The sequence below is a fragment of the Oenanthe melanoleuca genome, chromosome 5 (genome assembly GCF_029582105.1).
Source record: "Oenanthe melanoleuca isolate GR-GAL-2019-014 chromosome 5, OMel1.0, whole genome shotgun sequence".
NCBI classification, from domain to species: Eukaryota; Metazoa; Chordata; class Aves; order Passeriformes; family Muscicapidae; genus Oenanthe; species Oenanthe melanoleuca.
Window position 1 is genome coordinate 59,299,056 of NC_079339.1, and position 288,358 is coordinate 59,587,413.

Consider the following 288,358-nt stretch of genomic DNA (forward strand, 5'->3'; position numbering starts at 1 on the left):
CTCAGGGGTTGTCACTGCCCTGGGCTTGGTGGCCACAGCCCAGCTGGGACAAGCCCAGTGCCACTGGCTGAGCTCCCAGTTGTCCCATTTTTGTTTTCAGTTCCTCCTCACTGGGATCTGCCAGGCACTGCTCCCTTCTCCCTGAAACTCCCCAGCAGAATTCCCTTTCCTCCTCCCCCACAGCAAATCAAAATCCAACAACCTGCAGCATCTTTCCTCTCGCTGCTGCGGCCAAGGAAATAATTTCTTTTGTCAGCAGGTGACACTGCTGTGTCCCCAGTCAATAAATGGTGACAGAGACGAGCGTCCCTCCTCATTAAACCTGGATTGGAGCCCCAACCCCACCTCCTCCATCCACATGGATCCATTACCAGCCAACCCCTTCCCCCTCTTTGTTCCATAGATTGGGAGACACCAGGGGAGTTTCAAATTTTATTCCCAGCCAGGGAGGGATTTTAATGTAATTCCTCACACAGAGCTCTCGGCTCAATGAACAAGGCTCTGGTTTTAATGGGGGAACTCGTGGTGTGGAGCGTTATTTAGGGTGATTGAGGGGGGATAATTTGGTGATTTGTGTTCATTCCCAGAATGGGATGTGCCCAGAACAGCAGGGAGGCTGCTCCTTGCTTTCCCACTGGAACAGGGGGAGGGTGGGATTTGGGAAGTGGGATTTGGGAAGTGGGATTTGGGAAGTGGGATTTGGGAAGTGAGATCTGTTCTCCAGCTCTGGAGGTGGAATTGGAGCAAAGGGATGAGGATGGCCCTTGCCTGTTTATTTCTGGCTATTTCTGCCTGTTGGGCACCGCTGACAATTTCCAGAGGTTTGAAAAATTCCGGACTTTTCCATATTTTTCTCCCTTGTAGGAATTTTCACACAAAGTGATCATGGAATCACTGAGGCTGGAAAAGCCTTCTGAGATCATGGAGTCCAACCATTCCCCAGCACTGTCAGGGCCACCACAAGGTCCCCAAGTGCCACATCCACAGGGATTTAAATCCCTCCAGGATTGGTGGAATCCATTCCTTTTCCATGAAGGAATTTTCCCAATTTCCACCCTGACCCTCCCCTGCCCAGCCTGAGGCTGTTCCCTCTCCTCCTGTCCCTGTTCCTGGAGCAGATGGGATTGGAAGAGATTTTCCCTTAGGTTTATTTCATCCACAACTTCATCATTCCCAAGGGAAACATGAGCAGGAAAAGGCACAAAGGCCATTTTTCCACAGCAGGTTTTGATGGAATTTCCCTCTGTTTACAGGTCAAAATCCATGGAGAGGATTATCCTGGAGGAGCAGGTGTGATGTTTCATTAGGAGAAGATTTTCCCCTAGTAGGAAAAATGGGAAAATCTCTTTTTTTGCATTGGAGATTTACACAATTCAAATTCATTTATCCATATCTTAATTCAAAAGATCCAAATTGAGGGAAACCCTGTGGGAAACTGGTTTTTCTGAAAGTCAGTTTTGCTTTGAAATATTTATATTTGAAATATTTTTCCTGCTCCTCCTGATTTTTATTGATGGCTGTGGCTCTGGATTTTTTAGGGAAATATCTCCAGGGAATATTTTTCCAGAAAGATCCAAGGTGAGTCTTTTAATCCGTTATAAATAACGGTAAAACTCCCAAAATTTCAGGATTAATTACAGATAAATTGTTAAATCAAGGCTTCCAAATAATATATAATAATTCACATGGCTGCTAATACGACAAGGAATCTGCCAGATAAAGAACAAAATAAAAGGAGTGGGAATATTTAGGAGGGTTTAATGATGAATTAAGGAATCCTTGTGGCTCTTCCTGGGGATTTTAATTGGAAGTGGAGAACATTTAGTGCCCCTGTTTCCTGCCTCATTTAACTCTGCTGGGGGTTTTCTGTTCCTTTGTTTTCTGCATGTGTTCCCTGTGGTTCAAGCTATCCTGTTAATGATATTCCATGAGTTTTATTGCAGCTTTTCCCCTTCTCCTGGGAAAAGAAAATCTCCTTTGGAGACGTTTCCATTGGAATGGCCCTCACGTGGCTGCAGGGCTCCCAAAAAAAGACAAAAAGGGGAAAAATAATCAGTAAAAAACCCCTTTCCTTGGAATTAGAGTGTCAGCTTCCTTTTAATGTCCCCATGTATCATGGAATCGTGGAATGTTTGGGTTGGAGGGACCTTAAACATTCCAACTCCTCCCCTGGGCAGGGAGAGCTTTGGAAACTCATCCTTGAATGGAAAGGGCACCCAAAATTTGTAGATGCTCGTGGTTGAAAGGGATGACAAAATTCCACAGGAGATTCCTAAGTTTTATTTATAAATTGTGTGCTTGGGATGGAATTGATGTTGGATTGTCCCTGATCTCCTGGGATGAGCCCATGGAAGTGGGGAAAGGAAGAGGGAGGAGAATGGGATAAAGAGAAATCTCCAGTGCTGGCCCCAGCACTGTTCTGGGTGGGGAATGTGATCCTGGGATTTGGGGGCACCTTTTTAGGGATGAGTTTTCCCCATTCTGGGAGAAAAAGTAGTTCCTGTGCTCATTTGTTCTGCCTGGGGATGGGTTGGAGATTCCAGGGGTCTGGGGTGGTCTCTCTACCTGTTTCATTGCCTGGGTTCCCTCACATAATTCTTGATGGTGGAGCTCATTCCTGATCCATAATGAAGGCTGGGGCTGAGATAATTAAAGCTGAGTTGTTTTTTTATCTCAAATCTGTGTCCAGGTGACACCTGGAAAGGCTGAGCTGGAGCAGAGACCGGGCAGAGCAAAAGGAATAAAATCAATTTTTATTGAGAGGATTCACCTTGGGCAGTGCCTGAGCCCGGCCAGGGCTGCACCCAAATCAAATCCCAGATGGATCCTGGTCACCAGTTTTACACTTTTATCAGTTTTGGTTCATCTTGGGGTCAATTGTCCAACCACAGCCCCAGGCTGTGAAGTCTCAGCCCCTGGCTTGGCCCTTTTCCCTTTTCCCTTTTCCCTTTTCCCTTTTCCCTTTTCCCTTTTCCCTTTTCCTTTTTCCCTTTTCCTTTTTCCCTTTTCCCTTTTCCCTTTTCCCTTTTCCCTTTTCCTTTTTCCCTTTTCCTTTTTCCCTTTTCCCTTTTCCCTTTTCCTTTTTCACTTTTACTTTTTCCCTTTTCCTTTTTCCCTTTTCCTTTTTCCCTTTTCCTTTCCCTTTTCTTTTTCCTTTTTCCCTTTTCCCTTTTCCCTTTTCCTTTTCCTTTTCCTTTTTTCCTTTTCCTTTTCCTTTTCCTTTTCCTTTTCCTTTTCATTTTCCTTTTCCTTTTCCTTTTTCCTTTTCCTTTTCCTTTTCCTTTTCCTTTTCCTTTTTTCCTTTTCCTTTTCCTTTTCTCTTTTCCCATTTCCTTTTCCTTTTCCTTTTCCTTTTCCTTTTCCTTTTCCTTTTCCTTTTCCTTTTCCTTTTCCTTCTCCTTTTCCTTTTCCTTTTCCTTTTCCTTTTCCTTTTCCTTTTCCTTTTCCTTTTCCTTTTCCTTTTCCTTTTCTCTTTTCCCATTTCCTTTTCCCCTTTACCTTTTCCCTTTTCCCCTTTTCCTTTTCCTTTTCCCTTTTCCCTTTTCCCTTTTCCCTTTTCCCTTTTCCCTTTTCCCTTTTCCCTTCCCATTTTTAGGTGCTGGGTGTCCTTGATTCTCCAGCTGGGAAGGGATTTTTTCCTCCAACCCCCCTGTGAACAGAACTCACTGACACCCAACACGAATTTCCAGAGTTACACACCAGCAGCAGAGAATCTGTAAAATATAAAGTTAAACCCAAGGAATCACAGGCTGTCCTCAGGTGAACCCCAGGGGAGGATCAGACCCAGCCCCAGCCCTGAGGGATGCTGTGGGTGCTGTGATGTCCCCAGAGAGGCGCTGAGGGCACAGGGAGCAGTCCTGGGGACACCAGCAGTTTGTGCTGCAGGGTTTTTGATGGCCCAGCAATATTGGTTCTGATCCCATGGGATTTGATGGATTTTGGAATAAAGGGAGGCAGGACCAAAAGAGCTCCTCAAAGCCTTCCTGCTTCTCCTTGCAAGGGAAGGGAGGGATTTCCCTCCCTAATTGAGGAGGTAAAATCGTGGAATTATTTAGGGTGGAAAAACCTTCGAAGATCACAGGTCCAACCATTCCCCAAAGCCTCAGGAAGAGCTTCCTCAGGAATTCTCCATTCCCTTCCCAGCCCCTCAGGAATTCTCCATTCCCTTCCCAGCTCCCTCAGGAATTCTCCATTCCCTTCCCAGCTCCCTCAATAATTCTCCAGCCCCTTCCCAGCTCCCTCAGAATTGTTTCCCATCTCCCCCAGAATTCTTTCCCAGCTCCATTCCCTTCCCTGGACACGCTCCAGCCCCTCCATGTCCATCTTGTCATGTGAGGGCCAAAATAAAATAAAATTTTTCCCTTTCTCTGCTCTGAAGAATCATCTAAATCCAGTTTTTAAGGAACACAGCTTAGAAAAAATCTGTCCTGGGCATCAACAAAGGAACAAGGACTCTTCCTTTTTTGCTCTTCTCATTTCTGAAGCTTCAGCCTGACTTGATTTATTCCCTCTACCTCGTGGCTCTTCCTTTAGACAAAGAGACTCCTTTTTAAAGGAGTTTTAAAAGATGTCTTCATCTCTCTTGTCTGGGCTGAATTGAAATCACAGCTGGTTTGTCCCTGACATCTCTAAACAAACAAATGCCTTCTGCTGGCATTAAATATTAACAGAGTATCAAGCACAGAACAGGTGATTAATGACTCGGATGCTCCCACCTGGCAAATTGAATTACTGGGGATATTGGACAGCACAAACTTCATCATAAATTGATTATTTCATCCTCGCTTAGAGTGGAAGGAAAACAATCCCAGGGGAGGGGGAACGAGCCATTCAAGAGCTGCAGCTTCCCTCAGATCCTTCTGTTGACCTGCTTGGGCAGCTCTGAATGTTTGCTGGGTGCCAAACCTGGGACACGGGGGTGGCTGGTCCTGAGGGATGGACCAGTGCAGGCAGGAGATTGGGTGGGCCCGTTTCCAAAACCAGTCATGGAGCCAGGGAATCGCTGAGGTTGGAAAAGATCAACCAAACATCCACAGCAGCACCACCAAACCATGTCCTCCGGGCACATCCAGGTGCTCTTGGATTCTCCAGCCCCTGGTCCCTTCCCTGGACATGCTCCAGCCCCTCAATATTTTTGTAGTCCCGAGGAATGAAGCCAGAAATCAAATTATCTTTAATTTTAACTCTTCCTCTAATTCCCAACCAGCCCCCTGCTCATTCATTACTCACAGATAATCCCAGATTTTAATTGATAACAAAACTCTGTGTTAGAGATGGAAAATTACCTTTTATAACCTTTCCCTGTGTTGTCCTGGTGAACAACCCCAGCAGAGCAAGCCCAGCTCACCCTCAGCTTCATTTTGCCATTTTCCGACAGATCTGAGACATTTTGGGATCAACCAAAGGTTGATCAACCAAACATCCACAGCAGCACCATCAAACCATGTCCTCCAGGCACATCCAGGTGCTCTTGGATTCTCCAGCCCCTGGTCCCTTCCCTGGACATGCTCCAGCCCCTCAATATTTTTGTAGTCCCGAGGAATGAAGCCAGAAATCAAATTATCTTTAATTTTAACTCTTCCTCTAATTCCCAACCAGCCCCCTGCTCATTCATTACTCACAGATAATCCCAGATTTTAATTGATAACAAAACTCTTTGTTAAGGATGGAAAATTACCTTTTATAACCTTTCCCTGTGTTCTCCTGGTGAAACAACCCCAGCAGAGCAAGCCCAGCTCACCCTCAGCTTCATTTTGCCATTTTCCAGCAGATCTGAGACATTTTGGGAGCAGCCAGAGATCCCAGTGCCAGCCTCTGGGTGGGCACAGGCCCAGCCTGACGTAAATTCAGTTTTGGCTGAGCTTTTGCTGTTCCTGAGCCCTGAAATGACACCTCCAGAGGGAATTCCAACTTCCCCAGACACAGCTGATTTTCCAAAACCTCCAGAAAATATTGGGGTTTTTCATTTCAAACCAAAATGAGACAGAAAGACATTTCAGAGTGATTTTTAATTTGCTGCTCAGTGTCCTGCCCACACTGATGGATTCTTCTCCTTGGGTGACTTTTGGTCAGGGCTGCAAACAGGGAAGGGAAACGGGAAATGGAAAGGGAAAAGGGAAAAGAGAAAAGGGAAAAGGGGAAACGGGAAAGGAAAAAGGGAAAGGGAAAAGGGAAAAGGGAAAAGGGAAAAGGGAAAAGGGAAAAGGGGAAAAGGGAAAGGAAAAGGGAAAGGGAAAAATGGGAAAAGAAAAAGGGAAAAGGAAAAGGGAAAAAGGAAAAGGGAAAAGAGAAAAGGGAAAGGGAAAGGAAAAGGGAAAGGGAAAAAGGAAATGGGAAAGGGAAAAGGGAAAAGGGAAAGGGAAAAGGGAAAAGGGAAAAGGGAAAAGGGAAAAGGGAAAAGGGAAAAGGGAAAGGGCCAAGCCAGGGGCTGAGATTTCACAGCCTGGGGCTGTGGTTGGACAATTGACCCCAAGATGAACCAAAACTGATAAAAGTGTAAAACTGGTGACCAGGATCCATCTGGGATTTGATTTGGGTGCAGCCCTGGCCGGGCTCTGGCACTGCCCAAGGTGAATCCTCTCAATAAAAACTGATTTTATTCCTTTTGCTCTGCCTGGTCTCTGCTCCAGGCAGATCCCACTGGAGCTGGGATCACCTGCATTCCCAGCTGCTCCCACCTCTTCCCAGGCTTTTCATGGAACCAGCAGTTCTGAGCAGGAATTCTTTGGAATTTGCAAAGAACAGGAGAGAGAACTCTTTATTGTGGCATAAACTCACTCTCCACTGAGTCATGGAATCATGGAATAACCTGAGCTGGGTTTGCAGGGATCAAACTCCAGCTCCTGACCCTGGACACCCCAAAATCCCACCCTGCTCCTCCTCTGAGCTCTGGGATGGATTTAAGACCCCACAGTGAAAATCCCATAATTTCCCCTCCTCCTCCCTGCATCCTGCACTGATCCTGGCTGGCACTTGTTGCTCTCCAAGAGATTTTCCCGACCCTGCCCCTCAGCACTGGGACCTGGAGAACACCTCCCTGGGCTCTGGAGCCCAAATTCACTTCCTTCCTTTTGGGAAAGGCACAGAGCTGCCTCCTGATAAATAGGAAATGTCCTTTATATTCCCAAAATCTGGGAGCTTTGCTGCCTTGGGGATTTAAGAAGGAACATGCCAAGGTTAGATGGGATAAACCCCTCCAACCTCACTCTTCCCTGAGCCCCACTTCCACCTGGATCTGCTTACAAATCCTGACATTCCCCCACGGACTGTGCAGAAATGTGTGGATCAAATAAATCCTGCTGGATTTCTTGCTTGGAAGAAATATTTACAAAGGCAAGGAAATCACAGGCAGCAGGAAGGAACCAGAGACTGCAGCTTGTCTTTGCTGGAGGCTGCTGGCAGTTTGTTTTTCAAATAGCAAATCCTGCCTTAGGCCTGACCAGAAAAAGTAATAAAAACTTCATTTTTTGAGGGAGGAAAAGAGCAAAAGGATTTTTAAAGCCTTTCACAGTCGTTGGGCTTTTTTCACTTCTTTTTCTGAATAATTTTTCCTTTAAAGAGAACAGAAAATTTAAACTCTGCTGTGAGGAAAGGCTGGGAGAGCTGGGAATGTTCATCTGGAAAAGAATCCAGGGAGAGCTCAGAGCCCTGCCAGGACCTAAAGGGGATCCAGGAGAGTGGAGAGGGATTTGGGACAAGGGATGGAGGAACAGGACACAGGGAATGGCTTCAAATTGGGAAAAGGGGGATTTTAATGGGATATTGGGAATTGGGAATTCCTGGCTGGGCTGGAATTCCCAGATTTGCTGTGGCTGCCCCTGGATCCCTGGAATGCCCAAGGCCAGGCTGGACACTGGGGTTGGATCCACCTGGGACAGTGGGAGGGGTCCCTGGGATGGGATGGGATGGGATAATGGGATAATGGCATGGGATGGGATCAATGGGATGGGATAATGGGATGGGATGGGATGGGATGGGATGGGATGGGATCAAAGGGAAGTGAAGCGATGGGATGGGATGGGATGGGATGGGATGGGATGGGATGGGATCAATGGGATGGGATAATGGGGTGGGACAGGATGGGATTTAAGGTCCCTCCCCACCCAACCCAATTCTGGTTTCTGACCCCACCAATGTGGGTTTGGGGGAAGTTTCTAAAGCAGGAAAATATCCCAAGACATTTCCAAAGTTTGATCCCAGCCCTCCCTCCAAAGTAAATCCTGGGAAATGCTGGAAATGGACTCAAGCTCTGCCTCGTGGGCCCCACAATTCCCAGTGATTCCCACAATCCCACCTGCTGCTGCTCTTGGGGAACGTGCTGAGCACAATTCCTGTCCACAGCTCATTTCTTTGGGATGAGCTGTTTGGAATTCCACAGGCTCCATCTCCCAGGCCAGCTGTTATTCCATCTCACGGGATTTCACCTCCCAGATGTTTTTCTGTTTCCTCATACAATAAATCACTTTTTTAAAAATCTTAAACCACTTCTTGGCCTCAGAGTTATCATCTTTTATTGACTGGAGCTCTGCTAATGGCTCTGAGGACAGCAATAAATATTTGCAGTCGGGATTGGACAGAATTTATTGCAGAAAGTGGAAACCTCAGGTCAGCAAACAAAGCTGGATTTGTGTGGGATTTTTTTTTTTTTTTTAATGTTAATCCTCCAAATTATTAATATGGGCAGGCTGTGGCTGTGGGGGCAGAAATTCCCTCATTCTGTGACATGTTTTAATATGTACAACATAATACAATTCAATTATTGTGATTTAAACATAATTAATGGCCCAGCTGAGTGTGTTCAGGTTATTCAAGTGGGTGCATTGACACCATGGATTGAAAAAACCTGTTTAAATACCCAAAGTCAGAATTAAAAAATCAGATTAAAACAATCTAAAATTACCTTTTTCTACCTATTTACATTAATAAGAAGTATTATGGAAAGGATAATGGTTTTATTTATATTAAAAAGGAGCACTGTGGGAAAAGGGAGAGGACAATGGGAAAGGAAAGGAAAGGAAAGGAAAGGAAAGGAAAGGAAAGGAAAGGAAAGGAAAGGAAAGGAAAGGAAAGGAAAGGAAAGGAAAGGAAAGGAAAGGAAAGGAAAGGAAAGGAAAGGAAAGGAAAGGAAAGGAAAGGAAAGGAAAGGAAAGGAAAGGAAAGGAAAGGAAAGGAAAGGAAAGGAAAGGAAAGGAAAGGAAAGGAAAGGAAAGGAAAGGAAAGGAAAGGAAAGGAAAGGAAAGGAAAGGAAAGGAAAGGAAAGGAAAGGAAAGGAAGCTCTTGTAGGATATTGATGGATTGAGCATCCCCCAGCTGGTTTTCCCATGTTTTTTTGCTTTTTCCCAGATCTCTTCTTGCCTTTCAGGCTGTCCCACCTAAAAGTTTTCCCTGACCTGGATGAGGCTGCTGGAAAATATCTCCTGTTCCTGCACTCTCCCACTGCTGGCAGGAGTGAGGGATGTGGAATTACCTCCCGATTTTCTGGAATAAAAATTCATCTGTGGGCAGCAGCAGTGCTCAGAGTTCTGCCTTCCCAGGATATTTCAGGAGGCATCAAACAATATTAAACCTCAGGGCTATTTAAGCAAATACCAAGGAAATAATTGCTGGCAATTCCCTGGCAGCTCCCAGCAAGATTCCCGGGAAGTTCTGCAGTAAAACAAATATTTGATGTACAGGAAACATGACAAAACCACCGTATTTATGATGCCAATTTGTTTTTTTTTATTTTCCTTGCTCTGACTTTTATTTAAATGCAGTGAATAAATGGGTTGAAATAAGATTCCCAATGCAGTGAATAAATGGATCTAAATAAGATTTCCTGTGCAATATATCCATGATGCAGCTTTTTCACTCCTTTATTTGAACCTGCTGGGCAGGTGGAGTTGGTTTTTCCTGCCAGGAATAGGGGAAAAAAATTCAGCTCAGCCCTTTCCAGACCTTATCAGGAAATAGTCTGGGATGTTTCCAGCTGTGGATGGGAAAATTCTGCTGCTCCTGAGGTTAAATCCAGCACAGGATGAGGGCTGAGGCTCTGTGCAACCAGCCAGGGAAATGGGATGGAATCCACAGGGAAATGTGGGGATAAATCCAATAAATACAGATTTTTAAGGGATCTGACAGGCAGCCTTGTCCCAAGAATTCCTCCTGTCCCAGAAGGGGATCAGGCTCTGGAATCTCCACTTGTTTGATCCAGTTTTGAAATTAATTCTGCTCCAGTTGGGATTTCAAGTGGAATTCCCTGGAAATGTCCAAGGCCAGGTTGGACAGGGCTTGGAAAAACCTGGGATGGTGGAAAGTGTCCCTGCCCATGGAGTGGGGTTGGACTGGATGGGATTGAACATCTCCTGAATCCAAACCTTTCCACAATTCCATGATTCACCAATCCAGCCATTCCTGTCCAGTGGGAATTCTGTTATCCCAGTAAAACCAGCTCTACCAGTATTTCCCCACAAAGGGCACCAACAACTCGTTAAAGAGTTTTAATTTTGTGGATCAGGAATTCCAGCACCTTGGACAATTCCCTGCTGCCCGGCTGAGGAATAAAACATTCAACCAGGTGGAAGTGATGGAAAATTTCCACAATTCCCTGACAGGTCGGGCTCTGCTCCAGGAACAGGGACAGGAGGAGAGGGAACAGCCTCAGGCTGGGCCAGGAGAGGTTTAGTTTGGATATTTGGGAAAAATTTGTTGTGGAAAGAGTTGACAGCACTATTATTGTTGTCCCACTTCCCAAACCTGAACAAATCTATAAAATGAGATTTCAACATTCACTTCCCAAACTCCCAGACACCCAGGGCTGGGAGGAAGCTCCTCATGGAGTGAGCAGTGAGGGGGAAGTGCGGGGGAAGTGGAAATTTCAACCTTTGTCCTTTCTGAAGGGCTCAAACATTCTCGGCTGTTCCCAAGGTGGAAAAGTTGGATGAAATATTCCCTTTATTTCTGATCTCTTGGCTGCACAATCCCTGCCTGGCAACAGATTCCCAAGGCACAACGAGGATTTCAAAGATGGAATTCTGGAAGTTCCCTTGCTCCCACAGCAGCTGGAATTGGGAAAACAAGGGGGTCGTGTTGGGGTTGATGGAGTGCATTTAATTCCTCTCCTTGGGAATTTTATCTGAGGGCACCAGGAGCCTTCAGGGTGCAGGAAGTCATTTCTGAACTTTCCAAAATGAGCAAAACTGGAAGATTTTTTTGCCTTTCCCCCCCTCTATTCCCAAAATAACTATTTAGTTAAACTTTTCCAGGAGGGATTATGGATATTTCCTGGGTTTGATTTATCCCACAAATCCCTCCAAAATGAGAAAAACTGGAAGATTTTGTTTCCTTTTCCTCCCCCTTTCCCAAAATAACCATTTAGCTAAATTTTCCAGGAGGGATTATGGATATTCCTTGTGTTTGATTTATCCCACAAATCCCTCCAAAATGAGCAAAACTGGAAGATTTTTTTGCCTTTTTCCCCCTATTCCCAAAATAACTATTTAGTTAAACTTTTCCAGGAGGGATTATGGATATTCCCTGTGTTTGATTTTCCACAAATCCCTCCAAAATGAACAAAACTGGAAGATCTTTTTGCCTTTTTTCCCCCCTATTCCCAAAATAACTATTTAGTTAAACTTTTCCAGGAGGGATTATGGATATTCCCTGGGTTTGATTTTTCCCACAAATCCCTCCAAACAGAAAACCTGGAAGTTTGGTCACTCTTTGTTTTCCCTTCTCCCAGGACAATTATTTAACTGAGCTTTTCCAGGAGGGATTATTAATATTCCCTGTGTTTGATTTATCTCACAAATCCCTCCAAAATGAGCAAAACTGGAAGATTTTGTTTCCTTTTCCTCCCCCTTTCCCAAAGTAACCATTTAGCTAAATTTTCCAGGAGGGATTATGGATATTCCCTGTGTTTGATTTATCCCACAAATCCCTCCAAAATGAGCAAAACTGGAAGATTTTTTTTGCCTTTTTCCCCCCCTGTTCCCAAAATAACTATTTAGTTAAACTTTTCCAGGAGGGATTATGGATATTCCTTGTGTTTGATTTGTCCCACAAATCCCTCCAAAATGGGAAAAATTGGAATATTTTGTTTCCTTTTCCTCCCCCATTCCCAAAATAATAATTTAGCTAAATTTTCCAGGAGGGATTATGGATATTCCCTGGGTTTAACCCAGTGAGCTCAGAAGGAGGGAGTCACCATTCCTGCTTTCACATTTCCTTGTTTGTTTTTTTTTTTTTTTTTTTTTTTTTTTTTTCCCTTAAAATTGTATATATTATTATGATTCCACCTCCCAAAATGGAACAAATCCATAAAATATCCCAATAGGCACACCCAAATTCCTGGAGCAGGGAAGAAGCTCCTCATGCAATGGGAAGTGAGGGAGAGATTCTGTCAAAGCATCCAGGAAAAAAAACAAAAAAACCCCCAAAAAAACCCACTGGAATTAATTCCATGGATGCAGAGCTGGCTGAGCTTTCCCAGCATCCCAATTTCCCTCAGCCTCAGGAAATGTGCATTATAATCTCCTTCTAGGAATAAAAATATCCAGCATTATAATCCTCCCTTTTCATCCTGGGATTTGGGAGAGAGGAATAAAGCGAAGGGTTTTGTGCAAATAAACAAAATGACTCAGCCAGTAACCCGGGATTAATCTGGAAAATTGCTATTCTGGGATGTGCCACGGAATTAAGGGAAGAGGACTTGGAAAGGTCAGGATGAGGATTGGGATCCAGCTGCCAGGAGGGTGGAGAAAAACAATTCTGAGCAGAGGGAAAGGTTATTAAAAATTAATAAAAACGGGGAAAACAGGTGGAGGAAAAAAACTGGGATTCAGGAAAATCGTGCTCAGATATCAGGATAATCGTACCTTCAGATATCTCAGGATATCCCAGACAGAATCATGGAATTATTCCAGCTGGAAAACCCTCCGAGATCACCAAGTCCAAGCTGAGACCAGTCCCCACCTTGTCACCAGAGCACCGGTGGCCACTTCCAGGCATTCCTTGGACACCAAGAAAGAGCTGGAGCCACTTTTCCCAATATTTCAGAGTTCCTTCTTGATATTTGAAATTCCCCTCAGAAACAGGGATTCCGGGACCTTCCATTATTTTTGGGTGCTCCAAACATCTTGGAGAAGAAAAGGGATAAAAAGCCAGACATGACACATTTGTATGAGCAAGTATGTTCCCTATTTTATATTTATATAATTTATAGAAATAGAAATATTTATTTTTATTTATCTCTATATTTATTTATTTTATTTATCTATATATTTATCTATATATTTATATTTACACTATTTATATTTATATTTATATTTATATTTATATTTATATTTATATTTATACTTTTTTTCCTTTTTTTTTTTGGTGCCTATGATCTGGTTTCTCTCCACAATTTTTTCCATGGTTTTGTTGTCCATGATTTTTTTCCTCGCCTCAATTTTTTCCATGATTTTGTTGTCCATGATTTGGTTCTTCTCCACAATTATTTCCAATGGTTTTGTAGTTCATGATCTGGTTCCAGTTCACTGTTTTTCCCATTTTTTTGGTGTCCATGATCTGGTTTCTTTCCACAATATTTTCCATGCTTTTGTTGTCCATGATCTGGTTCCTCTTCACTTTTTTTTTTCCATTATTTTGACGTCCATGATTTTTTCTTCTCCACAATTGTTTTCCATGGTTTTTTTGTCCATGATTTTTTTCCTCTCCACAATTTTTTCCGTGATTTTGGTGTCCATGATTTGTTTCTTCTCCACAATTATTTCCAATGGTTTGGAGTTCACGATCTGGTTCCACTCCAAATTTCTTTCCATGATTTTGTAGTTCATGATCTGGTTCCTCTCCACATTTTTTCCATGGTTTTGTTGTCCATGATCTGGTTCCTCTCCACAATTATTTCCATGGTTTTGTTGTCCATGATCTGGTTTCTCTTCACATTTTTTTTCCATGGTTTTGATGTCCATGATTTTTTCTTCTCCACAATTGTTTTCCATGGTTTTTTTTTGTCCATGATTTTTTTCCTCTCCACAATTTTTTCCGTGATTTTGGTGTCCATGATTTGGTTCATCTCCACAATTGTTTCCATGGTTTTGTTGTCCATGATCTGGTTCCTCTTCACATTTTTTTTCCATTATTTTGGTGTCCATGATTTTTTCCCCTCCACAATTTTTTCCGTGATTTTGGTGTCCATGATTTGCTTCTTCTCCACAATTATTTCCAATGGTTTGGAGTTCACGATCTGGTTCCACTCCAAATTTCTTTCCATGATTTTGGTGTTCATGATCTGGTTCCACTCCACATATTTTCCATGGTTTTGTTGTCCATGATCTGGTTTCTCTCCACATTATTTTCCACGGTTTTGTTGTCCATGATCTGGTTCCTCTCCACATTTTTTCCATGGTTTTGTTGTCCATGATCTGGTTCCTCTCCACAATTATTTCCATGGTTTTGGTGTCCATGATCTGGTTCCTCTCCACAATTATTTCCATGGTTTTGTTGTCCATGATCTGGTTCCTCTCCACAATTATTTCCATGGTTTTGTTGTCCATGATCTCGTTCCTCTCCACAATTATTTCCATGGTTTTGTTGTCCATGATCTGGTTTCTCTCCACATTTTTTCCATGGTTTTGTTGTCCATGATCTGGTTCCTCTCCACAATTATTTCCATGGTTTTGGTGTCCATGATCTGGTTCCTCTCCACAATTATTTCCATGGTTTTGTTGTCCATGATCTGGTTCCTCTCCACAATTATTTCCATGGTTTTGTTGTCCATGATCTGGTTCCTCTCCACAATTATTTCCATGGTTTTGTTGTCCATGATCTGGTTTCTCTCCACATTTTTTCCATGGTTTTGTTGTCCATGATCTCGTTCCTCTCCACAATTATTTCCATGGTTTTGTTGTCCATGATCTGGTTCCTCTCCACAATTATTTCCATGGTTTTGTTGTCCATGATCTGGTTCCTCTCCACAATTATTTCCATGGTTTTGTTGTCCATGATCTGGTTTCTCTCCACATTTTTTCCATGGTTTTGTTGTCCATGATCTGGTTCCTCTCCACAATTATTTCCATGGTTTTGTTGTCCATGATCTGGTTCCTCTCCACAATTATTTCCATGGTTTTGTTGTCCATGATCTGGTTTCTCTCCACATTTTTTTTCCATGGTTTTGTTGTCCATGATCTGGTTTCTCTCCACATTTTTTCCATGGTTTTGTTGTCCATGATCTGGTTCCTCTCCACAATTATTTCCCTACATCTCTGCCTTATCCAGGAGCAGCAAGCTCAGCTTCCCACCCTTCACTCTGTTCTTGGCCAGCATCTCAAAACTCAAAAATTCCATCGTCCCCACCTTTCCAGAGATTTTTTTTTCCCTCCTCTGGCCAAAATTCTGCCTTGTAGCCAACTTATTTCCATGGGATCATGATCAAAATCAAAGGTTGGCCCTTCCTAAAATCTGGGAACAGCTTCCAAGTCCTTCTCCCAGCTGAAGGGGAATCATGGGATGCCATGGAATGGTTTGGGTGGGAAGGAACCTCAAAGCTCCTCTGTTCCCCCCCTGCCATGGCTTCCACTGGCCCAGGTTGCTCCAAATCCTTTCCAACCTGCTCCTGAACATTCCCAGTTTTTCCCCAACCTTAATGACCCAAAGATTCCACGATTCCAACATCACATCCACGTGCAGAAGTGTTTGTGGGCAACCAGACCTTGACACTGTTGGCACAATCCTGGGAATTAGGATGGAATGAGGTCGGGTTGATGAAGTCACTGCCTTTATCAGCAGGACTGAGGGAAGAGAAAAAAAAAGGAAAAAACTCATTTTGGGATTCTTGGAGTTGTTCCTGTGCACGGGCAGGAGCTGGACTCGATGATCCTTGTGAATCCTTTGCAGCTCAGGGTATTCCAGGTTTAGGGAGAGGGTGATTTCCTGGGACACATCACTGATTCCAGGCACTGACAGAGCAACCTGAAAATCCTTTTAAATTCTTATTTTCCCTGATTAAACTGATTGCCACAGAGGATAAACACAAAATGTTGAGGGGAAAAAAAGTCTAATTCAGCTGATTTCCGGTTGAAGAGCTGCTCAGCTGCCGTGGTGTTGTGTCCCAAAGGTCCCAGAGAATTAAACAGATTGAATTCCAAAATATTTCCTGTGGAAAGGCGTTGAGTTGGCGTTATCAGCATGGTTGTATCCTTCAGTGTGGGGCTCCAGATCCTTTCCAGGTGTCCTGGGAAATAAAAAAAAAAAAAAAGAGAGATTTAAAATGAAATTTGGTTGGAGCCCTTATCACAAAAAAAAAAAAAAAAGAAAAAAAAAAAGAAAAAAAAAAAGAAAAAAAGGTTTTGAGGATTTGGGAGATTTTTGAGCTGATCTAGGAATTTTAATTGGTGTCAAGTGATCAGTCCATGCCAAGGAGGAGGGATCTGGGACAGATGGGATGGAAAAAGGTTGAAATTCAGGGAAGACAGGCAGAGCTTTAGTTTTATCCCATGAATTTTTTTTCAAATGATGAGGAGAGACATGAGAGGTTGGAGCCCCTCTGGAGCCAGGTGGGAGAGCTGGGAATGTTCCCTGGAGAGGGGAAGGGTCCAGGGAGAGCTGAGGGCACCTGGAGGGATCCAGGAGAGCTGGAGAGGGACTGGGGACAGGGATGGAGGGACAGGACACAGGGAATTGGAAACTGGAAAAAGGGAGATTTAGATGGGATATTGGGAATTAGGAATTCCTGGCTGGGAGGGTGGGGAGGGGCTGGGATGGAATTCCCAGATTTGGATCCCTGGCAGTGCTGGACATTGGGACTGGAAAACCCTGGGACAGTGGGAGGTGTCCCTGCCATGGGATGGGATCAGTTTTCCATCCCAAACCATTGTGGGATCTCATGGAATTCTCTGTGCCTGCTTCTCTTTAGGGCTGTGTGAAAATCCTTCTGGGAAGAGGCTGAGGAGATGGAAATTCCCTTGTCCTTGTTGGAACCTGAACTGGAGCAAAGTCAGGAGCACATCCATGGGGAAGCCAAGTCCTTCATGCTCTGCCTGTGGAGTGGTGCTTCCCACATGGAGAGAGAAGCTGGAGCAATCTGTTCCCAGAGCCCAAACCCCAACCAGAAAAGGGAATTAAAACCCCACAGAAGGAAATTGCTGCTGTTACAGTCCTTTTATTGGCAGGAATGAAATACCCCACTCAGCTATTCTGCTGTTTGTTTTACAGATCACTTGGTCCTTTAGGGGAGGAACTGGGGGTAAATGGAGCAGATTTATCCAATGTCACAGGAATATAAATCTTCCCTACAGAGTGAGCATTCTCTGCTTTTCCTGCAGCCAGCCTGGAAAGTGTCCTGGAGGGCATCACTCACAAATTGGGCTTAAATAAATCAACCCCAAACTTCTCCTTCCATGGGAAAACTGCCCAGTGTCCACAGCCTGGGAGAGCCAGATTTTGGGATGTTTGTAGGATGAGGAGCCCCGAGCTGGGTGGAGCAATTGGGATCCCATGGACCTGCTGGCAGGGACAGAGAATCCCTGAGTGATTTGGGTTGGAATTTTAATCCCATCTCTTTCCACCCCCTGCCCTGGGACACCTTCCACTATCCCAGAGTGTGGAAAATCCCTCTGGGAAAATGCAGTGCCCAGAAAGGAGGCAGAGGAGCCCTGGAGCTTCATCCCAGCCAAGGACAGGGTCCCCTGGGGTTTTCCCTCTGGGGTTTCAGAGGGTGCAGCCTCCTTTATCCCAAACTCCAGCTGCTCATTCCCTCTTCCTTCCCCCTGCTGAGGTACCAGGAAGGTGCAGCCCCCCCAAACCTGCCCCATAACCCTGAACCTGCAATTCCCCAAATTCAGAACCTGCCTCGTGCAGCCCATTTGGCCAAACTGGGCTGGGATTAATCCCAAAGTTCAGAAATTCCCATTTGGAGTTTCAGGAGCTGAACTGTGACAAACCCAGCTGGAAGTCAATCCCAAAGTTCAGAAATTCCCATTTGGAGTTTCAGGAGCTGAACTGTGACAAACCCAAATGGAATTAATCCCAAAGTTCAGAAATTCCCATTTAGAGTTTCAGGAGCTAAACTGTGACAAACCCAGCTGGAATTAATCCCAAAATTCAGAAATTCCCATTTGGAGTTTCAGGAGCTGAACTGTATCAAACCCAGCTGGAGTTCATCCCAAAGTTCAGAAATTCCCATTTGGCTGCTCCAGGGGCTGAACTGTCACAAACTGGGCTGGAATTAATCCCAAAGTTCAGAAATTCCCATTTGGCTGCTCCAGGAGCTGAACTGTGACAAACCCAAATGGAATTAATCCCAAAGTTCAGAAATTCCCATTTGGAGTTTCAGGAGCTGAACTGTGACAAACCCAGCTGGAGTTCATCCCAAAGTTCAGAAATTCCCATTTGGCTGCTCCAGGGGCTGAACTGTCACAAACTGGGCTGGGATTAATCCCAAAGTTCAGAAATTCCCATGTGGATGTTTCAGGAGCTGAACTGTATCAAACCCAGCTGGAATTAATCCCAAAGTTCAGAAAGTCCCATTCAGATGTTCCAGGGGCTGAACTGTCCCAGCTCTGTGACAAACCCAGCTGGAGTTAATCTCAAAGTTCAGAAATTCCCATTTGGAGTTTCAGGAGCTGAACTGTAACAAACCCAAATGGAATTAATCCCAAAGTTCAGAAATTCCCATGTGGATGTTTCAGGAGCTGAACTGTATCAAACCCAGCTGGAATTAATCCCAAAGTTCAGAAATTCCCATTTGGAGTTTCAGGAGCCGAACTGTGACAAACCCAAATGGAATTAATCCCAAAGTTCAGAAATTCCCATTTGGCTGCTCCAGGAGCTGAACTGTGACAAACTGGGCTGGAATTAATCCCAAAGTTCAGAAATTCCCATTTAGAGTTTCAGGAGCTAAACTGTGACAAACCCAGCTGGAAGTCAATCCCAAAGTTCAGAAATTCCCATTTGGAGTTTCAGGAGCTGAACTGTGACAAACCCAAATGGAATTAATCCCAAAGTTCAGAAATTCCCATTTGGCTGCTCCAGGGGCTGAACTGTCACAAACTGGGCTGGGATTAATCCCAAAGCTCAGAAATTCCCATTCAGATGTTCCATGAGCTGAAGTGTCCCAGCCCTGTGACAAACCCAGCTGGGAGTGGGGACAGACATCCAGCCCCATCCCAAATCTGTCCCCACCCATCCCCTCACCCAGGAACTGTCTGTGCAGACACCAGCACCTCTTCCATCAATCCCTCCTCTGCTTTTTTCTCAGTTCATCCTCACAAACCTCAGGTATCATTAACTGAGCGTTTTTAACCACCTGGCTCAGTGTAAAAATGAACATTTGTGATCCCCCTCCTGACTTTTCCAGCCTGGCCCCTGCAGCAGGAGTGGGAAGGAAATCCAGGGAAGCAGCTCAGCTGGAGCAGCAATGCCAGATCCCAGCAGCCAAACCCACCACAGCTCCCTGTGGGTGACATCAATTTCTTAATTTCTTAATTTCTTAATTTCTTAATTTCTTAAGGCACCTTAATTTCTGTCCCCAGCCACACAAGGTGTTTCTTTAATTCTGGATCCCCCTGCAAAATGAGTTCCCCTGTCCAATCCCAAACTCAGAAATCATTTATTAACGATCCAATAATTGCTGAAGTGCCCAGAAACACCTTTGGTCACTCTGCTGTTGGAAAACGATAAAAAATGTTGAATTTTTTTTGTAACTTTATCAATTTTCTTCACCTTTGGGGAAAGGAATTTTAAGTTTCTTTTCCAAGGACTGTTCCATCTCTCAAGCTGAATATCTCAACAAAATGGGAGCAGCACAAGATCCACAGGAGATAATGACCATTAATGACCATTAATGACCATTAATGACCATTAATAAACATCAACTCCAGACATCACCCCTGGCACAGTCAGAGACACCTGGTCTGGAAAAGATTGATAAGAATGATTAATTAACATCAAAGGCAGAGGGATCAATAACCAATAGGAAACCAAATACTAAGAACTGACCAATTTGGGATTAATAAACATTGAAAAAATGATTTTTTTTCTGGGTTTTGACTGTATAAAATATGTGGAAAATCGAGTAAAATCAATGTGTGTTGAATTTCTGCTCCATTCATTATTCCAGCCTCCCTCTGGAGCTGTGCACTCTCCTCCTGGTGGTTTTTCCACAAAATCCTTCTCTCCTTCGTGGACTTCCAGCTGAGCCAGAGGAAGTTGGTCTGTGCACCAGACAAAGAAAAAAAATAATCTCAATTTTATTTTATTAAAAAAAAAAAAAAAAAAAAAAAAAAAAAAAAAAAAAAAAAATCAGCATTATGGGAAAAAAAAAAAAAAAACTCCAGTCTGCCTGAACCTCATCCTCAGGTGCCCTTTAATTTTCCATGAGTTTATCCCAGTTTATCCCAGTTTGTCCCAGTTTGCCCAGCAGCATTTTAACCCTTCTGCAGCTGGGACAAACCAACTCCTGCAAAGCAATATCCCAAAAAATGTCCCCTGCAGGGACACAGTGCCACACCCACATGGCATTAATGCCATGAATTAATTAATCAAACGAATAAATTAATTAAAATGAACCAGCAGGAATTTCCCCACGGGAAGGGAGCTCAGGGAGGGTTGGAGGTTTTGGGGGTGGCACTCAGAGCTCTGGGCTGGGACAGGGTGGGACTCACCCATCCTGGAGGATTTTCCAAGCTCAGGAATTCTGGGATTTTGTTTTCATGATTTCACTGCCACTGATCAGACCAAATTTTGGTGTTTAGAGTGAAAATTCACAGGCAGCAGGAGCCCAAAACCTGGAAATCTGCTGGGATGAGGCTGGATGGGTGTTCTGCTCACCATTTCCAAAAACCTCTACTGAGCTTTTTTTTAATTTATTTTTTTTTTTAATATTTTTTTTTCATCTTTTTCTCTTATTTATTAGTTTTTTTAATCAATATTACAGTCCTACAAACCAGGAGTTCTACAGCACCTCAAGTTCCCAAACTAAAAATGGAGATGGATTTCTCTCTCTACAAGGATCAAAACTGCCCAATCAAGAAATGACACCTAAATTATTTTTATTTTTAACTCAATAACTAACTACTCATAGTCTACAATGCAGAATTTTTTATTCAATTATAAAATACCTCTAAGACCTATGAAGAAGGTGAAAAAGAAGAAAAAACCTTTGCCCTAAAACTTCTATTTTGCTTTATATTTATATATAAATATATAAATATATAAATATATAAATATATAAATATATAAATATATAAATATATAAATATATAAATATATAAATATATAAATATATAAATATATAAATATAAATATATAAATATATAAATACATATATATATATTACATATTTTAAAACTTTAAATTCTAATTTTTCCACCGTGTGATATTACACACTTTTATTTAAATTGCACACATTTAATTCCAGTTCCATCATTCCATATTGACAAAATTCCTGAAAATCTTGGCCAGGTTATTTCCAAAATCCACAATTTTTTGAGGGTGTTTGGTTTTTTGTGGTTTTTTTTTTTTTTTTTTTTTTTTTTTGAGGGTGTTTGTTTTTTTGTGTTTTTTTTTTTTTTTTTTGAGGTTGTTTAGTTTTTTGTGGGTTTTTTTTGGAGGGTGTTTGGTTTTTTGTGGTTTTTTTTTTGAGGGTGTTTAGTTTTTTGTGTTTTTTTTTTTTTTTGAGGGCGTTTGGTTTTTTGTGTTTTTTTTTTTTTTGAGGTTGTTTAGTTTTTTGTGTTTTTTTTTTTTTTGAGGGTGTTTAGTTTTTTGTGGTTTTTTTTTTTTTTTTGGAGGGTGTTTGGCTTTTTGTGGGTTTATTTTTTTTGAGGGTGTTCAGTTTTTGAACCTTGGGAATTCCTTGGGATGACACCACCCATCGATTTCCCTGGATGAAAGGAAATCCCCCTGCAGCCTCTCCATCCTTCCTCGGGCACGGGGGGTGGCAAAACATCCCAGGATTTGGTGAAAATCAGTTTTTATCGTGGATTTGGAGAGCTGTGCCCGTGGCCAGGACACCCCCCGGGGCTCTGGCTGCATCTCTGCAATCCCAAAATTCCTGATTCCCTCCGAGCATTCCCAAAACTCAGGAATCCTCCCCGGGGGGGTCGGACCTCTGGCCACACTTTGCCAGTTCTGGAGCTGGGAGCAGGGAAAACACAGGGATTTGTTTGGGATTCCCAGTGAGGAATGAGCTCTGAAATTCCCATTCTTTGGGAAAAGTTCCCCAACCACAAACCCCACCAGCTGAATTTCACAATTCCCAGTTCAATTATTCCAGCAGGGAGCAACTCTGTACTTAATGGCACAGAAAAATCAGCTTGGATGTGGTGAGGGATTTTAATTCCTCCTTGTCCAGAGAATTCCTGGATTTGGGATCACAGCTGAACATCCTCAAGCAAATCTCAGCACTAGCTGCAATATTTAAACTTTTAAGAACAAATTCTTTGCAAAGAACCACCTCAGATGAAAATAATTTGGGCTCTTCCCCCACAGAGATTTGTGCACCTGCTTAAATTCAGATGGGGATTATTTTCCACAAATCCAAGTGATTTTTTTTTTTTTTTAATGATGTTTTCCCATGTGAAGAATTCCAGCTTTTCCCTCCAAACCTGCCCTGGATGGGGTTTACAGGTGAGGAAAACACTCCCAGAGGTCAGGAAAGCTTTTGGAGCGTGGCCACGTTTGTGCTGTGGGGTGGTTGGATGGAGGAGTGGGAGAGGAAAATGGGAGGAAATTCCCTGGGAAGGGAGCAGAGCTGTGGTTGGGATGGGCACAGCCCAGATGTGGCCCAGATGTTGCTCTGAGGGCACAGGTGTGGCAGGAAAAGGGGGAAAAGGAAAGGCAGGAAAAGGGGGAAAAGGAAAGGCAGGAAAATCCAAACTGTGGCTGGAGGTGGGAGGTGATGAGCTGAAGGTCACGCTGGGAGTGCAGCCTCTGGAGATGTCCCCAAATTCTGCTTGGAGTGGAAAACCAGGGGACAAGAGCAGCAGAAGGACCCAGAGAAGCCACCTGGAGACAGGAGACCAAGCAGGGAGGGGGTGGGATGAGCCAGAGGCACGGAGAGTGTCTGGAATGGCACAGGACAGTGTGGTGTCCTGTGGGATTTGGGGATTTTGGGATTTGGGGGTCAGCTCAGTGCCACCCTCAGCTGGGGACAGCTGTGGGCAGTGCTGGGGACACGGGGATGGCACAGGGATGTCCCTTCTCCCACTTCCCACCTTGTCACCCGGCTGGGAATCGGGAGCAGCCCCAGCTGGCAGCGGATTCAGTCCCTGCTGGAATTCCAGCGCTGGTTGGATGCTCTGAGCCCTTTGGGGTGGAAGCACAGCAGGGACACGTGCAGGATCATCCCATGGGAAGGATGGAAAAGCTCAGCCCCTGTCAGGAGAGCTCTGGAAGAGTCTCGTTAGCAGAGTCCTGCGGGGTCACAAAAGCCCTGAGAGTGCAATTGTCCCTTCCAGAGCTTGTCACTGTCCTGGCCTGGAGCACAAATCCTCCACTGGGGCAGGCAGAGGAACTGGATTATGCCCAAAGTGCCCATCGGGTTTGGGGCAAAACAGGGAAAAGGGGAAGAGGAGAGGGGCAGCTCTGTGCACAAACCCTTGGTTTGTTCTGAGGAACTGGAGGGAAGGGACAAACCAGCACAAATCCCGTGGGATCCCATGGGACCTCCGGCCGGCTGGGAAGGGGCTGGGAGCCCCTCGGGGGTCCCGAGTGTTTGAGATCACTGAAGGGGTAAAACCCGATAAACCCCAGGGCGGAGCTGCCTCGGCTGGGTCAGACACGGAGCGGCGGCTTTGTCACCTCCCTGTGCCCGGGGTCGGCTTTGTCACCTCCCTGTGCCCCGGGGTCGGCTTTGTCACCTCCCTGTGCCCGGGGTCGGCTTTGTCACCTCCCTGTGCCCCGGGGTCGGCTTTGTCACCTCCCTGTGCCCGGGGTCGGCTTTGTCACCTCCCTGTGCCCGGGGTCGCTCCGGGAGGGTGACCGACCCGGGGCAGGAACAGCGATTTCAGCCCGGGGGGCTCGGGGAGCAGCGGGACTGGGCCGGGGTCCGCAGGACCGGAGGGGGAGCGCGGTGAGCGGGGGGACAGGGCCGGGAAGGGGGAGACAGAGCCGGGAAGGGGAGCCCGGCGGGGAAGGGGGAGACAGAGCCGGGAAGGGGAGCCCCGCCGGGAATGGGAGCCCCGGGCCGGGAAGGGGGAGACAGAGCCGGGAAGGGGAGCCCGGCGGGGAAGGGGGAGACAGAGCCGGGAAGGGGAGCCCGGCGGGGAAGGGGAGCCCCGGGCCGGGAGCGCAGCGCGGGATCAGCGCGCCCCGCACCGTCCGCAGCGCCGAGCAAAGAGACAGACCCGGGACAGAGCGAACCGGGAGAGAGAGGGACCGGGACACAGCATCCAGGGGCAGAAAGGGACCAGGACAGAACGTCCTGGTACAGAGCATCCTGGTACAGAGCATTCCGGGACAGAGCATCCCGGGACAGAGAGGGACCAGGACAGAGCATCCCGGGACAGCGCATCTCGGGAGAAAGAGGAATCGGGACAGAGCATCCTGGGACAGAGCATCCCGGGAGAGAGAGGGACCGGGACAGAGCATCCCGGGCCAGAAAGGAACAGCCACACGGCGCATCCCAGGACAGAGCGCGGTGCCCGGCGCAACCCGGCTCCGTGCGAGCCGCACCGCTCCGCGCATCCCGGGAGCGAGCGGGCTCAGATTCCCCATCCCGGCTCCCAGCGGCTCCCAGCGCTCCGCGCATCCCGGGAGCGAGCGGGCTCAGACTCCCCATCCCGGCTCCCAGCGCTCCGCGCATCCCGCCCCGGCAGCGCCCCCGGCCATGCGCGCCCGGCGGCGGCGGCGGAGCCGCGGGGCCACGGGGGGCGGCGGCGGCGGCGGCGGCGGAGGAGGAGGAGGCGGAGGAAGGCGCGCAGCAGCAGCAGCAGCAGCAGCCACGCAGCTTTGACGTCGCCGGGCTGCGGCTGCCGGCCCCGCACGTATAGCACAACGTGACGGCCCCGCCGCCGCCACTCGCGCCCGCTCCCCCGCGCTCGCCCCGCAGCGCACCCGCACCCAGCGCGGCCGCGGGAGCCCCGCGCCGCCCCCGCCATGGGCCCGGCCGCCGCCCCGCAGCCGCGCTGAGAGGAGGGGGAGCCGCTCCCGCAGCCAGCACAGCCGGAGCCTCCCGCGCCGCCCCCGCGCCGCCGCCCTCTCTCGCTGCGCTCCGCTCCGCGCCGCGCGGGAGCCCCGCGCACCATGCGGGGGCCGCGGCGCCGCGGCGGAATCTGATGGCCGCGGGGCGCAGGCGGCTGCGGCGGCCCCGCGCGGCGCTCGGCGGCCCCGGGAGGCGGCGGCGGCGGCGGCCGGAGCCCTGAGGGGGCCGCGGCCCGGAGCGGGTGCGGGGGCTGCCGCTGCCGGGGGCTCGCTCTGAGCGGGGCTCGCCCCGCTGCGCAGCGGGAGGAGGAGGAGGCGGAGGCGGAAGGAGGAGGAGGAGGAGGACCGGGAGCGGCGCGGTGCCCGCCGCCTGCCCCCGCCGCCCTGCCTGCGCGGGCGTGCGCGGCTCGGCCGCAGCGGAGCGCGGGGCTCCGGCGGGCGCAGCGCGGCCCCCCCCCGCCCCGCCGGGCTGGATATGTGGATGCTCACGTGAAGATGGATGTGGCGATCGGGCTGCTGGGGCTGCTGACGGTTCTGCTGGAGGGCAGCTCCGGCCAAGGGGTGTACGGTGAGTCCGGGGCGCCGCGTGACCTTGTCGCGACTGTCGCCGGGGCGGAAGGGCGGGGGGGGGTTTGGGGGGGAGCGGCGTGGCCCCGCTGCGCGCCGCGGGAGCCGGCGGGGGCAGAGCGGAGGCAGCGCCGTTGCCATGAGACGCTGACATTTCACGGCGAAAAGCCGGGCCGGGGGGCGGGGGGGGGGAACGATTCGGGGGGTCGGGGAAGGGGCGCGGGGGGTCGCGGTCGGTCCCGGGCCGCGCTGGCCCCGCGGCGGAGCGGGCGAGCATCGCCTCCGTGGGGCTCCTCCGCGCCCGCGGAGCGCCCGCGGCCGCCGCACTTGTTACCGCCGAGCCAGGGCGGGGGCGAACGAGCAGAAACTTCCCGGGGCTCCGCCGGGGGCGCCGGACCCCGCGGGCGGGCGGCTCCGCTGCCCCGGCCCCGCTGCCCCCCGCCCGTGACTTGCACATCAGCGGCGGCATCGCCCGCCGCGCTCCCGTCCGCGCTGGGGCCGCGTCTTGTTGCTCCCTCCCCATCGCCCCCGCGCCCTCCGGGTGGCCCCGGTTCGGCGGTGCCGGAGCCGCTGCGGGGACAGCCGGGCGATCCGCCGGAGCTGCCCCGTGCCCGCTGCCGGCGCTGCCTCGGTACCGGGGAGGCTCCGGTTCTGCCGGTTCTGTGGCCGGTCCCGGTGATGCCCGGGCCGCGGTGATGCTCCGGTGTCGGTGATGTCCCAGCCCCGGTGATGCTCGGGTTGTGGCGATGCTCCTGTGCTGATGATGCCCCGGTCCCGGTGATGTCCCCTTCCCGGTGCTGCCCCATTCCCGCTGATGCCCCGGTCCCGGGGATGCCCCGGTCCCGGTGATGCCTCGATTCTGGCGATGCCCCATTCCCATCGATGCCCCATTCCCATCGATGCCCCATTCCCTGTGCTGCCCCGCTCCCGGCGCTGCCCAGTTCCCACTGATGCCCCATTCCCGTTGATGCCCCATTCCCACTGATCCCCCATTCCCACTGATGCCCCATTCCCGGCTCTGCCCCGTTCCTATTGATACCCCATTCCCATTGATGCCCCATTCCCGGTGCTGCCCCATTCCCGTTGATGCCCCATTCCCGGCTCTGCTCCATTCCCAGAGCTGCCCTATTCCCGTTGATCCCCCATTCCCACTGATCCCCCATTCCCGGCGCTGCCCCATTCCCGGTGCTGCCCCGTTCCTATTGATCCCCCATTCCCGTTGCTGCCCCATTCCCGGTTCTGCCCGTTCCTGTGTCCCCCGCTCCCGGCGCTGCCCCGCTCCCGGCGCTGCCCGCCGGGGGGGTTATGTAAGCGGCGCGGTGCTGCCGGCAGCTCCGGCACTCGGGGCTGAGGAAGGAGATTCACCAATCTCCCAGCAAATGCTTCGTGTGACATTCGCTCCTCCGAGCCCGCCCGCTCCCACACTTCGATATTCGCATCCCACCGGGAGCGGAGCCTCACTTAGACACGCACCCCCACTTTTATTTTTTATTTTTTTTTCCTCCCTAATTCTGCAAAATTTGGCGCTGATGGCGAGTGCGTGAGGGGCTGAGCTCGCGGTGGATGCGCGGCTGGTGCGGATCTCGGCGCTGGCAGGGCTCCCTGCCTCCCCCGGCACACAGGCACATATTGTTGGATGCTCTGGAATAGCAGCGGCTGCCGTGAATAGGAGAGGGCTTGTTCAGGAAGAGCGAGGTGGGGGCTGGAGGGAGGAGATGCGGGCTCAGCTCCGGGCGATGGCACACGGGGCTTTGGAGTGCGACTTTGCTGCTGCTGCTGCTGCTTTCTCCCGCTGACTGATCTGGGTTAAGGCCGGGCAGCGAAGGGCTGCTGAGAGCGGGGGCAGCGCCGTGAACTCAGCCGTGTGTGGCTGCTCCGTGCTCCAGAGCAGCTCCCCGGCAGTTCGGGTGTCTTCACTGACTGCTGAAGAATGTGGACATAAAAAAAAAAATCCCAAGCCCGTGCTGTGCCTGCACAGGAGGAGCCTGCTGGGTGCAGCAGGGCCATTTTGGGAAAGGAGGATTGGAAATCTGGAGCCTGTAGATTATCCAAAGTGAGCCCTGGGAGGGGGAACCTGCTTGGATCTTGTCGCTTTGGAAAAATTTGTGGGATTTGAGCAAGTATTTTGGCTTTTATTGAGGATTTCCAGAGCGTCGTGGCTCTGCTCCCGAGCGTGGTGCTGCCATGTTCACACTTGTTCCTTGTTTCTGTGCTGCTCCGGGAGCGGGCACGGCTCCAGAGGCTCTCCATGAGGAAGGTGGCGAGGGGAAGCAGCAGCCTGGAATCCATCCCTGCTCCCTGTTGATATTCCCAGCCCTGCAGGTGGCTCAGCCCCATCCCTCGGGCTCTGGCTGCTGCTCCAGCCTCTCCCTGGCTCATCCCACCTGTCCTTGGCACGGCTCTCCCAGCCCTGGATGCTCCCGTGGCTCCAGAGGTGCTGGCACGGAGCCCCTGCCCACCCAGAGAGCTTTGGATGCGGAATAAATCGCCCATGTGCAGGTTCTGAGCCCATCCAGAGCTCCAGGTCAATGTGCCGTGCTGCCTGGCTGTGCAGCACCTCCAGAACTTCCCTCTGCTCCATTGGAAAACTGGGATCCTAAAGGGAAACCAGCACGGAACTGGGAGCACTGGGAGCAGGTCTGTGCCACGTTCTGCTTCCTCAGGGGATGGGGGAGAGCAGAGCTGCTGAAATCCTTGGGAATTCTGACAGTTCCTCAGCTCTCCCTGTTTTCCTGGCCAAAGGATCGAGAACAACTCAGGATCTGTGTGGCTGCCTTGTTCCTCCCCTTCCACTGATGCATCTGTTAATAAAGCAGAAAATGTAGGGATTCAGGACATGATGGTTCTCCTTTCACCCAATTCCCAGCGGGAAAACCAGCTCGGTGAGGGGGCCAGCGTGGGCACGGAGAGTTTGTAACAGCTCAGAGGCTGCTCAGCAAAAAATGGGAATTTTGGGAGAGCGGAGAAGGGGTTTTGGGGTTTGTTCCTGAGCTGCCTCACCTGGAAGGGCTCACCAGGCACTTGGGGTCCCGTTTTGTGCCCTGTGGAGTGAGGAAGAGCCCAGAGAATTCCTGGATGGGAGCCTGGAGAGCCTGAGTGCTTCCAGCACCTCTGGGTGGGGGCTGGAAAAATCCTGGGAATGTGGGGACCTCGCTGGAGTGAGGGTGACAATCCTGGCACTGCCACTCCAGTGACAAAGCCAACAATTCCTGACCCAGGGAAGTGGATTCCAAGAGTTCACAGGGATCTGGGGTGGGATAAATCACACGGGGGGGGGGGCAGCCCCCTCTGGGATCCTGGGGTTTATCCACTCCTTGCTGAGATTTTGGGGATTTTTCCATGATTTCAGCTGGAATGAAGCAGAGCAGACCCCTGGGATGTTTTCCATGTCTGGGAACACGGGGTGTGACAGAGGAAGGTGACGGTGACCCCTCTGTGCCACCCCAAATCCTGCAGGGAACAGGGCCCAGCATCCCAGCTGCAGCCATGGAAAACCCTGGGATGGCTGGGAATTCCTCCTGGAATCACGGATGGGATGGGTATTGACCATCCTCAGGAGCATCAGAGCCTTCCTGGGCTCTGCACCAAATCAGGTGTGCAAAATTTTGGGAGAAGCACCCACAGCCTTGGGAACAACGGGACTTCCAGGTGTTTTCCCATTGGGAACAAGGAAGCTTGCAGGTGTTTTCCATTGCTGGTTCAAAAATGCCTGGAATTGAAGGTATTTAAGGTGTTGAATTCCAGGGAAATTGTCCTGGTTGTTCCAAGCACCAAATGTCATCCAACGGCTTCGCTGCAGCTGCAGGTTTTCCAAAAGAACCGAGTTGGAATTGGGCAGCCCAAAGCCTGGAGCTGCCCCTTTTTCCTGAGATCCAGCGGGATTTGGGATGGTGGAGCTGCTGGGATCCGGGGGAGGAGGGAGCAGGGACAGACAGTCGGGAATGATCTGGGGAAGATCTGGGAATGATCTGTGAAAGATCTGGGAATGATCTGGGGAAGATCAGGGAATGATCTGTGAAAGATCTTGGAATGATCTGGGGAAGATCTGGGGAAGATCTCCTGCCCCTGCTTTGTGATGGGAGCAATTCCCGGGGCTCAGACCCCGCAGGGATTAGGGAGCGCCGCCCTTGGAGCCGGGAGTGGCTCCAGCCGCTCGGACCTGCCCTTCCCAACGATTTCAGGGATGGAGCGAGGGGGTTGGAAGGATGAGAGGAGGGAAATTAGAATCGCTCCAGGGGAGGGCTGGATCCTGCTGGGAGAGCTCCGGATCAGCAGCCCCAGGAGCAGGAGGAACATTTCCATGGATTGTAATTCCATGGGGACATTTCCATGGATTGTAATTCCATGGGGGATATTTCCATGGATTGTAATTCCATGGGGGATATTTCCAGCTGGGACATTTCCATGGATTGTAATTCCACAGTGATATTTCCATGGATTGTAATTCCATGGGGGATATTTCCAGCTGGGACATTTCCATGGATTGTAATTCCACGGTGATATTTCCATGGATTGTAATTCCATGGGGACATTTCCATGGATTGTAATTCCAGATATTTACAGGTGGGATATTTCCAAGGATTGTAATTCCATGGAGGATATTTCCAGGTGGATATTTCCATGGATTGTAATTCCAGATATTTCCAGCTGGGATATTTCCATGGATTTTATTTCCATGCAGGATATTTCCATGGATTGTAATTCCATGGGGATATTTCAATGGATTGTATTTCCAGGTGGGATATTTCCATGGATTTTACTTCCATGCAGGATATTTCCATGGATTTTATTTCCAGGTGGGATATTCCCATGGATTTTTATTTCCATGGAGAATATTTCCATGGATTGTACTCCATGGGGGGTATTTCCAGGGGGGATATTTCCATGGATTTTTCTTCCATGCAGGATATTTCCATGGATTTTATTTCCAGGTGGGATATTTCCATGGATTTTATTTCCATGCAGGATATTTCCAGGTGGGATATTCCCATGGATTTTACTTCCATAGAGGATATTTCCAGGTGGGATATTTCCATGGATTGTACTCCATGGGGGATATTTCCAGGGGGGATATTTCCATGGATTTTTCTTCCATGCAGGAGATTTCCATGGATTTTACTTCCATGCAGGATATTTCCATGGATTTCCTGGAATGTTGGGAGCTGCAGCCCAGCCCTGTGGGGTCAAAACCCTGCCTGGGATTCCATGGGAGGGAAACTCAAAGGAAATCTGGCACCTTAAAACCCAAAAACACCAAAAATTCCAATTCCTGGGGCTCAGAAGAGCAAAATCCATTGAATTCAGAGCAGTCTGAGGGAGAAGGAAAATGGGAATTATTGAATTATTAAAGTTCAGTTCCATCCTCAAAAATGATTTGGGATCTTCTTGGGATGATCTGATTGCTTTTAACCTCTAAATGAGTTTTAAATATATCTGAATATTCTTGTAGGGAATGAATTAAATCAATTTTCTCCAGTGGGAAAATCCATTTGGGGTGGGATAATCCCACTCTCCCTAACCTGGATGGGCTCAGGGACAAAATTGTTTATTTTCCATATTTTTTTTATAGCTGGGAAGGAATTTTTTATTTATTTTTTTAATTTTTTTTTTTATTTTTGCAGAAAGGGGATTTTGGGAGCCTGGTCACATGCTGGATATTTGGGATGAAACAGGAAGGATTTAATGTTTTAAACATTGTTGGAAAATTTTTGGGATTTCAGCCAGTGGAGGGATGATTGATCCCTGTCAGTCCATATATGGATTATATAGGATTACTGTATGGATTATATCTGGGAATAATTTTATAGGAAATTTCTTCTCAGGAAGAAAATTGTTTATTTTCCATATTTTTTATAGCTGGGAAGGAATTTTTTTTATTATTTTATTATTTTTTATTTATTTATTTTTTAAACTCCTCCCACCTGGAATTAATCCTGACCATTACTTAAAGCTGGGAGTTTGGTTTAATTCCCAAAAAAAAACCTTGGAAGGAGCTTGTGGAACTGGGTGCTCCTGTTATCCTGCTTTTCCCATGAAAGTTTTAATTTTTTGTTATTAAATTCATTTATTTGCTTGTGAGAAGAGGGAAAGGTGGGTGGGAAATCCAGTGTTTTCCTGGCTATGAAATTCCAATTAAAACATGGATAAGGAGGGAATTTCTTTGTTGTGTTCCAGGTTTTTTATTTTTTATTATTTTTTTATTATTTTTTAATATATTTTTTTTAATGGGATTTGAGTGAAGATCCTGGAGCAGCTTTTGTGGGGCTAGTTCTGCTCCCAGAGCTGCCTTTGGAATTCTTATCCCATAAAATTGTGTTTTTCCAGGTTTTCCCATGTGGATTGATGGAATTCCAGGGAAAAAATGAGTTTTGAAAGAATTTGGAGCCTCTGGGATGAGGCTGATTCAGGATTAGTGAGGTTGAACCTAAAGGGAAAATGTGAGATTTGGGATAAATTGTGATTTCCAAGAGTTATCCAGGTGATCAGAGAATTTTGGAGAATCCAGTGTTTTCCTAGGGAAAAAAAAAAAAGAAATTCCAAGTAAATTAAAACATGGATTGGGAGGGGATTTTTTTTTTTTTTTTAATTTTTTTATTTTGATTTTGTTTTTTGGAATAAAAGTCCTGGAGCAGCTTTTGTGGGGCTGGTTCTGCTCCCCAGGGCTCCCTCTGGAATTGTTCTCCAGGTTTTCCCATGTGGATTGATGGAATTCCAGGGGAAAAAAAAAAGGAGAAAAATGAGATTTGAAAGAATTTGGAGCCTCTGGGATGAGGTTGAACCTAAAGGGAAAATGTGAGATTTGGGATAAATTGTGATTTCCAAGAGTTATCCAGGTGATCAGAGAATTTTGGAGAATCCAGTGTTTTCCTAGGAAAAAAAAAAAAAGAAATTCCAAGTCAATTAAAACATGGATTGGGAGGGGATTTCTTTGTTGTGCTCTGTTTTGTTTTTTTTTTTTAATTTTAATTTTTTTTTTTTTTTTTTTTTTTTTTTTTTTTTTTTTTTTTTTTTTTTTTTTTTTTCTCCTTAAGGAATAAAGAAAATTAAGGAATAAAAGTTTGGTGGGAGTTTTTGGGGGGTGAGGAATGAGCTGATCCCAAATCCCACAGGAGGAATCTCAGCCTTTGGGTTTGGATTTAACCCTGTGGGATTTTTCACCAGAGGTTCCTGATCCCAGCTGGGCTTTACTAAAAAGAAATTTGTTGTATTGTGGCACCAATTAATTAATAATCATTTAATTAATGTCACTTGGCTGATGGAGCTGGAATTCCTGGGATTTTCCTGAGCAGGGCCAGGAGTTGGATTTAATCCTTGTGGGATTTTTGACCAGAGATTCCTGATCCCAGCTCTATCACACCTAAATTTGTTGTATTGGGACACCAATTAATTAATTATCAATTAATTAATTTCACCTGGCTGTGGTGCTGATAGAGCTGGAATTCCTGGGATTGCCAGGAGTGGGATTTGATCCTTAGAAACTCAGAATATTCCATGGTTTGTGCCAGCAGAAAATGGGACTGAAATGCTGAATTTTCCAAACTGAAGGGGTGGGATTAATCCTGGGTTGGATTAATTTATCATGGATTAATTAATTAATAATGGATTTATCCATGGGTTCCTGGGCCAGCTCTTTTCCAAGTGCAGAATTCCAGCAGCAGATCCAGGGATCTGTGCCCAGCCAGGCTGAAATGATAAAAAATGAGGGAAAATTCCCCATGGGGTGGTTTGGGTTGTTAAATCCACCCCATCCCTGTTTGGGAAGTTTTTCCCTATCCCAGGTTGCTCCAAGCTCCATGAGCACTAATTAGATCTGGTTAGTTTAATTAATTGAACTCTTTTTGCCCTATAGCAAAGCTTAGCTTTACCTCAGGCAGCAAAAACCCCGGAATTTTCCTGCTGGGATCCAATTCCTGAGAAAAGAACATTTATTTTTTATTTTTTATTTTTTTTATTTTTTTTTTTAGCCCACAGCTAATCTGTGCTCCAAAAAAAAAAAAAAAAAAAAAAAAAAAAAAAAAAAAAAAGGAAAAAAATCCCTCAGAATTCCGGGTTTTTTTTTGAAGTGCAGTGTCAATAGCCTGGAACCAAATTCCCATCTGAAAATCCAATGGGATTTTTCCTTTGGATCTTCCCACCTCCCATCTGAAAAAATCCAATGGGATTTTTCCTTTGGGTTTTCCCACCTCCCATCTGAAAATCCCAAAGGATTTCTCTTTGGGTTTTCCCAGCTCCCATCTGAAAATCCAATGGGATTTTTCCTTTGGGTTTTCCCACCTCCCATCTGGAGAAATCCCATTGGATTTTTCCTTTGGATCTTCCCACCTCCCATCTGAAAAAATCCAATGGGATTTTTCCTTTGGGTTTTCCCACCTCCTGGGATCTTCCTGATTCCTGGGATGTGTGGGATTCCTAAAAACTGAATTAAAATGAGATTTTTTTTTTTTGTTTGTTTGTTTTGGGAAATGGGAGATCCATGATGGAGCTGCTAGGAAATGCAGGATGGATTTGCCAGGAATCAAATCCTTCTCCTCTCCTGCAGCCATGAGCTTCCCCCTGATCCATCTTCTGCATCAGGAGCTTTTCCGTGGAAAATTAATCAGCAGGAGTGAAGCCCCAGTGGATTTAGTGGGCAGGGATGGGTGGGGAATTGGGAATTCCCGGCTGGGATGGAATTCCCAGAGTCCTGGATCCGTGGCAGGGTGGATTTTGGGGTGTGGGGCAGTGGGAGCGCTGGGATTCACTGGGATGTTGTGGATTTTCCCGCAGGAAACTTTGTAAACAACATTCCCGAAGGATCCAATCGCTGGAGTTTCTCGGCTCCTGTTGTTAAAAAGTTTCTAGTTGGATTTAATTTGCGATCAGCTCTTGAGAGTTTGTATCCAGCTGGGATTCGGGATCTGCTCCGGGAGCAGGGCAGGGGGAGAGGGAACAGCTCAGGGGGATTTTAGGAGGAATTTCCCCATGGAAATTCAGGGGCTGGAAGTGCCCAGGGGGGTTGGATCCCCATCCCTGGAGGGATTTCAATCCCTGTGGATGTGGCAGTGCTGGGAATGTTGGAGCTGATTTTGGAGGGTTTTTCCACCTTAAGGATTCCAAGTGGGAGGAAAATCCCGTGTGGGATCCAGATCCTCTCAGGGCTGGTTTCTCCCCATGAAGATTTGGAGTTTCCAGCCCTTCCCTCAGAGCAGGAATTGCGTTTTCCCCCATCAGAAAATTCCATCTTTAATTAATTCCTCGTTGTGAGGTCATTCCACATCCAAACATTCCCAAAAATCCCTGGCAAAGTGCACAAACCCAAGGTTTTCCTGGAGCAGCTGGAATCAAGGGGTTTTTGTGCAGGGATCTGGATTTTCTGGATGCTCCAGAGGGGGCTGAGCTTGGGTGTTCACACCTGGGAAAATCAGGATTTCTGGAGTGGTAAAACCCTCCAGTTGTGGGAAGAGAAGGGAGATTCCCTGATTTCAGAGGAGGATGTGATGGGAATATTTCTGCTGGGAAGGGAATGGGAGAAATGGAGAATTCCAAGCAATAAACACCTTTAGCAGGGAGTGAAAATTAAATTTTTTTTCTCCCCTTGGATCCAGATTTCCTTGGCCTCCAAAGCCTTTGGGGTGGGTTTGTGCATCCCCTGGCACAGATTCCATGGATTTCTGCCCATGGAATTAATGATCATCACCATAATTAGCATGTCCTGAGGAAGTGCCATGGTTGGATTGGGTTTGATTTGATTCCCACTTTATTTCTCCAAAATCCTCATTTCCCCCTCCCCATTTAAAAAGTCAACAGCCTGACAAACCCTGCAGTTTTTTCTTTAAATTCCTGATTTTTCTGCATTTTTTCCTTGAAATAAAATCAGGAATTATTTCCCAGCACCTCCTGGAGTTGGAATTCCCACTAAAATGAGCTCCTGGGATCAGATCTGAATTTTCCATGAAATCCAAGCGATCCTTTAATGCTTCTTAAATTAATTAATAATCAATAATCCCTTTCCTTTTGTTGGGATTATTTTCCCCTTGCACTCCATCCAACCATGGCACTTCCTCTGGACATGCTAATTATGGTGATGATCATTAATTCCATGGGCAGAAATCCCTGGAATCTGTGCCAGGGGATGCACAAACCCACCCCAAAGGCTCTGGAGGCCAAGGAAATCTGGATCCAAGGGGAGAAAAAAATTTTAATTTTCACTCCCTGCTAAAGGTGTTTATTGCTTGGAATTCTCCATTTCTCCCATTCCCTTACCAGCAGAAATATTCCCATCACATCCTCCTTTTAAATCAGGGAATCTCCCTTCTCTTCCCACAACTGGAGGGTTTTAACACTCCAGAAATCCTGATTTTTTCCTGGATGTGAACCCCCTCTTGGAGCATCCAGAAAATCCAGGTCCATGCACAAAAATCCTTTATTCTAAGGGGAGGAAAAAAAAAAAAAAAAAAAAAAAAAAGGAGAAAAGAGCTTTAATTTTCCTTCCCTGCTAAAGCTCCTCCCAAAAATTGTGGTTTTTTTCCTGCATTTCCTGGTTTGACTCATTCCCATAAATTGGAGTGGGGCAGTTCCTTCTGTCCCACTGTATGGAATAACCTGAGATTTTTGGATAATTGTGAGGAGGGAATTATTCTGGAATTTTGGAGGGGATTCCTTAAATCCCACCCTGGATGGGCAGGGCCACATCTAAAATATCCCAGGTGGATCCAGGGGCAGCCACGAAAAATCTGGGAATTCCAGCCAGGAATTCCTAATTCCCAAAATCTTGGAGCAGCTCTGTGGCCTCCTCTGGACTTGTTCCAGCAGCTTAAAAAAAAATCCTTTATACTCTCCAAAAATATATATATATATATATTTTATAAATAGCAAAAAAATTATATAATAGGGTTTATCCATTAAAAATACATCATTCCCATATCCAGGGCTGTCAGACCAAAATAAACAGGAGAAGGTTTATTCAAGTTTTTTCCCCTTTTTTTTTTGGATCTGGCCATAAGGGCTGAGTTCAGCTCTGCTTTTATTTTATTTATCCTGAATAATTAATTCCTGTGTAAACAGCTCTTGGATAAAAACACATCTGAGGAAAAAAGGGGAAAAACTTGGAGAACTGGAAGATTTCCTTCCTTAACACGTTTTTGTCATCTCAATATTTTCATTTGGGGTTTTGCATATTTAATGAAGTGATTAAAGCCAAGCACAACAAGATAAATATTTTGGGTTGCATAAAAATGTTGAGATTCCAACAAAATCTGAAACCCAGCAGTAAAAACAAAATCATTTTGCTTCAGCTTGGCTTAAATCATTTTTTTCCCCTCTCATTTTGGCAAGTGGACAATAATAATAATAAAAAAATAAATCGGTGTTTGCCCAGAACTGGGTCAAAAAGAGATTAAATTAAATTATTTCTGGGCCATGCAGTGGCAGCACGGAGAGCTGAGCATCCTCCTCCTGCAGAGCTCCAGTTGTTGAGTTCCTTGTGTGTGGATTTAGGACTGGGGGTGTGGGAGAGGGAGATTTGTAGGAATTTACTGAGGAATTCCTTCCTGGAAAGGTGGGAAGTGCCCAGGGAGGTTTGGATCCCCATCCCTGGGGGTGTCCCAGGAATTCCTGGGGGTGGCACTCAGAGCTCTGGGCTGGGACAAGGTGGGCACTGGGCACAGCTGGGACTTGGTGACCTTGGAGGGATTTCCCAACCTCAGGGATTCCATGAGGTTCAGATTGGACATTTGGGGAAATTTCTTCCCTGAATTTGTTGCCCATCCCTGGCACAGGCACAGGGTGCAGCCCCCATGGCAGGAGGGATTTCAATCCCTGTGGATGTGGCACTTGGGGACAGGGGCAGGGGTGGCCTTGGCAGGGCTGGGGATGGTTGGATGAGCTCAGAGATCTCCAGCCTCAATGATTCCATGATTCCATGGATTTCTGACTGCTGGTTTGGATCCCCATCCCTGGGGGTGTCCCAGGAATTCCTGGGGTGTCACTCAGAGCTCTGGGCTGGGACAATTCTGGAGGGATTTTCCAACCTCAGAGATTTTGGGATTAAAAATTCCAGCTGGATGGGATGTGTGGCTGTGGGGCAGCCCCAGAGCTGCTGGAATTTGGAGCCTTCAGCTGGGGGAACGTGGTGATTGCTGTGTTTGTGTCCAGAGTCTCATTCCATAAAATCATGGAGTGACTGGGATTGGGAGGAGATTTGGAAAGATGATCTGGGGACCAAGCAGGGACACCTCCCTCTGTCCCAGTGTCCAGCCTGGCCTTGGGCACTGCCAGGGATCCAGGGGCAGCCACAGCTGCTCTGGCAATTCCAGCCCAGCCAGGAATTCCCAATTCCCACCATCCCATCCATCCCTGCCCCTGGCAGTGTCCCATTCCCTGTGTCCTGTCCCTCCATCCCTGTCCCCAGCCCCTCTCCAGCTCTCCTGGATCCCTTTAGGGATCCCTGGACCCTTCTCCTCTCCAGGGAACATTCCCAGCCCTGGAGCAGCTCCGTGGATTTTCCTGGATCTCTCCAGCAGCTCCATGCTGAGGGGACAGAATTCCCTTTCCCTGTTCCCACAGTGTGGGATCATCCAGGGAATGGAGGCTTGAGGCACTTCCAGCTCTCTCCAGCCCTTCTCCTCATCCCTGAGCCGTTTTCCAGCTCATCCCAATTCATGGAATGATCAGCTTTGCACTGGAAGAGCCAAACTGGATGAAAATCTGGATTTTTCCAGGCAGAGAGGGAAGGTTTGGCCACATCCCAGCCCTGCTCTGCTCCAGGGATGCTGGGATACAAATGGAGCTGTCAGGGGCTTTTTTTATTTTTTTTAATTTATTTTTTTATTTATTTTTTTGGGGATGGCAATTTCCACGTGCAGGATTTATACACAGCCTCTTTTCCTTAAGGAAAAATCACCATCCCTCTCCCAGGATGTTTTATGGGTTTGTTTTGCATCCAGTGGCTCTGGCTGGTTTGTGACAAGAGGAAAATCCAATCCAAATTTTTGTGCATCCACATTTCCTTGGAATGCTGCATTCCCATTTTTTTTCCCTAAGGAAACCTTGGCACTGCTCATCTCTGGTACAGCAGAACCAATCCCAGTTTTTTTGGATGATCCTGGAAATGTTTGGAGGATCTCAGACCCTGACTGGAATGCTGAATCCAGCATGGATTCCATTATGGATTAACACTTAAAAAGTGGGAAAAAATTCCCATTTTCTGCATGTCTCTTGTTCCCCTTAGCAGCCAAGGACTCCCAATCAAATCCCAATTTTTGTGGATCCACATCTCCTTGGAATGCTGCATTCCCCATTTATTTATTTATTTATTTATTTATTTATTTATTTATTTATTTATTTATTTATTTATTTATTTCCAAGAGAGACCTTGGCACAGCTCATCTCTTGTACAGCAGAACCAATCCCAGATATTTTGGGGATGATCCTGGAAATGTTTGGAGGATCTCAGACCCTGACTGGAATGCTGAATCCAGCATGGATTCCATTATGGATTAACACTTCAAAAGTGGGAAAAAATCCTGTTTTCTGCACTTCCCTTGTTCCCCTTTGCAGCCAAGGACTCCCAATCAAATCCCAATTTTTGTGGATCCACATCTCCTTGGAATGCTGCATTCAGAACAAACCAAAATATTTTCTTTTTGGCAAAACTGTTTTTCTTCTTTCCCAGAATTTCTGTTGGGTTTGTGCTGATTTTGGGATTCCATAGGTTGGGAAGCTCTGGTTACTCAAATCATGGTGGGTTGGCTTTGTACCTGTGCTGGAATTAATTATTATTCATAATTACTTTAATTGATTTTAAATATCCTGGTGCTCTGTGCAGAAAACTGGGGTTGATGTCTGTGATTTGGGTTTGCTCATGGAATTATTTGATTTGGAATTGATGTGGAAATTGGGCAGGGACACCTTCCCCTCCTCCAGATTGCTCCAAGTCCTGTCCAACCTGTCCTAAATCCATGAATTCTTTGGGATTTCTGTTCCTGGGAATATTCAGTTTCCATAAATCCATGAATTCTTTGGGATTTCTGTTCCTGGGAATATTCAGTTTCCATAAATCCATGAATTCTTTGGGATTTCTGTTCCTGGGAATATTCAGTTTCCCTAAATCCATGAATCCTCCAGGAATTATCTTCCTGGAATTTTTAATATATTATATATATACATATAAATATAATATATATATATATAATATATATATATAAAATATATATTATATATTAAATATATAACACAAAAATATATGCAATATATATTATATATAATATATATTTTATATAATATATTAAATATTCCTGTGAATATTTAATTTAATTTTTCCCATCAAATTTGGGATTTCTCTCAGCCCCAGCCACGCTCTCTCCCAGGAATTTTCTTAGGAGCTGTTTTGCATGGATTTGTCCATCCATCCTTTTTTTATGGAGCATCCAAGCAGGAAAAAATTCTGAAATTCTGATTTCCTAGGCCCAAATTCCAGTGGTTCATTTGCTGCTGCATTCCCAAAAAATTCTGAAATTCTGATTTCTCTGGCCCAAATTCCAGTGGTTCATTTGCTGCTCCATTCCCAAAAAATTTTGCTGAAATTCTGATTTCTCTGGCCCAAATTCCAGTGGTTCATTTCATGCTGCATTCCCAAAAAAAATCTGAAATTCTGATTTCTCTGGCCCAAATTCCAGTGGCTCATTTGCTGCTGCATTCCCAAAAAATTTTGCTGGAATTCTGATTTCTCTGGCCCAAATTCCCGAGTGGCCAATTTGCTGCTCCATTCCCAAATATTTTTTTCCTGGAGCTCTGAGTTAACCCTGGCAGCCAAATTGTTCCTCCTTGGCAGAGAGAAGAGAGACCTGGGAATTTCAGAAGTGCAAATTTGAATTGTTGGAATGTTCTGGGGAACAAAGTCATGGGAAGATGATGAAGGAATTTTGTGAATTCCATCTGGGATTGGAGATTTCTCTCTCTGTGCTCTGAGTGTGTGGGGCTGCTCCATCTGAAATCCTGATTTTTTTCTTGGCTAGAGCAGCTGGGAATGGAGCCCAGCTTGATTTATTCCAGTGGCAAAAGGAGTTCACGATCCAGGTTTATTATTTTTGTTGTGGATTTAATTTGGTGGAGTGATAATCAATCCTGATTCCAAGGATTTGTGCCCTTGGATGTGACCTGGAGTGAGTGAGCAAATAATCCTGGGAATGTCAATGAGGTCAGATTTGATCTTGGGCTGGTGCAGTGTTCCCTAAATCCTGAATATCATGGAAAAGTGGAATCGACTTCAGGACTTGAGGGGGCTCCAGGAGAGTTGGGGAGGGGCTGGGGACAAGGGATGGAGGGACAGGACACAGGGAATGGCTTCACATGGACAGAGAGGAAATTTATGTTGGATCTGGGAAGGAATTCCTGGCTGGGCTGGAATTCCCAGATTTGCTGTGGCTGCCCCTGGATCCCTGGAATGCCCAAGGCCAAGCTGGAGCACCCTGGGGCATGACAGGGGTGGGTTGGGATGATTTTTAGGGTCCCTTTAATCCCAAACTCTTCTCAGAGTCTGGATTTATCCATTCTCCTGGAAGAGGAGGTGCAATTCCAGCCACAAATGAATTCTGTGGGATTTTCCTGCTCATGGGGAAAAAGCCACTCCCAGTCTTTGGTGCTGAGCTGTCCCTGCAGGAGAGGATTTGTACCCAACTGATCCCATCAGAAATTCCTTTGGGAGCAAAGGTTTTGCCACTGGAGCATTTTGGGCAGGTCCAGCCCTTTCCATGTTCTCCTTCCTGGGACTGGCTCTGCAGGGAACTGCAGGATGAGGAGCTGGAGGAGGTTTTTCCACGGGTGATGCAGTTTGAGGCTTTTCCAGCTCTGTAGGGAGTTTTAATTTTCTTGGTGCTTTCCTGGCTGCCCCAAATCCTTTGGGAATGGGAAATGGATGTGGAAGGGATGAAGAGAGCAAATGTTGCTTCCAGAGATTTCCACACTCTGGAATGATGTTTCCATCACAAGCTGTCCTGATCCCAGGCAGGGTGTCCTGGTGTGAAGAACAGGTGTCTGCCAATAAAGGCAGGAGCTTCTCTTTGAAATGGAGAATGTAAACCCCCTCCCTCCAAATTATTATAATTTTGAAATGAAGGGGCTCTCAGGCAAAGAGATGGGAATTAGGAATAACAGTTCTTTACTAGGAAAATTAAAATAGCAATGCAGTATTACACAGAACAATCCCAGCCCTGCCAGAGTCAGAATCCAAGCTGACACCCGTCAGTCAGTCAGGGTGTTGGCACAGTCCCATTCAATGGTGGCTGCATCCTCCTGCAGGGGCAGATGTGGTTCAGCTGGAGCAGTGCTCCTGGAGAAGGTGCAGTTTCCTCTGAAGCTGCAGGGATGATGTGCAAAGGTCTGGTTTTCCTCTGGAATCCAGTGGGAAGAAGGTCCCTTGGTGTCCCAAATGTCAGTTTTTATCTGGGTAGGAAAGGCTTGGCTCCTCCCCTGGCTGGAGCATCTCCCAGTGGGATGATGGAATTTTATCAGTCATGCCCTGGGACTCAGTGGCCATGAACAGGAGATATCTCCTGGAGGGAGGATGGGCTGTGGGAAGATAAAGATGATTGCCCAGCTGGGTTAAAGATGGCCCATGAGCAGATAATGTGTGCCAGGAGATCAGGGGCACTGCCCCAGCTGGGGTAACAGATGGGACAGAATTCACATTTCTGGCACATCAACCCCACACTCTGGGAATGGTGTCACCTCCTCCAGCTGAGCTGGGATTGTCCCCAAACCTTGGACAAATCCTGGATCTGTGTCTGCAGCTCTACAACAAAGATTCCCACAAAAAAATTTGGGGTTGAGGAATGGAAAATAGCAAAGTTTTCCCTGCACGTGCTGTTGGACTCGGATATTGCAATCAGGGATTTGTGCCTTTGGATCTTTTTATTCCTTCTCCACAAATACTCCCTCCAAAATCAGCTGAGTATTCCGGCCCCAGCTATTTTTAGGGAAAAGGTTTTATTTTGGATCCAGTTGGTCAAAGGAAACGAGGAAAATTTTCCAAGAAACTCTGGAAAGCAGGAGAGTGGCTCTGCCAGGAATTGGCCTCAGAGAGAGGTTTAGGTTGAATATTAGGAATTGTTTTTTTCCCAGAAAGGCTTGGAAAAGCTTGGCCCAGGGAGTAGTGGGACCATGGAAATATTCCCAAAAAAATGTGGATCTGGCACTTTAAGGACATCGTAGGACTCTGATCCTAAAGGATTTTTCCCAACTTTATTAATTTTAGGATTTCTCTGGAAACCTGACTGCTGTTGATATTCCCAGCTATTCCTGGGAATTCAGACCATTTGAGCACTGTCAAATATTCCTAAAATCCCACAAAATTAATGGAATGGGAATTTTAGACCCCCCTCCAACATTTGGGCTTAGAATTGTTGTTGCCAGTGGGGAAAGAAGGGGAAATCCCAATTAGTGCTGATGGTGATTATTTGGATAATTTTAATTATTTTAAATTCCCTGGATCCTCAGACATTCCACAGAGGTCATGATTTTTGGGAAAAACAGTTTGGATAAAATTCAGGAAAGTAGTTTAATTGCTGGGCTAACTTTTTGTGGCTCCATCCCTGGAATCCTCAGTGATCCCATTTCCCTTAAAGCTTGAACAGCAAAGATTTATTTTATTTTTTTTCATGCACACTCCTTGCTTCAACTCCTTTTTTTTTTTTTTTTTTTTTCCCCCACACCAAGATTTCCTGGTTCTGGTTCTCATTCCCAGATTTTCCCTATTTTGGTGCTTTTTTGGGATGCTCTCCTGGCCCTGTTTCTCCAGCCAGGACACCATGTCCTCCTTCCCCTTTGTGCTGAGATTTCCATGGAATGGGATCCAGGCTGGAGCATCCACAGGGGGAGGTGAAATATTCCAATCGATTCCTTTGCATTATTTAGGAATCCATCCTGAAATCCTGAGCTGCTTTTAGAAATATCCCTGAAACTGGAAACCTTTTTTATGGATTTTTCCACTCTCCCTTCCCCTAATGGAAACATTTTGACTTTGCCACTCAGACACGAGGTTTTTCCTTCAAAACTTCCTATTTAGGAGCTAAAAATCCAACAGAAAACCCAAGAAATTCACAACCCAACTTAATTTTATCCAATTTATTTTATTTCTTCCCCTCTGGAAAAATTATTTTTTTTTGCCTGAGCATCTGTATTCCAGCTGTTCTTCTTTCTGCTGGGAATCCTGTCAGGATTTTGGGGGCAATCTGCTGAATTTTGGGTCTGAAGGAATTCTGGAATTCCCAGATTTGTTATCCACGAGAAGGGAAATTCCCAGTTTGGAACTGGAGCAGTGCCAGCTGCAACTGGGGTTGGGATTATCCCAGTGATGGAAAATCCAGAATTTCCCCTTTTTATTCCTCATGGAATGAAGGGAAATCAGTTTTAGGGATATGGAACTCCAAGGGTGGGAGGGAGATGAGGATAAATTGTGGATTGAGGTGGGAAAATGTTGGAAAAATCCCTGTTGGGGGTGTTGGTGAATTAACAGCTGTGGGTAATGGAGCAGGAAAAATTGGGAATTTGGGATGAACCTTGGGAATCCTTTCCTTCCTGGAGCTGGGAGAGATTTTGAAGGGAAAAAACAGGAAAAAAAACCACTTTGGAAAAGAAATATTTCTTTTTTTGAAGGGAAAAAACAGGGAAAAAAAACCACTTTGGAAAAGAAATATTTCTTTTTTTTTTTGAAGGGTTGGATCCTGTATTTTTGGGGCTGCATCTGTCTTTTATTTATTTACTTAATTTTTTTTTCTTTTTTTTTTTTTTTTTTTTGAGGGTTGAATCCATCTTTCCACCAAGGAAATTTTAGGGGGTCGGAAAAATAAAAAAAAAAAACAAGAAATTTTAGGGGGCAAAAGAAAATCAAGGAAATTTTAGGAGGTGGGAAAAAAGGCAAGGAAAAAAAAAAAAAAACCAAAGAAATTTTAGGGGGGGAAAGAAAATCAAGGAAATTTTAGGGGGAAAGGAGAAAAAAAAAAAAAGTGTGGGAATTTTGGGGGTGGGGATAGGCAAGGAAAGTTTAGGGGGGGACAATTTTTTTTTTTTTTAGGACCTTTTTTGATATTTATCTCCGGGATGAATGGGCAGAGCAGAAATCTATGGTTCTATTCCTAAAAAAGCAAAACAAAATTTTAAATTTCAACTAAAGCTCCAACATCCCCATCCCAAAAAGGGAATAAATCCTGGGAAAATGGGATGAGTTGATTATTTTCGGGCTGTGGAGCCTCTGCAGTTAATCTGGGGCTGACACAGTTTCTGCTCTGAGCTCCAAGGTCGGGCTTGGTCTGACCTCTAATAACCCCACCTGCTGGTTTGGGTTAATTAGGCTCAGATTAACAACAGAATTTAGATATTTTCCTTAATAAAATGTTGTTTTCATCAATATTAAATTATTATGATTGATTATTATTAAATAGAGTAGTTCTATAGAACCAATTTGATGGAATCAATATTGAACTATAATTTTAACAGAATTAATGTTAGTTTAATATTAATTAAAAAATAATATCAATAACAAATTATTATGATTTGTTCTATAGAACTATTCTATTTAATAATAATCAATATGATGTAATCAACATTAAACTATAATTTTAGTTTATACGGAATTAGTGTTAGTTCAATATTAATTAAAATATTAATATCAAATTATTATGATTGGTTTTATAGAACTATTCTATTTAATAATAATCAATATGATGTAATCAATATTAAACTATAATTTTAGTTTATACAGAATTAATGTTAGTTTAATATTAATTAAAAATATTAATCAATATCAAATTATTATGATTGGTTCTATAGAACTATTCTATTTAATAATAATCAATATGATGTAATCAATATTAAAGTATAATTTTAGTTTATACGGAATTAATGTTAGTTTAATATTAATTAGAAATATAATATTAATCAATATCAAATTATGATCGATGCAGTCTATAGAACTATTCCATTTAATAATAAAGAATCAATATGATGTAATCAATATTAAATTATAACTTTAGTTTATACAGAATTAATCTTATATTTTTAATTAATATTAAACTAATATTAATCAATATAAAATTATGTTCAATGCATTCTATAGAACTATTATATTTAATAATAAAGAATCAATATGATGTAATCAATATTAAATTATAATTTTAGTTTATACAGAATTAATGTTATCTTTTCAATTAATATTAAAACAATATTAATCAATATCAAATTATTATGATCGATGCATTCTATAGAACTGTTATATTTAATAATAAAGAATCAATATGATGTGATCAATATTAAATGATAATTTTAGTTCATACAGGATTAATGTTATATTTTAATTAATATTAAGCTAATATTAACCAATATAAAATTATGGTCGATGCATTCTATAGAACTATTCCATTTAATAATAAAGAATCAATATGATGTAATCCATATTAAACTCTAATTATAGTTTATATAGAATTAATGTTTTTTTGTTAATGAATGTTAAACTAATATTAATGAATACCAATCTCTTATGACTGATAGGTTTTATAGAAGTATTCTATTTAATAATAAAGAATCAATATGATGCAATCAATATGAAACTATAATTATAGTTTATATAGAATTAATGTTTGTTAGTGAAAATTAAGCTAATAATAATCAATGCCAAATTATTGATTGATAGGTTCTATGGAACTGCTATTATATTTAATAATAAAGAATCGATATGATGTAATCAATATGAAACTATAATTATAGTTTATATAGAATTAATGTTATATTTGTTAATGGATATTAAACTAATATTAATGAATACCAAATTATTATGATTGATAGGTTCTATAGAACTGATATTATATTTAATAATAAAGAATCAATATGATGTAATCAATATGAAACTGTAATTATAGTTTATGTAGAATTAATGTTATATTTTTAATGAATGTTAAACTAATATTAATCAAGATCAAATTATTATGGTTGATAGGCTCTCTAGAAATATTCTGTTTAATAATAATAACTATGAAATTATAATTATAGTTTATATAGAATTAATGGCTTATTTGTTAGTGAAAATTAAGCTAATAATAATCAATTCCAAATTATTGATTGATAGGTTCCATAGAGCTGATATTATATTTAATAATTAAGAATAAATATGATTCAATCAATATGAAACTGTAATTATAGCTTATGTAGAATTAATGTTATATTTTTAATGAATGTTAAACTAATATTAATCAAGATCAAATTATTATGATCGATAGGTTCTCTAGAAGTATTCTATTTAATAATAATCAATATGATGCAATCAATATGAAACTGTAATTATAGTTTATATAGAATTAATGTTTGTTAGTGAAAATTAAGCTAATAATAATCAATACCAGATTATTGATTGATAGGTTCCATAGAACTGATATTATATTTAATAATAAAAAATTAATATGATGTAATCAATATGAAACTATAATTATATTTTATAGAGAATTAATGGATTTTTTGTTAATGAATGTTAAACTAATATTGATCAATATCAAATTATTATGATCAATAGGTTCTCTAGAACTATTCTATTTAATAATAAAGAATCAATATGATGTAATCAACATGAAACTTCTCTTCACCACAGATTTGGTTTTTTTTTTTGGTGTTTCTGGTTTTGTTTTTGTTTTGTTTTTTTGGGTGTTGGGTTTGTTTTTTTTTTTTTTTAATGGGAACTGGTTTATTCTTGGGAGGAAATAAAGCAGAATTTCTGGAATCTCCCACACACAGCCCATGAAATCCTGACCTCCCAAGTGTGCTTCCCATTTCCTGGAGCTGAGAATCCATGAGGTTCAAAATCCATCTCCTGAGCCTGAATTTCTGCTGTAGGGGCAGATTCACTCCTGGTTGTAACTTCTCCACCACCTCCTCCATCCCTGCCTGGAATTAGACCCCAAATCAGTTTTATTCTCCTGAAAATCAGATATTAAAGTCAGGAGATGGGATGAGTTTAACTCACAGAACCCAGAATTATTTGAATTTGGAAGAACCTTAAAATCATCTCATCCCAAGGGCAAGGACAACATTTTCCTGGGGGATTTTTTTTTCCCTAAAATTATTTCCCCTATTGCTGTGTTTTTCCTGTTCCTGCTGCACTTCCCAGGCTGCTGCTTCCCTTGGACACCACTCCAAGCTCTCCCAAGGCTCCTGATTTATTTGCAGGGGGGTCACTCCAGCCTCAGTCCCCTGGAGATTTTGGAAGAGCTCTAATAAAGCCTCCAGGGTGGTGGTCTCATTTTTTCCATCCTGGAGCACTATTTAAAGGAATTTGGGATTTCTGCAGTGCCCACAGAGATCAGAATGAGTGGAAAGGTCAACACCAACTTCTCATTGCCCCTCCTGCCTGGAGAGAGTTGTCTCCCGTGGGAAAGGCTGTGGGCTCTAATTTGGGAAAATGTTGGGAGGGTTGTTAGGAAAACAACGGGGAAAATGTGGTTATGGGAATGCTGGGAACCTGGGAAAGGAAGAAGGGATTTCGTGGCAGGGCTTGTCTTGGTTGGCTGGGCATGAACTGAGGGAGGAGCAAAGGTTTTGTGGATTTTGGAGAGGTTTATATGGAATTGTTGATGCTGGAGAAGAGCTCCAAGATCAGAGTCTGAGCTCAATCCCCACCCTGTCCCAGCCCAGAGCTCTGAGTGACACCTCAGGAATTCCTGGGACACCCCCAGGGATGGGGATCCAAACCAGCAGTCAGAAATCCATGGAATCATGGAATCATTGAGGCTGGAGATCTCTGAGCTCATCCAACCATCCCCAGCCCTGCCAAGGCCACCCCTGCCCCTGTCCCCAAGTGCCACATCCACAGGGATTGAAATCCCTCCTGCCATGGGGGCTGCACCCTGTGCCTGTGCCAGGGATGGGCAACAAATTCAGGGAACAAATTTCCCCAAATGTCCAATCTGAACCTCATGGAATCCCTGAGGTTGGGAAATCCCTCCAAGGTCACCAAGTCCCAGCTGTGCCCAGTGCCCACCTTGTCCCAGCCCAGAGCTCTGAGTGCCACCCCCAGGAATTCCTGGGACACCCCCAGGGATGGGGATCCAAACCTCCCTGGGCACTTCCAACCCCTGAGCTCCCTTTCCATGGGGAAATCCCTCCTAAAATCCACCCTGAGCCTCCCCTGGCCTCCCCTGAGCCTCCTTTGCTCCAGCTGAGCCCTGCCCAGCTCCTCAGGAATTCTCCATTCCCTTCCCAGTTCCCTCAGGAATTCTCCATTCCCTTCCCATTTCCCTCAGGAATTCTCCATTCCCTTCCCAGTTCCCTCAGGAATTCTCCATTCCCTTCCCAGCTCCTCAGGAATTCTCCATTCCCTTCCCAGCTCCTCAGGAATTCTCCAGCCCCTTCCCAGCTCCCTCAGGAATTCTTTCCCAGCTCTGTTCCCTTCCCTGGACACTCTCCAGCCCCTCCATGCCTTTCTTCTCATGAGGTTTCCACAACTGGACCCATCCCTTGGGATATTCCTCACCAGTGCCCAGCACAATCCCATCCCTCTCCTGCTCCCACACAATTCCTGATCCATCCCAGGTGCTTTGGGCATTCTTGGCCACCTGGGCTCACAGGAATCTCGTTTGCAGTTTCTGGGATGTCTCTGGAGGTCCTGAGGTCACTGCAGAAGCTGAAAACAGAATTTTTTTTGCACAGTTAGTCTCATGCACAGGACACGTGCAGCCCTCCCACCTCCCGCTGTGCTGGGCTGGTTCTCCTGGGCAGGGTGAAAATGAGGGAATTGGTTCCCGATGGGAGGCAGTGGGAGCAGCTCCCGTGGATCCTGTGCCCGCAATCACCCGGCTCCTCCTCCTGCTGCTCCTCATTGAAATTTTAAATGAGGTTTAAACAGTCTGGGCTGAGCTCCGGGTTGCAGGAAATGCCTGGGATGAACATTCCCGTTTTCCCAGGGAGGGTTTGGAGCTGTGGGCACAGCTGTGCTGTACGAGGCTGGTGGAGGAGCAGGAACCTTTCCCCATCCCAGCCAGGCTCTGCTGCTCCTCTTTCCCCACTTTGTTCCTCTGCTGATGCCCTGGAGAACGTGGAATTCCAGAACCCTGGGAGCTGCTCTTTATTCCTAATGCAGCTTCTGTGGGATGTCACCATCCAGAATTCCAGCTCCGAGCTGGAAATGCTGAACAAGAACCATAAATTTTCATATTTAACCAGCCTGAGAGCTCCCAGTTGCTGCAGGAATCTCTGGGTGATGATCCCAGTGATGAAATCTCATTTCTCCACAATTCCACCACCTCTTAGACCAAGAGCCACCCCCTGCCTCATTTTTAGAGCTGATTTATCTTTGAGGGCATCAAAAAAGTTCCAAACGAGCTCAAATTGGTATTTTGTGGCTTTGAGGCAGCTCTGGTGGTCCTGAGAGGGTTTTAAAGAAGGAAGAGAATAAAGAACAGCCAAAACCCCTCAGCCACACGTGCCTGGCGTTCAGAGAAGTGAAAATTGAGCCTGAGCCAGGCTGCAGGAGCCACTTGTGTGACAAAAGTGACCTCAGTGAGAGCTGCTGGGGTGACAGACACGGAAAGGTCATCACAAAAATAGAGATGATTGTGTTGTTCTGCTGCTGGGGGGGAAAAAATAACACTCCTGAAAAAGCCAAGGAAAATATCAGCTGGAAATGTTGGTTGTTGGTTTTCTGTGAGGATTCCCAGAGATTTTAATGGGAGCAGAAGTTGGGTTGTGTCAACCTCGTGGTTGGGGAGGTTTGGATTTTGGGGTGGGAAGATCATTTTTAGCTGGGATGGTGGGAATGGGGGAGGTTTGGATTTTGGGATGGGAAGATCATTTTTAGCTGGGATGATGGGAATGGGGGAGGTTTGGATTTTGGGGTAGGAAGATCATTTTTAGCTGGGATGGTGGGAATGGGGAAGGTTTGGATTTTGGGATGGGAAGATCATTTTTAGCTGGGATGGTGGGAATGGGGGAGATTTGTGGGGTCTCAGCTCTTCATGGGCTTCCCACCCAGCTGGTGCAGAGTTTGTGGGGTCTCCATCCTTGGGGATCCTGTGCCCAGCTCTGGATCAGCAGGGCAGGAGCTCCTGGACCTGCTCCAGAGCAGGATGTGAGGATGAGGAAGGGCTGGAGCATCTCAGTGCCCAGGACAGGCTGAGGGAGCTGGGGCTGCTCCAGCAGGGGCTGATCCAGGAATTGCTGGCACAGGAGGCAGAGCCCAGGGAGGGGCTGGAGTCTCTGCTGGGACATTCCAGAGGCACAGGAGCAGCCCTGTGCCCTGAGCTCTGGCTGGCCCTGCTGGAGCAGGGAGGGGACACCAGGGACCCCTGGGGTCCCATCCTGGGATCCTGTGCCCCTCCAGCCCTGTCAGTACAAAACACAATCCTACAAAACCAGGTGATCACAGGAATGCTGCTCCCAGAAAGTTCCTTGGCTGATTTGGTGTCCCAGGAAATCCATCCCCAGATCCTCCAGGAGAATCCATTCCCCAAAGCACAGCTCCTGCAGGGGCTGGCACGGCCCAGGGGTGGGATTCTGGTTATCCCAGGTGAGCTCAGCATGGTGGGAGCTGCTGTGGGCATTGGGAAGGAATTCCTGGCTGGGCTGGGATTGCCAGAGCAGCTGTGGCTGCCCCTGGATCCCTGGAATGTCCAAGGCCAGGCTGGACACTGGGGCTGGAGCAGCTGGGACAGGGGGATGGGATTGGGATAATGGGATGGAATGGGATGGGACAATGGGATGGGATGGGATAATGGGATGGAATGGGATAATGGGATAATGGGATAATGGGATAATGGGATAATGGGATGGGATAATGGGATAATGGGACTGGGGTGGGATTCAGGTCCCACCACCCCAAACCAGTCCCTTTGATGGTTCCGTGATTGCACCCAAACCCTTCAGGACAGAAAACAACCCATCAAATCTCTGTCCTCATCCCAAGACTGGGAAGGGAATTCCAGGACTCTGCCAGAACTCTTGGGATGCTCCAGGACTCAAACAAAGCACCAGCTGTGCCTCTCATCCCCAAGAATTCCTTTTACTCCAAATCTGGCTCTGGAGTTCACCTGGACCAAGGTTCCTCCAATCTCAACCACTGTGGGATTAATCCACATTTAAGTGGAAATTCCCTTGTGTTTCCATCCACCTTCTTGGCCTTCTTCCACCCTAATCCCCAAACTGGGCAGCACTTGGATGAGATTTTGGAATGTGTCCCACGGAGAGGCTCTGCCACAAAGATCTCAGCAGAAGGAAACAAAGCCCAGAGCTCTGCCAAAGGCGGTGCCAGAGCTGCAGGAGCACAAAACATTGGGAAAAAAATGAAAAAGAAAAATCAAAATCTTGGCTAGTGGTGCAGATGATATCAGGAGGCGGAAACAAGCAATTAAAAGGGGATGAAAACACGGGTTTGTGTGCCAGAAAATAACAAAATATTTTAAAAAAAGCTGCTGTGTCAATTCCAGCCCCTTGGAAAGTGTGAAGCTCTTGGGTTTTGGGCAGCTGATCCTTTGATTTGCTGTGCAAAAAACAGAATTAAAGCTGCAGTTTTCATATTTTACACCATTTTAAAGGCACTGAAAGTGCTTGGAAGAGACCACGAGGAAAAATTATGGATCCCTGGAAATGTCCAAGGCCAGGCTGGGTGGGGCTGCCCAGGGAGGTGTCCCTGCCATGGCAGGGGTGGGGTGGGATGGGATGGGATGGGATTTGATGGGATTTAAGGTCCTTCCAACCCAAACCACTCCAGGATTTTGTGCAGGATTAAAAATTAAAGGCAGCTGGGTGTCTGTGCTGGATGGAACAGCCTTGGATCTGGGAGAAGAAATCCAATTTTCCTGTAGCTCCACCTCCTTTTTGTGCCCCTTTCCTTTTCCCTTTCCCTCTCCTTTCCTCAGCAAAACAGCCCAAACAGATTTTGGATCTCAGGGAATTTTTCTCCGTGGTGGTTTCTGGTTTGAGGTCGGTCGTGAGCTTGGAATTTTCCTTTTTGGCAAAGCTGGCTGTTCATTGGAGGGATGGAAGTTTGGAAGTGAGTTGGCTCAGTGTGTGAGGAATTATTTGGGAATGCTCAGCCTGGAGAAGCTTTGAGGTGACCTCACCCCCCTTGTCATCGTGGGCCACTTGCTTGTCCCTAAAAATTTGGGAATTGTCCATTCCCACCTTGCTTTGGAAGGAAAACTGGGTGTGGTTGTTATCCCAGGATATTTTCTAGGGAGATTCCACTCTGGATCCCTTGCTGAGCAGAAGGAGGGACAGATTTTGGGATCAGTTTGAGCCCATCCCTTCTCTCCAAAGCCATTTATTTTAAACAAACTGCATCATTAATGACATCACTAATTGCATCGCCAAATATCCCGAAAATAAATTTCCATCCAAATCCACATGGAAAAGTTCCCTGGGAATTGTGTGAAAACGACATCAGAGCAGGCAGCCCAGCAATTTCATCCCTTTCTAAGCAGGAAAATCAGGAATATTTTGGGAATTTGGGCTATAAATAGATGTTATGTAAGGCTGGGAGGATGTTCTTGTCTCCCTTCACCTCGTGGCTTTGCTCAGCAGCTGCTCTGGTGCTGCTGGGCTTTGGAGACGTCCCTGGGAATTTAAGCCAGGCCTAAACTTCCTCCAAAAATTCCCAATGGCCAACCAGTGGAAGGAATGTGGGAGATAATTAAGTCTGGCTTAATTAATCCGGAGTAATTCCTGAAGTGTGGGAGAGCTCTGTGGGATCTCGTGGCAGCTGTCAGCAAATCTCTATTTTAGATATTCCTTAATTATTTGCTCTCTTTGTTGCTTCTTATCCATGAAAAATTCCTGGGTTTAGAGGGAAATCTGGATTTATTTTGGTTTTTAAGGAGCCTTTGGGGTCAGGACTGCTAAAATCAGGCTAATGAAACCCTTCCAGCTCTGGATACTCCATGGATTTAAGACCTAAAGATGTGGATGTGATGGAGAAATATCCAGTCCTGGAGCTCTCCAGAAGGAATATTCCAGCCTGGGATTGAGAAAAAGCTGGAAAAGCCTTTGGGGATCCAGCTCAGCTTTGATGACCCTTCCCAATCCATTTTCCATCTTCTCAGGATCATGAGGAATTTCATTCCTATGAAATCTTATCCTGTCTTGTTTTGGTTTTTTTTTTTAATTTTTTTGTGACCCTCAGGAATTCTGTTGGGAAAAGTGAGAAATAATCTTATCATTCCTGAATATTTACGTGGATGTCAGTTTTTCAACTGGCTTAAAAAATGGGATTGGCTTTTTCCAGGGACATGGAGTGATAGGAGAAGGATTCCCACTGCCAGAGGACAGGTCAGGTGGGATTTTGGGAAGGAATTCCTGGCTGGGAACAGAATTCCCAGAGAAGAGCCAGGAAAGGAGCTGGTTTCCTCTGGAATTCTCAGAGTCAGAAAAGAACCTATTTTCCTCTGGAATTCTCAGTTCAGAGCCAGGAAAGGAGCTGTTTTCTTTTGGAATTCTCCTCAGTTCAGAGCCAGGAAAAGACTAATTTTCCTCTGGAATTTTCCTGAACTCAGAGCCAGGAAAGGACTCGTTTTCCTCTGGAATTCTCTGTCTGGAAAGGACCCATTTTCCTCTGGAATTCTCAGTTCAGGGCCAGGAAAGGACTAATTTTCTCCTGGAATTCTCAGAGTCAGAAAAGAACCTGTTTTCTTCTGGAATTCTCCTGAACTCAGAGCCAGGAAAGGAGCTGTTTTCTTCTGGAATTCTCAGTCAGGAGAGAAGCTGTTTTCATCTGGAATTCTCTTCAGTTCAGAGCTGGGAAAGGACCCATTTTCCTCTGGAATTCTCAGTCAGGAAAGGACCCATTTTCCTCTGGAATTCTCCTGAACTCAGAGCCAGGAAAGGAGCTGTTTTCTTCTGGAATTCTCTTCAGTTCAGAACTGGGAAAGGAATTTTTTTCCTCTGGATTTCTCAATTCAGGACCAGGAAAGGAGCTGCTTTCTTCTGGAATTCTCAGAGCCTAGAAAGGATCTGTTTTCCTCTGGAATTCTCATCGTCTCAGAGCCAGGAAAGGACTCATATTCCTCTGGAATTCTCAGTTCAGAGCTGGGAAAGGAGCTGTTTTCCTCTGGAATTCTCAGAGCGTAGAAAGGATCTGGTTTCCTCTGGAATTCTCCTGAACTCAGAGACGGGAAGGGACTTGTTTTCCTCTGGAATTCTCGGTCAGAAAAGAACGTGTTTTCCTCTGGAATTCTCATCGTCTCAGAGCCAGGAAAGGACACATATTCCTCTGGAATTCTTCTCAGTTCAGAACTGGGAAAGAAGCTATTTTCCTCTGGAATTCACCTCAACTCAGAGCCAGGAAAAGACTAATTTTCCTCTGGAATTCACGGAGTCAGACAAGAACATGATTTCCTCTGGAATCCTCTTCAGTTCAGAGCTGAACTCTTTTCCTCTGGAGTTATCAGTTCAGAGCTGGGAAAGGAGCTGTTTTCTTCTGGAATTCTCTGAGCCTAGAAAGGATCTGGTTTCCTCTGGAATTCTCCTGAACTCAAAGCTGGGAAAGGACTCGTTTTCTTCTGGAATTCTCATTGTCTCAGAGCCAGAAAAGGACTCATATTCCTCTGGAATTCTCAGTTCAGAGCTGGGAAAGGAGCTGTCTTCCTCTGGAATTTTCCTGAACTCAGAGCCGGGAAAGGATCTGGTTTCCTCTGGAATTCTCCTGAACTCAAAGCTGGGAAGGGACTTGTTTTCCTCTGGAATTCTCAGTCAGAAAAGAACGTGTTTTCCTCTGGAATTCTTGTCATCTCAGAGCTGGGAAAGGACACATTTTCATCTGGAATTTTCAGTTCAGAGCCAGGAAAGGAGCTGTTTTCCTCTGGAATTCTCCTGAACTCAGAGCCAGGAAAGGACTGATTTTCCTCTGGAATTCTCAGAGTCAGACAAGAACATGTTTTCCTCTGGAATTCTCAGTTCAGAGCTGAACTGTTTTCCTCTGGAATTCTCTGTTCAGAGCTGGGAAAGGATCTCGTTTCCTCTGGAATTCTCATCGTCTCAGAGCCAGGAAAGGAGCTGTTTTCCTCTGGAATTCTCCTGATCCAAAGAGAAACAGCAGCTTGTGAGCTCAGTGCCCTGCAGCCCCCTTGGGATGTCAGGGTTCATAAGTGTCCCTGGAATCTGTACCTGCAGAGCTGAGCTAAAAATAGGGAATGTGCTCTGGAAAACAGGCTGGGAATTTTTCCTCCTTGGTGGGGTTTGTGTTATCCAGGACTGAGCAGCTCTGCTTGTGTTTAGGGAAAGCTGGGAAGGAAAATCATGGATATCAAAGGGAAGATTTCATGTTTGGAGAAATATGGGTAAAGGAGAGAATGGAGGGAAATTCAGGAATGTTGGGGAGAGGAACAAAAGAAGCCTTGGGTGTTATCCATGAGGAGCAGATCATGGAATCTTGGAATGGGTTGGGTTGGAAGAAACCTTAAATCCCATTTAATTCCACCAGGAAAACCTTCTGCTGTCCCAGATTGCTCCAAGCCCTGTCCAAGGACACTTCCAGGCATGGGGCAGCCACCTTTATCCATATTTCTATAAATTTTTCATGGATTTGGATAACTTCTGTTTATATATAATTTTCATGGATTCCATCAACTCTGTCCCTCCATGCTCTTCTCCACTTGCTGAATTCCCAGGTCAAAGTGACCCTTGGTTTTATTTCCTGGGTTTTCCTCTTGTTGGGAGCGGATTTATGGAGTTCCCATGGATGGGAATGTTGCTACTGGAATTCCTCTGTGGGATTTCTCATGGATGGGAATGTTGCTCCTGGAATTCCTCTGTGGGATTTCTCATGGATGAGAATGTTGCTCCTGGAATTCCTCTGTGGGATTTAGAGTGAGGAAAGATTCCCTCATCCTTTCTTTTTTAGCCAGGGAATTTTTCAAGAGCATTTCTTGATGCTGTCCAAGAGAGGAGAAATATAAAATATATTAGGATAATCTAGAGATTAATAAAAATCCTAATTAATAGCAAGGGGCAGGGAAACCTTGGAATGCTGTGGCTCCTGAGGCTGGATCAGGAACAGCACACAAAAACTGGGAATTTGCTCATCTCCTCCTGTGTATCAGGGAAATCTCTGGAATTCTGGATAACCCCAGGTGAGGGATGCTCCAGGGGTGTCTCACTCCATTGGAGAGGGGATGGGTTTGGAGAAAACCTCTGGCAGTTAATTGTTGAGGGATGTGGGATGTTTAATTAGCAGGGAATTCTGTAATTTGTGGTTTCAGTGTGTGCTTAATCGAGCACATCCTCTTGGTCTGGTGGCTCCAGTGGGCTCAGAGGATTTATTTGGGAATAGAAATATCCCAAATCTGATTAGAAAAAGTGATGAATTCCAGCAGAACTGAGCTGGTTTCCCTCTCCTGTGCAGGAACATCAATATTTACCAAGCTGTGAAAAAAAAAATCTCTTTTCCTTCTCCAAGTCTTTGGGATCATCCCAAATATCAGCTGCTAATTTTCCACATTCCCAAATCTCCTGGGAAAGAGCTTTCCTACCTTAAATCTCCCAATGTTTGTTGTTTTTGTTTTGTTTTTTTTTTCCCATTGACTCCCTCCAAACACTGGTTAAAAAATATGGATTTTTTCAGGGTTAATTTAAGGTTTAGAGCTCCCTGTGGGCTCAGAGGATTTAGGGAATAGAGATATCCCAGATTTGATTGGAAAAAGTGATGAATTCCAGCAGAACTGAGATGTTTTCCCTCTCCTGTGCAGGAGTTTGAATTTCAATATTTACTAAGCTGTGAAAAAAAAATCTTTATCTCCTCCAAGTCTTTGTGATCATCCCAAATATCAGCTGCTAATGTTCTATGATTCCAAATCTCCTGGAAAAAAACCCCATTAATATCTCAAATCTCCCAATGTTTTGTTTCCCATTGACTCCCTCCAAACTCTGCTTGGAAAACATGGGATTTTTTTTTAGGGTTTATTGGGAGAAAATTCCTTTTCTGGCACTGATCATTTAATCCAGACCTTAAATTCAGCCCAGTTCTGGCAAAGTCATTATTTCACCTCAGGTATTCCCAATTCTGGCCACATCAACCCAACACACTGGGAATTATGGAAAATGCCCAGGGAACAATGGAAATGTCAGGGTTGGAAAATCCCTCTGAGATCATCGAGTTCAACCATCCCCAGCACTGCCCCAAGTCCCCAAGGATGTGAAATCCCTCCAGGAATGGGAGATTCCACCATTCCAGAATGGATCATGGATCTCATGGAAGAATCAAAACAGAGCCTGACCAGGGTGTCAAGGAAAAAAAACCTGAAAGGAGCAGCAGGAATGGCAAAATCAGCTGGATTTCCCTGCTGTGTTATTTTTGCTGGAGGATCCAGAGGTTTATAAAATATAAGGAAAAAAAAAGCCAAAAAAAACAATTTAAATGAACTGAATGGAAATTTTCTCCCTGGGGAATTACAAGTTTTTGAGCCCAAAGGTTCTGTTCCCCTGTTATCTTTCCAAGTACCTTGGAGCCACCCTGGAATGTCATCAGCCCTCCAGGGAAAACCAGGAATAACACGGAGCAGAGCTGGCAGGAACATTTAAATCTTGTAAATCCTGATAAAGCCACTTGTTCCCTGGGAACTCCAGGGTGTTTTTGTCTGCAGAGTTCAACCTCAGGAATATTAAAAAGATATTTGATATTAAAGTAATTTCAATAATATCAGGGAGGTACCCACGGTTTTGGGTTTGTTTTTTTTTTCCCCTTTAGGATAAATGATTGCAATAATTATTTTATTTTTTTAAAGGAAATTAGGTATTTCAGAAAATAGGGTTATGAAATTTCTTATCAGGGCCTGATTTTTAAGGTGTCAATCCAAGTCACTCACTCTGGAGCAATATTTAGATTTTGTTAGGTCTAAACTGGCTCAGAGCTTTCAGTGGGGATGGGGTGGGTTTAAAATCCCATTTTAATGGTGCAGAACCATTAAAATTCCCAAATTTCTCAGCTGTGAGGGGTTCTGTAAATACCCAGGGAATATTTATCCATAAAAAAACCCAGCTCAGATCTATGCACAAATACAGGAATATTTCTGGGTTTGAACTGTGGGGTTGTTTCCCAGTCTCCAAAGAGAGTGGAGAACTTTTAGAAGAGTTTTTCAGTGGGAATGGAGTTTTTCAGTGGGAATGGAGTTTTTCAGTGGGAATGGAGTTGTTTCCAAGCTATCCAAAGGAAAACCTGCTGCTCAAAGTACTGCTGGAAAAAGAGATCAGCTTTTATTCCTGAGACAGGGATCTGCTCTCCTGGGTTTCCTGCCTGGCAGTCAGAGCTGGAGGTGAAGTGACCCCTCCTGCAGAGCTGCTCCAGTTCTGGATCCAACATCCAGGAGCTGCTGGAGAGATCCCAGAGCTGCTCTGGAGCCAGGTGGGAGAGCTGGGAATGTTCCCTGGAGAGGAGAAGGATCCAGGGAGAGCTGAGGGCACCTGGAGGGATCCAGGAGAGCTGGAGAGGGGCTGGGGACAGGGATGGAGGGACAGGACACAGGGAATGGGACACTGCCAGGGGCAGGGATGGATGGGATGTTGGGAATTGGGAATTCCTGGCTGGGCTGGGATTGCCAGAGCAGCTGTGGCTGCCCCTGGATCCCTGGCAGTGCCCAAGGCCAGGCTGGACACTGGGACAGTGGGAGTGTCCCTGCCATGGGATGGGTGGCTCTGGGTGGGATTTAAGATCCTTTCCAACCCAAACCATCCCAGAATTCCGTGATTTCACACCTCTGGGTGTCTCCCTTGCTTGTCTGGATCTTGGGAATTGCATTGAATTTTTTGATATTTTATCCATTGTGAGCAATAATTGCTGCATCCAAATCCATCCTCCAGATGCTCCAACCACACCCAATTCCAGGTGCACAACTTGTTGCCCTGGGAAGAGTCAATAATTCATTAAAAATTGAGAGTTTAGATCTTTATCCTGTCCCTGGGTGGGAAAAAGGAGATCATTTGTCACACCACTGGAATGATTCCTGATTTATGCAGATAAATTAATTGTGTGTGATATTCCCAAGCACCCAAACAAACACCTCAGTGATTAATTGGGATTTATGCCTCAGCAAAACCACGGGAAGATTCTGCTGTCCTTGCAGATAAATCATCTCCAGGCTTCTGGGATGTGTTTTGTTTGGATTGTGTGGAAGTGGGATCAGACTCGGGGCTGGGGTTTGGGATTGGGGTGGAAGCTGAGCTGTGAAAATGGAATTTTTATGTGTGTGTGAGGGGGGAAAGAAAATCAGGAATGAGAATTTATGAATTTATGAATTTAGGGTGAGTGTCTGGATAGGGAGAGTCTGGGAAGCTCATCCATTCATCCTGGGATGAATCCCTCAGGAACTGGCAGGTCCTGGCAGGTTGAATATCTGGATAAGGAGCAGCCTGGGAAGTTCATCCATTCATCCTGGGATGAATCCTTCAGGGAAACTGGCAGGTCCTGGCAGGGTGAGTGTCTGGGTAGGGAAGGTCTGGGAAGTTCCTGCCATTCATTCTGGCATGAATCCTTCAGGAAAACTGGCAGGTCCTGGCAGGTTGAATATTTGGATAGGGAGCAGCATTCATCCTGGGATTAATCCTCTAGGAAAACTGGCAGGTCCTGGCAGGGTGAATATCTGGATAAGGAGCAGCCTGGGAAGTTCATCCATTCATCCTGGGATGAATCCTTCAGGAAAACTGGCAGGTCCTGGCAGGTTGAATATTTGGATAGGAAGCAGTCTGGGAAGATCCTGCCATTGATTCTGGGATGAATCCCTCAGGAAAACTGGCAGGTCCTGGCAGATATCTCTATTTGATTAAAAAGAAATTTCCTAATTTTAAAGAACATCATAATTTGTATAATTTGTCATGTCAATTTTCTTTTGTGGCAGCATCCCAGCGCTTATCTTCTGATGTGTTAGTGTGAAAATAATGAATTTCCCAAGATTTTCTGTGGTGGGTTCTGAGGGAGGATTATCAGGGGCTGTCTAAAATCAGGGACTCAGCTGGGTGAGGAATTCACTTTTGTCCGTGTGCCCATCCCTGGGGGCGTCCCAGGAATTCCTGGGGTGTCACTCAGAGCTCTGGGCTGGGACAGGGTGGGGATTGGGCACAGGTTGATCCTGGAGCTGTTTTCCAACCTAAAAGTTCCTGGGATTCAGGGATTCAGTTCACTGTGGAACACCCAACTCACTCTCCAGGCTGGAGCCTGTTGGAGTTAATGAGAGAAAACAGTTCTGTGAGGTTTAAATTGGACATTTGGGAAAATTTGTTCTGTAAAAGGATTGTCCATCCCTGGCACAGGCACAGGGTGCAGCCCCCATGGCAGGAGGGATTTCAATCCCTGTGGATGTGGCACTTGGGGACAGGGGCAGGGGTGGCCTTGGCAGGGCTGGGGATGGTTGGATGAGCTCAGAGATCTCCAGCCTCAATGATTCCATGATTCCATGGATTTCTGACTGCTGGTTTGGATCCCCATCCCTGGGGGTGTCCCAGGAATTCCTGGGGTGTCACTCAGAGCTCTGGGCTGGGACAGGGTGGGGATTGGGCACAGGTTGATCCTGGAGCTGTTTTCCAACCTAAAAGTTCCTGGGATTCAGGATTCAGTTCACTGTGGAACACCCAACTCACTCTCCAGTTGGAGCCTGTTGAAGTTAATCAGAGATGCTCTGCTTGCTTTATTTATTTTTTTTCCCCTGATTGCTCATTAATTGTGTGTAAACAGCTTGGGGTCAGCACAAGTTTGTTTACTGGGATTTATTTCAAGATTCATTTTGGTGATTCATTTCTCCTTGAGCATTTTGGGGATGATTTCAGCCCCTCCCAGTTGTGCTCTGATCCTGGATCCAGAGGGGGCTGGGAGCTCTCCCATCCCTAATCCAGGAGCTGCTTTTCCATGAGCTCATGGACGAGTTCCCAGGAATGTTTTCCCTGCTGTGCTGAGTGTGGGCAGTGCTCAGCCCTGCCCTGGTGTCAGTAATTGCTGTGTTAATTAGTACACATTAGGGTTTATATTCCTAACAGCCTGTGACATTATCATTGATTTATAATTACCTTCCTCAGAACTGGACTCCATGAGCAGAGCAGCACAGAGTGGGAATTTCCCAGGCTCTGGAATGTGAGTTTGGAGCAGCACTCGGGTTCAAGGCTTCCTTTTTCCCTGTCTAAATAATTTAAATATTCATTGATCTGCAGCCTTGCATTATATATTATTATTATTATTATTATTATCATTATCATCATCATCATCATTATTATTATTATTATTATTATTATTATTATTATTATTATTATTATTATTGTTTAGAGAAGATTATATCAAAATATTATTATTATTATTATTATTATTATCATTATTATTATTATTATTAATAATAATAATAATAATAATAATAATAATAACAACAACAACAACAACAATAACAACAATCTCTTTCCATGGGCAGGGACATCTCCACCAGCCCAGATTGCTCCCAGTGTCCCACCCTGGCCACAGCTGGTGCAGCTGGAGCTGGGGGCTCCTGGCACGTCCCCAAGTGCCACCACTCACACAGAGGGGAATCAAATCTGCCTTTGATGTCTGATCTTTGCCTGCAGTTTAATGTGGTTTGATCAAAGCTCAGCTTAAACCTTGATTTTCCACCCACATCCCTCTCAGAGCTCACGGATCCTCCAGTGGATGTGTGGAGAGATGTTAAACCTTTTGGATCTTGTTTTTAATATTTAACAGACACTTCTGAAATCGGCTCTAATTTGAAACTATCAAACACTTTGGGGCCCAGATAATGAGGAGGATATTAGGTAGCAATATTTTATTTTTTTTTCTGAGCTTGCACGAAGGATTTATGCAATCATTATTTTGATTAAGGACGTTTGAAAGCATCTGTGAGTATTTTTCATTCTTCAGAGCTATCTTTAGCTCTTCCAATTAATTTCCAATTCCAGGAGCCCATGGAATCTGACAGAGTTTGCTGTGCTGAGGGATGTATTAAGGACAGCTTATGATCCATTAATTAGGAATGTGTTTAAAACCATAATCTCTGCATTTTGAGGGCATCTTCTTTCCTTTCTTTATCTGGTTTTCCTCAAGTATTTTCTTTGCTGAGATCAATAGAAGGATTGGCAGCTCCTGGAGATAAAAGTTCTTGGATTCTGCTGGATTCCTCCAGCTGAGGATCCTGTCCCAAAGCTCAGCTTAAACATTTAATCCCCTGTGGCTTCACCTTCCTTGTGTGAAATTCTTCCCTTGCCTGGGCCTTGATGTTGGATCTGTACCAGTGGGGAAAAATGCAAAAAAAACTCCATTAAAATCATCAAGTCAAAGCCTTGTGGACGTGGAAAAAATGTTTTGGGATGGATTTAAAGAGGGAAATGGGATTGGGAATATCCTGAGTGCCCCCAAAATCTGCTTGATATGGAAATGACTCCACAAATTATTTCCTGGTGGTGATATCTGTGCTGATAGGAAAATAAAAAGGGGTTTATTTTATATTTAATTGGAAAAATCAGTGATGGGGATGGAGATCTGGAAAAGGCTGGGATATAATTCAGGATGGAGATCTGGAATGTAATTCAGGATGGAGATCTGGAATATAATTCAGGATGGAGATCTGGAAAAGGCTGGAATGTAATTCAGGATGGAGATCTGGAATCTAATTCAGGATGGAGATCTGGAAAAGGCTGGGATGTATTTCTGGTGTCCTGTGAGGGAACCTGCTGTATCCTTGTTCCTCAGTGAAAATTCCAGGCAGGCAGATGCCATTTCCTCATTACTCATCTGCTGCAAGTGTTTTCAGTTCCAATTAAAAAAATGAAAAACATTTTGAGATCATTCCCAAAGCTGATTTAAAACAAATCAGCAATCTGACAAATCCAAAGGTTAACCACCACGTTTGGGATTTAAAATAAAGTTTGGAACTTGTGGTTTTTAGAAGGGAAAGGAGCTGGGAAGGGTCTGGAGCCCCAGGAGAGGCTGAGGGGGCTGGGAATGGGCTGGAGAATTCTGTGATTTTATGATGAAAAAGGAAATTTTAGAACGCTGTTCTTTGGGGTTTTTTTCTTCCTTCTGCCATTTTTTCCCCTGCTGTTTTTGCATGGATTTGCTCCCACATGGAAGGACAAGGGAAGTTTGGGGTCTGAGGTGACAAAACAGAAGCTCTGGAGGAGAGCTGAGCTGCTGGGAGGTCCAAAGGCAGCCAGACACGAAGGAGAACCCCCTTTGTGCCTTCAGGAATTCCTTCATGGAAACTGAGGAGTGGAAAATTCCATCCAGCACATCCACATATTCTCCACGCCAGAGGGTTTCAATAACAGGGAAAGATGAGAGGAATAAACTCTTTTTCCCTCTTATCTCCCTCTTTTCCCCAAATCTTGGCCCTGATGCTTCATGAACGTGCTGAGCTGGTGATTCCAGCAGAGCAGATTTTCCCTGGAGAAGCTGGGATGTTGTGGGTGAGGATTCCCAGTGCCCATGAGGAGCTGCTGGATTTGGGTGATGGATTCTGCCTGGGCAAAGTGAGATCCCTTTCCCACTCCCACAGATTTTGCACAGGGAGAGCGACTCCCTAATGGAAGTTAATGACTAATTACCCTCTGTTAATAGGGTTGGAAAGGGCTGGAGAATCAAATAAACAACAACACCTGACCTGGAGTGTCTGGGTGGCCAGGTGGGAGTTTATTAATTCTCCTCATTAATTTTTATTGATTTGTTGATGGCTCGTGGATGCCTGTCCAGGTAAATCATGGAATGCTGAGGGGAGACTCCACATCAATACTGAGCTGTCAGTTTGGATTCCCAGGGAATCAGATCCACAGGGAGGTGATTTCTGCTGGACCCTGTGTCAATCCAGCTCCTCATTAATATTGATATTTTCCAGTGATGGAGGAGCCTCAATCATGGCTCAACCCCACAAATCTCGTGGAATTGTTTCCATTTCCAATGGCTGGACACAAAGGAGTGTCCTGACACTGATCCAGGAGAAATATTTGGGTGGAAATAAACCTTAAATCCCAGCAGTGCCCCCCTTTCCATGGGCAGGGACATCTCCACCAGCCCAGATTGCTCCCAGTGTCCCACCCTGGCCACAGCTGGTGCAGCTGGAGCTGGGGGCTCCTGGGAATTCATGGAATGCTGAGGGGAAACTGGAGCTGTTCCCATCAATACTGAGATGTCAGTTTGGATTCCCAGGGAATCAGATCCACAGGGAGCTGATTTCTGCTGGACTCTGTGTCAATCCAGCTCCTCATTAATATTGATATTTTCCAGTGATGGAGGAGCCTCAATCATGGCTCAGCCCCACAAATCTTGTGGAATTGTTTCCATTTCCAATGGCTGGACACAAAGGAGTGTCCTGACACTGATCCAGGAGAAATATTTGGGTGGGAGCTGGGATCCATCAAAGAGCTGGGAAAGGGAGAGAGCAGGGATTGACTGAGGGATGTCAGGAATTCCCAGGAGAGCTTGGATCAGCCAAGCACCTCCCTGCAAGCTGGGCTGAACCTCTCTGCAATTCCTGATGGAATTTTCTCAAGCAGCCAGGGAGGATTGATCCAACAACTCTGGGAATTTGTCACAGAAATCATGGAAGCAGCAAGGACTCTCAGGGTCTCTGTCCCCTCAGCTCCTCTGCAGCTCTTTCCTGGCCCAGCACAGCCTGGGGTTTACTAAAACAAAGGAAAAACTCCCCTGAGTTGGCCAGAATTCGGGAATGGGATGATTTATTTTATGAAAAGGTGGAATTTCCCTTGAAGCTCTCAAGCATTCCAAGCTCAGTGCTCCAGAATTTCTCCACAGGAGGAAAAGATTTCAGGCTGACAGATCCCCCAGCTCTTTTATCAATTCCAGGGCCTGAAGGAAATGGGAGTTTTTAAGGCAAATCAGATTTTCCAGTGGTTGGAATATCTTGGAATGAGATTTTAAGTGCCAGATGTGGCACTTTGTGGTTGCCCTGATGAAGAACATTTGGAGCTGAAGTGGTTGGAGAGGTGGGAGAAAGGGTTAGATGGGAATTTTGGGAAGGAATTCCTGGCTGGGAGGGTGGTAAAACCCTGGGATTGAATTCCCAGAGCAGCTGTGGCTGTCCCTGGATCCCTGGAAATATCCAAGGAGAGACTTGGAGCAGCCTGGGAAGGTGGGAGGTGTCCCTGGATGTGGAATGGGATGAGATTTAATGTCCATTCCCATCCAAACCATTCCATGATTCCAAAAGACCCATTCCCATAAATAAATATAATATTCCCATATAATAAATAAATTCTGAAGGAGCCTGGAAGTCATAAAATCCATGTAACAAATTCCCAGTTTTGAAAAGGGAAGTTATCCCACTCATTCAGCTGCTCCTTCTCCAGCCAGGGCTCGACAACAAGGAAGTGAGAACGAGGTGTGAGACACTGAAATACAGAAACACGGCTGTGATTCAATAAATCATTTTATTCCCTGAAAAGGGATTTGTTTTCCTTGGTTTTTTTTCCTGGGACAGTTCTGTGCTAGCTCCCAAGAACTGCAAATCGTTGTTTAAAAAGCTGTTTATTTTCCAAAGTGGCATTTCATTTGCATTCATGGAGGGTTCTGTGTTTTAAATTTCCTCTTTAATATTAAATTGTGCTTTTTTCAGGCAGTTGGACTTAGGGGATAATTCCAGAGAATTTCCCAATCTTCCCCTGTCCCAGGCTGCTCCAATCCTCCCCATCCAGGATCCAGGGGCAGCCACAGCAAATCTGGGAATTCCATCCCAGCTCCTCCCCACCCTCCCAACCAGGAATTCCTTCCCAACATCCCATCTAAATCTCTTCTGGCACATCCTGAGAGCATTTCCTCCCATCCCCATTCCATGTACTCGATTTTTCCCCCAGGATAAATCCATGTCTGCTCTACCAGCACTTCCTGCCACGGGAAAAAAAAATAAAAAAATTAAACGAGTTAAAAACGAAATTAAAATTAAAAATATAAATGTGTTAACAATTCCTTTCTAAAAGAAATTTTTACCTGTGTAAATAATTTAGAATTCAGGAGTTGTGATTTTTAACGTGCTTGATTTTCATCCCACTCTGTCTTTTCCAGTTTTCTGTGTCTCCAGCCCAGTGAGATGAGCTCTCTGCCAGGCTGGGTCTGGCCCTCCTCGGCTGTTTTGTGGTGCCAGGAGCTGCAAAGTTGCTCCAGCTGAGTCCTCCCTGGTGGAGGATTCCTTATTTTAGCAGATTCCTTATTTTAGCAGATTCCTTGATCCCGCTGCTGTGGGATGCAAACGGCTCCAGGGAGGGAGGGGAGAGTGGGAAAAGCTCCCTCTGTGCTCATCTCTGCAATTCCCACTTAATCACAGGGAAAAAAATTGGGAAATTCCCTTTTTTGGGGGTGTAAGGGACAGATCGACTGGGAATGTTGTGAATTAACCAAGTGTCACTCCGGAAATGCTGGAATAAATGCAGAATTTTCCAGGTTTTTATTTAAGTACAAAAAGCTGGGGAAAAAAAAAATAAAAATCTCAGTTTCAGGCTTTCAAGCAGAAATAAGAATTGCAAGGCAGCATCTCCCAGTGAGTTTATTCTCACTTAAAACCCAAACCCAGCTTAGAAACGGCACAAAAATCCTAAAATTCCTGCCTGGAATTCCCAGAGCAGAGGGATATTTTCTTATGTTGCAGGCAATTCAGTTTTTAATTCTGAAGTTATTTGCCAGGAGTGCCCCACACATGGGGCTGGTGGAAGTAAAAATCCACAAACCCAGCCATGGCAGCAGGCACGGAGAAGAGCATGGAAAAAGGGAGAGCAGGAGGTAAATCAGGAATGAAATTCCTGCAGGAGCACTGAGGGATTTGTCCCTGATTTTTTGCCTGGGCAGGGACACATTTTGGGGAACCTTTGCTCCCCTGGAAATGGCAGGAATTGGCCTGGCAGGGCTCAGCTGGAGGGAAAAAGTGGCAGCATTCCCACAGGGAGTGAGTGTGGAGCAGGAAAAAGGGGTTCCTGGTGTTTTGTTTACTCCCACAGTTTCCTAAAATGGGATTTTTTGTCCCACTGAGGGACAAAAGAACGAGAGGAAACGAGCTCAGGCTGTGCCAGGGAAGGTTTAATTTGGATATTTGTCGGAATTTCTTCATGGGAAGTTTGTCCAGCCCAGAGCAGGGGTGGAACCCCCATCCCTGGAGGGGTTAAAATCCATGTGGAGGTGGCACTTGGGGACATGGGGTGGCCTTGGCAGTGCTGGGGATGGTTGGATGTCTCAGAGGGTTTTCCCAACCTGGACAATTCCAGGATACAAAGAGACTGGAATGTCAGCAGAGCTGCTTTGGGCTGCAGGGTAAATTATTAAAATTAAATTAAAGCTGGTGAAAAGTGAGCAGGGAGGTGTTAAATCATGAAAGCAAAGTAGAAACCAAACTCCCCTGGTTTTGGGAAGTATTTCCTTCTCTGGCTTTCCTAAAAAAATCCCACTAAATGAGTTTTTGCAGAGAACATTAGATACAGATACAGAGGACATTAAATACAGATTTGTGCTCCCAGTTTGAGTGGGACACTCTTGATTTTCCAGGCATGGAGGAGTTCAGCATCCCAGAGGGATGAGCTGGAGAGGGACTGGGGACAAGGACAGGACACAGGGAATGGGACACTGCCAGGGGCAGGGATGGATGGGGTGTTGGGAATTGGGAATTCCTGGCTGGGCTGGGATTCCCAGATTTGCTGGATCCCTGGCAGTGCCCAAGGCCAGGCTGGATCACCCTGGGATAGTGAGATGTCCCTGCCCATGGAAAAGGAGTGGAATGGGAAATTTCCTTCCAGAACCATTCCATGATTTTATATTCTCATCCCAGTTCCCACCTGAGCAGCTCTCCTGGCTTTTCCTGTTCCCTCTCCAACCTCCAGCAGCTTTTCCCAGCAGCAGGAACAACAACCAGCACTGGGAGGATCTGTAAAGGGCATAGGGAAAGTGGGGAAGGGAAAAAAGGCAGAAATCCATCTGCTCCTGGAAAACCAGGGTTAGCACAGCCCAGACTGGATCTACCCAGCTCTGCTGAGCTTTGCAGAGCCAAAATTAGGTCAGGCCTAACTCTGTGGCAGCAGTGCTGGGAAGCAGCAGTGGGATTTGATTATCTGGGAGCCTTTGATTTATTTGATTATCTGGCAGTGCCATCCATCACGGGGCTCTGGAACTCTGGGACAGGCAGGAATATCGAGCAATGGGGGAAAATCAGCCCCAAACGGGATAAAAGGTGATTTTACCCTGTTTGAGGGGAAAGTTCAGCTCAGATCAGCTCAGGGGAAGGTGCCCAGTAAATGTTCCCAAGGGCATCAGGTGAAAGCAGGAGGGAATTATTTAGGAATGATTTAAAGTGATCCAGGAGTGGCACAAGTGGTTTGGGATCAGGTCAGCATCACACCTGGAATTTTGCCCTCTCAGGCACCTGGAATTTGGCTCAGCTTGCAGCCAAAATGAAGGATTTCTCCAGAAATGGAATATTTGTTTAATAGAAGCTTCTTGTGTAACATTTGACTTTCCCCAAAGAAAAACCCACTTAGAGAAGAAGTAAAAAATAATCTCTCTCAATAATCCATTTATTTGTGGGCTGAGCCTCACCTCCAGCTGGAAAAATGGCCCCAAATCCCAAATTAGCTGCAGTAAAATGCTCCAAATTCTGCATTGATGAGGGCAGTGCATTCCCTCAGAGACTCCTGGTCATTCCATTTGCAGTTTAGCAGAATTAAGAGCTGGGATAATGTGGGAAAAGTGAATTCTGAGAGTAGCACTTGTCTACCTTTACTTTAAATCTCTTTTTTCTTCAGAAAACCCCATTATTCCCTCATTCTGCTGCAGAACTGCACTAAATCCACTGGGGCTTCACTCCTGCTGATTAATTTTCCATGGAAAAGCTCCTGATGCAGAAGATGGATCAGGGGGAAGCTCATGGCTGCAGGAGGGGAGAAGGATTTGGTTCAAATCCATCCTGCATTTCCTAGCAGCTCCATCATGGATCTCCCATTTCCCAAAAAAAATCTCATTTTGATTCAGTTTTAAGGAATCCAGGAAGATCCCAGAACCTCTCAGGCTGAGGGAATTCATTCCAGGATCCCAGTTCTGATGTTGGTCAGAGTTTAATTCCCTGTTTTCCAGCAAGGACTTGACCAAATCTCTGTGTGGGGGGAACTTTTAACCAGGAAGGAGCTGTGCCAAGGGATCCTGGGATTGAATCCTGGGATGTTTTGGGATGGAAGGAACCTTAAAGCCCATCCCATTCCAACATGGAACCCACACATTCCCTATCCCAGGGTGATCCAGCCTGGCCATGGGCACTGCCAGGGATCCAGGGGTGCTCTGGCAATCCCAGCCCAGCCAGGAATTCCCAATTCCCAACATCCCATCCATCCCTGCCCCTGGCAGTGTCCCATTCCCTGTGTCCTGTCCCTCCATCCCTTGTCCCCAGCCCCTCTCCAGGGGATGATTCCCATTCCCAGCTCCACAAATCTCCAACTCCTCTTCCCACTCCAGCTGAAATCAATCCCAAGGTGCTCTCAGACTTTCCCACATTCCCAATCCAACACCACCTCATTCCCACTTTTCTCAAATGATCCTGATTTCATTTTCCATTAAAAAAGGAGGGCCTGGAGCAGAGGGAATTCCCAATTTGAGCACAGCTCAAATCACCCTCAAGCCTCCAATATTTTCCCAGTGTGAGCCCAGTGGGGACTTTCCAGGCTGAGCAAACATCCCAATTCCATTGGAACTCCTTTGGACCAGGACTTTGGATCACAACTTCTCTGGGAAATCCATTCCAGGGCCTCCCCACCCTCCCAGCCAGGAATTCCTTCCCAATATCCCACCTAAACTTGGAACTGGTGGAAAAGAGCAGCCAAGAGGGGCAATGTTCATAAGGAGACACAGAAAGGAGAAACTCCCAGTTTTTCGTGGAAAGAGGGAATCCTGTGGGGTCACAGAACTTTTTTTTGGGTTGGTTTTTTTTATTTTTTTTTTTAATTTTTCCTTGGGCAGCCTGTCCTTGCTGCAGGCTGTGCCTTGCTGGGAATGTTGCAGGGAAGGATCCAGGCAGCGTCTCCCCTGTGTGATCAGCAGCCAAACCCTCAAATGTCACCAACAAAATCAATGCTAAGCTGGTATTGTTTTAATGGATGAAACCCCTGGAGGCAGCTTTCAGAAGGAGCTGGAATGGAGATTCCTGCAGGAAGCAGGAAGGTGACATTTCATAATTATGGGATGTCTCCTGAACCATAAGATTTTTCACTTACAGGAGGAAGAATATTTGGTATTTTCCTTGATGGTTTGATCTCCTCTTGAAGCAGTGTTTTCCTTGGAGATAACAACACCCAGGGGGGGCATTTTTTTTTTATTTCCTGCTCCTTCCCAAATTTAATGGATTCAGGAGAGTGGCACAGCCACTAAAATGAAGGACACTTCAGCTGTGATTTGGAGTTAGATGAATATAACATGACTAAAAATGGAATATTAATGGGATATGGATTTAAAGGGATGTTGGGATAATGCTGCTGACTGCTCTAATTTGATGCCAGGCTTGATGAGCCGTGCTGAACCCTCCTTTACCTTCCTGCTCCTGGCTCTGCTTCAGCACTCCTGCGTTTTGGAGTTTGTGGTGTGGGAGATGGTGGAAGTCCCAGCGGTGACTCAGAGCCTTGGAGAAGCAGAAAAAAGAACACATTCCCTGTCCTTGGGGTGTTGGACTCCCGAGGAGTGTGGAGGGGATCAGCATTCCTAGGAATTCCAGGGAAAAATCAGCATTTAGTGCTGCTGATCTACTCGGAAAAATAATCATAATCAGGAATTAAGGAATTCTTTCCATGTCAGTGTTTGACTCATGGCCCTGACTCCTAACCAAGGACATTCCTGTCCTTCCAGGAGTTTCATGGGAAGAGCCACCTGTATCTGTGGGACAAGGGAATCATGGAATCCCAGAAGGGTTTGGACTGGGATGGATCTTAAACCCAGTCCCACCTTCCACTGTCCCAGGCTGTTCCAAGGCAACTTTATTCCATCATTGTGTTGGACTTGCAGCAAACTACCTGGAGCAGGAGTGTGTTGGTGTCTGTTAAATCTTCTGGAAGAGTGGACAGGGAAAATTTTTGGGGGTTTGGAGCTCAGGATGTGTCTGGAAGAGCAGAGCCTGCTGGAGGCTTTGCTGGAGTGATGGCTGAGTCTGGGCTTGGATGGGAGATTGGGAACTGGGAATTCCTGGCTGGGAGAGTGGGGAGATCCTGGAATAGAATTCCCAGAGAAGCTGTGGCTGCCCCTGGATCCCCCAAAGTGTCCAAGGCCAGGTAGGGAACGGGGCTTGGAGCAGCCTGGGATAGTGGAATGTGCTGGGTTGGAGTGAGATGGGATTTAAGGTCCTTCCAACCCAATCCATTCCATGTTTCTATGGAGGAAACTTCCATCCCCTGCTCCTCCTCTGCCTCCTTGGCTCGAGCCTCGTTTCTCCAGGCTGTGAAGAGCCAGGCTCAGAAACTGGAATTCCTGGCAGGTTTGGATCAATCCCAGACCTTTGGAGCAGGATCCCATGGTGGGCTGTGTCCACAGGGCTGGACTGGGAATGCTGTGGTGAGGGGGGGTCTGAAGGGATGCCAGAGCACAGGGAATTCCACGTGGATCTTAGCAGAGGAACTGCAGAATGATCAGAGGAGCAGGACTGGTGTGATGTGCAGCAGAGCAGCCTTGGGAAGGGGCTTGGGGGGGAATTCTGAGGCTCTTCCACAGGGAATGGGGCTGGGAGCTCGATGGCATCACATGGATGAACAGAAAGGATGGAATTCCAGGTGTTTGAATCCCACAGAATTCCCTTTTATCCTTTGTGCTCTTTGGTTTCTGTGATTTTATTGGGGTCTGTAAATCAGTTTCCTTCTGCTATCGATCCACTCCTGGAAATTGTCATAGCTGGGAATTTCACGGTTCAGAAGTGAAATCCTGGAGCTGGGAATGTGCTCTGGAGGATTTCTGCAGGTGTAATAACAGGAAAGTCTTGGTTCCCTTACACTTACAAGGTGTAAAGCTGAATAATTCCTGTACTACAGGTTGTACCTACAAGGAAATTAAAGTAAGGCTCCACCTGAACTTAACTCCTGCTCCAAATCCTGATCCCGCTGACAGCAACAGGATTTGGAAAGGACACAGCAGCATCAGTGCCACTGTTTCTCCTGCTTAATTTTCCTGCTTTAATTAAGTCTTTTCATTTGCATAACGAGTGTGATAATGCATTTAGGAAGATATAGAATAAAAACAATAATGCCGGGTTCATTTTGGAAATGGAAACAAAAAAAATTGGAATGCAAGCTGGGAGTGCTGAAGGTTTTGTTGAGGGGATTGCCAAGGATTAATAAAAACCATGGAAATCTCTTGTGGTGCTGAGGATGTGCTGAGTAAACAAAGGGAGACGCTCAGTGCTGGTTCCAGGGCTGGAGTGGCCCGGCGTGGATCATGGATTTGGGAATGCCAAGGTCACTTTTGATTCCCTTGGGAGCTGGACTTGATCCTTGTGGGATTCTTCCAACTTGGAACATCCCGTAATTTGGGGATCCGTGTGATTCTCATCATTCTCTGCTGGCCTTGCAGCCCCCCCAGCTCAGGGCAAGCCCAGGAATGGGAATGTTTGGGATGGGCTGGGTTGGATCATGGAGCTGAGAGTGCCAAGGTCGTGTTTGATTCCTGTAACAGCTGGACTTGGTCCTTGTGGATTTTCCAGCTCAGAACATCCCGTAATCCTGTGATCCATGTGATTCTTATCCCGTTTCTCTGCTGGCCTTGCAGCCTCCCCATTTCAGGCCAGCCACAGGAATGGGAATGTTAGGGGTGGGCTGGGTTGTATCATGGAGCTGAGAACGCCATGGTTGTGTTTGATTCCTTCAAGAGCTGGACTTGATCCTTGTGGGATTCTTCCAACTTGGAGCATCCCATAATTTTGGCATCCATATGATTCTCATCCTGTTTCTCTGTTGGCCTTGCAGCCTCTCATGCAGGGCCAGCCCAGGAGTGGACTGCTCTGGGATGGGCTGGGTTGGTTGGATCATGGAACAGAGAATGCCAAGGTTGTGTTTGATTCCCTTTAAGAGCTGGACTTGCTCCTTGTGGGATTCTTCCAACTTGGACCATCCTGTAATTTGATGATCCATGTGATTCTTCTAATCCTGTTTCTCTGCTGGCCTTGCAGCCTCCCCATTTCAGGCCAGCCACAGGAGTGGGATTGTTTGGGATGGGCTGGGTTGGCTGGATCATGGAGCTGAGACTGAATGAGCTGGACTCAATCCTTGTGGATTTTCCACAAGGAACATCCTGTAATTTGGGGATCCACGTGATTCTCATCCTGTTTCTCTGCTGGCCTTTCAGCCCCCCCAGCTCATGGCCAGCCCAGGGGTGGAGTGCTCTGGGATGGGCTGGGTTGGATCATGGAGCTGAGAGTGCCAAGGTCGTGTTTGATTCCATCACGAGCTGGACTTGGTCCTTGTGGATTTTCCAGCTCAGAACATCCTGTAATCCTGTGATCCATGTGATTCTCATCCCGTTTCTCTGCTGGCCTTGCAGCCTCCCCATTTCAGGCCAGCCACAGGAGTGGGAATGTTTGGGGTGGGCTGGGTTGGATCATGGAGCTGAGAACTCTGTGGTTGGGTTTGATTCCCTTAAGGATGCAATCCCTGTGAGTCCCTTCTAGCTTTTCCCATCCTATGATCCTGTGGTCCCGTGATCCTGTGATCCCTGTGGTTCTGATCCCGTGCTCCATGTGGTTCTGATCCCATGATCTGTGTAGTTCTGCTCCCGTGCTCCCTGCGGTTCTGACCCGTGATCTGTGCGGTTCTGATCCCATGATCCCTGGCTTCTGATCCCGTGCTCCATGTGGTTCTGATCCCATGATCTGTGTAGTTCTGCTCCCCTGATCCCGGGGTTCTGATCCTGTGCTCCCTGTGGTTCTGATCCCATGATCCCTGTGGTTCTGACCCGTGCTCCCTGCGGTTCTGATCCCGTGTTCCATGCGGTTCTGACCCGTGTTCCGTGCGGTTCTGACCCCGTGTTCCGTGCGGTTCTGATCCCATGATCCCTGCGGTTCTGACCCGTGCTCCATGCGGTTCTGATCCCTGCGGTTCTGATCCCTGCGGTTCTGATCCCTGGGTTCTGATTCCGTGCCCCATGTGGCTCAGATCCCTGATCCCTGGGTTCTGATCCCATGATCCATGCAGTTCTGATCCCCTGATCCCTGTGGTTCTGACCCGTGCTCGGTGCGGTTCTGACCCGTGCTCCCTGCGGTTCTGACCCATGCTCCATGCGGTTCTGATCCCTGTGGTTCTGATCCTGTGATCCATGTGGCTCTGATCCCGTGATCTGTGCGGTTCTGATCCCATGATCCCTGGCTTCTGATCCCGTGCTCCATGTGGTTCTGATCCCATGATCTGTGTAGTTCTGCTCCCCTGATCCCTGCGGTTCTGACCCGTGCTCCATGCGGTTCTGATCCCTGGGTTCTGATCCCGTGCTCCCTGCGGTTCTGACCCGTGCTCCCTGCGGTTCTGATCCCGTGTTCCGTGCGGTTCTGACCCGTGCTCCCTGCGGTTCTGACCCGTGCTCCCTGCGGTTCTGACCCGTGTTCCGTGCGGTTCTGACCCGTGCTCCCTGCGGTTCTGATCCCGTGCTCCGTGCGGTTCTGCTCCCTGGGTTCTGACCCATGTTCCGTGGGGTTCTGACCCGTGTTCCGTGCGGTTCTGCTCCCTGGGTTCTGACCCGTGCCCCCTGCGGTTCTGATCCCGTGTTCCATGCGGTTCTGACCCGTGCTCCCTGCGGTTCTGATCCCGTGCTCCCTGCGGTTCTGATCCCGTGCTCCCTGCGGTTCTGACCCGTGTTCCGTGCGGTTCTGACCCGTGTTCCGTGCGGTTCTGACCCGTGCTCCCTGCGGTTCTGACCCGTGTTCCGTGCGGTTCTAACCCGTGTTCCGTGCGGTTCTGTCCCTGGGTTCTGACCCGTGCTCCGTGCGGTTCTGACCCGTGCTCCGTGCGGTTCTGACCCGTGTTCCGTGCGGTTCTGACCCGTGCTCCCTGCGGTTCTGACCCGTGTTCCGTGCGGTTCTGACCCGTGCTCCCTGCGGTTCTGACCCGTGTTCCGTGCGGTTCTAACCCGTGTTCCGTGCGGTTCTGTCCCTGGGTTCTGACCCGTGCTCCGTGCGGTTCTGACCCGTGCTCCGTGCGGTTCTAACCCGTGTTCCGTGCGGTTCTGTCCCTGGGTTCTGACCCGTGCTCCGTGCGGTTCTGACCCGTGCTCCGTGCGGTTCTGACCCGTGTTCCGTGCGGTTCTGATCCCGTGCTCCCTGCGGTTCTGTTCCGTGCGGTTCTGATCCCGTGCTCCCTGCGGTTCTGACCCATGTTCCATGTGGTTCTGATCCCTGGGTTCTGATCCCATGTTCCGTGCGGTTCTGACCGGTGCTCCATGCGTTTCTGATCCCTGGGTTCTGATTCCCTGATCCCTGCGGTTCTGATCCCGTGTTCCATGCGGTTCTGACCCGTGTTCCGTGCGGTTCTGATCCCGTGTTCCATGCGGTTCTGATTCCCTGATCCCTGCGGTTCTGACCCGTGTTCCATGCGGTTCTGACCCGTGGGTTCTGATCCACGTTCCGTGCGGTTCTGACCCGTGTCTCTGCCCGCAGCCCCCCCCTCGGTGCGCATCGTGCACTCGGGGCTGGCGTGTAACATCGAGGAGGAGCGATACTCGGAGCGGGTCTACACCATCCGCGAGGGGGAGACCCTGGAGCTCACCTGCCTGGTCACCGGCCACCCGCGCCCACAGGTGAGTCCTGCCCGCCCCCCGCGCCCGCCACACCTGTGCCTGTCCCACCTGTGCCTGTCCCACCTGTGCCTGTCCCACCTGTCCCTGTCCCACCTGTCCCTGCCACACCTGTCCCCACCTCACCTGTCCCTTTCACACCTGTGCCCACACCTGTCCCCGTCCCACCTGTCACTGCCACACCTGTCCCCACACCTGTGCCTGTCCCATCTGTCCCCATCACACCTGTGCCTGCCACACCTGTCCCTGTCCCACCTGTCCCTGCCACACCTGTCCCCACCTCACCTGTCCCTGCCACACCTCTCCCTGTCTCACCTGTCCCTGTCCCACCTGTCCCCACACCTGTCCCTGCCCCTCCTGTCCCTGCCCCTCCTGTCCCCGCCTCACCTGTCCTCACACCTGTCCCTGCCACACCTGTCCCCACACCTGTCCCCATCACACCTGTCCCCACCTCACCTGTCCCCACACCTGTCCCATCACACCTGTCCCCATCACACCTGTCCCCACACCTGTCCCTGCCCCACCTGTCCCCTCAGACCCTCCCCAGTTTGGGGTCAGGGCAGGATCCCCCAGGATCCGGGTGGGGGATCCATCCTGCCTGTTGGTGTTGGGTGTTCCAGAGGAACATCAACAGCAGAAATGTTGATGAGGGTTTTTTTTGGGAAGTCTGCTGTTAAAATCAGCAATATTGTGCTTTAAAACCCAGGAGTGTTTAATTTCCATGGAGGTTGGTAAAAGAGAAGGAAAACGATTATGAGGATGAGAATTGTTGGATAAAAATCCCTGAAGTTGTCCTGCTGTCTGGGATCACATCCCAGTCCTCCCAAATCCAGCTGGATCTCTGGGAGAGAGAACAACACCCAAGGGCTTGGGAGAGTGTCCCTGCTCACCTGGATCTGGGATGGACCCCAGTGCTGCAGCTGGAAAAACCAGAATGACCTGGCAAGAAATCAGCTTTTCCCAGCTCTAACCTTGTTTTATCCAGCTCAAGACTGGTGTGACCCCCTGGGCCAGGACACCCCGTTAATCAGATATTTTTAATTAGGGATTTTCTTTCCCAGGTGAAGAATTAAACCTTTTGCTCTTGGAATTGTGAGGGACAGGCAGGGAATTCTCTCTCCAGGAGACCTTCAGTGTGAGCTCCTCCAGGAAGGAGGGGTTTGCTGTTTCTCTGCTGTTTATTCCATGATTTTTCCAAATTTAAGGAGAAGATTTAAAGCTAAAGTAGTGGAAGTTTATTCTGTGCTGGTTTAGGGTTGGTGTTTCCAGTATCCCAATTTTTCCCTGATTTTTCCACAGGGTTCTCTCAGATTTGGGTTGCAGATTGCAAGGAAATTGTTTTCCAGCTGCTGTTTGATCAGATACTGTGCAATGAGGTTATAAAATATGGAATTGTGAATTCCAAAAATGATTTCACACTTCCACATTTCTCAAATTTTCCAATTATCCTAGGCATGGAAACTCCTTTTGGTTTAAACACTGGAAGAATTAAACAACCCTGGAGTGGGAATTTGTAAAATCACAGAACTGTGGAATGGTTTGGGCTGGAAAAGAGATTAAAAATCAACTGGTACCAACTCCTGCCATGGGGAGGAATTATTTTTCACTCCAAGCCTTGAACATTCCCAGGAATTTCTAACCTGTGGGATTTGAGGCTGTGGTGGGTCTGGGAGGAAAAATGAATTAATGAGAAAAAATTCCATTTTTTCCCCTTCTCTCCCGTCACTCCTCCTTCCTGCTTTACCAAAGCACACGTTTATCCCTTTTTTGTCTTTCCAACCTTTTTTCTTTTAACTTTGGGATCAATGGATGTGGTTCTTTGGGATCTGATGTCTCTGATCTGCTCCAAGTCACCCTTGCAGTGACTCCCCTCTGGGGGGGCTCCCTTTGAACACAAATCTTCAGATTTATCAGATCTTCCCATTTTTTCATCTCTCTTTGCTGCCTTTCCCACCACGTGCCCCAAAATTTTTTTCTTCCCTGGGATTATTTCCAAGCAGGGAATGTGTTCAGAGTGGTGGTTGCACTTTCCAATTGCTGGAAATTTTCTGGAATTCCTCCTCTAAATTTTCATGGAGTCTTCTCAGCATCAGTGAGGTTTTTGGAAGGAATATTATAAGGATGTGGGAATTATTAAAAAGAAGGAGAATTATGAATAATTGCTCTGTTAATCCCCAAAATTCACTTCACTCCTAATTAAATAGAAGACTCTGAGCACCCAAACACATTTTTGAATGTCTGCTTGTTATCCTTGGAGTGATTTTGAGATGTTCCATGTGATTATTATTTATTATTCCTGATTTCCCACCTTTCACACCCACCATTGGTTGCCACAGAAATAAATTTCCTGACTGGAATTTTTCAAGCACTTTATCCCCACTCAGGTGAGGTGAATGCAGCTTTATTTTTTTTTTTTTTTCCCATATCAGGAGAAGTTGGTTTGATTTTTGGATAAAATCCTGCCAAGTTTGGAGCAGGATCAGCCTGGGGAACTTGTCATTTTCCCAGATTTTATCCAGGATCCAGGGGTTGGGCTGTCCCTGCTATCCCAAGGGATGTGCCAGGATATCCAAAGGCCACTTATCCCTGGACACAAATGAGGGATTTCCTGGGTTGTGTGGCTAAGAGGTGACATTTTATCCCCACTGGTGACAATTTCCTGCCCAGCCTTGAGGAATGTGATTTTTTCCCTGATTTTCTTTGGGAATTCTCACCTGTGCTGGCAGGCCCAGTCATTGGAAACAAAAACCTGTGATTTTCCAAGGTGAGCAACGACATTTGGATCGTGGGGAGCATCTGATGAGCAGGGACTGGCTGGGATTTTGTATTCCTGGTTTTCCACGGAGGGATGAACAGGAAATTCCTGACAGGAGCGGGATTTATTCCCAAGGTACAACAGGAAATGGCCTCAAGTTGTGCCAGGAGAGGTTTGCATGGGAGACAAGGAAAAATGGAATGGAAAAGGTTGAGCTGGGGAGTGGTGGAGCCCCCGTCCCTGGAGGGGTTTAAAATCCGTGTGGATGTGGCACTTGGGGACACGGATGTGGCACTTGGGGACATGGATGTGGCACTTGGGGACATGGGACAGTGGTGGCACTTGGGGACATGGGTCAGTGGTGGCCTTGGGGACATGGATGTGGCACTTGGGGACATGGGTCAGTGGTGGCACTTGGGGACATGGGTCAGTGGTAGCCTTAGGGACATGGATGTGGCACTTGGGGACATGGATATGGCCTTGGGGACATGGGTCAGTGGTGGCCTTGGGGACATGGATGTGGCATTTGGGGACATGGGTCAGTGGTGGCACTTGGGGACATGGGTGAGTGGTGGCCTTGGGGACATGGGACAGTGGTAGCCTTAGGGACATGGATGTGGCACTTGGGGACATGGGACAGATGTGGCACTTGGGGACACGGATGTGGCACTTGGGGACATGGGACAGTGGTGGCCTTGGCAGTGCTGGGAATGGCTGGACTGGATCTTGGTGCTGTCCCCACTGGGGTGACATTATCCCGGTGGGAATGGCACATTCCAAGCAGCAAAACGTGCAGAGTGACAGGGACAGCACCCAACCCACCCCAGCCCCCCCCTGGGCTGCAAGGTGACCCCTGGCTGTCCCCCCGTGTCCCTCCCCCTTCCAGGTGCTGTCCCCCCATTCTTGTCCCCATTCCTGTCCCCTTTCCTGTCCTCACTCCTGTCCCCACTCCTGTTCCCACTCCCGTCCCCACTCCTGTCCCCAGTCCTGTCCCCATCCCTATCCCAATTCCTGTCCCCATTCCTGTCCCAAATTCCTCTCCCCATCCCTGTCCCCACTCCTGTCCCCACTCCCGTCCCCTCTCCTGTCCCCATTCCTGTCCCCATTCCCGTCCCCATTCCCGTCCCCATTCCTGTCCCCTCTCCCGTCCCCATTCCCGTCCCCATTCCTGTCCCCATCCCTGTCCCCACTCCCGTCCCCATTCCCGTCCCCATCCCTGTCCCCACTCCCGTCCCCATCACTCCCCAGGCTCGGGAAGCAGCAGCTGCCGGTGCCACACGTCATTCCAGCCATCTGGACTCCGCACACTCGGGATTTTTCCCTATGCGGAGGCTGCAGCACGTTTTAGGGAGGTGCCGCCTCCTCCTCACCTCCTCCTGCCCCCCCGGTCCCCGCAGCGCCACCGGAGCGCGTCCCTTCTCCCGGGAAATCCGGGAGCGCAGATCCCTGCTGTTCCCGGGAAGCAAAGCAGAGCAGGATCCGATTTTAGGAGCCCTGGAATTTCTCCCCCTCTGTTTGGTGTGTTTTCTTCCCGCTGGTAGGAGTTGGGTGATATCCTGGTGCTCAGAGCTCCCCTTGGAGGTCCCAGCGGATTCCTGGGGCTGTGAACCAGGGCAGAGGCAGGAAAATGCTGCTCCAGGGGGGATGTGCGGCTGGAAAATCACATCCTGCCTGCTGGGAATTGGGGTGGCCAAAGGGGGTGACCCCAGTGTCACAGAGCAGGGGATGGCTGGGCTTGCAAGGGGCCTTGAAGCTCTTATTTAAATATAAATATAATAAAATCTAATATATATAAATATCTATTTAAATACAAATTAAATATATAAATATAAATATATAAATATAAATATATATTTAAATATAAATTATATCTATATATAAATATAAATATATAAATATAAATACAAATACAAATATAAATATAAATATAAATATAAATATAAATATAAATATAAATACAAATATAAATATATATAAATTATATAATTATATAATTATATATTTATATTTCAATATTAATTTTAGTAATATATATATATATATATATGTAATTCATGGAATCATGGAATGAGTTGGATGGAAAGGAACTTAAATCCCCTGCAGTGCCACCCCTGCCGTGGCAGGGACACCTCCCACTGTCCCAGAGTGTTCCAGCCTGGCCTTGGGCACTGCCAGGGATCCAGGGGCAGCCACAGCAAATCTGGGAATTCCATCCCAGCCCCTCCCCACCCTCCCAGCCAGGAATTCCTAATTCCCAATATCCCAGCTAGACGAATTCCCTGTCAGTTTAGAGCCATTCCCATTATCCTGTCGCTCATAAATTCCTTGGAAAGCGCCGAGCTCTCCCCATGAGCACACCCGGGTAACTGTGGCACGGTACAAAAATCCCGTAATTATTTCAAAAGCATCCCCCTAATTAGTCCCTGTGATTAGCGGAGCCTCCTCCGACACTGCAGAACAGGATCCTGCCTCCTTCTTATCGATGGGGAAAGGAAAAAAATCCCCATTCCCTGGCACTGCATACATTAAAACAGAAAAAACAGTTTTTTTCCCCAAAAAACCCACAACAAAAACCCCACATTCCGTTCTCTTTGGTCCGTGAGGCAGGAAAGGCTCCTGCGAGGCAAACCTGGTTTGATTTTAATTGATAAGGTTCTTATCAAGCTGGGGAAGGGGTGGGGGTCCCTGTTTTCCCACCCCCTCCGCAGCTCCTTGGAGCAGTAATTGGAGCCTTGTTAGGAAAATTGATGCTGATTCCATCTGACACTCCTCAGTTCACGGGAAGACTTTACAAATGTTCACTGAGCACCTGACAAAACCCAGCCTGACTCATGACTAAATTAGCCTGGATTTTATGCTGGGAAAAAAAAAAAAAAAAAAATCTTTTCTAAATGTTTGACTCCTGTTCAGCAAGGAAAAAATGTTTCCATGCTGCTCCAGCACGAAAAGCAATCTGTGATTAAGCTTTACACGACGTTTGTGCTGCTCCAAGGAGTTTATTCGATGTTTTCTCCTCCGAGAGTGGCACCTGAATTCACAGCTCTGCAGAGCTCTGCGGGCTCCGCGCTGCCCAAAATCCGGGACAGGGATCGCAGCATCCTCAGCACGGGGTGAGGGACCCCCGGATCCGCGCCAGGATTTTTGGGAATGAGCCCATCCTGAGCTCCAGTCCTGGATCGTGTCCCTTCCATCCCAAACCGTTCCATGATTCCATTGCAAGGTGATAAATTAATTAAACACCTCTGTTGTTTTATCCTGAATAAGTGGAGCTGTTCCTGCCAGTTTTCCTGGTTCAGGGTGGCTGCTGTGGCTCCACAAGGAACGTGTTTGCAGCTTCCTAAAAATGGATTGGAAGTGCTGAGGGAAAGAGTCAAATCCAAATAAAAAGAGGTTTAATCCAAAGAGATTAAATCCAGGAAAAAGCAGCATCAGGGAAGGGAAGTTTGGGTTTTAATCCTCAATCCCTCAGCTGGGAATATCCACCCTGGACTTGTTACAGCCTCAGCAATCATTGGGAATCTCATGGAGCTGGGAATGACATCCAGGTTGGGGAGTGGCACCAGAGCAGTTTCATTTGGACATTTGGGCAGCTAAAATCTGCCAGAAATCCCACATGGAAAATTTCCAGTGCTCACAGGGGCAGGACTCTCCTATTATTTCAAGGAAAAGAGGAAAAAAAATTCCAGATTTCCGGAAATATGGACACTTGTCCTCTGAATATTTCCCATCTGTTTTCTCCCCTCCCAAAGCTCTGCAGTGTTTTGTTTTCCCTTTGTGCTTTTATTTCCCTGTTTCTGACGGGCTCAGGGAAGGCTGGAGCAGCAGAGCTGGGAAAACCAGGAGCTGTTTTTCCATGGAACGCTCTGATCTCCCAGTACAGGGATGGGGGTGGCTCTGGAATAAAGGCTGGAGCTGGGAGGTCTGCCGGGAGAGGAATGGATGTGATGAGTACATGGATAATTTGGTAACCAGGGAAACCAGCAGCTGATGCAGATCAGCTGGGGCTGATGGAGAAGTGCTGCTGCCTTTGGAATGAGATCTCCCCAGGAAACACCCGGGAGGCTTTTCCTGGAGGAAAATCGGGAATGGAAGGAGTGGAAGGCACAATGTCCAGGAGATCCCACCTGCAGAGCTGCTCCAGCTCTGGGAACAGCAGCAGGAGGATGTGGAGCTGCTGGAGTGATCCAGAGGAATCCATGGAGCTGCTCCAGAGCCAGGCTGGGAGAGCTGGGAATGTTCCCTGAGAGCCTGAAGGGATCCAGGAGAGCTGGAGAGGGACTGGGGACAAGGGATGGAGGGACAGGACACAGGGAATGGGACACTGCCAGGGGCAGGGATGGATGGGATGTTGGGAATTGGGAATTCCTGGCTGGGCTGGGATTGCCAGAGCAGCTGTGGCTGCCCCTGGATCCCTGGCAGTGCCCAAGGCCAGGCTGGACACTGGAAAGTCTCTTTTTCTATATTATTTTTCTTCCTAAAATCCAGTGAAGATTAGAATTAAAATTAAATATTTCCAGATAATTCCTAATTTCCTAATTTGCACATCCCAGCAGTCTGGGGCAGTGGGATGGGATGGGATGGGATGGGATGGGATGGGATGGGATGGGATGGGATCCATGGGATGGGATGGGATGATCCTAAAATCCCTCCCTACCCACCCCATTCCAGGATTCTGTGATCCCATGAACTCCCAAGGCTCTGGAGTTTGTTTGGTTTAAATTTTAAGGGAAGAGATTCTGCTCCCAAAACCTTGCCCAGCTGAGGTGTGTGATGGGGAAAACTGGGACAATTTGGGATTTTCCTGCTGGGATGGGATAACGACCCCCTGGGACCCTTCTGGGATGTTTAATCTCCATGCTGACATTTCCATGGATAATATTTCCTCGTGGACTGAGATTTCCTCCATCCTCTGGCATTATTTTTTTTCCTCAAATGAAGTGCATATTAGAATTAAAAATCAAGCATTTCATGATAATTCTTCATTGTTATGCTTGGTCTTCTTCTCTGAATTTTCCTCCCTATTTTTGTTAATTCCCAATTTCTTTTTTCAGGGAAACCTCGCTGCACTTTCCTGAATTTTCCTATTTTTGAGACGTTTTTCTCCTTCTTTTCCAACAGAACAACCTCGATATCATTTTGATCAATAATATCAAATTTTTAAATAATTCCAGCGCCATTCTGGGCTGAATCCTGGATCCTCCTGTGGATTTCGTGATCCAAGGAGATAAAAATAACAAGTGGGATTTTTTTTCTCCCCCCTCCTTCCCATATGTCTATCAATCAAAAATGATAAAGATATTTCTGACTCGCAGGCTTTAACGGTGTAATTAGGGCTAATTACATGTTCCAATGATTACACATATGAACGCTAATTACATAATTGCAGACAATTATGCTAATTAGGTAAATACATCGTTAAGGAGAAAGCTCTGGCAAAATCCGGGGAATTTGCACCAGAGCCAAAGAAAGTGGAAGTGCAATAAAAGAGAAATAATCCTGCAAGTTTGGGAAATCCAGGAGCCACTGCCACGTGTGGGATTGGAGTGGGATGGTTGGAATGGTGGTGTTGGGAAAAGTCTTTGACTGCTATGGAATCCTGGAATGGTGTTGGGAAAAACCATAGAGTGCTATGGAATCCTGGAATGGTGTTGGGAAGAGCCTCCAACTTCTACAGAATCATGGGATGGTTTGGGTAGGAATGATGGTCTTGGGAAAAGCCTTAGAGTGCTATGGAATCTTGGGATGGTGTTGGGAAGAGCCTTACAGTGCTGTAGAAAAAACAATCCAGGGAATTTATTCCAGAGCCAAAGAAAGATGAATTGCAAGAAAAGAGGAAAAATCCTTCAAGGCTGGAAAATCCAGGAGCCATTCCCATGTAGGGAATTGGAATGGTTTGGGTTGGAATGGTGTTGTTGGGAAGAGCCTTGGAGTGCAGTGGAATGATGGAATGGTTTGGGTTGGAGTTGGGAAGAGCCTTGGAGTGCAGTGGAATCATGGAATCATGGATGAGTGGGTTCCCAAAAGCATAATTCCATGAATGGATGTGTTGGAATGGTGCAATTGGAAAAACCCTTTATTAAGTGCTGTGGAATCTTGGAATGGTTTGGGTTGGAATGGTGTTGTTGAGAAGAGCCTTAGAGTGCTGTGGAAAAAAAATCCATGGAATTTGTACCAGAGCCAAAGAAAGATGAATTGCAAGAAAAGAGGAAAAATCCAGGAGCCATTCCCATGTAGGGAACTGGAGTGGTTTGGGTTGGAATGATGTAGTTGGGAAGAGCCTTTAACTGCTGTGGGATCATGGAATGGATGGGTTGGGTTCCCAAAAATATAATTCCATGAATGGATGGGTTGGAATGCTGAAATTGGGAAAAGCCTTTATTAAGTGTTGTGGAATCATAGAATGTTTTGGGTTAGAATGGGGTTGCTGGGAAGAGACTTCTGCTGTCATGGAATCATGGAATGATGTAGTTGGGAAGAGCCTTTAACTGCTGTGGAATGATGGAATGGTTTGGGTTGGAGTTGGGAAGAGCCTTGGAGTGCAGTGGAATGATGGAATGGATGGATTGGGTTCCCAACAACATCATTCCATGAATGGAAGGGTTGGAGTTGTGTGATTGGGAAAGGCCTTTATTAAATGCTGTGGAATCTTGGAATGGTTTGGGTTGGAATGGTGTTTTTGGGAAGAGCCATGAGCTGTTGTGGAATCTTGGAATGGTTTGGGTTGGGACAACCTCAAATCCCATCCCGTTGCAACCCAGGGATGAGCACCTCCCACTGTCCCAGTGCTCCAGCCCCAGTGTCCAACCTGGCCTGGGCACTGCCAGGGATCCAGGGGCAGCCACAGCTGCTCTGGGAATTCCCAGTTCCCACTGTCCCGTCCATCCCTGCCCTCTGGCACTGGGAACCATTCCCTGTGTCCTGCCCCTCAGGCAGTTATGAGTTAGTGGCTTCCCCTTTTCCCTGAGGTGGTTTTTTCCACTTTTAAACATTCCCTGATTTTCAGCTCTCTTCCCTTCCCTTTGGAATTTCCCATTGTTAATTCCCGTTGTGATTCTCCTAACCCTGCCTTTCCAAACCCTCAGTCCCACCCCTTAATCCTGATTTTATTCCTAGCTGAGAGCTGATCCAGGCTTCTTGATTTTTTTTTTTTTTTTTTTTTCTTTACATCTCCTTGCAATTCTCCAGAAAAGTGGGAACCATTCCCAAATTCCGTTCCTTGGCACAGGTGGGAGTGGTTGGAAGGTGTGCCAGGAGCGCTCCACAAGACATGAATGGTGTTATTTGGGATTACTGGAGTTTGCTGAGGTTTTCTTCTCCTGGAATTGGAAATGAGCTGGAGTCTCAGCCAACACCTTTCCAATTTTTTTTCCCAGAACAAAGGAATTGCTGGAATCTTTTTAAGCCGTGCCAGGCTCAGGGAAGGAGAGATTTGAGCCTTTTCCAGTGGTTTTTAACATTGTTTGAGGCTTTTTCCCACCTGGAGGAGACTTTGCCAATTTATCCACTGGAAAAAAGGAAGAATTGGTTCTCATAGAGCAAAAAACATGGAAACAGTCAAAATCTTTGGAATTTCCATCCTGACTGATCCCACACATTCCTTGTGCTGTCTCCAACTCCTGGAGTGTGCAGGCAGGATGTGCTCCAATATTTTGGAATTGCTTGATGGAAAAATTGCATCCAATGACTGGGATAAGAAGGTATGGATGGATTAAATAATCCAAATTATTCCAAAAGGAATAATCTCCTTTTTGGAATTCGTTTAGATCCCGGAATTTTGTGTCACCACATTTTTTAATACTTTGTGCCCTTGCCATTTGAAAGGGAAAAGGGATTTTTTAAGGAAAAATCCCAAATAACCCTTTTTCCACCAGTTACTCTGATTCCTGATTTTCTAAGGAATAATTTATATGGAATATCTGTTTTTTTAAGGAATCAGGGAGTTTTTGCAGGATCTGTGACTCTTTTTCAGCAGCTGCTTCTCCTGCCTGGCCTTTGCTGTCGATGCCTTTCCTTCAAGCTGGGCTGTCAAATCCCTCTTATCAAGATTCCCACCCTTTTCCCATTTTTCCCTCCTCCCCCTTCCCAGTTCTCTCACTTTTCCAGCAATATCAAATGTCAGCTCTTTTCTTTGTCACCACAGCTGAACCCGGTGGCAGCTCAGACTCTCACTCCTATTTTGGGATCAGCGAGGGCATTGGGAGGAATTGGGATCACTGGGGGATTTAGGGTTTGAATCACTGGAAAATTTAGGATTTGAATCACTGGGATATTTAGGGTTTGGATCATTGAGATTTAGGGTTTGGAACTCTGGAATATTTAGGGTTTGGATCACTGGGAGATTTAATGCTTGGATCACTGGGAGATTTAGAGTTTGGATCACTGGGAGATTTAGGGCTTGGATCATTGAAATTTAAGGTTTGGACCTTTGTGATTTAGGATTTGGATAATTTAGATTTAAGGTTTGGTCTCTGAGATTTAGGGTTTGGATCATTGAGAGATTTAGGGTTTGGACCTTTGTGATTTAGGATTTGGATAATTGAGATTTAGGGGTTGGATCACTGGAAGATTTAAGATTTGAATCACTGAGAGATTCGAGGTATGGATCATTGAGATTTAGGGTTTGGATCACAGGGAGATTTAGGGTTTGGAACACTGAGAGATTTAGGGTTTGGTCCGTTGACATTTAGGATTTGTATTACTGGCAGATTTAGGGTTTGGATCACTGAGATTTGAGATTTAGTTCAGAAAATTTCCTGGAAATTAAGGTGGAGTTCATTTCAAGTCTTGCAAGGATATTCTAGAAATACCAACAAGCTCTGATGTAAACATGAACTGGGATTCTTCACCTCCCAATATTTAGGGATTTTTCCTGGAGTTTCTCCCTCTGCTGTTGGCAGTGTCTGAAGGACAGCACGATTTTTCCAGATTATTTTTTATGGAGTTTTAAAAATGAGAGCAGGTTTAATCAAACAGGCTGATGCTGATCTGCAGGGAATCAATAACCTCAGTGATGTTCCCAAAATGTGGTGGGAATGGAGCCCCTTAAACCCGGCCTTGTGGGAGCTCCACTGAACCAGACTTAGTCTGGTCTAGAAGAGGCTTCCCAAAATCCAGTCTGAGTTCTTGTGGAATCTGCCTTGGAGGATGGTGGGAATGTGGTGCAAAAAACATTAGGGGTGGGGGAAACTTGAGACTGTGATGGGCACTGGTGAGGCTCCATCTCAAATCCTGGGGTCAGCTGGGGTCATGAGAAGAATGAGGGGCTGGAGAGTGTCCAGGGAAGGGAATGGGCTGGAGAATTCCTGAGGAGCTGGGCAGGGAATGGAGAATTCCTGAGGAGCTGGGAAGAGAATGGAGAATTCCTGAGGGAGCTGGGAAGGGAATGGAGAATTCCTGAGGGAAATGGGAAGGGAATGGAGAATTCCTGAGGAGCTGGGCAGGGAATGGAGAATTCCTGAGGAGCTGGGAAGGGAATGGAGAATTCCTGAGGAGCTGGGAAGGGAATGGAGAATTCCTGAGGAGCTGGGCAGGGCTCAGCTGCAGCAAAGGAGGCTCAGGGCCCTTGTGGCTCTGCACAACTCCCTGCCAGGAGGGGACACTGGGGGGGTCGGGCTCTGGGAACAGGGACAGGGACAGGAGGAGAGGGAACGGCCTCAGGCTGGGCCAGGGGAGGCTCAGGGGGGATTTTAGGAGGAATTTCCCCATGGAAAGGGAGCTCAGGGGTTGGAAGTGCCCAGGGAGGTTTGGATCCCCATCCCTGGGGGTGTCCCAGGAATTCCTGGGGGTGGCACTCAGAGCTCTGGGCTGGGACAAGGTGGGCACTGGGCACAGCTGGGACTTGGTGACCTTGGAGGGATTTCCCAACCTCAGGGATTCCATGAGGTTCAGATTGGACATTTGGGGAAATTTGTTCCCTGAATTTGTTGTCCATCCCTGGCACAGGCACAGGGTGCAGCCCCCATGGCAGGAGGGATTTCAATCCCTGTGGATGTGGCACTTGGGGACAGGGGCAGGGGTGGCCTTGGCAGTTCCATGTTGGACTTCATGACCTTGGAGGACTTTTCCAACCTTCACAATTCTGTGAAATTATGAGGGACTGGACTCCCCTGAAAACCAATTTGGGGTTTTTGAAGGAGAGCTTGGTTGGTTTTGTTTTATCTTTTTGTGTGTTTGGGGTTTTTATTTGGGTTCCTTTATTTCCTATATCGCTTCCCAGCCCCAAATCTTCGTGTCAGCCCCAAAATCCCTCCCCTAACAACTGTGACAGGTAATGGAGTCAAGATTTTTATTGCTGAAAGATCAGAGAAGAAACATTTCCTCGTGTGGAGCTCAAGTGAGTCGCTGTCATCTCTGACACATTTTGGGAATGCTCTGTGAAGCTGTTTCCAATTTTTTCCCAAGGGTTTTCCAGGGGAGTAATATGAGAGGAGATGAGGAGAAGAAAAAGCAGAAACAACACCTGAAATTGTTATTTTAAGAGGGAAAAAAATGTCTCAATTTGAACTGCCTGCGTTTCAGCACAGCTTTGTCACTTTGAACCACGATTCTGCTCCGAGGAGTGAATTTCAAGTGGGAAAAAATCCCTGTTTAAGGCATTTTCCCCTCTCTGTTTAGACTCCAGTGTTTGAATTTAATGACACAAACACATTTTGATGCCTTTTTGCTCCTGCAAGAAACAAATCCCTCTGGGAACAGGGAGCTGCTGGCTCCTGGTTTCCCAGTGCTGCCCAGGGTGGGAGGGAGCAGCTCCAAACATCTCCAACTCCAAATATCCCATTCCCAAAATGGGTGAAGGCATCACCTCTGGGTTGGGATAAACTGGGATCTCAGGGGGAAGACCAGGGAGGCAAATTCCTGGGAGAACTTGGAATAATCAATTATTTTTTAGGGGAAAAATTAAGATTTACACCTTTGGGCACTGAGGGTGGTGCATTGGTGGTGGAAATCCCAAAGCTGGGGATGGTTTAATGGGGCTGATCCTGGGGGTGAGAAGGAGATTTCCCAATCCTGAAACTCCCAGAATTCCCAGAAAAATCCTTTGGAAGTGCTGACTCCGATTGAATGGAACATCAAAGGTTGAAGATGTTTTGCATAAACATTTGGGGCTGAGCAAACAGGAATTAATTCTTGATTCATTTTGTTACTTCCTTAACTTTGCCTTTTCTGTTGGGAATTGATCCACGATCGATTTCTGCTCCTCCTGGGAATTTTAAAGCTGTTGGTTGTTATTCCCTGATTTTTCCTTGGATTCTGTGCCATTGCTTAGCTTATCCCTTGCTATCTTGGGGAAATTTTTGTTATTTTAATGAGTTCTCTGTTTTTTTTCTTTGCTTGATATTCCACATCTTCCCAAGGTGACACCTTTCCTTGGATTTTCATCCAAGGGAATTGTGGAAGCTTTAGATGGAGGGAATGGGAAATTCCTACTCTGATTGTGTTCTGGTTTATGGAACAAAAATTAATTTTTTGTTCAGAGCAGTGGTGGGACTGGCATGGAGCACTGGCATCACCTCCCCATTCCCAGTTCTTTCCATGGAATCCTGGAATGGGTTGGAAGGAATGTTAAAAACCATTTTATTCCAAGCCCCTGGATGGGCAGGGACACCTCCCACTGTCCCAGTGTCCAGCCTGGCCTTGGGCACTGCCAGGGATCCAGGGGCAGCCACAGCTGCTCTGGCAATCCCAGCCCAGCCAGGAATTCCCAATTCCCAACATCCCATCCATCCCTGCCCCTGGCAGTGTCCCATTTCCTGTGTCCTGTCCCTCCATCCCTTGTCTCCAGCCCCTCTCCAGCTCTCCTGGAGAACTGGATCACCCTGGCACAGTGGGAGGTGTCCCTGGGTTGGAATGGAATGGGATTTAAGGTCCCTTCCCACCCAAATCATTCCACGATTTTGTGATTACCAAAATAAGGAAGCCATCAGGAAAAAAAAAAAAAAAAATGGAAATATGAATTTATTTCTCCTCCAAGACCCTTCACAGGCAGCCTCAAAAGTGGGAGGTGTCCTTGCCCATGGCAGGGCTGGAATGGGATCTTTAAACTCCTCCCAACCCAAACCACTCCATGACTCCATGATTCCATGATTGATTCCATGATTCCATGATTCCATTATTGATTCCATGATTCCATGATTGATTCCATGATTCTGTGATTCCATGATTCCATGATTGATTCCATGATTCCATGATTGATTCCATGATTCCATGATTGATTCCATGATTCCATGATTCCATGATTCCATGATTCCGTGATTCCATGATTCCATGCAATGCAGCTCCTCAGGGACTCTTGGATTAAATGTTTGCTCCTGTGAGCTTCTCAGTTTCTTGGGAATTTCCCTGAATCATCCAAGGTGAAATCCTGGGGCCACCCACACAATTCCCGTAGTTTCCAAAGATAAATTAATCCTGGGTTTTGGTGCTGAGGTTTAGACTCTGCACGTTTTGTAGACCTAAATTTATCCTAGATTTTGATGCTGAGTTTTAGACTGTGCCCATTTTGTAGACCTAAATTTATCCTGAATTTTGGTGCTGAGTTTTGGACTCAGCCCATTTTCAGACCTAAATTTATTCTGGATTTTGGTGCTGCATTTTAGACGGTTCCCATTTTCCAGACCTAGAGAAATCCAGGATTTTGGTGCTGAGTTTTACGTTCTCCCATTTTCCAGTCCTATAATAATCCTAGGTTTTGGTGCTGAGTTTTGGACTCAGTCCATTTTCCAGACCAAAATTTATCCTAGATTTTGATGCTGAGTTTTAGACCGTGTCTGTTTTGTAGAACTAGAGTAATCCTGGATTTTGGTACTGAGATTTAGACTGTGCCCATTTTCCAGACCTAGAGTAATCCTGGATTTTGGTGCTGAGATTTAGACTGTGCCCATTTTCCAGAACTAGAGTAATCTTGAATTTTGGTGCTGAGTTTTGACTCTGCCCATTTTCCAGATCTACATTTATCCTGGATTTTGGTGCCAAGTTTAAACTGTTCCCATTTTCCAGACCTGGAATAATCCTGGGTTTTGGTGCTGAATTTTAGACTATGCCCATTTTCCAGATCTAAAGTAATCCTGGTTTTTGGTGCTTGCTCAGATCAGGTGGACCAAAACAGCAGGAAGTGCCTCTGACAGATTCCAGGATTCCAGTGTCTTCAACGAAACCCTGAGGATTTCCAACATCCAGAGACACCAGGGAGGCCGCTACTACTGCAAGGCTGAGAACGGGCTGGGCTCCCCGGCCATCAAATCCATCCGAGTGGACGTGTACTGTGAGTAAATCCTTGGAATTCTGCCTTTGCTCCTTTGGGAATGCCTTACAATTGCTGCTGTTCCCGAGGAATTCGGCTCCGTGTGAATCCCGGTTTTATTGGGGGATGCGGCGGGTTTGAGGAGTTTTTATGGTTGGAAGAAGGTGAAGGGTTGGGATTGTAGGGGGAATGTGGAGGATTGGGATTGGAATGGAAATGCAGAGGATTTGGGATTGTAGGGGGAATGTGGAGGATTGGGATTGGAGTGGAAATGTGGAGGATTGGGATTGGAGTGGAGAATGTGAAGGATTTGGATTGGAGTGGAAGAATGTGAAGGGTTTGGGACTGGAGTGAAAATATGAAGGATTTGGATTGTGGTGAAGAATGTGAAGGATTTGGATTGGAGTGAAAATATGAAGAATTGGGATTGTGGTCAAAATGTGAAGGATTTAGGTTGGAGTAGAAATGTGGAGGATTGGGATTGGAATGAAAAATGTGAAGAATTTGGGATTGGAGTGGAAATGTCAAGGATTGGGATTGGAGTGGAAAATGTCAAGGATTTGGGATTGGAGTGGAAATGTCAAGGATTTGGGATTGGAGTGGAAATGTGGAGGATTTGGGATTGCAGTGAAAAATATGAAGAATTTGGATTGTGGTGAAGAATGTGAAGGATTTGGATTGGAGTGGAAATGTGGAAGATTGGGACTGGAGTGAAAATATGAAGAGTTAGGCTTGGGATAAATATGTGAAGGATTGGGATTTGGGTAAAAATGTGAGGGATTTGGATGTGGCAAAGAATGTGAAGGATTTGGGATTGGAGTGGAAATACGAAGAGTTAGGATTAGGGTGAAAATATGAAGGATTGGGATTGTGGTGAAGAATGTGAAGGATTTGGATTGGAGTGGAAATGTGAGGGATTGGGAATGGAATGAAAATATGAAGAGTTAGGATTGGGGTAAAAATATGAAGGATTTGGATTGTGGTGAAGAATGTGAAGGGTTGGGATTGTAGAGGAAAATGTGGAGGATTGGGATTGGAGGGGAAATGTGGATTATTTGGGTTGGAGTGGAAATGTGAAGGGTTTGGGATTGGAATGAAAATATGAAGGATTGGGATTGTGATGAAGAATGTGAAGGATTTGGATTGTAGAAGAAAATGTGGAGGATTTGGATTGAAGTGAAAAAATGTGAAGGATGTGATGGAAAATGTGATGGATTGGGATTGTAAGGAAAATTGTGAAGGATTGGGATTGGAGTGAAAAATACACATTGGGATTGTGGTGAAGAATGTGAAAGATTGAGATGTGAGTGAAAATATGAATTTGGAATAAAAACCGTGAAGGATTTGGATTGTGATGAAAAATGTGAAGGATTGGGGTTGAGGTGAAAGATGTGAAGGGTTTGGATTGCTGGGAAAAATGAGGGGTTGGGATTGCTGGGAAAAATGGGAAGGATTGGGAATGAAGGGAAAAATGTGATGGTTGTGGTTTGCAAGGAAAAATGTGATGGATTTGGATTGTGGTGAACAATAAGAAATATTTGGATTTCAGTGAAAAATGTGAAGGATTTGGATTGCAGGGAAAAAAAGGAAAGATTGGGACAGCAAAGAGAAATACAAAGGATTTGGATTGCTGGGGAAAATGTGAAGGATTTGGATTGGAGTGAAAATATTAAGGATTTGGATTGTGGTGAACAAGGTGAAGGATTGGGAATGCAGAGAAAATGTGAAGGATTTTAATTTCAGTTAAAAATGTGAAGGATTTAGATTGGAGTGAAAAATGTGAAGGATTTGGATTGTGATGAAAAATGTGGTGAAGACTGTGAAGGATTGGGATTGCTGGGAAAAATGTGAAGGTTTGGGATTGGAGTGAAAATATTAAGGATTTGGATTGTGGTGAACAAGGTGAATGGTTGGCAATACAGGGAAAATGTGAAGGATTTTAATTGGAGTTAAAAATGTGAAGGACTTGGATTGGAGTGAAAAAATTAGGGATTTGGATTGTGGTGAACAAGGTAAATGATTGGGAATGCAGGGAAAATGTGAAGGATTTGGATTGTGATGAAAAATGTGAAAGATTGGGATTGAGGTGAAGAATGTGAAGTTCTGGGATTGGAGTGGAAATGTGAAGGGTGTGGGTTGCAGTGAGAAGTCTGAAGGATGAGCATTGCAAGGAAAAAAATTCCTTTCAGACTTTGCTCCTCGGGATCCTCCTGATCTCAGGGATTTTAAACTCAGGAATAAAGCCCACAGTGAATTGCAGAGCTTGATTCCACAGCATTACCTGGCTGTGGATGAAGATTTCCTCTTCCTCCTGGAACAAACTCCAGGAAAAGCTCCATGAGGTTGTTTGGGTGTGTTTTAGGTCATTCCTTTCCTAAATTAAAACTGGCTCTAATGGCTGTGGGTAGATCAGCCTGAGATGAGCCAGTGTCAGATGGAATTTGGGATAATTGATGCCCTAAATATCCCTGGAGTGCAGAGACAGCTCCTTTTCACAGCTCCAAAATCACCTCTGTTTACAGGAATCTGTACACACTCAGACAAATAGGCCTGGCTTATGGAAAGGGCTGAGTTTAAGGTTTAAATCTGCTGTTCCTGACTGGAATAATCAGCTCCTGCCAGGCACCCCCTGGAAAATTCCATGGGTGAGATTTTTTGGAGGGCAGATCCTCGTGGGGGTGAGGAGGGGTTTTTGGTGGGGGTGGTCCCACCAGAAATGCAGACTTGTAGGAAAATAAAGGTTGGGAAAACCCCCAAGATAATAAAAAATCATCAACCTTTGAATCCCCCCACACCTGTTAAATCACATTTAAGAAAAAAAAGAAAAAAAAAAAAAAAAAAAAAAGAGATTTTGCTCTTTGGCTTTTCTGCATTTGATAAAATCATGGAATGATTGATGTTGGATTTACATCCCATCAGGGACTCCTTCCACTATCCCAGCCTGGCTTGGACACTTCCAGGGATCCAGGGGCAGCCACAACTTCCCTGGGAATTCCATCCCAGCCCTTCCCCATCCTCACAGTGAACAATTTCAAGATCACCCACTTGCATGACTACATTATTTTGGATAATTAAAGCAGCACAATTAATAAAATGCAGATTCTGACAGATTTTTTCCTCATCCTCCATCTCCAGCCTCACCCTTCTCCACAGGATTCTGGAATTCCAGGCTCTGGAGAGCATCCATGGATATCCAGGTGGATATCCTTTTACCCCACACCAGTTTTAATGAACTGCTGGGGGTTAATTACCTTTGGGATCCCAATTTGAAATCCAGCTAAAAAAACAACCTCAGAAACCTGGTGGATTTTGGGAAAGGCATTTTTGGCAGATGGGCAGGCAAATGCAAATTATCCAAGGAGTAAAATCTCGGAATTCAGCTCCACCTCCACGCTGTGAGGAGATTTTGGGTTGGATTTGTGCTGCTGGAGCAGGACTGAGGAGCAGCATCCCCATGGATGGGGTTGAGATGATCCCTGAGGGGTTTTTTTCCAAGCTGGATGCTCCTGGGAGGGGCTGGGAATTCCACCCAGCCAGCAGAAAGGCTTCACTTGTCTGGGTTTAGGCTTGGCTCAAGTGCTCCAGGCAGATTTTCCTCTTGGATTTGTCATCTTCAGTCCCCTCCCAGGAGTTCCTTCCACAGCCTCCCTTTGTCCTCACTCCCTCACTGTTTTTCCTGGTTTTCCTTTTGTTTCTCTTCCTTAAAAATTTTTTAAGGGGAAAAAAAACCAAAATCTGTATTTTACATTCTGCTGGAGTCAGAAATGGGATTTTTTAGGGGTTGTAGGGCAGCACTGGAGAGGATCCTGCTCTGGCACTTTTAATGGGAAAGAGTTTAAGGCTGGAAAAGAAATGGGAGTCTTGGAAGAGAAATGGGATGGGAGGGAGGAAAGCTGGAACTTGCTGCTATAAATAATCCAAATTTTCCCAAACTTTCCTCATAGGAGAAATGCTGCAAGCCTCAGATCATCTCCACTGCCTGCTCTGCATTCCCTTGTTTATTATAAATGAAAATTAATCAGCTATTTCTTTTTTTTTTTCTCTATTCAAATATATTTATTTTCTCTTTAGACCATTTAAAACCCAAAATAAAGCAGGGAGAGAGCAGTGGGGTCTGACCAGGAGCCCCTCCTCATTATTTACACTCAATTAATTCCAAATTTCCCTTTTAACAGGGATTTATTTAAACCTTTTAAGGAGCCTCTGGAAAAATTTCACTAAGTGGAGATGGATGTGCTCTAAAACCAGACTTTCCTAACCCAGTTTGTTGTTCATTAATTCCACAAAATTAAGTTTCTGTCCTTTAAGAAGTGGAGGAACAGGCATTAATTAGGTTTGGGATTATGAAACCAATAATTACTGACTTAAGATGTTAATACTCCCAATTTGTAACAATTATTTCACGTCAGGTGGCCTCTGGCATCACTGCCTGTTTTCCCTGGCTTGGGAAATCCATTTTTCCTGTTTTTTGGTTTTTTTTAATGGAGAAATTATGCAGGTAGAGAGGGAATTAATAACCCAAAATTCCAGTGAGAAAATCTCAGTCCCTGCAGTGTCAGAGGTGGTTTAAATCTTGTTTGTTCCACATTTTTTTCCAGTGGGTGCTCCTGGATTTTCCAGCATCCAAAGGAAACTTGGGAAGTTAAAAATGGTTTCAGTGACTCCATGTCTTGTTTCGAGTGTCCTTGATTTAATGATAATGATCTGGAATTTTTTAATCAACTCTGATTGCATTTTTCATGGATTTCATTTGGGATTTGACCACCCCACCAGTTTAGTTTGACCTCTTTTCTCTCAAGGCTCTGTCTGTGTTTCAGGGTTGATTTTTTTTTCTTTACTGCTCTATTAAAAATCAATTTAATTGCTTTTTTTTTTCCTCTTAAAATCATCTGCTAGTGGAGCTTTGAGGAATCTCTCTCTGCCCAAGTTCTTCTGTTCAGCTGCTTCATTTTCCAAAATTTTTTCCCCAAACTGAATTTGGTTTCCTTCCATTTCCAGCTATTTTTATTCCTTATATTTGTATTCCCTGGAGCCAAAAAAGCTTTTCTGTACTGATTTCCCTCATGAGGTGCTTACAGCCAATATTAATTTATATATTATAAATATAATTTAAATTATTTATTATTAAATTTTATTTTTTTAATTTGAATTTTACTTTTCAATAACTTTATTTAGATTTAAATAAATTTCAACTTGTTTTTTATTTTTTATTTTCAGTTTATTTTTTATTTTAAAATTCTATTCTTTATTTTAAATTATAATTATTAATTGTTGGTTTTGGAGAAATTCAGTGTTCTGTGCTTGTTACATCTTGTTCAGCAATCTCAGACCCTGTGTTATTTTTCCAATGTGGAAGTGTTTCCTGTTGGATTTTTCTTTGCCCTTTAATTAATTATTTTTCTCTGCCCTTCAATTAATTCATTTTTCTTGGTTTTAATTATTTAAATTTCTTAAAAACACAAGGCCAGGTTAGGATCCTGTTCTCTGATCACTGATTCTGAGTGTGGGGTAAATGAAATCCTTCCTGCACAGTGACCCAGAAATTCCCATTATTCCAGGACTTTTCCAGTGTTTCAAACTGGGGCAGTTTGGTGCTGGGAACCTCTGCTGGGAATTCAGGCTGTGTCTGACTCCTGGGGATTGGGAAAATCCATTGCTTGAGAAAATCCATTGATTGGGAAAATCCATTGATTGGGAAAATCTACTGATTGGGAGAATCATTGATTGAGAAAATCCATTGATTGGGAAAATCCATTGATTGAGAAAATCATTGATTGGGAAAATCCATTAATTGGGAAAACCTACAGACTGAGAAAATCCATTGATTGAGGAAATTCCATTGATTGGGAAATCTACTGATTGGGAAAATAATTGATTGGGAAAACCCATTAATTGAGAAAATCCATTGATAGGAAATCATTGATTGGGAAAATCCATTGAATGGGAAATCATTGATTGGGAAAATCATTGATTGGGAAAATCCATTGATTGAAAAATCATTGATTGGGAAAATCCATTAATTGGGAAGATCCATTGATTGGAGTAATCCATTGATTGATTGGGAAAATCCATTCATTGGGATATCTATTGATTGGGAAATCATTGATTGGGAAAAGCCACTGATCCTTTTCCATCTGTGCTTATGCCTGAAGAATCATGGAGTCATGGAATTGTTGGGTTGGAATGAGACTTAAATCCCCCCCATTCCCAGCCCTGCCATGGCAGGGACACCTCCCACTGTCCCAGTGTCCAGCCTGGCCTTGGGCACTGCCAGGGATCCAGGGGCAGCCACAGCTGCTCTGGCAATCCCAGCCCAGCCAGGAATTCCCAATTCCCAACATCCCATCCATCCCTGCCCCTGGCAGTGTCCCATTCCCTGTGTCCTGTCCCTCCATCCCTGTCCCCAGTCCCTCTCCAGCTCTCCTGGATCCCTTCAGGTGCCCTCAGCTCTCCCTGGACCCTTCTCCTCTCCAGGGAACATTCCCAGCTCTCCCAGCCTGGCTCCATGGATTTCTCTCTCTGGAGCAGCTCTGCAGGTGGGGTCTCCCCTGAGCATCCCACACTGAGGGATCAGCCCAGGGCACAATTCCAGGTCATGTCCAACACTCCCAACTCCTCTCAGTGCTGCTCCCATCCCTGTGGAAGTGGAGCATTGCCATGGGTGCTGTTTGCTGTGTTGGTGCTAAAATCCTCTCTGCTCCCTGGGGGTTCCAGTGCTAATCCAGCCTCAGAAACGATGGGAAATGGCTGAGTTTGGTGTCCTTGGAGAAGGAAAACCCTCCTGCAGGGCTGCACCCCCTGTGCCACCCCCTGTGCCACCAGGACGTGCTCACAGCTTTACCAGCTGTATTTATAACCTCACTCAGAGAGGGGAGAAATCCTCTCCATAAAATCCCTTCACCTAGAGCTCATTCTATTTTTCCTTTTGGAATTCTGTCGTAGCTCAGGAAAGCATCACAGGCAGGAGCTGTGTGGGGATTGTTGATCCTGAGGTCATTTGCTTTGTCCTTTTGTGTTGGAGTGTGTTAACAACCTCCTGGCAGGGCTCTGATCCTCCTGAAATTCCATTGGAAATCGATGGCAGCTCCTCAGGGGGCTCCCAGGGTCGGGCTCTCCATCCTGGGAACAGGGAGGGAACATTTGCTTCCTTCCAGCAGCTGGAAATGCTGCTTGTTTTCAGTGCTGGGCTGTTCTGCACATGCAGCACTGCAGGTGCTGAATAAATCTCTTTGAAAGGGTTGGAGAGGGGAAAATAGCTCACACGGAGCTGGGAATAACTTGATTCCCATTTTTCCAGCTTGGTTAGAGCTGCTGTGTGTCCCCACTGGACATGTGAAGGGGTGGAGAGCAGGAGAGCTCATTTTCCTTTCTGCAGGATGCAAGAAATAGAGAAATTAATTGAATTTTGGAGGTTTATATCCCACACAAGACATTTCAAAGCTGGCTTAGTGGAGAAGCTGTGACTCCTCCATCCCTGGAAGTGTTCCAGGCCAGCTTGGATGGAGTTTGGAGCACCATGGGATGGTGGGAGGTGTCCCAGCAGGAATTTCCCCATGGAAAGGGAGCTCAGGGGTCAGAAGTGCCCAGGGAGGTTTGGATCCCCATCCCTGGGGATGTCACCTGGGGGTGGCACTCAGAGCTCTGGGCTGGGACAAGGTGGGGATTGGCACAGAATTGGTGACCTTGGAGCTCTTTCCCAACCTTGGTGATTCTGTGAAGTTCAGATTGGATATTTGGGAAAATTTCTTCCCTAAATTTATTGTCCAGCCCTGGCACAGGCACAGGGTGCAGTCCCCATGGCAGGAGAGATTTCAATCCCTGTGGATGTGGCACTTGGGGACAGTGGTGGCCTCGGCACTCAGAGCTCTGGGCTTGGGGCAAAGTGGACACTAGGCACAGCTGGGACTTGATGATCCTAAATTCTTTTCCATCCTCAACGATTCCGTGGTTGAAAGCTTGTCCTGCATCAAGGAGGGAAAACAACATGGAAAACAGGGGAGTTTCACATCTGAGGATAACTCAGGAGCTGGATAAATCCCAGAGGAAGAACAACATGGAAAACAGGGGAGTTTCACATTTGGGGATAACTCAGGAGCTGGATAAATCCCAGAGGAAGAACAACATGGAAAAGATGGGAATTTCATGTTTGAGGATAACTCAGGAGCTGAATAAATCCCAGAAGAAAAACAGCATGGAAAAGATGGGAATTTCATATTTGAGGATAACTGAGGAGCTGGATAAATCCCAGAGGAAAAACAGCATGGAAAACAGGGGAGTTTCACTTTTAAGGATAACTCAGGATCTGGATAACTCCAGCTGAGGATAACTCAGGATCTGGATAAATCCCAGAGGAAAAACAGCATGGAAAAGATGGGAATTTCATATTTGAGGATAACTCAGGATCTGGATAACTCCCAGAGGACAAACACGATGGCAAATACAGGAGTTTGACATCTGAGATAACTCAGGCCTGGCTAAGTCCAGCCCAGCCATGCGTAAGCTCTGCTCTGCCCGCCGGGATGAGGCCGTTCCCATCCCTTTCCCAGATGTGTTTTATTCTTATCCCGCCTGCTCCGAACAAAGGCAGCTAATTAACAAATGAAACCAGCAAACTGTGCAGGCCCAGCAGCTGGCAGGAGATGATCCAGCACATCCAGCCTGGATCGTGCTGAGCTGTCGGTGTCTGCGGCTCTCCCGGGGTCAGGGCTGGGGGAAGGTGATCCCAGACAGCTCCACGCCTTTGGAATTCTGCACAGGGAGGATTTTAACAGCACTCTGTGCACCTCCACTCCACCACGGTGATGCAATTCCCAGGGAATTTGGATTAGACCCGTTTTGAGCAGCTTAGGTTGAGTTTCCCGTTTGTTCGAGGGCTTAGGGACGCGTGAGGGGAATTCTTCCAATCCAGTGTTTGCCATGCCTGGGTTTTAGGGAGTGTTTGCTTCAATTCAGAGATTAAAGACTGAGAAATTGAACCTGATGGTGGCACAAACCTCTGTGGGAAACATCTTTCTGTAATTATTTCCAGGTTGATTAAGAGACTTTAGCCGTGTAGCAGCACCCATGATGACTTCAGTTTGATTTAAGGAGTGATTAATCTGTTGGCTCCTCATAATTTCATCAACCCAAAATCAACATTTTAGGGATATTTTTTTCCCTTGTAAAACGGGGGAGAGATTCATCTTATTGAGCTTCCCACCGTTAAATCTTTATAGATTTGTTTTTGTGAATTTATTGAATCTGGAATGGTTTGGGATGGAAGGGACCATAAATCCCATTATCCCATCCCATTATCCCATCCCATTATCCCATCCCATCCCATTATCCCATCCCATCCCATCCCATTGATCCCATCCCATCCCATTGATCCCATCCCACTGATCCCATCCCATTATCCCATCCCATCCCATTGATCCCATCCCATCCCATCCCATCCCTTCACATCAAATCCCATCCCATCCCATCCCATCCCATCCCATCCCATCCCATCCCATCCCATCATCCCATCCCATCCCATCCCATTATCCCATCCCATCCCATTGATCCCATTGATCCCATCCCATTGATCCCATCCCATCCCATTGATCCCATCCCATCCCATTGATCCCATCCCATCCCATTATCCCATCCCATTATCCCATCCCATTATCCCATCCCATCCCATCCCATCCCATCCCATCCCATCCCATCCCATCCCATCCCATCCCATCCCATCCCATTATCCCATTATCCCATTATCCCATTATCCCATTATCCCATTATCCCATTATCCCATTATCCCATTATCCCATTATCCCATTATCCCATCCCATCCCATCCCATCCCATCCCATCCCATCCCATCCCATCCCATCCCATCCCATCCCATCCCATCCCATCCCATCCCATCCCATCCCATCCCATCCCATCCCATCCCACTGTCCCAGGCTGTTCCAAGCCCAATGTCCAACCTGGCCTTGGACACTTCCAGGGATCCAGGGGTTTCTCCTGGGTGACCATTCCAATCCCTTCCCTCCCAGCCTTCCAAGCTCCTGGATATTCCCAGGCTGCTGGGAAAGAACAACCCCTCCCAGCCACCCACGTGCACGGAGCTTTAAGGAGAAGTTTTTAAAACCTGTTCAGAAAATTGAATATCAATTAGTGGTGATTCAATGAGAATTGAAGCTGGAATTCTGGAGAACTTCCATGAGCAGTGGGATCAGGTGGCTTTAGGCAGCCTGGCTAAAGGCAGGGAATTTGGGAGTTTCCCTGCAATATCCCTGCAGAATCCCTTGTCCAAACTCCCTATTTTTCCTGCTCTTTCTCTCTTCCAGCTCTCACATGGCCTGAGCAAAGCCCAGCCTTATGTAACCGCCCAGTCACACCACAAATGTTCAGAGAAAAGTCCCAAAATTTGGGAGCATTCTTCGCCCTCCTGGTAGTGCTTCTGCCTTTGCTTTGGTGCAGCTGTCTGGATCTTTCCAGCGCTGCTGTTGGAAAAAGAAATCCATCAGGTTCTGCAGATGGGAATTTTCCATTAGTTGACCATTACGAAATGCTTTGGCAGAGGCTTTGCTGCAGCTCCTTTCCCAACTTGGATTTCTTGGAGCTTTCCCGATGTTCCTGTCAAAATCCATCCCTTGCCATAGTTCAGTGCTTGCTTGGAAGGGATTAGCTGGAAAGGGACTGGGAACAAGGGGACAGGACACAGGGAATGGGACACTGCCAGAGGGCAGGGATGGGTGGGATATTGGGAATTGGAAATTCCTGGCTGGGCTGGGATTGCCAGAGCAGCTGTGGCTGCCCCTGGATCCCTGGCAGTGCCCAAGGCCAGGCTGGACACTGGGACAGTGGGAGGTGTCCCTGCCATGGCAGGGGGACACTGGGTGGGATTTCAGATCCTTCCATCCCAAACCATTCCATGTTTCCATGACCCTGTTCTGAGAGAGCAGATTGGACAAGCAGGTGATGGCATCACAGCTCCTGGAATCATGGAGTAATTAGGAGTCATTAATCTCAAATGACCTCTTGTCCATCCCCCAGCTCAAACCAGGGCCATTTTCAAGGTCAGATTCCTCAGGATTGTGTCCAGCCAAGCTTTGGATGTCTCCAAGTGCCCCACAGCCCCTCTGGACACGTGTCTGACTGCACAGGGAATTTATTTTCCGTATATCCAGGAGAAATTTCTCTTGGTGCAGCTTTGACCTCACAGTCCTTTCCTCTGCACCTCCAAGAAGAGTTTTTCATCTTCTCTAGAACTTCCTGGTAGCAATTTGAAGACAGAAATTCCATATGCTCTCATCCCAGCTTCTCTTTTGTCTTCATCTTCTCCAGGAGCTCCTGGTTGGCATTTGAAGATAGAAATTGGATTTTCCCAACCTCCAACCATCTCCAGGTTGGCCAAACCCAGCTCCCTCAGGATCTGGATGGCCTCCAGCCACCTTGGTGGCCTCCCTGCATTGTTCCAGTTTATCCATGTCTGGAGCTGGACAGAGTACTCAGGAGTTTGTCTCACAGGGATGGGTTGGACAAGAAGGAATTTTCCCCTGGAAGCAGCTCTCCTGTTCTTGCAGCCAGGGATGGAGGTGGTTTCAGCCCTGGATTCAGTCCTGGTTCCATTCCTGGTTTCAGACCTGGTTTCAGTCCTGGTTTCAGCCCTGGATTCAGTCCTGGTTCCATTCCTGGTTTCAGACCTGGTTTCAGTCCTGGTTTCAGCCCTGGATTCAGTCCTGGATTCAGTCCTGATTTCAGCCCTGGTTTCAGGCCTGGTTTCAGTCCTGGTTCCATTCCTGGCTTCAGACCTGGTTTCAGTCCTGGTTTCAGCCCTGGATTCAGTCCTGGATTCAGTCCTGATTTCAGCCCTGGTTTCAGGCCTGGTTTCAGTCCTGGTTTCAGCCCTGGTTTCAGGCCTGGTTTCAGCCCTGGTTTCAGTCCTGGATTCAGCCCTGGTTTCAGGCCTGGTTTCAGCCCTGGTTTCAGTCCTGGATTCAGTCCTGATTTCAGTCCTGGATTCAGTCCTGGTTTCAGGCCTGGTTTCAGCCCTGGTTTCAGCCCTGGTTTCAGGCCTGGTTTCAGCCCTGGTTTCAGACCTGGTTTCAGCTCTGGTTTCAGCCCTGGTTTCAGCCCTGGTTCCAGTCCTGGTTTCAGCCCTGGTTTCAGCCCTGGTTTCAGGCCTGGTTTCAGCCCTGGTTTCAGTCCTGGATTCAGCCCTGGTTTCAGGCCTGGTTTCAGCCCTGGTTTCAGACCTGGTTTCAGCTCTGGTTTCAGTCCTGGTTTCAGCTCTGTTTTCAGTCCTGGTTCCAGTCCTGGTTCCAGCTCTGTTTTCAGTCCTGGTTCCAGTCCTGGTTCCAGTCCTGGTTCCAGCTCTGTTTTCAGTCCTGGTTCCAGTCCTGGTTCCAGTCCTGGTTTCAGTCCTGGTTTCAGCTCTGGTTCCAGCTCTGTTTTCAGTCCTGGTTCCAGTCCTGGTTCCAGTCCTGGTTCCAGTCCTGGTTTCAGTCCTGGATTCAGTCCTGATTTCAGTCCTGGATTCAGTCCTGGTTTCAGGCCTGGTTTCAGCCCTGGTTTCAGCCCTGGATTCAGTCCTGATTTCAGTCCTGGTTTCAGCCCTGGTTTCAGCTCTGGTTTCAGTCCTGGATTCAGTCCTGATTTCAGCCCTGGATTCAGTCCTGGATTCAGTCCTGGTTTCAGCCCTGGTTTCAGCCCTGGTTCCAGGTTTAATGGATTTCCTGAGCCTTGTCTTGAGTAACTTCATGAAAATGAAGCTGAGGCCAGATTTGGACCATTTGGGTCTTTTATCCAAGGATTCACCTTCATCCAAGGGCCAGAGTTTGGAAGAGTGTCCCTGGACTCAGTGATGCTCATGGCTCCTTGTTTCCCATCCAGGGATGTGCTTTAATAAGGATAACCTGGGAATCACTGTGGGAAAGGTTCCATTCTCCAGCAAAACTCAGGGATCAGCTCTTTGACCCTAAAAATTGCAGGGAGTTAATTTTCTCCTTTTTACTTTTCAACTTCATGAGGAGAAGCCAGAATTTCTGAGCACTCTCAACCCTTTTCAAGCACTGCCCTGATTTCAAATAACCTTTCAAAGAAAACTGAAATCTCATTAGGAAATGCCATCCTAATTTGGAGCAGCAGATCCATCATTTGCTTCTGTGAGCTTAAATCAAATGTTTTGGAGGAGAAGATGAAGGTAACATTTATTTAAAATCCATGCCCCATTATGAGGCATTATTGCTGGGATTGCTGCGAATTTTGGAAGAGGTTTTGTTTCTAATTAATCAAGAGGCTCTCCAGCTTCACTCTTCTTATGCAAATAGAAATGGAGCAGCTCAAGATGAATTTTTGGTCTTTAGATGAATTTTTAGTCTTTAGGTTTGGCCTTTTTTTTTCTGGAAATTGCTTTTCAACATGGAGTTTTGATGGGATATAATCTATTTATTTTATTAATGAAGTTCTCCCTTAAGAATTCCATGGATTGTTCAGCTTTGGAAGAGGCTGCCCAGGGAAGGGGTGGAGTCAGCACTGCTGGAAAAGTTCAACCAGTTGCGGATGTGGTTTTGAGGTGGTTTTGGTGGTTGATTGCTGGATTTGGTGGTCTCAGGAGGCTTTTCCCACCTCAGCATTTCCAGGATTCTCCACCTTTGCAGAGGTGCTTTTGACTGGTTCCTTTTGGTCACGTGAAGGTTTGAGAACCTCATTCTCCATTTCACTGAAATTTGGCCTCAAACCTGATGAACCAACATTTTGATACACATCAGACTGTGACAAAAATAGGGTTAAATTTGGGAATAAGGGAATAATTAACCCCTATCCAAAGGGTTTTAAGGAATTTTAAGGAACAGTCAGTGCTGAGAAGGTTCTGGAAGGGTTGCAGCCAAGGCTGAGCTGTGCATGGAATGTTGTGTTCCTCTGTGCTTGGAAGGTGCACCTGGAATGCTGAGTCCAGGATTCCAGCGCAAGAAAAACATGGAATTGTTGGGGAGGAGATCACAGAGCTGCTCTGAGAGCTGGAGCTGCTCTGGAGCCAGCCTGGGAGAGCTGGGAATGTTCCCTGGAGAGGAGAAGGATCCAGGGAGAGCTGAGGGCACCTGGAGGGATCCAGGAGAGCTGGAGAGGGACTGGGGACAGGGATGGAGGGACAGGACACAGGGAATGGGACACTGCCAGGGGCAGGGATGGATGGGATGTTGGGAATTGGGAATTCCTGGCTGGGCTGGGATTGCCAGAGCAGCTGTGGCTGCCCCTGGATCCCTGGCAGTGCCCAAGGCCAGGCTGGAATTGGGGCTGGAGCAGCCTGGGACAGTGGGAGGTGTCCCTGCCATGGCAGGGGTGGAATGGGATGAACTTCAAGGTTCTTCCCACCAAAACCGTTGGTTTCCAGGGATGGAGGGAAAGAGAAGGGGGAATGAATTCCCATGTCCATAGAGCCAGGATTTATGGGATATTCAGAAGGAATTCCTGGCTGTGAGATGGATCATTTGGAATTGTGTGTTTTTAACCAGTACTTGTGAAAAACATCCTTTGCTTTCCTTGTTTTTCCTTGTTCCATTTCTTCCCTTCCTCAATAAAATCATCCCTCCAGACAAAGCTCAGAAAAACCCCCAGACCAGGAATCTCCTTTTTCCTGGTGGGATAAAGCCCAAATTAATTACTTTGATATCCTCATATTCCAAGGGCTATTGTATTTTTATTCCCTGTGGAAGGCAATTCCTCGTTGTGGGCATCTCATCTTCTTGGAGCTGCTGCAGTGGGAGTAATTATCTGATATCTGTATTTTAATCAAGAGAAATGTGTTCCAGAGCCCGGGATGAATTTACCTGCTGGAAGTTAAATGCCTGTAACTAAAAGCAGGGAATCTGCATTAAATTGCTGCCTTAAATTGCAGCTTTAAAAGAAAACAGCTGCGTGCACATGATCCACGGACTCCTGGATCCTGCCATTTGGATGCAAATCAGGCTGTCTATTTATTGCCAAAGCTTTATAATTTTGTGGAAAAGAGTTAGAAGAAACAAGGAGTAAAGCTGCGAACCAGACGAAACCGCGGCAATCATCGCACTATAATAGAAATATGATTGACATTAGCATGAGATTGGCTGTGTTGTTCTGCCTCAAAATGTGAGTTTTGAAGGAGATACAGTAGAGGAGAAAGAAATAAATCCTAAACTTGGCTTTTGTTGCAAAATTCCTAAGATTTGGGGCTTTTTTGAGCTGTTTAGTCTCTGTTTTACCCTCGACCCGTTATGAGGCGTCGCAGGAAATTCCCGGCGCCACGCTGTTGTCGAGTCCGCTAAAGCCTGGCTTAAACTTGCTTTTCCCTGCCTGTTTTTTCCCCTAGATTTGGATGATCCCATAGTCACGGTCCACCAGAGCATCGGGGAAGCCAAGGAGCAGTTCTATTATGAGAAGACCGTGTTCCTCAGGTGCGTGGCCAACTCCAACCCGCCCGTGCGCTACAGCTGGCGCCGCGGCCAGGAGGTGCTGCTGCAGGGCTCCGACAAGGGGGTGGAGATCTACGAGCCCTTCTTTACCCAGGTAGGCCCAAAATTCCAGGGTTCTTTTCCATCTTGAGGCTTTCTAACGGGGTCTGCCCGCTGGGTTGGTGATTGTGATGGTGGTCGGGTTGGATTGTGATGCCCCGCCCGAACGCTCCTGGGTGTTGTTAGTAGATTTCCTGATGTAAAGTATATTTAAGTTTTTTGGGAAAAAATAGAAATGATTAAATGATGAGGGAGTGATATCTACAGCAAGCCTTGTAAAGTGATTTTTGTTGGATCCCCAGATTTCTGATTTGATTCCTGTTTCCTCATCCTTCCTAACCCAACTCAGCGATTCTGCACTCAGCCTAAATCACAGCTTAAAAATCTCTCCATGCAGATTAAATTTAGGAAAAATTTCTCTATGAAAGAGGTACAGCCTGTCCAGAAAAGGGGTGGAGTCTCCATCCCTGGAAGTTTCCAAAAACCATGTGGATGTGGCAATTGAGCCCATGGATTCATGGAGAACATGGTGGTGGTTGATGGTTGAAGATCTCGAAGGGATTTTCCAACCTTAAAAATTCCATGATTCCAGACTCTATGGGAACTCCCTATGTTGGTTTTCATGCTCCTTTTTTTCTGCCTATTTTATCTTTAAATAGAAAGTTTCCTTTCACAATCCCCCCTCTTAAAAATGTGGCAAAAAAGGAAATAAAACCTTTTCCAAAGTCTTCCTGCTCCCATTCCCAGCCCCGAAGGAATCCTGGCTCTGTCAGATAAGCTGAGATTAATTTATCATGTACACACTGGCATTGAGGAAGGATAAAAAAGGTGGCAAATCCCATTGTCTGTGGCCAAAAGTGTGGGATGGTGTTTGAAGAAAAAAAAAATAAAAGGGAAAAAAAGGGGGAAAATTGGTTTGGAAAATCCCAAGGAATAACAAGGAAAGACAGAGGTGAAAACTGCCTGGTAATTTGGTGTTCAGAGCAGAAAGCAACTGCGACTTTCATAAATAATTTTCACTTAATGATTTGAGAGCACCTTCATTTGTGTCTTTTTATTGTACTTGACAGCTTTATATTGCTGCAACAGATCCGTGTTTTCCGGAGAAATGTGGAGCCTGGAACCTTGCAGAGATGGGAATTAAATCACAAAGCCAAGTTATTGGTGTCCTAAATGTAATGAGATTATTTTTAATTTAACATGAACAGACCCAGTTTAGCAAATCTGGGGCTTTGCTTGGACTCCAGTGTAAACTGGAGTTTTGAAATGTTTTAATTAAAAAGGGAAAGTGGATTTTTAATTTGGTATTTCACTGTGGAAATGCTGAGAATTGCTCTCCCTAAAATCTAAGGATTCATTTACTAAAATGTGTCACATGAAATTAGATTTTTTTTTTTAGGTTATTAAGATCACCCTTCCTAAAATCTCGGTGTGGGTTTAATTAATGAATAAATCAGATTGTCCTGGTGATATTCCAATCTTATCCATAACCTTTCTCCAGTTATTGGAGGGCAGCTGGAATTAGCGTGATCTGGGTCTGTGCAGGCAAGATCTGCTCTGTGTTTATGAGAGGAGAAGATGTAATTAAAGGTTCAAGAGTCATCAACATCTTCTGCTTAATTAGTTCATTTCGTGGTAGGGATGCAAATAGGGAGAGCTGAAGGGAAGAGGGACAGAAAGGATTTGGCTTCAGAGGATCAAGACTTGGGAATTTTGAGAGGGAATTTTTTTGTTGAGGGCTCTGAAGGTGGATTTCAATCTGGAAGGGAAATGGAATGGAAAGGAAAACAAAATTTCTCAGTTTTTTTACCCAAAGAAGAGGTTGATTGTTATTTCTGATGGTTTTGTTATTCTGGTAATCACAAAATCCTGGAATGCCTTGGGTGGGAGGGGACCATAAATCCCATCCCATTCCAACCCAGGGACACCTCCCCCTGTCCCAGGTGCTCCAACCCCAATGTCCAGCCTGGCCTTGGGCACTGCCAGGAATTCCCAATTCCCAACATCCCATCCATCCCTGCCCCTGGCAGTGTCCCATTCCCTGTGTCCTGTCCCTCCATCCCTGTCCCCAGTCCCTCTCCAGCTCTCCTGGATCCCTCCAGGTGCCCTCAGCTCTCCCTGGATCCTTCTCCTCTCCAGGTGAGCACCCCCAGCTCTCCCAGCCTGGCTCCAGAGCAGCTCCCTGGATTCCTCTGGATCATTCCAGAATATCCAGGTCCCCAGAGCTGGAGCAGCTCTGCAGGTGGGGTCTCACCTGAGCAGGGCAGAGGGGCAGAATCCCCCCTTTCCCCTTTTTCCCATACTCTGGGATGATCCCAAAATCCAGCCAGCAATTAAATCACAGGAGACACTTGGAAAACTGGGCAAATCCAAACAAATTCCTTAAATACAACCAGATTTTTCCAGTCAGTCAGGAAACATCAACCACTTATTCCAGCATCCATGGGGAGAGAAACAGAGCAAACCATCCTCATCCACAAAAATGGTGGGAAAATGAAATTCCCAAATCCCAAATCTCGATGGAGATTTTTTTCCCTGAGAGTTCTCATCCTCTTTGTCACTCATTGGAATTGCTCAGCCTGAGCACGAGATTAAATTTGCTGTATTTACGATAATTATGCAATTAGACATAATTAGACTAATTATCCCAACCAATGAGGAAAATACATACATTTTTATAAATCTGCGAGCTGGGGACAGGATCCAGAATTCCATTGGGAGTTCAGCCCAAGTTCAACCTGGAGCTAAGGAGGGAATTGCTGGGATGAAGCTGCTCTGTGCTTCCAGTGCCTTTGGCAGCCTGGGTCAGGCCCTTCCCTATCCCAGAGAAACCTCCTAAAGCAGGAATTTCATCTTTAGGAGCAGCTTTTCCAAGGCTTCATTTTAATCCCATCATTTCCACGGGCTTGGTTGTCCATAGAAACAATTTAAATCCCAATATTTCAAAAATCTTTCCAAAATTTCAAGGACAATTTCTTTTCTTCCCTGTTTTTTTTTTTTTTTTTTTTGTACATTAATTATCTCAAATTTCCATATTTTTCCTAGATATTCCTGGGTACTTTATCCACATCCATCTGTTCCTAAGTCTCTTCCTTTCCCAGGCCCTTCCCTATTCCAGAGAAACCTCCTAAACCAGGAAATTCATTTTTAAGAGCAATTTTTCCAAGGCTTGTCCTTGCAATGGGCCTCATTTTAATCCCATCATTTCCATGGGATTGGTTATCCATAGAAACCATTTAAATCCCAATATTCCCATATCTCTCCAAGATTTCAAAGAGTCTTTCTTTGCTTCTCTGCTCAGCTGTATTCTTTTATATTTTTTTAATATATTTTTTCCCAGTTTTGTATGTTCATTTTCTCAAACTTCCATATTTTTCCTAGATATTCCTGGGCAGTTTATCCACGTGATATTATTAAAAATAATTCCATGTGTCTCTAAGGCTGTGCCAATACTAAAATCAGATTTATAGGCCCAGTAGATAATGAACACTTTTTTACATTTTTCTTTTGGAATTTTGCAAGGGGAATCCCACATTTCCCATTCCCAGTTTCCTGCTGTCCAATTTGAAGGAATTCAACATTCCATGTCCCGTTCAGCTCCTTGCTCCATCCCTGCTCCCTGGCTAAAAACAGAATCCTCATTTTTAAAGGAAAACAGGAGGAATTTTGTACTTTGAGGTTTTTTCTTCACGGAAATTCTACCTTAAAATAAATTATCCTGAAAATTTTGCTTGAAGGACTCCATTAAATTCCATCTGGCTTTCCAGTGCTGATATTCCATGTATCCCTTGGAAATATTTTGAGGGAGGATTTCGAAGGGTTTAGGTAGAATCCCTGGAAAAGTTGCTTCAATTTTGTGGAATTTTTTGTGAATTTACTCTTTTTTTTTTGGCTTTTTTTTGGGCTCATCCCTTTCTGGATCAGTCATCTGTGTCTTGTGGATGCAAGATCAGGGTTCAATCCCAAGAAACGCACTTGGCAATGCTGGAGGATGGAAATCCCAGATCCATGTCCATTTTTCCTCTGCCTCTGTCCCTCCCTGACGTTGTCTCCTCCTTTTCCAGGGAGAAACAAAGATCCTGAAGCTGAAGAACCTGCGACCTCAGGACTACGCCAATTACAGCTGCATCGCCTCGGTGCGGAATGTCTGCAGCATCCCGGATAAGATGGTGTCCTTCCGCCTCTCCAACAAAACAGGTCAGCCCCAGCGCCTCACCCCTGCTGCCTCTGGCTTTTCCAGGGAATCCTGGCATGGTTTGGGTGGGAAGAACCTGGAATCTGTCTCATTCCAGCCCCTGCCGCGGCAGGGACACCTTCCGTAATCCCAGGGTGATCCAAATTTTGGTTTAAATGTCTTGGCTTGATTTAGGTTTGCCAATTTTGATATAGTCAATTTTTTCTTTGAGATAGGCAGGCCTAAAACTTAAAATGGGTATAAAGAAGAAATTTATTAATAACACAGAGAAAATAAGAAATTTGGAATAAGATTCTGTTCTGGTTTGAAGGACAGGTGTGTGCCAATAAAGGCAGGAACTTCTCTTTGAAATGGAGAATGTAAACCCCCTCTTCCAAATTATTATAATTTTGAAATTAAGGGGCTCTCAGGCAAAGATATGGGAATTAGGAATAACAGTTCTTTACTAGGAAAATTAAACTAGCAATGCAGTATTACACAGAACAATCCCAGCCCTGCCAGAGTCAGAATCCAAGCTGACACCCGTCAGTCAGTCAGGGTGTTGGCACAGTCCCATTCAATGGTGGCTGCATCCTCCTGCAGGGGCAGATGTGGTTCAGCTGGAGCAGTGCTCCTGGAGAAGGTGCAGTTTCCTCTGAAGCTCCAGGGATGATGTGCAAAGGTCTGGTTTTCCTCTGGGATCCAGTGGAAAGAAGGTTCCTTGGTGTCCCAAATGTCAGTTTTTATCTGGGTAGGAAAGGCTTGGCTCCTCCCCTGGCTGGAGCATCTCCCATGGGATGATGGAATTTTATCAGTCATGCCCTGGGACTCAGTGGCCATGAACAGGAGATATCTCCTGGAGGGAGGATGGGCTGTGGGAAGATAAAGATGATTGCCCAGCTGGTTTAAAGATGGCCCATGAGCAGATAATGTGTGCCAGGAGATCAGGGGCACTGCCCCAGCTGGGGTAACAGATGGGACAGAATTCACATTTCTGGCCACATTAACCCCACACCGATTCCCAGGTCACTCCCTCCTTCCCCCCCACCTTCCATATTTCTTAACAGCAACATGTAGAGACGCTTCAGTCAGTTTTCCTCTCAAATATTCATTTCAGTTCACTCTAGAGATAGAAGCTCCTTCTTGTTTTAGCCATAGGGTGTGTCTTCACAATTTGCATCCACCTGGGAAAATCTGCAAATCGTGGAACTCCTCCCATCTTCACATTCTTTCCTGAGCTGTGTTATGGGTCATGGTCAAAACTCATGGGGTATTACTCTAAAGGGGAAGCTTTTCAAAGGCAGAAATTCTCTTCATCTCTTATTTCACCAAATGTCTCTGTTCGTCTGTCCAGTCTCCAGAGATCCCCGTTCCTTCAGAGCAAAGGATCCTTTTCTCAACCCCCACAAGTGTTTCTTCACAATAATTTAAAGGGCCATAGCCCACAAAAAAGGTTTTTCAGCCAAACTCTTCAAGGCATCTCTTCAATCCCTTCCCATCTGGAAACTTGGCTCCCACTTCATTGACTTTAGGATATTTCCTGCTTTATTCCTCTCATTCAAAGGAAGTCAGGAGATCTGCAGTGTTATCATCCAGCCTGGCCTTGGGCACTGCCAGGGATCCAGGGGCAGCCACAGCTGCTCTGGCAATTCCAGCCCAGCCAGGAATTCCCAATATCCCACCTAAATCACCCCTCTACCATCTTAAAGCCATTTCCCCCTTGTCCTGGTCATTCCCAGCCAGGAATTCCTTCCCAATATCCAACCTAAATCTCCATTTTTCCTGCTAAAAGCCATTCCCTTTGTCCTGTCCCTCCATCCCTTGTCCCCAGTCCCTCTCCAGCTCTCCTGGAGACCCTTTAGGTGCCCTCAGCTCTCCTTGGATCCTTCTCCAGGGGAACATTCCCAATTCTCCCAGCCTGGCTCCAGAGGGGCTCCATGGAGCAGCTCCATGACCTCTGGAATCCCTCCAACAGCTCCTTGTCTTCCCTGTACTGTTGAAACATAAGAATTTTTATTCCACAAAATATTTCATGGGAAAAACCCAACCTTTTCCTGCTCTGGCATTGATTTCAGGGATTGATTTGACCTTTTCTTACATCGACCTAAACATCAATTCCTTCATTGATTCCAACCAGAATGTTTCCTTTTGGATTTAATTGTTCCAAATGGAAATATCCAAGGGGTTGTGTTGAAATCCTTTTGTGGGAAGATCTCTCAGCCTTTAGGCAGAATTCCTGGGAAAGTTGTTTCTGTTTTGTGGAATTCTTGTGAATTTATTCTGATTTTTTCACTTATCCCTTTTGGATCGGTCACTTGTGTCTCTCCCTCTTGTTGTGGCTGTAACACTGGAGGTCCATCCCAAGAAATGCACTCAGGAATGCTGGGGGAGGATGGAAATCCCTGATTTTACCTCTCCTAAAGGCTCAGTGTGCAGGATAAGCACAGGATGTGTCTGAAATGGTTTCTGAACCTCCCAAAAAAAGACCCAAACTGAGCTTGAATTTCTGACTAATCAGGAATTTCAGGGGAATGTTCTTTGGAGAGTGATTCCACAGGAAACGTTGGAATATCTGGAAACTTCATCTTAGATTAGAGTAGGTTAGGCTTTAATAATATGTGTCTGAGGCCCTGAAATCAGGGAGAAAATGAACACAAAATCAAAATGCTGAGAGTGGCTGGGATCAACGAGGAATTTTATTTGCACTTCCATAGTTCCCATCATTCCTGTCCTCAGGACTTTATTCCAAGGAGTTGCCTCCAGCTTTTTTTGGAATTTCCCATCATTCCTGTCCTCAGGGCTTTATTCCAAGGAGTTGCCTCCAGCTTTTTTGGGATTGCTGATTGGACAGCAGACCTGTGGTTTCCCACTGCTGTCCATAACCATTGAAACCAGCTCCACCAGGAATTATGTTCTGCTCTGAAGATATCCAGGAAAATGACTTGGAAAACCTTAATTTACACTCCCATTTAATTTCTCCAGGGGAAAAAAAATATCCTGAAGTGAGGTTTGTCTGTCATGAGCAGCAGAAGCCTTTCCATGGAGGTGGAGCTGGGACCCACCTTCCCATGGAGTGTGGGAATTGATCCCACTCCCATTTTTCCTTGGAATGACTTTGCTGTTGGAACCAGCACGGTCTCAGTTCCTGCTGAGCCTCATTTTCAAAAAAAATTGATGTTCCAGCACTTGGGGAGCATCAAACTCTCATTTTCCAGGATGGGTGGTCCTGGGGCAATTTTGCCAAAAGATGGAATTACTCCCACCTTACCCATGCCATGGTTATCTGGGGAGAAAATTGTCTTTTCTGGAGTTATTTCCCAAGTAAACAAGCCTGGGGAATTACAAGGATTCCCACTTTTCCATGAGGAATTTGATCACAAGCATCAAGGGCAGGATTAGATGTGAAAAGTGATTAATGCAAGAGTTCATTAAGAACAGGGACTGAGGTGGGGGTGGCTCCAAAGCAAAACTTTGCCCATTTAATAAAACTTCACCTCACAGAAGTTCTTCAGTTGAGCTTTACCTGGTGTAACTCTGGAGAAATTAGAGAAATTGTAAATCCAGAGGAATCCAGGATAAATCCAAAGTAATGAAAACCAGAGCCTGAAGCTGAGGCTGTTTCAGTCCTGCCCTGCCCAACGGTTTTAATTGGAAGCTGGAGGGATGGGATGGAGAATCTGAGAGGTGCAAAGATGTCCCAGATTTATTGTCATTGTTGTGGTTCTCAGAGTGTTTAACTCAGCTGCACTCTGTGGGATCAGAATGGGGGAATTTGGCTCTTTGATGGAATCATGGAATGGTTTTGGTTGGATCTTAAATCCCACCCAGTGCCATGGCAGGGACACCTCCTACTGTCCCAATGTCCAGCCTGGCCTTGGGCATTCCAGGGATCCAGGGGCAGCCACAGCAAATCTGGGAATTCCAGCCCAGCCAGGAATTCCCAATTCCCAATATCCAACATAAATCCATCCTTTTCCAGCCTAAAGCCATTCCCTGTGTCCTGTCCCTCCATCCTTGTCCCCAGCCCCTCTCCAGCTCTCCTGGATCCCTCCAGGCTCTGAGCTCTCCCTGGATCCTTCCCTTTTCCATTCCCAGCTCTCCCAGCCTGGCTCCAGTGTTTGGAGCAGCTCCATGTTTTCCTCTGCATCACTCCAGCAAATCCACAACTTTCTTGTGCTGAGAATTCCAGAGCTGGAATTTCCCATGTGGAATGTCCCAAGGATGGAACAGAGGGGGGGCAATCCCCTCCCTCCATGTGACCCCCTCATCCAACGCTGTGACCTCACTTTTCCAACAAAAACCTTTCTTTGTTCCAGCCCAGAGCAGTTTAAAACCCAAAACCAGCCCCAAAACCTACAGTGGGTGCTGGAGATGGAGGAGCTGAGGCCAGCCCAGAGTGTCCCCACAGCCCATGGTGACAATTAAATACAGTAATTTAGAGCAGAAGGTAGAGGTGCTCCCTGAGATGGATTTTGTTCCTAAAGGCAGCAACTAATCTGCAAATTTCTTATCTCAGTGGAGAAGAAATTGGAAGGGAAGCGTCCCCATGGCTGGGATGGGATGGGATGGGATAATGGGATGGGATGGGATAATGGGATTTAGGGCCCTTTGTCCATCCCAAACCATTCCTGATTCTCTGATTCCATCCCCATCTCTCTGCCTGTGCCTGGATCGTGCCTTGCTCAGGTTTCTCTGAGCAGCAGCAAATTCCTCCTTGTGTAGGAATCCCAGGATCTGCTGTTCCAAGCCCAACTCTGCTGAGTGTCAAAGAGGAATTATTGACAGCTGATGGTGTCATCAGTTTCCATGGGAGGTGCTAAAAAAAGGGAATTTTAGCCCCAGCTCCTGCTGAATGGCACATGGAACACTCTGAGCTAAGAATAACCTGAATGGAGCCTTTCATGAGCCTTCATTGTTTTAGAATGGCAGAGAAAAAGCAGGATATTTACCCAGAAAACCACGGGAATTCTGGGCTCCTCAGAATAGTTCTTGTAATATGATTGAGGGAAAGCAAATCAGGCTTTTCTCTGGCTCCACAAAGCAGCTTGGGTGGCACTGATTCATTTGGAAATTATATTACTTTGTCTATTAGCAGCCAGTTTAGTGCAGGTGATCATTAATCCATAAATTAAGGCTGAGTTTTGGCAGCTCCCAGGATAAAATAAACCAGCCCAGGAACTTTTCCCGAGCAAGATGAGTCTTTCAATCCGTGATTTTTCAGCTGCCTGCCACAGCTCATTGAAATCACAGCTGAGGCTGCTGCTCTGTCTGGGGCATGTGGTGGGAGACAAATTAAAAAAGGCTTAATTCACTTTTAATCCCTCGATTAAGCTGAAGTCTGTCATGATAAACTTGCTTTGTTTCCTGTCAGTCACTCAATGCACGGCAAAGGGAATTATGGAAGGTGGAAAAAATATTTCCCTTCACGTTTCCTGGCATTGCTGGGGGGAGGAGACTGGGATCTGCATGGAAGGGGCTGGAAATCCTGAGGGTGCTCTGAGCTGAGCTCTGCAGGTGGAAGTTGTTGTGGAATCCAGAATGGTTTGGGATGGAAGGACCTTAAATCCCATCCCATTATCCCATCCCATCCCATCGTCCCAATGTCCAACTTGACCTTGGACACTTCCAGGGATCCAGGAGCAGCCACAGCTTTTCCAGGACAATTCTTTAGTAAAAAGGAATAATAAAAAATAAAGCTGGAAAGGATCCCAAGGGATCCCCCAGTCCTGTACTTTATTAGGTCTGAACCTTGCCCTTCCAATCCCATTATCCTGGCTGGTTTTGACTCCCTGCAGGGCTGATCTGGTCCTGGAATTCCCCATGGAATGAGGAATTGTCCCCTTTGCAGCAGGGTTTTCCATGTTGGAATGTGGGTGTCTTGTCTCAGGAACCCCTGAGGAGCTGGGCAGGGAATGGAGAATTCCTGAGGGGCTGGGCAGGGAATGGAGAATTCCTGAGGGAGCTGGGAAGGGAATGGAGAATTCCTGAGGAGCTGGGCAGGGAATGGAGAATTCCTGAGGAGCTGGGCAGGGAATGGAGAATTCCTGAGGAGCTGGGAAGGGAATGGAGAATTCCTGAGGAGCTGGGAAGGGAATGGAGAATTCCTGAGGAGCTGGGCAGGGCTCAGCTGCAGCAAAGGAGGCTCAGGGGGAATTTCTGGCTCTGCACAACTCCCTGCCAGGAGGGGACAGCCAGGGGGTGGGGCTCCCATTTTCCATGTAAAAACCTCCAGGATCAGAGGAAATGGCCTCAAGTGTCACCTGGGGAGGCTCAGGTTGGATATTGGAAAAATTCCTTCCTGGGAAGGGTTTCCCAGCCCTGCACAGCTCCCAGGGCAGGCTGCAGTCCCATCCCTGGAGGGATTTCAGTCCCTGTGCAGGTGGCACTTGGGGACACGGGGCTGTGGTGGCCTTGGAGTGCTGGGAATGGTTTGGACTCGATGTCTTCGGGGTGTTTTCCAATCCTAACAATTCCATGATTGTATAAACATTTCCTCTATTCCCTGAGGCTCACATCACCCCATTCTCCTGGGAGAAGCTCAGTCCTGAGGGAAGCTGAGCCCTCCACATCCCCAAAAACATCAGGTCCAACCAGAGCTGATTCCCTGCATCCCAAAAAATTCCCTTTTTACACATCCCTGGATCCCAGCTCCCTTTCCCTGAGCTGCTGTTTCCCCTGCCCAGAAGCCCCAGGGTCCCTCCTTGGCAGCTCCTCATTAACCATCATCCCCAATCACTAATTAGGGCTTGACCAGCTGATCCTCATTGAAATAATGAGATTTCATTCCCTTTCCTGAAAGGAGGCTTGAAATGAAGAGGAATTCTGGAAAAGTTGGAGGAGGAAGGAAAAAGGTTGTTGAGGATAGAAAGGAGTGCAGGGATTGGGACAGGGATCCCTGCACTGGCTTGTGTGGATCTATGGAATATAAAACACTGAGCTTGGCTGAAAATCCTTCAGCAATATGATTTATAATCTATTTATTTCCGGTTTTGGATTTTAAGGGAAGGTTATTCCCTCCCCAGAGGTGCTGGCACTGCCCAGCTGCATCCCCACTTCATTTCAGGAAAGGAAGGAAATCCTGGAATTGCAGGATGGAGTGGAACAAACAGGGAAGGAGATGTGATCAGCTAAAAATGAAGTTAAAAAAAAAAAAATTCAAATGCAGCTACAACCAAATGTACTGAGATGAAATGAAGTGCAACAAAAAGGATACTTGCCAAATTATTCCCATTTATATCCTGAAAATCAGGGGGAAAAGGTAAATAAAGAGACAGAGAACTGAAGAAAGGAAATTTAAAAAAACTAATAAAACCAAAAAAAGAAGAGGAATTCTGGAAAAGTTGGAGGAGGAAGGAAAAAGGTTGTTGAGGATAGAGAGGAGTGCAGGGATTGGGACAGGGATCCCTGCACTGGCTTGTGTGGATATATGGAATATAAAACACTGAGCTCAGCTGAGCTAAAATCAGCAATATGATTTATAATCTATTTATTTCTGGTTTTGGATTTTAAGGGAAGGTTCCTCCCTCCCCAGAGGTGCTGGCCCTGCCCAGGTCCCAGGGAATGGTGACATTCCCGAGGCTGCCAGGAGGGTTTGGACACCAGGGGCCCCAGGGTGGGATTATTGGGGGTCTGGGCAGGGGCAGGAGTTGTTCTCCAGGATCCTCGTGGATTTTTCCCACTCAGGATATTCCAATTTACAATTTTCTGAGAATTCAATTCTTTATTTCTCTCCTTTAACTCCCCTCTCTGCTTCCCAAACCTCAGAATTTTCCATTTTTGACAGGGTGCCCACACAAAATGATCTTGCTCTTGCCTCTACTTTAAGCCTCTTTATTTCAGGGACAGGCTCAGGACAGACTGAAAAATAGGATTTTTTATTTTTTTTTTTATTTTTAACCCCCTCAGGGACCCAGTGGGAGGCTCAGGGACACAGACAAGGGTGGCTCTGGCCATCAAGGGGGGTGGGGGGAGCCCCCCCTTTATCCCAGAACAGATCCAGGGATTTCAGCAGCTGGAAATTCCTCCTGTGATCCAGAGAAAACCCCAAATCCTGCCTGTGACAGGAGGGGCTGGAATTAAATCATCTCTGAGGACTCTTCCAACCCAAATCATTCCATGAGGAACCATTCCATTATGATCCCAGAGCACTTGCAATGCTTAAAGCTGCTCTGGGAATATTTTACCTCAGTTATTCCATGTATCAATCAAAAAAAAAAAGAAAGATTTGGGATTTGAGAAGCTTCTCTTTATTTCTTCTTGACCTGGGAGTGCTGTAAATTTAAAGGCAGCGAAAAGGAGATGGGAGAAAAGAGAAAGTCAAAAAGAAAGATGAGATAAAGATGTTTTATTTGCCTAAACACAAAGTTTTTTGAACTAGAACTGTTCTAGGACTGTTGAGCTGGAAAATTTTCTCCTCTTTCCAGGTGGTGTGCAACTTCCACTGGGATCTCTCTAGCAGCAGAGGATAAACATAGAAAAGTATAAAAGAAACTTTAATCACTTGTTCAGCTTTAGGATTTATTTTTCTGTTTTTCCCTGGGTTTATATTTTTTTAGGGGCAATTTGGGTTTTTTGAGGGCCTGATGATAAAAAGAAAGGACCTGTCCTATTGCAGGGTGGGCAAAAAAAAAGAAAGTTTATTTTTGCCCTGTAGAATAACAGTAAAAATAAATAAAAAAGGTGATGAGGAATGGAGCTGAGGGGAAGGCAGATTTAAGTTGGATTTATGGAAGGAATTCCTGGCTGGGAGAGTGAGGAGGGGCTGGGATGAATTCCCAGAGCAGCTGTGGCTGCCCCTGGATCCCTGGGAATGTCCAAGGCCAGGCTGGGACAGGGCTGGGATGAGTTTTAATCCCATTCTGGGATTTTCTGTTTCAAACTCAAAATCTGGGAATCCCAACCCGCTGTTGTTTGAACTTTCTGAGTAAATAGTTGCAGGAGTGCTGCTTCCAGCCTGGCAGGGAGCTCAGACTCCTCCTCTCAGCCCTGCCTGAGGAATATTCCCATTCTCGTTAGGAATATTGGCTTTGTGCTCCTGCAAGAAATGCTGGCTGTAAATGAAATGGATGCACACACAGCAATGGATATAAAAATATAATTCAATTATGTTCTATTACTTCAGTTCTGCCTTTCAAATAATGCCCCAAACTGGAGGAAATAATGTCCTTTCATTCCTATTCATCACAGCTGAGAGCCTTGTCAAGGACACGACTTGCTGCCTGTACTTTGATATTGCTATTAAATTATTGGGTTTCTTCTGCATTTCCAGTAATCCCTGAAGCCAATTGTGACATTTCCTCAATTCCATACATCCAGCCTAAATACCTCAATTTGTCTCACTGTAATTATGACACGTTGGCAGTGGATTTTTTTCGGGCTGCTCCCGGAATGACAGATGGATTTTCCTCCCAGTGTGATTCCAGCCTCAGCTCCCCACCCCTTCAGATCCCCCCAACACCTCCATCAGATCCTGGAATAAATCCCCAAAGGGTTTGGGGATGGGACCTTAGGGATTATCCCATTAGGGATGCCTTCCATGGGATCAGGTTGCTCCAACCCCATCCAGCCTGGAACATTCCAAGGATGGAGCAGCCACAGCTTCTCTGCTCCTGAGTGCTTGGCCTTAATTAGCCTGGTCTAATTAAGAGGGTTAACTTAGTGCTTGGGTTGTGCTGGTCTGACAAATTCTTGCCCCAGTCATTAATTAAGACCAGGGTGTGTTTCTCCTGTTTTAGGATTATCCCATTCCATTCCCTGCAGGGCAGGGACACCTTCCCCAGGATCAGGTTGCTCCTAACCTGAAACATTCCAAGGATGGAGCAGCTTCTCTGCTCCCAGTGCTTTGCAGCCTGGTTTAATTAAGAGTGTTAATGATGACTTAAAGGGTGCTGGGTTTGTGCTGATCTTGCCCCAGTCATTAATCAAGACCAGGGTGTTTTTCCTGCTGGTTAAGCACCTTGTGAGGCCAGTGTTGCAGCCATTAATTATTAATTTGCTAATCAATCTCCATCCATCCCCCACCGGTGCCTGACTGGCCTTTAACACAAGAAAATGGGTGTAATTCCCACTGGGAGTGCCTGGGCTGGGCGCTGTGACCCTCTGGGATTTCAGGGCACTTTGTCACTGGTGCTTTGGCTCCCCAGGCAGCTCTGGGAGCCCGGGATGCAGCCCCTGAACGGAGCAGGGAGGATTCCCTGGGATCAGCAGGGCCTTGTTCTGCCAGGCAGGAGCTGCCAGGGCTCTGCTGCTCTCTGTGTGCCCTGCCAAGCCAGGCCTGGCTCCCAAATCTGGGACTGGAGCTCGGCCCCAAAGGGCAGGGGAGGTGCAGAGCCCTTAAGGAGTTTGGGAAATGTGCTCCAGGCGAGGTTTGGGAATATTTCCCAGAGCTTGCTACTGTTTGATGATGGATTTTGTTTTTCCTGATGGGGGCCAGGGAAGGTTTCCCCAGGAATGTTGGCTGGCTGAGGTTGGAGGTTGTGGGTGGCCAAAGCTCGTGGCTCAGTGTTCCCTCGTTAATCCTGGAGGTTAGGACAGACCTAGGACAGACCTAGAACAGACAGCCTGGGACAGACAGCCTGGGACTGACCTAGGACAGACCTAGGACAGACAGCCTAGGACAGACCTAGGACAGACAGCCTGGGACAGACCTAGGACAGACCTAGGACAGACAGCCTGGGACTGACCTAGGACAGACAGCCTGGGACAGACCTAGGACAGACAGCCTGGGACTGACCTAGGACAGACAGCCTGGGACAGACAGCCTAGGACAGACCTAGGACAGACCTAGGACAGACAGCCTGGGACAGACCTAGGACAGACAGCCTGGGACTGACCTAGGACAGACAGCCTGGGACAGACAGCCTAGGACAGACCTAGGACAGACCTAGGACAGACAGACCTAGGACAGACCTAGGACAGACCTAGGACAGACAGCCTGGGACAGACAGTCTAGGACAGACCTAGGACAGACCTAGGACAGACCTAGGACAGACCAGGACAGACCTAGGACAGACAGACCTAGGACAGACCTAGGACAGACAGCCTGGGACAGACAGCCTAGGACAGACAGCCTGGGACAGACCTAGGACAGACAGCCTAGGACAGACAGCCTGGGACAGACAGACCTGGGACAGACCTAGGACAGACCTAGGACAGACAGCCTAGGACAGACAGCCTGGGACAGACCTAGGACAGACAGCCTGGGACAGACCTAGGACAGACCTAGGACAGACAGACCTAGGACAGACCTAGGACAGACAGCCTAGGACAGAGCTCAGCCTGGGGAGCAGCTCTGGCAGTGCTGACAGACCCCATTGAGCCCTTCTGGCAGGGATGGGCTCATTGCATTTGGAATCTGGGAATTTGTGGGATTTCACACACGAGCCTCTCCCGTGTCTCTGTGAGTTTTGGTGTTGGGGGATGGTGCTGGCCCTGAGGCTTCACTTCCCAAACTAGGACTGGACCTAACTTAATAAAACCCATCACTCTTTAGTTCCACGTGGCAACCCTGGGATGAATCCAGGCTGGGGGATGAAGGGATTGAGATCAGTGAGGAAGAAAAACCTGGGAATGTTGGTGGGTGAGATCTGGACATGCCCATCCCAGAATCTCCCAAATTCTGGGCTGATCCCTCAGCGTGGGAATTCTGTCCCTGTGCTCAGGTGAGACCCCACCTGCAGAGCTGCCCCAGCCCTGGGGACACAGCAGGACCTGGAGCTGCTGGAATGATCCAGAGGAATCCAGGGAGCTGCTCTGGAGCCAGGCTGGGAGAGCTGGGGGTGCTCACCTGGAGAGGAGAAGGGTCCAGGAGAGCTGAGGGCACCTGGAGGGATCCAGGAGAGCTGGAGAGGGGCTGGGGACAGGGATGGAGGGACAGGACACAGGGAATGGGACACTGCCAGGGGCAGGGATGGATGGGATGGTGGGAATTGGGAATTCCTGGCTGGGCTGGGATTGCCAGAGCAGCTGTGGCTGTCCCTGGATCCCTGGCAGTGCCCAAGGCCAGGCTGGACACTGGGACAGTGGGAGGTGTCCCTGCCATGGCAGGGGTGGCACTGGAAGATTTAATGTCCCTTTAACCCAAACCATTCCAGGATTCCATGATTCCCAGGCTATAACTCCCCATTCCTTTCTCCTTTAGCAAAGAAATATCAAAGTAAAGGCTCACTTGTGAATATTGGGAATATTTGGAATATCCCCTTCATAAGAGGAGTTTGACCCTTGATCTGCTCCACTCAATCCTATTTGCTAAAAACCTCAACAGCCTTCCTGAATTTCTTAACATCCTTCAGATTAAATCCAGCTTACCGTGGCCATGGCTGCAGAAATCCAGGGATTTCTGTCTGCTCTTTTGGGATTGGAGCTGACAGCGAAACCTGTGATGTAAATAAAGGGAAAGTATCCAAACCCTCATTTCCATGGCCTTGTCTGGAGGGCCAGGATGAAAGGGACGTGTCCCAGCCTTTTTATCCCATCCCACTGTTCCTGCAGGGTGGCAGAGGGTCCCTTTCATCTGCAGGATTATGGAAATGGCCCCACCAGCTCGGGCTGACCTCGCTGCTTTTATCTTTTCCTTCAAGTTCTGAGGATTATCCGTGGTTCCCTTGTTCCCTGTCTGGAGATTTGATGGGAAGTGAGAGCAAAGAGCAGCTCCTTGCTGGAATTGCTCAGGAAAAATGATGAAACCAAAGAGAGAGGAAAAGCAAGATGGAATTAGGTGCCAGCTGGGTGTTGGTGATGATCCCACAGGTTCTGGTTGTACCTGGATCCCTGTTTTTCTCTCCTTCTCCCAAAAAAATCCTGTTTAAGCAGAAATCACAGCACAATTCCCAGCTGGAATTCCAAACTGGAGGCATCAGCTGAGGGAAGAAGAGCTCAGAGGATGTGAGCAGAGACCCTGGCACAGCTGGCACAGCTCCCTGGTTTGGGGTCTGGGTTTCCACCATGAGCCAAATTCCTTTGGTTTTTATTACCTGGACCAGGAATTCATGCTGGGAAGGATTTGAGGAGTCCAAAACTGGGAGGATCTGGAAGAGAGGATTGGGAATCTCTGCCCTCCTGAGGATTTTCCCTCTGGTGACTGAGGGAGTGGCTGGAGCAGTGTCAGGGAGGGATGGGATGGATTTTAGGGAAAGGTCCCACTGTTCCAGAGGTGCTGGCACTGCCCAGGGAATGGTGACATTCCCGAGGCTGCCAGAGCTCCAGGATTGCCCAGAGTGGGATTGTTGGGGGGTCTGGAGCTGGATCAATGAGCCCTGTGGGTCCCACCCACTCAGGATATTCCATGAATATGATATTCCCAGTTTTCCCAGTGCCAGGACAGGTACAAAGATAATTTTCCCATTTTTTTTTATTCCCACTTCCAAATCAGACAAAGCAAATTCCTCCTGGGTGAAGCCCAAATGAAGCAAACTCTGATTTTATGGCTGATTCTTGTATTTGCCTGCAGTGCTTTGTTTGTGTTCCTTTAATATTGAAATAAATTCCCATCTAAAGCAGAACACCCGGGAATATCTCCCTGTAATACAAGGATGGGGATGAGAATTTGGAACATAACATTTTTATTGCCTTTCCCTTTTTATTACCACTTTTGCTGGCATTCTTGGCCCAGAATGTCAATCCTTCACCTTTATTCCTGTTGTGTTTTTTTGGGGGTTTTTTTGTTTTTTTTTTTTTTTGGTTTTTTTTTTTTTTTTCTTTGTTTTCTTTTGGTTTTTTTGAATTGCTGCTTTTTCTGGCCTAGGAATGGATATTTATACATTGGTTCATCATTAATGCAGCTTCAAGGATGCCCTGGAGCAAAGGGTGGATCCCTCACCACAGGGGACACAGAATGTCACATGTGACTTTATATTTATATTTATATTTATATTTATATTTATATTTATATTTATATTTATATTTATATTTATATTTATATTTATATTTATATTTATAGTATTCATAGTATAGTATTTATACTATTTATTTATTAATATTATTAACATTAACATTAATATTATTAATATTAATATTCTCTTTTTAATATTTTATTTATAGCTATGCTTTCTGATGAATTGCTTCCCAGCTCCTTATTATTGAGCATTTGCTCCTCTTCTTTCACATGGAAATATTTCATGGAAAAGGAGAGACAAGAAAAGAGAATTAAATTTAATTTGTTTCATCCCAGATCAGCAGCATCTCCCCATCAACCTGTGCTGACTGCTCCCACTACACCTGCTGATAGGATTTTATGGGAATTTTATGGGAATTGTGGGAATTAGGTGTGAGCTGCAGGCTGTACATCCCAGAGAGGGAAAACGCCTGTCGGGGGTTGTTCTGTCTCCGTGTGCAAAGAGATGTCCCAAGGGATTCCAGCTCCAGGGATTCATCCCAGCAGCCAAATTCCCAGGAGTTCAGTGGGGAGAAGATGGAAGAAGAGGGATGGATGAGGATGAGGATGAGGATGAGGATGAGGATGAGGATGAGGATGAGGATGAGGATGAGGATGAGGGATGGATGAATGGTAGGATCTGACTTGAGGAGAGCAGGCTTCCCATGCCAAAGAAGTTCTTTACCAATTCCTTTTTCCAAGATTTCCAATCCAGTGTTCTGGCACCTGTCACACACATGATGTGTCCCATCCCAAATGTGGCTGCAGAGCTGTCTGTCCATCCATCCATCCATCCATCCATCCATCCATCCATCCATCCATCCATCATCCATCCATCATTCATCCATCCATCCATCCATCCATCATCCATCCATCATCCATCCATCCATCATCCATCCATCCATCCATCCATCATCCATCCATCCATCATCCATCCATCATTCATCCATCCATCCATCATCCATCCATCCATCATCCATCCATCATCCATCCATCCATCCATCATCCATCCATCCATCCATCCATCATCCATCCATCCATCCATCCATCATCCATCCATCCATCCATCATCCATCCATCCATCCATCCATCCATCATCCATCCATCCATCATCCATCCATCATCCATCCATCCATCCATCCATCATCCATCATCCATCCATCATCCATCCATCCATCATCCATACATCATCCATCATCCATCCATCCATCCATCCATCCATCCATCCATCATCCATCCATCCATCCATCATCCATCCATCCATCCATCATCCATCCATCATCCATCCATCCATCCATCCATCCATCATCCATCCATCCATCATCCATCATCCATCCATCCATCCATCCATCCATCATCCATCCATCCATCCATCCATCATCCATCCATCATCCATCCATCCATCATCCATCATCCATCCATCCATCCATCCATCCATCATCCATCCATTATCCTTCCCTGCTCCCATCAATCCCTGCCTGTCTCTGCATGCCCAGGGAATGTGGCTGCCCCTGGATTCCAAGGCCAGGTTGGACATTGTGCTTGGACTCTGGCTCAGTGGGAGGTGTCCCTGCCATGGCAGGGCTGGCCCTGGGTTCAATTTAAGATCCCTCCACCCCAAGCATTCCCTGATCCGTGATTCCTGCTCTCTTGCAGCCTCCCCTTCCATCAAGCTCCTGGTGGACGACCCCATCGTGGTGAACCCTGGGGAAGCCATCACGCTGGTGTGTGTGACCACGGGGGGGGAGCCGGCGCCCAGCCTGACGTGGGTCAGGTCTGGGGGGGCCCTGCCCGACAAGAGCGTCCTGAGCGGGGGCACGCTGACCATCCCCGCCATGGCCAGCGGCGACTCGGGCACCTACAGCTGCCTGGCCAACAACAACGTGGGCAACCCCGCCAAAAAGTCCACCAACATCATCGTCAGAGGTGAGGCCAGCTGGAAAACCAGCCAGATTCCTCCTGGAGGGGAGGGAATGGGATGGGCTTTAAGGTCGGTCCTGGTGTGAAGGACAGGTGTGTGCCAATAAAGGCAGGAGCTTCTCTTGAAATGGAGAATGGAAACTCCCTCCCTCCAAATTATTATAATTTTGAAATTAAGGGGCTCTCAGGCAAAGAGATGGGAATTAAAAATAACAGTTCTTTACTAGGAAAATTAAAATAGCAATGCAGTATTACACAGAACAATCCCAGCCCTGCCAGAGTCAGAATCCAAGCTGACACCCGTCAGTCAGTCAGGGTGTTGGCACAGTCCCATTCAATGGTGGCTGCATCCTCCTGCAGGGGCAGATGTGGTTCAGCTGGAGCAGTGCTCCTGGAGAAGGTGCAGTTTCCTCTGGAGCTCCAGGGATGATGTGCAACGGTCTGGTTTTCCTCTGGGATCCAGTGGAAAGAAGGTGCCTTGGTGTCCCAAATCTCAGTTTTTATCTGGGTAGGAAAGGCTTGGCTCCTCCCCTGGCTGGAGCATCTCCCATGGGATGATGGAATTTTATCAGTCATGCCCTGGGACTCAGTGGCCATGAACAGGAGATATCTCCTGGAGGGAGGATGGGCTGTGGGAAGATAAAGATGATTGCCCAGCTGGTTTAAAGATGGCCCATTAGCAGATAATGTGTGCCACAGATGGGGATCCAAAACTCATTTCTGGCCACATCAACCCAACACAAGGTCCCTTCCACCCCAGCCATTCCAGGATTCTCTGGTTCTAAGGTGGCTCCTCCATCCAATACGAGAGGAAAATGCTGGATAATGTCCTTGAAGGACCCCTGACATCAGATTGGGACACAGGGAAAGTCACAGGAATGTTTTCCAGGGTCTCAAGTGAAGACCATTGGCAGGGTTGGGAAGGCTGAATGAAAATCATGGAGCCATGGAATTGCTGAGGTTGGAAAAGTCCTCCAAGACCATCGAGTCCAACCATTCCCAGCACTGCCCCATGTCCCCAAGTGCCACGTGCACAGGGATTTAAATCCCTCCTTCCCACTCCTGGACATCTCATTCCATTTATTCCCTCCTGAGCAACTTCTCCCATTCCCATCTTTTATCACATCCCTCCTTCTTCCCTTCTGTAACAGCAGCACATTTTTAATTCCATTTGACTCCTCCTGTGTGGCTTTCACATCTGGGAAGTGGGAACCTCATCCTCAGAGTTCATTTTTCTGAGGGGTGGGATTCCCTGTCAGCTGAAACAGAAAATAATGACCGTGCTCAACAGCAGCACAAAAGCTCTTCCTGACAAAAAGCACTCCAGGGAAATCCCTTTTAAGGACCTCAGGATTATCCCTTTAAAAACTGTGTGTGAACTGTAGGTGTGGCTGCTAAAAAAAAAACTAAGGAATGAAAATAGAAGGAGGAATTTCAGATTGGGAAATTAAAGAACTTTTGTTGCTTTTTAAATTAAATAAAAATCCTAGGATTTTTTTTCTCCACCTGCCTTCCTTCTGCTTTCCTGTTCTTTATCCCAAAGGGTTTTTTTAGGAATTTTTAGGATTTTTAGGTCTCTGCCCAGTCTCATAAATAATTTTGGGAATTTTTATATATTGATATATATTGATGTTGTTTTGAGGTATTTAAGACTGGGAGAAAAAAGTTTTGGAGGGAAATATACCCCATATTGGAAGAAATCCTGAACTCCTGAACTCCAGCAAAGCTTCTGAGCCACCCCAAAAGCAGGAATAGGGATAATCCAGAGTGGAAACCTTGGGAATGGGGGGTTTTTCTGGGACTGGGAGAATGGCTGAGTCTCATTAAAGAAAAGAGGGAAGATTTCCAGTGGATCACTTTGGGGCAAGAAAACTCAGCAAGGTGTTTTGGGGTTTTTTTGGGACAGCTTTGGCACAAGAATTAAATGTCGTAAACATCCAGCTGCAACATTCCAAGGATTTGAAATTTATTTGGCAAGGGCAGAGCCCAGTGGGGTTCATGGCAGTTCTCTCTCATTTGTATCCCAATCCTTGTCTGGCTTGTGACAAAACTCCTGAATTCCCATTTTCTTGTGGATTGGGGCAGCCCTGATCCACTGCTCCAGCCACACATCCATGTCCTGGCAAACTGGGATTGTGGAGCTTAGGAAAGATTTTGGCTTTTTTCCCCTTTTTCTTCTGCTTGGGCTTTTTAAAATCAAGGAAATTCCAGCTGCTAAGTTGTCCCTGTTTCTTCTTGGTCAAATTGCTGCAGTTTTTATAATTTCACCCTCAGGTGAAAATGTTGGGATCCCATCCATGATCCAACATTAAAATCAGGGAGGAAGCATCTTTCCATCAGGAAAAATGGAAGGACACAAATTTCTGTCTCCAAAGCCAGTGACACCCCTGGGACGTTTTTCCTGGGAGCTGAGGGTGGGAAGTTGTGAAATTTCCACTCCTGGAGATCTCCAGGCCTTGGAAAACCTGGTGTGAGCTGGAGATCAGAGAAGGAACCCCTTGAGCTCAATCCCAGCTGGATTTTTCTCGGAATTACGGGACGGTTTGTGCTGGGAGAGATCTCAGAGATCTCCTATTCCCAACCCCCATGTTCTTTTCTCACTGATTTCTGTGAATTTTTCCCTCTAAAAGCTGCTAAAGGAGGAACCACGCTGAGTTTCTCCCCCTTTGATCTCACCTTCATCTCTTTAACGGATCAGATTTGGAGCAAGTTGTAAACTGAAATTTTCATCATTCAAAGGAATCCAGGCCTCCCCCTCCTTCACTAGAGCAGCTCTGGAGGAACTGGGAGCTAATTAAGCCGAGCACAAGGAAAAAACAGGAATGAAAAATCCTTTTCTTTGCAAAATTAGCAGCAGTTTCTAAAAGTGGAGACGAAACCTGAAGTCTCTCCGTGGGATTTGCATTTAAATTGGAAGTGGGAATGCATCTGGCCTTGGAAGTGCCAAATAATTACTTGATATTAAGAAGTTTAGAGATGCTTTAGGAGACGTTTGACATCTTAATTGTTCAGAGAGCTGCTGGAAGTTCAGGATTTCAAAAACTTCCATCTCAAACCGTGTTGACAGGAGCAGAGCTGGTGCTGAAATGTTGGGAGTGTGAGGATTTTTTCGGCAGGAATTTGTTTCAAGCCTGTCTTGGGAGGCAAAGGGAGCACTTGGGAAGAGGCATTTTCTCATTTATTTCCGGGGCTTTTCCTCAGGGGTTGGGAAGAGGCTGCTCAGGAGTGGGATGGAGTCACAATCCCTGGAATTGTGCCCAAAATGTGTGGATGAGGACAAGGTTTAGTGCTGAGCACTGGGCTGGCACTGGTTGATGGTTGGACTTTCCCAACCTGAACAATTCCATGGCTCTACGTGCCCAGTTTAAGGAATTTGAACTTTGAGAGTGCTCCAAGCTGGAGTTTTGTCCCTAAAAAACTCGGATTATTTATTTCATTATTCTATTTTTTAATGGCTTTTAAATTATTTTTGATTTCCTTCCCACCCAGCCTGGTCCTTATGACTGGAATTGCATCCAGGTCTGGGATTTTCAGGACAAGGAAGGTGTGGAAGTGTTGGAGGAAGACATGGAGCTGCTCTGGGGCTGGAGCTGTTCCAAGAGTTTGGAATGTTCACCTGGAGAGGAGAAGGATCCAGGGAGAGCTCAGAGCCTGAAGGGATCCAGGAGAGCTGGAGAGGGACTGGGGACACAGGGAATGGGACACTGCCAGGGGCAGGGATGGATGGGATGTTGGGAATTGGGAATTCCTGGCTGGGCTGGGATTCCCAGATTTGCTGTGGCAGTGCCCAAGGCCAGGCTGGACTTTGGGGTTGGAGGTGTCCCTGCCATGGCAAGGGTGGGATTGGACAGGATTTATGGATTCTTCCAACCCCAGCCATTCTGGAATTCTGTGCTGCACTTTGATTATGCAGAGCTGATATCCACAAACTCTGTTATTTGGGGTGTGGTTTCGCTCTTCTATTCATAATTAAGTTTTACAATTAAGCCAGAAATCTGTAATTTCCTCTCTGTTATTTTCCCCTCCAATATTTTCCTCATCCACGACAGCAAATGAGAATTTTTGGCAACAACAAATCTGAGTTTTTCCTGTTCTTTATCCGCAGAACAATGTCAAAATGTATTTTCATGTAGAGAATGAAGTTCCATGGCCTCGCTGGGATAATCACCAGTGACAAAGATCTTTTGGACAGTTGTTAAATTGTTTGGATAAAGGAGTTTAAGGGAATCCTGGAGAATGTTGAAGACAGACCCAACTTTGTTGCCCACAGCCAAAATAAACAAAAATGTGGTGTCTCTTCAGAGCTTGGGATAAAAACTTGGATTTCCCTTCTCTTGATTTGATGGCAGTGGACAAGTTACTGCTGAGACAGTGGGAAGGATTTCTGAGGGGTTTTATTCAGTGGGAAGGAGGGGTCTGGGCTGGATCCATTTAGGCTGGAATTCCAGATAAAAATAAATATGGACTGCAGGGCTCTTCCCATGTGGGAGCAGATTGTTTTTCATCCATTATCCCTTCATTCCAGGATGGTTTGGCCAGGCTGGATGGGGCTTGGAGCAATCTGGGATAGTGGAAGGTGTCCCTGTTCCTGGGGTTGGGACTGGATGATCCTCAAGGACCTTTCCAACCCAATCCATCCTGGAATTCTGGGATCTTTGGCCGTTTCCTTGCTGTGTCTCTGTAGTCCATTATCCCCAAAAATTAAGTGGAGAATCTTTCCCTGTTTTTCCCATATGTGAGACGGAAAGAGGAAGGGATCAGGAGCACATGGACACCAGGAAAGGTTTCCTGGCTCCTCTGACCCAGCAGATGAATTCCCAGTGATTTTGGAGGATCCTGGAAGTGAGTTGGGGCTGATGAAATTGTTGGAATGTGGGAAATTCCCCATTCTGGGTGCTCAGGAACAAGGGCCAGGCTGGATTCTGATCTCCCCCAACCTCCAACATCTGCTCCAAGCCCGTGCAGGGCTCCACATCTGCTCAGGTGAAATTCTCCTCTTGTTCACTGTGAACAAATCAAAGCAAAACCCCTGACAGAAAGTGAAGGGGAACAACCAAAATGACTCCAAACCTGCTCTGGGGAGGGCACAGCAGGTTCCTCCTCAGGCAGCCTCTGGCTGCTCAGTGAAGGTTAAAATCAGAAATTCGGATTTTTGCTGCTCCATGGCTCTGCTGTCACAGGCTAAACACAGACAGAACCATCAGAAACCACAAATCTGAGCGTTCCCTGTGTCCTGCATCCCCCTGGGGAGCAGCCAGAGCTCTAAAAATGGTGCAGAATTTGGTGCATTCAGTGATGGCGTGTGAGCCATTGGAAACTGGCGAGGCAGGAACATTCTGAGCCATTAAAGGAAAATTTGGGGTTGAACCTGCAGAATGCAAATAGGCCTGAACTGCATTTCATTGCTTTGAAAATATAATTAATGAGGGAGGGCAGGGGCTGTTTGTGAGGAGTTTGAGGACAAAAGTTGTTTCATCTCGGGTTGTTTGATCACATCCTCGTTCTTTGGAGCCCCTTTGGAGCGGGGCTGGCACTTTGCTGAGTCTCAAAGAACAGTTGCAGATTTATATTTGCACATTTGCTGCTCCTTTTGGTGACATTCCCAAAAAAATTCTGCTGGGAAGGGTCTGCAGCAGCATCACCCACATTTTGCTGGTTCGTCAGAGAATCCTGGAATGGTTTGGGTGGGAAGTGAATTTAAAAATTATTCCTGGATGGGCAACCTGGCCTTGGACATTCCAGGGATCCAGGGGCAGCCACAGCAAATCTGGGAATTCCATCCCAGCCAGGAATCCCTTCCCAACATCCCATTAAATCTCTTTTAGTTTATAACCATTCCCCCTGGTCTCTGCCTGTGTAAAAACCCCTTAACCTTTGATTTCTCTTTTATCTCTGTGCCTCACCCCATGGAAACTTGCCCAAAATGTAACTGATGACACAGAGACAAATCCCAGGGCATGGCTCCATTTTCGTGGCATTTTGGAATTTCCTCCTGGAAATGGAGCTTCAGGAATCTATGAGGAAATTCCAAGCCACTGTTTTATGGGATTGCTGGATGGAGGAAATGATACAAAACCCCCCTTTTCCTTTACCGGGTGGGTTTGGATTAAGCTCAGCTCTGGTGTTCCCAAAGTGGTGGAAATCAGGAAGGTCTGGAGGGGTTCTGGAGTCATCCAGAGTCATGGAATGGTTTGGGTTGGAAGAACCTCAAAGACCATCCATTCCAACCCCCTTCTGCTTGCAGAAAACCAGCTTTGACCCAAATTTTGAGGTTCTGCCCCCTTTTCTTACCTTGGAATTGTTGCTTTTCCACAAAGGAAAGTTACCCTGACTTCCCTGCTAGACTTTGTTCAGTTCTAGGCAGGAGAAACTGCTGAAAATTCAGAAATAAAAATAGTTTATTGAGGTTATGAGCAACTAATTTGGGCTGAAACGTCGAGCTGGTCGTGCCCATCCAGTTCTTTTTTGGTTTTTCCCTGCCTGAAAAGGATCTGCATAAAATATTGAGGTTTTTTGTGTGTGTAAGCATTGTTTGTGCTGTTATTTCCAAAAACAAAAAAAAAGCTCAGCTCGTGCCTCAGAGTTTAATTCTGTGGCAGTTTCCAACTGGTTCATCCTCGTGATTCCAGCTGATTCCTGGGAATTGAGGCTTTCCCAAGGGAAGGAGAGCTGCTCAGTAAAGAGAAGTGCAAAATAAAAATCCCATCCTGATTAAAGCCAAGAAACTTCCTTAAATAAATAGAAGCAAATGAATAATGTAAATAAATTAAATAATAAATGAGTAAATAAAATCAACCAGCTGGATACTTTGGGATGTGGTTAGAACTAAGGAGCAGCACCCAAAATGCTGCTTTTCCTAGAAAAATACCAAATTTTCCATTCTCTGCTGGGACTTCACTGTGGATGTGTCAGCTCTTCATAGCTGTGTTATCCATGATGGAATTTAATCAGGATTTGGGATCCTAGGAAAATTTATCCAAGTGTTTAACACGTGCTTTGGAAGCTGCAAGGGTTAGGGTTAGAGTTAGGGTTAGGGTTAGGGCTTAGGGTTAGGGTTAGGGTTAGGGTTAGGGTTAGGAGTTCCACCAAAAAATCCCAGAATTATTGAGGTGGGAAGAAACCTTCAAGTTCATCCTGTTCCATCCCAGGAGCAGGGACACCTTTCTCTATCCCAGGTTTCTCCAAGCCCTGTCCAACCTGGCCTTGAGTTTTTCCAGGGAAAAAATCTGGTTCATCCTTTGGCTCTCCAGGGGACCTGTGCCAGTGTTTCATCCCAAAAATCATAAAATTATATAAAATTTCCACCAGATATCTCATTTATTTCCACTCAAATAAGCTCAGCTCGTGTCTCAGAGTTTAATTCCGTGCCAGTTTCCAGCTGATTTCCAACGGATTCCAACTGAGGAAACAAACGGTTTTCCTCGTGGTTCCAAGTTGGTGTTGTGCAGATTCCTGGGAATAAAATCAAATCCTATGGCTGCAGCTCTGCTAAAAATCAAATTTATCCCTCCAGCAATGTGGGGGTTATTGTTGGGTGGACAATCATCAGGACAGACCCAGGAGCTCTCTACATTCTGGTTTTGGAGTTTGTAGTTTATTATCAGGGCGTGGGTACATGAGGGAGAGAGTGTAAGAGAGAATAAGAGAGAACAGAGCACAGAGAGTAAAGAGAGTAAGAGGGAGGATAAGAGAGATTTCCTGTTTACAACACAATAACTGTTCTTCTATGTTGAATATTCTAATTTCCAATAACCAATCTACTACAAAATACTAATTCCCTAATATTTGCATGCAGCCTATAGGAATCACTATATTACCATGTTTTGCTGCTTTCTTATCTATAAAATTTATCTCTAAACCATTCCTGCCATACTTGGGACAGGATGTCTGTTGGCTCCTTGGTATTTGTGGAATTTGGCATTTTCTAAACAAAGGAAGAGGCCTCAAACCTTCACATGGCTGCTCTCAGCCTCACAGTCTAAAATCGCTATCATTTCTATTTCCCTTATGGTTTCAAAATTTTTTGCTGAGCACTCCTATTTATAATTTTTTTCTATTTCCTCCCCAGCACAGCAAAGCCATATTTCTGCTTTATTGCAGAAAAAAAATCGCTTTTTTTTCCTTTGTTTCAGCCTTAAAAAAAGGACGTTTTTGGATCACGCCCGACCCGTACCACAAGGACGACAACATCCAGATCGGGCGGGAGGTGAAGATCTCGTGCCAGGTGGAGGCCATCCCCTCGGAGGAGCTCACCTTCAGCTGGTTCAAGAACGGGCGGCCCCTGCGCAGCTCCGAGAGGATGGTGATCACCCAGACCGACCCCGACGTGTCCCCGGGCACCACCAACCTGGACATCATCGACCTCAAGTTCACCGATTTCGGCACCTACACCTGCGTGGCGTCGCTCAAGGGCGGCGGCATCTCGGACATCAGCATCGACGTCAACATCTCCAGCAGCACAGGTGGGGATTGGCTCTGGAGGGGTGGGGGGGTGTCACTACTCACGATTAATCGTGTAGAATAACGACACGGACTCCTCTAGCTAGGTGGCTAAAGAAGCGGTTTATTGAACGGCCGGACCACCTTTATAGTGTGGTCCACAAACTGCAAACAGAACAGCAGTCCATTGGACAATTGAAGAAAACAAAGCTTTCTCACAAACTGTGAGAACTGTTTATCAGTGAAGCCCAGGTGTTAATCTTGTTATTAATTTCTTTTTATTTTTCCCCAGTGTTATTATCCTGGGAAAGGTTCAGGCTGGAACTGAGAAACTGTCTCAGCCTGGGAAAGTTTCCCCTGCATGAGAAAAGAGAAAAAAGTTCCAAGCCCTCGCAATTTTCAGCCTGAGGCTTCAATGGCGTCCACAGGGGGGGATCTTCCAGAACGTTCCAGGAGAGCTGGAGAGGGAATGTTCGTGGGGAAGTGGTGGCAGCACATGGGGGATGGGTTCAGACTGAAAGACGGGGAGTTTAGGTGGGATATTGGGAATTCCTGGCTGGGATGGAAGTCCCAGAGCAGCTGTGGCTGTCCCTGGATTCCTGGAATGTCCAAGGCCAGGTTGGACATTGGGGTTGGAGCAGCCTGGGACAGTGGGAGGTGTCCCTGCCATGGAATGGGTGGAATGGGATGGGATTTAATCCCAAACCACTCTGGAGTTCCCTGACCAGTAATCAGGGGCTGAGTTGCTTTGATCAAACAAACCTGAGGAAGTTCCCTGTTGGATCTTTTGTGGTCATGGAGATGCTCTGGGCTGGATCCCCTCTGGAGCCAGACTGGGAGAGCTGGGAATGTTCACCTGGAGAGGAGAAGGATCCAGGGAGAGCTCAGAGCCCCTGGCAGGGCCTGAAGGGATCCAGGAGAGCTGGAGAGGGACTGGGGACAAGGGATGGAGGGACAGGACACAGGGAATGGGACACTGCCAGGGGCAGGGATGGATGGGATGTTGGGAATTGGGAATTCCTGGCTGGGCTGGGATTGCCAGAGCAGCTGTGGCTGCCCCTGGATCCCTGGCAGTGCCCAAGGCCAGGCTGGACACTGGGACAGTGGGAGGTGTCCCTGCCATGGCAGGGGTGGCACTGGATGGGATTTAATGTCTCCTACACCCCAAACCATTCCATGATTCCATGATTTTGCTATCAGGAAAAGAACTGGGAGGATTCTTAGAGGAGAAATGCCAACTTTGGAATGATGGATGAGCATTCCATGCAAACTTTGTCACCTGCCTACCCCATGCTGTGTGAGCACTCATGCATCCAGTAACTACTGCATTCCCTGAAATTCTTTGGGAATCCTTGGGGAAACTGATGGGATTTCCTGGTAACATCCATTAGTTGGCCATTCCCATCAGCTCACCACAGTCCCTGCAGGAAATGATGAAATCTGTCACCTCCACAATTTCCTGTCCTAGAACATTCCAGAAAATAAGAAAAGGGGGAAGAAAACGTGGAATTTGAGCTCAGCCTGTTTTAACATCCTAAAAGGAATTCTGCTCTTGGAATGACTTCATACCCAGCCAAGTGGAAGCTGAAGTAGTTGCAGTGCTTCGAAGGTCATTACTGATTCATCAAGATTCATTACTGCTCTGCTAATTAGGAACAGAAGGCCCAGGCACAAACACATTTCCCAAATGCCAGGACTTGCAGGGATTTATTAACATCCCTCTGGATGTCTGGGATGGGGGGAATTTCCTCTCCCTGATGTTTGTGTGGTTCCTCCTGGAGTGGGGCAGGAGGGGTTGTGTCAAATCCTAAGGAAGGAGGAAATCCAGGAATTCCCCAGGAGGTTGGGAAGGGATGTGTGGCTCTGGAATCCCCCATTTTTTTTTCCCCTTGACATTTTCAGCTGGAAAAAACACAAATTTATGTCCTGAGTGTCTTATATAAATGGACCTGAAGTAATCCCCTCGCTGCTCCCCCCATATCTCAATAAAACAGGTCAGTGAAGAGTGGGAATCGAGATTCCAACGTGGAATATCTGCCCTAGAAAAGCCCTGACATCCATAAAACCCACCCTGGGTAAATGTTACCAAGAGCCAGGCTGGGTTTTTCGGGATATGTGGGATTGTGTCATGGAAACCTGGAAACAGAAGAAGCTAAAAAAGCAACAAGATGTTAAAAAAGCAACAGAAGCCTCAATAAAGTGGGTTTGTGGTAAGGGAAATACAAGAGGTGGATCAGAGGTGTCAGCCTGTGCAAGGGATTTTTTCTCTGCCTCAAATATTGGATTTAAACTGGATTTAAATCAGCTTTGGGATTGGGATGGTTTGCTCTGTTCAGGACACTGTTTTTATTCCCAAAAATCAGCATTTTTCCCTTCTGGCTCATTCCACCTTTTCCCTGGAGACATCATTGAGCAGCAAAAACATTTGTTATTTTGGGGTATTTTCCTTTATTTTCTGCTTTTGCTGCTCTGAGTTGCCACGGGAAGGTCTGGAGGAAGTGCTGATCCCTCTTTTCCTGAGGGAGTCCTTCCTGTGGCTCGTTCCCACCCCCATGGGCACAGCCCCATGTCCCACATGGAAAATCCTCAAACAAATTCCTGCCCTTGGGATGAGCCTGAGGATGTGCTGAGCTTGTGCCACCCCAGGATGGGAACAGCCCGGAGAGGGACCCGGATTTTGGATGAGCACAGGGCAGCCTGGAGGCCTCCAGATCTCAGGGAATCATGGAATCATGGAATTGTGGAGTCATGGAATCGTGGAATCATGGAAACGTGGAAACATGGAAACATGGAATCATGGAAACATGGAATCATGGAATCATGAAATTATGGAAACATGGAAACATGGAATCATGGAAACATGGAAACATGGAATCGTGGAATCACAGAAACATGGAAATATGGATTTGTGGACTCGTGGAATCGTGGAATAATGGAATTATGGAATGACAGAATCATGGAATCATGGAAACATGGAATAATGAAATCATAGAATCGTGGAATCGTGGAATCGTGGAGTCGTGGAATCATGGAAACATGGGAACATGGAATCCTAGAAACATGGAATCATGGAAACATAGAATCATGGAATCAAGGAATCACAGAAACATGGAATCATGGAATTGTGGAATCGTGGAATCACAGAATCACGGAATTATGGAATCCTGGAATCATGGAAACATGGAATCATGGAATAACGGAATAATGAAATCATGGAATAAGAGAAAAATGGAATCATGGAATCACAGAATTATGGAATCATGGAATCATGGAATAATGAAATCATGGAAACGTGGAATCATATAATTATGGAATCATGGAGCTGTTTAGGTTGAAAGGGCCACTTTCCTCTATCCCAGGCTGCTCCAAAACTTCCAGGGATAAATTTGGCTTTCCACAAGTTCTGCTACATCCAGGCAGAGCAATTCTCGGAGAAGTGCTCCATGTGAGGCTGTGCAATGTGAAAAGGGCTTCCCTGTCAAGCTAATCAGCTCTCCATTAAATTATGAATTAATTAAAGCTCCAGGCTGCTGCTGCAGGACCTGCAGCCTTGATCTGGTGGTGCCACAGGAGTCCTCTGGTCATCCTGTTCCTGCTTTGATGAGACATAAAAGAGGCCTTGATTCCAGCTCGAAATGTTTATTGGAATCACAGCCCTTGCATAACGAGGATGTGGGGTTTGGGAGGTAATTAGGGGCTAATTAAGATATTTGTAAATCTTCAATCACCGTCCAGAGCGATCGTGGACTGCGGCCTGGGGAAACAGAGGCCTGTGGTTATTGCAGCAGTGGATGGGTTTGGAGAGCAGTCATCCTTGGAATTTATCTTGGGAAGGAGCAGAAGGGACAGAAAAAAGCTGTACTTTGTTAAAAAACTTTGTTTTTTATAGTTCTGTTTTCATGCTCAATGCACAGAGTTTTTCTTGTTAGTTCCATCCTTGGGAGCCCTTTCCTGTCCTGCCCTACAGCCTCGGGAAATCTGATTTCTCTGGGATAAATCCACCCTCCATGCATTGATTCCAGCAGGATTTCTGGGAGCTGGCACCCCCTGTGTGGCAGAGTCTCTTTGTTCTTCTCCAGAGGGTGTGGAAGGGCTCCTCATCCCGTGGTTCTCCTCATCCATGGATGCTCCTCAGCACAGCTCCTGCAAAACTGGAATTAATTTCCCTAATTTGCTGCTGGCTCTGCATGTTCTGGGTTTTAAATGCTCCTCTTTCCTCTGGCTGCAGAACAAGGTGGTGGTTTAGAGCTTTAGTGCTGCGTTCCAAGCACTGATCCTGGAATAATTTCCCTGCCTGAGCAGAATTTTTGTCCAAAAATCAAGATCATCCCAACCCTCAGGATTGGACCCTTTGTCCAAAACCTCATCATCACTTCAGGGTGAGAGGAAACAGCCTCAGAGATGGTTTAAACTGGATTTTTGGGAAAATTCCTTCTCAGAAAGGATGGAAAAGGCTGTCCAGGGGAGTCCCCTTCCCTGGAAATGTTAAAAAAATGTGTGGATGTGGCCCTTGGGGCCATGGGATGGTGGTGATTGGACTTGGGGATCTTGGAGGGTTTTTCCAATTTAAAGGATTCTGTGATTCCATAAAATCCACGGTGGATATTGTGTCCTCGTGTGCAGTCAGGAGTGGTTTGTGCCCCAGAAAATATGGAATTTCCTCTTTGGAACTGGGACTTGCCTGGGGGGACACAGGGATTGGAATGATGGGAAAGCACCCGTGAAATCCAGGAATTCCTGATGGGAATTTCCCTTCCACAGCAGTGCCTCGGTGGACCCTCTTCCATGGGGGTGAAAAGCCATGGAAAGGGTAAAGGAAATTCCAAGTTTTCTTGGTTTTAGCTGCTTTTCCAACAATTTTTCTAGATCAGCTAATCTCCCCCTGGGCTCTTCTCTCACCTCTGGGTCCCTTCCAGCAGCAGGTCCTCCAACATTTCTCCCAAAAAACTCAGAGCAGCTGAGCAGTTCCAGCCTCTGTTTACAGACAGAAGCAGCACAATTATCCTCCAGGGATAATTATCCCTCCCTGCCCTTCCTGGGTGGAATGATCTTGCTCAAATTTATTTTGTGCCCCAGCTCAGCCCTGCCTTGACTCCAGCACCACGTCAGGGCATGAATCATGAGCTGGGCCCAAACTGCAGCTCTCAGGCAGAGGATGATTAATCCCAGCCCTTCAAATTCATAAATGTTACAGAAGTAGGACACACAAATAATTCATTCTCCCTCCCAGCCAGCACAGTGTGGATTCCTCAATATCCCTGAGCCAGGCTGGGTTTGAATTCCTTGGATGCTGTGAATTCCAACAGCTCCATGGGGAGATCCTCTCTGGGTGATCTCCAGTTTGGATGATTTCTTGATGTGCTGCTCAGACTCTCCTTTGCTGTGCTGGATCCTCATTGCTGGGATCAGTCCATGAGGAGCAGCCACGTTATCCCAGGATTTTTCCCTGTCACTGACAGGGGTCTCTCCAAGGAAATGATTTCCAGATGCTCCCAAGGAGACAGGAGTGACAGCAGCCCCAAAATCCCCAGGAGGAGCTCAGCACTTGTGAGGCCACCACTTGTCCTTGCCCACCTCTGCTTGTCCTGGAATCCTGGAATACTTTGGGAAGTTAAATCCATCCAGCTCCATGGGCAGGGATGTTTTAACAGGATCAGAGTGCCTCTGAAGGATTTCTCTGTCTGCAGCTGCTTGTCTCTGCCAACAGCTCCCTGGCATTTAATTAATCTGTCTATCCGTTAATTAAGCTGGAATTTGATCCATCAGCACGTCAGAAAGCTCGAGTAGAACTAAAAACATCCAGAATACACAAGGAATAAATATATTAGGCTCAGGAATTTTGGTGGTTTGTTTTGTGGTTTTTATTTTTTTTTTTTTCTCAGAAATAGCTGTCTTGTCCTGTCCCCATTCTCCTCCAGACCGTGCTGGATCACAAATCCTCTGGAATTACAGTGGAACTGCCCCAGGAGAGCAGCTGGAAGAGTTCCTGTCTGGTTTTACTCTCTCCAGCAACAGGAACATCTGTCTGGGGAGCAGAACAAAACTGAGGGGACAGGAGAGCAGTGACCTGCTGCCACCTCAGCTCGTGCTGGACCAGCACCCGGGGGGGCTGAGCTGTCTCTGAGATTTTATTTAAAACCAGGATTGGACAGAGATCAGCAGAACCTGCTCACCCCAGGCCAGTGCCCACTCACAGGGTGACAACGTGGCTTTAAATCCGTGCTGCTGAAGTCACCGAGGCTTTTTGTTCTCCAGGTGTCACTTTCCCAAGTGTCACCAAAGCTTTTTGTCCTCTGAGTGTCACCAAAGCCTTTTGATTTCCAGGTGTCACCAAACCTTTTTGTTCTCCAAGTTTTGCTCTCCCAAGTGTCACCAAAGCTTTTTGTCCCCTGAGTGTCATCAAAGCTTTTTGTTCTCCAAGTGTCACTAAAGCCTTTTTATTTCCAGGTGTCACTTTTCCAGGTGTCACCAAAGCTTTTTTGTTCTCCCTGCACTCTCCACTTCAGGAAACTGCTGAGAGTGTGGATTTATTTTAGAGCCCCTCGATGCAGGAATAAAGGAAGATTTGTTGTTTCCAGTTAGGATCAGGAAAAATCATGGATCTGTCCTTTTCCAGCCTGGGCAGTGGATCTGCAGGAATGAGGGAACATTCCTTGTTTCCATCTAGGATTTAGGGAACTTTTCCTTTCCTCATGGATTTGAGCCTCTGGACCCATCTTTGCACAAGAGGTGAGGAGAGAGGAAATGGCCTCAGGTTGTTCCATGAAGGTTTTGGTTGGAAATCAGGGAGAATTCCTGCCTGGAAAGGGTTGTCCAGTTCAGGGCAGGGGTGGAGTCTCCATCCTTGGAGGGATTTGGGCACTTGGGGACATCTCAGTGGTGGCCATGGAACAGCTCAATGATTTCCAATCTGAACAATTCCATCATTCCCTGTTTCTGACCTCACCCAGACTCACCATTCCCTGCTCCTGTGGGGTTTCCCTATCTCTTTGGGAAGAAAACCATCCCATTTTTATTTTCTCTTCAGTCCTTTAGAGCTGGATTGCTCATGGACACAAATCCCCCGTGCCTGCTGTGTCACCATTCCCCAATACCTGGGATTTATTTGCTCAGCCTGTTGCTAATTCCAGCTACATTTGCCAGCAGAGCAGACAGCTCAGAGATAATTAAATACCTGTGAGGTTGTGACAATAAATAGCTGGGCTGAAAAGGGGAAACCCTGCCAAAAACCTTCCCTGAGCAAAGGTTTGGGGCTTTTTCTGCCTCTAATTAGAGAGTGGAGAATCAGGATCTAAATTTGGGGGATCTGGAGCCATAAATGGGGTGAGGACAGAGAAATTCTGGGTGGGACCTCATTGCTTTGGTCACTGTTCCTAAAATTTGATCCAAAGCTGCAGCCAGGCTTTGGATGGATGGCATTGTCCCTGGAATTCTTCATCTCTGAGCAAAGGTTTGGGGTTTTTTTTCTCTCTTTAATTAGAGAGTGGAGAATCCTCCTAATTAGAGGAATTAGAGGGTCTAAATTTAGGGGAGCTGGAGCCATAAATGGGGTGAGGACAGAGAAATTCTGGGTGGAACCTCACTGTTCCCCAAATGTGACCCAGAGCTGCAGCCAGGATTTGGATGGATGGCATTGTCCCTGGAATTCTTCATCTCTGAGCAAAGGTTTGGGGTTTTTTCTCCCCCTAATTAGAAAGTAGAGAATCCCCCTAATTAGATAAATTAGAGGGTCTAAATTTAGGGGATCTGGAGCCATAAATGGGGTGAGGACAGAGAAATTCTGGGTGGGACCTCATTGCTTTGGTCACTGTTCCTAAAATTTGATCCAAAGCTGCAGCCAGGCTTTGGATGGATGGCATTGTCCCTGGAATTCTTCATCCTAATGGATGGCCTTGTCTCTGCTGTCCCCTCTGCTGTTCCCAGGAAGAGGTGAATAAATCCCAGGAACCATAATGAGCTCTCAGCTGTCTCACAGCGACAGGCACTGCAAAATGCCACGGGAGCCAGGGATGGGAGGGGATCTTTCCATCTGGGACACTGACAGAGCTTTCCTTATCAGCTGTCAGCACCCTCCTGGTGCTGCTCCTTATCTCAGCAAGGTGCAGCTTTGTGCTGTGCTGTTATCTCTGCTTTTTTGGGGAAAACTGATGGAGAAGGAGGGGGAATTGTTGCACTGGCTCAGCAGATTTTTGTGGATGTGCTTTTTTTTCCTCCTCTCCCAACATGGATGTGCTTTTTGTGGTTTTTCCCGAGTTCTCTCCTTTGTCCCAGCTGGAATTCCTGAGCTGGGGTTGGATAACTTTGCTCTCACACATTGTTGGAATCTGGAAGAAGCTGCGTGTCTATCCCATGTTCCCAGGGATAATTCCACACGGAATTTCCAGAGGGAAAACTCCCACCCTGGCCCCATCAGGGGCTGCAGCAGAGCTGTGGGGCTGGCACAGGGCTGTTCCCTGGGGATGTTGGGATCACAGGATATCAGGGATCCCATCCCAGAACTGTGACCCCTCAGCAGTGAATCCCTGAGCCAGAGCAGGTTGGGATTCCCAGGGATCCTGAGGTGCCAGGAGTAGAAGAAGGGCTGGAGGAGCCTCCAGCATCCATCCATCCATCCATCATCCATCCATCATCCATCCATCATCCATCCATCCATCATCCATCCATCATCCATCCATCATCCATCCATCATCCATCCATCCATCCATCCATCATCCATCCATCATCCATCCATCCATCCATCCATCCATCATCCATCCATCCATCCATCCATCATCCATCCATCCATCCATCCATCCATCATCCATCATCCATCCATCATCCATCCATCATCCATCCATCCTTCATCCATCATCCATCATCCATCCATCCATCCATCCATCATCCATCCATCATCCATCCATCCATCCATCATCCATCCATCATCCATCCCTCATCCATCATCCATCATCCATCCATCCATCATCCATCATCCATCCATCCATCATCCATCATCCATCCATCCATCATCCATCATCCATCATCCATCCTTCATCCATCATCCATCATCCATCCATCCATCATCCATCATCCATCCATCCATCCATCCATCCATCATCCATCCATCCATCCATCCATCCATCCATCCATCCATCATCCATCCATCATCCATCCATCCATCCATCCATCCATCCTTCATCCCTCCATCATCCATCCAGCTGGGAAAGTCTTGGAGCCAGGAGCAGATCTGGGAAAGGACAAATCCAGGATTTTTCCTGATCCACACAGGGCTCTGTCACATTTGACCTCAGCTGAGAAGCCACAAGCCAAGTGAGCTGGAAAATCCAGGAGGATCCTGGCTGCAGGCAGGCACCTTTCCCTATAAACTGTATTTTCCTTCTTGGAAAAACACTTTCCCTATAAATTGTATTTTCCTTCTTGGAAAAGCACCTTTCTCCGACTTTGGTCCATGATTTCACAGTGCTGCATCTCCCCTGGGAATCTTCCTGTGCTCAGAACCTGCCATGGAACAAAACAACATAACTGAGAAATAATAATGTTTTATTAATAGTGGGGATGTTTTATTAAGTAGTTGTTATTTATTTCTTTTTAATTGTTCCTGATTTTTTTTTTTTTTTTAAGTATAAAGCCATCTTTCCTTCCTTCCCCTGTGGAAAAATCTCTTCCCATGTCTGCCTGTCCCACCTGACAGGAGCTTTTAAAGCCTTCAAAAGAGCTGAAAGCAGCACTTTGGTTCCTGTGAAAGCCCCAAATCCCAGCTCTGATTCCTACAGGCTTGTCAGGGCTGGAGACAGGGAGCAGATCCCAGGGGAAAGCTGGAATTGCTCCTCACCAGGAGGAGTTTGTTGTTTCTGTCCCTTGGGGCTGGAGAATTGCTTCGGAATATTTTTTCCTGCAGACAGGAGGGAGGTGCAGGCTGGGCTTTGTCAGGCCTGGCATTCCAGGAAAGGAGCTGAGGGAAGGACAGGGAGGAGAGGAGAAGCTCCTGGAGGAGCTGTGTTCCCACAGGGAATGTCTGTCCGTGCTCCAGGACAGAAGATCCATGAGGAAAGCTGAGTTTTCAGGAGGCACCAAAGGAAAAGGAGGGTGGGCAGTGTTTGAATCAGGATTTTCCATCTCTCCATCCATCACACAGCATTCCCAGCATTTCCCAAGCAGGGCTGGACACCTCCCACTGTCCCAGTGTCCAGCCTGGCCTTGGGCACTGCCAGGGATCCAGGGGCAGCCACAGCTGCTCTGGCAATCCCAGCCCAGCCAGGAATTCCCAATTCCCAACATCCCATCCATCCCTGCCCCTGGCAGTGTCCCATTCCCTGTGTCCTGTCCCTCCAGCCCTTGTCCCCAGTCCCTCTCCAGCTCTCCTGGATCCCTTCAGGCCCTGCCAGGGGCTCTGAGATTTGCTTGGATCCTTCTCCTCTCCAGGGGAACATTCCCAGCTCTCCCAGCCTGGCTCCAGAGGAACAGCTCCATGGATCCCTCTGGATTTGCTCCCACACATCCCCATCCTCATCCCATGTCCTTGGCCATCTGCAGCTCACTGTGAGCTGCTCCTGCTCCATGGGCTGAAACCATTCCAGTCCCTTCTGGAATTGTTAATGCCAATCCCTGTGGAATAAACCACTTTGATGAACCTCCTGTGGCAAACCCCAGCTGCATTTTGGGGTCAGGCCTCCAATCCTGAGGTGATTTCTCAGTTGCCACAATCCTTCCTTATCCACAGCCATTTATCCATGGGCTGGATAAAAAATCAGCAGCCAGGCTGTTATAAAAAATGGGATTTAGTGCCAAATAATCCTAAAAAGGAAAGCAGAATTGGCAGTGGGTTGATGAGTGAGGGTGGGAGAGCTCTGGGATGGTGCCAGGGAGGGCACGAGTGTCACAGCAGGGCTGGGAAATCTTCTCTGAGGCTCTCCAGGCTTCCAATGAGTACAGCCCATGCTTTTCTCTGGATGAATTGCTTTTCCATGGATTATTCCAAGCAGGAAACCCATCCATGGAGCCCCATTGTTGACCCCTCTCTTATGAGACTGAAGGTTGTGAGTTTGATCCTCACACGGGGCACCACTGTGTTACTTTTCAGGATCTTCCTTTTTCTCTTCAGTCAGAGTCAGGATTGAAAGCAGGAGAGATGGAATTTGGTGTTCAGACTCAGATGTTTATTAATTCTCATCCATGTCACAGTGAGTGCTGCAGCACTTGGAGCTAACAAGCTAAAAATGCAGAAATGGTGATGGATCTCGCTCCTTACAAGGTCTTTTAAGGCCAAATTACCCAATTAAAAGCTAACACCTAAATTATTTTTACTTTTGACCCAATGACCAAACACCTGTGACCCACAGTGACGCATTTTCTATCCAATTACAAAAGTACCACCTAAACCCCAGAAGAAGAGGGACAAGAAGAAAGAAAACCTCCGCCCTAAAACCTCCATCTTGCTTTCTACCTATATATGTTTATATATACATATTTATTTATTTATATTTATATTTATATTTATATTTATATTTATATTTATATTTATATTTATATTTATATTTATATTTATATTTATATTTATATTTATATTTATATGTATATATATAAACACATATATATACACATACATATATACATACATATATACATATATATATATATATACATACATATATATATATATACACACATATATACATATATACATATATATATATACACATATACATATATATATATACACACACAAACGCACACACATATGTATTTTTTTTCTACCTATATATTTCTACCTATTATATTCCAAAACCCCAAATTCCAAATTTTTTCACCATGTTACATCACACACTTGTATTGAAATTCCACACCGGCGATTTCAGTTCTGTCATTCAATTTTGGGATTTCAGCTCTGTCACTCAATGTTGGGATTTCAGTTCTGTCACTCAATGTTGGGATTTCAGTTCTGTTATCAATGTTGGGATTTCAGTTCTGTCACTCAATTTTGGGATTTTAGCTCTGTCACTCAATGTTGGGATTTCAGTTCTGTCATTCAATTTTGGGATTTCAGTTCTGTCACTCAATTTTGGGATTTTAGCTCTGTCACTCAATGTTGGGATTTCAGTTCTGTTATTCAATTTTGGGATTTTAGCTCTGTCACTCAATGTTGGGATTTCAGTTCTGTCACTCAATTTTGGGATTTTAGCTCTGTCACTCAATGTTGGGATTTCAGTTCTGTTATTCAATTTTGGGATTTTAGCTCTGTCATTCAATGTTGGGATTTTAGCTCTGTCACTCAATGTTGGGATTTCAGTTCTGTCATTCAATTTTGGGATTTTAGCTCTGTCACTCAATGTTGGAAGTGTTCCTTTGGGGGGAATCCCAAAGCCCCTGACCCAGGCTCCCAACTCCTGTCCTTGCCTTGTTGCAGTGCCGCCCAACCTGACGGTGCCGCAGGAGAAGTCGCCGCTGGTGACGCGGGAAGGCGACACCATCGAGCTGCAGTGCCAGGTGACGGGCAAGCCCAAGCCCATCATCCTGTGGTCACGGGCCGACAAGGAGGTGGCCATGCCCGACGGGGCCCTGCAGAGCGAGAGCTACGACGGGACCCTGCGCATCGCCAACGTGTCGCGGGAGATGAGCGGCACCTACCGCTGCCAGACCAGCCAGTACAACGGCTTCAACGTCAAACCCCGCGAGGCGCTGGTGCAGCTCATCGTGCAGTGTGAGTCCGACCTGGCTCGGCCGGGAAAATGTTGGTTTGTTCCTCCCCTCTCTTGGTGTGAAGGACGGGTGTCTGCCGATAAAGGCAGATTCTCTTTGAGATGGAGAATGTAAACTCCCTTCCTCCAAATTATTATGATTTTGAAATGAAGTGCCACTTCCAGGACGGCAACTCCAGCAATTCCCTGGGCAGTTTGTTCCAAAAAAATGTTTTCCAAGCGTGTAAAAAAATGGCCCCAAATGCTTCTCAGAGGAATTCCCTACTCTTGGAAGTTTATCCACCCTGCCCTTGATTGAAGAAGAGGTATCTGCCAATAAAGGCAGAGTCTTCTCTTTGAAATGGAGAATGGAAACCCCCTCCCTCCAAATTATTATTATAATTTTGAAATGAAGGGGCTCTCAGGCAAAGAGATGGGAATTAGGAATAACAGTTCTTTACTAGGGAAATTAAAATAGCAATGCAGTATTACACAGAACAATCCCAGCCCTGCCAGAGTCAGAATCCAAGCTGACACCCGTCAGTCAGTCAGGGTGTTGGCACAGTCCCATTCAATGGTGGCTGCATCCTCCTGCAGGGGCAGATGTGGTTCAGCTGGAGCAGTGCTCCTGGAGAAGGTGCAGTTTCCTCTGAAGCTCCAGGGATGATGTGCAAAGGTCTGGTTTTCCTCTGGAATCCAGTGGAAAGAAGGTGCCTTGGTGTCCCAAATGTCAGTTTTTATCTGGGTAGGAAAGGCTTGGCTTCTCCCCTGGCTGGAGCATCTCCCATGGGATGATGGAATTTTATCAGTCATGCCCTGGGACTCAGTGGCCATGAACAGGAGATATCTCCTGGAGGGAGGATGGGCTGTGGGAAGATAAAGATGATTGCCCAGCTGGTTTAAAGATGGCCCATGAGCAGATAATGTGTGCCAGGAGATCAGGGGCACTGCCCCAGCTGGGGTAACAGATGGGACAGAATTCACATTGCTGGCAACATCCTATATTGCAACCCAAGACACTTCCCTAAACAAACAGCAGCAAGAGTCTTATGGCTGTCACATATTTGGTGTGGTGTAGTTTGATATTTCTGTTACATATTTGTTTGTCTCTGTAGTTCCCTGAATCCATGAATTCCATGTAAATATGGAAGTAAAAATGACATAGCAGTCTCATTTCTGTTTAGGAAAAAAAACAAAAACAAAAAACTAACCAAGTGTGAGGCAATCATTATTTTCCCCACAGCTTTGAATTCCTTGTCACAGGAACAAGCAGATGAGATGGGAGGACATATTTCTCTAAATGCTGAGCTGATCCTGAGCTCATTTGTAGCTGCTGTGTAAAACAAGGAGGGAAAAAGGAGGGCAAGAGCTGTTCCCTGGGAGCTGATCTGCATCCAGATCCAGCCAGCCCTGCTCTGCCAGCCAGCCTCGGGATTGGGGAGGGAAGGGGGGGGGATCATTTATTTTTTATTTTGGAAATGGGCAGCATTTGCTGTCGGAGCACGGAAAGCCTGGTTTGAGGTGGTTCCTGGGGAATAACGGGGGGATAATGAGCCAGTCTTTGTGCTGAGTGACTTCCCTGGGTCTGCTGCTCTGTCAGGGCTTAATCTGGGTGTTTTATGAAGTGCAGGCCTCATTTGTTCTGCTTTCAAACACCCCAATCTTCTGTCACTTGGCTCTTTATCAGCGCTCTGTGCCCAGCACCAGTGACCTCTTTTGGGGCTCCAGGGAAGAGCTGCCCCTCACACTTTGCTGATGAGCAGCGATCTGTTTTCCCTGGCTCTGCTTGGTGACAGATTATGGATGTCTTGATTACATGGTTGGGATCTGCAGGACTCCCATCCCAGCTTTTTCCTGCTGCTCCAGCTTTAAATCCCAAAGTCAGGGCTGAAGGGAGGATGGAAAATTCTCCCTTGTGGGTTTCTCTTAGTTGTGGGGTTGGCTGTGTTAGGAGCAGGTTCATCCCACTGGGATTTGAGAATGAGGGGTCTGTGCCTCCTGTCCTTGGCTCAGTCATTTTTTCCTGGGGAAAAAAAAGGCTTAAGGGGGAATCTTGTGGCTCTGCACAACTCCCTGCCAGGAGGGGACACTGGGGGGGTCGGGCTCTGGGAACAGGGACAGGGACAGGAGGAGAGGGAACGGCCTCAGGCTGGGCCAGGGGAGGCTCAGGGGGGATTTTAGGAGGAATTTCCCCATGGAAAGGGAGCTCAGGGGTTGGAAGTGCCCAGGGAGGTTTGGATCCCCATCCCTGGGGTGCCCCAGGAATTCCTGGGGGTGGCACTCAGAGCTCTGGGCTGGGACAAGGTGGGCACTGGGCACAGCTGGGACTTGGTGACCTTGGAGGGATTTCCCAACCTCAGGGATTCCATGAGGTTCAGATTGGACATTTGGGAAAATTTCTTCCCTGAATTTGTTGCCCATCCCTGGCACAGGCACAGGGTGCAGCCCCCATGGCAGGAGGGATTTCAATCCCTGTGGATGTGGCACTTGGGGACAGGGGCAGGGGTGGCCTTGGCAGGGCTGGGGATGGTTGGATGAGCTCAGAGATCTCCAGCCTCAATAATTCCATGATTCCATGGATTTCTGACTGCTGGTTTGGATCCCCATCCCTGGGGGTGTCCCAGGAATTCCTGGGGTGTCACTCAGAGCTCTGGGCTGGGACAGGGTGGGGATCAGCCACAGCTGGGACTTGGTGACCTTGGAGCTCTTTCCCAACCTCAGGGATCCCAGGATTCTGTGAATCTGGGATTGAGAACCACCAGAGAAACAGTGGAGTGTTGATCCTTCCAAATAAGAATGGGGGAAATAACTCCTTTCCGCTTTTTCTGGTGAAAAGTAGGAAATATTTTGTGGCTGAGGAATTCCCACAGCTTCCCACTTCCTCAGGACCTGAGGTGGATCCCATGGGATGTCTCTGCTGACTCCCACATTCTAGGCATATATTGCTTGGGTCACTTTTATTTTCCCTCCTTTTCCTGTTGCCAAACCCCCTCTTTTTTGATGTATTTTTGTTCTGCTTGAGATGCAGAATTTTATTAATTCTGAATGAAGAGACACAACCTGAAAATACTTCCAAGAAGTGGGAGTTCAACAGGTATTTCCAGGAGCTTTTCCTTTCATCTCTCCATGTTTAGAATTCTGCTCCCTTTATTCACATCCTGACAAGTGACAAATTGGAGATGAATGGAGAAAAATTATGGAAAGCTTTGATTATTTTTCCTGTGGGAGGAAAGTTTTTGTTCTCAACGACTTGAGCAGAGTTTCTGTACCGAGGGTGGCATTTAACCAATTGTCATAAAAACCAGTTCTTTTCAGAATTTGGGAATATTTATCCTCGATGCTTCCAGCAGTGATGAACAAGGAAAGATATTTAATGGAACATTTTATTAGGGAATAACTCATGGATTTCACTGTGGATGTGCTGAGTGAGGATATTCCCATTCTTTGGAAGGTTCTCTTTGTCTCACTAGAAGTGGTTAATTAATCTATTTTCAAGGAATTATGGAATATCCTGAGTGGGAAGGGACCCACAAGGATCACAAATCCAACCCCTGGACAGACACCCCAACAATCCCACCCTGTGCAGCCTTGGGAATGTGCCCATTCCCTGGGAAACTGCTCCAGTGTTCCACAGGGCAAATCCCTCCTCGGAATTACTGCTCCAGGTCACATCTGTTGGGTCAAGCTAAAGAAAAATTAAAAGTAAATTCAAATACAAATAATTTTTTAAAATTATTTGATCCCCTCAATTAAGGAGTTTTTTTGTTTTCCTCACCTATCTTTCCTGCTGCATCCCCTTATCCCATCTCAGTGATTTCAGGATCCCAGCCTGGGAGCTCTCCAGGAAAATTGTGGATTTTTGTTCTTGGTCACAGTTTTTCCTTGAGCTGTGGTTTAATATATTTTTGTGTGCTTACCTTAAATCCTAAAACTTCTCTAGAAAAATGAAAATCCTGGAGTGACAGAATGGTTTGGGTTGGAAGGGAATTTCAAACCCATCCCATCCCATTCCACGGGCAGGGATAACTCCCATATCCCAGATTCTCCAAGATGAGTTTTCCTCTGTGTTTACTTCCCCACCATGGGCTAGATGGGAAGTTGGGAAGGAATTCCTGGCTGCCCCTGGGTGCCTGGTAAGGCCAGGCTGGATGGGTTGGAGCAGCCTGGGACAGTGGGAGGTGTCCCTGCCCATCCAGGGGTGGCTCTGGGGGATCTTTGAAATCCCTTCCCGCCCAAACCACTCTGGAATTCTGTTTTATGATCTTCCAGCTGCAATTGTGGATAAATCCATTTCTAAGGAATAAATCAAACCCTGCTGGTGGCAGACAGAGCCCAGTCCAGGGACAATTTACCAGCTCCACTTTTCCAGCTGCAGGAGAGGGTGGGGACATGGAAGTGCCACCAGTTTCCATCGTGTCCCTTCTCAGGTGATCACAACAGGAGGACAGGATCGTTTTCCCTGCTCCCTTTTCCTTCTGTGCTCCATGAAATCCTATTTAAACCCCTTCCCAAACTCACCCATTGGAAATCCTCTTGAAAAATCCAAGATATTTCATGGCTGGCAGAGCTTTGGTGGCCACGTTGGGATCCTCCAGGATTTCCCATTCTGTTCTATTTGCATCGTTCTTCCCTGGCAATAAATCCCAAATAACTCTGGAAAAAGGGCTCATCCTGCAGGAATTAGATTGGGAATGGAACAGAGTTAATTAAGGAGAAAGATGAGGCTGAATGGTGATCTCAGGTGGAGCAGCATAAACGAGTTATTCCCATTTTCCGTCAGGAGAATCCAGCCCTGAGTCCTCTTTCCTTGATTTTTGATTTCTTTGCAGCTGGGAATGGGAAAAGGGATTTTTCTGCCTTGGAAAGGCAATTTGGCAGCTCAGGAATGTGCTGGGTCTACTCTAGAAATATCTGCCTGATGAAATATTTATATGCAAATATTGTATTAATAATTAAATAAAAGCTGTTGCAAGAGAAGGAAGCATTTCCCATCCCAAATGGGATGAATGAGCTGAAAACTCCTGGAATTTTTGGAAAGTCATAGGAGAAACTGTTTGAACAGGTAGGGTGGCCAATCCCTGTGGGAATTCACCAACTTTGTGGAATTGTCTTGTGAGTGGGGATCAGGAGTGTGGCAAAACTCCCAGAGAGTGGAATCTTCCAGATTATCAAATTTTAATTATAAAAACTCATTAAAAAGGGATAACCAAGGAATCTGAGAAATCAAATGGAGCAAATATCTGGATTCTTAAACAAATCTGTTATAAATCTGTGCTTAGGCAGGCTGGAATGATGAAGGAAAGCAGAATTTGCATTTAATATTAATATTATTTACATTCTTTTTTTTCCTCCTTGTGATTGAAGCTTTGAGTGGGAAAAGCTGATTAATATTCAGGACAAATATTACATAACCCAATCCATTCCCAAGCTGGTTCCTTTATCACTTTCTGAATGAATTCTTTCTCCAGAGATAAAAGTTGGGTTTAATTTGGGCTGTTTGTGGTGGGAGAAAGGACAGCCCAAAAACAAGTTTAGAACTGGGTCAATTTTTTTTAAATTCTGAGCCATTTTTTCCTTTTTCTTCCAATGAAGAAATGACCTTAACAACTTGAAAATACCAAAATAATGGTGCTGCCATTGCTTTTATAATTTGGATTTGCTTTCCAAAGTGTTTTTTTTCCCACCCTGGTGGTTTTATCAGAGGAATTTTCACATTCCTGCCCAAAGGATTTTCCCAGGTTAGGGCAGAGGTTGATGCTAAACTGAGCTTAAGGCTTTGGCCTTCCTGTGGGGATATTTATTTATATATATTTTATAAATATTATATATATAAATATATATATACAATAATACATAATATTATAATATGATATTAAAATTAAATATAATTATAATATTACAATATTATATTAATATTATAATTAAAACAATAATTTTATAATATTGTGTATTTATATTAGATTTTATATATATTCATACATATTTTATATGGATTTTATATATAAATACAGAGAGGTTTAGGCACTCCAGATGTTTAATTCCCATTTTGTGATTTTTAACCTATGGATCATTCCCTGCTCCTTAATTACTAATCCAGAAACTTCCCAGAAAACTGTGAACCACCAAAATCTCTGCTCTGATATTGAGGCTGATTTCAGAATAACCCAGAGGCAAGGATGGTTTTGGGTGTGATTTATCCACGTGGAGCAAGGCAGGAAAAAAAAAAAAAATGGAAATCACGGATGGCTGGATCAGGAAAGAGAAATCCCAGGAGCTTTTTGACATTTAGCAAGGTCAAGGGCAGCCTGGGTTTGGTGACCCAGGGAGGTGATGAATATGCAAACCGTGGCACTGTGGAAAATTTAAATGAGAACCAGATAATTTGAATTTTTTCATATTTTATATTAAAATTATTATCATGGACAGGCCTTCCTATCAGAAATTAAAAATAAAAAAAAAAAACCAGAGCACTCCAGAATCTGAATAAACAGAGATGTTAGTGGTGAGGGCAAAATGGAATTATTTATATTGGGGGTTTTTTGGGAGTTGGTTTTGGAGAGGATAATCCTGCATTGTCTGAGGGCAGGAGTGAAGAGTCTTGCAAACAAAAGTGGTTTTGGAAGAAGAAAAAATGAGTGGGAATATTTAAATATTTAACTATTCCATATTTAAAATAGGAAGGACCAGAGCTTTGGTTGCTCCAAACCCCACCCAACCTTGAGCACTTCCAGGGATGGAGCAGCCAGAGCTTCTTCTTCTATTCCCAATTAATAACAGGTTAAAAGATTGGATTTGAAGGGAAAATGGGAATTCCAGCCCAAAAAGGCTGAGGAAAATCCATGAGATTATTCTCTAAACCTTGTGGAATTCTGGGATGTCCAACTCCAGAGTTATCACAGGAAGAAGGTGAACAGCAGGATGAGAATGGGAATGATGTTGTGGTTGGAAAATAAAGGAGTCACAAAAAGCAAGGACAACTCAACACCAGCCAGGGAAAGGTAAATTGGAATAATTAACTTGTCCATGTAGTTCATTTTTAACAGCAGAAGATGCTGAGTAAATATAATTCCTTTCTTGTCCTGTAATACTTAGGAGATTAATTCCCATAATTACACAAAATATGGATTTCAACAGAACTCTGGTTGCAAAGTGCAGCATTAAAAATTAAGATTATTTGGATTGACACAGGACACAAATAATGCTGTCCATGGCTGCTGCTGGAATTTGTCCCAGCTGATTTTTTAGCTCCATAAATCCCTCTCCTGCTGTCTCACTTTCCAATATTCAACTTTGTGCCTGTAATTGCCTCATAAAACAGAGTTGGGAAGGCAGTGCACAGATTTAAAGACAAGCTGCTGCTGCTTTCCCTGTGCTCCCTCCCAAATCCTTTGGATTTTATTCCCAACTCCAGTGTTATAATTCAGACCTGTCCACTGCTGCTGAGGGAGGTTTGCAAATCATTTTTCCTGTGGAGTTCCTGGGAACAGGAAGATTCCTTCCAGCAGGAATGAAATTACAGCTCCTTGTGTCCCATAAAATCAGATTTTCCATGGAGATGGGCCAGAGGAGGTTGGATTGGGTATTGGAGGTCCTGGATGCAGGGAGTGCTGGGAATGATGATCTGTGGGAATTCCCATCTGTGGGAATGAGGATTTTCTTGGAAAGATTTTCTTTGTGTTCCAACCAAGCCTTGAGGAACCACATCAGGAGTGAAATCACTGAAGGCAAGAGAAGTCTTCAGTGGAATCACTGAGGTTGGAAAATCCCTTTGGGATCATCAAATCCAACTGCTCCCAGCACTTCCAAGGCCACCACTGTCCCTGTCCCCAGGTGCCACAGGGCTTGGAAATCCCTGCAAACCTCCCTGGGCACTTCCAAGGCCTGACAAACCTTTCCATGAAGGAATTTTCCCAAATATCCAACCTAAACCTCCCCTGGCATAGCTTGAGGCCGTATCCTCTGATCCTGGAGATTTTATGGGAGCAGATCCCAAATCCCCTCTGGCTGTCCCCTCCTGGCAGGGAGTTGTGCAGAGCCAGAAATTCTCCCTGAGCCTCCTTTGCTCCAGCTGAGCCCCTGCCCAGCTCCCTCAGGAATTCTCCATTCCCTGCCCAGCTCCCTCAGGAATTCTCCATCCCCTTCCCAGCTCCTCAGGAATTCTCCATTCCCTTCCCAGCTCCTCAGGAATTCTCCATTCCCTGCCCAGCTCCCTCAGGAATTCTCCATTCCCTTCCCAGCTCCTCAGGAATTCTCCATTCCCTTCCCAGCTCCTCAGGAATTCTCCATTCCCTGCCCAGCTCCTCAGGAATTCTCCATTCCCTGCCCAGCTCCTCAGGAACTCTCCAGCCCCTTCCCAGCTCTGCTCCCTTCCCTGGACACTCTCCAGCCCCTCCTTGTCCTTCCCATTTCCCAGTTTCCCCCATCTCAGGGGGAATGAAGCAGATGAAGGTTCTCCATCTGTGTCCTTGGCTTGGTGGGACATGGATTGTGATGGTTCAGATCCCCTTTAGGGCCCCCTTGGAAATTTCTCCCCTAAGAGAAAAAATCCTTCCTCAGGATGACTCACATTGGAGAAATATTCACCCCCTGCAGACCCCCTGTTATCTTTTAGAGTTTTTATTGGTCTTTATCTTTCCTAGGTAGTTTGGCACTTCTTTACCTAAAACTTTAAAGTAATTCCATAGTTTTCAATTCACAGTTTTCAATTCCATGGAGCAGCATTCCCTTGGGAATCACTCCAGTCATTGTCCATCATCCATTCCTGACAATTGATCCACATCCCTCACTGCTGGTGTCCACCTTGCTCATCTCCATGAGCAGCTTCTCTGCTGGGAATTCCTGACAGAAAATTCCTTGGCACAGGATTTCCCACACTTCCCTTATGTTCAGATGCTCTCCACAGAATAAAGGGAGATTTCACACCCTCTGTTTGTTATTGGTTTGGCAAACAGAAGCAGGGACACCCTGATTTTTTTGTTAAGAGGAATTGTTATTTCCAGGTACTTCAGACCCTTGATAATAAAATCAAACCATTTGAAATGGGTACAAATCCCTCACAATTGATACAAATACTTACAATTGATCTATATTTCTCAACATTGATCCATATTTCTTACAATTGATACAAATCCCTCACAATTGATCCATATTCCTCACAATTGATCCATATTCCTCACAACTGATCCAAATCCCTCATTTTTTAAGCTCCATTGCAGTTCCAGTGCCCATTAATAGATATTTTTATCATAAAGCCACTTTTCTCCCTGCTCTCATTGGCTATTTCCCTCCAGATGAGACAGTTTATTTGGATTTATTCCATCACTCCAATGGATTATTGGCCCATTTTATTCTCTATCAAGGAACAGACTGATCCTATCTCCATTTTCCAATCTGTGGCAGGGCTGGCTTGCAGAGAGGGACACAAAGAATTCCCATTCCTGGTTAGGCTGACAGGACTTGGGACAGATTTTTCCTCTTAGGAAGGTCTCAGAGGCTGGAGATTCACATTCTGCTATAATTTGTTTTATCAGGATAATTATGATGTGTCTGGGCGACGTGAAATCATTCCGAGAAGTTTTGTGGAGCCTGGTAATTTCTGGAATGATCCATTGGATGTTGGATTTACAAAAGGGAAGCAGAGACATCTCTGCATCCTCTCTGTTGAAATAATCTTGGAATCATGGAATATCCTGAGCTCCCAGGGATCATCCAGCCCAGCTCCTGGCCCTGCCCAGACCCCCCAAAAACCCCACCCAGTCCCTGAGAACGTTGTCCAGACACTCCTGGGGCTCTGGCAGCCTTGGGAATGTCACCATTCCCTGAGGATCCTGCTCCTGTTGGGTTTGGTTGTCCTTTGCAAGCTGAAATCCATGGCTTGGAACCTGGAAGGTGAAATATAAACCCAGGGAATGGCTGAGGTTGGAAAGATCATGGAGTCCAGCAGGACATCCAGCACTGCCAAGGCTTCCAATCTCTGTTGGAACTGGAAAATTACAAAATCCCAGGATGGTTTGGGTCAGAAAGGACCTTAAAGCTCCTCCATGGGCAGGGTGGTTGCAAACCTTCAGGATTCTCCAAATTTCATGGATGCACTGCAAGGCCAGGCTGGATGAGGCCTGGAGCAGCCTGGATCCCTGTCCCAGGGATAAATCCTGGATCACAGCTGATTGCTGTCTCATGGACCTGGGATCTGGCTGATGTGGAAAAGAATCCCAGAATCTGAGAATTACGGAATTCCAGAATCTGAGAATCTCAGAATCCCAGAATCTGAGAATTCCAGAATCCCAGAATCTCAGAATCCCAGAATCCCAGAATCCCAGGATCTCAGAATCCCAGAATCTCAGAATCCCAGAATCCCAGAAACTCAGAATCCCAGAATCCCAGAATCTCAGAATTCCAGAATTCCCAGAATCCCAGAATTCCAGAATTCCAGAATCCCAGAAACTCAGAATCCCAGAATCTCAGAATTCCAGAATTCCCAGAATCCCAGAATTCCAGAATCCCAGAATTCCCAGAATCTCAGAATCCCAGAATCCCAGAATCTCAGAATCCCAGAATCCCAGAATCTCAGAATTCCAGAATTCCCAGAATCCCAGAATTCCAGAATCCCAGAATCCCAGAAACTCAGAATCCCAGAATCTCAGAATTCCAGAATTCCCAGAATCCCAGAATTCCAGAATCCCAGAATCCCAGAATCCCAGAATCCCAGAAACTCAGAATCTCGAATCCCAGAATCCCAGAATCCCAGAATCCCAGAATCCCAGAAACTCAGAATCCCAGAATCCCAGAATTCCAGAATCCCAGAATCCCAGAATCCCAGAATCCCAGAATCCCAGAAACTCAGAATCCCAGAATCCCAGAATCCCAGAATGGTTGGGATTTCAGCCCTGTCAGGGCAGGGACACCTCCCACTATCCCAGGTTGCTCCAAGAAGATTAAGAATGGTGGGAAAACAAGGAAAACCAGGAATTCAGGGTGTCCCAGGATATTTTTCATGTCAATCCCACTGACTGTGTAGAGCTCCCAAACAGATCCAAGGTGAGCCCTGATGGAGTTTGGGGAGGAAATGAAAAGAGAAAAAAAACCATATTCCTTCAATAACCTTGAAAATTCAATTTTGGAGATAAAACAGGGCTTGATAAAATTGGTTGAGGGGGAAGATGAACTCCAACAGGAGAGGGAGAGGAGCAATATCTGTATTTACTGGAAACAAAAAGGCAATTCTGTGTAAAACATTGGGGGGAAAAAGCAGATTTAGAAGCAGTAATATAGAATTTTATAGACTCCTCTGGGAGGAGGAAAACAAGGAAATGTTGGAGTTGATTCCCTTCAGCATGAAATTGCTGGACACAGAAGACAAATCCATCTGCCCCATAAACAGAGGTGATATCCCTCATTTATGCATTTATTTATTTAGTTGTGAGGGTTTTTTATTTAGTTGCAGAAGAAGCTAAATGCAAATCCAGGCTCCAAGATGATGATTCTTGGAATCTTCCAAATGGGATTAAATTACTCCCAGCATCCAGGACCAGGAAAATCTAAGTGGGCTGTTTCTCTGAGTTTTTTTTACATCAGATTTCAGAGCACAGTTTTAATGCTGGGCATTGAGCCACATCTGAAATGTGGAATATCACGGGGTGGTTTTATTTTAGGAGCTGTAATTCCTTTTTTCCCTGTGGCCACACACACACAGGGTTGAACTTTGGGGCACTTTGGGCCAGTTTCATCTTTTTCAGGCAGTTCCCTTTGTGCCCTGCTGCCTGGGAGTGGAGCTCTGGGGTTTGGCCTCATCACTCCCAGCCCCTCTTGGGGTCACCTTTGAATCCTTGAGTGCAAACAAAGGTAAAAAAAAAAAGCCAAAAAAGGTAAAAGAGCCAAGGACACTCGGGCTGGGTCAGGAAAAACTTGATTCCCATTTTTCCAGCTTGGTTAGAGCTGCTCTGTGTCCACACTGGACATGTGAAGAGGTGGTAAGTAGGAGAGCTCATTTATTTTCCTTTCTGCAGGATGCAAGAAATAGAGAAATTAATTGAATTTTGGAGGTTTATATCCCACACAAAGCATTTCAAAGCTGGCTTAGTGGAGAAGCTGTGACTCCTCCATCCCTGGAAGTGTTCCAGGCCAGCTTGGATGGAGTTTGGAGCACCATGGGATGGTGGGAGGTGTCCCTGCCCATGGCAGGGGTGGCACTGGGTGGGCTTTAAATTCCTTCCCTCTAACCCAAACCATTCTGGAATTCTGTGAATTATTGAGAGTAAATCTGATGAGGAGCAGCTGAAGGAGCAGGGAAGGGGCTGGAGAATTCCTGAGGAGCTGGGAAGGGAATGGAGAATTCCTGAGGAGCTGGGCAGGGAATGGAGAATTCCTGAGGAGCTGGGAAGGGAATGGAGAATTCCTGAGGAGCTGGGCAGGGAATGGAGAATTCCTGAGGGAGCTGGGAAGGGAATGGAGAATTCCTGAGGAGCTGGGCAGGGCTCAGCTGCAGCAAAGGAGGCTCAGGGGGAATTTCTGGCTCTGCACAACTCCCTGCCAGGAGGGGACAGCCAGAGGGGATTTGGGATCTGCTCCCATAAAATCTCCAGGATCAGAGGAAATGGCCTCAAGCTGTGCCAGGGGAGGTTTAGGTTGGATATTTGGGAAAATTCCTTCATGGAAAGGTTTGTTGCTTCAGTAGGAGTGTCCAGGCTGTCCCATCATCAGTTCTCTGGGGTTTTTTTGGGTTTTCATTTCCCCTGTTCCAAGCTGTGCTGCAGCTCTCCAGGGCTCACCTCTGCACTGGCAGCAGATTCCAGATTTCAGAATTTCCTCCTGTAAATTTTCATTTTGCCCCTGTCCTGCTGCTCTGAGCTGTTCTCTTCTGGCCCTAATTTTTTTTTCTATTTTCTTTAAACCTGTCCAAAGCTTTTTTTAAATTTTAGAACCTGAGGACAATTTGCCCTCCAGCTCTGAGCTGATCCACAGATCCCAGGCTGAGCCATCTCCAGGGTTTCAACCCCTGACCCCGAATTTTCAAGCCCTGACCTTGGCTGCTTAAAAATAGGGGCAGTTCAATGAATTCCAGTCTCTGAGGTTTGTTCTAAGTCCCAGGCTCTAAAGGAGATGAAAGCCTCATCTGGCCCAAAGGTAGATGCATAATTTAACTTAAAGCCACGACTTCTGCACATAAAACAGGCCCCAAATCTCCCAAGGACAGAGAGAGAAAGAAATTTGGGGTTTTTATTGGTAATTCTCTGCTCTGATCCAACAAAAGCAAACCCCATTTGGTTCTAAAGTGACCTTGTCCACAGAAGAAATAAAATCCAGAGGTGAGAACTGATCTCTGCTTCAAGGCAAATAAAATTTGTTGCAAACACTGTCCAGGAGAGCAGTAAAAATGGGATTTTGGTGCAGTTTGAATCCATACATTTGTTTTATGTGCACATTTCTGTGTTTTCTGCACTCCTCACAACATCTCTTTACCTCCCCTGTCCGAGTAAAAAAACATTTTTTATTTCAAGCCATCGTGCTGAGATCTCCCCCAGGTGCTTCCAGGTGGACTCTGCTCCTCTCCCTGCCAGGTTTTTCCATGTTTGCCCCTGGTTTATTTGGCACTTGAGGCTGTGATGCCCTTTTCCATCACTTTTTGGGAGCGTGGGCGTGGTTGGGATGTGGTGACCCCAACGAGGTGACCCCAGCTCTGGGGGTGAAGCTGTGCTGGCAGTGGGTGGCACTGGTGGCATCTGCAGGAGGGACTGGGCTCTTATCCCAGGAAAGCAGGGGCAGGATAAGAGGGAACAGTCTCAATTTGCACCAGGAGAAGTTCAGGTTGGACATTTGGGGGAATTTCTCCATAGAAAGGGAAGTGCTGGAGTCCCATCCCTGGAGGGATTGAAAGCCCTGTGGAGGTGGCACTTGGGGACATGGGGCAGTGGTTGGGCTCCATGTCCTTTGAGGGTTTTTCCAGCCTAAATTATTCTGGGATTCCCTCTGGAATCCAAGGGCTGCAACTTCTTTGTTTTACTCTGGAAAAGTAAAAAACAGAGCAGGGAGCTCAGGGAGGCGTTTCAGAAGTGGGGAGAACATTTAAAATAATAATTTTTGGGGTTGTGTGCAGATGTGACCCATGTCACCCCTGGAGCAGAGTCCCCTGTCAGGAAGAGCCTGGGGCAGCCAGGAACAGAGCCCAGCACTGCCCTGGTGCTGATAAGAGCCTTATCTCGAATTTCCCAGTGCTTTTCTCACCTTTCTTCATTTTCTGTCCTCCCTTCCTGGGTATTTGAGTGTCCTTGGAGGATCCTGTGAGTTTGGGGAGGGGTTGGGATGGAATTCCCAGATTTGCTGTGGCTGCCCCTGGATCCCTGGCAGTGCCCAAGGGTTGGAGCACCAGGGACAGTGGGAGGTGTCCCTGCCATGGCAGGGGTGTCACTGGGTGGGATTTAACCCCATCCCAACCCAAACCAGTCTGGGATTCTGGGATCTTCTCCATTGAAACTCCAGGGCCAGGGTGAGAAGGATCCTGAGATGTCCCTGCCTTGTGTGACACAGGAGCAACAGTGGAGGGACATGGACTTGATCCATTGTTTCCCAGATCCTCACAGGTGAAATCCAGTTTTCTGGGAATGGTTCCAGTGCCAGAGGGAAGGGATGGATGGAATATTGGGAATTGGGAATTCCTGGCTGGGATTGCCAGAACAGCTGTGGCTGCCCCTGGATCCCAAGGCCAGGCTGGACATTGGGACAGTGGGAGATGTCCCTGGGATGGGATGGGATGGGATGGGATAATGGGATGGGATGGGATGGGATGGGATGGGATGGGATGGGATGGGATGGGATGGGATGGGATGGGATGGGATGGGATGGGATGGGATGGGATGATCCCTGATATCCCTTCCATCCCAAACCAGGCTCCATCCTCTTCCCTGCCCTGTTCACATTCAGCCCCACAAATGATGGAATGTTTGTTGCAGGAATGGGTAAAAATGAATGATTTTCCTGCTAAATATTCCAAAGGAATTGGAGGGAGTGGCTCCAGCAATGAGCCAGGATGTCTCCTCTATGGGAGGAGAGTTGGTTCAAATCCCAAATGGAATTCCAGAGTGGATTGGGTTGGAAAGGACCTCAAATCCCACCCAGAGCCCCCCCTGGGTGGGCAGGGACACCTCCCACTGTCCCAGGTGCTCCAAGGCCAGTGTCCAACCCTTGGAGGTTCCAGGGATCCAGGGGCAGCCACAGCTGCTCTGGGAATTCTGTCACCTCAGGGAAGTCTGAAGGAAACATTCCCAGACATTCCAATATTTCAATTAATATTTTATTATATTTCCAATTAACCTTTAAGAATATTCCTGGATCCACCAGGGAGCAAATCCTAAGGGAATCTGGGATGTTCCTGGAATCCAGGAGAGCTCCAGGGTTAAAGGGATCCTTAACTTTTTAGGGATCATTTTTTAACCACAGTGAAAATTCTTCTTCAGAGTAAAATCCTTGGGTTTCTGCATTGAAACAGTTTAATATTGTCAGTGAAATATTGAATATTATTGATTAAATTTAAATCAAAACACTGAATTATTTTCCTTATTTTTCAGATTATTTTTAAGAAATATTTTTTAAACCTAGGTGGGAATGAAGGGGATTTTCTTTGTAAAATCCTCATTTTGACACAAAATCTCTGAATGTTTATTTGATTATCTCTTAGATTAGAATATAGGATTTAATTATAATTAAGCAAAGATGTTTTAATAAACATTTCCTGCTATTCCCACTCTTTCTTTTCATTTTAGGTGACTTTGGATTGGTTTTTTTTTTCCCAGTTTTTAGCTTAACCTACCTTTAAAAATGTAGATGAGAGACATAAAATGATCTTTAAAAATAGATTTTTGAAAGGTCACAATTTTACAACATGTGACAGGATTTTTCCTCCAAGGATTTTGGAAAATATTCCTGAAATATTATGAGGAATTAGCCTAAGAAGGAGAATCAAAGACATTTTTGGTCGAGTTTGGGGGGTTTTTTGAGGTCTGAGAAGAAACTTTCTGTGAAAAACTGGAAGGGTACATTTTGGAAAGTAATTGGATAATAAAATTAATGGAGTGAGGCAGCAATTCTGGTTCTAAAATAATGACACCAGATTCCATGGCCAAGCAGGCCCCATGGGATATTGAGCTTCCCCCAAGGGAGGAGCTCAATTCCCTCATTTCTCCAGGAAGTCTGGAAGGAATGGGAATAAGCAGGGAAGGGAGGATTGGTTTGGGTTGGTCTGGAGGAATGGGATGAGCCAAAACCACCCTGAGATGAAAAAATCCTGCAGGATTTTCTCCCATGTGGGAAACCCTTTGGGATGTGCAAGTCTGTCCCAGGGAGAGCAAGATGTGGGTATGGAAATCTTCCCTCCATCCCTGAATTTCAAAGGAGCTTCCTGGGGTGCTCCAGAGAGAATTCCTTCCCGACTTCTGCAGGCACTTCCAATGGAAATCCCTGGGAACAGGGATGCAGAGGTTTGGGGTTGGATCTGGGGCTGCTGAGGAATTCAGGGTCGTTCATGGCTCCATAAAACCCTTGGAGCCCAAGTGCTGGGAAAAGCAAATCCAGCTCTGCCCTGGCTGTGGGGCTGGCTGGGGATCATGGAATTCCAGATGGGTTGGGTTGGGGGGGATTTAGGGATCATCCAGTGCCACCCCATGGCAGGGACACCTTCCACTGTCCCAGCTGCTCCAATCCCAGTGTGCAGCCTGGCCTTGGGATCCAGGGGCAGCCACAACTGCTCAGGGAATTCCACCCCAGCTGCTCCCCACTCTCCCAAACACTGTCCTGACAGTGCCACATGTCCCAGTTTTATGGCTGATTCCTTTGGCCACCAAATAAATCCCAAAGCAAATCCCAGCTGGCAGATGAGGTGAGGTTAACTCACAGAGCCCAAAGTCCAGGAGCTGCACTCCATGATCCTGGTGGATCCTTTCCAGCTCCTTTGCCATAAATGCTCCCTGCAGGAGGATTTAGAACCTCATGAGCTGCTCTAAGATCCAGACCAGAGGCTCTGATGGTGTCAGATGTGAATTTTATGGCTGATTCCCCGTGGATAATTGAGGAGACCTTAAATCCCATCCTGGATGGGCAGGGACACCTCCCACTGTCCCAAATCCCAAAGTCCAGCCTGGCCTTGGGCACTGCCAGGGATCCAGGGGCAGCCACAGCTGCTCTGGCAATCCCAGCCCAGCCAGGAATTCCCAATTCCCAATATTCCATCCATCCCTGCCCCTGGCAGTGTCCCATTCCCTGTGTCCTGTCCCTCCATCCCTGTCCCCAGCCCCTCTCCAGCTCTCCTGGATCCCTCCAGGCCCTGGAAGGATCTCCCTGGATCCTTCCCATCTCCAGGTGGGCACCCCCAGCATTCCTAACCTGGCTCCATGTTTTTTTAGCTGGAAAATGCTTTAAAATGAGTGCAGAGGTGTTTTTCCCCCCAAGTCACGAGTGGGTCCCTGCTCCTTCAGAGACATTCCTTAATCCTGGAGATGGAAGAGACAAATTTGGGATCCAGGACCTGCCCATGGAGAAGGAGGAACAGCCCAGGGCTCATCCATGGCTCCCATGTGAGCTGTGCAGGATTACAGTGTTGTTCACTGCTGTTCATTGATTTATATTCCAGCCAGGACAACTTTAGTTCCATAAAATCCAAGGAGCAGCAGCAGCAGAGCCCATAAAAGACACTCAGCAGAGCAGACACCTTTAAAAGCTCATGGATTATTCCCATTTCATGGTTTTTTAGCGAAGCTCCTCATTATTCACCTGTTCCCTTCTGGCCCCAGCTGGACAAACCAAGCAAATCATGATTTGCAGGTATGGAGGGAAATGAATGGTGCAGCCTTGACCCAAAGTTTTTCCTTTATCCATTTCTTTTTTCTCTTTGGAATATTTATCCCTTGCAAATGTTGCACGTGCACGAGCACAAATATTGAAGCTCAGGAACCTGGGAGTTGCTGGGTGAGGCTGGATCAGGATTTCCAGAGGATTTAATGCCCTGTCAAGGAGCCAGACCAGGACAGAGGCACCAGCCTGGAAAATCCCAGCAAATTCTGCAGTCAGGGGAGACAACTTGAAGCACAAAATCCAAGTTAGCAAATTCCTGGCAGGGGGAACTGGGATTTTCCATTGTGGATCCTTCTGCAAAGCAGGCACGGACACAGAATGCAGAAGAAAATAAAATTAATAATAATTTTACACTGAAAGATACCATAAAAAACACTCTAACTTAAAATTAGGACCTTGCTGGGGATAAGATGAAAAAATTATGAGAATTTTTAGGGTTCTGACAAGGGATGGAGGGACAGGACGCAGGGAATGGGACACTGCCAGAGGGCAGGGATGGATGGGATGGTGGGAATTGGGAATTCCTGGCTGGGCTGGGATTGCCAGAGCAGCTGTGGCTGCTCCTGGATCCCTGGCAGTGCCCAAGGCCAGGCTGGACACTGGGACAGTGGGAGGTGTCCCTGCCGTGGCACTGGATGGGATTTAAGGTTCCTTCCATCCCCAAACATTCCTGGATTCCATGAAACAGGGAATTTCCTCATTGTGCCAAATACCTGTGCAAGGCAAGGTTTGGAATGCACAATTCCAGGATGGATTTGCACACCTATTTAATTTACTCCCAGAGGTGCAAATGGCTTTTTTTTCCCCTATTTCTGGCCCATGATGGTTTCATTGCACTGGAATAAATCCATCAGCCAAGGTGTAACATCCCTATTCCAAGATTTAGCTGGGAAATTGCTGTTGTTGTTTCACAGGGATCCCAATCCCTGGAACTGGAGCTTCCCAAAGCCCCCAAATCCCATCTTGTCTGGGCTTCTCCTTGTCCTGAGCTCCAGGCTCCATTCAGGCACTTCCACATCCACCTCCAGAGCTAAAAACCAGAACTTTTCAAGGATTCACATCCCTGTGGTGTGAATCCAGCAGTGGCCACAAACCCAGTGGAAAGTGAGCAGAGGCACCACTTTTTATTATTATTTATTTATTATTCCCTTTGCTGGATCTGGGAGAGAAAAACTCATTATTTGTTTAGCTCAAAATGCAAATTGGAGAGGCCAAACCAGCAGGTGAAGCTTCTGCTCGGGGCCACACAGTAGAAACAAATTCCTGGAATTTCCTCTTTAACAAATCCCAAAATAAAAACTGGGATTTGATCCTCACCACGAGGAGCAGTGGTGTGGTTCAAACCAAACAAACATCTCGCTGTCATTTCTCTGGGTAGCTCCAGAACTTTCCTTTTTCCTTTTCCTAATCCTTAAAACATGAATGTACTTAGGCTAAAAAACTTCATTAAACATTAATAGAGAGCCTGATTTAACTCCAGCCCCATTTGCTTCCCAAAGATAATTGTGGAAGAGAATGCACCGTGCTCCCTTGGCAGCTTTGCTGGAGATTTTTCCAAAACTAATAGTGGAATTATGAAAGGAATAAGGAGGGAAAAAAAGTAAATTAAATCAAATTGCCAAAGCCTTGGGGAAGAGCTGATGCAAATGAGTTCAAAGCAGAGAAGTCACAAACAGCTCCAGTTTTTCTTCTGCGCATCTGGGAAGTCACAATCCTATAAAAACAATGGAAAAACCCGATGGAAAAACGAGCTTTTAACTCTGGTTGGGGTTTTTATCAACCCTTCCTTTCCCCATTAAAGTTATTACCTGCAAAAGTGGGATTTGGGAATGAGCAGCCCGAGTTAATTTTCTCTTCCTGTCACTGGGGATCATCAGCCCCTGGATAAATGGGAATTGTGGGGTTTAAAGACTTCTGTGACCTTAAAGGCAGGGGAAAGTTCCATTTACAGGCTGTTTATAAGGGTAAAGGAGCTTGATAAGTAAATAAAGCAGGGGGAGAAGAGAGAAGGGCCTGAATACAAATTCCCGTTAAAATCGTTAAACTGAGGGAGGTGAAATCACTCCCTGGATGAGTTTTGGATGCTCAAACATTCCAAGGATTTATGAGAAAATGATGGAAAAATCAGCCATTAAAGGCTTTGTGACACGGAGCTTCTGGGATATTCCTGTCCCAAAATTCCTGCACTTTCCCTTGGGGATTTCGGATCAGGAGGGTCCAAATCATCCCTGAAATCATTCCCTGGGTTTGGAGAATAATTCCCTGGGTTTGGAGCAGTCAATGGAAGCAGCAAGAAAAACAAAGGAGGGAATGTTATTCCAACCCAGAGATGAGTTTTGGATGTTCAAACGTTCCAAGGATTTATGAGCTAGAGGAGAAAATGATGGAAAAATCAGCCATTAAAGGCTTTGTAACACCTGGGTTAGTCCTGTCTCTAGGACAGGTCCAGAACAAGAACCTGAGTTAATCCTGTCTTTAGGATCAGTCCTAAACAAGAACCTGGGTAAATCCTGTCTCCTATTGCAGGTCCTGAACAAGAACCTTGGTTAGTCCTGTCTTTAGGACAAGTCCTGAACAAAAACCTGTGTTAATCCTGTCTCTAGGATGAGTCCTAAACAAAAACTTGGGTTAGTCCTGTCTCTTAGGACAGATCCTAAACAAGAACCTGGATTGGTATTGTCTCTTAGGACAGGTCCTACACAAGAACCTGGGTTAATCCTGTCTCTAGGACAGGTCCTAAACAAAAACCTGGACTGGTGTTTCTCTTAGGACATGTCCTAAACAAGAATGTGCGTTAGTCTTGTCTCTAGGATATGTCCTAAACAAGAACCTAGACTAATCCTGTATTTAGGATGGGTCCTAAAAAAGAACCTGGGTTAATCTTGCCTCTAGGACAGGCCCAGACCCAGACCCTGGGTTAATCCCGTCCCTATGACACCCCAGCCCCAGGCCCTGGGTTAATTCCATCCCTATGACAGGCCCAGAACAAGAACCTTGGTTAGTCCTGTCTCTAGGACCGTTCCTGAAGCAGACCCTGGGTTAATCTTGTCCCTACGACACCCCAGCCCCAGACCCTGGGTTAATCCCGTCCCTGTGACAGGCCCAGCCCCAGGACCCTGGGTTAATCCCCTCCCTACGACACCCCAGCCCCAGACCCTGAGTTAATCCCATCCCTATGACAGGCCCAGAACAAGAACCTTGGTTAGTCCTGTCTCTAGGACCGTTCCTGAAGCACACCCTGGGTTAATCTTGTCCCTACAACACCCCAGCCCCAGACCCTGGGTTAATCCCGTCCGTATGACAGGCCCAGCCCCAGACCCTGGGTTAATCCCGTCCCTATGACAGGCCCAGCCCCAGACCCTGGGTTAATCCCCTCCCTGTGACACCCCAGCCCCAGACCCTGGGTTAATCCCCTCCCTGTGACACCCCACCCCAGACCCCGTCTATCCCCTGCCACCCCGTCCCCTCACGCCGCCGTGTCCCCGCAGACCCCCCGGCGGTGGAGCCGGCGTTCCTGGAGCTGCGGCAGGGCCAGGGCCGCGCCGTCACCATGAGCTGCCGCGTGCTGCGCGCCTTCCCCACGCGCGTGCTGAGCTACGAGTGGCGCCTGGGCGGGCGCGTGCTGCGCTCCGGACACTTCGACCTGCAGGACTCCACCGAGTTCACGGTCAGCAGCCTGTCCCGCGACTCCTACGGCCTCTACAACTGCAACATCATCAACGAGGCGGGCGCCGGCCGCTGCAGCTTCCTCGTCACAGGTAAGAGGCGTGGAGCTGGGATTGATCCCTTTCTGGTTTGGTTTTTAGTGGGTTTTTTTGGGTTTTTTTGTCGCTGCCTGTGGGGTCTCTTTGAACTTGGGATCACTCGCTGCAGGATGTTTGGTGGTTTTAGAGTTTGTGTTTTTCTCAGCTTGAGCACCGAAGGAAAGGCAGGAGCTGTTTTCTGAGGTTTCCAGGGTTGTTTGTTCTTTCTTAGCTAAGGAATTCTTTCTCTGAGTCACACAGGTCTGTGATACGCTGGTCAAGGCACACACTGACTGCCCTTGGGGCAGGACTTATCTTTTATACTATAAATTATGTACCTAATGTTTACAATTGCTTTCCAATACACGACCCTTACATTGCCCTGTCCAGTTTTCCCTCACACCAATCCAAAGGTGATATCCTAACTCAAAAGATGGATGGCATGAAGAAGAAGAAGAAGCAGAAGAAGAAGAAGAAGAAGAAGAAAAAAAATAAGAAAAAGAAAGAGGAGAAGGAGGAGGAGAAGAAGGAGAAGAAGAAGAAGAAGAAGAAGAAGAAGAAGAAGAAGAAGAAGAAGAAGAAGAAAGAAGAAGAAGAAGAAGAAGAAGAAGAAGAAGAAGAAGAAGAAGAAGAAGAAGAAAGAGGAGAAAGAAGAAAAAGAAGAAGAAGAAGAAGAAGAAGAAGAAGAAAAAGAAGAAGAAGAAGAAAAAGAAGAAGAAGAAGAACAAGAAGAAGAAGAAGAAGAAGAAGAAGAAGAAGAAGAAGAAGAAGAAGAAGAAGAAGAAGAAGAAGAAGAAGAAGAAAAAGAAGAAGAAGAAGAAAAAGAAGAAGAAGAAGAACAAGAAGAAGAAGAAGAAGAAGAAGAAGAAGAAGAAGAAGAAGAAGAAGAACAAGAAGAAGAAGAAGAAGAAAGAAGAAAAAGAAGAAGAAAAAGAAGAAAAAGAAGAAGAAGAAGAAGAAGAAGAAGAAGAAGAAGAAGAAGAAGAAGAAGAAGAAGAAGAAGAAGAAGAAGAAGAAGAAGAAGAAAAGAAGAAGAAAAAGAAAAGACATACCACACCCAAAATCCTCCATCTTAGCTCTAAACTTCTTATTATAAACAATTCTATAAATTCACTTTTCTGCCTTCTAAGAATCTAATTTACACTCTACTTATTTTTTTGGGACTTGTAATTCTTCCTGCAATGATGGTAATTTTTTCCAGGGACTTAAATCAAAACCACAAGGGTCTTGGGCATTGTGCCAAGGCCTCTGAGCCCACTGCCCACATCCTGAGGCGTCCAGGGAAGCCAGGGGAACACCCTGGACTCCCACAGAGCTTTAGTCAGTTTGTTCAATTTGCCCCGGGTGTTGGAGTTTGTCTTCAAAGCTCTGCTCACCAAGGGTTGGGTTTTGTTGGGTGAGGTTTGATGGGACTGGAACAACAAAAGGAAGATTCAGGGTTTGGGATAAATGGGATAAAGGTTTGGGTTTTGTTGGGTCTCGAGCAACAAAAGGAAGATTCAGGATTTGGGATAATTGGGATAAAGGTTTGGGTTTTATTGGGTGAGGTTTGATGGGACTCAAATAACAAAAGGAAGATTCCCAGATTTTGAGGTTGGAATTTCCAGGTTGGGAGTAGCCAGAAAAATATAAACAGACATTACAAAATATCAACTCCTGGCGGGGATTGGAAAAGATTGAGAAGAGAAGCAAAAAATGGGAACCAAATTAACATCAAAGGGATTGATGGCCAAGAGGAGATCCAAAACTAAAAATGGGGTCATTTGGGACCAATAAATGAGAATTTTTGATTTTTTTTTAATGTATAAATATGGGGGAAAATTGGTAAAGAATTATGTGGTTGGAATGATTTCCATGGCACATGCTGGCTGGAATAACGTAATTCTGGATTCTCCAGCACTTAAAAATGGTGTTGGAGAGTTTCTTTTATTCCTGAATTTTGCCACTTCCCATCCTTCCCTGTGCTCAGTTAGGGTTCATCCCATCCTGCTAATTTATGGTGGATTAAGGATCCTGGAAGTAGCACTTTGACTTTTCTTAGTATTTTAGAGCTAAAACCGAGTTTATTTAAGAAATAAATTCTTTGTGCTCTGTTGTGCTCCCGAATCTCGGTAGCACAGATGGAGTCGAAGCCCAGGGGAACAGAAAAAGCTGAAAAAATAATGAAATGGTTAAAAAGGAGGCTTGGATTTCACTGGGAATGTGAATAGAGACAAGAATTTGGGCACTTCTTAGGCATGATTGGAAAAAAAGAGCCCAACAAATAACTGCAAGGCAGGAATGTGGCAGTTGTGTGGAGCTTTTGTTTTGGGGGGAATAATGGGTTGTTGTAACCCATTTTTGGCCGGTTTATTTCTGGTTTTTTCATGCAGGAAAACAGAAATGTGCAGAGAACCATTGGTATGCTGAGAGGAAGCTTTTCAGTGCAGCATTTCAAGCAGCCTGGCTGGAAAGATTTATTCTGACCCCCGAGCCTGCAAAAATCTCCTTTTTTCTTTCCTGTATATTTGGAGGCAGATTGGAGGAGATGAAAGCCAAATAAATCAGGCTTGGAAAAGGGGTTAATTTATAGCATCAGGGCCAAGGAGAGGCAGATGTAACCTGCCAGTCTCTTCAAAATAAATAAGAAGTGACAAGGCAAATTGTGTTTGTGGGGAAGCAGAGCTGAGTTCACGCTCCTCACAGCTCCAGCACCTCGAGATTTGGGTCAGGGCCAGACGCAGAGAGCAGCAGAGCCCATCCCAGCTGTGGCTGTGGGAAGCCCTGCCAGGCTGGAGGAACCAGTGGGGAGGCTGAGGAGGCTCCCGAGGGAGGATTGCTGCTGGGCAGGAGGGGTGAGCACAGGGAGCTGCTCCCTCGCTGCAGCAGCTGCTGGGCTGCCTGAGGTCCCTGCAGGACCCAGCTGAGCCTGGCCTGGCACTGGGGACACCCCAGGAGCAGCTTTTCCCTGGGGCTGGGGCTCCTCAGGGCAGGGGGGCTGATCTCCCTTTCTGCAGCTCCCCAGTGTGCAAAGGAGGGGCGACCTGGGGTCGTCTTCTCCTTCTTCTTCTTTTTTTTTTCTCCTTCTTCTCTTTTTTCTTCTTATTTTCTTCTCCTCCTTCTTCTCTTTTTTCTTTTTTCTCCTTCTTCTCTTTTTTATTCTTTTTTTTCTTCTCTTTTTTCTTCTTTTCTTCTTTTCTTCTTCTTCTTCTTTTTTTTCCTTCTCCTCCTTCTCCTTCTCCTTCTCCTTCTCCTTCTCCTTCTCCTTCTCCTTCTCCTTCTCCTTCTCCTTCTCCTTCTCCTTCTCCTTCTCCTTCTCCTTCTTTTTTTTCTTCTTTTCTTCTTCTTTTTTCTTCTTCATTTCTTCTTCTTTTTTCTTCTTCTTTTCTTCTTTTTCTTGTCTTCTTCTTCTTCTTCTTCTTCTTCTTCTTCTTCTTCTTCTTCTTCTTCTTCTTCTTCTTCTTCTCCTCCTCCTCCTTGTCCTCCTCCTCCTCCTCCTTGTCCTTCTCTTCCTCTCTCCCTTCTTTCTTCTTCTTTCTTCTTCCTCTTTTGTCCTCTTCCTCCTCCCCTCTTCCTCCTTCTCTCTCCACATCACCTTTCCCATGATCATCATTCTGCACCATTAACAAGGGACAGGAGGACAGGGAACAGCCTCAGGCAGCACCAGGGAAGTCAAAGTTGGATTTTAGGGGAGAATTCCTCATGGAAAGGTTTGTCAAGCCCTGCCCAGTCCCTGGAATTGCCCCAAACCCTGGATGTGGCTGCTGTGGGATGCTGGTGACTGTGGGGGTGGATGGACAGGACAGCCAGACTTGATCCTGACCTGAACAATTCCACGATTCTCGGTGCCCCTGGGAGCTGGGATTAGGATTTCCTAGAACTGAGTTTACCTGACAAGTCCTGGTTTAAAATTTCTCCTCAGTTTGGGAAGTTTGATCCCCTTGAGCTGGAATTTGCTCTGCTGGGGCTGCCCTGGGCTGAATTTATCCCCAGAATTGTATCAAAAAAGGGATTTTTAGGTTTTTTAGACATTATTTTATTCCCAATGCATCAAATTATTTAATCAGGGCTGGATACACATCCTTGTGGGATTCCTTCCTTAATTTCCACCAGGAATCTCTGCCCATGGTGGATGGGGCTGGCTTGGCAGGGCTGCAGATTTCATATTAAAATTCATTATTTCAATTATTCATCACAGCCCTGGGTAGGACTAAACAAAGCTCAAATGGCATTCCCTGGATTTAATTCCTTTTATCAACCAACTCCTGATCCCACCAGCGAGGGAAGACAGTTTGGAATATTAATTCCATGTTGTTCTGGCCTGTGGAATTTTTCTGCCACGGGATATTGTGTTAATTAATGAGCTCATCTTTAATTATTTACTTTGTCTTACATCACCCTGTCAGTGCTTCCAGCCAAGTGCAGCATCAAGCCAATCAAGGGCTAATTAGGGAGGGTTTAATTGTTAGCTGGTGATCAGAGCTTTCCCTTTCTTTGGAGCTCTTGGAAGCTCTTTGGAGCTGAATTGAGAGCTGAGCAAAGCTGAAAATCCAAAAACTCCAACACCTCCAGAAGGGATTTTCCCCGCCCCAGAATCTACTCTGGAAAGAAACTTGGAAACTCCTTTTTTCTCAAATGAAGAGCATCTTTTGGATTTTTCCAGGAGGATAAATATTTTGGTTTTCCCTGATTTTTTGAATATTTTAAGTGGCAAAATGGAGCACAGCACACCCTGGATTGGGTTTGCCCCCATCCTGTTTCTGATGGATGGATCTGTTCCATGAAATATCTGGGAATTGTGGAATGATTTGGTTGGAAAAGGCCATGGGAAGGGACATTTTGAATGAAATCTGGTTGCTCCAAGCCCCATCCAACCTGTCCTCGGACAATTCCAGGGATCCCCAAGGATGGAGACCCCACAAACTCTGCACCAGCTGGGTGGGAAGCCCATGAAGAGCTGAGATCCCACAAACCTCCCCCCATTCCCACCATCCCAGCTAAAATCCCAGCTAAAAATGATCTTCCCACCCCAAAATCCAAACCTCCCCCATTCCCACCATCCCAGCTAAAAATGATCTTCCCACCCCAAAATCCAAACCTCCCCAACCACGAGCTGACCTTCCTGGGTGACACAGCCCAACTTCTGCTCCCATTAAAATCTCTGGGAAAACCAAAACCAGCATCCTCACATCCCTCCCCTGGAGCTCCAGGTCCCTCCTGTCCCAAGGACCCAGAGCTTTGGGGACAAGGGACATTTCCAATTTCCCCATAACTCCCACACTTCCAGCTCTGCTTTCCCTGCCCTCCAAACCCCAGCCCTGCTTCCCCAGGTTTGCAAGGGAAGCTCTCAGTGTGGTGCTGTTGAATTTCCAGCCTCTCCATTCCCAGGGCTGTTTTCACAGGGATTTGGGATAATGCAGCTCTTCACGGCTCCTCATTATTCCCCCAAAGGTGCCGGTGTTGTTCAAGTGTCCCTCTTGTGACAAGTGGCTCATTATGGCTCCTCTCAGTCCCCCCCAGAGATCCCATTATATCCAGCAGCAGTGGGAGTGGGAAGAGGATAATTTGCATCCAGCATGAGCTTTTCCCATTATTCCCACTTCTCAGGAACAAGGAAAACAAATCGTCTCCGCCGCTGCTCCCTTTTTATTCCTGCTCGGTTTTGCTTTGCTCCCTCCCGTTGGAATATTGTTGTTTGCTGCTCCACTCTGGGCTAATTGAAGGTGCTCCTTCCCCAGGAAATTGGGAAAAATATCTTGGCTAAAAGGGCTTTTTATCCTTGGAAAAGAAGAGCGTGGTTGGAGAGAAAAGCTGGTTCAATAAGAGCCACCTTGGTGTTTATTCCCAGGATTTTGCATTTGTTCCTTTGCAGTTTGGGCTTTTTTTAAAGGCATTTATTCCTCCTCTTCTCACTGCTTTGCTGCTGAGGGAAGTTGTCCAGTTTGGAATTTGAAATGCCTCTCATCCCTCTCTATTTCCACTTGGATCAGGGTTAGTTTTGAGGAGAAAAATCCCTAAATTCTGTGTTTGGTTTGTCACAAACTCCTAAAATCCCAACTAAGGTGGGGCAGTAATGAATCCATACCCCTCCCATATTCCATGTGACAGGCAGGCTGTGTTTTCCCAGGTTTTTCCAGCCCTTTCCCAATTATTCCCACTGCCAAATCCCTACAGAAGTACAGATGGATGTAGAAACTTCAGAAAGGGGAAAATCCTTCTTCTGCTTAGGTTTTTCTCCAATAAAAAACTTTTTTTGACCTTTCCAGGAGAAGAAATATTTTGGTTTTCCAGGTTTTCCCTGATTTTTTTGGATATTTTAAGTGGCAAAATGGAGCACAGCACACCCTGGATTGGGTTTGCCCCCATCCTGTTTCTGATGGATGGATCTGTTCCATGAAATATCTGGGAATTGTGGAATGGTTTGGTTGGAAAAGGCCATGGGAAGGGACAACCTGGCCTTGGACAATTCCAGGGATGGAATATCCACCCCATCCCTTGGCAAACCCTCTCTGTGGATTTAAATCAACATGAACTCAGGTTTAGTGGAGTTTGGAATGTTTTATCCTTTCTCTGGGAAATCATCCTTAGTTTTTCCCACATTTATGAAGGGTGAAAGTTTGGATGTGCTGGTGATCCCCTGGTTTTCCCAATTCCCTGGGAGATTCCCTTGTCCTGCCTTGTCCAAACCACAACTAAAGGATGCCCTGTAGGATCAGGCACCTCCCCAGGACCTTCAGGACAACTCCAGAGCCTTTCCACTTGGGAATGTGGAGGGGAAAGATGGGATGGAGGCAGCAGCAGCCACTGGGAATATCCAAATCCTATTCCCAGCCCTGGGATGGCATTTCCTGTCATTTGTGCCCATCCTGGAGTCTCCTGGTGTAGCTGAGGAGGGTTTGGGGCTCTGTTTTGGCAGCAATGCAGAGATTCCAACCTGTCTTTTCCACTGGATCCATTAATTTATTCTCCTCCACGTCCACACCTGAAGGAGGGAAGGCAAAGCATGATAAAGGCAAAGCACAGCCATGAATCCTTCAAAATCATGGATGGAGGGAAATAATCCTAAAATGGGGTTCTGGAAGAAGACAGCGAACAAAACCACTCCAGACAGCAGGAGAGGGATGGGCGAAGTTGGATCTCAACCCTTGGATCCTGAGAATGAGGGGTTGGATCTCAGCCCTTGGATTTTGGGAATGAAGAGTGGCTGCAGTTGGATCTCAGCCTTCGGATCCCAGGAATGAGGGGCTGGATCCATTTGGATCTCAACCTTTGGATCTGGGAATGAGGGGTTGGATCTCAGCCTTTGGATTCTGGGAATGAGGGGATGACTGCAGCTGGATTTCAACCCTTGGATTTTGGGAATGAGGGGCTGGATCTCAACCCTTAGATTTTGGGAATGAAAGGTTGGATCTCAACACTTGGATCCTGGGAATGAGAGGTTGCTGCAGTTGGATCTCTTCCTTTGGATCCTGAGAATGAGGGGCTGGATCCCAGCCCTTGGATCCTAGGAATGAGGGGCTGGATCTCAACCTTTGGATTTTGGGAATGAGGGGCTGGATCCCAACCCTTGGATTTTGGGAATGAGGGGCTGGATTCCAACCTTTGGATTTTGGGAATGAGGGGTTTGATCTCAACTCTTGGATTTTGGGAATGAGGGGTTGCTCCAGTTGGACCCTTGGATCTGGGAGTGCCCAGCTGAAGTTATTTCCCGATGATTTCCCTCTGTTTTCCCTTTTTCCCCACGGATGGGAGCTCTTGGCTGGCTGAGTTGCTCCCAGGCTGCTTGGCCATTCCCAGACTCCCAGTTTCCCTGATCCCATCCTTTCCCGCAGGAAAAGCCTACGCCCCGGAGTTCTACTACGACACCTACAACCCGCTGTGGCAGAACCGCCCGCGGGTCTATTCCTACAGCCTGCAGTGGACCCAGATGAACCCCGGCGCCGTGGACCGGATCCTGGCCTACCGCCTGGGCATCCGCCAGGTGAGACCTGAGCTGGGAATTCTGGTTCATTTACTGTATTTTGGATCAGATCCTGGCCTACCGCCTGGGCATCCGCCAGGTGAGACCTGACCTGGGATAGCTGCTGGGAATTCTGGTTCATTTATTGTATTTTAGCTCAGATCCCGGCCTACTGCCTGGGCATCCGCCAGGTGAGACCTGAGCTGGGAATTCTGGATCATTTATTGTATTTTAGATGGAATCCTGGCCTACCGCCTGGGTATCCACCAGGTGAGACCTGAGCTGGGTTGGGATGGCTGCCTTTGGGAATTCTGGTTCATTTATTGTATTTTGGATCAGATCCTGGCCTACCGCCTGGGCATCTGCCAGGTGAGACCTGATCCGGGGTAACTGCTGGGAATTCTGGTTCATTTATTGTATTTTGGATCAGATCCTGGCCTACCGCCTGGGCATCCGCCAGGTGAGACCTGATCCGGGGTAACTGCTGGGAATTCTGGTTCATTTATTGTATTTTAGATCAGTTCTGGCCTACTGCCTGGGCATCCGCCAGGTGAGACCTGATGTGGGATTCTGGGAATGGCTGCTGGGAATTCTGGTTAATTTATTGTATTTTAGATTGAATCCCGGCCTACTGCCTGGGTATCCGCCAGGTGAGACCTGATCCGGGGTAACTGCTGGGAATTCTGGTTCATTTATTGTATTTTGGATCAGATCCCGGCCTACCGCCTGGGCATCCGCCAGGTGAGACCTGAGCTGGGATAACTGCTGGGAATTCTGGATAATTTATTGTATTTTAGCTCAGATCCCGGCCTACCGCCTGGGCATCCGCCAGGTGAGACCTGATCTGGGAATTCTGGTTCATTTATTGTATTTTAGATGGAATCCTGGCCTACTGCCTGGGCATCCGCCAGGTGAGACCTGAGCTGGGAATTCTGGTTCATTTATTGTATTTTAGCTCAGATCCCGGCCTACTGCCTGGGCATCCGCCAGGTGAGACCTGATCTGGGATTCTGGGAATGGCTGCTGGGAATTCTGGTTAATTTATTGTATTTTAGATTGAATCCCGGCCTACTGCCTGGGTATCCGCCAGGTGAGACTGAGATCCTGGGGGCTGCTGGGCCTTTGAGAATTCTGGTTCATTTATTGTATTTTAGCTCAGATCCCGGCCTACCGCCTGGGCATCCGCCAGGTGAGACCTGATCTGGGACGGATGTTGGGATTCTGGGAATTCTGGTTAGTTTATTTTATTTTAGCTCAGATCTGCCAGGTGAGACCGAGATCTGGGATGGATGCTGAGGTTCTGGGAATTCTGCTTTATTTTATTTTATTTTAGCTCAGATCCTGGCCTACCGCATGGGCATCTGCCAGGTGAGACTGAGATCTGGGATGGATCCTGAGCCTTTGAGAATTCTGGTTAATTTATTGTATTTTAGCTCAGATTCTCTAGGCAAGACCTGCTCTGAGGTGGCTGCTGAGCATCTGGGAATTCTGATTAATTTATTTTATTTTAGCTCAGATCTTGGCCTATCGCCTCGGCATCTGCCAGGTGAGACCGAGATCCTGGGGGCTGCTGAGCCTTTGGGAATTCTGGTTTAGTTCATTTTATTTTAGATAAGATCCACCATGTGAGACCTGCTCTGGGGTGGCTGCTGGGATTCTGGGAATTCTGGTTAATTTATTTTATTTTAGCTCAGATCTGCCAGGTGAGACTGAGATCCTGGGCTTGGGGATCTGCTGGGCTTCTGGGAATTCTGGTTAATTTGTTTTATTTTAGATCAAATCCTGGCCTATTGCCTGGGCATCCGCCAGGTGAGACCCAGATCCTGGGCTCGGGGTGTCTGCTGTGCTTTTGGGAATTCTACTTTCTGTCATTTTATTTTATTTTATTTTATTTTATTTTATTTTATTTTATTTTATTTTATTTTATTTTATTTTATTTTATTCCATTCCATTCCATTCCATTCCATTCCATTCCATTCCATTCCATTCCATTCCATTCCATGTTACTTTATTTTAATTTTTAAAATTTCATTTCATTTTGTGTCATTTCATGTCATTTTATATAATTTTATTTCACTTTATTTTATCTACCTGAGAAATTCCTGTCTCAGAGAGGGATTCAGTGCTGGGAAAGCAGGACACAGGGAAAACCTTGGGCATTCCAAGCACTGGTTAAGGAGAATTAAAATAAAAAATCACAGATAATGTTATAAATATTATTTGATAAAACAATTAAACTTGGCTTAACAAAAAATCAGGGAAGCCAGGAGGGAAGGGGAGTCACAAAATCAGGGAATTGTCACTTTTCTGCCTGTGGAAAGATGGGAAAGTGGGAACAGAAGTCCTCCAGGAGAAATGGATTTATTGGAGCACCATAAAAAAAAAAAAAAAAAAAAAATAATATGAATATGAATATGAATATGAATATGAATATGAATATGAACATATCCAATAAATTTGATTTATTTCAGTCCCCACCCGAAGAGCAGGAATTCTGCAGATTCCTTCTCTCAGGATCATGGGGATCACATCTGCTCCAAAGGGGAAGATGTTAGTGACCTGGGAATTTCCAGCAAATCCATTGGATTTTGTCTGGGACATGAAAAATATGGAAACTTTTCTTCAGAACCAGTCACAAAAATTACATTTGTAGCTATTAATGCAGTGAGGGAAGAGATTCCACATTTTTACTGGAATATTCCTCATGTTATTCCCATTAAGGATTTTCATTTTTCTTCTCCAAGGGAATATTTTTTGTCCCGAAGATTTCCCTGCTTGCATTGATTTTGGAAATCTAAAGATGTTTTTTTTTGTTTTTGTTTTTTTTTTTTTGTGGAATGAGGGAGGGAGAGCTTGGCCAAAAAACCAAAGAGATTGTGACATGCAGGGACACGTATTTTTATTGATGTTCCTGGCTTTGGGAAATTAAATTAGAGCAGGAATGGTTGTGATTCCCAATTTCCACTTTTCAGGGCTGATTCCTCCTGTGCTGCTTCTTCCCAGCTCTGGGGCTGCATTTGCAAACAGCAAGGTGAGGTTTGGGCCAGGGCTGTTCCTGGCAGCTTAAAACTGGTTCTAAGCTCCAGATGGATCAGGGAGATATTTATGGATCATGCTGAAAATAAAATTTCTGCTGATTTTGTCGTAAGGAGTTCAGAGCTTGGAGTTGGAATTCCTGTAGAGAAAGGCTGGAGAGCTGGGAATGTTCCCCTGGAGAGGAGAAGGATCCAGGGAGAGCTCAGAGCCCCTGGCAGGGCCTGGAGGGATCCAGGAGAGCTGGAGAGGGGCTGGGGACAGGGATGGAGGGACAGGACACAGGGAATGGGACACTGCCAGGGGCAGGGATGGATGGGATGGTGGGAATTGGGAATTCCTGGCTGGGCTGGGATTGCCAGAGCAGCTGTGGCTGCCCCTGGATCCCTGGCAGTGCCCAAGGCCAGGCTGGACACTGGGATTTGGGACAGTGGGAGGTGTCCCTGCCCATCCAGGATGGGATTTAAGGTCTCCTCAATTATCCATGGGGAACCAGCCATAAAATTCACATCTGACACCATCAGAGCCTCTGGTCTGGATCTTAGAGCAGCTCATGAGGTTCTAAATCCTCCTGCAGGGAGCATTTATGGCAAAGGAGCTGGAAAGGATCCACCAGGATCATGGAGTGCAGCTCCTGGACTTTGGGCTCTGTGAGTTAACCTCACCTCATCTGTCAGCTGGGATTTGCTTTGGGATTTATTTGTTGGCCATAAAACTGGGACATGTGGCACTGTCAGGACACCTGGTCTGGGTCCTAGAGCAGCTCAAGAGGCTCCAAATCCTCCTGCATGGAGCATTTCTGGAGAAGGGAGTGTGGAGCACAGGGAATTTCCGTTCCCCAGGGGCACTGCTGAGCACAGCCCTTTGTTCAGAGCTCCCTGGAGCTGAAGGATGGGAACAGCCTCCGTGTCCCTTGGGGGAACTGCCTGGGTTTGGCCACCCTCAGCTTCCTTGGGAATGTGCCAAGGTCTGCCAGACACCCCTGCACAGAATGGGACATTTATTCATCTCCTCAAGAGCCCTCTGAAGAATATTCCAACAATAATGCATCTCATGGAGGCATTTTTGCATTTCATTTTTGCATTTCAATGATGCATTTTTGGATTTGGATTCAGAACAAGTGACCCAGATTCTTCCAGGTGTTTTCCTTTCCCAAGCATCCCTGTGTGTATTCCCTGGTCAGCCTTTAGGGACACCAACACCCCAGGAGCTGATTTTATTATGGGTCCAATCATGGAATATTTATGTTGGAAAAGCCCTCTCAGACCAGCAGATCCAACCATTCCCAGCTCTGCCAAAGCCACCACAAATCCATGTCCCCAAGTGCCACTTCCAGGATGGCAACTCCAGCAATTCCCTGGGCAGTTTGTTCCAAAAAATTGTTTTCCAAGCGTGTAAAAAAATGGCCCGAAATGCTTCTCAGAGGGTTTCCCTACTCCTGGAAGTTTATCCACCCTGCCCTTGATTGAAGAACAGGTATCTGCCAATAAAGGCAGAGTCTTCTCTTTGAAATGGAGAATGTAAACCCCCTCCCTACAACTTATTATAATTTTGAAATTAAGGGGCTCTCAGGCAAAGAGATGGGAATTAGGAACAACAGTTCTTTACTAGGAAAATTAAAATAGCAATGCAGTATTACACAGAACAATCCCAGCCCTGCCAGAGTCAGAATCCAAGCTGACACCCGTCAGTCAGTCAGGGTGTTGGCACAGTCCCATTCAATGGTGGCTGCATCCTCCTGCAGGGGCAGATGTGGTTCAGCTGGAGCAGTGCTCCTGGAGAAGGTGCAGTTTCCTCTGAAGCTCCAGGGATGATGTGCAAAGGTCTGGTTTTCCTCTGGGATCCAGTGGAAAGAAGGTGCCTTGGTGTCCCAAATGTCAGTTTTTATCTGGGTAGGAAAGGCTTGGCTCCTCCCCTGGCTGGAGCATCTCCCATGGGATGATGGAATTTTATCAGTCATGCCCTGGGACTCAGTGGCCATGAACAGGAGATATCTCCTGGAGGGAGGATGGGCTGTGGGAAGATAAAGATGATTGCCCAGCTGGTTTAAAGATGGCCCATGAGCAGATAATGTGTGCCAGGAGATCAGGGGCACTGCCCCAGCTGGGGTAACAGATGGGACAGAATTCACATTTCTGGCCATGTCAACCCAACACACATCCAGACAAAACCAGTTTTGGATCTCCCCTTGCAGCTCCTGCCCCACAGAGCTCAGTTTGGAGCAGCTGTGACTATCCCTGTGCTTTTCCAGGAGCTTCACCTGGACATCCTGGAGCAGCTCCATTCCTGTAGCTGCTCCAACCACCTCTGGCACCACGTGTGGATGTTTCCTTCCCACCTTTTCCCTCTCCCCAAAGCCAAATTCCCATTTCTTCCCAATAAACAACAACGTTTAGCGACCCCCAGCATCCAAGGAGCGCCAGGCAGGAGCCTCCAGCTCTCTGATATTTCCTGCCAGCAGGATAAAAGCAGAGTGAGCCAGGGAGACTTTTCCAGAGCAGCCAGGAGGGGAGTGCAGCTCTGATCTGCGTGGTGGCTGCTCCCAGCAGGTGACAGCGGGTGACAGCCGCGTCCCCGCCGCCGCGCTGACCTAGAAAAGGAGCAGCTCTGCTGTGAAGGAGTCATAAAAATTCAGCTGGTCCTTGTAAACCAGAGAGCAGCTTGTTCCAGCTTGTTCCATAAAAGATTCAAGCTCCCACCTTTCCTTTATTCCCAGCCCCGGGAGCCTGTGGTGTCTGTGGGAATGAGGATCTCTTCAAACAGCCCCAAGCAGGGCACGGCTCTGGCGCTTCCTCCCAGTCTCCCTTTTTCAGTGCAGTGGATTTTTAACTTCTGTTGTTACTCGGTGCTGAACAAGGGCAGGAGGATTCAGATATCCTGGGAAAAGGTTCCTGGGAAGGCTCAGTGGTCTGGAAAACAGAGGTGGGAATTTTCTGTCAGTGCCACGGCACAGATCCCAAAGCCCTGGATAAATGGCTGTGGATAAGGGGAGTGAGGATGCATTCATTGCTTTGCTGGTTAAAGAATCCCAGAATCCCAAAATGTTGTGGCTTGGAAGCCCAAATCCCATTCCAATCCACCCCTGCCATGGCAGGGACACCTCCCACTGTCCCAAATCCCAAAGTCCAGCCTGGCCTTGGGCACTGCCAGGGATCCAGGGGCAGCCACAGCTGCTCTGGCAATCCCAGCCCAGCCAGGAATTCCCAATTCCCAACATCCCATCCATCCCTGCCCCTGGCAGTGTCCCATTCCCTGTGTCCTGTCCCTCCATCCCTGTCCCCAGTCCCTCTCCAGCTCTCCTGGATCCCTCCAGGCCCTGCCAGGGGCTCTGGGCTCTCCCTGGATCTTTCCCTTCTCCATTTTCAGTCACAAGCATTTGCTGTGCAGCATTCAATCCCTCCAGGCAGTGCAACCAACCATCCAAACATTTTCCACCAGCCCTGTACCAGTGTAAGGTCAAAAATGGGATGAAATCACTGTGGCAGTGAATTAGAGAAACCAAGGAAATGGAAAAGTCACTTCAGCTGCTCCATCCCAAGCCCCACTGGGATCCAAAGGCTGGAGAAATGTCCTGAGCAGAAGTGGATTGAGGCATTCCCCCTCTCCTGGCACTGCAGGCCTTTATCCAAAGCCCCTCTCTCTGTCCCTGGTTTGAATTTGCTCAAAGCAAGGAAACAACATCCCCCTCCCAGCTCTGCCATCCCCAAATTCCATTTATCTGCCAGGCAGACTGAAGTGTCCCAACCCAGAACTTCCAGGATCATTCATTGTCATCCCTTGGGATGGAAATGCAGGAGCAGAGTGGTTCCTATCCCAGTTCTCCTGGTTTTAGCAGATCTTGGTGCTGGAGTTTGATTTCACTCTCATCAAAAGGATCCCTCTCTCTGTGACCATTTCCCACCCCTGCTTCAAACCCAGAGCTGTTTTCCACATTTCTGGAGGATTTCGTTGTTGGCTCTGTGGCTTCCTCAGCCCAGCTTTCCCTGAAGTGTTCCCATCCCTTTCATCTTCAGCTCTCAGACAATAAACCTGGCTCAGGACTGGCTGTTTCTGACACCTGAATTACTCAGCTGTCAATTTGTAGCTGCATCTGTAAAAATCTGCGTCCTTGGATTCCACATTCCTTATTCCTACAGGTTTGGGAATTTTACTTGTGGAAAAGGGGGGGAAAGAAGATTTTTTTCATGTATGTATCACAGAAAGCCAATTACACAAGATGATAAACGTTATAAAATAATGAAATCATAAAAATGAGTGGGAGGAGCAAGTCGAGGAGGATTGTTGGTATAATCCTGCAGGAAGAAAGTCGATTACATGCCCAGAATTGTTCTCCTGGATTGGGAATGGTTTAATTGGGAAGGACATGCCCACTGTTAAATGGGCTTTAGAGCAGAAATGCAGGGAAAGAGATTTATCATGCAACTGCCAAATCAGGGAATCATGGAATATCCTGAGCTAGGGCATCCCAAGGATCATCCAGCCCAGCTCCTGTCCCTGCACAGACCCCCAAAAATCCCACCCTGGCATCCCTGGTGTTCAAACTCTCCTGGAGCTCTGCAGCCTCGGGAATGTCACCATTCCCTGGGAGATGTTCCAGTGCTTGTCCCACCCTCTGGGGAGGAACCTTTCCCTGAAATCCATCCCAAACCTCCCTTGGCACGTCTGGATTTCCTCCTGTCCTGTTGCTGTTCCCTGGGAGCAGAGCCTGACTCCACTCAGGACATTCTGGATCAGCTTGGCTCAAGCCAAGCCTCACCTGCCCTGTCTGGGCTGGGTTTGAGCTCCTGGTCCCAGCTGGATCCACAGAAACATGGAAAGACACGTCAGGGATTTGGGTTCTGCTGATCATTAAAATATTAATTAAAGAGAGAAATGAGGGGGAATGAGGTGTGAGGAGCACTGGGATTGTGCAGCTGGAGAGGAGGAGACTGAGAAGAGACCTCGCTGTGGTCTCCAACATCCTCCTTGTGGCAGCTCTGATTTCAGTTCCTGGCACAGGGACAGGGCCCAGGGAAGGTTTAGGGTGGATTTTAGGAAAGATTCTTCCCCCAGAGGGTGGGATAAGCACTGGAACAGTTTTCCAGGGAATGGGCACAGCCCTGGGGTTTGGACACCAGGGATCCCAGGATGGGATTTTGGGGTTTCTGTGCAGGGCCAGGGGTTGGGCTGGATGATCCTTGGGATCCCTTCCCAATATTCCCAATACTCAGAATATTCCATGATTCCCAAGAACAGACCATCCCTTACAGCTCACCTGAATCCCAGATATTTGTCACCGATTCCAAATCCCTCCTTGGGAATGAAGATGACACAGGAGCCTCTCCTCAGTTTTCTATTCTCACCTGGATATATAACTCTGATTATATTCCAGTCACAATTACGGAAGAAAAGCAGGAATAACACAAGCACTCCCTAGGGATTTTCCCTCTGTGATGTGCAAATGGAATATTTCTCCATGAGCTGAACAGCCCAATCTTAGACATAAAACTTGCAAAGAAATCTCTTATTTTGTAAGGAAAATCAATCTGTGTGGTTATAAATGGCAAAGAAATTACTTTAAACACAGCCACAGGTTTTTTTTATGGAGTACCCAATGGATTAATTGACTTTGTCATTAATTTTTTTGTCATCAATTAACGTTGTCATTAATTAAAGAGATTCTTGCCTGGCTAGTGGAGACAATGAAGGAATTTGGGAATCAATAGGCCATGAACAATGGAGTGAGGAGCTGTTTATTTTTTATATCTCAGGAGGAATCAATCTTTAACCATCCCAGAGGAGTGACTCCTCAGGAAATCCAGAATTCCAAGGCTTTAAGAGAATAGAGTTTTCCAACAAAAAACATGGAATAAATCTCCTTTTACTGGTTGCACTGGGGTGGTTCCAACCTTCTGGAATAAAAATCTGCCCCATTTACAGCCCCTTTGGCTTTTCTGTCTCCTTTGGGAACAAAGATTCCTAAATATTCCAAGGAAAAAAGGAGTCCAGAAAAACTCCAGCCTTAGCTGGATATTCTCTGTTTAATTAATTACAGGATTATGCAAATAAATGCTCCAGGAATTGCTCCCATTTTTCCTCAGATTTTCATAAATATTCCCAAACCACTGGAAAATTGTTATTCCAGCTTGGCCAAAGTCAATTCCCCACCTGAGTTTCATCCTTTCCTTAGTGAGGGGAAGGGCTTTAATTATGAGACCTTTTCCCTTCAAAAATTCCTTTTCCAACCAAACCCTGGTTCTTATGGATCCTGCAGCTCTGGGCACAGGAATTGAGGTGCAGGGTTGTGTTTTGTGGTTGTTTCTTGTGGGTTTTCTCTTGGAATCGTCAATCTTGGCTTTTTCAGGGAAAAAAGCGCAGTTCAACGTTAGGGATGGGAATTTTGGGAAGTGCTGACGAGGATTTGGCTCTTTCCCATCCAGGGGAGCCAAAGTGATTCCCAGATCTCCAAGGGAATCAGATTTGGATGTTTCCAGCTTGGAATCAGAGCATCATCTTGGGAATTTCCAGCACCCAAAGGCATTGTAGGAATTAAATCCTATTTTTAGGGTCTGCTGGGCTCCATTTATTTTCAATTATTTCCATATTTTTCATCCCATGTTGTTGGTGTTTCCCAAGTTTGGGAAGCATCTCCTGGAATTACGGCTCCATTTCCAGTGCTGGGTTGGTTTTCCAAGAGGGAAAACCAAAGTTGGGTGTGGTAAATCCTTAATTTCTTTATTTATATAAATATATTTACATATTTATTATTTAGGTGTTTACTACTTATATATATTATATTGATATATTTCTTCATTGATATGTAGATATACTGATATATAGATAATTTAATATTTATTTATCTAGTTATAATTTATATATTTGTATATTTAGATATTATTTATCCATTTGTATGTTTATATATTTATATATTTATTTATTACATAGCAAGGCAGAAAAATCAGAGTTATTTCCCATCTAACACAACGACAATTTTCTGTTGCTTTGGATTTTTTTTTTTTCCCCTGGTTTCCATGGTGAAAAATAAGGATTAGAGCAGAGCTGGTGTTGATTGCGAGGGGAAAAAAAATCAAAATCTGTGTTGTTTCCTGTGGAGAAATATCAATATCCAACTCTGGCTTTGGAGGGGTAATCCTGAAAGGAAAAATCCAATTTTTTTCTTTCTAAAGGAGAAAATAATGGAGATTTTATTCCTTCTGGAAAGAAGGGCAAGGATTCAAAGCAGAGGCTGAATTTGATAGAAATTCATGTTTGCTTTGTGTAATTGCAGATTTTCCTTGATAATTATTGAAATTCATTGGGAAATCTGTTTCTGTGGTTCCTTAGCCAAAGATGAGGTGGAATAGGGGAATATTTTTAATTTTTGTCCTACAGTGCTCATAGATACCATTGACATAATGACATAAAACATTGCTTAAAAAAGTTTAATTCTATTTATTTTTTTAACTTAACCATGACAAACTGGCCCTTGTTCCTTGGCTGTAATCCCTGCCTGCTCAGCATCCCAAATCCTCAGGAATTGGGGGAACTCCCCACTTTTCCTGCCCCAAAACACATCCAAGGGCCATAGGACCTCTGGAGGAAATATTCCCACTTTTGGTTTCCTCCAGAAATTCTCCACAGTGGGATAACCCAGGAGATTTGCTCCTTGTTGGATCTCTAACTCTTTTGGAATTTTGGAGGTTGCCCAGGTCTGCTCTGCTTTGTAAGGTGAAGACAAATCCCAGAATCTCCAACTTTTAAATCCTTTGGATTCCAGGCTGGACAGCAATTTTGAAAGGAAAAATAAAGATATTTCAGATTTTGGCAGTTTAAAGTATATTTTGTTGCAGAAATACTCCATGTTGGGATAGTTCAAATTCATTCCTCGTTGTACCTCTAATTCTTTTGGAATTTTGGAGGTTGCCCAGGTCTGCTCTGCTTTCTAATGTGGAGACAAATCCCAGAATCTCCAACTTTTAAATCCTTTGGATTCCAGGCTGTACAACAATTTTGAAAGGAAAAATAAAGATTTTGACAGTTTAAAGTGTATTTTCTTGCAGAAATACTCCGTGGTGGGATAGTTCAAGTTCATTCCTTGTTGCATCTCTAATTCTATTGGAATTTTGGAGGTTGCCCAGGTCTGCTCTGCTTTCTAATGTGGAGACAAATCCCAGAATCTCTGTCCTTTAAATCCTTTGGATTCCAGGCTGGACAAAAATTTTGAAAGGAAAAATTTAGATATTTCAATTTTGACAGTTTGAAGTGTATTTTGTTGCAGAAATATTCCGTGGTGGGATAATTCAACAAGTCCATTCCTTGTTGACTCTTTCAGAATTCTGGAGGTTGCCCAGGTCTGCTCTCCTTTCTAAGGTGAACTGAAATCCCGAAATCTCTGACCTTTGGATTTATTTTTTTTTTGGGATGGCAGGCCGGCCAGCAGCGCTGGTGGGAGCAGGAGATCACGGTGAACGGGAACATCCAGAAGGGGGAACTGATCACCTACAACCTGACGGAGCTGATCAAGCCCGAGGCGTACGAGGTGCGCCTGACGCCCATCACGCGCTTCGGGGAGGGCGACTCCACCATCAGGGTCATCAAGTACAGCGGTAAGGATCCCAGAGCCAGCAAAAACGCCTTGGGAACCTTCTGGGCCGCCCGGAACGCTGGGGTTGTTCACATTCTTGGAGTAACGTTGTGTCCTGGTTGGAAAGACAAGAGTCTTTGATTTGAAATGGAGAATGTAAACCCCCTCCCTCCAAATTATTATAATTTTGAAATCAAGGGGCTCTCAGGCAAAGATATGGGAATTAGGAATAACAGTTCTTCACTAGGAAAATTAAACTAGCAATGCAGTATTACACAGAACAATCCCAGCCCTGCCAGAGTCAGAATCCAAGCTGACACCCGTCAGTCAGTCAGGGTGTTGGCACAGTCCCATTCAATGGTGGCTGCATCCTCCTGCAGGGGCAGATGTGGTTCAGCTGGAGCAGTGCTCCTGGAGAAGGTGCAGTTTCCTCTGAAGCTCCAGGGATGATGTGCAAAGGTCTGGTTTTCCTCTGGAATCCAGTGGGAAGAAGGTGCCTTGGTGTCCCAAATGTCAGTTTTTATCTGGGTAGGAAAGGCTTGGCTGCTCCCCTGGCTGGAGCATCTCCCATGGGATGATGGAATTTTATCAGTCATGCCCTGGGACTCACTGGCCATGAACAGGAGATATCTCCTGGAGGGAGGATGGGCTGTGGGAAGATAAAGATGATTGCCCAGCTGGTTTTAAAGCTCAGGAGAGGAAAATCTCAGGAAAAGGAAGGATTTGGAATCATGGAATGGGTTGGGATGGAAGGGAACTTTAATCCCATCCCATTCCACCCCCACCATGGGCAGGGACACCTCCCACTGTCCCAGGTGCTCCCAGCCCCAATGTCCAGCCTGGCCTTGGGCACTGCCAGGGATGGGGATGGACGGGATAAGCAAGGATGGGCTGTTTATTAAATCTATGAAAACACAAAGGAGATTTTCCTGTGATTTCTGATGGGTTTTGGCTCCCTGTGGGATCCCTTTGCTCTATTTCCTGACACTGATGGGAGTCCAGTCTCTCTGCACACGCACAGGAAAAAACCTGGATTCTTCCCAAAAAATCAGGAGCAGAACCTTCACCTGAATATTTGGGGTTTCTGTGCAGGAAACCCAACTTGGCTGTGATGGGGAGACAAATCCTCCCACTGTGCTCATCCATGGAGTTCCTAATTTATCCCATGATTTATGGACTGACCAGCATTCCCATTAGGAAAATCTCCACAATTCCAGCCACTCCTGCCCTTTCTAGTGCTGCTTTTACTCTGGGAACTCTCAGAGGTCGATTGAGGTCGTGGCCACAATTCCTGACTGTGCTGAGCTCGAGATTTTCCTGGCACTTGATGGGATTTCCATTCCCAGCCTGTGGCTGGCAGGGAGGACATTCCCATACAGCAGGAAAAGTGGATTTATCCCACAGATTTTCCAGCTGGGATGTGCCCTCAGCACAGATGTGAACAACATTCCAAACGTGCCAAGGAGCTGCTGATGCCAATTCCAGAAGAGAGGAAGCTGCAGATTTTGGAGTGATAATTTGGATGCTGACAAATCCAAACCCTCAAAAACCCTGAGCCAGATCTGTATCCATGAGCTAAACCCAAAATTTAGCTCATGGATCCCCCTTTGAAGAGAGATCCCAGAATTTCAGAGGCTTTTTGTGCTTAAAATGGGAATTTTTATCCCAGCATTCATCCCAGGAATGGTGTCAGCAAATCCTTACTGGGGTTTTTATGGATGTTGAGGCTCCAGCTGTAAAATAAAGATATCACAAATGTCATCAGAGAGAAAAGTTATCGTGTGGAATGCTGGAAAAGCAGTTAATGGGATGTGGGGGTGCAGGAAAAAATCACAATACCCAGAAAAGAAAAGACATCAGGAAAATATTTTTTTTAAATATGTAAAAGAATTTTTTACATTTCTCTCCCAGAATCCTTCTTTGGTTTTTTTTAGTTTTGTTTTTTGTTTTTTTTTTGTTTTGTTTTTTGTTGTTGTTTTTTTGGTTTTGTTTTTTTTTGTTATTGTTTTTGTTTTTGTTTTTGTTTTGGCATTTGCATTTCCTGCTGTCAATGGGATTTGGGATGTGGGTGTGGCTCTGAGCAGTGCCAGCCCCTCTCCCTCATGCCCCCACTTTGGAATATTCTATTCAGAGGAGCAGGAGCAGGCTGTGGAATCATCCTGGAATGGTTTGGGTTGGAAAAATCCTTCAATCCCATCCAGTGCCACCCCACCCAAGGGCAGGGACACCTCCCACTGTCCCAGGGAATTTGGATTTTGGCTCTGTCCAACCTGGCCTTGGACATTTCCAGGGATCCAGGGGCAGCCACTGCTTCTCTGGGATAATCCAGCCCCTCTCCTCCCTCCCAGGGAAGAATAAAGAATTCCTTTTCCATATATTCTGTTATCCTTAGGGAGCAAATCCCCTGTTCTATAAAGAGGGGACAGCCAGGATCTGTGGGAAATGCCACAGTCACCACATCCATGCAGTTGCACCTAAAAACATTCAAATCAAGATTTCTTGCCCAAAACAGATCACCCAAACCCAAAATCTGAAATTCCTGCAGGTTTTATTCCCCTTGCTGAGGGAACAGCAGGAAAATTGAGGAATATCTGGAATATCTGTCCTGGCTCTACTCAAACCCAACCATTTCCAACACTTTGTGATTTTCTTGAGAAAATTTCCAAAAAAAATTCCCTCCCTGCAGGACCAGCCCCAGCCTGAGAGGGGCATGGATTTTCCAGGCATTTCAGCCAGCTTTGGGAATTTAGGGCCTCAATTATCCACGAATTTCCCATTTTGGTGAATCCATCCTTTGTGATGTGCACACCACACATTGTCCTGCAGCTCTGCTGCTCCATAAGTGGGATTTTCGGTTTTTGTTTTTTTTTTCCTGGTTGTTTTGAGGTTTTTTTCCCCAAGTTTATGAAACTGGATAAATTCAGCTTAACCACCTTCATTTTCTTGTCTGCCTCTGTGCCTGGGTGTGACACAAAGTGTTGGTTTTGCTCTGCTGGGAACAATCCAAACCGTGTGACACTTGATGAGATTTTCCATCCAAACCCTGCTTTTAGTTACAAATCAAGCCTCAGTCAATGCAGCTGCCAGCAATTGCAGCTAATTCCAGGTTCAATCACTCAGGGATCCTGTGAAATTGAGGTTTTTTTGGAGAATCAGAGGTAATTTGTAGGTAAAAGATGTAAAAATCGGGTTTCTTGGGGAGATGACACTGGAACAAATCTCTGCTCGTGTTTCAGATCAAGTGGGGCTAATTTAGAGCTGCTCTGGCAACTCCAGGTTGAGTTTAGGATTTTGCTGGATCTTAGGCTGGGATTAAAGCAAGGAAGGGCAGCAGGAAAGCCTGGAGTGATGCTCTGCCATTGCCAGATGTCCCCATTAATTGGAGATAAAATTTAATTTTGGATTTTCTGTGAATAAAATTCAATTGCAGCCCTGAGCTCAGCCTGCTGCTGCTTCCCACGTGTGTGGGGCTGTGGCAGAAGGGCCTTTTCCTAAATCATCCATCCTCAAATTTCTCCTTCTGCAAACAGAGCCACAGAATAATCCCTCCTTCACTCCCATTCCCAGGTTTTAGCATTGCTCAGATTCCTCTGCATTAACCTGGAAAACCATTCCCATGCTTAGGATATTGTGAAGGTTGGGATTTCTTTTTAAGGTGTGAAGTAGATGAATTTCAACATTCAGCCAGGAGAAATTTGGGATAATCTGAATATTGATGAATTGGAATTTTTTCTTTGCATTAATTTTTGTTTTCCCTCTGTTTTCCAGCTCCGGTGAATCCACATCTCCGTAAGTATTTAAAATATCACCAGAAATTCTGGTTTTTAATAACACATCCCACAATTATTCCCTAAGGAATGAGGCCCAGTGTCCCATTTTTCCTGCTGCAGGGCAGAGCCATCAGGCAGGAGCAGGCTCTGCTCCATCCCTCAGACTCAACTTCAAGCTTTTGTGTAAATTTTAAACTTATTTGCAGAAGATCTTGTCCAACACGTTAATAATTAAGCAGGGCTTAGCTCAAAGCTCCCAGGAGCTGCAGGAACCTCTCCCATGGAGTCTAACGAGCAGGGAATTCAACTCTTGCTAATTAATATATTAAACCTGGGCTCTGATGGGAAGAAAAAGCCACAATCCCAAGTGCTTCACGCTCCTCTAGGATTTTAAGATCTCAAACTAATTTTCCAAAAGTCTTGCAGGATCATGATGGAATGTGGGTGGAATCTGAATGGGAATAGGAATGTGTCTGCCCAAGGGAGGGATGGAAAAGTTTTTCCACCAAAGCTGCAGAGTCCCCAGGGTCACTCCTTTCAGATGGCCAAAGCCATGGCAGAATTCTGATTTTCTTGTTTTCCCTGAAGGTTTTTTTTTAGTGGAATCCTTTGCTGGGGAATAAATCCTGGTCTGCATCCCATCTCCATCCCCATGGCCCCAACTGCCTCCTCCACATGGCTTGGAACCCCCAGGGACGGGCACTGCAACCCTCCCTGGGCACTTCCAACCCCTGAGCTCCCTTTCCATGGGGAAATTCCTCCTAAAATCCCCCCTGAGCCTCCCCTGGCCCAGCCTGAGGCCGTTCCCTCTCCTCCTGTCCCTGTCCCTGTTCCCAGAGCCCGACCCCCCCAGTGTCCCCTCCTGGCAGGGAGTTGTGCAGAGCCACAAGGGCCCTGAGCCTCCTTTGCTGCAGCTGAGCCCTGCCCAGCTCCTCAGGAATTCTCCATTCCCTTCCCAGCTCCTCAGGAATTCTCCAGCCCCTGCCCAGCTCCTCAGGAATTCTCCATTCCCTGCCCAGCTCCTCAGGAATTCCCCATTCCCTGCCCAGCTCCTCAGGAATTCTCCATTCCCTTCCCATTTCCCTCAGGAATTCTCCATTCCCTTCCCAGCTCCCTCAGGAATTCTCCATTCCCTTCCCAGCCCCTCAGGAATTCTCCATTCCCTTCCCAGCTCCCTCAGGAATTCTCCATTCCCTTCCCAGCTCCTCAGGAATTCTCCATTCCCTGCCCAGCTCCTCAGGAATTCTCCATTCCCTTCCCATTTCCCTCAGGAATTCTCCATTCCCTGCCCAGCTCCTCAGGAATTCTCCATTCCCTTCCCATTTCCCTCAGGAATTCTCCATTCCCTGCCCAGCTCCTCAGGAATTCTCCATTCCCTGCCCAGCTCCTCAGGAATTCTCCATTCCCTTCCCAGCTCCCTCAGCCTCTCCTGGTGCTCCACACCCTTCCCCACGTCCCTTTTCTGTGCTTCCTACAAAATCTCTGCTGTTCCCAAACCTGCTGAGCCAATTTCTGGTTTTATTTCTGCTGTGTGAACAGAAAGGAGGAGCTGTATCCAAGCAGGACAAGATTCCTGGCTGGAAAGTGAAGCCTTGCTCTTCCTGCTTCACTTCTGGCACAATCCCATTCCCTAAATCCTGCATTTTGGTGCTATCTCTGAGATACCCAAGCAAGAAGCCTCCCATCTCCACCTCATTTTTTACCACCTAACAGAAACCATTCAGTGGGAACCAGAAGGATTTTCCATCAATTTGCACAACTGGAGATCACCCCTGAGTAATGGAAGAGAGGAGTCACACCCAGCTTGGATTTTATGGGGACAGATGACAAATCCATGGGTTTCACCTCCAGAGCAGCTCCAGCTTTTGCCCTAATTGGCAAGGAAATTATTAATGACATGAAATCCGCTTGCAGAGCTGCCATGTGCCCTGACAAAAACCAGCAGGCTCATTAATGTTAATTAGCACCATCGTTAGGGCCGTGCCTGTGGAAGAGCTGCTTGTTCCCCTGCCCTCCTGCTCCTCAATTAACAGATCCACACCATCCATACAAAAGTCTGGAGCAAAGCCTGAGGAGCTTTCCCCATTTTTCTTCTTCTGTCATTTTTTGAGGAGTGTTCAGTGCCAAGAACATTTAGCACTAACCTTTTCCAAGGTATTCCACATGAAATCAATGTTTGACTATTAAATAAATGGCAAACTTTGACTCTTTTTTTTTTTCCCCATCTGGCCTGAACATGTATTTTATTTTTTTTTCTTCACCTGAGGAAAAAAAAAATCTTTTGTTCTGCTGATGTGGAATTTCTTAATGAAGCTCTGAGGGCACAAGAAGTTGATGCAGCTTTTAAGGCACTGGAGGGGCAGTGCAGAAAGTGCTGAATGGCTGAAAACTCTTTCTTTTGTTCACTTTGCTCCAGGACTGAATCTGGGAATCAAAACTTTTTTTCTTCACTTAATTTTTGCCTTTTAATTTCATCCCTTTGTGTAGAAGCAGCAACTTCTCTGCTGCAGGGAGATGCAAAAAAAAAGTGGAGGTGGAAGCAAAATCTTGGGGTAAACCAAGAGAATTTGGAGCTCAGGTGGTGTAAAAGGAATTCTTGGGGATGAGAGGCACAGCTGGTGCTTTGTTTGAGTCCTGGAGCATCCCAAGAGTTCTGGCAGAGTCCTGGAATTCCCTTCCCAGTCTTGGGATGAGGACAGAGATTTGATGGGTCGTTTTCTGTCCTGAAGGGTTTGGGTGCAATCATGGAACCATCAAAGGGACTGGTTTGGGGTGGTGGGACCTGAATCCCACCCCAGTCCCATTATCCCATTATCCCATCCCATCCCATTATCCCATTATCCCAATCCCATCCCCCTGTCCCAGCTGCTCCAGCCCCAGTGTCCAGCCTGGCCTTGGGCACTGCCAGGGATCCAGGGGCAGCCACAGCTGCTCTGGCAATCCCAGCCCAGCCAGGAATTCCTTCCCAATGCCCACAGCAGCTCCCACCATGCTGAGCTCACCTGGGATAACCAGAATCCCAGCCCTGGGCCGTGCCAGCCCCTGCAGGAGCTGTGCTTTGGGGAATGGATTCTCCTGGAGGATCTGGGGATGGATTTCCTGGGACACCAAATCAGCCAAGGAACTTTCTGGGAGCAGCATTCCTGTGATCACCTGGTTTTGTAGGATTGTGTTTTGTACTGACAGGGCTGGAGGGGCACAGGATCCCAGGATGGGACCCCAGGGGTCACTGGTGTCCCCTCCCTGCTCCAGCAGGGCCAGCAGAGCTCAGGGCACAGGGCTGCTCCTGTGCCTCTGGAATGTTCCAGCAGAGACTCCAGCCCCTCCCTGGGCTCTGCCTCCTGTGCCAGCAATTCCTGGATCAGCCCCTGCTGGGGCAGCCCCAGCTCCCTCAGCCTGTCCTGGGCACTGAGATGCTCCAGCCCTTCCTCATCCTCACATCCTGCTCTGGAGCAGGTCCGGGAGCTCCTGTGCTGCTGATCCAGAGCTCTCCAGATGTGCCCAGGGCTGAGCAGAGGGGCAGGATCCCCCCTGACCTCCTCCCTGATCCCCCCTGGACCCTTCTGGCCTCGTGTTGTCCTTTGGAAAGGCAGGAGGAGAACCAGGAATATTTGGAAATCACTCTGAGTGCATCCTGTGGTTTGAAGTGAATTTCCCAAGATTTCTGAGCCCGCAGCATCACCTGAGTGCTGCAGCACGAAGCTCCAGGTCCCTCTCTCCTCAGTGATTAACAGGGAAGCTCCAGTGGCTTAAGTGGATTTAGAGCTCCCCAAAAGCCCAAACCTGCAAACATTTATCCACCTTCTCCATTTAGCAGGGATGAGCAGTCCCTGGACACCCAGGGTTTGAGTTTCTCCTTCCTAGCAGTGGATGTAAATCCAGCCCTCTGACACTGCAGGCTGCTGCCTGCTCCCGGGAGAAGGGAGATTTCCTGCTTCCCTCACGTAAATCAATGGACTTTGCAGGAAGAGTAGGCTCAGCAGGAATTGTTCATGCAGTGAAATTCAGCTGCTGCATGTTTTATTCTACTCGTTATGCTCTGAGAGAGCTGAACCTCCAAGTTGGGTTTTGTTTTGGTTCTTAAATTACAGGAGGAATTTCTGGGATCGCTGGGCTCTCACAATTCCGTGCAGGAGGGGATCCCAGGAATCCTCTCTGGGGCTCTTGGCAATTTTTCTTCTTTAGAACAACACATTTACCACTTCCTTCAAACACATCCCAGAAATCTCAGTGAAAATCCCAGAGGTGTGTCCAGTTCCCTCTCCTTCCCATATGGATTCAGATTTTCCTCCCAATAATTTGTTATGATAATCTGGTGATGGGGACTCAATTATCTTCCTGATATCCCTCTATGTGCTGCAATATTCTGATTTTCAGAGATTTCCTTCATGTCTATCCCAAAGCTCCTTTGCCTCATTTTATCCAGTTCTTCCTTTTCCATCCCTATTGAAATTAAGGAACATTTAGAGATGCCATGTGGAGACAAAGTTTACAATTTGAAAAGCTGCTGTCTCTTATCTCTAAACCACATTTATCCACTTCCCAATTTTTCCCCCCATATTTCATTTTTTATGGATATGCTGCCTGTTTTCCCAGCTTTTTAGAAATGTAAAAAGAGACAACACCTCTAAAAACCACTGTATAAATCTGAATATGTGAGGAGGAACTCTATAAAAAGATTTAAATATCATTTCAACCAGCACAAATTGATGATCCTGATTTTTTTTTTTTATTTTTTTATTGAGCTTGCTATTAAAGAAAACTATGGATAACTGATGAGGGATTTGAAAAATAAGTGTTGGATGGAATTGGCTGCTAAATTCCTGTTGTTTGTTCTGGCAGGGGAGTTCCACTGTGGCTTTGAGGATGGGAATATTTGCCTTTTCACCCAAGATGACACTGACAACTTTGACTGGACAAAACAAAGCACTGCCACGAGGGACACCAAGTACACGCCCAACACGGGGCCCAACGCCGACCGCAGCGGCTCCAAGGAGGGTAAGGACCAGCAGGGGAGGGACCAGGGAACTGCCCCCAGGCCATTCCCTGCCCTTGGAATGCCAGAGGGATCGGGAGAACACAGGATTTAAGTTCAGGAAAAGCGACAATGGGAATGAACTAGAATGAGACAATTCCATTGAAATATAAAATCACATCTTTTTTTAGCTGGAAAGGGTCAAATATTGGCACAGGTTGCTCAGGAAGGTTGGGAAATCCCAGCCCTTGGAGGTTCCCAAATCCAGCTGTATCTTTACTTTAATTGAAGGTCCTAAGCTTTAATTAAGCCATGCTTTGGATGGGATGAGCTCCAGAGGTGCCTCCATGCCGGGAGATTCCGTGAGAAATATTTAATTGGTGATAGACTTCTTCAGAATTACATTTTATTAAGGATTAATCCCCCATGGATAATTCCAAATCCCATTGCTGGGATGGATTTACAGTTTCATCACCAGCTGTCCCAAGCCTTGACCCTTCACTGTGGCTTTGGAATTTGCTGCCAATGTGGAGAGGAGCTTCCAGTTCCCCTTTGGGAATGAATCCTGCCAGTCAGGGCAGCTCCAACATCCCCAGCTCATGGATTTATGCACCAGAGCAGGGGAGGAGCTGCCAGCTGAGCTCTGAACACCTCAGAATGCTGGGATGGTTTGGGTGGGAAGGATCTTAAATCCTATGGATCCCATTATCCCATCCCATTATCCCATCCCATTATCCCATCCCATCCCATCCCATCCCATCCCACCCCTGCCATGGCAGGGACGCCTCCCAATGTCCAACCTGGCCTTGGGCACTGCCAGGGATCCAGGAGCAGCCACAGCAAATCTGGGAATTCCAGCCCAGCCAGGAATTCCCAATTCCCAACATCCCATCTAAATCTATTCTCCTTCACCCTAAAGCCATTCCTGTCCCTCCATCCCTTGTCCCCAGTCCCTCTCCAGCTCTCCTGGAGCCCCTTTAGGGGGCTCTAAGTTCACACCAAGATCCTTCAAGAATTTCCAGAAGGAATTATTGGTGCTGATCCCAAAGCACAATCCCCTGCTGGTGCCATTCCCACCTCGTCTCGTTTTTATTGTGCCATTTTCAAAGTGATTCCCTTCACATTAAACTCTAGTGGGGAAGTCTGGCTCATTTTAAAATATTCTCCTGCTTGAAGTCGTTCAAATTCTCCCTTGGGCTCTCTCAGCCTGTCACAACCAGGTGGTTTTTGCCCCATTTTTGCTCTGGCTATTGTTCAAATGTGCAATTTTCAATCTGCTGCCCCTGTTAACGTGTGCTCCTGTCTGCAAAAGGGGATTTGCATTTGAAAAGTCTGAATTTATCCAGACCTGCAGTAATTCCTGCTATTTTATTGTGTGCACTTCCAAAAGGGGAAAAAAAATTCATCCTGCACCACATTCATTTGGTTGGATTAATTTAATAATATCTCTGTGGTTGGCACTTCCAGGAGTGGAATAAATGGATATTTTCTTCTTTGGTGACATGGCCAGGTGAAAATATTCCTTGAAAAGTTTCTATCATATTTTCCCTTTATTTTACAAGTCACATTTCCAGGGACAAATTCCCCTGTCAGGACTGAAGGTTGAACCTCCTCAGGTTTTGTGCCAAATTTTATCAGTTTGGGGATGTTTTCCAGCACTGTCCCACTGGATTTTCATTTTCATGGAAAACAGAGCTTTGGAGCAGCTTTTTTAGAGACTTCATGCAAGGGAAGAAATGAGTTCCAGCTTTTTACAGGTGTTGAGGGCCTGATCCCAATGATTTCCTTTGGATTTTTCCAGGTTTTTCTGTACATTGAGACATCCCAGGTGTTGATGGCTTCATCCTAAGGATTTCCCTTTGGATTTTTCAGGTTTCTGCACGTGCATTGAGATGTCTTGGGTGTTGAGGGCCTCACCCAAATGAGGCCAAAACTCAAAACATCCACAACACCCAGAAAAACGTGTAACACCCAAAAATTTCAATTACCCTTTAAATATTTCCAGATTTTCACACATACACAGGTGTTGAAGGCCTCATCTTAAGGATTTCCCTTTGGAATTTTCCAGGTTTCCACATGTACATCGAGACATCCCAAGTGTTGAGAGCTTCATCCCAATGGCTTCCCCTTGGAATTTTCCAGGTTTTGACATGTACACAGGTGTTGAAGTCCCCATTCCAATTTTTTCCCTTGGATTTTTCCAGGTTTTCACACATACAGAGGTGTTGAAGGTCTCATCTTAAGGATTTCCCATTGGAGTTTTCCAGGTTTTTACATGTACATCAAGACAGGTTTTCACACGTGTTTGGGGCCTGGTCCCAATGATTCCCCTTGGAATTTTCCAGGTTTTCACAGATGTTAAGGCTTCATCCCAATGATTTCCCTTGGAATTTTTCAGGTTTTTACATGTACATCAAGATAGGTTTTTACAGGTGTTGGGGGTCTGAACCCAATGATTTTCCCTTGGAATTTTCCAGGTTTTTGCAGGTGTTGAAGTCCCCATCCCAGTGGTTTCCCTTGGAATTTTCCAGGTTTTCATGGGTGTTGAAGACCTCATCCCAATGATTTCCTTTGGAATTTACCAGTTTTTTACAGGTGTTGAGGGCCTGATCCCAATAATTTTCCCTTGGAATTTTCCAGGTTTTTACATGTACATCGAGGCAGGTTTTTACAGGTGTTGAGGACCTGATCCAAATGATTCCCCTTGGATTTTTCCAGTTTTTTACAGGTGTTTGGGGCCTGATTCCAGTGATTTCCCTTTGGAATTTTCCAGGTTTTCACAGATGTTGAAATCTCCATCCCAATGATTTCCCCTTGGATTTTTCCAGGTTTTTACAGGTGTTTGGGGCCTGATTCCAGTGATTTCCCTTTGGAATTTTCCAGGTTTTAACAGGTGTTGAGGGCCTGAACCCAATGATTCCCCTTGGAATTTTCCAGGTTTTCACAAATGCTAAGGCTTCATCCCAATGATTCCCCTTGGATTTTTCCAGGTTTTTACATGTACATCAAGATAGGTTTTTACAGGTGTTGGGGGCCTGAACCCAATGATTTTCCCTTGGAATTTTCCAGGTTTTTGCAGGTGTTGAAGTCCCCATCCCAGTGGTTTCCCTTGGATTTTTCCAGGTTTTCACGGGTGTTGAAGACCTCATCCCAATGATTCCCCTTGGAATTTACCAGTTTTTTACAGGTGCTGGGGGCCTGATCCCAAAGGATTTTCCTTGGAATTTTCCAGGTTTTTACAGGTGCTAAAGTCCCCATCCCAATGATTCCCCTTGGAATTTTCCAGGTTTTCACATGTACATTGAGACAGGTTTTTACAGGTGTTGAGGGCCTGATCCCAATGATTCCCCTTGGAATTTTCCAGGTTTTCACAGATGTTAAGGCTTCATCCCAATGATTTCCCTTGGAATTTTCCAGGTTTTCACACGTGTTTGAGGCCTGATTCCAATGATTTTCCCTTGAAATTTTCCAGGTTTTTACAGGTGTTGAGGACCTGATCCCAATTATTCCCCTTGGATTTTTCCAGTTTTTTACAGATTCTAGAGTCCCCATCCCAATGATTCCCCTTGGAATTTTCCAGGTTTTCACATGTACATTGAGACAGGTTTTTACAGGTGTTTGGGGCCTGATCCCAATGATTTCCCTTTGGAATTTTCCAGGTTTTCACAGGTGTTAAGGCTTCATCCCAATGATTTCCCTTGGAATTTTCCAGGTTTTCACACCTGTTTGGGGCCTGATTCCAATGATTTTCCCTTGGAATTTTCCAGGTTTTTACAGGTGTTGAGGACCTGATCCCAATTATTCCCCTTGGATTTTTCCAGGTTTTTACAGATTCTAGAGTCCCCATCCCAATGATTCCCCTTGGAATTTTCCAGGCTTTTACATGTACATCGAGACAGGTTTTTACAGGTGTTTGGGGCCTGATCCCAATGATTTTCCCTTGGAATTTTCCAGGTTTTCACAGATGCTAAGGCTTCATCCCAATGATTCCCCTTGGATTTTTCCAGGTTTTTACATGTACATCAAGATAGGTTTTTACAGGTGTTGGGGGCTTGATCCAAATGATTCTCCTTGGAATCTTCCAGGTTTTTAAAGATTCTAGAGTCCCCATCCCAATGATTCCCTTTGGATTTTTCCAGGTTTTTACATGTACATCAAGATAGGTTTTTACAAGTGTTGAGGGCCTGATCCAAATTATTCCCCTTGGATTTTTCCAGTTTTTTACAGGTGTTTGGGGCCTGATCCCAATGATTCCCCTTGGATTTTTCCAGGTTTTTACATGTACATCAAGATAGGTTTTTACAGGTGTTTGGGGCCTGATCCCAATGATTCCCCTTGGAATTTTCCAGGTTTTCACATGTACATCGAGACAGGTTTTCACACGTGTTTGGGGCCTGGTCCCAATGATTTCCCTTGGAATTTTCCAGGTTTTCACACGTGTTTGGGGCCTGATTCCAATGATTTTCCCTTGGAATTTTCCAGGTTTTTACAGGTGTTGAGGACCTGATTCCAATGATTCCCCATGGAATTTCCCAGGTTTTTACAGATTCTAGAGTCCCCATCCCAGTGATTTCCCTTTGGAATTTTCCAGGTTTTTACATGTACATCGAGACGTCCCGGCCCAGGCTGGAGGGGGAGAAGGCCCGACTCGTCAGTCCCGTTTTCAGCGTCGCTCCCAAAAATCCCTACGGGGCCACCAACACGGCCTACTGCTTCAGCTTCTACTATCACATGTATGGACAGCACATAGGTGAGAGAAAGCCAATTCCTCTGGGAAAAATAGCTGGGAAAACTCCCTCTTATTTGGAGGAAAAATGTGGGAAGAGGGCCAGCCCCTCCAAGGGCTTCTTGTAACACAGAGAGGCGATTTAAAGCTCCCAAATTGTGGCAACGTCCTGTTTTCCACTAATCAGGAATTTGTAGGATGGAGGAATCTCCCTCTTACAGCTGGGAAGTGTTTTCTGCATGAGTGAGAGTCTGGGCAGGGAATTGCTTGGAGATCCCGTTGATTGGAATGGGAATTTTACAGGGAAAAGTTGATTTTAACAAGGATTTTTCCTGATTCTGATGGGATGTTTTAGGCATTCCTGGCTGAATTTAGTATTGGGCAGTGAACAACAGCATTCCTTAAGTGTTTCCTGTAGAAAAGTAATGGAAAATTTGCTATTTGCTCAAAACCTGCAGGAATATCAATTTTCAAAGGATATCTGTGAGTGTTTTAGGCATTCTTGACTAAATTCAGGATCAGGCAATGAACAATAGCATTCCTCAGGTGTTTCCTGTGGAAAAGTCATGGAAAATTTGCTGTTTGCTCAAAATGTGCAGGAATTTGGATTTTCAAGGAGTATTTTTGAGTGTTTCAGGAATTTCTGAGTAGAATAAAGACCTCAGCTGTTTCCTGTGGAAAAGTCATGGAAAATTTGCTGAAAACCTGCAGGAATTTGGATTTTCAAAGGGTATCTCCCAGACTATTTTTAGTCCTGGCTCTTTCAACACCCACATTTAATTTCTTTTTTGTAGTATAAAGACAAAAAAAAGTGGGAAAACATAAAAACCTAAACAACAAAAATCCAAATTTTGGAAGTCTTTTGATGCTTTCTTGGTGCTCCCAGTGTGCCAAGAGGTTTTCCTGTGTCAAAGTGACCTGGTTTGAGGTATTTTTATCTTTATTTCAAGGGCAGACTCATCCTCCCAGAGAGTTCTGGTTGCTTTGTCCAAGCTCCCCCTGCCCCCAGGCAGAGCTCAGATTTTAAGCAGAGCAGACAAGTGCACTCAGGTTTTTTTTTCCATCTTCTCCGTGCTGCAGGAAGGTGGATGCAGCTCCAGGTTGGAATTCTCTTGGCTCTGTGCTGGTTTTTTTAATTGGAAGGGATTCAGCCACTCCATGCTGAGAGAAAAATATAGAAATTGCAATATCTGGTTATATTCTGGTCGTTTATGATGTATTATGAAAAAAAAAAATTACAAACATAAAGGGTTAAAACTGTTTCTGATAAATATTTGGAGTTTAAAGATATTTGGGATAATGTAAAGAAAACAGGTACTGAGGTTTGTCCAAAACCAGTGGGATCTGGGGGTTTTTCCCCTGGATTTCTTCTTCAGCAAATGTCTGTCCTTAGATTTTGGGTTTTTTGCTGGAATTCCCCTTTCCCTTTTTTTTTTTTTCCTTTTTTGAATTGCCAAGGAAGGATCTGACCCCAGGTGACAGAGGTGACAGTGGTGACCATAATTCCACTGGATTTATTCCTGGAAATGTGGACATGAATTGTCAAAATCCAAAATTGCTCAGTATTACTTTTGTCCCTTAATTTTTTAAAAATAGAATTCCCATCATTTTAGCTAATATTCAAAATTTCATTCTTGTATAGAATCCCTGAATCCCAGACTGGTTTGGTGGGAAGGGACCTCAAACTCATCCTGTTCCAACCCTTTCCATGGGCAGGGACACATTCCACTGTCCCAGGGGCTCCAAATCCTGTCCAGGCTGGCCTTGGAAAGGCTTAGGAGGATCTTATCCATTGGATACATTCCTGGAGGAAGAAGCTCAGGGATGCTCAGGGACAGGAAAAGCAACAATGGGAATGAACTGGAATGAGACAATTCCATTGAAATATAAAATCACATTTTTTTTTACCTGGGGAGGGTCAAACACTGGCACAGGTTGCTCAGGAAGGTTGGGAAATCCCAGCCCTTGGAGGTTCCCAAATCCAGCTGTATCTTTACTTTAATTGAAGGTCCTAAGCTTTAATTAAGCCATGCTTTGGATGGGATGAGCTCCAGAGGTGCCTCCAAGCCGGGAGATTCCGTGAGAAATATTTAATTGGTGATAGACTTCTTCAGAATTACATTTTATTAAGGATTAATCCCCCATGGATAATTCCAAATCCCATTGCTGGGATGGATTTACAGTTTCATCACCAGCTGTCCCAAGCCTTGACCCTTCACTGTGGCTTTGGAATTTGCTGCCAATGTGGAGAGGAATTTCCAGTTCCCCTTTGGGAATGAATCCTGCCAGTCAGGGCAGCTCCTGGCTCCAACATTCCCAGCTCATGGATTTATGCACCAGAGCAGGGGAGGAGCTGCCAGCTGAGCTCTGAACACCTCAGAATGCTGGGATGGTTTGGGTGGGAAGGATCTTAAATCCTATGGATACAATCCCATCCCATTATCCCATCCCATTATCCCATTATCCCATCCCATTATCCCATTATCCCATCCCATTATCCCATCCCATCCCATTATCCCATCCCATCCCATCCCATTATCCCATCCCATCCCATTATCCCATCCCATTATCCCATCCCATCCCATCCCATCCCATCCCATCCCATCCCATCCCATCCCATCCCATCCCATCCCATCCCATCCCATCCCATCCCATCCCATCCCATCCCATCCCATCCCATCCCATTATCCCATCCCATCCCATTATCCCATCCCATCCCATCCCATCCCATCCCATTATCCCATCCCATTATCCCATCCCATCCCATCCCATTATCCCATTATCCCATCCAGGAATCCATTCCCAACATCCCATTTATGATCTCTGTGCTGTGGGATCCAGAAGATTCCCAAGCAGTACCAGAGTTGTTATTCCCATGTTTCAGGGACAAAGTTTTGTTTCCAAAACAATGCTCATCAAATTGTTTCCATATTTCCACTAATGTTGGGAAAGATCCCTAAGACAATGGGATGTGATGCTGGAATCATGCTCTGTTCCTGCTGTGGGTTGGTTTTGGGATTTAGAGGAAATGATGCCTCATCCCAGTGGGATCCCAGTGGCATCCATAGGAGAATATTCCTATTTTAAATAATTAAAACCCCAATTTATCCAGCTCAGCTGCTGCTCCTGCAGGTCAGCTCTTGGGATTCTGTGGAGAAGGGTCTGAAATTCCCCTGGAGATAAGGAGAGATCCTTGGGAATCCTTGCAGGGAGCAGAGTGCAGAGATGGGATCTGAGATCATCCTGAGGGTTTATTTGGGAGATACCCAGGGATCTGCCCCCACTCCATGCAGTGGGATTTGGGAAGAGAAAGGGTCTCTTCACCTGGAAAGGCATCTCCTGCTCCCAGGTGGGATTGCAGTTCCTGACAGGTCCCAAAGTTACCCCTGGAAACGCTGCTCCTGTGGGAATTCCTGTCTGAAATTCTCAGGTGGAGAGAAATACACTGAATTTACAGAGCACAGAGAGGCCCCAGTGCCCCCCACACCTGCCCCAAAACCACCTGCTGATAAACAGCACCAAAACCCCAAATCCTGTGAACTAAGGAACCCAGATCAAAGAAATTTTATTATTTTTTGGTGCAGCAAGAGAATCTGGTTCTGTTCCTGCCTGCAGGTGACCCTGGTGTCAGAAATGTCTGTGCTGGCACCAGTTATGTGCTGGTGGGCAAAGGTGCAGCTCTGGGGGCTTTTCCTGCACAGGGAGGGATTTTGGAGGTGATTTTGGAGGTGTTGTTGTCCTCCAGGAATATTCCCAAGGGCATCACCTCTCTCCCTGAGATGGATCTGCCAGGATCTGGGGAGCTCCAGCAATGGGTGGTCTTAACAAGCAAGAATTCAGCACAAACCAACCAAATTGCTGGTATTGCCTTGGATAAGGAGGTTTAATGCCAATTTCCTGCCTTAAACCACAGAAAATTCCTTTTTGCCTGTTTTCCTTGGAATTCTCATGCCTTTCCTGAGCTGCAGGATGGGTTCTCAGTTCCCCTCTGCTGAGAGTTCCCATCACCACTTCCCGACGTTCCTGAATTTCAAAAGGTTTTGAATTTATGCCAAGATTTGATTTATGCCAAGGAGCACCTCAGATGCAGGAAAAGGGGTGAGGAGGGCGCTGCAGCCCCAGCAGAGCCTCCCCAGCTCCAGCTCTCCCCCTGTCCTGCAGGAAGTCTGAACGTTTACCTGAGGCTCAAGGGTCAGACTGCCATAGAAAACCCCCTGTGGTCCTCCAGTGGGAACAAGGGACAGCACTGGAACCAAGCCCGGGTCAACATCAGCCCCCCCACCTCATTCCAGGTAAGGCTGGCACCTCCAGGAGCTGGGAATTCGGGAGGGGGGCTGGGAATGGTGGGATTTCCTTTGGGAATTCACAGCTCGTGGACAGATAATTGCTTTCCTTGAGCACCGTGGGGGTTACTCAAAGCAGTTTTTAGATGTGGGAGATATTCCAGCAGGTTTTGATTTCAGATTAGCAAGTGGAATATAAAATTATTCTCTGGGAGAAATTCCTTAGGGCCCCTGTGTTTGAGGTTTTTGGGAACACGTGGATTTTCTGCAGGAAAAGGGAAGATCTGGGAGTGCTTGCTGGCAGCATGAGGCTCAGGGGTAGTGACAGGATTTTCACACATTTTCTGCTGGGCTTGACAGGGAGGTGCTGATGGACCTCCAGGCACAATTCTCAGGCTTGGCTGGAGCTGGAACATTCCCAAAAAAGCAGCAGGTGCAGCTGTGGGCGAAGCTGGGAATGTCCCCATGGAATGTGGCAGCCACAAGCTGTGCCCTGAGTGCAGGGCTCTGCTCTGAGCCCTCCCTGTCCCTCCCAGGCCTCCTAGGGGAGAAAATGTATTTTGGGGAAAAAGTCACAGACTGGTTTGGGTTTGAAGTGACCTTGGAGCCCATCCCATTGAATCCCATCCCATTGAGTCCCATCCCATCCCATCCCATCCCATTGAATCCCATCCCATCCCATCCCATCCCATCCCATCCCATCCCATCCCATCCCATCCCATCCCATCCCATCCCATCCCATCCCATCCCATCCTATCCCATCCCATTATCCCATCCCATTATCCCATCCCATCCCATCCCATCCCATCCCATCCCATCCCATCCCATCCCATCCCATCCCATCCCATCCCATCCCATTATCCCATCCCATCCCATCCCATCCCATCCCATCCCACCCATCCCATCCCATCCCACCCATCCCATCCCATCCCACCCATCCCATCCCATCCCATCCTAACCATCCCATCCCATCCCATTATCCCATCCCACTGATCCCATCCCATCCCATCCCATCCCATCCCATCCCTGCCATGGCCAGGATCACCTCCCACTATCCCAGGGAGCTCCAAGCCCCATCCAACCTGGCCTTGGAAAATTCTTTCACTGCAAATCCAAACTGCTTTTCTAAAAATCCACATTGGGTTTCACTTCCTTTATTTGCAGGGAATTCCTGCTCCTGACCCTCTGGTTTTGTTTCTGTGCATGAGAGGCATTGACAGGAAAGAAATGGGCTGGTCCATGGGATTGGAGAGCAATTCCAAGGATGGGAAATAGAGGAAAATTGAGGGAGAGGGATCTGTGAAGTGCAGTGGGACATGAGAGAGCTGGGAATGTTCCCTGGAGAGGGGAAGGATCCAGGGAGAGCTGAGGGCACCTGGAGGGATCCAGGAGAGCTGGAGAGGGGCTGGGGACAGGGATGGAGGGACAGGACACAGGGAATGGGACACTGCCAGGGGCAGGGATGGATGGGATGTTGGGAATTGGGAATTCCTGTCTGGGCTGGGATTGCCAGAGCAGCTGTGGCTGCCCCTGGATCCCTGGCAGTGCCCAAGGATCTGGACACTGGGACAGTGGGAGGTGTTCCAGGCTGGGAGTCTGGGATGTTTGATGGGAACAAAGTGTCAGGAATGGGGAGAAGAGGAATTGCAGAGCTCAGGAGCACTCAGAGCCCAGGCCAGGAACAAAAATATCAGAGTGGTTGAGTTTTTCATTGGTGAACTCGGGATGAATCCAAGAATTCTGAAGAGTGAAGGAGAGAGAAGTGATTGAATATCTGAATAATATCCCTGGGAAAGGGAGGGAAGGGATGGATTTTAGGGTTCTGAGGGGGTTTTGGAGACCTGGGAAGGGCTTTAGAAAATCAGGGAAGAATCAGAGCCTTGGGCAGGGAAATGCAAAGGATTTGGCAGCAGCAATCCAGAGCAGAGGGGAGGGAGGTTCCAAAGGGAAACTGCTCTCCTTGGCTGTTTGTCACCTTTAACATTGTTGTGTTTAAAAGTTTCAGCATAAAACAAATGCAAAGCTCTGACCAAATATAACAAATAAATGTCAGAGCTCTTGGAGCCTTAAATTACTTTTTTTTAGCATCTCTTGCATCGAAGCAAATTTTATTTTCCATTTAAGAGTGTAAGCAGGAAGGAATATAAAAATCCCAGTAAATTTAAGGAGAGGGAATTGAAGTGAATCTGTGCAGTAAAACTCTGCAGTGACATGGAAATTAAAACTTTTTATTGGGTAATTTATAGGGATAAAATATTTTATACCTTGTCAGTGCCTGTGATACAGAACAAAGATTATGTCATGAGGAACTAGGAGGACTGCAGTGCTTTAAATCTCAAAAAATTGCAAAAATCTAGCTCAGATATTTAGATATTCAATATTTTTAAAGAATGAACATCCCAAAAATAGAGAGCCCCAACAATAGAGGGACACATTGGTTCTGTCATCCAGGAAATGTCAATTTTAGTTCAGGTTTGAGCAGTAGGACATAGTGATTGTATGGATGATTGGGATTGGATTTATTGCTAATTTAGGATTGAAATATTGCAGTATCCAACAAAAATTCCAGGATTTATCACAAAGGATTGGGATCAGCAGGTCCTGGTCCCTCCTGCTGGGTCAGTGCCACCCCCTCGTTGTGGGGCTGAGCCCACCCAGATTTGGTCACTTTGTGCCCAAAAAATTCCAACATCAGCAGGATGGGCTGGGAACATCCAGGTCTGCAGCATTCCCAGCCCCAAATCACAAAAGTGTTGTGGAGTAATTTAGGATTTATCTCCGTGTTTGGAGATCTCGGTGCTTTCACTCACCCACCCAGAAGGGAAAATTCCCAATTTTCAGGCTGGGGAAACATGGAATACCAGTTTGTCCCAGTTTGTCCCAGTTTGTCCCAGTTTGTCCCAGCCCCCAGCAGCATTTTAGCCCCTTTTTCAGGTCGGTGTGCGCCAAACTGGAACCTCTCAGCTCCCCAGTTTTGGGGTGTTAATGACACCCTGAACCCCCCCAGCTGCTGGGATTGTCCTGGGACTCCCCAAGTGCCCAGCAGGGACAGGGAGAAGGGTGAGGGGGGCACCCAGGGGAGGATAAAAATCTGCCTGAAATCCTGTGGAAAAATCAGAGAATCCCAGACTGGCTGGGGATGGAAGGGATTTAAAATCAACTCATCCCACCCAGGCTGCCCAACCTGGCCTGGGACATTTCCAGGATGAGGCAGAAGCTGAATCCCCCCCAAACACTCAGGATTGGTTTTTTAGGATCATAATTCCATTCCACGAAGAGCAGAGTGATTTTTCCTGTACCCCCCTACTCTCCAGCACGTTTAACAGCAGCTTTCCAAAAGCATAATGAGGATTTTTTTTGGGGATGCTGATGGGGAATTCTGCTCAGCTGGCACCTCCAGCCCAGCCCTGGGAGCTGCAGGCTGGGTTCTGCTCCCTGCCCTGCCAACTCCTGTGCTGGGATTTCTTCTGAGGGTGGAGCAGCCCCTCTCTGAGGGCCACCAAAATCACTGCCAAATGCAGCTTTTAATTAAACACTGCCTGTTGTGTTTGGACAGAGCCCTTTAGGCTGGAAATTGTTTTCCATTGTCAGGAAAAATTGGACTTTCAGCTCCACTGATTGGTGTTGTTCCTGCTGCCAAGGAGCAGGGGCTGGATTTTGGGTGAGGAGATGTTTTCCTCTTCCAGCAGTTTGGTTTCAGACAAGGAATATTGGAGAGAAAATTATCAACAGGACTTTAAAATCCCAGCCATCCACTCAGCAGAGGATAAACTTCTACTGAAATTGGAATAAAATCTCTGCTGCATCCCTTGCTGTGATAAAACTCATCCCAATTCCTCTGAAAATACATTCCTGGACGGAATCAAAGCTCCTAAACCTGATGAGAACCCACATGTTGGGAAAAACAGATCCTGGCATGGAATTCACTTCCACAGTCTGAAATGAGATATTTGCATTTGTCTTAATTTGAAGAATGTCCTTTCTTTTTGTGCTGTTTTAAAAAGGGCAGGAGAGAAGTGGGGCTGTCCCTGCCACCAATTCCTGCCCCAGCAGGAGATCTGGGAAGGTAAAATCCACCCAGGAGATCCCTGTGGGATCCAAACAAAAAGGAATTCCCTTCCTGAGAAGGGAGGATGGGTGCAGAGACACCAGCCTGGATCCTGGGAGGTTTCCCCCAAGCTCTGGATGCAGGGGAAGGATGCAGGGGACAGGTCCTGTCGTGTCCCCAGTGCAGCAGTGGGATGGGAGGGACTGGTGGGGTCACCTCCAAGAGCCAGGAATCTCAGTTTTCCCTGGAATTCCTCTGGCTCCTGTGTGCTTCCATGGAATCTGAACTTGAGTGGATGCTCAGTCCTCCAACACATTCCTCCAGCTGTGCCTCTGCTGCTCTCTTCAGCTGGCAGGAATTTCTGGGAAAAATCTCCTTAGAGCCTTAATTCCTTTGAATCCTGCTCTTTGCCAGGAATCTCAGTTTCTGTAGAATTTCTTTGGCTCCTGAGTCTGACTGGAGTCTGAATTTGAGTGGATGCTCAGTCCTTCAGCACATTCCTCAGGTTGTGCTCTTCAGGAATTTCTGGGAAAAAAACACCTCCAGTTTTAAAGCTTTAAATTCCATTGAATCCTCTCAGTTTTCCATGGAATTCCTCTGGCTCGTGTGTTTCCATGGAGTCTGAATTGAAGTGGGTGCTCACCACATTCCTCAAGTGGTGCTCTTCAGGCAGCAGGAATTTCTGGGATAAACACCTCCAGCCTCCTTAAAGCTTTGATTCCATTCAATCCTGCTCCTTGCTCCAGGAATGTTGTCCTCACACAACCACAGCACCCCGTGGTGGAGCTGCTCTGGACACACCAGGAGACAGCTGAGGATGATTCCCAGCTCATTCCAAGGAGGAAAAGCCCTCAGAGCTCACACCCCATCCTTGTCCATCCTCATGTCCATGAGAACTTGGCTGAATTGGTTTTCCCACCACAGAAATTCCAATCCCACTGATTTGTTTTCCCACCCCAAAAGTGTCTATAGAACATTCCAATCCCACTGAATTGTTTTTCCCACCCCAAGACGGGTCTGTAGAACACTCCAATCCCACTGAATTTATTTTCCCACCCCAAAAAGTGTCTATAGAACATTCCAATCCCACCGAATTGATTTTCCCACCCCAAAAAGGGTCTGTAGAACATTCCAAGCCCGTCCTTGTGTTCAAGCCAAACACAACAGAACCTTTTTTTTTATCCCCCTCTGTGTTGGAACCCTGGATACTGAGAATTTTGGACTTTCTGTGCTGACAGGCACTGACCCACAAGAAAAAACTGCTTTTGTCCTGAGGCTGTAAAGAAAGCTTCCAAAATTGAGTAATGAAACTGAAATTACTGGTGTGTAGTTTGAATCGAACATGTCACATGGTAGAAAATTTAGATTTTAAGGTTTTAAAATATAGTAATATGTGAAAAGCAAGATGGAAGTTTTGGGGCAGAGGTTTCTTTCTTCTTCACCTTTTTCTTCATAGGTCCAATAGGATAGAAAATTCCACATTACAAGTCACGGGTGTGTGGTTATTGGGTTAAAAGTAAAAATAATTTAGGTGTCTGTTCTTAATTAGATAGACTGGCCTTTAAAAGGTCTTGTAGAGAAAAAAACACATTGCCATTTTTATCTTGTTAGCTCAAAGTGCTGTAGCACTCACTGCAACACGGATAAGAATTAATAAACATCTGAGTCCAAACATGAAATTCTGTCTCGAGCATTTAATACCGACTCTAACAGGAAAAAAAAAAATACAAAACACACATCTCTGATCTTCTGGACATTTTTTATTTATCTGCCTCTGCTCTGCTGGATGTTTTTTTATTTATCACCCTCTGATCTTCTCTTTTCCAGCTGATCTTTGAAGGGATCCGTGGCCCTGGAATCGAAGGGGACATTGCTATTGACGATGTGTCCATTGTGGAAGGAGAGTGTATGAAATCAGACCAACCAGCCAACAGTGAGTGGCTCTTCCCCACAAGTGGCTTCCTGGCTTTCTGCTTCCCAAATGGATCTTTGCCTGCTTTGGTTCAGCTGGGAGGTTTAAAGAGGAATTCCTTGGGAATGCTTTGCTCAGATGGGAAGATGCTGGATGGGTGAGAGCCGTGGGTGAGGCTGGGCTGGATTTGAGACACTCAGGCAGATAAAACAACATCAAAACAATGCCCAGGGAGCCCAGATAATGTGGAATCCATGGAAATCACTGGTGTGCCTCCCTGAGGGCTCTGTCCCATCCCTCCACCCTCTGTGTGCATTATAACAGGGCTGGTGGATTTTCATCCCAGTTCCTCTCCTTGTCCCTGGTGGTGGGAGGTGGCTTTGGAACGCTGTAGCAATGCTGAGGGGGTGTGGGCACCTCTTTAATTCCATTTTTCTCCCCTTTCTGTAGATCTACGATCAGGTGCTGTTGGGCCATTAGCACATATACGACTCCTCCCACTCATCATCCTCATGTCTGTCTTAAGTCATCAGAGGTGACCTTACCCTGGCAGAGGCTACAAAAGAATCACCAGGCACTGGCATGAAGAAAGAGTCTTTGTAAAATGGACATTTCCAAACAAGCTACCAAAGATTCCTCCACTGACTGACTCGAAAGTTAAATAAATACGTAAATAAATAATAAGTAATTAAAAATAAAAAATAAAAAAAACAGATTAAGAAAGCACTGGGGACTTGAAAAGGCATCACGGGAGTGGAACTCACTAAGAACCAAGCTTGAGACCGAGATCTGGCCTAAGTAAGGAAGAGACCTTCAGGTGCTTTTGTGGTCACTGATGAATTCAGCATCATCTGGTTGAACTCTCGGCAAAGAGCTCTAGAAACCCTTGTCAAAGCACAAAGTCATGGCTGGTTTTGTTTCAAATGAATCGTTTGCTTGTTACCATGGAAACCGAATGGCCTGCCAAAAAAAAATAAAAAAGAGGAAGGCGAGAGCGAGAGAGGAAACACAAACACAGAGAGAGAGAGAAACACCTCACTGTAAACAGGGTACGTGAAGAGCTGGCGTTCATTTTCCCTTCCCGAAGGTTTTTAGCGTAGAGTCAAACAAATGTCGGCCCTTTGCCCTTGGGCTGCCGCCTCCCCTCGAGGGTAACCCGGAATCGGAGCTGTTTGCAGACATTTCCCCTTTCATTCCTCTGCTTGGTGACTGTGTGCTGTCTCCTTTTGCATGCATTCCCACCCAGGATGTGCCACCTGGGTTTACACTTGTCACAGGCTTCACTGGGAGTTTGCTCGCGGCCGCTGGAAGATCCCTCTCCCCTCCCCACCGGAGTCATCAGCTCTACGGAAGTGAAGAAACCAAACCACCGTCTTTTATAAATTGCCATGGAAACCAAGTGCCTTCAATGAAACAAGCCTGATTTCAAAAAAGACAAAAACAAAAAAACAAAAAAAAAAAAAAAAAAAACAGAACAGAGTATATATATATATACATATATATATATATATAAATAAAAATAATGTAATAACGATGATTTCAACGCGGAAGCTTTGCACCGCTACAAGCGTGGGTTGTGCAAACTCTTTTCTAAACAAACTCTGGAGCCTGGGTGTGCAGGCAAGGAGATGGAGCCGCTCCTGGAGAAGGATGGGTGGACCTAAGGCGCTGTGGAAAGCCTTTGGGATGAGATCCGTGTCGTGTGACCTTCCAGACAGCCATGGCCTTTCAGCTTCCTTCCCGCTCGGAACAGCTCCCGTCGGTGCTGCCGCTCCAGCAGCACTTCTTGTCGTCGTCGTCGTCGTCGTTTCAGGTTCTCCAGTGGGTCAACCAGAGGAACAGAGGTGGTTCAGACACACTCTTGGTGCAGAAGGTGGTGAAACACGGGATTTTCTAACTCTCCCCCCTCCGTGGGGATGGCTCCCGACATCCGCAGCTCCGGATGCGCCGAGGGGGCTCTGCCTCTGCCCCGCAGCCAGACTCGGTGCAGAGGGCGAAAGATTATTTTGTTATTGTAGCGAAATTCAGAAAACAAACAAACAAACAAACAAACAAACAAACAAACAAAAATTACAAAAAAAAAAAATTAAAAATAGTCCACTTTTACAAGGAAAAAAAAATAATAAAAGCTGTACAAAATGGGTTCGAGCTACCCGAACACGTGCCGGTTTTCCACTGCATTGTAAAGTTCCCTTCCAGTTGGTTATGAAATTTGAAGACCTTTTTCCTTAAATTAGCTCAGCTTTTAACTTCATTTAAAAAAAAAAAAAAAAAAGACTTTTGTCTAAAGAAGAGTATTATTATTATAATTATTATAATTATTATTATTATTCTGTGTTCTCTCGACACCCTAGGATTAAAAACAAAACCTGATATGCAAATAATTGGAGTACAAACGTGAAAACAAACAAAAGATGAGTATAATAATCGCAAAATAAGTATAAAAAGCACAACGAGATGCAGTAAAACAATGACAAGGCTTGATTTTTTTTTATTCTGTAGAGAAATGTTTGTGCAAATTCAGTAATTCCACTGAAGAGATAATTTTCCAGCTCTGTTCAATAAAGCCTCTTTCCAGGTAAGGCAGCCCCGTGGTGCGTGTGTTTGTTGAGGCCCTGGCAGGGCTTTCCTTGCCCAGCTGGTGTCAGCTGGAGTTGTACTGGTCCATGCTGGTGGTGCTCAGGGCGTGGAGCATTCCCAAGGATGCTCTTGGCTCCCTGGTTTTTAGGCAGTTTTGGTGTTTTTAAATTCCTGTGCTCGGAAAATGGTGGGAGCTCCAAGTCAGGACATTTTCAGAGAATCCCAGGATGGTTTAGGTCGGAAGGGACCTTAAAGCTCATCCCTGGAATCACGGAATATTCCGGGTTGGAAGGGACCTGCAAAGATCACAGAGTCCAAATCTGAACTGAATGGTCCCTGCAGGGATCGAACCCACAATCTTGGGGTTATCAGCACCTTGACCTGTTTGGAAGAAAGTGGGAAGCTCCAAGTCTGGATGGACTGTGGGGTTTGGAAAATGGTGAGAACTCCAAATCTGGATGGACTGTGAGGTTTGGAAGATAGTGGGAACTCTGAATCTGGATGGACCATGAGGTTTGGAAGATGGTGGGAACTCCAAATCTGGATGGACTGTGAGGTTTGGAAGATGGTGAGAACTCTGAACCTGGATGGACTATGGAGTTTGGAAGATGGTGGGAACTCCAAATCTGGATGGACTGTGAGGTTTGGAAGAAAGTGGGAAGCTCCAGATCTGGATGGACTGTGGGGTTTGGAAGATGGTGGGAACTCCAAATCTGGATGGACCATGAGGTTTGGAAAACAATGGGAGTTCTGAATGTGGATGGACCATGGGATTTGAAAGAAAATGGGGAGCTCCAAATCTGGTTGGACCATGGGGTTTGGAAAACAGAGGCTCTGACTCTGACGGACCATGGGATTTGGAAGATGGGGGGAACTCCAAATGTGGATGGACTCTGTGGTTTGGAAGACAGGAATTCTGAGTTTGATGGACTGGGGGACTTGGAGGAAAGTGGGAACTCTGAGTCTGGATGGTCTGTGAGGTTTAGAAGGAATTGGGAACTCCAGGTCCGGATGGTCTGTGGGGTTTCAATGACAATGGGAACTCTGAGTCTGGATGGACCTTAGGGTTTGGAAGGAAGTGGGAACTCTGAATCTTGATGGACTGTGGGGTGTGACACCCTTAAAAAATACAAGCCACTGGATTTCCCATTGGAAGCTCTGGATTTTAACTGGATGGATGGATGGAGGAGCAGCTCAGGCCTGGTGGGACCCCGAGGCAGATTTTCCTTGGTTGGTGTGTCTTGGAACTCAGCACCCAAACCTTGCCGTGCATCTTCCCACTGGTGTCTCCTGAGAGCCACGGAGCTGAGGGGTGATCCAAGAGGATTCTCCGTGGGTGATCTTGGCAGGACTCTCTTTGGAAGGGCTGGGTGCCAGAGTGGCTCAGTCATTTCCACAGAATCCCAGAGGGTTTTGGTTGGAATCTCATCCCATTCCAACCCCAGAGGCAGGGACACCTTCCACGGACCAGGCTGAAGGAAAAGAAGAAGTATTCCATTGCCTCCATGTTTTTCCCTTGAATTTCCCTCAAAAATCCAAGCTGAACTCTAGATGCCCATTGGAGATGGATTTTCCAGGCACAGGGCAGAGCTCTGGCTGCAGGGCTGGTGGTGGTGCTGTGATGGGAAGTTAGGATTTGGGAAGTGCCCTGTGATTCCCCTTGATAAAGGAGTTGGATGATGAGGGACAGGAGATCCTGCTCCATAGTTTAGATCCCAAGCTACGACAGTGGGCTGAAATCCATCTTTCCATGTGGATTTTCCTTTCCCTCACTCCCATGGAATATTTGATAAATAATTTCGACTGACAAAGACCACAGATGTCTTTTTTCAGGGCAGAATTACCTATGTCCTGAAAATCCCACATTTTTGTGGGAAAGGAAATGTATTCCCATGCCTATTCCCATTTTATTCTGGGGTGCAGGAGGTGCTAAGAAAAACAGGATTTCTCTGCTAATGCTGATTGTAGGAGTAGTTTTATCTTCTTTACATTCACAAAATAAAGCACTGAAAAGGAAATGGGATTTTACGCCAGGCCATGAATAAGAAGAACAAATTGAGATACGAATTTTTTACTCTTTGTTTTTATTTTATTTTACATTTTGGACTGAAAATGGATGTTAAAATGTTGGATCAGCAATCAAAGGCAGTTGGAACTGGCAGTTGCCTGGAGTTTGAAACTGCTCTGATTCAGTTCTGGGGTATCCAACCTTGAAATGTCCCTGATGGATTTTTAAACTGGACATCAAATACTGAACTGTGCAGCAGCTGAAGTCCTGGGATTTGGGTTTGTTGAGGAATTGTCTGGGTGTCCCAAAGCAGAGGAGGGTGGAGCACAGGATACATTTTCCAGGTTTTTGCAGTTGTCTCTTAGGCTGATCCGGCAGGATGAGGATGGCATTGGAGAACTTCCCTTTTTCTTTCACAAGGCACATTGAATGTGAAATCATGGAATCGTAGAATTAGGGAGTAATTTGTGTGAAAGGGACTTTAAATATCCCCCCCTGGATGCTGGATGGGACACAAGGAGGGATAAAAACATGGATTAGGAGGGAGTAAACCCATTCCAATGACACCATGGATGCACAATCAGCATTTGAAGGCCAGAATTTCCTGGGAAAGTAAAATTTCTCTTTCATTTGGGACAGGACCTGCTGGTTCCCCCAAAAGTGATGGAGCTGCATCCTCCAGCCCCCAAATATCTGGAAGTCCCAACCTCCACTGATCCCAGAGCTTTTCTTGACATCCAGCACTGGAATTCCTGCTGCATCCTCCATGGAGATGGAATAATCAGTTCTGGGGTGATTGGGATCCCCAAACTTTAAAACAAAGCATATCATCAGCTTCTTATTTGTTTTCTCTTTTCCTGCCTAATCAGGGCAGTGAATTCTCTTTGTAGGGAGCAGTTCAGGCAGAAGGATCTGATTTTTTTCCATGCTAAGTGAAAAAGGCTTTCCTGGTTTTATTTTGGGAGAGTTTGCCTGCTGGGAATGTTTTTTTTCGTATATTGAAGGGTAATTGAAACTCTTCCTCCCCCAGAAGTGTGTGATCCATCAGGAAAATGGCTTTTTGGAGCATTTCCATAAAAAACCCCTCCAGTTTGGAGTTACAAGCACTCCCTGCCTCTCCATGCTAATAAAGGGATTGGGACCAGCCTCGAATAATTCTTGGATTTTCCCATAAAACTATCAAAAGCTATAAAAAAGGTTATTTTTACATTTCAAATGCTTTTTTGTATGTCTTATAGAAAATAAGCAGCACTGCAGGAGTGTTCTCCCCTTTTTTCGTGCTCCACCACGATTCCAGTGTCAGCGTGGAAGGAATGAAACCACTGGATTATCCCTCGTGCAAAGGAATTTAGGGACCTGCAGCTCCTGCAATCCCACATTCATGGGATTGTCAGTGTTCTCAACTTCTCTGTCATCTGTCCCTGAGCCCCTGATCCTGCCAGCCCCAGATCCCATGGGAATGTTGGTGTGGGCAGGGAGCTGTGCTCTGGATGGCACAGGAGTGATCATTAATCCAAACACAAGGAATTTGGGATTCTACCTCCTGCTGTTCCTCGTTAAAATGCTATTTTGTTTTCCTGTGGATCTGTCAGACTGGGGAGTTTGTATTCAACCCATCCCATAACCCCAGAATGGTTTGGGTTGGAAGGGACCCTAAATCCCATCCAGTCCCACCCCTCCCACTCTTCCAGTTTCTCCAAGCCCATCCGACCTGGCCTTGGATATTTTGTGTGACATTAAAACTCAAGTGAGAACAGACTGAGGGAATCACCAGAACATGATGGGCTCTGTGGGTGTGAGGAGAAATTCCCTTTTCCCTGAGAGTCCCTCCTCAAATTCCCAGAGTTCCCAGTTCAGCCATGATCCATCAGTCATTCCCACTGGGAGCACCATCATGGAATCACTTGGGTCAGGAATTAGCCCCATGAGCATCGAGTCCTGATCCCTGTCCCCAAGTGCCACATCCACAGGGCCCTGAAATCCCTGCAGGAATGGGAATTCCCTGCTGCCCTGGGCAGTTGTTCCAACCCCTGGCAATGACAAAATCCATCTCAGGTTCCTGATAAGAAACTGAAACCTAAACAGGACCATTTGTGTTCCCTCTGGGTGGGTCTGGATGGATGGATCCTGATGTCACCTCTCCTCTGGTTCCTTGTGTGACACATCCAGGTTGGATTCGCCTTACAGGACCTACAGGTGATTTACAAACAATTTCCTTCCTTTTCCATTCTCTGTAAGTTGTTGGTGGTTTTTTTTCCCATTGAGAAAGAGACTGGAATGTTGAGTGCTTGGACAAGTGAATGTTGAGCTTTGCTCACTGCCAAGGTCATGGCAACAACTGGAGAAATATTCCCCCTGATCCCTCAGGATCCAGGATTTTTTGCAGGCAACTCTCACCTTCCACATGATGGGAAAAACAGGATCACTGCAACAGCCACACCTGTGGAATTTTTGGATGGGTACGACCACAGAGGAGATTGAAGGAACAACAAATCCTTGAGAGTGAAGAGCCTCAGCAGCTTCTCAGGAACGCTCAGCCCTGCTGCCCACTCCAGCTGCCAAGGGGACAAACGTGGGTTTTGTGTCTGTAAATACCCTATAAATACCTGTAATTGGATGTATTTAATGTAAATAGCATAACAAGGACGTTTTAACCATCTCCACTGTTGTACAGAGCCCAAACTTGCTCTCTTATCTTCCTACACCCCCACTGTAGATCGATTTTGGGTCATTGTTGGGTCTGTATCTGGTTGAGTTCCAAACTGCTCTCACTTTTACCTCAAGGGTTTCATGTTCTTTATGTACATTTTATAAAGAAAAAAGAAACCACTCTGGATTTTTGGGTACCTTTTCCATTGCCAGCAGTATTTTCTGTCTTTTCCAGCGTTTTCTGCTCCTGGATCCATCGGGGTGAAGGGGAGGGATGGGGTTGCTGGGGATATTCCTCATTCCATGTGTCCCTGCCTTCCTGGGAGGTGTAAAAATGTGGGAATGTGTCTCCCTATCCTTCCACTTCTTGTTAAGTATGGAAAAGTCTTAATTAGAGCAGGAAGAGGGCGGGTCACCCTCTTCCCCTGGCTTGTCCCAGCAGTTTTTCCAGCTTCATGAACAGCTGAGAGTCGAAATCCATTTCTTTGGCTTTCCACAATTCCCATTTAATCCCTGGGAAGTGACCCAAAATGAAGAGGTGTGTGCCCTGCCAGAGCAGGATGTTCCTGAGAGCTCCTCCTGTGCCATGTGGGAAGGGAGGGATGGGCACACAGAGCTCTCCAGCACCCCAGATCCAGCCTGGATCGCTGCACCACGATCCCAAATTCCTGGTGGTTGTGGGATGCATGGCCCAGGGTGGAGGCTGCCCATCAGGATTTGTAGGGCTGGCATCCATTCTCTGCTGCAGGTGTGGCCTGGGTGTTCCTGCTCTAGTCCAGCTCTTCTGCTGTGACTAAATCTTAAAATCATGGAATTATGTTGGAAAAGCCCTCTAGGATCAGGAGTCCAACCATTCCCCAGCATTGCCAATGCCACCCCTGCCCCATGTCCCCAAGTGCCACCTCCACACGGCTCTAAATCCCTTCAGGGATGGGGATTCCACCCCTGCCCTGGGCTTCCAGTGCCTGTCCAGCCTTTCCATGAAGGAATTTTCCATGACAGCCAAATTAAACCTCCCCTGCCCAGCCTGAGGCCGTTCCCTCTCCTCCTGTCCCTGTTCCTGGAGCAGATCCCAAATCCCCCCAGTGTCCCCTCCTGGCAGGGAGTTGTGCAGAGCCACAAGGGCCCTGAGCCTCCTTTGCCCTGCCCAGCTCCTCAGGAATTCTCCCTTCCCTTCCCAGCTCCTCAGGAATTCTCCATTCCCTGCCCAGCTCCTCAGGAATTCTCCAGCTCCTTTCCCTTCCCTGGACACTCTCCAGCCCCTCTGTCCTGTTCCTGGAGATTCCCAATCTGCCCCAGGACTGGAGGTGCCCCAGCAGTGCCAGCCCAGGGGACAATGCCCAGTGCTGCTGCCACTGTCCCGTTGGTCTGTGTGAGGACAAACCCTCCTGGAGCCCTCCAGACCCTCCTGGAACCCTTCAGACCCTCCTGGAGCCCTCCAGACCCTCCTGGAGCCCTTCAGACCCTCCTGGAACCCTCCAGACCCTCCTGGAGCCCTCCAGACCCTCCTGGAGCCCTTCAGACCCTCCTGGAACCCTTCAGATCCTCCTAGAACCCTGCAGGACTTTTCCTGCGGGTGAAATGAGACCATGGAAATGAAAACACGCTTTGTTCCTTGTGGTGTTTCCCTGTGTTTCCTGCTTTCCCTGCCCTTTTCCATCACCCTCCATGATTTTCCACAGGATGTCACCCATCCAATGAGCAAAATGACAGAGGATTTTCCATGGTGGAAAACCATGGAGGCCGTTCCCACGATGGAAAAGGGCAGGGAAAACAGGAAATAGGGAATCACAGGAAAACACCTGCTGGTGTGAACACACATCCACACGAATTGCTGAAAACTCAGAGCTCCCAGGTGAGTTGTGCTCTGCACAGGTGGTGACAAACAGCAGCAGACTGGAATTCCCACCTTTAAAAAGAAGAACTTTCCATCTCCTATTTTTCAGCTTAAAATATCCCGTTATCCCATTGGATCTCATAACCTGAGGTCATCCCACAGGCCATTACCCCATCTCTGGGATATTCAGGGCTGGAGAACTTGCTTCACCCCATCCCTCAAGGAAATTGGATCTTGGCTCCTCATTGGGACATCCCATGGATGTGGACACAGCCTGTGTTATCCATATTTCTGCTGGAATCACAGAATCCCTGAGGGTTTGGGTTGGAAAAGACCTTAAAGCTCAGCTTGGGCAGGGACCCCTTCCACCATCCCAGAATACTCCAAACCCTGTCCAACCTCCCCTCGGAATTATAATAAATAAATTGGATTTACACCCCAAGAATTGAACCTCTCTGTTCCCATCCATAAAGATTTGTGGAAGTTGGGTCACACAAACATCTCAGAAAAAAAATTTGATTTTGGCCTTGCTTTCCTAAAAAATTCCAAGCCAAATCAGAATTATCCAATCTGTCTTTGGGATAGATTTTAACAGATTTTTGGAAAGTTGATCTGTGAAAACAGAACAATTTGGGATAAAATGAGCTGAGATCAAGCCTGGCCTATAAAATGGATAAATCAATTCCTGCTCTTAATCCATTGGTTATTTTTGTGGAGTTAAAATATTCCTGCTCTCTGGATGTAGCACTGTCAGATTTGTCTCCCTAGAGAATATTTTTTATTCCTGTTGGAGGCTTTTTTTGCACATTGCCTTATTTTATTTTATTTTATTTTATTTTATTTTATTTTAATTTTATTTTATTTTATTTTATTTTATTTTATTTTATTTTATTTTATTTTATTTTATTTTATTTTATTTTATTTTATTTTTTACTGCCAGGAGGCCAGGGGTGTATTTGCAAGGATTAAAGTATTACTGGAGAGGCTCCAGGCCTTTCCTAATCCCCATTATTCCCTCTAATCCCACCACAACACAATGCTTCTCTCACATTGCTTAATTATGCAGTGAAAATTAATAAAAAATAGCCGTAAAATGACATTTTGAGGAAGGATCTAAATCCAAATTTCTTCGGGATGCAGCAAAAATTTGTAGTTCTGCTGTGTTCAGTAATCCTTGACATTTCCAGCCTAATTCCTCAGGGAACAAGGATTACACAACCTCCTGGGAATTGATTTTTGCAGGATCTCAGGCCTTTCATTTTAATAAATCGTGAAATGTGTGTCCCATTTCCAAGGGGCTTGAAGGGCAGTTGGGATCACAGGAACAGTTTGGAGCTGGGGTGGTTTTATTGGGAGCAAGGCACTGGATAAGGGATTTTTTTTTTTTTTTTTTTGCTCCCTAGGGAATGAGAGTTTGTTGGGAATATTTCCTGAGTGGGGAGGATTTTTGGTGACCAGCCAGGAAAAATGCTCGGAGAGGGAGCCCATGGCTCAGGATTGGCCCCTGGATCTCTGGAAGTGTCCAAGGCCAGGCTGGATTTGGGAGAGTGGAAGGTGCTCACGGCAGGAGTGGGATTGAAGATCCCAAACCAGTCTGGAATTCTATAAATGCCCAGAAAACGCCAAAATCTCCAATCCTGCGGTATCTGAGTTAAGGGATGTGGAGGAACAGTGGCCATGGGAAGGTGAGAATCCCTTGGAGATTCATCATCACATTTTTCCCCTTTTTTTGCCTCCAGCCTCCTGGAACCAGCGCCCAGCCTCCATCAGGAGCTGAGGATCTGGCACTGCTAATTACAGCGCTAATGAGCTGCTAATCAGGCGCCCTGACAGCTCCAGCACCACCTTCCAAAGCCATTCCATGCTCCAGAATCCTGGTGGGCTCCTGCTCCAGAGGTTTTCTGCCTTTGGCTCTGCACAGAGAGGGGAAGAAGGGACGTGGGAAGGATTCAAAGAGATTTTGGATGGGGTGGGACAAAGTCAGGGCTGCAGAAGAGGAGCTGAGAGGGGTCTGGGAAATCTGGGAAGGTCTGGAAAAGGAGTGGGAATGATTGTCCATGTTTCCCACGATGCAGAAGGAATCCCTCAGCTGCACAACAACTTTTGTTCCCAAGTTTGGGAGCGAATGGACAGCACAAACCACGGCCCTCTGTGTTGTCTGGCTGCTTTTCCCAATTTATTTCCTAGAAAATCCCACAGGCAAACACCTTCTTGTATGAAATAATGGAATGGAATTGGGAATGGAATGGAATGGAATGGAATGGAATGGAATGGAATGGAATGGAATGGAATGGAATGGAATGGAATGGAATGGGGAATGGAATGGGGAATGGAATGGAATGGAATGGAATGGAATGGAATGGAATGGAATAGAATAGAATAGAATAGAATAGAATAGAATAGAATAGAATAGAATAGAATAGAATAGAATAGAATAGAATAGAATAGAATAGAATAGAATAGAATAGAATGAATAGAATAGAATAGAATAGAATTATGGAATGGGTTGGGTTGGATGGACCTTAAATCCCATCCTGCCATGGCAGGGACACCTCCCACTGTCCCAGTGTCCAGCCTGGCCTTGGGCACTGCCAGGGATCCAGGGGCAGCCACAGCTGCTTTGGCAATCCCAGCCCAGCCAGGAATTCCCAATTCCCACCATCCCATCCATCCCTGCCCCTGGCAGTGTCCCATTCCCTGTGTCCTGTCCCTCCATCCCTTGTCCCCAGCCCCTCTCCAGCTCTCCTGGATCCCTCCAGGCCACACTGAGCTCACCCCAAAGCTTCTCCTCTCCAGGGGAACATTCCCAGCTCTCCCAGCATTTCCTCCCAGCAGAGCTGCTCCATCCCTCAGATGATCCCAGTCCTCTGCATTTGCTCCAAAAAGGATTTTTAATCTCTGTGATGCAGCCCTGGCATCACTCAAACCCTCTCCAGGTTAGCACCTGCAGGGACAAGAGCTCCTTGAGCATCCCAAGCCCTTTTTGCTGGGCATGTCCTTCCCAACCAGTTCCTGGCATCTTTCCCACCTGATTTTGGGACACCTGGATTCCTGCAGCCACCCCCAGCCCACAGAGACAGCCCCACTTTGGAGAAGAAAGGTAAAAATCCCAGAATCCTCGGATTTCCCTGTATTCCTGGAAGATTTTATCCTCCAGAGTGGGAGTTCCTGCTGGGAGCTGCTGCCTCCCCGTGTCCCACCGAGCTTTGCCATCGCTCTCACGGCGCTGCTGTTCCCAAATTTGCATCCTGAGCTCCTCTCAGCATCCTCATCACTCCCAAAATTGAGCAAACTCAGGATCCACATCCCCACACCCCGCTGTCCCTGGACTGAATCCAGTGGGAAATGCCAGGCTGCTGCTTCCCTCAGGTGTCCTGATAAATAAATCCCTTTAATTAAAGCCGGCTCTTGATTTCTTTCCCAATCAAATCAAAGCCTTGCTTGTCTCTGGAGTGGTCAATCCCCCAGCTTCAGCTCCACAGCAGCTCTGCTGGAATGGGACCAGCAGGAGAAGCCTCTTGCTGGGTGAGCAGCAGGACCCACCATTCCAATTAGGAAGAGCTTTAGAGGCTGTTTAAGCCCCAGCTGGGCCCTCTCTGTGCCTGAAATCACCACCCATCAGCAAGGAGGAGGATTTAGGAACGAGTTTTGGAATATTTTTCTCCATTGTAGCAAAAAAAAAAAAAAAATTTGGATTTGTCTCTTTCCCAATTTTCTGTGAGGAGAAATCTCAGGGCATTATTGACCCCTTGGAAAGGACATTATCATCCCTTGGAAGGGACATTGTTAATTACTTGAAGGGACATTATTAATTACTTAGGGATGTTTTTAACTCCTGGAAGGGACATTTTTAACCCTTGGAAGGGACAATATCAACCCCTGGAAGGGACATTATTAATTACTTGAAGGCACTTTATTAATTACTTGAAGGATCATTTTTGACCCCTTTTTAAACAATTTAGAAGGGACACTATTGACTCCTTGGAAGGGACTTTAGTAACCCCTGTAATGGACATTTTTAATCCTTGGAAGAGACAATTTTGGTCCTCTGGAAGGGACATTTTTAACTCAGGAAAGGACAGTTTTAGTCTCCAGAAAAGTACATTATTAACCCTTTGAAGAGACATTATTAATTCCTTAAAGGGACATTTTTAACCCTTGGAAGGGACATTTTTAACCCCCTGAAAAGGATATTATTCACCCCTTGGAAAGGATATTACCAACCTGTTGGAAGGGACATTATTAATTCCTTGAAGGGACATTTTTAACCCCTTGGGGTATTTTAAAACCTGAATGGGACATTATTAATCCTTGGGAGGGACATTATCAACACCTTGGGTCTCTCCAAGGCTGACAAAACGAGGGGAAGGTGCAAAAGAGCATCAGTGACAATTCCCAAGGGAATGGGAAGAGCAGCCTGGAAGGAATGTTGGCAATACCCAGAGGAGCAAGGACGTGCAGCTGTGTTGGGTTGATGTGACAGAAATGTGAATTCTGTCCCATCTGTTACCCCAGCTGGGGCAGTGCCCCTGATCTCCTGGCACACATTATCTGCTCATGGGCCATCTTTAAACCAGCTGGGCAATCATCTTTATCTTCCCACAGCCCATCCTCCCTCCAGGAGATATCTCCTGTTCATGGCCACTGAGTCCCAGGGCATGACTGATAAAATTCCATCATCCCATGGGAGATGCTCCAGCCAGGGGAGGAGCCAAGCCTTTCCTACCCAGATAAAAACTGACATTTGGGACACCAAGGAACCTTCTTTCCACTGGATTCCAGAGGAAAACCAGACCTTTGCACATCATCCCTGGAGCTTCAGAGGAAACTGCACCTTCTCCAGGAGCACTGCTCCAGCTGAACCACATCTGCCCCTGCAGGAGGATGCAGCCACCATTGAATGGGACTGTGCCAACACCCTGACTGACTGACGGGTGTCAGCTTGGATTCTGACTCTGGCAGGGCTGGGATTGTTCTGTGTAATACTGCATTGCTATTTTAATTTTCCTGGTAAAGAACTGTTATTCCTAATTCCCATAACTTTGCCTGAGAGCCCCTTAATTTCAAAATTACAATAATTTGGAGGAGGGGGTTTACATTCTCCATTTCAGAGAGAAGCTCCTGCCTTTATTGGCATACACCTGTCCTTAAACCAGGACAGCAGGGCACACCCCCCTTTGTCACCAGCAGCTCCCCAGCCTCAGAGGAGCTCCTCAGGGACATTGGGAATGTCCCAGTCCCTGTCCTGGTGCTGAACCTGGGCTGGGACAACTCCTGGCATCAGCCCAGGCTGGGAGGAGCAGCTGGAGCAGCCCTGGGAAGGGTTTGGGGTGCTGTGGGTGAGAGCTGGAGCTGCCCCAGCCCTGAGCCCCCCCAGCCTGGCCTGTGTGTGCAGGAAAGGGATTGGGATTGTGCCCCGTGCCCTGCCCAGGTGAGATCCCACCTGGAATCCTGCTCCAGGCCTGGGCTCAGCACAGGGAGCACCTGGGGCTGCTGGAGAGAGCCCAGGGAGGCACCAGAGGGATGGAGCAGCTCTGCTGGGAGAGCTGGGAATGCTCACCTGGAGAGGAGAAGCTCTGGGGACACCCAGTGCCTGAAGGAGCTGCAGGAAGATGGAGAGAGGATGGAGGGACAGGACACAGGGAATGGGACACTGCCAGGGGCAGGGATGGATGGGATGTTGGGAATTGGGAATTCCTGGCTGGGCTGGGATTGCCAGAGCAGCTGTGGCTGCCCCTGGATCCCTGGCAGTGCCCAAGGCCAGGCTGGACACTGGGACAGGGGGAGGTGTCCCTGCCATCCAACCCATTCCATGATCCATGATGTTTAAGGTGCTTGGTGCAGCTGTCACATCCCAAATCCAACCCAAATCGTGCTGTGATTCTGTTGAAATCCATCCCATCCCATTATCCTCCTTGATTTGGGATTTGTCCTCTCCATGACCTCCCGCCCACCCTCCATGGGCAGGACAGGAGCTCAGAGCCTTCCTTGCCCTAAACATCTCTGAACACGAGGAATCTGTGATTAGCATCCAACCTCCTGGCTCCTGGCTCCAGGGAATTGCTTGCAGGTGCCAGGAAGGAATTCCCCTCCTGAACTCCTCCTGCCTGTGTTTTCCAGGGAAAGGCTGAAGCAGCAGGAATGTCCCTCTGGATGGGGTGGCTGTGCAGGCTGTCCTTGCTGCTGCTCCTCCGGGATCCCTCCAGCTCTCCCTGCTCCCGTTCCCCGGGTGCTTTGGCACATTTGCGGGTCAGGCAGGGATTTCTGGCCAGTGGAGCTGGTCAGGATTGCTGGGGCCAGCCTGGCACGGGGCAGCTGTGCCCAGGCAGCCACGGCCTCTGGGTGCCCCATGGCACAGGACAGCTTCTCCTCCAGCACAGTGAAACACTCATCTTAGAAAACTGAGAATTTAGTTACCTTGCTGAAAATAATCAAAAGTTAGAAGGGAGTGGTTATCTGACACTTAAATAATTGACTGTCTGTCATTTCATGTTTGCTCAGCTGTGCTTACAATGGGAAAAGACAAAACCAGTGAAACACAGACAATGCAAGCAGAAACCCATTCTTTGGAAAACTGGACTATCCCCAGAAATCATTTGTATTGTCATTGATAGAAAAGGTCAAGAGTTTAGGGTGAGGAAGACTCGCCTTACTTCCTCCTTTTAAGACCCCTCCCCACAAAAACGACCCCAGACTTAATTTAAAAAGTCAATCAATGCTTAACAGCTATTCCAGCTAATTACCATGGGAAGGGGGATGGGAGGGGCTGTTATTGTGAATATGGATTTGTTTGAATCCTTTGCCAATAAACAGACTCTGTGATCACCTGTGATTTTGCTCACTGTGCTGCCCAGCACTGAATGAACACACACTTTCTAACTTTAAATTGTTAGAGAGTTTTTTGTCTGTCACAGTTGAGTATCAGCATTAGACCAATACTCTTATTTTGGTGAATCAACAGGATGAAAGATTTCCGTGTCCTCCCTGCCAGGAGAGCAGATATCAGGATTTCCAATGGGGTTTAATGGGCTGTGACATTCCTGCCATGATCCGGGTGATCCCAGAGCTTAATCTGCACTTCAGCCAGGGAATTTCTCCTCCCAGCAGAAGTTTATTTTTCACGTGAGCAGCCAGGCAGGGATTTTTATTTGTGGTGGATAAAGGCAGGAGAGTTGTCAGGGAATCAGGATTTTTTAAACCTCTGACAGGAGGGAGGACTTTCCTGGGTGGATTTTTCAACAGGAAAAGAGGGAATGGCCTCAGTCTGTGCCAGGGGAGGTCCAGGCTGACAGCAGGAGGAATTTCTTCATGGAAAGGTCATTAAACATCGGAACAGGCTTTTCTCCTGACCTGATTTTTCCCCACTGATGGGATGGAGGGACAGGACACAGGGAATGGGACACTGCCAGGGGCAGGGATGGATGGGATGTTGGGAATTGGGAATTCCTGGCTGGGCTGGAATTCCCAGATTTGCTGTGGCTGCCCCTGGATCCCTGGCAGTGCCCTGCCCAGTCCCTGCCTGGTCTTTTCCATCTTTATTGATTCCATTATTTTAAAATTTAAATATTCCGTTGGAAAAGAGTTTGGAAAAGGTGCATTGGGAAGAGCTTGCTACAGGACAGTCATGACAATTATTAGAATTCTAGATCACTCATTATAATATTATTCTATTACTTTAGTTATTAACATTCTGTATAATTATTATTAACATTAATATCAATGCTATTAATATCTATTAGTTGAATTAATGAAATTTTAATTAATTATAATTATATTAATTATTATTGTGACCATGCAATCCCTGCATTCTGGAAGAGAGACAATTTATTGGCTCCATGGGACAGTCTCAGCTTGGGAATCTGAATTCCTTGAGAGCTCTCTCTGTATTCCTGGAAAAACCCAACTGAAAATCCTGGGAAATTTCCATCCCAGCCCCACTGCAGCAGGGATGCTGGTCCAGAGTCCCAGGCAGGGTTTGACATTCCAGGTTTGTCCTTGGGGATTGGTGACAGATTCCTGAGGATGGACAGGTTGGAAAATTGGGAATTCTTTCATGGGCACAGGTGCTGCTCCTGGAAAGGCTGGAAAATTGGGAATTCTTTCATGGACACAGGTGCTGCTCCTGGAAAGGTTGGAAAATTGGGAATTCTTTCATGGGCACAGGTGCTGCTCCTGGAAAGGTTGGAAAATTGGGAATTCTTTCATGGGCACAGGTGCTGCTCCTGGAAAGGCTGGAAAATTGGGAATTCTTTCATGGGCACAGGTGCTGCTCCTGGAAAGGCTGGAAAATTGGGAATTCTTTCATGGACACAGGTGCTGCTCCTGGAAAGTCTGGAAAATTGGGAATTCTTTCATGGGCACGGGTGCTGCTCCTGGAAAGGTTGGAAAATTGGGAATTCTTTCATGGGCACAGGTGCTGCTCCTGGAAAGGTTGGAAAATTGGGAATTCTTTCATGGGCACAGGTGCTGCTCCTGGAAAGGCTGGAAAATTGGGAATTCTTTCATGGACACAGGTGCTGAGTTCTGGAAAGGTTGGAAAATTGGGAATTCTTTCATGGGCACAGGTGCTGCTCCTGGAAAGGTTGGAAAATTGGGAATTCTTTCATGGACACAGATGCTGCTCCTGGAAAGGCTGGAAAATTGGGAATTCTTTCATGGACACAGGTGCTGAGTTCTGGATTTGGGAATTTTCCCTGCTTGGTGCTCCCCTCAAATTCTCATCATTAAAAGGTGGGACCCCAAGCTGCTCCAGTTTGGTGGAGGAGAGCCCCAGGATCCCTGGAATTGCAGGAAGGCCGGGAATCCTCGCTCCCTTTCCATCAGCACTGGGATGGGCACGGAGCAGGGAGAGCCAGAGAGGGAATTTTAGTGGGTGGAAAGGGGAAATCCATCCCTGTCCCCTGCCAGAGCAGCACAGGGAACATCCAGAGCTTCCCATCCCGCGGAACAACCGCCAAGGATCGGGCCGGGCAGAAAAGGGGAATATTCCAAAGGTTTTATTGGATTTATTTCCAAAGGATTGTGTGCTCCAGGCATTCCAGCACTTCCCTCCCCTGCTGCCAATTCCCAAAGGAAAATCCCTGCTAGGGAAAGATTTTCCAGCCAGCTCTCAGTGGGAAGGTTTCAATGACAGATTCCTGCTTTTATTTCTGCTGAGGAGGCTGAGGCTGGAGACAGCAGGATCAGCAGGAATTGCAGGGCTCATCAATAAACCAGCACTAAATGGGATTTTTATTAAAAAATAGATTTTTTTCACTTTTTTTTTTTTTTTTATTAACTTGCTGGAGATTTAGTTTTTAAATCAAAAGGAAAGGGGTAAAAGCATCCATTAATTCAGCCCCGTGGTGACCTCAGCAGAGGGAGTTAAAAGGAGAAACAAGAGGACAAAATTGGTTTTTTTCTCCATATATTTGTGAAATTCCTCGGGTTTTTTAGAATTCCTAAGGCAGGAAGGTGTGGTCAGAATTCCTGGCTTTTCTTTATCACTCCAGATTAGATTTGGAACAAATAAATAGAAAATTATGGATAATTCCTGCTATTTCCTGAAGCAACACGGATTTCCCCACTCCACAGCATCCCATAAACTCGCCCATAAATAAAGGACCAAGCATTCCCTCAGAATGACACAATTTCCAATATTTCTGCCTTCCTGTGGAATTCAAATCCCTCCCTCAGCATTAAAAAATCCAAGAAATTATTTTCTCACAGCCCAGGACAAGCTCTGAGTTTGAAGCTTCTCAGAAAAGGAAATTAAGAATTTAAGGGATGATTTGGATGTTGAACAGAATTCCCACCTGGCTCCAACTTCATGTCAGGAATTGTAGGGAACAAGATCAAATTCCTTTCTCTGACATTGCAGATGATGTGGAAGAGGAAAAATCATCTCAGGTTTTAATTTTCCAAAATATTGGATCATAAATTTCAAGGTGTTTGTGTAAGAAAATTGGAGGAATATATTCCAAGGGAAGCTGTGGAAACAATATTGGCAAAATTTGGCTTTTCAGGGATTTATTTCAAACTTGGAAAAACGGTTTCCAGTGGGATTTTTGCCTGGTGGCACAAAGAAAACAGAACTAGGAAACAGCCAAGTCAATCCTAACCAAAATTCCTGGGAATGGCCCTTTCCAGGTCCCAAGATGTCAGGCCAAGTCTCTACAGAATCCTTTAGGGATTGTTTAAAGTATGTGGAGATTATGACATCACTGTGATGTCATCACTGCTCCAAATTGAGTCTGTGGGGGCTTAGTGAGGAAAAATAGATGGGAAAAAATTCAGGAAGTGGAAATAAGATTAAAAATATCCTGATGGATTCTGTCCCGGGAAAAGCAGAGAGACTTCTGTCCTAAATTAGGGATAAAAGGGGCAGGATTCCCAAAGTTCCAGTTTGCTTCCAGGGGCTGCAGGGGAGCTGGAGAGGGACTGGGGACAAGGGACAGAGGGACAGGACACAGGGAATGGCTTTTGGCTGGAAAAGGGGAGGTTTAGGGGATATTGGGAAGGAATTCCTGCCTGGGAGGGCGGGAAGGAGCCACGGAATATTTGCCTTGAAACAGCAAACACAAGATAAATCTGGAATTGCTGGATGAGCACCGGGAGCAGGGAGGTCATTCCTGGGGCCTTCCAGGACCTAGAAACGAGCTGGGATCACACATCTTCCTCTCCTTTTCTCTCCCACTGCTGGGAATTTCTCCACAGCAGCACTACCCAGCCTGGTTGCACAATTCCAGTCCTTTTCCAGCGTGGATGCTGCCTCGGGTTGATTTGGGTGAGGAATGGGATGTGGAATGAGGAGGCTGGAGCTGGGTGGGATTTAATGGAGGAATGAAAGAACCTCAGGGATTCTGCTCCTCTGCCTTCCAGGTGAGATCCCAGCTGGAATTCTGCATCACCAGGAGGGTCAGGGGGACAGTTTCCAAATGCAAGGCAGCTAAAACCAGCATATAAACCAGGGATTAAAGGTGGGAAAGCCACAGTTAATGAATTTATATGACTCAACCCTGTGTAAACATTTCCACCATCCCATTAAATGGAGCCATTCCAATTTTCCATGGGCACAAACACCTGGCTGAGGGTTTATTATGGTCTGGCTGAAATATTTGTGGGTTATTTTCCTTCCCTTTCTTACCTGAAAAGCCATTTCCAGGGAATGAACAGCAATCCTGCATTCCCTGAGCGCTCTGACTCCCAGTATTTATTATCTCCCATTGTGTATTTCCACATCTCAAACATTTACATGGACATTTAGCACAATTATTTATTCCAGAGAAAACGCTGCTCTATTTATCCAAATGTTATTATGTGCAGGGAAAGAAAAAAAAAAATATCATTTTCCCAGCTGAAGCTGTGGTTTCATCCCAGAAAATTGGACTTCTTATTTATTCCATTTTGCTTCTCAGCAGTTCCCAGGAATGTAAAAATGACAGAACAATTCTGAGTACAATAGAGCCACTCTTGGGCTGCTGGAATAACTCCTGGCAGGGGGAAGTTTATGGAAATCTTCTTTGGAGGTGGAATGGCAGAACATCAAAAACGAGACAGAATTTTGCCTCTGTCCTGGTGTGAAGAACAGGTGTCTGCCAATAAAGGCAGGAGCTTCTCTTGAAATGGAGAATGTAAACCCCCTCCCTCCAGATTATTATAATTTTGAAATGAAGGGGCTCTCAGGCAAAGAGATGGGAATTAGGAATAGCAGTTCTTTACTAGGAAAATTAAACTAGCAATGCAGTATTACACAGAACAATCCCAGCCCTGCCAGAGTCAGAATCCAAGCTGACACCCGTCAGTCAGTCAGGGTGTTGGCACAGTCCCATTCAATGGTGGCTGCATCCTCCTGCAGGGGCAGATGTGGTTCAGCTGGAGCAGTGCTCCTGGAGAAGGTGCAGTTTCCTCTGAAGGTGCAGGGATGATGTGCAAAGGTCTGGCTTTCCTCTGGGATCCAGTGGGAAGAAGGTGCCTTGGTGTCCAAATGTCAGTTTTTATCTGGGTAGGAAAGGCTTGGCTGCTCCCCTGGCTGGAGCATCTCCCAGTGGGATGATGGAATTTTATCAGTCATGCCCTGGGACTCACTGGCCATGAACAGGAGATATCTCCTGGAGGGAGGATGGGCTGTGGGAAGATAAAGATGATTGCCCAGCTGGTTTAAAGATGGCCCATGAGCAGATAATGTGCGCCAGGAGATCAGGGGCACTGCCCCAGCTGGGGTAACAGATGGGACAGAATTCACATTTCTGCCACATCAACCCCACACAGCCTCCAATGTTGCCTGAAATCCCCTGGAAGTATCTGCTCATTTTCTCCCCAAAGAGCCCAAAAATGCTAATTAAAATTCAATAGTTTGTTCATCACCTTCCCAAATGCAAAAGATGTTCTCTAAAATATGTTGAAAATAAATGTTGTTGATCCTTGGGAGCTGCCAGGCCTGTCCCTCAGCTCGTGGATTTATTGTGTTCCCTCAGATCCCCGGGAGTGGCCCAACCTCCAATCTCCCAGTCCGAGCTGGAATTTTTCCACAAAAGCTAAAACTGGGAATATTCCAGTAAAAAAATACGGAGTTTAATTTTATTTTTCTAAAAATTTGTATTTATGGCATTGATTTAGAAAGGAGGCAGGGCCTGGAAAAGCAGCTGGGCTCAGCTTAAGCAGAACAGGGCAGGAGCTTCCCAAGAAAGTCCTGGAATTCACAAACTGCCTGGTCTGGAGTAAAGCACAGGCAAAACTCCCAAAGAGAATCCAGCACAAATCTGTTAAAACAGACAGAAAATTCCATTTCAATAAACTGAAATCCTTCAGTTATTTATTTTCCTGTTCAACTGCATATCATGGAATTCCAGACTGGAATGGGTTGGAAAAAAACCTTAAATTTCATCCCATGGCAGGGACACCTCCCCGTGCCAGGATGGGACAACACCTGGGGAGCTACAAAATGTTGGGGAAAAGACCAAACTGGGACTTTTGTAGCTGCAGGAAAAAATATCAGTAAGTCTAGGTGGAAAAATCCCAAAAATAAAAAAAAAAAAAAGCTTTGAAAGTTTGACAATTTTGATATAAATATTTAAAAAAGTCTAAAATGCAGAAATATTTCTTTGAAAAAGCTGATTTATGCCCTGCTTTGAACAAGCTCCTTCTAATTGAGTGGAGAATTCCCAATTCCTGGTGGATCTCTGGGATATTTTCACCACTTTGTGCCACGCTGGAGATGTCACTAAACCCAAGCCCAAGATTTCTCTCTCTGAGTTCCAAAACTCAGCTGAAGCCCCAGGCTTCCAAACCCAATATTTTAATTTTAATTAAAAAGTGTTCTGCCACTGGAAATCTCTATTCCCTGGGTGTTTCCATCTTGGGAGCAGCAGGAGCATGGGAACAAGCTGCAGATTTTTATTTTTATTTCAGAGCAATTCCCACTGCCAGGGAAAGGGAGGAATTATTCCAGAGCTGCTTGGGAAAATGGGGAGAGGTTTCATTGGAATGAAACCCCAAAAACTCCCCAGCTGGAAATTCTGGTTAGAGTGGAATCAATTTCTTCTTCAACCTTAGGCTGAATCTAAAATTAAATCAGAGAAAATGATAATTTTTAATAATTTCTGTCCTTTTTTGTACAGAAATCATCTCAGGGGCACAGAGGTCTGGTGGAGCTGACTTTAAAAATTTGATTTTTTTATACTTAAATCAATCCCACATTCTGCTCATTCATCTCATGTGCAGAGTGAAGGATTTGGTGGAGTCAACTTCAAAAATTTAAATTTTTTTGTACTTAAATCAACCCCAAGTTTTGCTCATTCATCTCAGGTGATTATGGCTGGGATTTTTATGGAAATGCAGGATTTGATTACAAATGGGGAAGGGAAAGAGATAAGAAATAAAATAATTTTATATAATATATAATTCTATTTTATACATATTTATTTTATATGTTATGTTAATTATATTATATTATATTATATTATATTATATTATATTATATTATATTATATTATATTATATTATATTATATTATATTATATTATATTATATTATATTATATTATATTTACAATTATTTCCTTGATTTTTGCTGGCTCTGTGGAGAGGGGAGTGGCTGAAATGGAAAAGTCCATAAAGCAGAAATCTGGTCAGGAATGGGATCCATAAAAACATCCCAAGTTCAGCAATTTCATTCCTGGATAATTCCCAGAGGTGCCAGGAAGGGACAGGTCGGGATCATCCCAACAGAGCTGCTGGGAGTGGTTTTGGGCAGAAACTCTCTTTTTGGGACAAACATTTCCCTTTGGGATTGTGGAGGAATTATGGGATGACAAACTGGGGGTGAACCATCACAAATCACCTTTGTTATACAAAAGCAACTCTTGCACCTCACTGAAATTTCCAATTTAGGAAATTCCTGGTTGTTTTTGGAAAGAGTGGGACTCTTAATGGGGAAAAAATAAAAAAAATAATAAAAAAAAAATTAAAAAAAAAAAAAAAAAAGGAAGCAAAGACATTCCAGGAACTGTGTCAGAGTCACAGTGGAGAGCAGGGACTGGAACACAAACCCTGAAGTGCTGGAGCTCAAAACTGAACCCTGGGATCCAGCACAGGATCTACAGAAAAGATGGAGAGAGAGGATTCCCATTCACAGGGAATGTGCAAACTGGGAAAGGGGAGATTTGGGTGGGATTTGGGAACTGGGAATTCCTGGCTGGGCTGGGATTGCCCTGGCTGGACATTGGATTTGGAGCACCTGGGACAGTGGGATGGGATGGGACTGGATGGGATTATGGTGCCACCAACCCAAAAAATTCCATAATTCCACCATTTACCTGATGGGCTCCACTCCAGCACAAGCAGAACATTCCCAGGATGAGCTGTGGGAAGCAGTGGGAGAATTCCATGAACACAAAGTGCAGAGGAACCCATGGAAATCAATTCCAGGGGAATATCTCAGCACCTGCATAAATCTCCTGCTCTTTATTAAGCCCTGCAGAGATTTATTAAATTCCATCTGGCTTAAGAAATACAAAAGAACTGCAATAAAAAGAGAGAGGGGATTGCTTGTAATTCACATTTTAATAATGGTCAAATGAGTTGATTTTATCTTTTTGCTGTGATGGATGTTCTATAGACTCATATTTGGGGGAAATTTATGCAACTCAAAGTCATGGCTCAGCTGTAAATAATGAAAAGAAATCATTTTGCAGCCTAAAATATCTTTGGCATCAAGGTTTCTACTTAAAGTCTATTATTCTGATCAGAATAATTTCTTCTTTTTTTTTTTTTTTTCACATAAATTTAATTTAGATGAATTTGCTGTTGTGAAGAGTGGAAAGTTTTGATTTCTGATGTACTGGTGATGCAAAAATTAATGCCAAAAAGATAATTTAGAAGTGTAAGGAGAAATGACTCCTTGAAGAAAATGTGCCATGAAATTAAAATAGGGAAGAAATCAAGGTGGTTTTCCTGTTTTTTAATTGTTTTATCTGAAAAAAATTGGGAAGAGTGAGATTCTGCCCTCAAAGTTCATGGGCAGGTCTCAGCTGGTCCCTTCCAGGAAATTTAGGGAGTGGGACTTTTCCAAGATCCATGCCAGGATATTTGAGAGATGGGAAATTCCCAAATCCCTGAAAATTCCCAGCATTCACTGGTATCACTTACAGATTTTTATGCCAAATTAGAGCTACTAAAAATTCCTAGCCATTAAAAATTCCTGGATTTCTGTGGGGTCTCTTGACAAGGAGGAGGAAATGAATTGATTGAAGGGTGAGGAAGGAGATAGGGAGTGAAATAATGAATTTGTGATTTGCCTTTCCAGCTAAAATCCCAAATTGATTTATCCAATTGTCAGGGGAGCTCTGGCAAAGAGCAAAATCTCTGTGGAAGTGGGGAAAAAATCCACAAGGAACCCAAGAACCATGAACCCTCAGGAGTCAAAAATCAGAGGTTTTGAGAAGAAATCAAGTGTGAAGTGAGAGGAACTCAAGTCCCATTTCTTCTCTCAGTGATGGGATTCCCAGGAGGATCCAAGCTGGATCTTTAAAGGGAAGTATAAAATCTGGATATTTGCATATTTGATTGATATAATTGCAGAATTCCCTCTGTCCAGCACTGATAATTCAACATTCACTTGGTGTTTAAATATTTGAGGGAAATTCTTTTCCCTACAAGAGCTGGAGGTCGTTCCTGTTCCTTTCTTCATCCAAAAAGCACAGAAAATAAAAAATCCATGAGAGATCACAGCTTCCCTGGAACATTGACAGAGAAATAATCCAAATATCACTTTAATGATTCCATGATTTTAAAACTGAAATGTTCCATTGGGAAAGAGCATGGAAAATGTGCATTGGGAAGAGCTTGCCACAGGACAGTTATTAGAATTATTAAAATTCTAGATCACCCATTATAATATTATTCTATTACTTTATATTAGCATTCTGTCTAATTATTATTAATATTGATGTTTTTAATGTCTATTAGCTTTAATATCTGTTAGTTCTCTGCTTTGTGTTTCCAAATTGGTGACACCAATGTCCTCCTGAAATCCCTGGCCCTCCCCAAGGGACATCAGCTGGAGTTTGCCACGACAGCCAAATATTTTAGTTTGTGGTTTTTCCTGCCTAATTTCTAATCAGATTTTGATTTCAAGTTTTTATCCCCAAGAAGAGCTGGGAAAAGTGGCTGATCCCTGTGCTGGACCCACTCTGGGTGCTGGGCTGTGGAATAACAGGGACAGGTCCAGGCTGGAGGGATGGCAGGGAATCCTAAAATCCTAAAAAAAGATTGGAAAGGGCCTTAAATCCCCCCCAGCCCCAAACCCTGCCACAGTCAGGGACACTTTCTCAACCAGGAGAAATCTGATCCCAAAAAAACTCCTTGGAGAAGAAAAACCATTTTAGCCTGAGGCTCCTCCTTGGCTTCTCTTCACCTCATCAAATAATCATAATAACAAAATTAAGTGTTGAAGAGTGCAGGGTGGAAAGGAAAATATTTCTGCTGGTGGCCATTTCCCAGGTTTGTGTTTTCCTTTGGGAGATTCTGGAAGCTGATATTGGATAAATGTTATGAGGATTCAGCCTTTCAATGAAGATCTGATCAGCAGCAATGAAAATTCCTCTTGGATTCATGCACAGGAACCTGAGCTGAGTTTTCCAGATGAGAATTTTCTCATTTATTACCTGTCATGCATTTTTCTGTTGTTATCTCTGCTGATTGCAGAGCTTTTGAGACTTTTTATATATATATATATATTTTTTTTTTTTTCTGTCATCAGTGCTCTTTCCACCTTATTTATTCATCAATGCCACAGCCCAGGTGTGGGATCTCAAAACTGTTCCCATGGTGACAAATGGGGCACAAAAACTGGATTGCAATGGAACTGCATGGACAGAGAATTCTGGCAAGTGGGGGATGGAAAAGCTGCTGGTTCCCCAAAAAATCCTAATAATCAGTAATTCAGGCAGAAATAACATTAATTTATTAATGAGCTAATGAATTTCCATTTTAATGTTCCAGGGTGGAAATATTTTCCTTCATGCAGAGGAATGGGGGGAGTGATGGAAATTCTGGGGCACAAAAGTTCCTGAGATGCAGAGATTCCCATCCATCCTGCATTTCTGGGTGGGAGCATCAGCCAAGAGCAGTAAACCCTCAGCTGGTGAAGCTTTGGGAGGTTTTTTGGGAGCAGATTTAAAATTCAGGGCACCTCTGGGGGCTCAGGGTTAAATTTAGAGCAACCAGAGCCTCACCTTTGGCTGCAGCTTCTCCCCAAGAAAACCTTTGGGATTCTGCTTTGGAATCCAGAATTTTTTCACAGTTTTCTGCTTTGAGATCCCACTGATTCCCAGAATTCAGCCTGAGCAGCTCCTGGGGTGGGGCCAAGCCATGAGAGGAAACCCCAAATCCCACATTTCCCCCTGAATGGCTTTTCTGGCATTCCAAAAATCCCCAATTTCCACTCAAAATCCCAGAACCAGCTGGGCTGGAAGGGACCCTCAGGGATCATCGAGCCCTGCACAGAATCACCCCAAAAAGGAGCTGTGGAGAAAAGGTTGATTCCACCATTTCTGAAATCTTCCCAATCACTGAATTTCCAGTTTAAAAGGGAGAATGAGGAGCTGCTGAGCTGATCCTGGGGTGGATACCACAGAACCCAGGAGTGGTTTGGGCTGGGAGGGATTTTAAGACCCTTTTTATGGAATTCTTTCACCTTGAAGGCTGCAGAGGCTTCTCTGTCTTCCCTATTCCCAGAGAGGAGCTCACTGCTGGTGGCAGATCCTGGACAAATCACGGAATCCTGGAATGGTTTTAAATTTATCCCACTTCCCTCTGTCCCAGGTTCTTCCAAGCCCCATTTAGAGACAATCAACATTCCCAAACATAAACCCAAAATGCTGCTGAGTTTTAAAGCTTCTTGATGCAAAAATATCAATAAGTAATTTAAAATCACAGCTTTGCTCATTTGATTTCTTCCCCAGAAACCAGAATGTTGGGCAGAGCAGGGAAATGAGGGGTGAGGAAAGCAGAGTTCCACGGGTGACAGACAGCCCTGGATTTTCAGGAATTCCCACCAGATGGGTTTTCTGGCTCTGGCTCCCCCCAGGATGCACATCAGTGACAGAATGATGGGAGTGTGAAGATGTGGCTGAGCCGTGGAGTTGTTCAGGCTGGAAATCATCAAGTCATTGATCAAACCCAGCCCATCCCCAGCCCTGGCACTGCCCTGTGTCCCCAAGTGCCACCTCCACAGGGATTCCAGTCCCTCCTGGGATGGGCTCCACCCCTGCCCCGGGCTGGACAAACCTTTCCAGGAAGGAATTTCCCCAAATATCCAAATTAAACCTCCCCTGGCCCAGCCTGGGGCCGTTCCCTCTCCTCCTGTCCCTGTCCCTGTTCCCAGAGCCCGACCCCCCCTCTGCCCCTCCTGGCAGGGACTTTGAACATTCCTTATTCCCATTTCTCCAGCCTCAAACAGATTCCAGTTTACTCCAGGACCTTCTAGAGCTGTTCTGTGAGCACTTTCAGCCTGGTGCAAGCACGAGGCTGCATTCCATGTGCCATGTCTCACCTCTCTCTGCTGAGTGCCAGTTTTATCTCCCCAAATGTTTTATTTTGCCAGTTCCAATCATGGAATGGTTTGGGCTGGAAGGGACCTTAAATTTATCTCACCCCATGGCAGGGACACCTCCAGTGTCCCAGCTGTTCCAAGCCCAGTGTCCAACCTTGGGATCCAGGGGATCCACAGCTGCTCTGGGAATTCCAGACCAGCCCCTCCTCACCCTCTGGATACAGAATTTTCTTTCTCCTCTGATATTTAAATCCATGCTCCAAGCCCAGCCAACGCTTTCCAGTTTCCTACAGAAGAATTTGGGACACATCCTGCACAAAGATGGAGATTTGTCCCAGAAATTCCTGGTTTATGGACACCACAGCACCAAAAACACAAATAAATTCCTCCTGTTTCACCTCTCACGAGCCTCCCCAGAGGAATCAGGAACAGGCTCCACCTTGGAGAACCTCCCTGAGATTTACAAATCCTGAGGCAGAAGCTCCAAGGGGAGCAGGAGCCAATTAAACCCCATTGATCTGCAATCAAAATTCTGTGGGTGGAAACTGCAAAAGCTGAAACAAAAATTGATTTCATGTTTGCTTTTTTTTCCTTTTTAAAGAGGATTTTTAGGTAGCTGTGTGTGTTTAAACCCACCTGGGAAGATCTTTGCATGGAAAACTCAAGCAGCACATCAGAATTTTTTTTTAATCCAGGACTTGCCTTGCTCAGGAGTTTTTTGCAACTCCTGACAATTTCCATGGGGGAAACTATGAAAGATAATCAAGTTCTGTTTTCATTTTCATTCCTAACAGGCTTTTTAGTTCCTGACTGGTAAGAACACACTGGGGAAAAATGGAAAAAAATACAGAAGCACCAAGAGAGCAAAGCTGCCATTGCAGAAGAAGCTGGTCCTGATCCACCACAGCCAGCTCTGCCCTTGTCCCATAGCCCAGCCTGTCCTGCTGGGCCTTTCCAGAGGAATTTCTGTGGGATTTGGAAGGGAACAAACTAAATCCAGGCAAAATTGCCAAATCAGAGCCAGCTGAGGCCGTGACCAGGTGGGAGCTCTGAGGCCACCGAGCATTGGCATCACCTGGAGGAGGATTTTCCCCCCATTTATGCTGCACCTGAGCTCCTTTCTTCCCTCTCCTCGTTAAAATAATTTAACAGCTCAGAGCAGCTGGGGCTCGTTCTCAGCGTGCTCCACACAGATGAGCCAAGTCCTGCTTTGTCCAGATTTTGTTTTATGTCCAGTTGCTGAGTCCCTTCATATCGTGCTGACAGCAGGAAATAATGGAGCAGCTGCTCTGCCATCGGATGCAGCAGCCCAGGCTGCAAAATAAAACATTTGGGGAGATAAAACTGGCACTCAGCAGAGAGAGATGAGACATGGCACATGGAATGCAGCCTCGTGCTTGCACCAGGCTGAAAGTGCTCACAGAACAGTTCTAGAAGGTCCTGGAGTAAACTGGAATCTGTTTGAGGCTGGAAAAATGGGAATAAGGAATGTTCAAAGTCCCTGCCAGGAGGGGCAGAGGGGGGGTCGGGCTCTGGGAACAGGGACAGGGACAGGAGGAGAGGGAACGGCCTCAGGCTGGGCCAGGGGAGGTTGAATTTGGATATTTGGGGAAATTCCTTCCTGGAAAGGTTTGTCCAGCCCGGGGCAGGGGTGGAGCCCCATCCCAGGAGGGACTGGAATCCCTGTGGAGGTGGCACTTGGGGACACAGGGCAGTGCCAGGGCTGGGGATGGGCTGGGTTTGATCAATGACTTGATGATTTCCAACCTTAGCAACTCCATGGCTCACCCACATCTTCACACTCCCATCATTCTGCCACTGATGTGCATCCTGGGGGGAGCCAGAAAACCCATCTGATGGGAATTCCTGAAAATCCAGGGCTGTCTGTCACCCATGGAACTCTGCTTTCCTCACCCTGAAGGTGTCCAGGGAGTTCCTGGAGGTGGCACTCAGAGCTCTGGGCTGGGGACAGGGTGGGCATTCCATGGGCTTTTCCAAACAAAATAATTCTGGGATTCTGTAAAGAGGGAAAAAAACCCCAAGTGCTGACCCATCAGATGGTTCCAAAAGGAGATGCTCCTCCAAGGCAGGGCAGACACCCAAAGCAGGCAGGGGAGAGAAGGAGGAAGGAGAGAGCAGGATGATCCAGGGAAATCCAGGAGAACCCAATTCAGTGAGAGGAGAGAATGGGGAGACCTGAATCCAAAACCTGGAATGTTTGGGAAATACTCCAGGAACATCTGGGATTGTTGGGGGTCTGTGCAGGACTGAGCTGGGCTGGATGATCCAGGGAAATCCAGGAAAACCCAAATCAAAGAGGAGAGAGTGGGGAGACCTGAATCCAAAACCTGGAATATTCGGGAAACACTCCAGGAGCAGGATCTGTGAAGGGCTGATCTGGGCTGGATGATCCTTGTGCTCCCTTCCCACTCAGATATTCCATGATTCCTCAAACCCCTTCTCTCCTTTCCTGGAGCTCCTTGCAGAGGGCTCTGGACTTTTCCAGCTGCCTTTGGACACCTTCATGCTGGGGGTAATTCCATTTATTCCAGCCCAGATCCCAGCAAACTCCTGGCAGTGCTCCCAGCTCAGCTCAGCACACGGATCCAGCCCCAGAGCTCAGGAATCACTCATTTTTCCAGGCTGGAAGCAAAGCACGTGGTGAAAAACGTGCAAAAAACCCTCTGCAGGGAACCCAGAGCAAAGAACCCGGAGCAATGAACCCAAAGTGCTGCAAATGCTGCAGGAAAAGCTGGAATTTGCTGCTGCCTCAGCTGAAACTGGGATTGAGGCATCTCCTGGGAGAGGGGATGGGTGAGAGACCTTTAGGGAATACAGGGAAAGGGCAGAGCTCCCTACAAAGCTTTCAGAGGGTGGGATGTGTTTGTCTGGGGTGGGGAGGGACCTTGGCCATGCCTCAGGAATGAACATCCCCCAAGCACAGCTCTGGGTGCATTTTCTGCTTGGATGGAGCCACGACAAACCTGCTGGAATTCAGCCCAAATTGCCCAAAGATTCAGCCCAAAGAGCCACAACAAACCTGCTGGAATTCAGCCCAAATTACCCCAAAATTCAGCCCAAATTGCCCAAAAAGCCATGAGAAACCTGCTGGAATTCAGCCCAAATTGCCCAAAGATTCAGCCCAAGGAACCATAACAAACCTGTTGGAATTCGGCCCAAATTGCCCAAAAATTCAGCCCAAAGAGCCATAACAAACCTCTTGGAATTCAGCCCAAATTCCCCAAAAATTCAGCCCAAGGAACCATAACAAACCTGTTGAAATTTGGCCCAAATTCCCCAAAAATTCAGCTCAAAGAGCCATGACAACCCTGTTGGAATTCAGTCCAAATTCCCCAAAAGTTCAGCCCAAGGAACCATAACAAACCTGTTGGAATTCGGCCCAAACTACCCAAAAATTCAGCCCAAAATGCCTAAAAATTCAGCCCAAGGAGCCATGACAAACCTGTTGGAATTCAGTCCAAATTCCCCAAAAATTCAGCCCAAGGAACCATAACAAGCCTGTTGGAATTCGGCCCAAATTGCCCAAAAATTCAGCCCAAAATAGCCAAAAATTCAGCCCAAGGAGCCATGACAAACCTGCTTGAATTCAGCCCAAATTACCCAAAAATTCAGCCCAAAATGCAACTTTTATCTTTCTGCCCCCAAGAGAAACCACCAGGAATTCAGAGGGAATTCAGGAAAGATCTCAAGTATTCCTGAAATACTTTAAATTTGCACACAGAAAAACAAGGACAGATGTGACAGATGGGTGAAATGTTGTAGTTTTTATAAAAGTGCCCTGGGTTTGCCCTGAACCAGGACAAAAAGTTTATTTATTTATAATTTGTACCATTTTAGTGTGTCTCAGTCACATTTGCTTTGTGTTGGGCTCATCCCCACCCAGGTGAAGGCAGAGATGACCTGAAAAAATTGTGGTGTTAAGAAAAAAAAAATAAAAAATAAATGAAGCAAAGGAAACCTGGGTGATCCTCCAGAAAGTCTTTCCATGATTTGAGGGCTCCTTGATTTTGAGTCTCTTTCTTAGTCTTGTCTGGAGAAACTGCCATGGACTCAACACAAATCCAAAGGAGCAGCTCTGCCTTGGGAGCAGCACAGATCAGCAGAGAATCCCAGAAGAGTTTGGATTGAAGGGATTTTAAATCCCATCCCATCCCATCCCATTATCCCATTATCCCATTATCCCATTATCCCATCCCATCCCATCCCATTATCCCATCATCCCATTATCCCATTATCCCATCCCATCCCATCCCCATTTCCCACTGTCCCAGTGTCCATCCCGGCCTTGGGCACTTCCAGGGATCCAGGGGCAGCCACAGCTGCTCTGGGAATTCCATCCATCCCCTCCCCACCCTCCCAGCCAGGAATTATCCCATCTAATCTAATCCTACTTTCAGTCTGCAGCTCCTTCCTCCTCACACACCCATTTACCTGGAATCTCCATGAATTATCCAGGAGGGAATCACTTTGGAGACAGCCTATTTATGGAAAAAAAAATCCAATTTCTTCCAGACTTTTGGGCCAAAAAATCCTCTTGTGCCAACTTTAAAGTGACTTTTTCAACCAATCCTTCAGCATTGATCCCACACTGACCAGTGCTAGCTGTTGGGTAACGTGGCATCACTGGTGAAATCTCAATTTTTCAAAGAAATATCCATGTGGGAGTGAAATATTCCATTTCCCCAGCTGCTGCTTTGTTCCTGAGTCGGTAAGACAAGCCTTGGAAAACAAGGTGACACATTTACAAGCCTCAGAGGCAGCTGATGATTGCACACTTCCCTCTGAGCTGTTTCCCAAAGGAATTTCACTGCAGACAGTTATAAACTCAGCATATTCCTCACTCAGAGACACCTCAGCCAGCCTGGGGAATATATAAATATATTCCTTTGTTTTACCAGGAATGACAGGTCTGGGAATATCTGTTCATACATTAAACTAACTGGTTCTTTAAAACGTGTAATTAGAGTGGAAATACTGGGAATTAATTGGTACAAACGGATTAAGTGCTGTGGCCAAACCACAAATTAGCGATTTTTTTCCTTCCTGAACATAATTAAGATTGTCTAAATCCACAGAATCGCAGTTGGAAGTTGCTAATTAACCTGGAATGAGGGAGGGAAACCCCCAGCTCTGGATTTTGGATGGATTTGGGCAGGGACAGAGCTCAGGTGTTCCTTTAATGGCCTGGAAGGAAAGGTGGCCGAGGTGCAGGCTGTGGGTGCCGGGAGAAAAGATGATCCCAGACGTGTGCAGTGGCCGAGTCCCATCGTGTTTTCTGCTCCACTTTCAGTCCCTGCCCGGTGACATTGCCTGAGGCAGCTCCTGAAATCCCGCTGTCCCCACCCCCAGCTGCTCAGCTCAGCTGTGCACTGAAGGGAATAATCCACCTTCTGTGCACGGTGACACCCCAAAAATGGGGTTTCCAGGTCACCCCAGAGCTGGGAATTCCCAAAGTTAGCATCCAAGTCATATCCATGGATTTTTCATGGATATTTTTGTCCCAACTCCAGTCTGAGGCACTGGGAAGATGCTGGGTCTGACTTAACTCCAGAGAAGCCCCTAAAACATTCCCCCAGCAAATCCCAGCTTTCTGTTCCTGCCTGGAAGGAGAATGCAGAGCAGGGTGGAAGCCAGCAGAGAGAGGCTGCACGAGGGGAGAGGTGAAAATAGAAAAAACAAAATATTCCACATTGGAGGTGCATGAACCAGGGGACCAGGAGGAGGGAGGAAAATATGGGAGCTAAAGGGAGAGGGAAAAGAGCTGGGAATGGGGCAGGTCTGTTCTGGCAGTGACAGCAGCATGAGTTATCCAAGGCATGGGAATGGTCCAGAGGAAAAATATGGAAAAGTCCAAGGAGAGAAGTGAGGAAAAACCAAAGGATCACAAGGGAATGAATGGTTCCACTGCCAGGGGCAGGGATGGATGGGATGTTGGGAATTGGGAATTCCTGGCTGGGCTGGGATTGCCAGAGCAGCTGTGGCTGCCCCTGGATCCCTGGCAGTGCCCAAGGCCAGGCTGGACACTGGGACAGTGGGAGGTGTCCCTGCCATGGCAGGGGTGGGAAGATCCTTAAAATCCTTTCCAAGCCAAACCATTCCAGGATTCCTTTATTCCATTAATCCATGATTCCATGATTTCTTGATTCCATGATTCCAGGATTCCAGGATTCCATTATTCCTTGATTCCATGATTCCATTATTCCAGGATTCCTTGATTCCATGATTCCATGATTCCTTGATTCCATGAATCCATGATTCCAGGATTCCATGATTCTTTGATTCCAGGATTCCAGGATTCCATTGTTCCTTGATTCCGTGATTCCATGATTACAGGATTCCATTATTCCATGATTCCATGACTCCAGGATTCCATGAATTCATGATTCTATGATTCCATGATTCCGTGATTCCGTGAATCCTTGATTCCATGATTCCACAAATCCATGATTCCATGATTCCAGGATTCCATTATTCCTTGATTCCGTGATTCCATGATTCCAGGATTCCATTATTCCTTGATTCCGTGATTCCATGATTCCATGACTCCAGGATTCAATGAATTCATGATTCCATGATTCCATGATTCCACAAATCCATGATTCCAGGATTCCATGACTCCAGGATTCCATGATTTCATGATCAGACCATTCCCTCCTACAGAGAACAACTGGAATTACAGGGAATTCTTCATCTTCACCCAGAAGGCAGTTGGAGATCCTGGAAAATGAGTGAAACCTGGGAATGGTGACAATCCTGGGGGGTTTTCTTGCCATTAGAGGGGGGTTAAAATCGGAGCAGGGTTTATAGAGCTGTAAGACAGGACAATATTGGGCTGCTGAAATACAAATTACTGTTCAATCCCAAGGGAAAAGGGATAAAGCAGGGACACCAGAGCTGGCTCTAATCAGCATGATCTCATTAAATCTCCTGTTTGAGTTTTCAATGGGCATCAGCAACGATTGGAATTCAGCCTGGTGTTCAGGAGCTTTCATCAGGTGTCCTTGGGAGACACCCAGGGATAAAAATTAACTGGATGTGCTCAGCCCAGAGAGAAAAACGGTGTTAAATAATTCTGATTATTTAGATCAGCTCAGGCAAATGGAGCTTTTGTACCATTCCAGCTCAATGAGATCAGTGTGGGAAGGGGGGAGGTTGGATTCCTGGTAAAGGGGTGCTTGGAGAGGAATTCCTGGGATGAAAAGTTTGGGGATCACTCAGATGATGGAGGGTGACAAAGGGACAGCTCCATGAGGCTGCTCTGGACTGGGAGTCTCTCAGAATCTCCTGCTTTGCTGGCAAGAATTTCATAATTAATTAATTTTCATGATTTCAGAGAGTCACACTTGTGCTCTGAACAGAACTCCTGTCGTAGCTTAGCACTGAAATCCAGGAATTCTCAGAGCTGCTGTCACATTTTTTTTCCTGGATTTGGCTCTGAGGGAGGGGAAGGGACCAGCAGGAGCTGAGCCCTGAGCACAGGAACTAAACCAGAGCCAGGGCATCCCAAAAACAGCTCCAAAATCAGGGAATTCTTCTCCTGGGATCTCTTTGAGTCTCCATTTCTTCATGGGCAAAGGAGAGAAAAAAATTTTGCTTTTCTCTCCTCAGAGTTTACCCATTTACAAGTGACTTCTCCAGGAAATTGTGTCCCGTTTTCCACCCAGAGGCAGGATGGAATTCTCATGAGAATGAGGCCATGGGTTGTGTAAACAGCATTAAAAAATCAGAAATTGGGGTTTAACCCCTGGGAAAAGGGGCAGGTAAGTGAGGAGGACAAGGATTGTCAGGAGGTGAAGCAGGGGGAAATCAGAAGGGCAAAGCCAAGCTGGAATTTAATCTGAATTCTGCATAAAGGACTTTAAAAATATTACTGTGACTATTTCAGCAACAAAGGGAGGGATGAGGGTGTTATAAATGAGAAACAAAAGTCTCGATATTCAGCAAAATTTAAATTGCTTTATTTTATATAGACAGAGCAAGCAGCACTGGGGAGATGTGAGGGGTCACTGCCCACTCCACACTTCATCAAACCTTTGTTTGCAGCTTCTTTTATTGTCTGGGGTTTTTGTAGTAATCAAAAATTGTTTTTTTTGTTTTTTTGCTGTCATAATTTTGCCAGGTAAGCAGTGGTGATCAAAACACATCCGTGGGATCTCTGGACAAAGTGAAGTCTCTAGGCAGTTTGTCAAGTCCCACAGATAACCATCTGCTCCTGGTAGACAAGGAACAGCAGAAATCAGGAACTCTGGTCTCAGTGGACAGGCTGCAATTGATTCCACAAAGGCAGGAAACCTGATCTTGCAAAATCTTCCAGGCCGTGGGAAAACCTTGTTTTACAAACTGGTATTAAATACAACTCAGAAAACATAATATTCATGACAGGGGGATTTAAAACAGAATTATTTTAATCATATATTTCCCTTTATCTAGGTCCATGTCTTACCTAAGTATTCTGGTTTATACAAACCCCAAAACGTCTATGATAAACACGAATCTTTTATCAATTATCACAAGGAGAATCTCCAGCCTGGGCTGGGTGTGGTGAGGGTGAGGAAAAGGCTCAGGTACATCGAGGTTCTTTGTCTCCCATGACAAGAAGGACATGGAGGGGCTGGAGAGTGTCCAGGGAAAGGAATGGGGCTGGAGAATTCCTGAGGAGCTGGGCAGGGGCTGGAGAATTCCTGAGGGAGCTGGGAAGGGAATGGAGAATTCCTGAGGAGCTGGGAAGGGAATGGAGAATTCCTGAGGAGCTGGGAAGGGAATGGAGAATTCCTGAGGAGCTGGGCAGGGCTCAGCTGCAGCAAAGGAGGCTCAGGGCCCTTGTGGCTCTGCACAACTCCCTGCCAGGAGGGGACAGGGACAGGAGGAGAGGGAACGGCCTCAGACTGGGCCAGGGGAAGTTTAAATTGGATATCAGACAGAATTCCCTCCTGGAAAGAATTTTCCAGCCCTGGCACAGCTGCCCAGGGCAGCGGTGGAGCCTCCATCCCTGGGGGAATTTAAAATCCCTGTGGATGTGGCACTTGGGGACGTGGGACAATGTGGCCTTGGCAGTGCTGGGGATGGTTGGATTTGATGATCCAGAGGGGTTTTCCAACCCAAACAGTTCCTGATTGTGGCCTGAGTGAGCTCTGCTGCTTCTGTTCCCTTCCAGGACCCGGAGGGGGGAGCAGGGACCTCACCTGCTGTGCCACAGTTCCCATCCCTCGGGAGGAGCAGCTGAAATCCCTTCCCCTGCCCTTGCACTGTCCCTGCCACCTCCACCAGCAGCTTTTCCAGCAGCTCTGGGTGTTCCACGTGTGAACTCCTTTAACCTGTTAATTTTGCAAAATTAACATTTCCTCTATTTCCCATACCTGTTCAAGGAGCTTGATCCAGCTTTCCCAAGCCCCAAATCCCTGGATGTGGGGGTTGTATTGTTGGTTGGACAGTCACTGGACAGACTCAGGATCTCTCTATTTTCAGGTTTATAGTTTATTATAAAGGTGTGGGTGTAAGAGAGAGTGTAGAGCTTGGAGAATAAGAGGTAAGAGCAGGAGGGTAAGAGAGAGAGGTTAGAGAGAGCAATTTCCCATTTACAATACAATAACTGTTCTTCTATGATGAATATTCTAATTTCCAATAACCAATATACAATACCAATAATACAATATACTAATTTCCTAATATTTGCATGCAACCTATAGGAATCACTAAATTCCCATGTTTTATGGCTTTCTTATCTGTAACCCTTATCTCTAAACCTTTCCTGTCAGGCTGGGGACAGGATGTCTGTTGGTTCTTTGGGATTTGTGGCATTTGGTATCAACTAAACAAAGGGAGAGGCCTCAAACCTTCACATGGCTGTTTTCAGCATCTATGTCAAAGTATGACAACAACTCTATTTCATCTGTTGTTTCAGAACTACTTGCTAGGCACTCATAAGATTTTTCTATTCCCTCCCCAACATCTGGACAGCCCCTGCTTTGTTTTCCTGAGGAACAAAATTCCAGCTGGGAGAGCTTCATCCACAAACTCCGTGGAGCTGCCAGTCCATCAGCTGCATCCACAAAATCCTCGGAGCTGCCAGTCCATCAGCTGCATCCACAAAATCCTTGGAGCTGCCAGTCCATCAGCTGCATCCACAAAATCCGTGGAGCTGCCAGTCCTATTGATCCCAGGCAGAGCCTTGGAACAACAATTAAACAATTAACCTTTCTAACGACGCCCGCTGCCTGGCGAAGTTTGCTTTCAAAAACCGAACCAATCGATGGGATTTTACACCTATTGACCCATCCCAAATGCCAGGCGTGTGCTGGGGAAGGGCTCTGAGATGCAAATCTCCTTCTGGGCTTTGTGGCTGCTCAGCCCTCGGTGCTGCTCGCTGCCTTTTTAAATATTTATCTCCTTTAATTCTCCAATGAGCGCAGCAGGTGAAATCTGAGTTGTTAACTCCTCAGAAAACATCCTGGGCTTGCTCAGAGCGCTCTGAGCCCATGGGATGTGTATCCTGAGAGGAAAGCTGGCTGGGATTCCAGCAGCACTCCTGGTTTGAGCGGGGCTCAGCACTTTGCCTTCATTCACAGGGATGGGCTCAGCTCAGCTCTGCGAGTCCTGCTAAGACTCATTTCTGCCCCGGATCTTCCCTTGAAGCAGCTTTTTTATTCCCTGAGCACTCATTGACAGCGTGTCCTGTGGGGGTTGTATTGCTGGAGTCACTGGACAGTCTCAGGAGCTCTCTATTTTCTGTTCTTCAGGTTTGTAGTTTATTGTAAGGGTGTGGGTATAAGAGAGTGTAAAGCATGGAGAGTAAGAGATAGCTTAGAGAGAGAGAGATTAGAGAGCAACTTCCCGTTTACAACACAATAAGTATTCTTCTTAATGAGTATTTAATTATTCTTAATGAATATTCTAATTTCCAATAACCAATCTAATACAATATACTCATTTTGTAATATTTGCATGCAACCTATAGGAACTACTAAATTCCCATGTTTTATGGCTTTCTGATCTGTAACCCTTATCTTCAGACCTTCCCTGCCAGGCTTGGGACAGGATGTCTGTTGGTTCTTTGGGATTTGTGGCATTTGGTATCATCTAAACAAAAGGAGAGGCCTCAAACCTTCACATGGCTGTTCTCAGCATCTATGTCAAAATATGCCAACATCTCTGTTTCATCTGTTGTTTCAGAACTACTTGCTAGGCACTCATAAGATTTTTCTATTCCCTCCCCAACAGTGTCCAGGATTTCTTGCACCTTTAGTGGCTACAATACTTTACAGAGAGAAAACAAAACACTTCTCACCCCAAAACCTTCCCATGTCAGAGCAAAGGGTCCAACCCAGCCTGCCCATGACTATTTTATCTATTTGGGTTTTTTTTTTTTCTGCCCCTAGGAATCCCTTTTGCTGCCAAAGAGCAGCTGCAATTATCTGCTGATTAACACAGGGTAATAAATCAGTTTAATTTGCAGCTACCTGGGCAGAATAGCAGAACCAAAATTCCTTTGTAAGTCAAGGGCAGAAGCACCAACCCAGGGAGATTTGATACCAGGTTTGATGTCTTCAAATCAGTGCTCAGTGTTAATTTGCTTTGTTGAAAGTACAGCTTGAAATTCTCAGTAAAATCCAGAGTTCTCAGAGTGTCAGGATTGTTGAATTGTGCTGGCTCCTGGTTAAAGTTGGCAAGGTGAGGAAAAAGGAAAATCAAGACCTTCAGATCCTCTTTTTATCGTAAGGAACAATATTTTATTGTAATATCCTCGTGAGTGGTGATGAAATCGTCCCTTCATGGATCCACAGTTGCTATTGAATAATGAATAATCAACATCCAGAATTCCCAAAGAGCTGGGGAAGGGATGTCAGATTCTGTGGGATGCAGATCAAGGCAAAGCAAATTCCAAGAGGATTCTGTGCTGGGAAGAGCCTCCAGCCACCTCCCTCCTCTGATCTCCACATCCTTCCCTGGGGAGCAATCCCTGCCTGGGATCCAGGGGCAGCCACAGCCAGGAATTCCCAATTCCCAAGATCCCACCCATCCATGATCCTCCAATCCTGAAGGCATGAGACGGTGATTTCAAATCCCATTTCCCCCCAAATAAGCAGCACTTTGGTCTTAATCACAAAAAACCAAAAATATTCTCTGCAAAGTTCATTCCCAATCCCAGAAAAACCATGGGATGTCCAGCAGCAGCCACAGCACTGCCCAGGGTCCCTCAGCTCCCACCCAGTGGATTTCCCAAAGCGTGAGAGGATTCAGCCTCCACCTCACTCCACACTTCCTAAAGAAACCTCTCCCCGCCTAAAAATTGAATGAAATAAAAAAAAAAAAAGTTTCAATTATTTTTAGACATAATTTTGAGGAAATTTTCTTAAAATATAGAGTAATTCAGGATGGAGCTAAAATGTCTGTGTGCATTAACACCAGACTAAAGTGGTTTCTAATTAGCTCACAGTGATGAAGGGAAAACCTGAAAGAAAAGTGAATTTTAAACGAATTAAGGTGCTAGCAATGATCAGCCTTTCCTTGTCCTACAGATTAATTTGCTGACTGTTTTATTTTCCTTTTCCTTGAGGGCCTTTTAATTATGCAAAGAAATCTCATCAAACCCAGCTGAAGAAGGGCAGGACAATTAGGAGCAAACAAACACTTCAGCAGAATGCCCCACCTGGATTATTTTTGCAGCAATCACTCAGTGAGCTCCAGGAACCTTTGCTGCATTTCCAGCCAAATCCTGGCCAGATTTTTCCCAATAATTCCAAAAATTCAGCAAATCCCCAGGCTGGGCTCCCTGGGGAAGGCCACAGGCTTTGAATTCCTTGTTGCTGGGGTGTAAAATTTATTCACACTGGGCTCAATAAAGAAGTTGTAACTTGGAATAAACCACGCTTGGGAATGAGATAAATAAGGATAAAGGAATTTTGTGGTGAATTATTGATTGTTTGCTGTTGCTGCAAGGTGATCCAAGGGATGGAGCAGCTCTGCTGGGAGAGCTGGGAATGTTCCCCTGGAGAGGAGAAATTTGGGGTGAGCTCAGGGTGGCCTTGCAGGACCTGCAGGAGCTTCAGGAAAGATGAGGAGAGAGAAATTCCAAGGGATGGAGGGACAGGACACAGGGAATGGTTCCACTGCCAGGGGCAGGGCTGGATGGGATGTTGGGAATTGGGAATTCCTGGCTGGGCTGGGATTGCCAGAGCAGCTGTGGCTGCCCCTGGATCCCTGGCAGTGCCCAAGGCCAGGCTGGACACTGGGACAGAGGGAGGTGTCCCTGCCATGGCAGGGGTGGGATTTAAGGTCCTTCCATCCCAAACCATTCCATGATTATCCCTGGTGAGGCGTCTCCTGCCTTTTCCTTGCTCCCCTTGGAGCTTCTCCCAAGCCCTTCCCTCCTTCCTGCTCTTTCCAAACACAGATTGGGATCTAAGATGAGTTTTTTATGGCTCAGACATTTCACCCTCCTGCTGTGTGGGTCACAGTACAGCCAAGACTTTTTCCCACCAAACCAGGTTTTTGAGGCAGCCTCCTTCCCCACCCACAACAACTGAGATATTTTCATTCTTAAGCAGCTCAGCAAAGCATTGACAGGAGAATTTATCCAAAAGATACTCTGCTATCCAACTTGATTGTTCTTCCAATGGATTTGTCAGAGCAAACTCAAGGAATATGAATTATTTTGGAGGGAAGTGGCAGAAGTGTCTCGAGGAATGTCTACCCTGAAAACCAATTAAATGGGCTTAGACAGAAGCACTTTCATGTGGGCTGGAAATTAATTGCAAAAGGTAATGATGAATATTAATGAGCCAAGTTGGTGGCAATGTCTGAGGGGGAGATTTCCATCTGCTGTGGACAGGGGAATGTGACACAGAGACTTTCAACCTCAGGTGACTGCAATTTAAAAAATCAGAGGCTTGGAAGGGAACGTGTTCAGCAAGGTGTGAACTCAGAGTGAGTGGGAGTTCATTCCTTCACCTTCCCTTTCAATGGATGTGCCTGATTTTCCATCCCATAAATTATTAGTAGACACATAAATGCCTGTTCTTCAAGGTAGAAGCTACTGTCAATTACCTTCCTTTTTATTTCACAAGATCTTAAAGAAAAACTCAAGCTTGAAACTGTTTCTGTTTCACCCAGGTGGGTTCTTTTCCCACTCAACTCCTCATTACCACGTTCAGTTCCCATTAAACTATTTCCAGGACACTTCAAGATGGTGGTGGAAGGAGAAGTTCCATTTTTATTGTTTTGATAAAAATCTTAGAGGTTATTGCACAGTTGAGTGGAGAAACCACCTCCAGGATAAGAATTGCAAGGAACAGGGAATTTTCTCCTGGGAGATCTGGGAACACCTGAAGGGGCAGGGATTGAGACAGGTAATGACAGCCTCAGGTAAGAATTTATTACTCCCTAAAGCCAAGGCAATAAACTTAATAAACTCCCAGATCTCCCCTGTCATTTTAGACTTGGCTTAGGAGGGGGATTAGCACAGGAGTCTCAGGGTGGGCTCAGCAGCTCATTCCCTGTATTTTTCCATCTCTTATTTCTGGGATGGGCTCTGTCAGTGCCCTTGGCAAGTGCCCAACCCCAATCCCAGCTGAGAGGCAAAACCTTCCCAAATTCCTCGGGATGCTCCTGAGGGTTTGCAGCTCAGTTTGAACTGATCCTGTAAAAATGAGCAAACAGGGATCTCTGCTCACTCCAGAGCAGGAGCTGAGGCAAATGAAATGGAAAACCAAAATTAACATCCCTGCTGTAAGGAGGGCAGAGCATGAATAGGGGTGATCCATTAGGGAATTGACTGATGGATGGCCCCTTCCAAGGTCTGACCACCCATTCTGGGAGGAAATTCCTCCTGGTGGCCAACCTGAGCCTCCAGCTTGAGGGACAAAACAACAACCTGACCCCAGAGCAGGAAATGAAAGGGGAAAATTTGGAAACTCTTCATTTCCTATTCCTACAATATGTCTGGTCAGAAGATTCTGCTGGAATCAGATGAATCTTGAGTGGAAATACATCTCAGACTGGAAATTCCCATCTCTTATCTCTGGGGTGGGCTCCGTCAGTGCCCTTGGCAAGTGCCCAACCCCAATCCCAGCTGAGAGGCAAAACCTTCCCAAATTCCTTGGGATGCTCCTGAGGGTTTGCAGCTCCATCTGCTCCAAACTGATCCTGTAAAAATGAGCAAACAGGAATCTCCAGATCGGGAGCTGAGGCAAATGAAAATAGAAAACAAGTCAAGGAAATCAAAATTAACATCCCTGCTGTAAGCAGGGCCAGGCATGAATATGGATGATCCATTATGGAATTGACTGATGGATGACCCCGAACTCATCCTAAGTAATGGCTCACACTGAGTAATGGAGTTTCTGTTTCCAGATGAAACATTTGTCACTTAAATGCCTTCCACGTCACTCTGCAGGAAAACCTCTGGGCAATTGAACTTAAGCACTGTTTGCTTTAGGATTTTCCAAAAACAAATCCTTTTCCTGGTTTAAAGGTGGTGCCCTGTTGGGAAAGATGAAACAGGAAAACCTTACAAATATGAATATGAATATACAAATATGAAACTATGAGCGAGATTGAAATGAAAGCCACTTTTGAGATGCCAAGCCTCAGTTACTGAATTACCATGAAACAATGGGATGGCCCTGAAGGTAATTCCCTCTTGATTGAACAATGCCCTCGGCCAGAGAGCAACTCCAAAGGTCAGAGAAGATTTTACCAGGGTCCAAAGAGCAGTTTTTAGAGTTCAAAGTGTAACACACCATGCTAATTTAAGGATTCCTATAGGCTGTATGTAAATGCTACAGAATTTGTATTTTGTATTACATTGGTTAGTGGAAATTAGAATATTCATCATGGAAGAAGATTTATTGCTTTGTAAATGGGAAATCGCTCTCTTCTCTCTCTCCCTCTCCCTCCTGCTCTTCCTCTCTCCCTCTTCTCTTACCCCACCACCCTTTTATCCCATTGCTCTTTCTCTTCCCCTTTTATCTCTTTGTGCTACTCTGGGCTGCACTGGCAGCTCTCAGCAGGGCTCTTTACAATAAACTGCAACTGGAACTTTTAGCACATACAGAGTGAATGAGTTCTGTCCCTTATGACCATCAATCCCAACACACAGACTCCCACAGTGCCCCAATAACCAAAATCAACCCTGCACCCTCCATTTCCCTGGATCACCTTTGGCTTTGCTGCCACGGCTCTGTCAGCACTCAGCAGGAATTCTCCCAGAGTGGGAGGAGGAATCCCATCCCCTTAACCAGGAGAAAGGCTGGAAATGGAGCAGGATCCCCTCTGAGGGCTGAGATGGGGAATGGGCTCAGCCAGGGGGGCTGGGATGCTGGAAGGCTCAGTCCTGGTGAGTTGGATGCTCTGGGATTGTGTGGATCCAGAAAGGAGGAAGGAATAACAGGATTGAGCTCCCTGCTCTGGGATCCCAGGTTAGAAGGATGTGGAGCTGATGGAGCAAGTGCAGAGGTGAACAGGAAGATTTCCTCTGCTCTGGAGCCAGGTGGGAGAGCTGGGAATGCTCACCTGGAGAGGAGAAGGATCCAGGGAGAGCTCAGAGCCCCTGGCAGGGCCTGAAGGGATCCAGGAGAGCTGGAGAGGGACTGGGGACAAGGGATGGAGGGACAGGACACAGGGAATGGGACACTGCCAGGGGCAGGGATGGATGGGATGTTGGGAATTGGGAATTCCTGGCTGAGCTGGAATTGCCAGAGCAGCTGTGGCTGCCCCTGGATCCCTGGCAGTGCCCAAGGCCAGGCTGGACACTGGGACAGTGGGAGGTGTCCCTGCCATGGCAGGGGTGGGAATGGGTGGGATTTTAGGTCCTTTCCCACCCAAACCATTCCATGATTCCATTATTATCCCTGGTGAAGCATCTCCTGCCTTTTCCCTGCTCCACTTGGAGCTCCTCCCAAATCCTTCCCCTCTAAACTCTTACAACAACCCTGGAAGACATTAAAAAAGCCTCAATATTGCTGCTCCCTTTCATTGAGTAAAACAAACTTGGAGAAGGAAATTTTCCTTCAGAATTCACCGAAAATTGCAGGAAATGTCATCTGAGGTCAGTTTTCCTGCTCAGGAATCCAAAGAAAACCAAGCACAGAAGGCTTTGGGCTACATTGGGTTGCATTTGCTGTTTGATGGTCTGGTAACACTTTAATAGTCTTCAATGAGCATTTAATTTAGATTTAATAGGGCAGCTTCTCTGTTGTAATTAAATATCAATTGATTGTTCCACGAGCACTTGCTTGATTTAATATCGAAGAGATAAACCTGCTTTGCTGTATAATTAACTCCGAACACAACAATAAAAGTGCAATTAAATTTCTGGAACACAGAACTTGTTAAAAAAGTTGCTCGAGCTGCTGGACACGAGGGGAATGAAAGGAAAATGATGTTAAAATTGTGCCCTAGCAGTGATCCTATGAGCTAATTAATTACTCTGCTTAACTATTGACGAGTTTGACCTTTGATGTGGAGATTCCTTTGAGGTGGAAATCAAACAATGGAAGTTCTGTTCCCACTGGGGATGGCATCAAGAGAGAGTTTTCTTCAAACAGGTATAGGAAAAATGTCAGGAAAAATGTCATTTTAATGGATTTTTTTCCCCCCTGCATTAATAATTGGTGTTTATTGCATTTGCACTTAAATATTCATCCTTTGAAATTATTCAAGTTACTTTTCAAACAGGTCATTAATTCCCGTTGTGGGTTTTTCCTGTTTGATTTTCCCCTTGTTCCTGAGAATTTTTTTAATGGAGCCAATGCCTTAAAAGTGGAGAAAGCAAAGGAAAAACCAGGCATGGGGATGGTTTAGTGCTGACCAGGAGAAGCCATCCCTGAGCAGGGCATAAATCCCACATTTTCCCAAGGGCAGCACAAGGGGGAATGGCCTGAAGCTGAAGGATGGATGGGATGTTGGGAATTGGGAATTCCTGGCTGGGCTGGGATTGCCAGAGCAGCTGTGGCTGCCCCTGGATCCCTGGAAATGTCCAAGGCCAGGCTGGACACTGGGACAGGGGAGGTGTCCCTGGGATGGGATGGGATGGGATGGGATGGGATGGGATGGGATGGGATGGGATGGGATGGGATGGGATGGGATGAGATTTAAAATCTCTTTAACCCAAACCAATCTGGGATTCTGGGATTCTATTGAATCCTCAGGAGAAAAGAGATTTTGGACCTGCTGGTCCAAAGGGGGCAGAAGCAGCCCTGTGTCTTTATTCCCTGGGAAATCCATCCTCATCCAGCTGATCCCTAAAGCTGGATCCTTCCTCCTGCTCATCCTTAGGGCAGGGGGAGACTCCCTGGGGCTTCACACATTTCCTCAAGTCCTAAGTGGGATTAAAACCTCAAAACTCCACCCTAACGCAATCACTGAATAAATCAAACAAATATATTCATTAAAGGCAAAAATCCCAGAATCCCAGGATCCCTGAGGTTGGAAAAGCCCTCCCAGCCCATGGAGTCCCAGCTGTCCCCACTTGTCCCAGCCCAGAGCTCTGAGTGCCACCCCCAGGAATTCCTGGGACACCCCAGGGATGGGGATCCAAACCTCCCTGGGCAGCCACTTCCAATTTTTTTTTTCCATGAAAAAATTCCTCCTGAAAATATCCCACAATCAGTACAAAGGCAGAGCTCAGATCTATCTCTCTCTTCTGGATGGAAAAATCCAACAATTCATTCCCAAAATTTGGGAATGGCAGCCACTAAATAACACGGGATAACTGCTGGGGAGGGAATTCCTGCTTCCAGAGAGGAACTTTCTGTCCTAAATCCCATCCCAGGATCAACCATGCAATGGAAAAACTGGACTGAAACCCTTCCTGGCATTACCTATGTTTAGATTTAAATATTTCATCAAAATCAGCCCAAAAATCGTATCAAAATCTTACCCAAATCTTACCCAAATGAGCCCCAAGCTGTAACTTCCAGGTACGATTTTCCAATATTCGAGTCTTATTTTGGCCCAACTCAAAAAGAACAAAGCTCAAAGGTTTTGCAGCTGAGACCCAAACACTGACCCAGCTCTCTGCAGAGTTCTGGAAAATCTCCCATTGACTTTTCCAGGCCTTGGAGCAGCCCCTGGGCTGACTTTTTGAGCTACAAATGGAAAATAATTGAGATTTCCACTGAAAACTGGCTGAGGGTTATTTTAACACTCCCAGGGTTTCACCTTGGGAGAGTTTGGAGTGTTTTTATCTCAATCCTTAAAATTATTCCCATAAAAAATTATTTTTTAAGATGTTCCTTGGAGAGGTTCCCATCCTGGAGGGATTGGCTCAGGACATCTCAGGAGTGATTTTTATTTTCCACCACCTTTCCAAGTGCTAATTGCTCCTATCAGCATTTCCAAAGTAGGCAGGGATTTTATTCCTCCTTCCTTTCCTCCTGCCAAAATTCTTCCCACTTTGTCAGAGCTGCCTTTTGTTACAGCAAGGGAGGAATTGAATCCCAAACATTTCCAGCATCCCACCAGGAAGGACATGGAGGGAGATTTCAGCATCCAGAGTTTGAAAATTCAGGATTTTCATGGAATTTACTCGATGATTTTTGTCCTTGGAAGGTTCATCCCTCTCCATGTTGATTCCAGCTCAGCTGTGAGGAATTTAATTTGGATTTCAGGGGAAAATTCTTCCCCCAGAGGGTGGTGGGCACTGACCAGGCTCCCCAGGGAATTCCCAAAGTTTCCACATCTCCAGGAACATTTGGACAGGGTGGGGTTGGTCTCCACCAAGCCAAGCCAGCCTGGAATTCTCTGATTTATTTATTAAAGAAGGAAACACCAGGAGAACTCTGGCTGAGTTAATTCCTGGAAAATCCTCTCCCTCCCCCACCATTCCAGAGTTCATGAGGAGCTGGAGATTTCTTTTTGTTTTGTTTTTTTTTAAAGAAAAACAACATTCAATAAAAAAATCCAAATGGGTTTTCTGCTCAAATAAAGATTTTGGAGTTCCCATCTTCCTGAATTTCCAGGAGTTTTTGTGCCTTGACACCCAACCACTCGTTTTTTGAAATCTTCCCTTTTGCATGGAAGAGTGGGAATTCCTGATGTGGAAATTAATTTCTTAATTATGAAACAACCACCCTCAACATCTTCTCCAATCCTGGGAGACCAAGCAGGGTTATCCACCTATTTCCATCTCTGGGTCAGCTGCTGGAAAATCCCAGGAAATGTTCTATAAAGGGGATTAAATTATGAGAAGCTGATGAAAACCCATAGGAAATATTCACCTAATATTAATATTTTCATATTAATTTCTATTAAAACAAAAAAAAAATGGCAATACTGGGTCAGACCAAAGGTTCATCCAGGATAAATTCCTGTCCCTGAGCATTCCCAGCTTGGAGATCTGAGCAAAATCTGGATACACCACAAATCCTGAGTAGAGGCCAGGAGCTTCCCTTCGGAGATGAGAGTTATAATTTCCCACCAAAGGATCCCAAAACCTTTCAAGGAGGGATAATAAGCACAGAATTCCCACTGGGAAGGCTGGAGATGGATTTTGCTTCCAGAAGGATTCTGTTCATTAGGCTGGCTGCTAATTAAAGGATTTTTTTTTCCCCCCCCTGCTGGATTTACAAACATCTCCTCCCCCTGCTGCTCTCCCAAATGTGTTCTCCAGAGTCTTTAGGAATTCCTCCTAGCTCTGGGATTCCTGGGATGGCCCTGGTGGCCCTGGGAGCTGAGCAAGGATCTGCTGCTCTCCCTCGTCAGAGCCCTGCACTGCACCCAGCCCTGGGATCCCTGCAATCCCCCAAATTCCCCAAAAATGGGCTGGGAAGTGACATTCAGTGGAGGTGGGGAGGGAGAAGCTGTGCCAGAGCTGCTGGTGTTAACCCTTTCAGTGGTGCCCCTGCACGGGGTCCTGCCAGGGTTCTGGAGGAAGAAAATCTGCTTTTCCTGCCCTGGTGAGTGGGGGTTTGTCCCAAGGATATCTGCAGGAAGAGTCACAGCTTGGGGAAGCTGGGATGGAAATGAAATGGCCAATTTCCACCCTTTGGGGATGACACAGCTGCTCTTCTCCCCCACAGAACCCCAGAACGGTTTGGGCTGGCAGAGACCCTAAATCCCATCCCAAACAATTCCATGGCAGGGACACCTCCCACTGTCCCAGTGTCCAGCCTGGCCTTGGGCACTGCCAGGGATCCAGGGGCAGCCACAGCTGCTCTGGCAATCCCAGCCCAGCCAGGAATTCCCAATTCCCAACATCCCATCCATCCCTGCCCCTGGCAGTGTCCCATTCCCTGTGTCCTGTCCCTCCATCCCTGTCCCCAGTCCCTCTCCAGCTCTCCTGGATCCCTCCAGGCTCTGGAAGAAGCTTCACAAGGAGGCAAAACCATTTTCTGTCTAAAACACAGATATTTTAAAACTATAGATAGCATCCCTATGATGTCCCAGGATGTGGATTTACATCAGGAATCAGCACTTCAGGGTCATTTCCCTTTTTTTTAACAATTTCTTTTTTTCCCAGAGCTTTACCCTGAGCACAGATGTGAAATTTGTGCTCACCAAAAATCCCAGTAACTCAGCAAAGAGCAGCACTCTCCTTTTCCAGCATTTCTCTCCATCTGGATCATCCCCTGCTCATTTTTCCTCCCTGATGCTGCTGTTTTGTGCTTTGCAGGACAAAATCCCAGGAAATTCAAACATCACAGCCATGGAGCTTTCACTTCCAAGGGTTTGGATCTTGGGATGAGGAGCAGGAGGTCTGATCACCTCAAAATAAAAGGTGATTATTAATTTATCTCCCCCAAAACAGCTCAACAGTGGCCTGATGCTGATCCCTGAATTACAGCTGGTTCCACCTGGGGCAGGATTTAGGTGGGGAAAAAAGGGAGACAATGGATGGGGAGGGAGAGAGAAGGAGAAAGCAAAACCCTGGATCAGGATCCACCCCAACAACCACATCAAACACATCCCTGTCCTCCCAACCCCTCTGCCAGCCTGGCACTAATTTAGGGAATTCTGTCTCGTGGCAGCAATGCCCAAGTGCCTCAATGACCCCAGAATCCCGGGAATTTCCTGCAGCTTCCAAGGGAGGTTTCAATTCTTGCTGATTTTTTAAAGCCCTGGTGCAAAGCAGGGCCTGTCAGCAACGTGATGTAATTATCATCACGGCTCAGTAAAGGATTTTAAATTAAAGCCAGCTCTCTCTGTAAATACTTTGTGTCTCCATTATTGTTCTCTCCTCCTAATGGCTTTTGGCACGGGCCTTGTCAGGGGTTTATTGTACAACCCCCGGGCTGTGCCAGACCTGCTATGAATAAATCTCACCCTCCACTGAGCACCAGACGATGGCAAAATGCAACAGCAGATGAAAAAAAAGCAATAAAGAACCATCACAGCTGCCTGTTCTCCTCGGCAGGTTTACATCACCCCCTGATTTAATTTCCTATTTGTAACAGCAGCAGGAAATAAAATCAGAAATGTTCACACAGGGCTGCTCTACCTGGAGCACGGAGTGGTTCCTCCTCAGAGCTGCTCAGCTTCTTCTTGGGGCAGCCCCAGGGGGATTTTCTGAGGAGAAAAATCACCCAGAGGTGTTGCTGCCACAGCTGGAAGATCCTGTGTGTGTGTGATGCTGGTATCACCTAAAGGGAAGGAATTGCCATGGGAGGGAATAAATATCAGGGAATAAATATCCCAAAAGGGTGCTGGGCACTGGAACAGCTGCCAGGGAATGGGCACAGCTCTGAGGCTGCCAGAGCTCCAGTTTGGACTCCAGGATGCCAGGCTGGGATTGTTGGGGGTCTGGGCAGGGACAGGGGCTGGGCTGGGTGGTCCTGGGGGTCCCTTCCTGCTGGAGTCAGTGATTGGGGAATTCTCTGAATCCTTCAGAGAGAAATCAGAGAGCAGGGATGGAATTAAAGCCTTTGGATGGACTGAAGTGTACTAAGCCACTCACACAAAAAGTAGACATTTAAGTAGAATAAAGTCAGTGAGTTTTAGGGTGAGTTCTGATGCTTTTAGTGAGTGAAAGGTTTAGATTCCACAATAGCCATGTGAGTTCTAGTGAAGGTTGAAACACACTGATATTTTCAGTAGAGGCTCCAGTACCATGGTTGTATACAGGACTTAGTCATAATAGAGCTGTAGTAAGAATACTGCTGACATTTTTCAGATAGAATATTTTATGAGTTTATGAGTAGTTCTATACCTAACCTGGTGTGCCAAGAAACTGGAATTCTAACAGGTTAAGGAGTGGTGGTCTGAGTTTGTGTCTGAGCTTGTTGGAAAAATCCCATATAAGAGTTTGTGTTGGGAGAGTTGTTGATTTTAGCCATTCTGGTTTTTAGCCTTTGGCTCTTGCCAGGGCTCCCACCATTCACTTATTGTCACTGCATTTGCCATTGCTGTCTGTGCTGCTTTTGAGACTGATGTGCTCTGTAACAAGATGTGCTCTGTAATAAATAACCTGTTCAACTATCAGCTCTTCACTTATTTAAGGTAACCCCAGGAAGCTGCTGCCTTAGAGCACTGGAGGTGAAGAGCTCACACCTTCCAGCTCAGGACATTCCATGATTCCACGGGAATGGGCTGCACATCAATTCCTGCTCTGGGCTGAGCTACTCCTGGAGCTGCTCACCAAGAGATCCGAGCAGCTCTGAAGTCTCTTCCTCAAACCATCCCCAGGGAATGTGACCAGCTCTGGGGCACCAAGGACAAGAAGAGGAATGTCCAGGTAGGACTCAGCCCCTGCTTGCTCCCCACTGCCTCTCCCAGCTCCACTCTCCCTGCAATGCCAGGAGAGTGGAATCCCATCCCTGCAGGGATCCAAAGGGATTCAAACCCCGTGGATGTGGCACCTGGGGCAGTGCCTGGCACCTCAATGACCCCAGAGGGCTTTTCCAGCCTCAGGGATTCCGTGATTCCATCAAACCCCCCTGATCCAGCAGCAGTTACCTGCCAGAAAGAATCCATCCAAACCTTCTCCCTCTTTCTTCTGCTGTTCCCAGCAGGAATGGAATCACTGGAGCCATCCCTGAAGGATCTGGGAGTTCCCTCTGCACTCACCCAGTGGTGACTCAGGAGTTCCCTGAGTTCCTCTTGTACATGAGGATCTTCTCCTTAATCCTTCCTGATTTTCCCTTCCTGCTTTTCCTTTCCTGATTTTCCCTTCTTGCTTTTCCTTTCCTGCTTTTCCCTTTTCCTGCTTTTCCTTTCCTGCTTTTCCCTCTCCTGCTTTTCCTTTCCTGCTTTTCCTTTATTCTTTTACGTTCCTGATTTTCCCTTTCTGCTTTTCCTTTCTGCTTTTCCTTTCCTGCTTTTCCCTCCTGCTTTTCCCTTCCTGCTTTTCCTTTCCTGATTTTTCCCTTTCTGCTTTTCTCTTCCTGCTTTTCCCTTCCTGCTTTTCCTTTCCTGCTTTTCTCTTCCTGCTTTTCCTTTCCTGCTTTTCCCTTCCAGCTTTCCCTTCCTCCTTTTCCCTTCCTGCATTTCCCTCCTGCTTTTCCTTTCCTGCTTTTCCTTTCCTGCTTTTCCTTTCCAGCTTTTCCTCTCCTGCTTTCTTTCCTGCTTTTCCCTTCCTGCTTTTCCCTTCCTGCTTTTCTCTTCTTCCTGTTTTTCCCTTCCTGCTTTTCCCTTCCTTATTCCCCCCCATCCCTCAGCATCTCCCAGCCTGTTTCTCAGAGCTGAGCCCCTTTTTTCTCCCTGTGCAATTCCCTCAGCTCCAAGCCAAGGAAGAGCCCTGGATTCAGCTGCTGTGATCCCTCCCCACCCTTCCTGCAGCTCCTCAGGGCAGGGATGGATTTTTCCTGTGCTTTTTCTAAAGAGCTGCCAATTTCCCTGAACTCCTTTTTTCATTTGGGCTCATTTCCCAAAGGATCTTCCAGTCCTGGCTTTATTGGATTTGGCCTCATTGCAGGTCATGGCTGTGTTATTCCCTTGGTTTTTAAGGGTTATTTTTGAGGGTGGTTTTTTTTCCATTTTCTGCACTTTTTATTCCTCCATAACCTTCCTCCAGCTTGTGACTTCTGTATTCCATGGTCAGGAATTTACCTTCTGCCTTCCTCTTCCCAGCCAGTTTGTGCTGGGGCTCAGGATCCAACCTGGGAACCTCCTCTTCCTTCTCCAAACTCCAACATTTGAATATCAGCCCTGGCACATCTTCCTGGGTGGCTCAAGAGCCTTTTCACTCCATTCCCTGGGCTGGAAATCTCTGTAGGATTTCAAGTTTCCTGCAAACCACCAGATCAGATCTGGGATTTATGGAGCAGCTCTTTGTTCACAGTGAGAAAACAAAGAATACCTTGGAATGGTACTGACAGCCACAGGGCCTGGAAAAGGGCAGCTCTGGGAATCCTCTCCCTCCTCCACATCCCTGGGGAATCTCAGTTTTGAGCCTGGAGAGAAATGGAAAATTCCCAGAGTTTTGCTACCCCAGCAGGGATAAGGATTGTGCAGATCTCTGCAAGGCTGAGAATTGCAACGCTTGGATTTATTGCCACATTGCAGGTTTGGGATATTGGGATAATGAGATGTAAACTCACAGCAGGGATGGGTGGGATATTGGGATTTAGGAATTCCTGGCTGGGAGGATGGAACAGAATGGCCAGAACAGAATTCCCTGAGAACTGTGGCTGCCCCTGGATCCCTGGCAGTGCCCAAGGCCAGGTTGGACACTGGGGTTGGAGCAGCCTGGGACAGTGGGAGGGAATGGGATGAGCTTTAAAGTCCATAATAACCCAAACCATTCCTGGCAGCTGCAACCATATATTTATTTATTTATTTATTTATTTATTTTAGATTAAATATATTCAAATCAAGATTCACGAGCACCTCAGGAAAGCCGAATTCTGTTGGATTATTGGGAAACAAAAACAGGAACAAAAATCCCCTCCAGGGATGGAGACTCCATCAGGTGGGACAATGAAGGAATTCCATGAAGGAATTTTCTGTAGTATCCCCCCTGAGCCTCCCCTGGCCCAGCCTGAGGCTGTTCCCTCTCCTCCTGTCCCTGTCCCTGTTCCCAGAGCCCGACCCCCCCAGTGTCCCCTCCTGGCAGGGAGTTGTGCAGAGCCACAAGGGCCCTGAGCCTCCTTTGCTGCAGCTGAGCCCTTCCCAGCTCCTCAGGAATTCTCCATTCCCTGCCCAGCTCCTCAGGAATTCTCCATTCCCTTCCCAGCTCCTCAGGAATTCTCCATTCCCTTCCCAGCTCCTCAGGAATTCTCCATTCCCTTCCCAGCTCCTCAGGAATTCTCCATTCCCTTCCCAGCTCCCTCAGGAATTCTCCATTCCCTGCCCAGCTCCTCAGGAATTCTCCATTCCCTGCCCAGCTCCTCAGGAATTCTCCATTCCCTGCCCAGCTCCTCAGGAATTCTCCAGCCCATTCCCAGCTCCTCAGGGATTCTCCAGCCCCATTCCCTGCCCTGGACACTCTCCATCCCCCCCATGTCCCAGCTGGACGTGTCCCAGCTCCTGGGCACAGCCGTGGGCAGTGACAGCTCCATTCCCAGCCCAGCCCGGGTGTTGTGGATGCACCGACCCAGAGCTGGGGCTGGTCCTTGGTGCCAACTCACCCCAAATCACCCCAAAACCTCCCAGGCTGATGGAACCTGCCAGGAGCTGATGCTGATTTTGGGATCACTTCCCACCCTGCCTCACTCCTGAGCTGCAGGGAGCAAGTCCAACCCACAGAGAACTTCCACCTGGTGTTCCCAGGGAAGTTTGGATAACCCTCTTGGTTATTGGGAGATCTCAAGCCCAGTTAATTAGGAATGGTCCCAATTAACAAAAACCTCACGCACTTCCCTTAATTCCAACTTCCACCAGCAGGAAAGGCATCCCATAATTTGCATTATTGGGAACACACAGGATTTGGAGGCATGTTTGGATATGAATCTGACATGATAGCTTTAGGAAGTTAATTAGGTAATTGCTAAACATCCTAATTGATTTTTAATTACGGAGTGAGGCTGGCAGCAGAGCCCAGGCTGGCAGAGCCCTCTGTCATTACAGAACAAAGGGAACTTCAGCAGCACTTCAGCACTCCAGGCTCCCACATCCTTGGTTTCTGCACCTTTTCCAAGAAACCCACCAGGATTTGCCCATCCCTTCATCTCCTTCCTATTTTTGGGATCTTCAGTCAAAAGAGGAAAAGTTGAACAACATCCCAGGAGAAGGAGATTTCCTTAAACTCAGGTTCTTGGAAGTGGAGGTGGGAACTGGAGGATCTTTAAGGGCCCTTCCAACCCCAACCATTCCATAAATACAAATCCAGGAGCTAACCCAGCCGATTCCATAGGTCTGACAGCAGGATTAATTTACAATCCCCATTTTGATTTAGGCTTTCCCAGCTGTTCTGTGATCCCACATATCCATCCTCTGGAAACCACCTCCATTCCCTGAGCAGAGAACATCCAGGAGCTCTGGAGGAGCCCTGGAATCTCCTGGATTGGTGGAAAGCCTCAGTGCCTGATTTCCACAGATGGAATTCCAGACTGGTTTGGGTTGGAAAAGACCTTAAATCCCATCCCATTCCATGGCAGGGACACCTCCCCCTGTCCCAGTGTCCAGTCTCCAGGGAAATCCTGCTCCTTTCTGGAACAGTTACCCAACACCTGCCTTTATAAATAGGAACAGGGTCTTTGCAGGGATTTTGGTTTTTTGGTTTTGGTTGCTTTTTTCCAGCTTTTTGTTTGCTTTTTTCCCAGTTTTTTGTCCTTCCTTTTCCTTCAGGACAGTTTTGGGGAGCTTTAGGGGTGCCAGGAGTGGGTGGAGTGATCCCATCACACCACAGGATCAGCACCTCAGGAAATCCTGGCAGTTCTGAGCAGCCACCAGCTCCACAGGGAAAACAACACTTTTCCATTTTTCCTTTGAAATTCCATCCCGTGGCTGTCCATCTGTGGTTGAGCTTTGAGCTCTGCTTCCAACAAGAATGGGATTTCAAGCACAGGGTTTAAAAGGCAGAATTTGGAATATTTGAGCTCCTGTGCCACACACGAGGATTTTTACACATTTCAAGCAAGGCTCCTTTTCCTGCTTTTCCTGCTTTTCCTGCTTTTCCTGCTTTTCCTGCCTTTCCTGGTGAATGAATCCTGCTGCAGCAAGATTTATGGAGCTGAGGTGTGGAACTCTTGGCTCATGGGCCATGGATTGTGGATCGTGGATCATGGATCATGGATCGTGGATCATAAATCATGAATCATGAATCATGGATCATGGATCGTGGATCATGGATCATGGATCATGGATCGTGGATCATGGATTGTGGATCGTGGATCATGGATCATGGATTGTGGATCACGGATCATGGGTCATGGATCAAGGATCATGGATCACAGATCATGGATCACGGATCATGGATCATGGATGGTGGATCACAGATCACGGATCAAGGATCATGGATCGTGGATCATGGATCATGGATCAAGGACCATGGGTCATGGATCGTGGATCATGGATCATGGATTGTGGATTGTGGATTGTGGATCGTGGATTTTGGATCATGGATCATGGATCATAGATAATGGATCATGGATTGTGGATCACGGATCATGGGTCATGGATCAAGGATCACAGATCATGGATCATGGATTGTGGATCGTGGATCATGGATCATGGATTTTGGATCGTGGATTTTGGATCATGGATCATGGATCATAGATAATGGATCATGGATCATGGATTGTGGATCACGGATCATGGGTCATGGATCAAGGATCACAGATCATGGATCATGGATTGTGGATCGTGGATCATGGATCATGGATTTTGGATCGTGGATTTTGGATCATGGATCATGGATCATGGATCATGGATTGTGGATCGTGGATCATGGATCACAGATCATGGATCGTGGATCATGGATCATGGATCATGGATCGTGGATCATGGATCATCGATAATGGATCAAGGATCATGGGTCATGGATCGTGGATCATGGATCATGGATCGTGGATCATGGATCATCGATAATGGATCAAGGATCATGGGTCATGGATCGTGGATCATGGATCATGGATCGTGGATCATGGATTTTGGATCGTGGATATCATCGATACTGGATCAAGGATCATGGATCCTGGATCTGGATCATGGATTGTGGATCGTGGATCATGGATCATCAATAATGGATCGTGGATCATGGATCATGGATCGTGGATTGTGGATCATGGATTGTGGATCATGGATCGTGGATCATGGATCATGAATTGTGGATCGCGGATCATGGGTCATGGATCAAGGATCATGGATTATGGATCATCGATAATGGATCAAGGATCATGGATCACGGATCATGGGTCATGGATCAAGGATCATGGATCATGGATTATGGATCATCGATAATGGATTGTGGATCGTGGATCGTGGATTTTGGATCATGGATCATAGATAATGGATTTTGGATCACAGATCATGGATCATGGATCATGGATCATGGATTGTGGATTGTGGATCATGGATCATGGATCATGGATCATGGATTGTGGATCATGGATTTTGGATCATGGATCGTGGATCGTGGATCGTGGATCATGGATTGTGGATCGTGGATCATGGATCATGGATCGTGGATCATCAATCATGGATCATGGATCATCAATCATGGATCATGGATCATGATTGGATCATGGATCATGGATCATGGATCACAGATCATGGATCCTGGATCATGGATCGTGGATCATGGATCATCGATAATGGATCATGGATCATGGATCATGGATCATGGATCGTGGATCATGGATCATGGATTTTGGATCATGGATCATCGATACTGGATCAAGGATCATGGATCCTGGATCATGGATAATGGATCTTGGATCATGGATTGTGGATCCTGGATCATGGATCATTGATAGTGGATCAAGGATCATGGATCATGGATCGTGGATCGTGGATTTTGGATCACGGATCAGGGATCATGTATTGTGGATGATGGATGATGGATGATGGATGATGGATGATGGATCCTGGATCCTGGATCCTGGATCCTGGAGAGGAGAATCTGCAGCTGCCAGAGGCAGAGCTCAGTTTTTCCTGTGTGGAATTGTATTTGGATCTTCATCTTCCAGCCCCTGTTCCTGATAAATCCAGAGCCACAAGAACCTGAGTAAGAGAGGGGAGAGTGTTGGTTCCAGGGAAGATTGGGCACTTCCTAATCTCCCACTGCAAAAACCTCACTCAGGTTCCAACCTTGGGCATCCAACCCCTCGGTGAGGGAGGAAAAGCACCTGGAATTAATGGAACAGCTCAAGGAATGAGCTGAGAAACCAACAGGGGACAAAACACTGGGAGGCTCAGGTTGGATACTGGGAAAATTTCATGGAAAGGGTGATCCAGTGGTGGAGTCCCCATCCCTGAGGGATTTAAATCCCTGTGGAGATGGGGACATGGGGCAGCGATGGCCTCAGCAGTGCTGAGCAATGGTTGGACTTGACCTCAGAGGGCTTTTCCAACCTAAAGGATTCCATAATTCCACCTTCTTCCAGAGGACACCAGCAGTGAGCAGGAAACCCCTTCACACATCCCAAGCTGCCCCACAGACCTCACAATTCCATCTGGGATCGTGGTCAGTCAAACACTGCCAGACCAAGGCTCTTCCAACTCACCCTAAATTGGGTGGAAAACTGTAAAATTCCGGATGGAACCCTCTATTTCAGCTGGAGTAGGAACAGAGAGCAGGAGCCAGGAGGAGCGTCATTCCCAGAAAAAACAAAGCTGGAATGCTGCAGCATCAGCTCATTTTTCAAAGGTGATGAAGATGTGGGAAAACAGAAACTTCTTTCTCTTTATTCCATTCAAATTTTGGTTTTCATCAGCCTTGGAAAACTCTTCTCAGTCCCCTCTCACAACCACTCAAATGTCACATCTGAAATTAGACAGATTTTTCATCCTTCTGCCCCTGCAATGCCAATTTTTTGCAATTGTCTGGAATATCCTTCTCCTCCTCCTCTTTCTAAAACACTCCATGGGAAACATTTCCATTTTGACAATGGAGTTTTGATGGTTGAGCCTCAGGGTTCATTTTTTAATTGGAGCAATTTTTTCCATTTGCTAACGATGCCTGCTCAAAATCCATTGTAACATCCATTAATTTGTCAAGGGAAAAATAATGCCTTAATCCATCTTTCTCATTAATTTCCTATTATGTGAGTTGTGCTTCTCTGGAATGGACAAAACTTTAATAAAGAAATTGCACTTCACTTCCTGTATTTTATGCTAAAAAATCAATGTAAGGGAAGTACTTGGGTTTCCACACTGGAATTCTCCACAATTTTGTGGTTTTGCTTAAGAGACTTTTGGGCAAAGCTTTGAAACTCAGAATCTTGCACAAAATCCTACAAATATTTGAATTCCCACACTGGTTTTCTCCATAATTTTGTGGTTTTAGGGCAAAACTTTGAAACACAAAATCCCACACAAAATGAGCCCATCCAAGAAACTCAAAGTAAAAATCAGGGTGCTTGAGACAGAAATTCTTCAGTCAACCCTGAGAAATAACTTCCATTGAGGAAGTTTCCTTCTCATCCCAATATTTAAATTTCCAATTTTGGATTTGGAAAAATTTGGAATTTTTCCAAATATTTAACTGCTGGCTGTTAAGTGGGGTTAATAAACCTCCAGGAAATGGGGTTAAATATCAACATGGATTTTTATCTTGCTGAATTCCCAATTTCCTGCAGCAGCTCTGCTTCTAATCCAGGCTGGTTCTCTCTGCAGCACTGAGCAAACACCTCTAATTCCTCAGTTTTAAGTCATTTTTTCTACATTTCACATGAAGTTTGAGGTTGAGACTCCAAGACTATTGGGGCTGGAGCATAAAATCAGGGAATCTTGGAATGGTTTGGGTTGGAGGGACCATAAAACTTGTTTTAATGCCCAAGGGCAGGGACACCTTCCTCTGTCCCAGGTTGCCCCACCCAGCCTGGCCCTGGTCACTTCCAGGGATGAGAATTCCAACTGAAAATACCAATTTCTACATCCTGAAAAGGAGAAATAAAGGATTCAGCGTGGATTTAATCCTGTCTGCTTGCAGCAGGGGAGGCAGAGGTTTATGGATTTTGACACAAAAGGTAGCTGGCAATAAAAGGTGGCTTGCACTAATTTTAGCCACTCTTTGACAAGTTTTTAAAATACCTGCAGGCTTCCCTGGGTTTAAGATGCAGCATTTTGATGTTGCACATTCACTGAGGAATTGCTGATGTGGAGACATGGTTTCTCCTAAAAATACAAAATATTTCTATTCTTCCACAAAACGAGGTAAAAATACACTTACAAGTTGATTTTTGAGTGTCTAGAGAGCACAGATCATTGTCCAACAGTGAAGCTGGGAAGGGGCTGTGACTTCCCACCACTGCTCCTTTGGGATTCTGGATTCTGACAATCCTGAAAATCCCTTATTCCTTGGAAAACCTCTCTTCCCTGCAGTTTGGGTTGGATGTGCTGTCAATCCTCCCCCAGGCTCTAATTAAAGCCCCTGAGGAGCCTTGGGGACACACAGGACCTGCCAGGCCCTGGCAGGTGCAGGATGAACGACAGGACAATTCTTTATCCAAGGAAAATTCATGGCAGGGCCCCCAGATTGTCGTGTAACTTTGCCACAGTGACTGGCCAAAGAATTACTGAGCAATTTGCAGCCTGGGGAAAGCTTTAGATCATTCAGACTGAGCACAGAACATGAAATTTTAGCCTCTGCTCCTGCACAGAGCCCGAGGTTGGCTCTGGCCACATTTCTCTGGCAGGAAATTCCCACTTTTCCCATTTTATATAATTCTTTTTGCAGCTCATTTTGTTCATTTGCACATTAAACCTTGATCAATCTTTTAAAAATTATTGACAAACATTTATTCACTGATTCTGTTGGCTAATCATGGAATCATGGAATGGTTTGGGTGGGAAGGGATCTTAAAATTCATCTCATCCCACCCCTGCCATGGCAGGGACACCTTCCACTATCCCAGTTTGGATTTGGGAGCCCCAGGATGGATTAACGTGGTTGGTTTCCCTTAATTTTAAAAAAAAAGCTTTGAAATTCTTCATTTATTTAGTTCTACCAATTTAATTGTTCATTGGGTGGAAGTACAGAGAAGTTGAGGAGGGCTCTAATTTAATTTTAATTTTATTTCTTGCAGTTTGTGTACAATAAGCTGAATTCCAAAGGAAACCAATTAGAGAATTATCAAAGAATCATGGAATGGTTTGGGTTGGGAGGGATTTTAGGGATCACCCAGAGCCATGGCAGGGACACCTCCCACTGCCCCAGTGTCCAGCCTGGCCTTGGGCACTGCCAGGGATCCAGGGGCAGCCACAGCAAATCTGGGAATCCCAGCCAACCAGGAATTCCCAATCTCCCATCTAAACCTCTCCTCTTTTAGGTTATCCAGCCTGGCCTCATCCTCACTCAGTATCCTGAAATATCTGGGCATAAAAACATCCATGAAAGGATTTGCCAAAAGCAAAGGATCTGATTGTCACAACCCTCCCTCGGCCACGCCTGGGACTGTTCCCCACACTGAGCATCAAGCAAACAAACCTCCCCTCGTGGAACACCCCAGCCCTTCCTCCTGGAGCAGGGAACAGAGACATCAAAAGCTGGGGAGGTTTCTGAAGCTCCTTCCAGCCCCTTGGTGCTCCTTCCCATCTATTTGTTCCGAGGGCCTCAGGGCCAGAAATCCTCCCTGTAACTGGAGGAAGCAAATGTTGATTTATCTGAAATATCTCCCGTGGCTCCCTCCCCTCCAGCAAAGGCTCCTGTTATTTATTCTGGGAAGCAAAGCAAAGTTATCCGAAGGTAAAACCAGGGAATTTACACTCTTTTCTTACCCATTGCTCTGTTTTCCCTGGTGCTCCACAGCTCCTGAGCTCTCTGCCTGTTCAGAGCCTGTTCCCCCTCCCAGGCTCCATTTTGGGACCCTTCTGTCCCATTCCTTGTGGGAATTGCTGCTCAGCCAGTGCTTCTCCCTGCTGCAAACATTCCCTGGACAAGTGGCACCCAGGACTGCAGGAATGCACAATTCTGCTAAAACTTTCCAGGTGAAAATGAAATGGAGTCATTAAATTTGAAAAGCCCTCGAGCCCAAGCACCAACCCATGTCCCCAAGTGCCACATCCTTGTGGTTTCTGAGCACTTCCAGGGATTTAACTCCACCACTTCCATGGGAAGTCTGCTCCACAGCTTGAGAAACCTTTCCTGGAGAAAATTCCCCGAATATCCAACCTAAACTTCCCCTGGTGAAGCTCGAGGTGTTTCCTCTAATCCATGTGCTTCAGGATTGATTTCCTGAACTTCCAAAAATAACGTACAATTCATGAGATCCAAAGGATTTTAGGGAATGTGGTGGAGTGTCCATGGAAGAAAAAGGAGAGAAGAGAAAAGGAAGTTTCAGGGAAGAGAAGAGAAGAGAAGAGAAGAGAAGAGAAGAGAAGAGAAGAGAAGAGAAGAGAAGAGAAGAGAAGAGAAGAGAAGAGAAGAGAAGAGAAGAGAAGAGAAGAGAAGAGAAGAGAAGAGAAGAGAAGAGAAGAGAAGAGAAGAGATGAGAAGAGAAGAGAAGAGAAGAGAAGAGAAGAGAAGAGAAGAGAAGAGAAGAGAAGAGAAGAGAAGAGAAGAGAAGAGAAGAGAAGAGAAGAGAAGAGAAGAGAAGAGAAGAGAAGAGAAGAGAAGAGAAGAGAAGAGAAGAACCAAGCTCAGAAATCACCACGAGGGAAGCACAGAGGGAAATTTCACCATCCAGCAGATCTGGAAGGTGGGATCATGAGGAGTTTCATCCCTTGGAGGTGAAAAAATCAGGAAAATGTTCCCTCTGAGGGAAACAGCCTGGAGAAGGGTGTGGGAGCAGGGGGATGGCTCAGGAATGCATCCGGATGCCTCTGGAATATCTCCCTCCCTCTGGATATATCCATATCTTGTTACCAATTACATCAAATCACTCAACATATAAAAATAACAACAGTTGTGTTGATAGGGGCTCTGACAAGGACAAAAATTCATTTATGGTCCTCAAACAGCTTTTCTGCCAAGAGGATATTTAATATTTAACCTGCCCTGCTTGGAAACCCACTTTGGAGATCTCCAAATGATGGAATCACAATTGGAAGACATCTCTGGGGTAAAACTGCTCAAACAGTCAGCCAGGAGCATCTTCATCTTATTATTTTCTATTTTCTATTTTTGATTTTCTATAGTTTGTATTTTGGTTTTTTTGTATGTATTTTGTATTGTGTAACTTCTAGTTTGTAGTTTGTATTTTGCATTTTGCATTTTGTATTTTGTATTCTGTATTTTGTGTTTTGTGTTTTATATTCTTGATCCCTTGTCCAAACTCACCCTGATTTCACTAAAAATCTGCAAAACTTCCAAAGCAAAGCTGGAGGAACCAAGGAAAACCAAATGTTTGATCCCCATCCTTGACTCCAAGACACCCATCCTCTGCTGGGTTTGAGCAGGGAATTCTGAAATTCAGGATTCCTTTTTCCTAATTCCTGCTCCTCCCTGGATTTTGGCAAGAAGCAGAACAGGACAAGTTTGGAACCACAAGGATGTTTTTCTAATTCTTTTTTTTTCCCAAGGATTTTCTTATTAATCTTTGTAACCTCCCTCAAATTCTGTGGCATTGCAGGTGTTGGACAGGCTGACCTTTCCAACTACTCATTATTGACCAAAAAAATAACCCTCCCACAAAACCCTGCTCTTTGAGAGGGGAACCTTCCCAGCTAATTGTGAGAAAATGATTCTGCTGCAAACCCAGCCTCAGGGTCTCGTTCCGAGGCAGAAATTGGGAAATATGAATTCCTGTTCCAAGAGGATGAGAATTGATGAGGGCAGCACCTCTTAACGAGCTTGATGATGAAGAGTTGTGCTCAGGGCTGGGGGGATGAGATGCCTGAAGGAGCTTTTCCAATTAGGAACAGATTCTGTGGGAAGCAGGAGGGAAACACCTCTGGACCTGCAGGGATGGGAGATCAAATCCAAACTCTCAGAGCCTCACAAACACAGAGCACTGAGGTTGGGAGGGTCGAGGGTGGAGGATTAACAGCAGCTCTAAGGTGAGATTTCCAATTACCAGTCTCTAAAACAGCATGAAAAATTATAAACATCTAAAGGAAGCTCGTGGGATTGTCCCAGCAGCAGGAATTTCCCCATGGAAAGGGAGCTCAGGGGTTGGAAGTGCCCAGGGAGGTTTGAGTGCCCATCCCTGGGGGTGACACTCAGAGCTCTGGGCTGGGGACAAGGTGGGCACAGCTGGACTCAGTGATCTGGGAGGGATTTCCAACCTCAGGGATTCAGGAATATTTGTGATCAGTTCTGCCCAGCCCTTCCCTGACTCCAGGAGTCCTCAGGGTGTTTTAGGGATGATCCTGGCTCGGTGTAATCAATATTCCAGAGCTCAGTTTAACCCTGGGCTTGATGAGGGTCAGAAAATCCAGAGAGAGCTGAGAAATCTCCTCATTTGCATCTCCAGGCTGGATAATCCTGCTCGTGGGGTGCCTTGAACAGCTCATCAGGAATGCTGGAGAACAGAATCACTTCATTGTCCTAAAACTCCTACAATGGGAATAAACCCAGATCCCTCAAGGAGTCACTTCATTGTCCTAAAATTTGTACAATGGGAATAAACCCAGATCCCTCAAAGAGTCACTTCATTGTCCTAAAACTCCTATAATGAGAATAAATCCAGTTCCCTCAAAGAGTCACTTCACTGTCCTAAAACTCCTACAATGGGAATAAACCCAGATCCTTCAAGGAGTCACTTCATTGTCCTGAAATTTGAACAATGAGAACAAACCCAGATCCTTCAAGGAGTCACTTCATTGTCCTAAAACTCCTGGAACTGAAAATAAACCCAGATCCCTCAAAGAGTCACTTCATTGTCCTAAAATTTGTACAATGAGAATAAACCCAGATCCTTCAAGGAGTCACTTCATTGTCATGAAACTTGAACAATGAGAATAAACCCAGATCCCTCAAAGAGTCACTCATTGTCCTAAAACACCTGGAATTGAGAATAAACCCAGATCCCTCAAGGAGTCACTTCACTGTTCTAAAATCTTGGAATTGAGAATAAATCCAGACCCCTCAAAGAGTCACTTTACTGTCCTGGAACTCCTATAATGAGAAGAAACCCAGATCCTTCAAGGAGTCACTTCATTGTCCTAAAACTCCTATAATGAGAATAAACCCAGATCCCTCAAGGAGTCACTTCATTTTCCTAAAATTTGTACAATGAGAACAAACCCAGACCCCTCAAAGAGTCACTTCATTGTCCTAAAACTCCTATAATGAGAATAAACCCAGATCCCTCAAGGAGTCACTTCATTTTCCTAAAATTTGTACAATGAGAACAAACCCAGACCCCTCAAAGAGTCACTTAATTGTCCTAAAACTCCTGGAACTGAGAATAAATCCAGACCCCTCAAAGAGTCACTTCACTGTCCTAAAACTCCTACAATGAGAACAAACCCAGATCCCTCAAGGAGTCACTTCACTGTCCTAAAACACGTGGAATTGAGAATAAACCCAGATCCCTCAAGGAGTCACTTCATTGTCCTGGAACTTGAACAATGAGAATAAACCCAGACCCCTCAAGGCCCTTCTGGTGGGTAATTCATCTTCCTCGAAGACTGTGCTGATAAAAAAATGCATAAGCTCCATGGAGCTGCTGTTCAAGGTCTTTGCCAGTCATCCATTCCCCAGATCCCGCTGCTTGCTCAAGGTGAAGCTCAGGAATATGCATAATTCACCAGCTCTCCTGTTTATCTGGCACATTCCCTGCCTCCCTTTGAACAGCTCCAGTCTCCCAGAGCAAACAGAAGGGGAAAAACAAGATAGGACAGCATAAAAACCTCAATGTCTTCGGGGCAGGGTGTAAAGCATCCTGAAGTGCCAAGAGAAACGGGATAGATGGAAAATAGCAGGAGACTGGGTTTGCATTTGTTTTGTTACAGGGAAAAAATCCGAACTGGAAAAGACCTGGCAGATCATCAAGAGCAACATTAAAGCAGCAAATTTGGGTGTAAAACTTGGACCCCTGGCAACTTTTTCAAACCTGCTGGGTGTGAAAAGAGGGAATTGGTGGAATCCCCATCCCTGGAAGTGCTGTGGATGTGGCTCTCCAGGAGTTCAGGGCTCAGCTGGGGCTGAGAGCAAACCAGTCACTCCCTGCTGCCAGGACTGGACACTGGGGGGGCACAAAGACCTTCCGGGGCTCCCAGGCCTCCCTGGACACCTGGGAGCTGCTCTGAGGGGAGCTTGTCCTAAATGACCCCAACCAGGGCAGAAAACCAGGGAAAGGGGAGCAAACCCAGGCTCCAATCTGTCCGTGCCACAGCGTCACCTCCGGGATCAGGAACAAAAGTGATCCGAGCACGGGGGCCAGGAGATCCCAAATGGGCTGAACTGGAGATCCCAAATGGGCTGAACTGGAGATCCCAAATGGGCTGAACTGGGAACAGGAGATCCCAAATGGGCTGGACTGGGAACAGGAGATCCCAAATGGGCTGAACTGGAGATCCCAAATGGGCTGAACTGGAGATCCCAAATGGGCTGGACTGGGAACAGGAGATCCCAAATGGGCTGAACTGGAGATCCCAAATGGGCTGAACTGGAGATCCCAAAGGAACTGAACTGGGAACAGGAGATCCCAAATGGGCTGGACTGGAGATCCCAAATGGGCTGGACTGGGAACAGGAAATCCCAAATGGGCTGAACTGGGAACTGGAGATCCCAAATGGGCTGAACTGGAGATCCCAAATGGGCTGAACTGGGAACTGGAGATCCCAAATGGGCTGAACTGGAGATCCCAAATGGGCTGAACTGGGAACAGGAGATCCCAAAGGAACTGAACTGGGAACAGGAGATCCCAAATGGGCTGAACTGGGAACTGGAGATCCCAAAGGAACTGAACTGGGAACAGGAGATCCCAAATGGGCTGAACTGGGAACTGGAGATCCCAAAGGGACTGAACTGGGAACAGGCGATCCCAAAGGAACTGAACTGGGAACAGGAGATCCCAAAGGGACTGAACTGAGGGTCAGTGAGATCCCAAATGGGCTGAGTTAAGAGACAGGAATATCCCAAATGGGCTGAATTGAGGGACAGGAAATCCCAAATGGGCTGAGCCAAGGGCCAGGAAGATCCCAAAGGAACTGAACTGGGGAACAGGCGATTCCAAAGGGGTTGAACTGAGGAATGGGATGATCCCAAAAGAACTTAACTGAGGGTCAGGAAGGTCTGAGGGTCAGGAAGGTCCCAAATGGGAAAGGAATATCCCAAATGAACTGAACTGAGGGTCAGTGAGATCCCAAATGGGCTGAGTTAAGAGACAGGAATATCCCAGATGGGCTGAACTCAGACAAGCTGTGAGCACAGCCAGAGCTCTCCCGGGGTGCTCTGAGCCAGGGTTAAACTTCCTCAGCCAGACCTGAGATTTAACGTGGAAACAGGAGAAAATCCTGGAGAATGCCATTCCATGAATGGAGTTTCAGGCTTGTTGAAAGCCTTGCAGAGAACTTCTCAGGGGGAAATCAGAAATAAATCAGAGAGATTTGAAAATCCTCCTCTGCCACATCAATATTTGCCAGAACCTGTGGCCACACCCTTATCTCATTTAAATTAACACAGAATCATGGAATGCTTTGGGTTGGAAGGGATCTTAAACCCATGAGTTTGGAGCTAGAATATTTTTAAGGACCATTCCATGATTTTATGGGGCTGGAATGCTTCTAGGACAGTTTTCCCATTCCTGTGTGACTGGTGTTAAAAGGAACAATACTGAAAAGAGAATCTGAGCTACAGGACACAAAATAAATCAAATTTTTACTGAATCCTCCTTGTTTCCACACAGCTCCATGACCTTCTGAGCAACAGCAGCCCCCAGAATAACAGAATGGCTGAGAAATCCATGGACACTCTGGGAAAAGCAGGAAAATGTGATTAAATAGGAATCTTTCACCTCTGGATCCCATGCTAGAGGATGTCTGGAGAGACGTGCACTGATTTTTTTTTTTTTTTTTTTTTTTTTAATTTTATTTTCATGGGAGAAAAGCTAAAAAAGAGACAGAAGAAAACTGCCAGGATAACTCCAAGGTTAAGGAAAATTTCTTATTTGAAAATATTCAAAGGAATGGCTGGGCTTGTTCATCAAAAGGAAGAAAATGAGAGGGAATGTTATAAACATGGGAGCACTTCCATGAGGAGAAGGGGAAAACACTTTAATCTCAGGAAGAAAGGCAGGATAAGAAGCAGCAGTTGGAAGCTAAAATCAGGGAAATTAAAAGTGGAAAAGGGATTAATTTTTTTTTTTTTTCCAAACCAAGAATAATAATTGCTGGAATGGATTGTTAATCATTGGAATGGGTTTTTTTTCCACACCTGGAGGGCAGCTCAACACAGGGGTCTGGAGGAGAAAATTCCAGAGGGAAAAATCCCAACATTTCTTAGGATCCTAAATGAATCCTTTAGGGAAGCAGCCCAAGAAGTGGATTTGTTGACATGGGATATTCCCCCAAAAATCTGTGGTGTGCTCCAGGTGGGAAGGTGTGGGTGCTGTTGGAGGAAGCACCTGTGGGGTTGTGTTGTTGGTTGGACAGTCACTGGACAGACTCAGGAGCTCTCTATTTTCTGTTCTTCAGGTTTGTAGTTTATTATAAAGGTGTGGGTGTGAGAGAGAGTGCAGAGCATGGAGAGTAAGAGATAAGAGCAAGGGGGTAAAAGAGAGTAAGAGAGCAATTTCCCATTTACAATACAATAACTATTCTTCTGTGATGAATATTCTAATTTCCAATAACCAATCTAATACAATATACTAATTTCCTAATATTTGCATGCAACCTATAGGAATCACTAAATTCCCATGTTTTATGGCTTTCTGATCTGTAACCCTTATCTCTAAACCTTTCCTGCCAGGCTGGGGACAGGATGTCTGTTGGTTCTTTGGGATTTGTGGCATTTGGTATCATCTAAACAAAGGAAGAGGCTCTAAACCTTCACATGGCTGTTTTCAGCATCTATGTCAAAGATTGCCAACATCTCTGTTTCATCTGTTGTTTCAGAACTACTTGCTAGGCACTCATAAGATTTTTCTATTCCCTCCCCAACAGCCACCCTGGATCAGAGAGAGGAAAACCAGGAAAACAGAGAGGAACAGAAAACCTTTTCCATGTTTTGGCCCCTTTGTGGTGAGCTGGGTGAGTCCCAGTTGGGAATTTTTATATGGGAAAGTTGGGATAAAGCACGACCTCGACTCCAGAGGAGGAGTTTGGGACCAGCCTTAGGAATCAGCAGGTGGCTCCTGGTGGGTCAAGGGACAGGAAGGTGGCACCTCAGTCCTCAGGCTGCTGTTCCATGGGATCTGGTTTTAGTGGGATTCTGCAGCCCTTGGAATGCTGAGCAGAGCTGCAAATGGGATCTCTCGTGCCCTGCCATGGAAACAAGCAGGACCATCCTCCAACTCCATCAGGAAATGTTCATGTTGGGTATCGAGAATAATTTCTTCCAGAAAAGTAAAACCCTGGAAAAGATTTCCCAAGGTGGAGTCCCCAGCCCTGGAAGTGCTCAAAATCCACGTGGGTGTGGCACCAGGGACGTGGTTTGGTGGTGACCGTGGTGGTTGGACCTGGTGATCCTGGAGGGCTTTTCCAAATGTGGGATTCCATGAAATGTTGTGCAGGCTCTGTGGAAGTTCCCAAAAATTTAACCCAGGGTTTCACTGGGGAGTTGAAAGAGCAAAGGGAAAAATGGGAACGTTCACATCCACACCAACCTTGTCTTGGCTATTTGGAATAAAGGAGGAAATGAAATCCAAGTGCCCCAAGGTGGAAGAACAGGCAGATAATCCAATATTCCAAAAGGAAAAATAAAAAATACCTGGAAGCACAAAGCAGCATCAGCAATTTCCATAAATTCTCAAATGTGGGAGCAGATCCAGGGTAGGGACAAAAACAAGAAAGAGCAAATTTCAGGGATAAACTGAAATTCCAAGTGTTTTTCACAGGGTTCTGTGTCCCAAATAATCCACAGGGCTGGGGGTTCATTCCCAAAGCTCTGCTGGATGGTTTATCCATGTTATTCCATGTTATTCCCATTAACATGTGATTCCATGTTTATCCCATTAACAGGTTATTCCATGTTTATCCCATTAATGTAATTCCATGTTTATCCCATTAATGTGATTCCATGTTTATCCTGTTAATTATTCCATGTTTATCCTGTTAATTATTCCATGTTTATCCCATTAACGTTTTCCATGTTTATCCCATTAACAGGTTATTCCATGTTTATCCCATTAATGTTATTCCATGTTTATCCCAGTAATATTATTCCATGTTTATCCCACTAACATGTGATTCCATGTTTATCCCGTTAACATTATTCCATATTTATCCCATTAATGTTATTCCATGTTTATCCCATTAACAGGCTATTCCATGTTTATCCCATGCTATTCCATGTTTATCCCATTATTGTTATTCCAAATTTATCCCACTGTTATTCCATGTTTATTCCATTAATGTTATTCCATGTTTATCCCATTGACATGCTATTCTATGTTTATCCCATTAACATTATTCCATGTTTATCCATTGACATGCTATTCCATGTTTATCCCATTAACATGTTATTTCATGTTTATCCCATTAATGTTATTCCATGTTTATCTCATTAATGATATTCCATGTTTATCCCATTAACGTTATTCCATGTTTATCCCATTAACATGTTATTCCATGTTTATCCCATTAATGTTATTCCAAGTTTATCCCACTGTTATTCCATGTTTATCCCATTAACAGGTTATTCCATATTTATCCCATTAACATTATTCCATGTTTATCCCATTAAGGTTATTCCATGTTTATCCCATTAACGTTATTCCATGTTTATCACATTAATGTGATTCCATGTTTATCCATGTGATTCCCATCCATGCCTCCACTAAATCCCTGCACCCCATTCCAGACAAACCAAGGAGTGACCAGAGAGTTACAAAACACCATCAAGAGACCACGAAAGACGTGAATGATCTGTAAAGGACTGAAAACTCCTTTTCATGGAAGCAAATCCCAAAAATTCCTTGTCCATTGGAGAGGTCAGTATTGGATATCAGAGAAAATTCCTTCACTGCCAGAGTGGTGAAGCATTGGAAGAGATTCCCATGGCAGTGGTGGATCCCTAAAAGTTCAAAACCCCCATGGATGAGGCACTTCAGGATGTGGTGGGGCTCAGCCCAAGGCTGGATTTAATCTTGGAGATTTTTCCCACTTTAATGATTCGATTTTGTCATTTTTCCAAGCACTTTCCAAGCACTTCCACCTCCTGAGTCTCCTCTCTCTCCAGCCTGGAATATCAAGGCTGCACTGACCTCCTTCTGTGTTAAAAAACCCCAAATATTTCTGAACCTTAACTCGACTTTTTGTCTCCAACTCCAGAATTCCTGTGTGAAAACTCAGCTCTGCCTTTTACTCCCGAGCACTGGAGAATTCCATAAAGCGCTGCAATCATCCATAAAATCATGAAAAAATGGGAACAGATTCCCACTGCAGCTCCAATGCCTCGATGTGGCACAGATTCTAAACACAAAAAAAAACTAAATATGAGGGGTTTTTATCTTCTAAACATCCCTGTCATCTTCCAGGGATTTATTTATTAATGCCTATTATGAGCACAAGGATAATACACCAGCACGGCCTTCTTCCATATTTTATAAAACAAGGAAAAAAGGAGTCAGTGCAGAGGAAACTGCCAAAAATCCTGCTTGAAAGGGAACCCAAAAATGCCTGGCAGCTTTAGGAAGAAGATGACAGTGACAATCTGTACAGGAGTCAAGGTTTTTCCACCAGACATCCTCTTTTTTCCTGATGATAAGGGAAAAAATTGGTTTATTGATTTTGTTGAATCATTTTGGCACTTTCCCACCAGCTTCTGGCACTTCTCAGCTCCTGCTTTTTTCATCCCTATGATGTTCCAGGATGTGGGTTTACACCAGGAATCAGCACTTCAGGGTCATTTCCCATTTTTTTAACAATTCCTTTCTTTCCCAGAGCTTTACCCCGAGCACAGATGTGAAATTTGTGCTCACCAAAAATCCCAGTAACTCAGCAAAGAGCAGCACTCTCCTTTTCCAGCATTTCTCTCCATCTGGATCATCCCCTGCTCATTTCTCCTCCCTGATGCTGCTGTTTTGTGCTTTGCAGGACAAAATCCCAGGAAATTCAAACATCACAGCCATGGAGCTTTCACTTCCAAGGGTTTGGATCTTGGGATGAGGAGCAGGAGGTCTGATCACCTCAAAATAAAAGGTGATTATTAATTTATCTCCCCCAAAACAGCTCAACAGTGGCCTGATGCTGATCCCTGAATTACAGCTGGTTCCAGCTGGGGCAGGATTTAGGTGGGGAAAAAAATGAGAAAATGTCACTGGAAATGCTGAAAGAGGAAAGGATGGATCTGGTGATCCCAGAGCAGAGGTGGAATCCAGGCAGGGAAGGCAGATGTGTCAGGGACAATGAGGAGCATCTGCAGGGAGAGAAACTCAGGAATTTTACCTGAAACAGCAGGAGAAGGTGATGGGAAGGAAAAGGAAACAGAAGATATTGGAGCATGGAAGTGCAAAATAGGGAAGGAAATGCAGATGGGATGGGATGGGATGGGATGGGATGGGATGGGATGGGATGGGGTGGGATGGGATGGGATGGGATGGGATGGGATGGGATGGGATGGGATGGGATGGGATGGGATGGGATGGGATGGGATGGGATGGGATGGGATGGGATGGGGTGGGATGGGATGGGATGGGATGGGATGGGATGGGATGGGATGGGATGGGATGGGATGGGATGGGATGGGATGGGATGGGATGGGATGGGATGAACCTGGATCATGGAGAGAGGAAGGAAAGGGAGTGATGGGCTGGGATGAGCCTGGATCATGGACAGAGGAAGGAAAGGGAGTGATGGATGGGATGAGCCTGGATCATGGACAGAGGGCCTTGGGCTGTGTGGGAGGTGAAACCTGGATTGAAGAGTGGGAAAACTGGACTGATGTGGGGAAAAGGGCTGTGCAGAGCTGATGGGAGCATGGGAAGGACGGCCATGGGAGAGGATGGATGGAATGTGAGGGACAGCAGCAGAGAGCTCAGGGTGAAGGAAAGGATGGCAGTGACTTGGGGACACCAGCCCCATGGAAAGCACATCCCTAATCCCACAGGTTTAGTCTGGGATCAGGCACTGAGCTCCAGCTCAAGCTGGACTGGTTTGAGCCTAGGCTGAGGACTAACCTGATGTGGCTGCCCACAGACAGAGGAGCAGTTCTGTGACCCAGTCTCTCCTTTCCAATCCCATTCCCCATCCCATTCCCGATCCCATTCCCTGCTCCTTTGGAACATTTCCCCAGCTGGCTCTCACATCTTCACTGCCCCACTTGGAATCAGCAGGACCAGGAGGTTTCTGTGCCTCTGGGGTTATTTTCTCCTCTCAGCACTGCCAAACTGAACAGGAAAAATTAACTGAGAGCAGAAAAGATGCCAAGGCTGACTTGAGGAGACCTCAATTTCCTACACACACCAGAACTCGAGTCCTCTTGGCATTTGTTTTCTGGAGATAGGCATTAGTGCTGGGCAGGATGCCAGAATGACTGAGATGTTTTGAAACAGTAAAACCTTTTCCATTTCATGTGAATCCCATTTGAAACATCTAAATTTTATGTCTCAGACATCGCTGGCAGACGTTAAATCATTTTAGACACCACAATTAAAAACAGATTAATACTCACTCGAGATGAGGCTGCTCTCAACAAGCAGCAAAATAAGGGAACACCATAAGGACCAGAATAAAAATACACTTGCAGGGTGAACAGCAAACATTTAAATACATTTTCTTCCCGAGGTTTGGCATTTCTGTGTGCAGGGATAGAGCCCCTGGGAGAGACTGGAGGAGTCAGATGAGCACACAGGGAAAACAAAATAAAACCCAGTTACTCAGTGTTCACTTGGAGAGATTAATTAACAATTCCAGCGTTCTGTAGGAATCATGGAATGGTTTGAGTTGGGACAGACTTTAAATCCCCCCATTCCCACCCCAGCCATGGCAGGGACACCTCCCACTGTCCCAGTGTCCAGCCTGGCCTTGGGCACTGCCAGGGATCCAGGGGCAGCCACAGCTGCTCTGGCAATCCCAGCCCAGCCAGGAATTCCCAATTCCCAACATCCCATCCATCCCTGCCCCTGGCAGTGTCCCATCCCCTGTCCTGGAGGGTTTTTCCAAGTCAGTGGTTCCAGGGCTCTCTGGCTCTGCTGGGAGCTGAGCTCAGGGCAGGTGTGGGTGTTGGAGGGGCAGAGCTCAAGTCTGGGTGAGAACTCTCAGCTTTTCCTCCAAAGGAGAAATGGTGTCAGGGCTTTGTGACTTCCCAGTCCTGCAGCCACAAACCCAGCCAGAGACACGGGGACCCCTCACACCTTTCAAACAGATCCCAAATGGAGAGTTGGGGGTTCACCCCACCGGCAGCTCAGAGCTGCCAGGAAATGTTCCACAGCACATCTGCAGGGGTGGAAAGAGACACAG

At 46.2% G+C, this 288,358-nt stretch overlaps 1 protein-coding gene across 1 annotated transcript; it reads left to right on the forward strand.

Annotated features, from left to right (window-relative positions):
* The first annotated feature begins 25,518 nt into the window (after positions 1–25,518).
* Positions 25,519–216,319, forward strand: MDGA2 (MAM domain containing glycosylphosphatidylinositol anchor 2). Its single transcript, XM_056493793.1, has 17 exons — positions 25,519–25,687; positions 76,257–76,396; positions 92,235–92,409; positions 107,704–107,900; positions 111,910–112,042; positions 127,546–127,815; positions 135,942–136,271; positions 148,649–148,942; positions 170,246–170,515; positions 178,312–178,460; positions 189,880–190,057; positions 193,804–193,824; positions 198,648–198,803; positions 203,372–203,530; positions 207,668–207,798; positions 213,665–213,770; positions 214,200–216,319. The coding sequence occupies exons 1-17, from the start codon at positions 25,615–25,617 to the stop codon at positions 214,286–214,288; spliced, it is 2,871 nt and encodes a 956-aa protein (XP_056349768.1). The 5' UTR covers positions 25,519–25,614; the 3' UTR covers positions 214,289–216,319.
* Positions 216,320–288,358: the final 72,039 nt, after the last annotated feature.

What these genes read in the sequence shown, in the direction of transcription:
- MDGA2 (XM_056493793.1), top strand. Translation starts at nt 25,615, where the DNA reads ATGGATGTGGCGATCGGGCTGCTGGGGCTGCTGACGGTTCTGCTGGAG. An exon ending in CCGGCCACCCGCGCCCACAG is followed by an intron (nt 76,397 to 92,234) that starts GTGAGTCCTGCC and finishes GTGCTTGCTCAG; the next exon opens with ATCAGGTGGACCAAAACAGC. An exon ending in CAGGGTCATCAAGTACAGCG is followed by an intron (nt 190,058 to 193,803) that starts GTAAGGATCCCA and finishes TCTGTTTTCCAG; the next exon opens with CTCCGGTGAATCCACATCTC.